Raw genomic sequence first — 288358 nt, forward strand, 5'->3', positions numbered from 1 at the left:
TGTTTAATTCCGCTACCATTAATAAGTGTGTGACTGCCAACAATCGAAGATTGACCAGCACTATTTCTACCAAAAGTCCCACAACCGCCCGCCATTCAGCCATCAATTTCCGACTGCCATTTTGCTCATGCACGTTTTGCGACCGTGTTTCACCTATAAACAAGGCACGATCAGGTAAACTATTAAATTGCTCATCTGGCATCACGTAAAAATTACTGCACCAAATTGGATGCGGTTTTCACAATTGTTTTTAAAGGTCTAACTTTTATCTTGATGCGTCATCTAAGAATCATCTATTATTACAATTTAATGGTTAATTAGTAGGTACTCTCTTATTAAATATCGACTTAATTAATTTTCAGGTTAGAAATTCAGCAGTCTGCTTTTCTTGTCGTCACGTCATGGACGGAATTAAAAATTAAGTTATTTAAATATAACGCAGAGTTGAAATAGTGTAACGAGCAGAGTGGAAAGTTCTTTAGACTGTGATATGGGTATTAAGAGTGTTCATACTTCAACTTACCGAGGTATGGTTCATTACAATTATATGTAAATTTTCAAAAATAATATAACAATTTTCAATGTTTCTGACTTTTTTTTTAAGTGCTTTCCTAGTAAATTGTTAACCATAAAATATCTTGCATATAAACAAAATACTACTATATTACTTAACTATATATATATTTTTTTTTTAATAGATGATAATGGAATGGTAACCGCACCCGCGCTCTTAGTATACACCGGCGGGGCACCAGTGAGGGATGATAGGTGAGGATGAAGTAGGTCAGTTAGCCCGTCGGGACGAATTCAACAAGAATTGTTCACGATGTTTTCCAGGGGGAAGCACGTGGAGGTCAACCTAATAAGGCATATTGCTAGCAATGGGGCTGTCAAACTCCATAACTAACAATTCCTTTCCCCCCCATCTTTACTATATTACTAAATTCTTTTTTTTTATACCACTGAGGTGGCAAACAAGCATACTGCCCACCTAATAGTAAGCGCTGGGGGGAAAGGGATTGTTACTAATGGAGACTGAGAATCCCATTGCTAGCAATATACCCAACCAGGTCGACCTCCACGCGGTTCCCCCTGGAAACTATCATGGTTAATTCCTGATGAATTCATCATGATGGGCTAATTGGCCTGTTTTCATTCTCATCTATCACCCTTCACTGGTGCTCCGCCAGCGTATCCCGTTAGCGCAGGCGGGGTTACCATACCATTTTCACCTATCAAAAAAAAAAATAGTAAGCGGTTACCGTAGCCTATGAACGCCTGCAATACTAAAGCCATTATGCGCGCTTTGCCGGTTCTGAAAGAACCTCTTTATCTCTTTTTTTAAAGAACCCCATGCTGTAATCTCTTGGAAAAACCTCAACAGAGATCTCATTCCATAACCTGAGCGTTCGTGGATGGAAAGATCTCTGAAACCGCGCTGTACGCGACCGTTAAGGTTCTAAGGTACGGGGTGAAATCCCTGTTCTTTTTTATTACATAAATATTTCGTTGCGTCTTTTACATTTTTTTTTTTTGCTGTCAAACTCTAAATTGTCAGGGATTGCTGAATGTAATTGTATTCATGTATCTATCCTTCTGCCTATCCTTTGACCATTAAGTTCTCTTAGTCGCCTCTTAGGGCACCCATGGGAAAAGAAGGCGCGGTCGTATTTCATTCATGTTTAACTTACTAGAGGGAGACTTTACCAGAGGGAGACTTTGTACAAAAGTCGATTGCTTGGGTACCTCTGTCCCATTCGTGTTTCTACCGTGAAGCAGTTGTGTTTGCATGGCTGTGTTTCGGTTTGAAAGATGGGATATGGTGTGAATTTACAGGGTACAGAGGAATAACATCTGAGTCCTCAGGAATGGCAACGCATGGGGGGTATTATGGGCGAAACAGTATACTCTGTTATGTCCATGGTACTGCTCATGTCTATAGGCGACGGTTACCACTTTCCATCAGGTGGGCCGTCAGCTTGTTTGCAATTATAAGTTGTATAAAAAAAAAAAACTTGTTAATAAAGCACTTTTTAAAATAATCAATCAGAAATATTGATAATTGTTTATTAAAAGTTACCATTCCTCGGTAACTTTTCGCTAAATTAAATATGAACAATCATAATATTTAATTTAATATACCTAATAATAATACTTACTTACAAATATGACCTAAATAACCTACGCTAATTTCTCTCTTAAGTAATATTTTATATACTTACCTTACTTTGTTCTAAACCGACTCAACGTCACAGGTAAAAGTCTGAATAGTTTTTTTCAAAGTCCTTCCCGCCGAAAGGCGCGCACGCGAGCGGCTGGGCGCCATCTTTTGTATTTATTTTTTTTAATCCTGCGGTTGCGCTCGGATAGAAATCGCCCGGAGCCAAAACAGTCAGTCAAAAGTCACGCGTTCGGAGCTGGTTAAAAGAAAAAATCGAATAGAAAAGGGTCGTATCGTGAATGATACAGTTTTTTCGTTAAATTAGAGATTTAGAGCGTGTGTTTTTTTTTTTTAAGAAATTGCGTGCCGGACGCCCTGTAATGATACGTCTGTGTTCCTCTCAAGTTTACTTGGAACGAACAGTTTCTATATTTATTTTTTTATATACAACTGTTTTAGTTAGGTATATTTATAAAAGTAGGTTTTTGTTAAATCAGCGATTTCGTCCACATAATCGGAACATTGACCGAAATAAAATATATGAATAAATGAATGAATGAGTATACTTTATTTCCATATTTTTTAATGGATGATAATGGAATTGTAACCCCGCCTGCGCTATCGGTATACACTGGCGAGGCACCAGTGAGGGATGATAGGTGAGGATGAAGCAGGTCAGTTAGCCCACCGTGCCGAATCTAACAGTAAATCAATCACGATGGTTCCCAGGGGGAACCACAAGGAGGTCGATCTAATATAGTATATTAGTAGCAATGGGGCTACTAATCCCCATTACTAATAATTCCTTCTCTCCCCACTTTATCTACATTATACAGTATAGGGAATAAGCAAGACAATAAATGTAACGATACAGTTGTATAAGTACAGTAAGGCGCTCTTATTGCTGAAAGAAATCTTTTCAAAACAACCTTATGGTAATGGACTAATTGTCGTACAAATAGGCAACGGAAATAGGCAATACGGCATTGCAAGCTGACGGCCTACCTGATGGAAAGTGATAACCGTCGCCTATAGACATAAGCAGTACCATGTACATAACAGTACACATACATACTGTTTCGCCCATGATACCCCCCATACGTTGCCATTGTAATATTTTATTTATATATCTAATACTTATGTCTTTTATTATATAATCTTGTACATCGCCTATCCTATTCTTGTTATGAAATTAATTTCATTGAAATTGATTGAAGTAACGAAAAAAAAACTATCAAAGTACTGTGATATTAGTAACTGGCTGTTTCCCACGTAATTGTTTGCGTGAGTCAGTATATAATATATCTTGTGTGTTACCAGAGGGAGACTTTGTACAAAAGTCACCTCTGTATATAACCATGAGTCAGTTGTGTATGGCTGTGTTTCGGTTTGAAGGGTGGGATATGTGAAATTATAGAGGAATAACATCCGAGTCCTCAGGAATGGCAACGCATGGGGGGTATCATGGGCGAAACAGTATATTCTGTTATGTCCATACTACTGTTCATGTCTATAGGCGACGGTTACCACTTTACATCAGGTGGGCCGTCAGCTTGTTTGCCATTCTAAGTTGTATTAAAAAAAAATTAGCGTAACTTGTTAATTGTTCTTGCATGAGTGTAATATAAAAAAAAAAAAAATCAGGATGTAATCTACCCGTGCACTAAATTTTATACAAGTTCATTAACCGACTAAGCGTGATTTATGAGTAGTAACAAAGTCTATTTACTTTTAACACCTTAAGCACTCAACAAATTGTCATGAAATTTGTATTGGTTAAGGCCATAGGCTACTTTTCTTCATCATCATCATCATCATTATTATTATTATTTCAATCGTTAATTGTCCACATCTGAAGATAAGCCTTCCCCATAAGGGGAGTTTTGCCAATAGTTGCCATGCTTAGTAGGCGGGTTGGCAACCAAAGTTACGCTTTTAGAGATGTTTTAAGAAGGACGCTGATGCCCATCTCTCGCCCTCTCTTAGTCGCCTCTTACGACACCCATGGGAAAGAAAGGGGTGGCCCATTCTATGCCGGGGCACACCCATTCATATCACCCGTTAACTGTCCACTGCTGAACATAACTTTCCCTATTTGGGGGTTTTTGCTAGTAAATGCCACGCTTGCCATCCTTCGACCGTTGGCTTCCCTTGTCGCCCCTTACGACACCCACGGGAAAGGAAGGGCTACTTTTAATCCAGGTTAATCAATAAGCCTCGGTCCAGCAGACGAACCCGACGATAAAAACTAGTACATAAAATAAATATAAAACCATAAGGTAAAACTAAGAAGATCCAGTGGCGCCATCTGTGCGTCATTTAGTACCAAAACATACCGCCAGAGGCGCTGCGGCGCGTGCTTTGTGAGTAGAACCTTTTTGTTTTGTTAAAACCGCGTATAATTACTGTTATTATACGTTTTACGTATTCCAGAGGTCCGTTTTAATTGCGGACGGCAGCATGGCAGGTCCCGAGTTTTTGGAAATCGCTAGTTTTTTTTAATTAATTTATTCAAGATTTAGTTATAAAGAATTTTGCTACACTCTTGACAAAATACGTAATCAAAGTGGGAGTTAAAATTTTTGTCTTATGAAATCATCACAATCAAACCAGAATTGTACAAAAGTCGATTGCTTGGGTACCTTTGTTCCATTCGGGTTTCTACCGTGAAGTAGTTGTGTTTGCATGGCAACGCATTCCCCATGCGTATCATGGGCGAAACAGTATACTCTGTTATGTCCATGGTACTGCTTATGTCTTTAACCGACGGTTACCACTTTCCAGCTGGTGGGCCGTCAGCTTGTTTGCCATTCTAAGTTGTATAAAAAGAATGTACTTAGTTAAATTCAGAACCTCTTTCTTGTCAAAGTCGATTGAAAACATCGAATTTGTTATCAGCAAATCCACTTTTGCTACACTTTTGTATAGGTACCTACTACTTGTAGTTCGACTAAATCTTGGGATCATATCGAATGGACATGAAATGGACATCATATCAAATAGATATTATAATGTAAGCTGATGCCCATTTTTTTTCGTCTACTCTTTATATGGCACGGCATAGAGCATTTTAGTAAAGGGAGTTTTGGACGATGCTCATTTGACCGTAATTTTGGTTTGATTCTAGTCTGATTATGTCTTTTTTTTATGTTATAAATATCTATGGAAGTATTTATTTTAAAGAATGGCAAACAAGCTGACAGCCCACCTGATGGGAAGTGGTAACCGTCACCTATAGACATGTACCATACCATGAGAATCACAGTGAGTTGTGAAACAAACCTACCTATTTATGTTCAACAATGGACTCAAGGGATGGGCAGCATCGTCCCTCTTAAAACGTCACCAAAACCTAACTGCGGTTGCCAACCCGCTTACCGAGGGTGGCGGCTACTGGAGAACCCCTCCCAATAGGGGGGGAGGCCTGTGATATGCTGATGATGATGAGTGAAACATGGAGAGTTTTCACATGATACGAACGAATCGATTAGTTTACAACACACTAAAATCTTACGTACATAATATAGCTATCCTTTTCCTTGCTACTTCCTACGCATGGACTAATTCCCTCCAATAAGTTTTGCTAATACTCGCCGTAAATTTTTTTCGAACATGATAGAAAAAAAAAAACTTCGCACAACTCGAATGCCGACAAATTCGGTGTCACTATTGCCTAATTAAATTATCCGTTCTTTTCTTCGAGCCGCACCAACGCCTTTGCCGCGGGGCGTCCGTAAAAAAATATAAGAGAGATAAAAAAAAAAAACTAAAAAGTCAAAGCGGAAAGCTTTGGCGCCACTGACACTCGACGTTGTTAGAAGAGACACGCCCACGGCGCCGAATGTGTAGAGGTCTCTAACGTACAGAAAATAGAAATGAGTTGAAATGGTATTATTTATTTATTTCTATTTTATAATCAATCGATGAATCGATATGTGTAACCTAAAAAACTCTTATTGAACTTGGTTTTCATTTCTAAAACTTGAAATAGTCAACAAGCCGACGGTTCAAGTGATAGAATGTGGTAACTGAACCTAAGTATATTTTTTTTTAATGGTCGATAATATTTCTAACTTAACTTTGGGTGATATTATTTATATATATATATATATATATATATATATATATATATATATATATATATATATATATATATATATAATAGCTAACACTGCATACGTTGTTTTGCCAATGATTCATTATTTTTAGAAAATATTTTTTTTAGTTCAATCAAAAATAGCTAACACTATAACTGTGTTAGCATGTAATTATATTATATATAATTACATTAATTATATAATGTACATTTTATTAATTATATATATATATATACGTGATTATTAAAGGATTGTCAGTTGGAGCCCATCGAGGAAAATTCACAAGAATATAACCACGATGGTTTCCAGGGGGAACCGCTCTGGAAACCATTGTGGTTAATTCTAATGAATTCATCATGAGTATATTGCTAGCAATGGAGATAGATGTTAGATCCTTGTTCTTAACAATCTTCCCCCCCCCCCTCACGAATCTATAAGTATGTACAGTGTATTGATATCACAAAATAGACTATTTTTGTTATGATATGTCGAATAGCAAACAAGTGACGGTCCACTTGGTGGAAAGTGGTAACCATTGCCTATAAGTCTCCATCTGAACAGCACTGTCATGGACTATATACATATGTATATATGAAAACAATTTTTTGATGGGTGATAATGTAAAGTGACACAGCCTACACTCCGCCTGGCGGGGCAACGGGATATGATGGGGCGGATCATCAGTTGAAATATTATAACTGTACTATGATAGATGAGAATGAAAATAGACTCAGACGGTGTTACCATTCCATCATAAAAATGAATTCATCGGGAATTAACCATGATAGTTTCAAGGGAGAACCGCGAAGTCGACCTGGTTGGGTATATTGCTAGCAATAGGATTCTCAGTCTCCATTACTAACAATCCCTTTCCCCCCATTAATTCTTGTTGGATTTATTATGATGGACCCAGTCGATGTCAAACAGAATTTGTCATAGTGAGTCTTAAATCGCTAAGTTACATTCGCATGGGAAAACATAAAAATTATTAAAACGGTTAGCTTTAACTTCTTTTAAGTCTAGACGACAGTTTTGAATACGTAATAAACGAGAAATCAAGTTGTATGAAGAACTAAATAGAGTCATTTTTGTTTGAAGTATCTACATCTAATTAATCAAAGTTAATGTCACTAATAAGTAAAAAAAATAATAAAGATGATCTTGCAATACATAGAATCATTGTTACATCACAATCGGCACATTTTTTAATCGATTCAACGATTCGGAATCTATCGAATAAAACTAATTTATTTTTTATCTGTGCCCCATTGTCCATTGTTTGGCGCGAACGCGATTTTTCCGAAGCTAATTAACTAGGTAATTGTGTAGAGGAAACGAACGTCTTTTGATTTACATTTTGTTAATGGTAAAAGTACGATAAGATAACTAAACTCAATCACAATAGATGCAACATTGTTGTTCATTACAGAGAGTACGGGCATTATGTTATCGAGTTATTATATGTATGCACTGATATTGTTTTGGACGTAAATCAATGTGAATATTTGCTTAAAAGAGAGATAGAAAACATTAAATCTACATTAGTATGGCTGTATACATACTCGCGCGGTCAACGTCGGACCAACCGAGCGGAGAAAAAAAACTAACGTTCCCGCGCAAACGTACGTCACTCACGGCGATGACGCAACCAAAATGGCGAATTAAAAAGTAATTAATCTCGACTTCTTCCGTTTCGAGCTTTTTGTTTTATTGCGTGTGAAAGCAGGTTAATATTTAATAAATCATACTGTAATATTACGAACTGTGGCCTCACACTTTGTTTATGATAAATGAGCAATTGTTTGTTGTTGGTACAGAGCGGTAGGTTCTGAAAGAATTACTACATCATAGATACCTACTGTCATTACTCAAAGTCACTACAAATAAGGACATATAAAAGTAAACAAGTATCTATTTCATTCAATATGGTGATCATGGGGGGAAAGGGATTGTTAGTAATGGAGACTGAGACTCCCATTGCTAGCAATATACCCAACCAGGTCGACCTCCTCGCGATTCCCCCTGGAAACTATCCTGGTTAATTCCTGATGAATTCATCATGATGGGCTAACTGGCCTGATTTCATTCTCATCTATCACCCTTCACTGGTGCTCCGCCAGCGTATCCCATTAGCGCAGGCGGAGTTACCATTCCATTTTCACTCATCAAAAAAAAATATGATGATCATTGAATTTATAACATGGTGATGAAACGCGGGAAACATAAAACTTGGTGGTATTCTGAAAAATGAAACTAAAGTTACTTAAAACACTTAAAAATATACTACTATCCTTATAAAAATAACGTTAGAAACCTTCGTAGTTCGTATTTTTTAACGGACTTCAAAAAATAGGTTTTTAATTTTGTATTTTTTTTTAATAGTTACTTTGGAACTCCGTCAGTTTTAGACCAATTTTGGAAAAATCTTTTTTATCTGAAAAGATTTGCTTAGAAATTGGCCCCATAGAGATATTATCAAAATCGGTTAAGTAGTTTAAATTTTAGACCAAAATAACTGGTTTTGTCATAAATGAAGTCGATTTTTTTATCTGGGACACAGTCTTATGAATATAACTGGCCGTTCTAAGCAGGTGTCAGCAAACAATGTCGGTATCACCATTAATAAAAATATGAAAGATCCTTTCGACACTGTTTGAGCCATAGACAATATACAATACTCTGTAAAAAAAAAGTAAAAATAAATAGTTCAACGCTAGGGGCAGGTAGCGGATCCGATGAATATAAAGATGTTGGACTAAATCACTAATTAATACTTATGACTATATGAACCTGTATTATCCAATACAAAGCAAAATAAACTTTATATATTCTTATTATAAGGTTTATCTATAACAGTGTCGTGTGAATTAAAAGCAGAGAATTACGCTGAGTCAGCATGCGTTGTAAATAGGTTGGTACACTTGCGTTCAAATTAACAGGGTACATGAATCAGATTGATAAATATATTTTTTGTGCAACTTAGAATGGCAAATAAGCTAATGGCCCGCCTAATGGAAAGCGGATACCATCGTCTATAAACATGAAGTATTGATGGACATAACAGAGTATACTGTGTCGTCCATGATACTTTTCATACATTGTCATTCTCGAGGAGTAAGGTACCTATTAATCCTTTGTATCTTGTAAATTCACTGTCATATACCACCCTTGAAACCGAAACACAGTCATGCAACAACTGCATCATGGTTGATATACGAATGGGACAGAGATATCCAAGTTAACGACTTTTGTACAAAGCTTCCCTCTACCTTACATCCTAATTTAACATATGGGATACCTTATATGTCGATACATGAAGACGTAATCGCCGTAAACGTTTATTTTTCAACATTTGGAAATCGTATTTAGAATAGAAAAGGACATATCCTATAGGCAAACAGAAAATAAACAGTTTATATATATTTATTTATTTTACACTTTAATATTACATGAATTGGTTAATTTTAAACTTTAGCGTTATCTATCTATCCTATTTAAGAGCTGCGCTCTTGTCGGTGGAGCTCTTGCCACTCACTACATTTTCAGCGAGTCTCTTCACCTCTTGATACGACACGACACCAATTCCTTCCTTGATCTGCCTGATGTAACTATGTCTCGGTCTCCCTCTCCCCTTCTTTCCTTCCTTCTAAACTGTAGCGTTGTTCACAAATATTTTAAATACACTATCTATAATTATACTATAATTTCTTGCTATAATTTTTCATCGCGTTAAATTTTGATAGTGTGTTACATGAATTGTTGAAGGATTTACAAAAAAGTATAATATACTACAAGAGGTAGTCTTATTGCCATTTCTTCCAGACAACTTTTGAGTAGAAGAAATTAAAAAATGAATGAGTAGGTCCCGAGTAAATAAAAAAACTAATGTATATTTTTTTTGTCCCGCAGTGGCCGGCGCCTGCGCACCGGCCGGTGTATTTCTGACAGTCACCGTCGTACGGAACCTTAATGTACACTAATGTAATTCATTAATACTGACATCATATTGTACTGTTAGCCGAGATTTTAGGGTTCCGTGAAAACTCTCATCGTACTAATAAAATGAACTAGGCGTATCAATATAAAATTGTGTTCCACAAAGAAAGAATTGTGGTAAAACAAAACATCTTGATTGCAAAACTAAAGTACTGAGCCGATTTTGATAAAATTTCAATGGAACTAATCTGCAAGTATACATTACATTAAAAGAGGCAGTTCATATTTTTCATTAGGCATAAAATCTAATTAACATAATATTTCTTATGGTTTTCTAATGCGCTTTTTGGTGAAATCAAACGATTAAAACCCAATTTACCTTATACATGGAGGCCTCAAGGTGTTACAATCGCTTCCGGGAATCGAACCTCGGCCCACTGAGTCATAAACGATGCGGTTTTACTCGGAAGCGTGTCTTATTAGTAGCTATAGTATTATAATTGTTTTATTTTATTTGTTTTTGTTTACTTATATTGCTTTTCTTAACCGACTTTATAAAAGAAGGAGGTTCTATGTCCGAATATAATTTTTTAAAAGAAGTAAATGAAATGGTAACCTCAGCTGTGCTATCGGTATACGCTGACGGGGCACCAGTGAGAGACGATAGGTGAGGATGAAAAGGCAGGTCAGTTAGCCTATCACGAATGTACCGGGAATTAACCACAATGGTTACCAGGGACGCCGTGTAGAGGTCGAACTGACAGTGTATATTGCTAGCAATGGAGTCCCCTTTATTTACAATTCTATCCTTCTCTATTTTTGATTACCGTCGACTTAATTGACCAAGGCAAAAAGGTTGCAAGCTTTCATTTAACTTGCAATATAAATTAACAGGGTACAGAGGAATAACACCTGAGTCCTCAGGAATTGAAACGCATGGGGGGTATCATGGGTGAAACAGTATACTCTGTTATGTGCATGGTGCTGCTCATGTCTATAGGCGACGGTTACCACTTTCTATCAGGTAGGATATACTGTACATAGAGTATACTGTTTCGCCAATGATACACCCCACGCGTTGCCATTCCTGAGTACTCAGGTGTTTTATTTTTAATGGGTGATAATGTAATGGCAATTCCACCCGCGCTATCGGTATACACTGGCGAGGCACTAGTGAAGGATGATAGGTGAGGATGAAGCAGGTCAGTTAGCCCATCGTAACGAATTCAACAAGAATTGTTCACGATGGTTTCCAGGGGGAATCACGTGGAGGTCGACCTAATAGGGCATATTGCTAGCAATGGGGCTGTCAAACTCCATTGCTAACAATCGCTTTTCCCCCAGGACTCAGGTGTTATTCCTCTGTACCCTGTAAATTCACTGCCATATCGCACCCTTTAAATTGAAATACAGCCATGCAAACACAACTGCTTTACGGTAGAAACACTAATAGGGTAGAGATGCCCAAGCAAACGACTTTTGTACAAAGTCTCCCTCTGTTAATTACAACTTTACAACTTCTATATTTATTTTGTTTTATAATTTCTGTATCCTTTTACGTAAGCACTTATTTTATTTATCAACTAATACGTCAAGATACATTGTATGGGTAAGTACATAGAACACTAATAAAAAACGAGTCAACTAATTTGACAATTAGCTGACAAAAAGTGGATTCGTTTTTTAAAATCGATGCTTATCTATTTTTTTTATACAACTTAGAATGGCAAACAAGCTGACGGCCCACCTGATGGAAAGTGGTAACCGTCGCCTGTAGACATGAGCAGTACCATGGACATAACAGAGTATACTGTTTCGCCCATGATACCCCCCCATGCGTTGCCATTCCTGAGGACGCAGACTATAATCTAAGACTTAAATGTCTGAATGAAAACTCTTTATTGTTTTCTTCAAAGAATGATACATATCACAAAGATTAACAATGTCGTACACAAACAAAACGGATAATTCATTTCATAAAAGCAAGATAAAGAGGCATTATATAGATAGAGCATCACTCTATCTACTCGTATATAAGGTTTTATCTTGATACGCTATCTAGAAGTAACATATCTCATGATTTTCCTATTTCTGAAATCCACGCGTACAGAGTAGCTAGCAAAAATCTAATTTATTTATAAATACAAACTTGAGATTTGATATAGAAAAAGAATTTCAATAAAGTTTTTAAAGAAATTTTTGTAATTGAAGAGAAAATAAGTTTCGAAAGTGAGAGTTATCCTGTCATTGCGTTAGAGTGAGACGGATGTTGTGCGAGTGAGACGGGCAGTCAGTCTGTGCGTCCGGCCGTGGAAAGCTGCGGCGCCACTGAGCCTTGTACAGTTGGACAGGAAAATATACATATTTTTTTACAACACAGGGGGCAAACGAGCATGCGGCTCACCTGATGGTAAGTGACTACCGCCGCCCATGGTCACTCACAACACCAACGGCATTGCAGGTGTGCTGCCGGCCTTTTAAAAAGGAATATGCTCTTTTCTTGAAGGTTATGTTGTCGTATCGGTTCAGAAATACTGCTGCTGGAAGTTGAAAATGGAATAGTAACCCCGCTTACGCTATTGGTATACGCAGGCGGGGTACCAGTGAAGAGCGAGGTTAGTTAGCCCAACTTGATGACTTCTACACGAATTTATCACAGTGGTTTCCAGATTGAACCGCGCGGAGGCCGGCCTGATAAGGTATATTGCTAGGTATATTACCATTGCTAGCAATATACCCCGTAATAATGTCTAAAAGCTATGTAGCTTACTAACACTCCCTTTCCCCTTTCTACAAATAAGTTAATGCCATTAGAATAACAACAAAATGGGTTAATGCCTAATTATAATTTAAACTAATATTGTAAAGAAAAAATATTGGATTTTTCTTTTCTGATTGTTTATTTATTTGTAATGGATAAAATGTAAAACTTTAAATCGGTAACCGATTTTAAAAACCAAAAACCCAAAGTATCAAAAATTTGCCTATAAAAGTTATTATTAAAACTAAAAATTCTATCCATCTACCCGTGCGAAGCCGGGGCGGATCACTAATTTATAAATAAGGGGTTTAGATCTTATTCGTTGAGGCTGACTGTACCGAAATAGACAACTTGAATCACGTCGGCGAGAGGAAACGCGATTGTTTTTACTTCTCTGAACCGCGTGCGGACACACGACGTGAAATTTTGCAGGGTCAGGTAGATATTATAATATAGCGAAATCTTCAGAATTCAAATATGGAATTAATTTTTTTCTTTTATTCTATTCATTGAATTTATGTGAGCAGTTATTACTGGCATGATAAAAATAAGATGAATAGGTTTCGTTTCTCTTACAGGAATAAAAAAATAATAATAATAGATTAAAAATGGATTTTTATAAAACATTGCTTCATGCTGTTTTCATATACATTTTATTGACGTTTTTAAAGTTATGTAAAATCGTATCAACTTTAAAACAAACAAAAAATACTTTTTTGCTGTATTAAAATCTATAGTTCTAATTCATTAAACCGAAAAGGAGACTATAAAAATGTCATTTGCGTGGGTACCTCTGTCCCACCTGTTTTCTTTTTTGGTCCGTAAAGCAGTTATGTTTGCTTTTGTTTCAGTTTCTATTTGTAAGGTTTAGGATATGGCAAGAGAATTATAACATACAGAGTCACAGACAGATAGATACACTGTTGGGGCACCAGTGAGGGGTGATGGGTATGAATGAAAAGGCAGATCAGTTAGCCCATCGTGATGAATACACCAGAAATTTAACACTATGATTTTCAAGGTGACCACGTGGAAGTCGACCTTACGGGGCATATTACTAGCAATGGGACTGATAATCCGCATTACTAATAATTCCATCTCCCCTGTCATATATATTAGGACTGCGTGTAGTGTCATGGACAAATTCGCCCCGTGTGCAGCGCCCCGCGCATGCGTGCTACGCCGCGCGCCCTGTCATTACTGTAGTGCTCGCGGACGCAAATTATATTATCCTCCAATACATAGGGATTATGTACAATTATACACCGGCTATGTGCCGGTTATTTCCAACACGAACGACACGCGAGACCGTGGGCTTTTTTTATTCTAGAAACATTTTGGTTAGGTTAGGTTATGTTGTAAAATGGCGGGAAGGCGAAGGAATCTCCTCATATACATCTATATATTTTTTTTTCTTTTCGTACATGTGTATCGGTTTATTTATATATACTTGCTTACTAACAAGTATTAAAGTTCATATTTAAAATTAGTAATAAGTAGTTTTAATACTCAATTTCATCAAAATATAAATAAGGGTAATAGGTACCTATTATAAAATATTTATTATTTACTTATTATACTAATTATTTATGTATTGTACTATTTATCAATCATTTATTTGCATAAACATACGTAGGTACAGTTTTTCTAATGAGTGATAATGGAATGGTAACCCCACCCGCGCGATCGGTATACACCGGCGGGGCACCAGTGAAGGATGATAGGTGAGGATGAAGCAGGTCAGTTAGCCCATCGTGACGAATTCAACGAGAATTGTTCACGATGGTTTCCAGGAGGAACCACGTGGAGGTCGACCTATTATAAAATATTTATTATTTTCAACAACTTCAGAAAGAAAGTTTTCAATTCGGTTGTGTTTTTTTTTATATTTGTTACTTCATAATTCCGTCAGTTGTACCTAAACCGATTTGGAGTAGGGGGAAAGGGATTGTTAGTAATGGAGACTGAGAAACCCATTGCTAGCAATATACCCAACCAGGTCGACCTCCGCGCGGTTCCCCTGGAAACTATCATGGTTAATTCCTGATGAATTCATCACGATGGGCTAACTGGCCTGTTTTCATTTTCATCTATCACTCTTCACTGGTGCTCCGCCAGCGTATCCCGTTAGCGCAGGCGGGGTTACCATAGCATTGTCACCCATCAAAAAAAAAAACCGATTTAGAGAATTCTATTTTATAAAGCAATAGAAGCCGAAGCAAATATTTAGAAGTTTTGTGTTGTCTGTTTCTATGTTTATTCACTTACTAGCGGCCCGTCCCGGCGTCGCACGGGTGGACATTTTTACATTTTAAAAAGTGGTCATTAAGGCTGCACACGCAACGGAAGCTTAAAAATAGAGTAACTTCTCCCGTTTTCCCAACATTTCCCTTCACTGCTCTGCTCCTATTGATCGTAGCGTGATGAGAAGTATACTATAACCTGCCCAGGAGTATGAAAAACAATTGTACCAAGTTTCGTTAAAATCCGTCGAGTAGTTTTTGTTTCTATAACGAACATACAGACAGACAGACAAAAATTTTACTGATTGCATTTTTGGCGTCAGTATCGATCCCTAATCACCCGCTGATAGTTATTTTGGAAATATATTTCATGTACAGAATTGACCTCTCTACAGTTTTATTATAAGTATAGATTATGTAAAAGATACTGCACCAAATTTAATGCAGTTTTCACAATTGTATTTCTGAAGGTCTAACTTAAAATCTCGAGGGGTGTGGGGGGGATTGTTAGTAATGCGGACTACCAGTCCCATTGTTAGCAATATACCCAACCAGGTCGACCTCCACGTGGTCCCCCCTGTAACCATCATACTGAATTCCAGGTGAATTCATCACAATGGGCTAACTGATCAGCTTTTTCTTTCTCACCTATCATCTCTCACTGGTGCCCCGCTAGTGTATACCGTTGGCGCGGGCAGGGTTGCCACTCCATTATAATCCATAGAAAAAACTTAAATCTTCTGAAGGTTTTAACTTTAAACTGCATATAGAATTGGTCTGGTTCCTACTTCTGAAATCCACGCGTGCGAAGTAGCAGGTAAAGAGCTAGTCGAAACTAAAACGGTAGCAATAAGACGTCACAAACAAAAGGACGATGCAACAATGTTATATAGTTTTTGAACAAAAGCAACATCCGATTGGGAGTCAGCCAACCCTAAGCATCACAAGAAGAGCCATGGAACGTAAGCAATGTGATTAGAGTACATTACAAAATACATTACACGGTAGAATTGTTAGGGTTGTCAGCAAAAAAATTACCGTACCTTATAATGTATTGTACTATTTATCAATCATTTATTTGCATAAACATACGTAGGTACAGTTTTTCTAATGAGTGATAATGGAATGGTAACCCCATTCGCGCTATCGGTATAAACCGGCGGGGCACCAGTGAAGGATGATAGGTGAGGATGAAGCAGGTCAGTTAGCCCATCGTGACGAATTCAACGAGAATTGTTCACGATGGTTTCCAGGAGGAACCACGTGGAGGTTGACCTGATATATTGCTAGCAATGGAGCTGTCAAACTCCATTGCTAACAATCCCTTTCCCACCCATGTAGAAACAGTTATGAGTTTGATATTCTAGAATGGCTGATATAATAAAAAAAAAAGATTGTATGGGAATTGCTATTTCGGATTACTTTCAATAGATGGCATTGCAAGTGATACAAAGTTCATCGGATCATCTATAATAATAAAATTATGTACATGAAGGATATTTAAGAAAAATTTATATGAAGTTATATTTGTTTATTGGGCAACAGAAACCATAACAATTAATTATACAATACCTACTTGTACAACAATTAGTCCATCACCCGAAGACTTTGTACAAAACTCGTTTGCCTGGGTACCTCTGTCCCATTCGTGTTTCTACCGTGAAGCAGTTGTGTTTACATGACTGTGTTTCGGTTTGAAGGGTGCGATATGGCGTGAATTTACTGGGTACAGAGGAATAACACCTGAGTCCTCAGGAATGGCAACGCATTGGGGGTATCATGGGCGAAACAGTATACTCTGTTATGTCCAAGGTACCGCTCATGTCTATAGGCGACGGTGACCACTTTCCATCAGGTGGATCGTCAGCTTGTTTGCCATTCTAAATTGCATAAAAAAAAGACCGCCTTACTGTATTTATACAACTGTATCGTTACATTTATTAATTGTGTTGTTTTTCCCCTATAATATATAACGCAAATAAAATATACTCATTCATTCATAACAATAGATTTTAGAAGTTTTGTCTGTCTGTATGTTTATTCCGGCTACACGGAAAATCTATTGCAACAAAATGGATGCGGATTTCACAATTGTTTTCCTGCAGATCTGACTTAAAATTTGGTATGTGTATTTTTTTGATGATATATCAAAATAGGTATAAATTTACAGGTTACTAGCTGACTCGGTAAACGTTGTTTTACCATATACATTATTTCTAGAACTATACATGAAAATGTATCGTACTACAATTATTATATTGGATTGTCATTTTGCAACCATATTGCGGCATATAAAAATCGCGATTAACAAACAGGCGTTGATCGTAAAACGGTAAAAATTTGACGTTATATGTATTTTTCAATGCTAAATCATAATAAAATAAAAATAAAAAAAATTGTCAAAAAAATATTTGGAGGTGGGTCACCCCTATCATTGAGGGGCATGAAAAATAGATGTTGGCCGATTCTCAGACCTACCCAATATGGACACAAAATTTCATAAAAATCGGTGAAGCCGTTTCGGAGGAGTTTGGTAACAAACACCGTGACACGAGAATTTTATATATTAGATATATTATTTATATATTAGATTAATCGACTTCAAAAGGAAAGCGATTCTCAAATCGGTTATATATTTTTTTTATTTCTTACTCATTCATAACTCCATTAGTGATACTTAAACCGATTTGGAAAATTATTTTTTTATTTGAAAGGATCTACTTACAGATTGGTCTCATAGAAATTTTATCAAAATCGGTTCAGTTGTTTAGATTTTAGATCAAATCGACTAGTTCTGTCATAACTGAAGTCGATCTCCTTGTGTCCGCCTGGATACTTACTATCTTGGCTAATGTTTGTTGAATTCGTCACGATGCGTCGAATGGCCTGCTTTCATCCTCACCTATCATCTCTCGCTGGTGCCCCGCCTAGCATATATCAATAGCTCAGGCGGGGTTATCATTTTATTATCACTCTTTAGGTACCCTTAGACATTTATTACAAGCCTTTTAAAGTACCTAATTCACAATTTCAATGTGGGTAACACAGTATAATACACCCGTATTGTTTCAACACTAATTCTGCTACGACTGAAGTGCATTTTTAACCGACTTCTAAAACGAGTTTCCCAATTACCCTATATTTTTTCACGACAACGTTACACGGTTACATCGTCAATTGTGAACTGAGTGGTGGCCACTTCTGCCCACCACGTAAGTACCTCAGCGTGAGGATAGACAATTTAAAACGCCTATCGAACGCACGCGTAAATCATAAACGAATTGGCGAACTGTCAATTTAAATCGTTCATTGATTTTGCACATCACTCATAGATACTTTGTCGGTACGCAGGTAAACTTTTGTTAACCACCTTTCTAAAGAAAGCCGGCGAAAAAAAAACAACATGTCGACGCAATTCGTGTGTCTGTGACAGAATGTAAGGTTCATTATAGAATTGTCGTTATATTTCAAATTTTTGTATATATATATTTTTTATGCAAAAAAAAAATGCAATATGTAATAGAGGCAAACAAGCTGCGGCCCACGTGATGGAAAATGGTAACCATCGCCTATAGACATGAGCAGTACCATGGACATAACAGAGTGTACTGTTTCACCCATGATATCTCTCACGCGTTGCCATTCCTGAGGACTCAGGTGTTATTTCTCTGTACCCTGTAAGTTCACTGCCATATCGCACCCTTTAAACCGAAAAACAGCCATGCACACACAACTGCTGCTTTTGTACAAAGTCTCCCTCTGGTCCTCCCTTTTTTTAACTATACGTGGTAGTATTTAATTGACTTACTATTATTTTACTATAGTTAATTAAGTTATTATAACTCCAAGCTTCTTTTAATACAAATAAATAATATTTTTTAAGTTTATCCATTACAAACGAAAACTCAACGACTCTATCATTCTGTCCTTCATTCATTCATTCGTATTATTATTTTGAATAATTATTTAAAAATCTAATTTTAAATCGATTTTAACAATTCTTTTCGCTGTCGATGTGATTTACTCCCGTGTTGGTTTTATATATATATATATTTTTATGAATAAAGATGTCATTATAGTTTGAGAAGCAAAAATATAATAGTATGTTTTTGCATTACAAAGAAACGCGATTACCCATGTAAATATTGCTGTTGAGCATCTAGGAAGTTAGTCGTTCAATCGTGACAGATATAAAAATATGCGTCATACGGCAATAGAAGCATAGAAAGACAATATTTTTAAATACTAATATTATAAATAAGAAAGGGAATTTGTTTGTTTGAATTTCAAGCCTAAACCGCTGAATCGATTATGATAAATTTTTGTATAGAGATAGATGTGTCTCTGGAGACGGTTCTCAACTATTTCTTGCGAAAAACTTATAGGGCTGGGGTGTGGCAGAAGTAATTTTTGTATGACACTTTTTTGTCCAATTTGCTTCATACGTTTTGCAGAATTATTGTTTGTAGCTCATAATAAAAGTATACATATTTCTTTTTTCATATTTCTCCTTAAAGGGAGTGTGTTTCTCTTTACAGTTTGCCTCCACCTATACTAACAACCAGGATTATTGAACGAAATCGATATTAACGCCAGCGAAGCCGTAGGTGCTAATGACCAGTTGCTAGTCACAAAATTAAATATGATATCATAAAATTATTATTTGTTTTCGTTAAATCTGGGTGGCCAGTAATCATTACAAGTCAGCCGGAAACGTTCAAATGTAAATAATCATTTAAAAAAGATCAGTCGGACACTACAACGGCGCTAACATGGCATTTTACAAATTATACAAACGAAAAAAAAATAATAAAGAAACCGCCGGCCAAAGATGCCGCATTGGTTCGGCAGAAAAAAAAAACTAAATTAACACAGACTTTTAAATAATTAAAATCCACCTTGTTAGCTCGAACTCCGTTTTTATAGCTGTACAAAATTATTTTTTTGCGGTTGGCAATACCTTATGCTAACATTTTTAAAGATTTAAGGCAAAGGAATACGGTTGAAGATATCAGACATGGAACCTTTGATATTGGTATTTTGTTAATAGTTTATGGTAAAATGTGCCGAAGTGAATGCATTTCAGTTTTATTGTTTATTTGATCCTCCATAAAGAGATATGAGACTGTATTGAGCAGCTACTAGTGTTTTTTTTCTAATTAAAGAGGTTTATGTATTTACCCCACACAGCTATGCACTTTTTAATTTAATATTGTTAAGCAACTATAAGACAAAACTACTAAAGAAACTTAATAATATATTAGGGGGGAAGAGACTGTTAGTAATGCGGACTACCATTGCCATTGTTAGCAATATACTCTGGCAAGTCGAGCTCTAGGTGGTCCCCCTGGAAACCATCGTACTGAATTCCAGATGTATTCATCACGATGGGCTGATTTCCCTTTTCATTCTCACCTATCATCCCTCACTGGTATCCCGCCAGTAATATATATCGTTAAAGCAGGCGGTTACAATTCCATTGTCATCATTGGATGAAAAAAAAAGTTAAATACAATAACTTTTTTTTAAATAAACATGTTTCGTAGAGATGCACTAAATTTCAAATATTCGAATTAAGAACGTAAAATCGTAATATACGAGTACATAGTATAGTAATATGTGTGTATGTGTGTGTGTATGTTAACACACCCTAATTAGTTGTTTTTATCTATTAGCAAATAATTTACAAATGCATGTACAAATATTTGTATTAAATGTTAATTCGACTGCTACACAGCTAATCGACGAATTACAGTAAATCTATGTTTCGTCTTATTAAATCGGTAGACTCAAGCAAGTGTCAAGCAATAATCATAGACAACTCGGGACAGATGGATAAAGATCGATTATAACTCTCTCTCTCTCTCACTCGTCATCATCATCATCATCATACCAGCCATTATCTGTCCATTGCTGAACATAGGCCTCCCCCATTGCCTCGCTTAGCAGGCGGGTTGGCCTTTTTTTTTCGTGGGGAAATGCATCATGCAGACCCAAACGCCACAGGAAGGCGTATGGGTACTGCCGGACTCCTACCGGCTAAAACCACCACGGCATCTCTCGCCGCGCCATAATGTTGGGGACCCGGGTTCTTAAGGCGGGTTGGCCTAGGTTAATCTAAACCGTCATTAGGTTTGGTGATATTTTTAAAAGAGAGACGCTGCTGCCCATTCCTGAACCATTATGTTTCCTTAATCGCCTCTTACGACACCCACGGGAAAGGAAGGAGTGGCCCATTCTATGCCGGGACTACACAGCGACCTGTAACATACGATAAATAGATTATTACCATGAAAATGAGCGTAAAATTTTGGCCTTTACTCGACATTGAACTGGGCCAAACAAATACATAACTAAGATTAGTTCTGTAATAGCCGCATTTCAGTACACTGGTCGTTTTAAGCACTTTTTCTATGTTAAAACCAAAATTACACTTGTTCACTTTTTTTTTCTATTTTTTTTTTTATTAAAGGTATACACAACAGGTTATAATCAATAACATTATTGATATTATATAAAGATGATAGTTTGAACCAGATTGAGACCCAGACAGGTGTGCACACAGCATGGTTACAAACAAACGGCAAAACAATGTTAAATTATAATTTTTACATTATTGATTACGCATTACTGATTACGTATATATAGCCTGATCTTAATGAAGGTCATTTTAACAAATTGGATCGTCTAATTAATATAGTAACTAGTGGTCGCGTCCCGGTCAAAATTCGACCATAACATATATTGTATTAAATGAATTTATTATGGTCATGTTTGATATTCAGTAAGACCATAGACGAATAATATTAAGGACAAACAATATTAATCTATTCAAATCAAATCATTTATAATTTCATAATACTCTTTCCCCTTTCACTGTACTGGTTACGCTTCAAACTCTTTTCTCCTACATTCTTCACGACTCTGGAACGCGTTTCCTGATGCCATTAAGAGACTACCGACTAAACCGTCTTTCAAAAAAAGCATTCACGCTTACTTTTTATCTTTATCCGAGCAGTAAGTGCTTTATATTATTCCCAAATTCGTGTATAATATAGTATATATCATATATGTGTAAGTATATTTGTTATTCATATATATTTATTCGTTTATATATGTAATTTTAGTATGTATGTATATCAATAATTAGTAGTACCGCATTCGAGTGTTCTGACACTTCCCTATGGTTGACTGGGAGAGAATGCTTTTAGCATTAAGTCCGCCATATACACATATTCGTACTAATGAATAAATAAAAAAATCAAATCATTTATTGCACGAATATAGGTACATACATTAGATGAAAATAATAATTACATGTCCATTATTCCACATTCTACCATATCGACGTGTACAATATGAAATTAAAGTAATAATAACTTACATAACAATATAAACAATGTCAATAACAAGCAGCCATGCATTCCTCGATCATAATATGAAAAGTACTAGGAAATACAATAATCACACTAAATTTACAAGATGCACCACATCACACTACTACAGACACGCATACACACGTATAGAGCTATGAAGCATAAAAATAATATATATGCATATTTGCATACACACACGTAATAAAAGGGGTTGGGATCTCAGCTTTCTTTTTTCCAAAGGTTTTTGAGACGGGTTGTCTGAGAAAACCGGCAAATTAGCCGACAATGATATAAATAAATAATAAAATGTAAAAATGATAGTAAAAATAACTAAATCGTATGTCTAATATTTATCATTGTAATAGTCATGTAACGTATGGTAACATTTGACTGTCAAAAATAAATACATTTAAATTGTCCTACTTAAATGCCTTCGGGAATTTATTATATATTTTAGAGACCATACCAAAAAAAAACTTTTATCAAATAATGCTGTGGCGTGAGGCTGAACGCGAATTTTATCGGTATTACGGTCACTTTTTAACATTTCAAACAAAAGTTTCTCAGTTAGACTACGAGTATGTCAAATACATGGTAGTGTGTGTAATTTGTTTTTTTTTTTTTATTTGATATATTTCTTATGCATAATATTTAAAAGATATTATCATTCTGCACTCCTTCTCTATATAAACTATAAGTGTGCCAAATTTCATACTCCTCCGTCCGCGCAATTTTCGTAAAAAAAGGTGCAAAGTTTTCACTTCACATATTAATATATAGATTACGAGTATTATTAGTTTTGTCTTCTATCTGTTTAAATACAATCATATGTCTTCATACAGATTTCAGCTCAAATGGCTCTCTACAGATCAAAATAGACAGTAAAAGTTGCTTTGCAATATTTTCTAATCTATTCTAACCCCTTATCACCAAACTACTTGAAAACCACCACAAAAACCAGAGGGAGACTTTGTACAAAAGTCGATTGTTTGGGTATCTCTGTCCCATTCGTGTTTCAACCGTGAAGCAGTTGCCATTCATGAGGACTCAGGTGTTATTCCTCTGTACCCAGTAAATTCACGCCATATCCCACCCTTCAAACCGAAACACAGCTGTGCAAACGCATGGGTGGTATCATGTGCGAAACAGTCAACAAAACTCTGTTATGTCCATGGTACTGCTCATGTCTATAGGCGACGGTTACCACTTTCTATCAGGTGGGCTGTCAGCTTGTTTGCCATTCAAGTTGTATAAAAAAAATGTAGGTTTATTTATCACGTTTATTAGTTTTTTTTTATATAATATATGTAAGTATTTTTTTAATATATTTAAGTAAGCATATTGTACAGTAATTCTCCATTGTAAATATGTATTAGGTATATAATTTTATGTCAATATAGATAGCTCTGTCACTAATTGTTCTACAACAATTTCCAATTTTTTTTTTACTACAATATTGCATTTCTGTTTTTCCAAAGATTGATTGGTAAAGAATGCTTTATAGCATTAAGTTCACCTTTTCCACCGAATTAAAAGAGAAACAGCTTCTAAATTCGGTTGTATTTTTTTTTACGTTTGTTACCTCATAACTCCGTCAGTTGTAAAACGATTTGGAAAATTATTTTTTATCTGAAAAGATATACTTACAGATTAGTCCTTTAATGTTTATCAAAAACGGTTCAATATTTTAATTTTTAAACCAAAATAACTGGATCTGTCACAATTGAAGTCTGTTTTTTTTTGTTAGACACAATATTTAATTATGTACCTAATTTATTGTAATATGGGTCTTATACCAGAGGTAGATTTTGTACAAAAGTCGTTTGCTTGAGCACCTCTATCTCATTCGTGTTTCAACCGTGAAGCAGTTATGTTTGCATGGCTGTGTTTCGGTTTGAAGGGTGAGATATGGCAATGAAATTACTGGGTACAAAGGAATAACACCTGAGACCTCAGGAATGGCAACGCATGAGTTATCGGCGAAACAGTATATTCTGTTATGTCCAATTGTCCATGGTACTGTTCATGTCTATAGGCGACGGTTACCACTTTCCATCAGGTGGGCCGTCAGCTTGTTTGCCATTCTAAGTTGTATAAATAAAATCTTAGCTTGGAACATCTTAAATACAACATTATTACGAGTGTACATGTATCAATGAGGGCAAAGCAATAAACTGAGTTGTGACCATTTTGTGTTACTACGGCACACGCATGAAAGGAAAAAAATATTACTTCTTTTATGTATGTTGATTGTTTTTGTATATATATATATATTCTTTTATCTCTTTAACTGTGTATGTCTATTTACGTCTGTTGTTATTTGTGAGTTGCAAGTAATGCAAATCATAACATACATAGTTAAAACAGAGTCGCTTCCCGTCTGTCTGTCCCTATGTATGCTTAGATCTTTAAAACTATGCAACAGATTTCGATTCGGTTTTTTTAATAGATAGAGTGATTCAAGAGGAAGGGTTATGTGTATAATATATGCATAATACAGTAGAGAAACATTGATAATTTTAGAGGTTTCTAATGTGATATGATGTAATGTGCACCCGTGCGAAGCCGGGGCGGGACATTAGTAAATTATTTATTTATTTATTACATTACATCTACTGGATGAGCTTTACAGTCTTCCAATACGCTCATCCAGGAAAGCATAAGTACAATAACATCCTATATAAAAAAAGGAATAATACACATAAATAAATTTAATTTCTTAAGCACCCAAACACCTTGTGGTCAACTCCAGCAAGTTGGAGGCAAATACATCCAATTGCGGATACTGGCTCAAAATATCATTGAGTAGTTTCAATGCAAGAGATAGGGGAGCTTGTTATATATCTATCTATTTATAAGCAGAGTGTATTATTTCAGAAGCAAATTTATATTTCCGTAAAGAGAAACATCACCTTTTATGATCACATAATGTCATTACGAAGACCAATATGAGTGTAAATTCTATCGACTGCATTGAATAAAAGAAGAATTACGAAAGAGATTTATCGATCAAGAATGAATGGAGACGTCGGTAGGAGCTGCTCTAGACGGATGTATGTTGACCAAACAGGTGATGTGCTGAAGAAAGGCCAAATTAAAAGTACCCGTAACCGGCGAGCGTGTAAGACAAAAATGATGAATGATTTTTTTACAGAACAGGCGGGCAAACGAGCATGCGGCTCACCTGATGGTAAGTGACCACTGTCGCCCATGATCACCGACAACACCAACGGCATCGCAGGTGTGCTGTGAAGGAATTTGAGCATTTGGTGTCATTTGTGTCTGCTTACCCCAATAGGAGACAAGCGTGACGGATATGTATGTATGTATGTCATCAATGGAAGTAACTATCATTAAATCCATAATGTACAGACGAATTGAGACAAATTGTCATGTGATCCCGGCATAGATTGGGCCACTCCTTTCTTTCCCATAGGTACCTATCGTAAGAGGCGACTAAGGGAACTTAATAGTCCATCGATTGAGATCGGCAGCAGCGTCCCTTTTAAAACATCACCAAAGCCTAACTGCGATTGCTAATCCACCTGCCAAGCGTGGCAACTACTGGCAAAACCCTTCTTTTGCGGGAAGCCTATGTTCAGCAGTGGACAGTGGACGGTTGATATGAATGAAAAAGTGCACACGAGTTGGGAACCGTGAAAATTAAAAAACAATGATTAAATCAGTCATCATGAACGAGTCCTATAATATTTTGACAGGACCGACTGAGACGTCACAGGGTGCTACCGGATCAATTTATTTAAGTGGTGACGCGACGGAACGACAGAACACTGGCCGAGTGCATTAGGTGATGACGGTGCGTTTTCTTAATATAGATAAATGTTGCCACTTCAATTTGGCGGGAATTTTTTGCTTTGTACAACTCTAAAAGGTTGTCAAAATATGGTACAGTAGGACTTTAATAAATCGAGTCCTAAGTTAAGAATATTTTGTTACGCAAAAAAGTTAAAAAAAATGTGAGATTATTCATAGTATCAAATATACTCGTATATATATAAAGAGAGAGTTAAAAAAAGAACATAACTTTAAAAAATAATAAGTGTAGGTAGCCCAAATAAATAAAAGTACAGCCGAATTGAGAATCTCCTTTTTTGTAGTCGGTTAATAGCCAGTCGCTAACTGTGACGCAGTGACTTTACAAACGGTCACTTTTCCCACAATTTACATAAGCGCATGTGATCAATTTATATGACAATGGGCACTCTTCACGATCGTCATTGAGTCATCAATTACTTTATAAAACGTACATTGACTAGAGTAGAGGAGCTAGCCTTGATACAGTGCTATCCAATCGAGTTTCACCTTCATTTTTAACCAACTTGAATAAAGAAGGAGCTTCTCAATTCGGTTTTATTATTTATGTATGTCATCTTAGAACTTTGTCACTTCTAAACCTTTGAAATTGGATTTTTTTTTTTTTTGTTTAAAAGGATATGCTATCAAAGGAATATTAATCCCAGGAAGAAATTTTGAGCAAAACAAAATCATGTCCATGGTACTGCTCATGTTTAACAACTTTCCATCAGGTGGGCCGTCAGTTGTATGCATTTAGGCATAAAAAAAAATTCATATTAGTCCCAAAGAAATTTTAACAAAATCAGGTTAGTGCTTTAGTTTTTAAATAAAAATAACTGGTTCTAGGTTATTATAATAATATTTGAAGCTTGAATGTTTTCTAAAATAGATTTTCAACTCAGGTTATATTTTTTTTAAGTTCGGAATAAGCTCCTTCAGTTATGCGATTTGGAAAATGATTTTCCTAATATATATATATATATATAGATAAAAATAATATAATATTATATATATATATATATATATATATATATATATATATATATATATATATATATATATATATATATATATATATATATATATATATATATATATATATATATATATATATATATTATTTTTATCAAAATCAGCCCAGTAGTTTAGTTTTAAAATCAAGATAACTTGTTTCACCACAATGGTTTTGAAGTCATTTTTATTTATTTATTTATTTATTTACACATACACTAAACAAACCTTTCATTTAAATAATATCATTAGTTAAATACAATTGCTGTTAAGAAAAATAATATAAATTATACATATTACATCTGACAAAACAACATAATAATGAAGATTACACAATTATATTAAAAACATTACTATTTTACTTTGAAATTTTGAATAAAAGAAAAACATAAAAAACAAAATGAATGTAGCAGTGTTTGTGCAAACGACCTAACTCAGCATATGTCGCAGTTACAAATCTGAAGCTACGACAATGATTTTCAGTAGGCCCTAAACTTGAACTCACGGACACATGTGTGTGGAACGAAATCTACCAGTTATACCTACAACTTAGAATAGCAACTAAGCTGACGGCCCACCTGATGGAAAATGATAACCGTCGCCTATAGACATAAACAGCACCATGGATATAACCAATGCCACTTCAGCTTGTTCATCCTCCGGCCTTTTATTTTAAATTATTTTTGTTAAAGATTCTATAGTCCTCGATACTGAAGAAATTAAAGTCGATTGAGGAGTAAATAGGTAAATAAGAGCCAATAAAAATTTATAAATATTTTAATATGTAGTTATATAACAGAGTAATTTACATATTTTATGTATGTACATATATATATCTTAATAAGGTACCTATACAATCACAACTATCAATAAAATTAATATCACAGAATTCTAGTTTTCACAATGTGATCTGATGAATATGTAATGTATTTAAATTGAAGAAAAGCACTTTATAATTAACAATAAAAATTAACAAAAACAATTTATGTTAAGTTATATTATTTTTTATTACAATTAATAATAATAATCCATAAAATACTAACAAAACTAACATCTCAGAGATAATAATATCTTTAAGAAATTATCTAATTTGTAATTTTCAAATTAAATTAAACTCTGATAATATGTAGGTATTAGTTTAGGTACATAAAATAAAGAAAAAAAAACTAACTCTTACAACTAACAATAAATAATTCGAAATTAACAATGTCTAACATTTTAATTTTATACAAACATTAATAATAATTAACTAAACAATAAGTATTAATATAAAATACATTACAGAGTCATTCATCTTTACAAGTTCTATTTCGTCATTTTTAAATATGTTTAATTAAATTTGTTGAAAGTTTAAAAGTTAATTTATGTACACAAAATGTATAATTGTTTATTGTTAATTAATTATTGTTGTTTTACAACAATAATTAATCACCTAAACAATTAACAAATAAAATACAATAAGACTTTATAACAAACAAAATAGAAGTAGGTGTACATAGAATATGTATTGTTACAGAATATGCAATTATAAAAGGCGACCTCAACGACCAAAAAATTATAAACAAATAATACTTAAAAAAAACTTTTATAACCAACAATAAACCATTCAAATTTAACAATTTATAATAAATTTATATAAACATTAATAACAATTAACTAACAGTACCATAAAATGCCAACAAAATTAACATTACAGAATAGATAATCTCCGTGAACCCTTTTTGCAGAGAGCACACGACTGCACCTTGCAAAAAAATCGCCATGGGATCACACAGACCCCCCGTAACAATAGAAGAATAGCCTGTTATAGAGGGGAAAAAAATGCAAAGGACCTATTCATTTGAATTGTCATTTGTGTTGTAAAAAATGATGTACAACGTTAAATAGAGGAGCAAAGAGACCGCGCTGTTTGGAATCGGGTTGATTCGGGAAACGTCGGCAAACTTCGCTGGCGCATGGCGCTTCACATCTTGTTGATATTTTTGATGTAATCGTAGAAAGGAAATACCAAATGTAGTTACTATGGGTGTGTTATGAAATTTAATAAAATATTGAATAAGGGAGTAGAGAATATGTTTTGACAGTTAACTTTCGGATTTATTCGAAAGAGGACGGCATACTTCTTTGGCTCATGGCGCTTCGTGATTTCTTGATTAATTGTTTTTAAATGACTACTGAAAACAGAAGGTTCTCTACTTATCTGTATTTTTTTTAACTAAATTATACGACAATGTTGCCATTTTTGAATTGATATTAATAACTCTTTGCAATTGATAGAAATATCTTGCCCGTTCTTCATAGTTTAATTTGCATTTGGAATTGAGCTGTAAATTCATGAAAAATTCAAAAATACTTATAATTAAGTTTAATTGGATTAAAATTACTTTTATTTTGTTTTATTTTAGATTACTCTCGTATTACGAATATCCCCTATAAGTATTAATTATGAGATGCCGCTTCTTAGCCGCTTTTCTCTGCGAAGCAAAAATCAGCTTATTTTAAAACAAACTCTACTCAATGAGCTTCCAATTCCGCGTTCTATATTCAAATATATTATCTATTTCTTTATAGGATCACTAACATAAGATACAGCGAAGTATTTCAATACAATTATTATTATTATTTTTTAAATTTTACAAAAATTCTCATCTCCCCTCTCAAGGAGAGGAGATGGCAACTAACCCCCGGCAGAAGCACAGTCGGCCGGGGTTCAGGGCCCCAGGGAGAGAAACCGGCGTACAATGCGGGCAGAATCTAAAAGAACCGCTTTCTGCATCTTTCCCGTCATCTTTATTATTATTATTTCAGCCATTAACGGTCCACTGCTGGACATAAGCCTTCCCCATAAAAGGAGTTTTACCACTAGTTGCCACACTTAACAGGCGGGTTGGCAACCGCAGTTAGGGCTTCGAGGGTGTTTTAAGAGGGGCGCTGCTGCCCATCTCTCGTCCTTTCAATACACTAGTGGATTTTGTCTAACTATTCTTACATTAACAGCACGCTTTGTGTTTGAGAAACATTAATGAAAATTAAATTAATACGTTTCTAATCTAATGTGTCTACAAAACATTTCATTGGTCGGTCCTGTAACACATTTTATCATAATTGAAGTCACAATCTTTTTTAGTGAAGAAAATTGTATTTGTGTAACTAGCACTATCATTTGTATTTCGTTATAGTCATTCAAATCCTATTAATTTTTAGTTTAACACCATCCCAACCAAACGGTAGTTTATTTAATAGAGTTCTGAATTATTTTATGGCTCTTTTTTCATAGCCGTTTTATTTATAGTTCTGTGACATTTATCGTTTGTTGCCGATATGCCTTTATGCTTTTATGAGGCGTGAACAAACCTTTTTGGTTTGAAGATTTGTTTATGGCTTCCCTTTGTATTTTTTTCTATGCTTGGCCAGTGCTGACCATTGTTAGACTGAAGATGATTTTGAGATCTGGTTTTCGCGAGTAATTTTGTGTAGATTTTGTATTCTTTTTTTTTTTGTCGTAAAATTAGGAAATTACTATCGAAATTGTAACAATTTTTGCGTATTTGAATGCATGTGTTTGTACAAAATTCCAATTTTTATTTTACTAAATAATGTCTGTACATAGGATATATTTAAGAAAAAAAAATATATATAAGTTGTTATAATAAAAGCAAATCAAGTCAAATGAGTAATTTTATAGAAATTTTGTTTGTTTGCTCCGGCATCATGCAAAAAGTACTGTATCAGATGGGATACAGTTAACAATAGTGTTTTAGAAGATCTAACTTAAAATTTGGTGTATATTTTAATTTTATACTCCATCTATAAATGATCTACTTCATTAGTTTTCCTACTTCTGAAATCCACGCATACGAATAATGGACAAAAAGCTAGTATATTAAAGACAAGTTTTGTATTTGTACATGTCTATGAAGATATGATCCTATATATTAGATAAATCATTTTACAAACACATTAAAAATCACTTAAAAATGGCTCGTCACTATTTTTATTGTAAACTAGCGGCCCGTCCCGGCGTCGCACAGGTGGACAAATTTTTACATTTTAAAAAGTGGCCATTAAGGCTGCACACGCGACGAAAGCTTAAAAATGGAGTAACTTCTTCCGTTTTCCCAACATTTCCCTTCACTGCTCCGCTCCTATTGATCGTAGCGTAATGAAAAGTATACTATAACCTGCCCAGGAGTATTAAGAATAATTGTACCAAATTTCGTTAAAATCCGTCGAATAGTTTTTGTTTCTATAACGAACATACAGACAGACAGACAAAAATTTTACTGATTGCATTTTTGGCGTCAGTATCGATCACTAATCACCCGCTGATAGTTATTTTGGAAATATATTTCATGTACAGAATTGACCTCTCTACAGGATTATTATAAGTATAGAAGATATATCAGCCGTTAACTGCCCACTGCTGAAATAGGCCTCTCCCATAAGGAGTGGTTTTGCCAGTAGATGTCACGCTTGGCGGGCCAGTTGGCAACTGTCGTTTGGCTTTAGTAACGTTTTATCAGGGACGCTACTGCCCATCCCTCGATCATTAAGTTGCCTTAGTCGCCTCTTAGGACACTCATGGGAAAGGAAGGGGTGGCCTATAGACCACAGGGCAATATAATTTATATTAGTCAATAAGAAGAGTATAAGTTGTGATTTAATTTCAATTATTAGGTACTATATTTAGTCATTAATTTACATTAATTAATTAATGACATTTTTCCATTTTATTCTACCAAATTCTCTTGTGAAATTATTTTCTTAAAAGAAATAAGTAGAGACTGATTTGTTTATTAAACCAACATTAAAAAGAAGAAGGTCCTCAATTCGGTTATAGTTTTTTTTTTTTAAATTCGTTACCTCATAACTCCGTCAGCTGTAAACCCATTTTGGAAAAATATTTTCCTATCTAAAAGGATATACTTACAGATTGGTCTCATAGAAATTTTATCCAAATCGGTTCAAAAGTTTAGTTTTTAAATCAAAATAACTACTTTTGTTACAATTGAAGGCAGCTTTTTTTGTGAATTAGAGTCTTTAATTTTTATTTAACGTAATGAAAGACTGGCAACGCATAGAAACTCTCTCGTGTTGCAAGTGTTCGTGGGCGACGGTAGCCGCTTTCCATCAGGTGGTCCGTCTGCCCATTTGCCTCCCTAACAATAGATACAAAACTTGCCTGTATTAGTGGTTTGTATATACGATTACATATAAACTAATATTATAAAGAGATTTTTTTTTAATTGTAACGATTAAACTCGAAAAAGTCTTATATTTAGGTCTGTACTCTCTATTACTAATAATTTTCTCTACCTCAAGGATAATAATTAGGTATCAAGTTACTAAGTGTAGGTATATAGTACCTAATTGTATGCCCAACCCACACACATGTACATATATATAAAACTACAATATATGATTTACATAACAAGATTACAAACAAATAGACAGCCTACTCCGTTTCGTCACTACGGTACTAGAATGTAACTGAACAAATTAACCGTTCTAATCATTTAATAGAATCTGAGCGAAATACGCGCTTCCACGTAAAATAAATAAACAATAAACGAATAAAATGCTTACTCCATGGCAACCCTATTAGTGCTTCTAGGAACAATTCGAAATTCGAATTTGAATTTCGAAAAGCCGGCGCCGCGCAAGCAGTTTTATAGCGCAATAAAGCCGCTTGAAGCGCTATTACTGATTATTATGTTATGGTCGCGTTCTTTTTTAGAAAATAAAAAAGTTCCCATCATGACGTTTAATGATCTATGGTTCGGCATTTGAAATGCAAAGCGCCATGTTTGTTTCATTGCTTTGCATTCAAAGGTGCATTGTAGCTTCACATCTTTATATTATCTGCGTATCTAGAAACAGAATTTGAATGTGTATTACGATTATTTACATAGGCATCGGGTATTAAGAAGTGTTTATTATGTAAATTGTAAAGTTAACTACGTCTGATCTAACAATAATGTTTCCATTTATAATTAATGGATAAAGATAGCGATGCGTTAATTTAGTACAGGTATACGTTAATATAAAATACGTTAAATGCTTACAGAGATTTAACTATGTAATATATATTATTAAAAAATATATATCCACTTATCTATGTATCATTATCTTAGTTTATTAATATAATAAAATTGTAACATAAAGTTTTCACTGACCTTTTGAAATACAACTGTGTAAAAACGCATTCAATTTGATGCAAACGGTTGATGCTGTAATAAATTATATAGACAGAGAAATTTTTCAAAAAGTTTTGGTTTATATTGGTCTTATTAAGACCTTTTATATTTCTTAAATATCTTCCATAAGTACAAACAGAATAGAGACTGTACAAAAGTCGATTACTTGGGTAGCTCTGCCCCATTCGTGTTTGAAGGGTGGGATATAGTGTGAATTTATTGGGTACAGAGGAATAACACCTGTGTCTTCAGGAATGGCAACGTATGGCGGGTATCATGGGCGAAACAGTTTACTCTGTTATGTCCATGGTACTGCTCATGTCTATAGGCGACGGTTACCACTTTCCATCAGGTGGGCCGTCAGCTTGTTTGCCATTCTAAGTTGTATAAAAAAATCTAGTTACAATTTTATTATATTAGTAACTTACTCGTAGATTAGTAAGATCACTAACTATGTATAGTAATCTATCTTATTCTGTAAGTTTCTATGGTCTGAATAAACTGAAAGATAAATACGTACAGACGTTGGTATATACGTCTCTACAAGACAGAATATATTTGACACGTTATAAGATGATTGTAGGTTTGGTCCCTCCACAATTTATACATTTTTTTATACTACTTAGAATAGCAAACAAGCTATCGGCCCACCTGATGGAAAGTGGTAACCGTCGCCTATAGACATGAGCAATACCATAGACATAACAGAGTATACTGTTTCGCCCATGATACCCCCCATACGTTGCCATTCCTGAGGACTCAGGTGTCATTCCTCTGTACCCTGTAAATTCACGCCATATCCCACCCTTCAAACGGAAACACAGCCATGCAAACACAACTGCTTCACGGTTGAAACACGAATGGGACAGATACTCATATATCATATAAGTAGATATTTATACATCTGTTGGTACTGATATAGGTGTTCACTACATACTATTAAGTAGTAAGTACCTACAAATTTAAAAAATATACAATCATGCAAATATAATATTATTTTATCCAGACATGGGAGATATTTAAGAAACAATGTCTCTACATGGGAGATATTTAAGAAAAATTTATATGAAGGATCTTAATAAGAGAAATAGAAGCTAAAACAATAATTTTTATTACAAGTTTTGTCTGTCTATCTGTTTGTAAGTTTTGTTACGGCGTCACGTGAAAACTGTTGCATTACAAATGGAATGCGGTATTCATTGTTATATTCGTGAAGGTCTAACATAAAATATGTTTCATCTACAAGTGGTATATTTCATCAGTTTTACCTACTTGTGAAATACCTACACACATACGAAGTAGCGGGCAAAAAGCTAGTCTATATATAAAATTTCATTAAAGTTCCGGAGGCAAAAGATGAATATAAGGACTTTGGTACTCGGCTCTCTGTACCAACCTCGCAAGTGACTTGGCGTAAAAACAGATAGGTAAAAATATAGATAGGTAAAAAGATACCAAAAATTATTAATTCGGTCTTGTACCCACTTCTATCTATTCTCCACTAGCGACCCGCCCTGTCTTTTCACGGATAGTAGAGCATATATGCTTACATTTTTTGCATTAGCTTCTTACGTCGAATATGAATAAGATGGCTATAGTAAACTGTTCTTAAAAGTTAGACATCATCTATCCATCCATCCTTTAATCACAAATTTTTTTGTAGATCTACTCTTATAAAGAGAAACAATATACATTATTATGTCTCAAACAGAGTCGACTTATTTCTTTCAACATCTTGAACAATTATCGTCGTATTTAAACATATATACATACATACATATCTGTCACGCCTGTCTCCCATTAGGATATTTCAACAAATTAACAAAAACTGAGAGACTTTGTACAAAAGTCGATTGCTTGGGTACCTCTGTCCCATTCGTGTTTCAACCATGAAGCAGTTGTGTTTGCATGGCTGTGTCTCGGTTTTGAAGAAGTTTAAAAAAAAAACCACACTAATATTATATGCACAAACCTTTTTCTTAAATCACTCTATCTATTGATGAAAACTGTTTGGTCTAAATTACTTGATAAATTGGTAAGGTACCTATTCGACGATCTGATATTGAATTTATTTTTTAGACAACATTATTTTTTATAACAACAGGTTATGCAAATAAATTATTGATTGATAGATCGAATGATTGATAGGTCTAGGTATATAATTAAAAAGTGTGTCCCACAAAACATAAAGGACTTCAAACGCGACAAAACCAGTTTAATTTAATTTAAAAACTAAACTACGAGTACTAAAGCGACATTGATAGATTTTATATTTTTATAAAAACAAAATTTTCCAAATTGGTTTACAAATGACGTAGTTAGATATGAGGTAACGAACATAAAAAAATACAACGAAAACATTCTTATTTTTGAAGTTGGTTGAAAATGAAAAATGTTAGTTCATTCTACATAATCATACAGAGCAACTAAATCTCGCTGCCTATAACTAGTAAGGACTAATTAGATATATAAAGCAAAAAAGGAAGGGAGAGATTAAGAAATAAGTATATGGGTTCGATGAAAGGAAAGCTATCCTACTACTTCTAGTCTGTTTTAATAACATTTAATGGACAAATACCTAAGTTTTGTTGAAATCATTTTTTTTTATACAACTTAGAATAGCAAACAAGCTGACGGCCCACCTGATGGAAAGTGGTAACCGTCGCTTATAGACATGAGCAGTATCATGGACATAACAGAGTATACTGTTTCGCCCATGATACCCCCCATGCGTTGCCATTCCTGAGGACTCAGGTGTTATTCCTCTGTACCCAGTAAATTCACGCCATATCCCACCCTTCTAACCGAAACACAACCATGAAAACATAACTGCTTCACGGTTGAAACACGAATGGGATAGAGGTACCCAAGCAATCGACTTTTGTACAAAGTCTCCCTCTGGTTATTTGGTTATTATCTATACTTTACTGTACACAAAAATTACATTATTATAATTTATCTACACTAATATTATAAAGAGGGAAGATTTGTATTTTTGTGTGTATGTATGTTTGTAATTGAATAAACTCAAAAATTACTTTGCCGATTTCCAAAATTCTTTCACCATTAGAAAGCTACATTCACCCTGAGTAACATGGGCTATGTTTATTGCTGGAAAAGATCAGGGATCCTTATTAAAACTTTAGTAACGTAACTCAAGGTGTAAAAAAATGCTATAAAATATATTTCGTCGCGTGCGCTGCGGAAACTATTGGTGATAGAACAAAAGTATGTTCTACAATATTGAAGAAAACATCAATAACTACAAAAAATTTCGCGATACTATATGTCTAACTATTATCGTTATGTCACAATGACCACTTTTTTATGTTGTAAAAATGTCAACTCGTGCGAAGCCGGGACGGGCCGCTAGTATTAAATAAAGATGTACGACAGGCGAGATTAACTCTGTAAGAGTTCTCTTCCAGCAAATTTTGAGTGAAAAAAGCTATTAATTCCATATAAACCATCTAAATAAAATCTCACTAAAATATTTAAGAAAATTGTAACTAGACAATGTCTGTACTCATGGGAGATATTTGAGAAAAACTTATACGAGGGATCTTAATAAGAGTAATTGAAGTCAAAAATATTTTTTTTTATTTTATTAAATTGCTGATTTTAATAAAATTTCCATGGGACCAATCTGTAGTTAAGTATATCCTTTCAGATAAAAAAAGATTTTCCAAATCCGTTGAACGAGAGTTATGGGAATCGACGCCGGGACCACGCAAAGCAACGTACCCACCAATGCGCCGCGGATACCATCAGAGCATTTACATGTAGTTGCCCTAATATAACACAAATAAAGATCGTGCCCCAAAAAAAAAACTTCAATTATGTAGTTCTTTTGATCTACAAACTATTTTACTGAACCGATTTTGATAAAATTTCAGTGGGACCAATCTGTATTTATATTATTTCAGAAAAAGAAAAAAGATTTTTTCAAAACTGATTATTCTCAAAGAAACAGCTCGAAAGACAAAAATATACTTTCTCTATAAGCATGCAGTTTAATTGTTTTTTAATCATATTTCGACCAATGTTTCCTTGGAAGAACTATTTAGTTTCATTGATAAATAGTAGAACAGGAAAAGGACGCTTCGATTATACCGTGTAGATTTTTAGTCAATTTTGTTCTAAAAAGAACGGATTTTTTAGTCCATTTTATTCTACCAGTAGAAAAAAACTAATTTTGTAGTCCATTTTGTTCTACCAGTAGGGATTTTTAGTCCATTTTGTTCTACCAGTAGAAAAGAAGGGATTTTTAGTCCATTTTGTTCTACCAATAGAAAAGAAGGGATTTTTAGTCCATTTTGTTCTACCAATAGAAAAGAAGGGATTTTTAGTCCATTTTGTTCTACCAATAGAAAAGAAGGGATTTTTAGTCCATTTTGTTCTACCAGTAGAAAAGAAGGGATTTTTAGTCCATTTTGTTCTACTAATAGAACTAAATCGTAGAGCAATACGGATATAATCGTTTTTATTTATAGGTAACTCAGATTCCCTTAGATTGGAGCCTAATATGCGTTGCTTTACAATATACGTGACAGTATACCAACCCTGTTTACCCTGTATATATATATTAGGTGATATGGTAGTGGACAACGGTGTAACGGAAACCTCGGGGGGGGGGATTATTCGTAATACTAACTATCGGCTCTATTGCTAGTAAAACACTCTATCAGGTCGACCTCCACACGGTCCCCCCTGGATATCATCGTGGTTAATTCCTGACCAATTCGACACGAGGTGCTAACTGACCTGCTTTCATCCTCATCTATCATTCCTCACTGGTGACTGATGCCAAGTGGGTTATTTTATTATCACCCATAAAAAACCCTGTTTTATATATGTATGATAATGGTGATATAGTAATGAACAACATAACCTAGTAGCTTATTTATGGTTTGAACATAATAACGTTGATCTAACGGGAATCTCATATGAACAAAGGCCGATCTAATTCGATAAGACATCCGGGGAACCACGAAACACAAATGTGACTAGCTATTTCAATGTCACGCCTCAAAGCTCGTGTGGCACGAGTTCGTCCAGAATTCCAACTTGACAGCTGTAAACGCTGTCACACACATATGTACTGAAATAAATTTAACTAAACAACATACTCATATTATTTTAATTGAAGTCCCTTATCGCACTAAGAAATCTTTGCACCTGACTGTAGGTACCTACAAACACATCAACAGGTCAAACGTAGGTTGGACGAATACACGTTGACAAAACAGAGTTCGACGACCCCGGGTCTCTTTGTTGGAACCCGATACCGCGTAACTGACACCACACAAATCAAAGACACCGTCACAAGAAATTCAAAAAAACACACTCCGATGAAAAAAAAAACTCGAAAAGCCTACGGCCTGGGTCTGGATTGATAGCCGCTGCCCGTCTCCTGGCACGTACTAAGCCAGCTGGGCGTGGCTTCTTATAACAGGTTACTACAGAAGAGAGCACCGCCAAAAAATACCCATAAAAAACATATAATGGTTACCCTGGCGCCGGCGATCGATGCTTCAGTGCCAACCCGCGTTCTCCTCACGTACAGACGAAAAAAATCGCGCCACAAACGCTGACCAATCAGAGGAAGGCTCCGCCCCTAAATCATTCCACCTCTAAATGCGTCACGCCCCACGCGGCGCACTAGCGCCACATGTCCTATACAAGTGGCGTAGATCCGTACTAAATAGAAAGAGAGGGCGATACGCGGGGCCGTTCGTTTCTCGGACAATTTCCCCCAACCGATCATTAAGTGTTTAAATTCTACGGGAGTTGGTTGTGTCGAGTTTCGACGGAGGGGAACGCTATTAAAATATCCACAAACATTATCTTTAATTGGACAGAATTTTGTGCTTGTGTGCGTTCGGGCGCTGTTTTTTTTTACTCCCCAACCAGTGACGATTCCGTTTTTTCGAAACTTGATGACTGTTATCAGCCGTGTTTAGTGTGCAGTGATCGTGTGTGATTTTCGATTACTCGTTAAACTTAGTGGTTATCGTATATGACAATACATTAGACTAGTAAACCGGCAGTGACGAAAATGTCATCGGTTACATGACGAAAGGCACGTAGAACGCAGCGTGAATCGGCTACCGAAACGAAAACGCAAAAGTAAAATCGGAAAATGGTCCACGTGCTCTGTAATTGTGAATCGTAATGCATGGTTCGTTAATTGATCGGCAATTATATTCCTGTCCCGTTCTTTCTAATTACCAGTAACAATAATTTTGATTACGCCGCGTCACTAGTGATAATTGTTAGATTTGTAAATCAAACAATCGATTCTAAAAGTAATAAATCGTAAATCTACGTTAGAAAAAAAAATATTTTTAAAAATCGAACACAAGTTTTGTCGAGTTCCACAACTGCGGTTGCTATAGACGAGTGTGTTTAGAAACTTACAAGTGCTGTGACAATTTGTGTTTCAAAAAAAATTATTGTGACAAAGTGATGCCGTGTCTGATTGCTTGACTTGCATTTAACCGTGAGTAAATAGTATTTATATTTTATCACCTAATATTATCTTAAAATATTAACAGAGAAAAACATTAGATATGTTTTCATGTCGAAGATATTTCTTTTATGATATCCTGGTATATATCTACAAAAATCTAATAAAATAATAGAATTGTGTAAAAAATATCGAAAATAAAGTTTTATTAAGTAATTGGTATCCTGTAGTGACCTCTATTTTTATTTTAGTAAAGTTGCTAATACAGATATATTTGTTAGATGCACACAATAAGTAATCTTTACATTATTTAAAGCACTAGGTACCTTAATATCGACAACACTGAAAAATCTAATAAAATAACCTAGAAGTATCAACACAATAAAATAAATCAGCAGTGAATCACTGTTTATATTATATTAAAAATACATAGCGTTACAGCATAGTTTTCAAATTAAATGAGATGGTTACATAGATTTTATACAAAACATTTTTTTCTTCGAAGTGATGTAGCCTTTGTTAGATAGGTATTTTTAATTTTTTTTTCGTAGAACTATGGTGGCAATCAAGCATACAATCCATCTGATAATAAACGGGATTACCGTAGCCTATTGACGCCTATAATGCCAGGGATATCATGCGCGCATTGCAAACCTTTAAGAAATCTTATTACTCCCTTTTTGAAAACCCTATGCTGTAGTTTCTAGGATTTAATAATAATATAATGGTAACCCCGTCTGCGTTATCCGTATACGCTGGCGGATTATCAGTGAGGGATGATAGGTGAGGATAAAAGCAGGTCAGTTAGCCCATCGTGATGAATTTACCAAGAATTAACTTTTTTTTATACAACTTAAAATGGCAAACAAGTTGACGGCCCACTTGATGGAAAGACGTAACCGTCGCCTATAGACATGAGCAGTACCATGGACATAACAGAGTATACTGTTTCGCACATGATACCCTCCATGCGTTGCCATTCCCGAGAACTTAGGTGTTATTCCTCTGTACCCTGTAAATTCACGCCATATCCCACCCTTCAAACCGAAACAAAGCCATTGGTTTCCAGAGGTAACCGCGTAGAGGTGAATCTGGTAGAGGGTATATTGCTAGCAATGAAGTGGCTAGTCCCTATAACTAACAATCCCTTTCCCCCCTCCTAAAAATGGAGTAACAATAATTTTATTAGTAATATTGGTCACATATCATATCAACTATCCACTGCTAAACATAGGCCTCCAGGGGGAAGGGATTCTTGATAGAATAATTTACTAGAGCAATAAAAGCCATAGTTGTCCTATTGTAACTTTTATAACTTACTTACACCAGAGGGAGACTTTGTACAAAAGTCGTTTACTTGGGCCCCTCTGTCCCATTCATGTTTCTACCATGAAGCAGTTGTGTTTACAGTGAATTTACAAGATACAGACGAATAACACCTGAGTCCTCAGGAATGGCAACGCATGGGAGGTATCATGGGCGAAACAGTATACTCTGTCATGTCCATGGTACTGCTCATGTCTATAGGTGACGGTTATCACTTTCCATCAGGTGGGCCGTCAGCTTGTTTGCCATTCTAAGTTGCATAAAAAAAAACTCACCTGCATTCTATTACAAAAGAACTTAATGACACGATAGGCAAGTTTTGTTTAAATTATTATAGAAACCTTGGAAGGGGTTTCTAAAAAAAGAACATATTAGAAGAGGTTCTACTGTATAATGAAAGAAAGAACGAAATATTTTTATTCAAGTAAACTTAAGTTTAAGCATTTTTGAATAGTCATATTTTCATTGCCGGCCATTCGAAACGCAATATCAGCCGAGAACGGGCCAGAAACTTAACTATTGTTTTATTCAAAAAGTTTAGCTATAAAAATAATGAATTTGTGTGAATACAAACTACTGAGTATCAGATCATGCAGTTTAAAATATAAAATATAATAAATTGCCAAGCGTTTAAAAAGAATGTAATAACATAAATGTGTAGAAAAATAAATTTAATAATTTTGTAAAGTTTATATGTATATATATAATAGTGCGCCACCTCTTCTTTGTCTTTTTTCTCAATGTCCTATACCCAGAGGTTGTCTGGAAGAGATTGCTTAGCGATAAGGCCGCATTTTGTATCAATTCTTATTACAATTAAATGTATTTACTATTTTATAAATGGTGCAATAAAGTGTAAATAAATAAAACAAATAAACTGTAACTTTAGCGGAAGGGAGAGACAAAATAATGTAATACTAAGTTTAAGAACTATATCTGTATTTAATTTTAAATGAAACTTTACGTTCTTGTAAGAAAATAAAATTTAAAAAAATCGAAAATGAATGAATCAATCAATCAAATTTATATTTGTCCTGGACATCAGTAGACCGTCTTATGTCTAGGACAATTATTAGTTTTATATTTTCAGTTAGCCGTATTGAATACAAAATATACTCGAATCAAATTTTATTAATAACAATATAATAAAAAATTTAATAAGCATTTTTTAAATAGTCATATTTTTTATGAATCTACCACCTATTTCGGAATGTAATTTTAAAAAAATCGTATCGGTAAAAGGATAGAAAATAAGAAGCTACAATCAATCACAGTATTTTAAATTTATTAGATATTTTTCTAATTGGAGATTTTTAGAGATTTTTGTTAGACACTCATCTCATACTCTAATTGTTAATTTTATTTGACAATATTGAATATATGTATCTACACACATTTATTAACAATAACAAACTTTAATTTGAATCCTTATTTAAATAATAAATTAGATTTGCCTGCCTACAATTTTAAGGCAATTAAACAGGTGCCAAAAAGTTCTGACACATGGCCTTTAGAATGTCAAATGTCTGTTTAAAGCAAATAAATATTTTATTTAATTTCATTTGGAAATATAAATAAATATACTCACATTTAAATGTTTTTAAAATCTAAAAATGAAATAATTATTTACCTAATTATTTGAATTGAACACAAAAATGTCAGTAACTTGAATTAATTTTTTTTTAATTGATTTTAAAAAAACTATACTAGTATTTGCTTATTAAAAAAATAACCATAGACTAAACTCCAATCAGCCGATTTTCCAATTGGAATACCATCTACGAATAGAAGTCAGGGAAAACGCTGAGAAGATATGCGAATATCACATTCGCAATAAAAAATAATTTAAGATTGTCTTCTACAAAAAACCTTTTTCAATCATGACAAGACTAGTAATTTTTTTTTAAAATACTGGACCGATTTTGATAAGTCTTTCACAAGACCAATGTATAAGTATATCTTATTTTATAGATTGTAAAACGTAAGGTAGATAATACTATCTACAAAATCTAGGCACATATTTAAAAAAATAGAAATAAAAAAAAATTAAAATGTTAATAAAAATTCTCGAAATAATTAATCAGTAGTTTAAACTGTTTAAATACTGACTAGTATTTTAAACGAGTGGTTAGTAATTTACCGAATAATTAAATTGTTTCACAAAAAAATCTATTTCTAATATGACTAAACCAGTCATTTTGATTTAAAAACTAAAATGCTGGACCTATTTTGATCAAATTTCTATAAGACCAATCTGTAAGCATATCGTTTTAAACAAAAAAATAATTTTCCAAATCGGTTTACAACTGACAGAGTTATGAGGTAACAAATATAAAACAAGATTACCGAATTAAGAACTCCCTTCTTTTTGAAGTCGGTTTCAAAATTCTTTTCTCTATTCGACTAATATCGACTAAAGTTCTACAGTTGAAACACATTTTAAGCATTTTATTTTTATATAAAAATTATATATTTTTTTCTTTTTTTAAATATATAAATTATAAACAGAAATTTCCCACTTTTTTCGGTAATTTACGAAATACCCATCTACTTACCAAAAATTATATTTAATTGCTAAATTGTTAACCTCCATTAAATTTTAGTATAGTGTAGTAACGCTGTATGGGATGAACCCCCCACTAGATATAGTGACGACCTCAAATGCATCGCAGGAAGTCAATGTATGCAGATGACTCAGAATCGTTCTTTATGAACGGTCCTGAGCTATCTGAATCCAATGCTGGGCATCATAGACCTCTTCCATAGATTGAGATTGTTTGCCAATAGTTTCCACGTTCGGCAGACAAGTTAGCAATCGCAGTTAGGCTTAGGTGCTGTTTTAAGGGGTATACCCCTGCCCATTCCTTGTCCATAGAGTTCCCTTAGTCGCCTCTTACGACATCCACAGGACAGTCAGAGATGGTTCATACTGTGCCAAGACCATAAGACGTTAATTTACGTTTGCTAGATTATATTCTATACAAGTAAAACCGTGTGAAACAACTAGTAAGAAGTAAATGGAAAAATAGTTTAGACAAATATTTAAAAATCTACTACACAGATGTGTACCTCATTGTATATCTCAACTGAGAGCGAACGACCTTAATCCTCACATCCTTCTGTCAAGTGGACCTTCAATTAAGTTGTCTTTGTGACTTTACCTTTAATGAATACGTTCTATTTTTTTTTAAGTGACTTATTTAAGAAGGAGGTTCTCAATTCGTTTGATTTTTCAATTGACTTCAAAAAAAAGGTGGATTTTCTCAAATCGGTTTTTTTTATGGATGAAAATGGTATGGTAACCCCGCCGCAGAATGAAAACAGGCCAGTTAGCCCATCTTGGTGAATTCATCACAAATTAACCATGATAGTTTCCTGGGAGAACCGCGAGGAGGTCGATCTGATTGGGTATATTGCTAGCAATGGGATTCTCAGTCTCCATTACTAACAATCCCTTTCCTGCCTCTCAAATCGGTTATATTTGTTTGTTACCTCAGAACTTCGTCATTTATAAAGTACTTTAAAAAAATCTTTTTTTGTCTGAAAGGATATGCTTTCAGATTAGTTCTGTAAATTTTTTTTTAAATCGCTTCAGTAGTTTAGTTTTCAAATCGAGAATATGGTTACCGGTTTTGGCACTATCGAAGACGGTGTTTTTTTGTGGAATTAAATTATAAAAATATTTTTGCATTTATTTACTTTTACGTTATCTATTCTGAATTTTTTTTTAAATTTTTTTCTATTGGTAGTGTATCGTGATATTTTATGGCAATTGAAGACGCCGAAAGCAAAATCCTTTTATAAACATACGATTCGGCGTTCTAAATTCAAATATTGACAAATTGGACTCTATTTTTCACGCTAAGCCTTTAATTTCGGCCATTGTGCGTATGAAATTCAAATATTTTCAATCTAAAGTGTCTACGAAGAGTCTTGTCGTTCATCGATTTTTTATCACGATAAAAGCCGCTGTTTTTTGCGGCGCTAAAAGTATTTGTTTTTAAACGACTTAAAAAGATCCTCCATCTTTTTCCCAATTCAGTTATTTTTTTTTATGTTTATTAGCTTATAACTCCGTCAGTTATAAACCAATTTGGAATTTATTATTTTTTGTCGTAAAAGATATATTTACAGGTTAGTTCCGTAGAAATTTTATTGAAGTCGATTCGATAGTTTAGTTTTTAGATCAAAATTACTGATTTTGTCACAGTTGCATGGCTGTGTTTCGGTTTCAAGGGTGGGATATGGCAGTGATTTTACACGGTATAGAAGAATAACATCTGAGTCCTCAGGAATGGCAACGCATGGGGAGTAACATGGGCTAAACAGTATACTTTGTTATGTCCACGGTACTGTTCATGTCTATAGGCGACGGTTGCCACTATTCATAAGATGGACTGTCAGCTTGTTTGCTATTTTAAGTTGCAAAAAAAAGTATACTATTATATTAAATTTCATCATTTTTGATGAACGCTCTCCGTTGATTTAATCAACATCAACATTAAGTTCTTGAGCAATTGTCATCACAATTGAGTTAATTAACATAAAACAATAGTACAATATATGTATAAACCTTCCTCTTGAATTACTCTATCTATTGATGAAAACCGCATTACAATTCGTTGCGTAGTTTAAAAGATCTAAGCGTACAGACGGCGGGAAGCGACTCTGTTTTATACTATGTAAAAATTTGTTTTATATAATGAAATTGTAGCTAGACGATGTATGTACAAGGGAGATATTTAAGGAAAAATAATATGAGAAGAAAAATAATATATATATTATTAAGAAATAAGCCTGTTATAATATTAGCCGTTAATTAGCCACTGCTGAACATAATCTTTCCAATAAGGTAGGTTTGCGCGTAGTTGCCACGCTTGGCAGGCAGGTTGGCAACCGCAGTTTGGCTTTTGATAGAGAAGGATATAGACAATTTTACAACCGACTTCAAAAAGAAATAAGTTCTGAATGAGGTTAGGTTGTATTTTAATATGTTCGTCATCTCATAACTCCGTCAATTATGAATCTATTTGTAAAATTATTCCTTTATCTGAATTTTGAATCTGAAAATTTCTATAGAATCAGTCTGTAAGTATAAGATATACTATTAAATATTTTTTATTAATTATATAAATTTTATTCGAAACCAGTTTTGTATTTTAGTTTTTAAATCACAACATAACATTGTTTCTTTTTGTGGCACACAGTCTACATATTTTACTATCGGACCCAATCAGTTACCTCAGCCACGCGGGGGGAAAGGGATTGTTAGTAATGGGGTCTAACAGTACCACAGCTAGCAATATATCCTAATAGTATAACCTCCATGCAGTAACTCCTGGAAACCGTCAGGATTATTGTGAAATTTGTCACGTTAACTAACTCACTTTTAACCTCACTTATCATCCATCACTGGTGCCCTGCCAGCGCAGGCGGGGTTACCAAACCATTATCACCCATTAAAAAACCCAGCCACGTATACAAAGCCGCGGGTAAAGACTAGTGCAATATAAATTAATTGTTTTATTAATTTTATTACACTACATTTACGATGTAACAGACTCGCCTTCACTAAAGTCAATGGAAGTACAGAGCTCAATGCCAGCCCGAAGAATTCGAACACAGCCTAGAGCGATGCGAAGCGGGTCTGAACTATATGGGTATTAAAAGCTTTATAGAAATACTAATAGGCTGTATAATGACGTGGCCTTTGCCTACAAAAACAAAATATTAGTACGTCAATTTGTAAATTTCTAATATTGATGAATTTGTTAGGTAACAAGTTTAGACCGTACTCACAAACTCTTTTTTTTTTAATACAACTTAGAATGGTAAACAAGCTGACGGCCCACCTGATGGAAAGTGGTAACCGTCGCCTATAGACATAAGCAGTACCATGGACATAACAGAGTATACTGTTTTACCCATGATACCCCCCATGCGTTGCTATTCCTGAGGACTCAGGTGTTATTCCTCTGTACCCAGTAAATTACTGTACTCTTAATATATATATATCATAATGTGCAGTAGCTCTCCATTGTATGTGTTGTGATTTGTAAGTCAATATCGATACGTACGTGTAATTGTTTGTCTGTAACAATTTTTAATTTTTCACCGCATAATTACGTTTCTGTTTTTCCAAAGGTAGACTGGAAGAAATTGCTTTATATAGTATTAAGTCCGCCTTTTGTACCAGACATTTTTTTTGTAATGTGACTACATAAAGAATAAATAAATAAAAAATAAATAAACCGACTTTAACTTTTATTGTAACAAATTTCCGGACTAAATCCAGTCATTTGCAAATAGAATTTTTAAAATCGTTTTAAAAATAGCGAAAATATAGCACAGCGTACATACGAGTATATTTAAAATTAAAATTGTATTCCCCAAAAAAAAAACCGACTTAAATTGTGGTGTTGCCACTATTTACACCCAAATTTTGAACCTCCTTCTTTATGAAGTCTTATTGAAATTGAATGGAAATTGAAGAAGTTTTATTGAAAAGTATAGACTATTTGACAACTTCCTCTTTTCTGAAGTGGTTTATAAAATTATAATAGATTCTTAAACCTATCCTATTTGAAGGGACTTAAAATAAATTGTCTAGGGATAGGCAGGAGCGTCCCTTTTAAAACATCACCAGGACTTGGCTGTGGTTGCCAGCCAAGCGTGGCATCCTCTAACAAAATCCCTAATAGGCGGAGGCTGAATATATATATAACAAAAGAGTATATATATAATTTTATATTACATATACATTTAGAAATACAGTGATAACAACAATTACTCGAAATGATATAAGCAAAGGTTAATTTTAAGAGAGATTTATTCCAGTCAACTGAATACAGTGGCATAGTGAGTCTTGATTACCTATAGCCATTTAATGACTATTAAATTCTCTATATAAAGCCTAAAGTCCTTATAAAGAGCTACAAAAGTACGTTTCGTCTCCAAAAATACAACGAACTCTTTGAATATCCAATCGTATCTGTTCCACAAACCCACTGAACGTTCGTTAAAGATTAATTATTATTGATTCGTAAACTAAACGATGTTTTTAGTCGAAACACTATGGTTTATGGAATAATTACTGTAATAAGTCATTGTTTACTATTGCACAGTAATAATTTTTAGTTTGTAATGCTGAATACTTTTGTTTACATAAGAATTGCGAAGTTTCGATTTTCTGTTAATATTTTTCATTAAGTTCCCTTAGTCGCCTTAGGAAAGGAAGTGATGGCCTATGAGTGATTCTATAACGGAATCACACGGCAAGCTTATTTAAACTGGCTTACTACGTAGTAAATAATTGAATCTCTTTTAGTTTCTAATCCTTGTTCTGTTTATTACCTTTACTGGAAACTACAATATAGAATAGAAAGTCTAAAATCTAAGCCATGTGCACATAGAAGAAATTTACCAGAAGGAGACTTTATACAATAGTCGTTTGCTTGGGCACCTCTGTCCCGTTCGTGTTTCTACCGTGAAGCAGTTGTGTTTGCATGGCTGTTTCGGTTTGAAGGGTGAGATATGGGAGTGAATTTATATGGTACAGAGGAATAACACCTGAGTCCTCAGGAATGGCAACGCAGGGGATGTATCATGGGTGAAACAGTACACTCTGTTATGTCCATGGTACTGCTCATGTCTATAGGCGACGGTTACCACTTTCCATCAGGTGGGCCGTCAGCTTGTTTACCATTCTGTTATATAAAAAAAATGCACTTTTATAAGAGAAGGTTTGGTGGTGGTATAATAGGCAACACTAGCCCTTTGTCAAATAAACAAAAAGGAAAGAGACAGTTATCATTTTCTCTAAAATAGTAGACAGTCTTACTTACCTTTTCTACTAATATTGTCGGTGATCATAGGCGGCGGTAGTCACTTATCATCAGGTGAGCCGAATGCTCTTTTGGGCCCTGTGTTATAAAAAAAAAAACTTTAGTATGATAAATGCGAAAGTTTGTAAGGATGTTTGAATGGATGTTTGCTGCTCTTTTACACAAAAATTACTGAACAGATTTGAATGAAATGTGGTTGACATATACAATACTTCATACCGATTCACGTAGGTGAAACTACGTGATCGTATCAATAAGTCGTTTAAAAAAAACCAATGAATTAAGAATGTCGCGTTTTTATTCTATTAAGTATTTTGTCATAATGGAAGGTACTATTTCTATTTTTGAGGAGGAACATTTATTGTACCAACAATTTTAGATATATAAATAGATATTTGTGTTTCGATTGTTCGAACTGTTGGACAAGATGGCGGAAATTTTCATTATAGGCGGGAAATTATTGAAAGTGGTAAATTTGTCTATGTGTATAGCTTGACACTACGCAATTGTTTGTTATGATTATAATGTGCTTTTGAATATTCTTGTAGAAAAATAATAATTTTCGACATGAGCCTCTTATACATGATGTTGGCAGAAATGGTTATAAAAAGACGATCGATTGCCATATTTTTTAGTGAGCTAAATATTGTCTATGGTTGTTTACTATGGATCTAAGAACAAGTTTTTCTATGAACCGTATCTATCCAGAGACAATTTTTTTATGATAAGAACAAGCTGACATCTTAGTTTATAGTTGACAGCTCCTTAATGGGAAGATGGTAACCATCGCCTATAGATATGAACGACACCACAGATATCACAAATGATTTTGTGATGCCCGTGATACCTTTCAATATATATTTTATAAAGAAAAATAATACGGTTCATGAATCCAAACTTTGTACAAAGTCAGCAACACGTTCAATACCAAACTTTAATTCGTCAAAGGTATAAATTTTCCTCGAAGGGGTTGAATCTTTATGAATGATTAAGATCGCCATGTGACCCTTTACCATCGTTAATAATATAAATGACTTTCTAATAGTTGTTTTTGTCGATAACTCGCTTAAGTTCGGGGGTATTGTTAGGTATGTATTTATATAATAATAGTTATTATGGTTGTTGAGATTTACTATTTGACGTAACTACGTGCATGCTGTTTTTGTTGTTTATTTAAAGACACTAACAAATACATTTTGCTTTGCAAAAAAATGGTGACTTCAGTCGTGATTAAATTACGTACAATCGTCATATCAACGTTCAACTGTCTACTGGTGAACATAGGCCTTCTCCATAAGGGAGGTTTTGCCAGTAGTTGCCACGCTTGGTAAGTGTGTTGGAAACAGCAATTTGGCTTTGGTGATGTTTTAAGAGAGACGTTGCTGCCCATGCCTCGTTTATTAAGTTCTTTTAGTCGTCTCTAACTCACTACCCACGGTAAAGAAAGAGGTAGCTCATTCTATGCCGGGATCACACGGCATAGAAAATTGATAGCTGGTAATCTCACTAACCCCGAAATGTTTCGTAAAAAAAATCATTTTTATTCCTTACAAATGTACTACGGAACCAATACGAGAGCAAAACCTATCGATTGCAAAAAGAAATATGATAATAAAATTGTGTTCCACAAAAAGAATTGACTTCAATTGCAACAAAACCAAATATTTCGATAACATTTCTGTGAGACCAATCTGTGAGTGTATAATATTTTACATAAAAAAAAAAGAATTTTTCAAATCGGTTTACAACTTACGGAGTTATGAAATAATAATCACAAAAAAAGCCACTGAATTTAGAATCTTCTTTTTGAAGTCGGTTGAAAATTAGTTCAGTAGTAATAAAAAACAATTCAAACGAATTAAGAATTTTTCTTCTTCTTTCCACTTAGAAATCACATAAAAATCAAAAGAATCCGAGGCGAAATTCAATTCGGACAATAATAAATAGTTTTGACTAACGAATCAATCGATTAAAACGATATGTCACGTCCATAGACAAAATAACAGACACGTTTATAGTCTGTGTCGACGCTGTTTATTCCCGCCATTCGACGCCTAAAAGAGACGTCAAGTGGCAGTCATTTATAATCGATACACATCTCCCACGTCACTCATTGTCAATGAATATCGGCCAATAAATATTGTCATTTCACTTGTCTACTACATATAGGTGATAATATTTTCTATCCTTGAAATATTTATAGCTTTTTTCGAAGCAAGTTACACAGTCTTGACAATGCAATTAAGGTTATGAATTTACATGATATTTTTATTGGCTTTTAAATTGTTATCATGTATCCTTGCTAATATTATAAATGTGAAAGTGAGCTTGTTGTTATTGTTACCTTTTGACGCATTAAGGACTCCTCCAACGGTCATGAAAATTTTATATACCTATGCGTAGTATTTGGAATGAAGAGGGATTTACAGCGGCACTGTGAGTCGTTTAAAACTTAAGCAACTCCTTAGTGCAGATTAAAAAAAAATCCTTATCAGTCAGCTAATGAATCATTAGAGGCAATAACTAATTTTGTTAATATGTCAAATAACAATTACAATTTTATCTTTAACAAATATCTCATTAGCATTAATTGATTACTGCTAATGTCTATAGGCGACGGCCATTACTTTCCATCAGGTGGCCCGTCAGCTTGTTTCCCGTTCTAAGTTGCATAAAAAAAATTGTGAACTTCTCTGAGTGCAGCCAATAGACTACTTTTAACTTGATCAATCAACATTTTACCTAATAGCCGTATTCTGCGGCGTTGCCCACTTCTATGTAGTTTCCGTATATCATTCCCATTGGGACCCTTCATGAATCTTTTCTATTTATAAACCGATTGAAATAAAACAAACACTAAATGTTCAGTGAAGTAAATCGTAACACATTAGTAAAAACCGCACTTAAATCGGTTAAGCTGTTTCTGAGATTAGCGTACACAAATGTATAGAAGTACATACAAACAGACAAAATTCTAAAAATCATTGTTTTGGGTTCTATTGTGTTCATAAAGCCCCCCTATAATAGTTTTCTAATATATCTTCCATGTACAGTCAGCGACCAGTTACGATTTTATTATATGTATTGATATCACGTTCATGTGAATAAAGTTGTGGGTAAAATCTGGTAATACTGTAAACTTAGTAAGGAATCAGTTGCTACGGGGTCGCTACTCAAGAATATCTTTGTAATCACTTCACGAGTTTAATTCTATTTTGGTCTCTACCCAAATTTTGTCACGATTGAATCGCTAAGTTCGCTCCTGTTTTGGCATCTATGCTAATTTTGTCATGAAAAAAGTCAATTTTTAAGGCACCCAAAAAAAAGAGACTGAGTACCTGTCTCTTTGACATATGATTTTGTGATGATCGAAATGGACATTTTTCTAACTGCTATTTGAAAGCAAAATGTATCTATAGACGATCCCACATTAGAATATCTGGATTCAAAATATTTTCAATGTCTATCGTGTATTTTGTCACTATTCAAGTCACTAATATTTTACAAAGCAAAATATTTTTTGTCACGATCGAAGTCAATTATTTTAACTGAGCAAAACCTACTTATTAATTCATTAAATATTACAGTTATATTTTTAATATTTCTTTAGCATTATCACCTTTTCCTTGTAATCTGACATTAAATTAAATAAACATCGGCTTGGCATTCGACGAATTACTATTAATCCTTAGCAACAAGAACTTATATTTGTAGTCGTAAACAAAAGGAGGCAAAGGGATTAGCTTCTACTTTTTAAAATGTACATTTACCACAAGAAATTGTCTGGTATTTTTAAAAACGAACTTTCAAAATGTCATTCGTTTTGATCATGTTACATGGCTAGATAGGATAATATATAGAAATAATGGGATATAAACACATGTAACTATTATGTACGTGTATTACGTATATTTCCAGTAAATAAGAAAATTTCAAAAATTTCAATTTCAGTTACAGATTGCTAACTTTTACACATGATTTTGTTCGCGTGACCGGGATATCCTTACCGACCGAGATAAAAAGCAACCCTGTAGTATCCTTGCTTTATATCTTTCTCCATTCCATATAATCCATCATTATCATATCAGCCTGTCCACTGCTGAACATAAGCCTCCCCCTTGAGGGAGTTTTGCCAGTAGTTGCCACGCTTGGCAGGCGAATTAGCAACCGCAGTTAGCCTTTGGAGATGTTTTAAGAAGGACGCTGCTGCCCATCCCTCGCCCTCCCTTAGTCGACTCTCACGACACCCACGGGAAAGGAACGGGTGGCCTATTCTATGCCGGGACCACACAGCTAACCATATATGTATATTGTATCTGTACATTAAATTTCACTGTTATTTTTTATGCCACTGAGATGCACTAAAGTAACAAACGAGCAAACACTTATAATATTACTAAGAATTATTCCATGCTGTGGCATGGAATAATTTTAATTTTGAATTAGATTATCAAATATAATAATATCAATATAATGTCAGTTGTTAATCGACTTCAAAAAGTAGACTTTAGAATAAAGTAATTTTTCAATCGACTCCAAAAATGAAAAGGTTCCCGATTCGGTTCTATTTTTTTTTGTTTGTTACCTCCTTACTTCCTCAGTTATAAATCGATTTGGAAATTTATTTTTATATCTGAAAGTATATACTTACTGATTAGTGTCATAGAAATTTTATCAAAATCGTTTCAGTAGTTAAGTTTTAAAACCAAAACTCGTTTAGTTAGAAATAAAGCTGGTTTTTATTATAGAACACAATCTTAATTACTGCTATGAGATTAACCTATTTCTTAATCTAATATTTAATTAATATGATTTAATTTAATATAATTATTTCGCGAATTTACTGTTTTAAAAACCATCAAAAATTAAAATATAATTGTTTAATTAATTAGTTAGTTAATTAAATTAATCTATTAGAAAATTAGTTCATATTGCTCATTTAATATAGATTGAGTAAGAGCAATTACGCTTCAGAATCGATCTCATTGTTTACGCTTCATAATCTATGATCTATGTCACGTGATAATAGCTCTGGACTACACGGGAGTGACAGTTTACGAGACTCTCGCGCCATTTTGTTTTTGCTTATCAATTACTTTATTTATTTTTCATGTCTTTGGTCAAACTATCATAATCTTTTTTCCTTTATCGTGTCTGTTAGGGGTGCGCGAATCCGATTTTGTTATTCGATTAATTAGTAATTACTAATTTACTAATTCGGCTAATAAATTAATGATATAGTAATTGTAGTATTTGAATGATTTTATTAATTATTAATCACTAATCTAAACCATCAATAATGAACTCAAAAGCGTGCTAACCACTACTTAACCAATAGGTCATAATGGATAAAGACTGAAGACTAAAAAGAGTTTTGATACAGTATAATGTAAATTTTACACGATTTTTCCTAAACACGTTTGAACATAAGTGAATTTAGAACATGTTTATGTATTCTTTTATACCGACATCAGAAAAAAACTGAAAGTTCTCAATTCGAATGTATTTCTATGTTTATTATTTCAAAACTCTGTCGTTTAATGGATTTTAATTTTTTTTTCATTTGTAGTTATATACTTACAGATTAATCGATTACGTATAGATTCAGCAACTTGGTTTCTAAATCGAAATAAATAATTTTACAACGATTGAAGTTGTCTTTTTTATGGAACAAAATCTTTATAGCATAAACGTTACAGGTTCAAATATACACTGTCCAAATTCTATTAGCCATTTCCCTCGAGTTTCAACATTATGCAACTGAAAACCTCGACGGGCGACACGAATCAGCCAACTCGGTGCTGGCTATGAAGAAACACGTTTTTTGTCGGTCTGTCTATTCAGATATCTCACGCGAATCAACTCACGCCAGCTAGTACAGTCGCCGTGAATTATGCAATCGTCAGCACTGTGTCCAACTTGTACGAATACTTTATGATTTCAAATATAGGTCGAATATCTTCACGCGAGGTCCCTTGTGGAGTAGGCAAAGAATATCTATAAATAATAATATAGAAAGTAATTAGTTATGTACATTTTACAAAAGTAATTTTTTTATATCAAAAATTCTTTGCAAACTAAAATCGGAAAACAAAATCGTAATTAAAATCAAATTTATTTTGAAATTGGAATTATCGTGAGTGATTTTTTAAAGTAGTAGTTTCATTACAAGTACATTTCATTCAATGAGTGACTTCAATCGTGCCAAAAGACATTGATAATCGACAAGATTTTTTTTTGTTCCGTAAACTCATTAGATTGATTTTTTTTTTTACTTTTTGTTTCGCCATTGTCAAATAAATAGATTACTTCGAAATGGAAAATTGTAAAAATAATAATCATTGCCGGTTCAGAATTGACAAGATCTACAAAAAATTAAATAAAGTCAAATTGAGAACCTTTTCCTCTTTTTGGAAGTCGTTCAAAAATAGTTAAGAGGATAGTAGAAGAGTCACTAGTATAAGGCAGTAGTTTTAGACCACTACTAAAAAGAACCAAACAGTTCTATGTTTGATTCTTTTTTTCCCGAAATTAAAATATTTGTAAAATTTTGAAGTAATAAAAAAAAAACAAAATAGCATAAGTTCTAAATAGACCAGCAGCTTTAGTCGTGACAAATTAAATATTAACGCTATTCTTATTTTACGAATGAAATGAACGAATGGAACTCACCGATGAACGACCAAATTTTTCATAAATACATATAAAATATTTAAATTTAGAGGGCAGTATCTTGATTTCGAGATAATTATTTAAATCTAGAATGTGATTAAAATAAAATAATCTCTATTTATGTCTTTTTTTTTTACTACAAATCTAGAGTCGTTGTCTATAACTATATAATTTAAAAAGTCAAAAACTAAGGTGAGGTAAAGGAAACCATCGTAACTTTACTTTGATTATCATGAGTAATAACAGCATTTTAATTGCCACATTACTTGTCCGAGTATACCCGATCTGTATCTTTGCATTGTGTCGTAAATAAATAATGCGAACTTACGGTTGACGATTGTGTAGATTAGATCTAACGATAAGACATATATTCACGCTATTATTTGTAGGGGAGAGCAGAGAACTGATTTTTTATACGATTTTTTTTATTACTTAATAACTATTCAACTCATAATAAGTGTTAAATAGATATAAAGTAAAAAAAAAACTAAATATATACCTATTTTTGTAATTTTACATTCTATTAAATCCAATTTAATATTACTATTTTTGTGCCAGTAATCTCTCTCTTCGTCCAATTCATTTCTGAAGGTCGTGTCCTTAAAAGGTGTCTGACAATTTTTTTTATCAGTTTAAAAACTACTTTTATCCGAAGAACTATTTATCCAACAGTACATAATTGTCATTTAAAATCGCCGGAGAAGATCATAGAGTAGCAGAGCACTAAATTACCATAGACAATGTAGCTATAGTTTTAATTTTTATTGCACACGACAGCTGCATTTCTAGTTATAAGTATGCGTGTAACATGGTATAAAAAGAGCGAAGTTAATTATCAATACATATGTATGTAAGCGATCTGTATAATCTGCTCATGGACAAATTAGTCTATGAATTGTCGTTTAACAAATATATTGACAGTAAAGGGTATTTTTATTTCACGTAAAGTGTTATGTGATTGTTTAATGGCATTCTATTGTTGTTAAAAGAAGTTTTAGTGATAATGTTTAATTATTAGTAAGATTACAATCGTAGTATTTCGAAATAAAACACGAATAGAATAGAACCGGCAAAAAAGAAAAAACAATAAAATTATCTATGATTTTATTAAAGAAGTAGACTCAGATGGTAAAGGTACAATCATGAACTTTTAAATTTAATTAAAGGCGCATTTATGAATATGTTATTTCACCATTTGAATAACTCTAAACTACAAAAAACAACACAACACGATTGTTCAATCAAATAAGTGTATATAGGATGGCGTTGCGCGAATCAGAAGACTTTATTATTCGAATAATTATTAATTACTAATTATATAATACGACTACTAAATTAATAGTGTACTAACTTTTGTATTTGAATGACTTTACTAATAAGTAATTAATTAGAACAAAATCCTTTCTATTTCTTATCTTATCTTATCCATTACTATCTTAACAATAAATAATGAGTGACAACAAAAACAAACAAGAACCGCGATTAACTATTTACGATTTAAGGCATTTATTTCTCTAAAGAATCAACTATTTATTTACATTATACTCCAATATACATATTAAGAAATAACATTTAACTGCATTTTTTTCCAATATATTAATACTTATTAAAAAATTACTTTCCTATTTATTTTAATTATAACTATCATAAATAGTCATTTTTAATAAATATTAATTTACAACACTTGCTCATTCACAAAAAAAGAAATTCCATTGATCGGGTCGATTTGGCTATGTTCATACCATTTCGTACATCAACAACTACTAATAAATAAAATTAGTAGTCAAAATATTATCAGTAGTTGAAAGTAGTTGGATAACATTAGTAATCGAATAAATACAATTAGCAATCAAATTATTTGGAAATCTTCGAACAATCCGAATGAATTACTCAGTCGAATAATTAGTATTTAGAGTAGTAAAGTTGCGCCTCACTAATATAACACGTGATACTACGCAAATTTTTATAAAGAGAAAGAATTATCTTATATATGTATAAATTTTATCACTATCTATTATAAAGAATATAAATCTATTAAAATCCTGAAGAATCTCGATGTATAAAACATTAAATAGTCCAAATTGATACTTAACATTTTTGGCACCAATTTACTTCAATCGCACCGCCATTATGCAACAAACTGTCATAGTAATTCAAAATGGCCGAATAACAACACGCGCCATGCTAAAGTTAAAGTGTTTACCAATTTTCTGCGGTGAATTTACATTAATAAATCGGTGAGACTATTTCTACGAAATGGCATTTTATCATATCATTAATAAAGTTAATAAATTAACAGTGTAAAAATGAATTCCAGTGGTATTCAACATTATTATTCAGGTACGTATAGTTTTATAATTTCCAATGCATTGATATTATATATCTAATGTTAATAATTTTTTTTTTTTTTATTTAAGTAAATTTAATTATAAGCATTTTTGAATCATGTTAAGTCATATTTTATGAAATCGGCTGAGAAAAATAAACAAGAAATACGTGTTGTCTTTTTTTTTTTTTAAAGAAAAGTTTATTTTGTAATTACAAATTTGTGTCAACATAGACTACTAAATAATAGAAGAGTAGTTTAAGTTAAATCAATAATGGACTTGATTATATTTCAAAATATAACAGTAGAAAATAAATTGTTTCAGAAAATGAATCATAGATATTTTTAATATAGTCGATGCAAATGTAACTAGACATTCTGGATCCATTTGCTTAGTTACTTAAGTCAACATCATTGCATTCGGGAGTGGACTTCATATCTTCACCTATGGTAACCTAACCTAACGAATATATTACTACTACGCTTGTGAGGATTATTCCTCTTGAAGAACGATAAAGGCCTTTGGCTTACCAGGCAACGATGTACGTGCCCACCAAAACACAAAGGTGACACAAGAAAACGTTTAAAGAAACATGAGAGATAACGTTTAAAGAATTTAAATGGATTTTCAATTTAGAAGTTTGTAACCTGGGATTCTACCCTGATATCCCCAGGCCACAATATAGCATTCGAACGAGCATTCAAATGTACTTACAGAAAACGCTACATTCTACTCTGTGGCGGTGTGACGCATCGTTTCGCCTTGAACTGATTGCATGCTGAGTGAAACGGCTCGTTCTTTGCGAACAGTAGGTAGGTCTTCGACTGCTTGAATTTACTTATAATGCTTGGGTATTTAGTTGCTCGTTCTTACTATAGCAGTGACAGTTTTTTTTTTTTTAATAAATGAAAATAATATGGCATGCCCACTTATTGGTGGAGCGATGGAAGATGAAATAATAAAATTAAAATTATGTCAGGTTGCCCATCATGACATATACATCAAGAATTATCTATATTTAAATGTTTCATGGATATATCGAATAACAATGTCGACCTATGTATGGCTCTCATGTTATCACGGTTACCACTTTCCATCAGGTGGGCCGTCAGCTTGTTTGGTTGGAATTATCTATATTTAAATGTTTCATGGATATATCGTAACAATGTCGACCTATGGCTCTATTATCAACCCTCCGCCCCGGGGGGAAAGGGGTCTCACTGACTCATTGCCAGCAAAGGTGTATTGTTCAGTATCAGGGCCACCTCCACGTGGTTCCCACTGGAAACCATCGTTGTTGATTCTAATGGAATTCATCACGATGGGCTAACTGACCTACAGTGTCCCACTGTTGAACAAAAACCTGTTTTGAAGAAAATCTTCTTAATTTTGTCTTGAGATTCAATTTTAAACACACGCATTTTATATTACAGTAATAAGTTAGAAAATAGATAATAATAAGAGAGATATGTCAGGACAGAGGCCTTTGATACTCTGCTCTCAGCTTAGTCAGTAAGGAAATTGCTAATAGGTTAAATAGCAGAGACTTGGCAGTGAATACACGAAATGAAATGAAATTTGAAATTTATTTGCTAGAAACATTGTAAAAAAGGTGTTGCATTTGTGAAGTTTATAAGATGTCCATTATGTTTCGCCACATCGAATGGCATGCAAATATTAAATATTGAATTTGCCTATAGATAGGTTATGTTATATAGGTAAATTATATATTTAATTTTCAATTATTTACTATATTATACAATAAAACACTACTAGTACCAAGTGCACACTTTGGTCATGCATTATAAGCAGTCAATAAAGCTATTATAAATAATAAAAATGATAGAAATGTCAAATATACAGAGTATAGAGGCTTGAGGGATACCGTGCATCACAATATGTTCTGTGATGTCACGGTGTTTTATGTCTACACCCAATCACCATTTTCTATCAAGTGGTCGATTAGCATGTAGCCAATCCAAATTGTATTAGAAAAAAAATATCAACGCTTGAGGGTGTATTTTTGATGAGTGATAATGGAATAGTAACTCCATCTACGTTATACGCTAGCGGGGTACCAGAGAGAGATAATAGATAAGAATGAAAGCAATCAGTTAGTCCTTTAACTATAGTTCAAAAATTATCTAATCATTATAGTTTCTAGAAGGAAGCGCGATAAGGTCGGCCTGATATTGCTAGAATGGGATTGTTAGACCCCAATAGTCAGTTTATTACTTCGTTTTCTCCCATCATTTGAAGAGTACCATGCATCACAATGTATTTAATAGTGTACATGTTGCTTATCCTGTCTATAAAATAACGTTTACCACTTTCCATTAGGCGGACTTTTGCTTGGTGTTCAAAGTTGTAAAAAAAAAAGTTAAAACCGACCAGACTCAATTAAAAAGTACCGATATTGCTAAGACTTATCAAAACCATACAAAGGCATTCAACAGTTTTGTCCAAACATTTTCGGATACATGTTTTCCCAATTTATAACCAAACTGGTAAAAAAAAAAACATTATAAAACCTGCCTCTAGCGGTACTATTAAATTCGTATACCTTATAGCCATGTCTAATTCACTATTTTCGATCGTAAAAACTCCAGCACGCGATCACCTGATTATTCTCGAAGTTTTATTGTCTTCAATAATTAAAACACGACGCGGTGTTTTTTTTTATTCCACTGTATCTATCGTGATCGCAACTTTGTTTGACACGATTTTTCGTTTGTTTTTTGTTTGGTGCCACTTCATTTATTCTAAATTGTCATCTCTCTTTTGTGATCTCAACCAAAATTGTCTATGGCAACAAGTCGATTTTGTTTCACAAAAAAATCGTCTTCAGTAGTGGCAAAATCAAATATTTTATTTAAAAATATCCCGTTATTTTTTATTTAAAAATTAAACTACTTCTCCGATTTTGAAAAACAAAATTATGGGACTGTATATGTGTACTTACAGATTTCCTATAGGCTTACAGATTACCTTTCAGATAAGAAAAAAAGAATTTTCCAAATGGGTTCATAACTAACGGAGTTATAAGGTAACGAACTTCAAAATATACAAGCCTATTGACAACCTCCTACTTTTTGGAGTCGGTTGATCACGAAGGTACGAGGTAAGAATCGTAGCCGAATTAAGAACCTTTTTCGTTTTTGAAGTCGCTTGAAAATGACAAATTTTGTCACGATAGAAGTCATTATTTTTCATTCTGAATATTTATTAATATGATATTTGTTATAAAAAACGAACTCGGTACCATATTAGCGTTTTAATTGCCTTATTAAACAAGCTCACAACTATACGTTTTTTTTTCCTGTCTGTTAGAAAATCGGATTATGCGGATGAATGAAAAGAAAAAACGGATTCGGATGAGATTATGAAATTGTTAGGTGCAAATCTGTCTTTATAGTTCTGGTTCCGTATATTCTTTTTATAAAAAAAAAGTCTATTGAGTCTCTGTCAAGCGTAATATTAGTTTTGGGTATCCGAGCAGTTGTACAACATTCACCAAAAACAATTATTAAGCTAAATCCATTCTCCTTTTTTTTATTTTTTTATTTTATATCTTCGGCAATTTTGAACAGATTTTGATATTGACGTGTCTGACTATATTCCACAATTATGCTCTTATTTATCCTATTATTTACAACATTCATCGTATTACCTAAATAAGTAACTAACTATATAGATTGACACTATGTTCTGATAGAAATAGATGCAACGCAATTAAAATTAGTATATTAACATAACATCAAGGTTTTGTTAATTCTACACCGAACGCTAAAACATAGCCACGATACATTAACTTTTTGCTAACTAACGGATGCAATTTTTAATTAAAACTGAGCTATTTTTTACAAACCAACCTTTTAAATATTAGATAAGTTCATATTAACATTATGCACCTTAAAACTGCACCCATTTACTAACTATCCGTATGAGAAATTGCTCACTCACGCAAAAACCATTCGTTCGAGCTAGTTTCCCGCCATTTCCCTTCGCATTGTAGTCTATGGCCTGAACTAACATTCGAAGCTGTCATCTTGACGTTTTCATTTAAATTTCGCAAAGAACAAGAACTAGTTCAATATCTTTGAAATGTTGTCATGTGATCTTTAATTTTTTCCCCCATTAATATTGTACCAACGTTGTAATTACAAATGAAATATCTATTTGATTCATACAGTCATACATGCAGTCTTGTCATATATTAAAATAGACATTATTTTAATATATGACAAGATATTCTATCATTTTTTTTTTATACAACTTAGAATGGCAAACATGCTGACGGCCCACTTGATGGAAAGTGGTAACCGTCGCCTATAGACATGAGCAGTACCATGGACATAACAGAGTATACTATACTGTTTCGCCCATGATACCCCCCATGCGTCGCCCTTCCTGAGGACTCAGGTGTTATTCCTCCGTACCCAGTAAATTCACGCCATATCCATTTATATATATATATATATATATATATATATATATATATATATATATATATATATATATATATATATATATATATATATATATCCCATAGAGTATGTACATACGTAAACTAAATTTCATAATAATTGGTTAAGGCGGTAAAATGTAGCAAATAGACTAATTCACTATCACATTTAAAATATTAGTAAGAATTTATTTCGCAACTTAACTGTGATCTTATAAATCTTACTGTATTTGTAAACAAAGTTTTATCATAATATTAAAAGCATATAGTATTCACAAGTGCACTTTACGTTCCCAAACGATTGCCGGCCAACAAAGTGACGTACGTGGAACCACTGAAGCAAATCGGAGGGAGCCATGGGAACATATTAAAAACTCCATAAATAATTGGTGCCCCATAAAATACCATTAAGTTCTCATTAAAGACAGCGCCAGTGATGGTTGACTGGACAAGTTGGCATAATATTAGTCTTTGCCCCTTGTAAGAAGTATACATGGTATTTTTTATAATAGTAAATATAGATTAATAGGAATCCATGCCTAACCTAAACAATAGGGGAAAGGGATTGTTAGTAATGCAGACTATAAGTTCCATTGCTAGCAATATACTCTATCAGGTTGACATCCACGTAGTTCCCAACGGAAAACTGCCCTATTAGATTTTTTTTAAAGTTTTTTTTTATACAACTTAAAATAGCAAACAAACTGATGGCCCACCTGATGGAAAGTGGTAACTGTCGCCTATAGACATGAGCAGTACCATGGACATAACAGAGAGAACTGTTTCGCCCATGATACCCCCCCCCCCCCCATGCGTTGTCATTCCTAAGGACTCAGATGTTATTCCTCTGTACCCAGTAAATTCACACCATATCCCACCCTTCAAACCGAAACACAGCCATGCGAACACAACTGCTTCACGGTTGAAACACGAATGGGAGAGAGGACGAAATCTCCCTCTGGATTTGATTCCATGCATTAAAGATTGATCTCCATCCCCCTTGAAACCATCGTTGGTTAATTATTGTTGAATTAATCACGATGAAGAAGAAATGAGCTACCAGTAACTAACGTATGGGGCTCTTAAGGTCTCTTCAGGGTTGGTAACGCGCACGTGATACCCCTAGTATCGCAAGCAAGCGTAGGCTACAAGATACTCAAATAGACTTGTGTACAAGGCCCTTTTAGTCGTCATTTTTTATTATTCTATTGCTGAGTTCGGAATGTAGTAAAATTAGTAGTAATAAAAAAGTTAGTAGGAAAAGAACCCGTAAGAGACTCAACAGTTATTTTTTTTTTATTTATTACATTGAAAACTATTGCGGTATTTTTTTTGTGGCTCTACAATTGAAATTGCCAGACTTCATTTTCACCTATTATCTCTCACTGGTGCCCCATAAGCGTATACCATAGAGCAGGCGGAGTTACCAATTAACCAAATAACTCTATTAGATATTTCACCTAAACAATATCTGTATAATTAATTTAAAATTAATTTTAATATTGATTCAACAAAATTCACACGTAAAATTAACTCCTCAAGCTGAACAAATGACACGCCGTAACGGGCAATAATTTTCAATAAAAATTTACACCAATTAGTTGCTCCTAAACATTATTATTACCGACATGAGCAATCAACGCGCACACAAACAAACAAACACAAAAAAAGTAAAACGATTTGACCCGACCTTTGTAGGCGCCGGCGAGAGATCGGAGAGTATAAACAGAGACAGAAGACACCCTTTACAAATAGTTTAACAAGTGTGAAAAGGACAGCGAACGTGGTAATTAACACAAAGAGCTTGCCGAAAAGGGTGATTTTTTTTTTCCTTTATATTTCCTCGGATCATTTGTTTTAATGCCCAAACATCTCTTGAGGTTGTGAGAAATGAGATTGTAAATGTTGAACTATGTATGGCCGAGAGCCAATTAGTTTTTTTTTTATGTTTTTATACATTGTGTAGCTATTAATGAAAGACACATCGGATTTTGTAGTCGGACGGCAATATCAAGAAAATTTTATAACACAAGCCCATTTTGCTCCGCAAAATAATAGCGATTCTAATCGTGGCAAAATTGACTCGTAACCGCATTGTTCTTAATTTAAAACAAAAAATACACACCCATCGACTATGTTATGTTTTGCATATTTGAATTTAGAATGTAGAATTATGTATTCACATGTCAGTTTTGGTTCATACAAGTTGGATTTCATTCTGAAAAAAAAAAAAACTGTTTTTAAAACAACAAAATATATATTGACAATTACAATTCTATTGTGTATCCACAAATCAGTTTTGGTTCATAACAAACAGGATTTAACTGAAAAAAAAAACAATCGCGACAAAATTAATATTGACTCGTAATCGCACTATTCCGAATTTAAAAGGAAAAATACACACCCATCGACTACGATATATTTCACATATTTGATTTTAGAATGTAGAATTGTAAACCCCTTTGTCAGTTTTGGTTCATACAAACAGGATTTTACACTAAAAAGTAAAACATTTGTTCACAAAATTACGGAATAAAATCGACTTCAGGAAAACTGGAAATAATTTTGCATTCGGATAAAAATGAGCAGTGAAACATTATGTTATTTCTTGCTAGCCTGAACCTCGCAGCGAATATATTAAATATTCTATGTGCTAAGTTAGGATTATTATTACTGACAACAGACTGCCTTTTTTCAGGTAGAAAAAACACTGCAAATATTCCGTTTTTTGTGGTTACCCTTTTTTATAGTTCGCTGAAAATTTCTATCGCTGATAGGAATTAGCAGCGAAAGTACAGGGCAGAGCAGAAGTGCCCAAGCAAACGACTTTTGTACAAAGTTTACTGGTTGTATAGGTATAAGTCAGGATACCGACCTATATACCAAATTCCATTCAAATCCGTTCAGTAGTTTTTGCGTGAAAGAGTAATAAACATCATCCATTAATCCTTACAAATTTTTGCATTTATAATATTAATTGGGTTGATAAGAAAAGACTCCATCGCCACAGAAAGAATAAAAATGCTTATAAATTGGTCCACAGCAAAAACCAAAACTATCCTTTTTGGTAAAATCAAATATAAATACATATTTTTTTTTTTTATAATTATATCATTATAATAGATAGACAGGGAGTGATAATCACTGAGCAGGAGAAGAACCTCATTAGCAAACACCATTTCGCAGCTAATAACCTTGCTCTGATTGAAACCAGTATTTTATCAAGTCAGATGGCAAATCATCAGGAATTTCCTTATACAGCCGTATCGGGGTATGTTATCGTGTGTCCGCTTCATTGGTTCAATTGAGCATGTCGCAACTAAATTGTTAAGAAAACCCAGAATAACCTCGATTGACCTCGTGGGAGTCGGGCTTTTAGAAAAAGTTTTTAAAAACCGTTACGCCCGATCGAAAACGTTGTGTGTTCTCGAAAATATTTTTGTTTTATCTGTGTTAGTTAAGTTGTCTACGATTTATAATTTTTATTTGAATTTGGAGTTGTGGCCTAGATTTCGTTATATTTAAAAGCATTTTCTAAAAATGATGCGTAAACCAAAACTACATCACAAATATTTAATGAAAAGTCTTTGAGTCTCTACATTGATGAATATGTATGAGACAAAGACTTATAATCATACTACTTCTTAAATCATACACTTTGTAATATCTATCTACTTCTTAAAGTGTCTAACATAAAGATATTTATTTTTCCAGCCAGTAACAAAAGTTATAAAAACTTAAAAATAATAATATTGTTTTTTTTTTGTTTCAGGCTGGACAAGCGGCGAAATATCAAACAAGGAGCATAAATCCCTCAAAATTACCCGAATTCAATCCCCAAACAACAAACCCAGCACACTGAGTTTCTCAGATCCCTTCGGGCCTCCCCAGTCCTCGGACGGGGGGGGCCCATCGACCCCCCAACCTGCTATGACCACCCAGGACGCTTTAGACCACCAGCATCACCATTTAGGGGGGTCACAAACCCCCCACGATATATCTAATTCAGCAAACTCAACACCGACCAATGTATCATCAAAGTCTGCTTTTATAGAGCTCCAGCAGCATGGTTATGGTCCTTTTAAGGGGGGGTATCAGCATCCCCATCATTTTGGGAGTCCTGGGGGCCAACAGAATCCCCATGAGGCCTCCGGGTTCCCGAGCCCAAGATCGTTAGGGTATCCTTTCCCTCCTATGCATCAGAACACCTATGGGTACCACTTAAGTTCGTATGCTCCGCAATGTGCAAGTCCGCCTAAAGACGGTAAGTGTTAATAACTCAATCCAATTAATATATCTTTATCCGTATTAATATAAAAATGTGAAAGTGAGTTTGTTATTGTTTTTTTTTTTTATACAACTTAGAATGGCAAACAAGCTGACAGCCCACCTGATGGAACGTGGTAACCGTCGCCTATAGACATGAGCAGTACCATGGACATAACACAGTATACTGTTTCGCCCATGATACCCCCCATGCGTTGCCATTCCTGAGGACTCAGGTGTTATTCCTCTATACCCTGTAAATTCACTGCCATATCCCACCCTTCAAACCGAAACACAGACATGTAAATGCAACTGCTTCACGATTGAAATATGAATGGGACAGAGGTACCCATGCAAACGAATTTTGTACAAAGTCTCTCTCTCGTAAATTATTGTTATCTTTTAGCGTCTTAATAGTTTAACATTAGATTATATAGATAGAGTATCGGGTCAACTTTTTCATATAATTTTGCGTGATAAATAGTTATGAGTGATTCCTTTATAACTTCTATATTTATTTTGTCTTATATTTTGTGGATCTTTTTATTATAAAAAACGAGTCAATTTGACAATTAGCTGACAAAAAGTTGAACAGTTTTCGTTACTCCATGCTCTATCTATATAATCTATGGGTTTAACCGATTACTACGAAATTTCCACATAATAAATATTATACACGTACTTACTGTATGGGATAGAAAAAGATATAGGTTACATTTTATCCAGATCATTTGAAATATTGGCTGTGTGGTCCCAGCATAGAATAGGCCACCCCCTCCTTTTCCGTGGATGTCCTAAAAGGCGACTAAGGAAGGTGAAAAATGATCAGCAACATCCCTCTTAAAACATCTCCAAAACCAATAACTGCGGTTGCCAATTCGTCTGCCAAGCGTGGTAACTGGCAAAACCCCCTAAAAGGAAGGCTTATGTTAGAAACAGTTAGTCTGTTATAAAGATAATGATTTGAGATATCCCAGTCAGAGAACATATCTTGGTTACAAAGACGAAGTCGCGTGTAAATACTAGTATGTCATATTAAACGTAAAATATTCTAATTAAAAAAAATAAAATTGGATATTATATTTTCTTTAAGCTCTTTTACTTAGGAAACCAGTTCCTGACATATGGAATTGAACAAAAATTATGAACTAACTATAATTTTAATCTAGGTCACTTTTACTATGGAAATATTAAAAAAATACGTCAAACAACGCTATTAAAGTGGACATTTTTATAATATTAACCTTTCCACACTTCCAAATACTTGATTATCCTATTATTTGTCTAACACGCCAATTACTTACATGATAAGTACGTACTTAAGGTTTTTTTCATTTTTTTTTTTACTATATTTTTTTCTAACCTAACATTATCGCTGAGAGGTGTTATGATCGTTGGAAATTACAAATAGCCAGTTGTATTACGGAGGCGTCAAACTTATGGTTATATTGCGAAGAGATTATAGTTGGAAAAAAAAATGGAAAAAACTTTTTCCTTAATATTTCATTAATGAGCCTTTATTTCGTGAATGTGGGTGTCGTTTACACGATACGACTATTAAACGACTTTTGTAATAGCATTATTTATTATTTTTACTCATTCTTTAAGTAGGTAAGTACTTAGTTTTTTAACCGACTTCAAAAAGGTGGTTCTCAATTCGTTTGTATTATTTATGTTTGTTACCTCATAACTCCGTCAGTTGTAAACCGATTTGGAAAATTCTTTCTTTATCTAAAAGGATATACTTACAGATTGGTACTGTAGAAATTTTATCAAAATTTTTATAGTAGTTTAGTTTTTAAATCAAAGTAGCTGGTTTTAACACATTTATAGTGGGTTTATTTGTGGATTTCTTTTTTTACAAAACGATCGTAACGTGTAAACGGGGCTAGTATCGACGTCAAAACACTGTCTACCGTATTCAGTACGATATTGTACGATTAATATTTAAGTATGTCTCCTCTGCCACTACAATTTAGCCCGTTGTGAATTTTTTAGACGACCACCTAACGGCTCGCGATATGAAACTTTGATGACGATTGAAGTTGTAAGTCGAGTTTGAATATCGAATGCGGGGAAAGAGTATTTTTCTTTATTTTTTTTTTTATTTCATTGAAACATTGCAGAATTGTAGGCAAAGAAATTATTTTATACAGATTTTAAATCTATTGAACTTTCTTGCTACTAGTAAATTTAAAAGCTTACCTTTTGAATCTGTCTTCCTTGTTAACATTTATATAATATTTTTAGCAATAATTGCAAAAACACTTGTGCTATTCCTCAATTTTTTTACATAATACCTGACTAGTTTTGCCTTGTGGTATAGTCATAGGTTTACATCATTATTTATGTGAAAGTTTATTCGTTACCTCTTAACACTTTAACGGCTCAATCAATTGTCATGAAATTTGATATTTTACAGTGTTTAGAAGGAGGAGGACATACCAACACATACAATTGGCTCAAAAAGAAGATTTTCAATTCGGTTGTATTATTTTACGTTTGTTGCCTCACATCTCCGTCAGTTGTAAACCGATTTGAAAAAATCTTTTATTATCTGAAAGAATATACTTTCAGGTTAGTTCCATAGAAATTTTAATGAAATTGGTTCAGTAGGTTAAATTTCAGACCCATAATTGATTTTGTCACAATTTAATTCGGTTTTTTTTTTTTTGTGGGACACGATCAGTAACTTTATAACAATTATTTTTTTTTATTTAGGATTTAATTCTTGTCAGAGCAACTATTTCATGTGTTCTCTTCCAGCCAGCACTATTCCAGACCATATCTTTGTCCTCCCTATACGACATGACACCTAGTGTTTTCATATAACATTAGTATTTTTAGTATTAGTAAAAATACTTGTAGAAAATATTAAAATAAAAATCTAATCATTCCAAGACAAAAAAAAAAACAACAACAACAATAAAATGGCCTCGAAATGGCGGGAAAGCCATTAGAAATCGAGACATATTTGGGAAACTCCCGCAACGGATACTCGACCTTCAGGGAGGAAGAACAGCGTCGGATGTCGATAATTTCCCGCCAATATCCTCAGCACGGAATTTAAAAAGAAGTGTCTAGAGGATTTCCGATGTTTCGTTTGCACGTCAAAAGAATGTATTTATATTTTTTTTAAGATTTCTTTAATTTATGGTTCATATTAGGGTTGCCATTTAGAAAGATGAGAAAAAATAATATTTTTTTATCAAAAATAGCGCATGGAGCAACAAATACAGGAATGAACAAATAAAAAAAAATCTAAAATGTTTAATGGATGTTGCAGTTATAAATCAATTTAGAAAATTCTTTTTTTATCCGAAAGGATATACTTACAAATTAGTCAGAAAGAAATTTTATTATTTTAATTTCAGTTCAGTTGTTTAGTTTTTAAATTAAAATAACTGGATTTGTCACAATCGAATATTTTTTTTTTATCGAACATAACCTTATTACTGATAAATCATTGTATTGACATTTCTTACCATTACACAGTAATTTACAACTGAATTAACGTGTAAATATTTAAACAATATAATTTATATTTACAATAAGCAAATAGCTGCTTTAAATAAAACAAATTAGTATAAATGTTTCTATCAACATCTATAAATTTCCATCTAGCATCAGTGTGTGTAATTTAAATTGATACCTCGCTTTGTTACTTTTTGCTACTAACCAAAGGTCAACACAAATTGGTTAATCATTTGACTAATTAATCCAACGGGTTGTGCTCTAATACGTCGCAATAGAGTGCATAATCGCGTGTGCGCCGTAATAGGAGAGGCTATAAATCTTTGTAACTTAGGGGACTCGTATTAAATAACAACTGTTTGTAAATAACTCTGTTAATTGTGTAATGAGCGCCATCATTTGATCTAGTGGTTTGTTATATTAAGCTTTTGACAGCTAATTCGTTTATATTAGTTACGTTAGCTACGTTTATATTATGACTTATTATATTTACTACACTAAATAAGATAACAGACGGCGGGCGGGCTGCAGTGAGCATGGTAATATACTAGAGCATAATTTGCTTGGGTACTTTTGTCCCACTTGTATTTCTGTTTATATAAGTTAGCTTTTTTTTCATGAGTGATATTGGTGATTGGGATGGTAACTCCGTTTGCGTTCGGTATACACTGGCGAGGCATCTAAGAATGGGTAATATATAGCAGAGGGAGACTTTGTACAAAAGTCGATTGCTTGGGTACCTCTGTCCCATTCGTGTTTCAACCGTGAAGCAGTTGTGTTTGCATGGCTGTGTTTCGGTTTGAAGGGTGGGATATGGCGTAAAGTTACTGGGTACAAAGGAATAACACCTAAGTCCTCAGGAATGGCAACGCATGGGGGGTATCATGGGCGAAGTAGTATACTCTGTTATGTCCATGGTACTGCTCATGTCTATAGGCGACGGTTATCACTTTCCATCAGGTGGGCCGTCAGCTTGTTTGCCATTCTAAGTTGTATAAAAAACCCAGCCGTGAAGTATTTTGGTTGGAGGGACATGGCATTGAAATTTTGAAATTCAGATAGGTACATAACGCCATAATCAGGCGAAAAAGGAATTGTTATTATTGGGACCTAACAACCCCCTTGCTAGCAATTAACTACCACCTCCACGCGGAGAAACCCGAATGACAAAAAAAAAATTGGGTAGAGGTAAGACTTTGAATGAAGAGACATGCTAGAATCTTTTACTTCATCCACTTTCATAACTCATACATACTCACCGATTCTAAATACACACTTGTCTTCTTCAAACCGTACTTTAATTAAAAATAAAACATTGTATTATTTATTACCTAGAGCACAAGGTTCAATTTGTTTTGTCATCTTACTACAATTTAGCAATGTTGCAAATATTACGTGAACACACGATTTTTTTACAAGAATTTGCTCTTTGGTATTTTCATTATGTGGGTAAAGGCCTTGAGTTCGATTACAATTGAATTATTGAAATAAACCTGGCTTTATAAAAAAGTTATAATAAACAAAAAACCAAAAGTTTTCAATAGTGACAAAATTAATGGAATAATACAATCACTGTTTTTATTTTAAAACGATTAAAACGTACAGATGACGGTTTCATTCTTTTAATGTCCTGATAGTTTAGATATAGAATATCAAGTAAAAAAAAAAAAAAGAAAAACAATTTTAGACAGTGAAACGTCGAACTGCTGACACATTTTTTTTAATCACAATATCAAAGATTTCGGGATTTAAGTATAAGTACACACTTTTTTCAGTGTTGCAAGTAATTAAAAATTTCTTAAAGCAAGTAGATTGTTTAATTAAAACTGGGAACTATTATTTTGATGTAATTTAAATATATTTGTTACTTACAGATTAATATACATGTATTAGTTTAAATGGCGGCCACTTTCAATTATTTAAGAATGAAAACATATTTTATGTCTATACTCAAACATAAATCAAATCAGTAAAGATAAGCGTTATTACGAATAATTATGGACTCTTTATCTGGTTCTTTCAAATATATTATAAGAAATTTATATTGTTTTTATTTTTATAAGTTCTTTAAATTACCGTTGTTCACTTATATGACATAATTATAACAAATGAGTAAATAAATATATCTTTTTTAATTATACATTAATTCGATAAGAATATAACCTTGTGATAATCACGCCTTTGCCTTCAAGAAGAGACTGGCGGATTTCTTTTCTGAAAAAAAAAGCATTTTATTTTTAATTTATTAATACTGGCTAGAGCACACAGCTCGTTGCGTGCGTGGGCGGGCACCGACCTCGCTTGGAGCCAACATTTCGTTAGAAACATTCACCAATCTTCTTTTTTTGAATCGGTTATCAGATATTATTGTTGATGTATATTTTATTGAATTAAGTTGGCGCTATTTTTAGGTATTTTTTTTTCTATCTCCGTCATAAAATGTTTTGTCAATGTATGTGTTACAAAGAAACTATTTGCCATGAGGTAATATATCTTCAATCGACTTTAAACCGAAGGAAGTTTTCAATTGAGATGTTTGTTTTTTTTTTTTTTAATTTGTACTTTAATATTTTTATCAAAGAGTTAAGCAGTTTAGTTTTTAAATCAAAACAAATATTGTCAATTTATGAAACACAATTTGATTATGGTCCGTAAAAAAGCAACTTTAGTTGTGTTTTACAAAAAAGTACTTCAATCGTGGCAAAATCAGTTATTTTAATTAAAAAACTAAACTACTATTTAAAGTACATAGATGTAAAATGTGTGTATATAAATATCTATATAATCTATCTAAGATTATATTGCTATTATTAATACCAAATAGTTCCTAAATCGTTTTACTGAACTTGAAGTACATCTCTTATGTATTAGTTATGATCCATTATTTGATATTTGATATTAAATTTTTAGTCAAGTATGAAGTAAAATTTTGTAATTGATTTCCTAAATATAAATTCAACTACTAAATACATTTTTTATAAATGTCTATAGAATCATTCTGAAATCATATCAACAAAAAAAAAACAACTTTCCAAAACGCTTTATAAACGACTAAGTTATGAGGTAACAAACATAAAAATATACAGTCGTATTAAGAACCTCCCGCTTTTTTTAAAATCGATTTATTGATGTGATAAACAACAAAATGTTTCGTAAACATATTAAATATACTTTAAATTTTATGTCTAATGTATCTATGTATCTCGTCTTAAAGTCGTTTTATTCGTTTTAAAATAAAAATTGTATTTTGTCTCTATTAAAGTAATTGTTTTTCTTTCGAAGCAATATAAAAAATAAATAATAGTTTATTTAGCAAACATTGTTACATATACAAAAAAGGTTTATACAGAGAAAAAAAAAAATGTATAGGAGGTGAAGATGTTACAGAATGTTTGCCGAAATGTCCCCGCTCAGCCTCACGCTGCAGCCAAGCAGCTACAGCGCTAATTTTCAGCGAGACCCATTCGAGTAGGACTTAATTTAAATTAATGTGCTTACTTACATAATTACTTGAATGTGTCAATATCTATTTGCACGTTAAGCGTTTTTTGTAAGCACAAAAGCAAGCTGTTACTTAAACACTCAACCAACCAATGTTACAAAGTGGACTATCTACATAATCTACTTAGTACCATATATGTCTATAAACAGGAATCGAAGTTAGAACCCAACTGTCTCTATTGCCCCCGGCGACACGCACAAAAACCTTTAATAACACGCCTGAACTAGCGTCGTACCTTTTAATTATTACTTTAACTTAATTTTTAACGTTTTTCAAAGAAAAACTCCCTTCAGGCACACAGCACGTGTTTGGTACAACCAAATGAATAAATGTCATACGTTTTATATTCTCTTTATATTTTTTTTTTTCAAATTATATTACTCTTCAATGTTTCATACATTTTTTTTGTATTCTTCTTTAAGTGATGCAATAACGAATTAATAAATAAATAATTTAAAAAATCTCCAGATTTATATATACTTGTAATAATTAGAGATTTTTCTCAACAAAAAAGTGACTTCAAAAATGACAAAATTTGACAAAATTGATTAATAAGTAGTAGTATTAATTTGTCTGCAATGGCGAAAGCAAAGGTATTAAGGCATACAGCCTAATCTTCAGATTTATTAAGTCAATATTCTAATGAAATTTTCAATTTTTTCACCGCATAATTACATTTCTGTTTTGCCAAAGGTTGACTGGGAGAGAATGCTATATTTATTTATTTATTTATTTATTTATTTATTTATTACATCCACTGGGTGAGCCTTACAGTCTCCCAATACGCCCACCCAGGAAAGCATGAATACAACAACATATAAAAAAAGGAATATTACATATATACAACAAGATAAACAAAAACGTCTGAACACAAATCTTTTGTAATGGAAGCAAATACATCCAATTGCGGATACCGGTCAAAACATCATTGAGTAGTTTCAATGCAAGAGATAATACTCTGTTCTTCGTAATGGAACAATAAGTGCCGTCGAATAGTTACTGGGCGCTATTGATATGGTACGTTACACTTTTCCTATATATGCCTTTTGTACCAGATATTTCTTTTGTAATGTGTTCAATAAAAAAAAAATGCTTTGATGGACGATATGTGCGTCTGTAGTTACAATTAGCGTGGGAAAATTGAGTTTTGGTGTTGATGCGTATTTGAGAGGAAGTGAGGTCAGAACGCAGCGGGCGACAGGGTGTTTCCATATTGTACTTTAGTTCTATTATTTATACTCTGATAAAATAATTCATAGACACATTTGATGTAAAAAAATTTTTGAATTTAGAATGTCGAATTCTGTGTCAAACGTGAACATTCCATACAGGATTTAGCTTTGCAAATGATAATAAAAAAAACGGAAACTACAATATTTTTTTCAATTTCAGTAACTTTTTCAACATCGAAGTCTATATTTTGTTTATGATATTATTAATATAATAAATGTGAAAGTTCATAAATACGTTTGAATGTTTATTGCTCAATGATGCTCAAACGGCTGAATGGATATGCCCTCAAACTCTTCTGTACTGTCTCACTCAACATATTGACTGACCAGGATTCAAATATCTAAAAGCAGACTTTATATAGAAATCGTTAGCTTGGCTACCATAACTTCACTTGTTTTTTTACTAAGAAGTATGCTTATGTGGGAAGGGAAAGTCAGTAATGGGGAGGCCAATCCCCTTGCTAGCAATATACTCTATTAGGTCGATCTTCTCGCGGACTCCTAAGGAAATCACAGTGGTCGACAGCTGGTGAATTCATTACAATGGGTCAGCTGACCTAACTTCATCATTCTCAAGATTACGTCCACTGGTGCCCCACTTTTGTATATTGTAATCAGATTCCACTCTTACCCCTCTCAGTAGGAAAACGTTGGTAGGGACAAGTGAAACTGGCCTAGTATTCACATGTGTCTCATTCCATTTCATCCATTAATTAAGATTGTGTCCCATAAAAAGACTTCAATTAAAGCAAAACTAGTTATTTTGATTTAAAAACTAAACTACTAAACCGATTTTGATAAAATTTCTATGAAACGAATCCAAATCGGTTTATAAGTAACGAAGTTATGAGATAACAAACACAAAGAAAAATTACAAAGGAATTAAGATGCGGCTTCTTTTTCAAATCCGCGCTAATCTTTCATATTGGTTCCATAGAAACGTAATAAAATTCAATTCTGTAGTTTAGTTTTTATATCAAAATAACCGGTTTTGATCACTATTGAACACTGTAATTTTTTTTTATGATACAAAATACTAAATTATTCTTATTTACTATTTTCTTTTTTTTTTTAATTAATGATAATGGAATGGTAACTTCGCCTGCGCTATCAGTACGCTGTTTATCTATACGCTGGCGGGGCACCAGTAACGGATGAATAGTAAGAATGAAAAGACAGGTCAGTTAGCTCTTCGTGACGAATTCAACGATAAATTAGTCACCATGGTTTCCAAGGAGAACAGCGTTGAAATTGGCCTGATAGGGCCTAACTTCCTCTAATTACTAATAATCCATTCCCCCTTATTTACTATTAAAGTTTCTACAATATGCAAATCAAGGTCCCATTTTAAAATTAAACCTTGCATTTTCATTATTTTCTGTCGTGATCACCGGCTATCATAAAACGCGTCCATCTGCATAGCGTAATTATTTAATATTTTGATTTCGCACATGAAAAATGCTGTCCACAACAAACACCTGTCTTTAACCTGTTCGCATGAACTTATTAACTAGTTATTTAAAAAAAATAAGCTCATAACGCAGCAGAGCAGCGGCTAATTAAGCAGGTATTGACATTGTTGGCGTTATAACGAGAAATTTATTGCTTAATGTGAATTTTTGTTTATTCACAATCGTTCAATTTACAGTGAGCAATGTTATTTTGTAAAAATGTTGATGATTTTAAAGGTGTATTAATGTAATAATATAATTAAAATAGCCTGTTATTGCAAAACGTTTTTAGCTAGTATAAAAAAACTAGTTAGTTAAATTAAACGGGTTATAGATATTTCTTAATTCTTTTTAAATATTAGTTTTTTTATTTATTGTACTTTTATAACGATAACTAAAATAAAATTATACTTTTAAAAATTTTAAATTAAATTGATTAAAAATACTTAAATATAGCGTCAGTAATAGGAGTAAAGTTAACATTTTGCTCCACAAAAAACTGTGAGTACAAAAAAGTTCATAGCAAAATTGTGAAAATCGGTCCCAAATTGAGGACGCAATAGTGTAATGTAGCCATTAATAATTTATGTACTCGTATATATAAAAAGTCGATTATTTCAATTTAAAAACTACTAGCGAAGCGATTTTGAAAAAATTTGTAAGAAGAAATTGTCAAAATTCATTCGTTACATAGGTAACTAACTATATCTTTTTAGAACAGATTAATTTTCTAAATCTGTGTACAACTAGCGGAGTTATGAAAAACAAAAAATGAATTAAATTTAAATTGAATTGAGAACCGCCTTATTTTTTAAATCGGTTAAAAAATGGAAACATCTCCTTTTAGCGAGTCATTAAACAAAATTACGTTAATCACAATAAAAAATTAAACAAACTAAGGATCTATTTGTTTTTTTTTTTTTTTTGGAAGTTGCTTAAAAATTACTGACCCATATTGAAAGAACTTTTGTACGCAACAGTCCCAAAACGAGAGAGAGATCTAAACAAGATACGCTAGGGGTTCCTTAGGCGAAGTGTTGGACACACCCCGTACTATACGTTTTATCACGGAACCCAGTCTCCGCCTTTAAGTGAAGGCTTAACTAAATTCTTCTTAATATATTAGTGAATGGTTTTTTATAACGTTAATGAATATTTTACTAAAAAAAAAAAAACAATTGTACTCGACAACCTATACTGGAGATGTAATTGGTACTTTTGCTCGCTAAGTTTTATTTTCTGTTTTTTTTTTTTATACAACTTAGAATGGCAAACAAGCTGACGGCCCACCTGATGGAAAGTGGTAACCGTCGCCTATAGATATGAGCTATACCATGGTACATAACAGAGTGTACTGTTTCGCCCATGATACCCCCCATGCGTTGCCATAATTTAATGTTTATTATAATAAATTATATATGTATTGATTTATATGACTAATGAAAAGAAATATAATATAGAATATATGTACATTTCTTATATCTACATCTACACTAATATTATAAAGAGGAAAGATCTGTATTTTTGTGTGTATGTTTGTAATGAATAAACTCAAAAACTACTTTGCCGATTTCAAAAATTCTTTCACCATTAGAAAGCTACATTCACCCTAAGTAACATAGGCATATTTCTTGCTAGAAAAGATTAGGGATCCTTATTAAAACTTTAGTAACGTAACTCAAAGTGTAAAAAAATGCTATAAAATATCTTTCGTCGCGTGCGCTGCGGAAACTATTGGTGATAGAACAAAAGTATGTTCTACAATATTGAAGAAAATATCAACAACTACAAAAAAGATACTATATATCAACTATTATCGTTATGTCACAAAAACTTTTTAAAATGTTGTAAAAATGTCCACCCGTGCGATGCCGAGACGGGCCGCTAGGTGCTAATAGTTTAGTAGTAGTGCTAATGGGAAATGTAAACCTCTTTTATCTAAAACTACCTACATTCTAGCAAAATAAATTCATTTATTCAATATTCTGACATTGCCGAAACGTGGTTTTTCAACTAATTTTAAAAAAATAAATAAGGTTCTTATTTCGATTGTATTTCTTTTTTTGTTTGTTACCTCATGTCTCCGTCAGTTCTAAACCGATTTCGAAAATTTTATTTTTATCTGAAACGATAGATATGCTTACAGATTGTTCTCATAGAGATTTTATCAATCATCACTTCAGTAGTTTATTTAGTTAAATTATATAAGTGTAACAATGATAGCTAAATGAATTACTGTTTTTTTTGTACCACTTTGGTGGCAAATAAGCATACGGCCCGTCTGGTGTTAAACGGGTTACGGTTACCATAACGTATTAATAAAAAAATAATTCAACCTTGTATTATACCAAATATAATACAAGGTTGAATTATTTTTGAGAAATATTATTCTAAAATTAACGCGTACGAATTAACCGGCGCTAAAGTTAGTACTAATAAACGCAGGAAAAAACACTGGACATAACTAGTTAAAAAAATAAAAATTTAAAAGTGAAAGTAATTAAAAATTATAATTCGTTTCCCATAAGAACTATTCCGTAATAAAAACCGCGTTATGGGTACATCACTTAGTTTTGTAGTTTTCTTTATTGTGAACCGGCAACGAGCCAGTTTCGCTCACTTGATATGTCCATGTAGACGATCCACAAAAAATCGCCGGCGTGTTCCATTTCGAAGACAAAAACCCAAAAATGTTCGTATCATCTTTCTCTTGTTTTAAATATTTATCCTGCTGTTTCATTTGAGTGAATTAGTACATAAAGTATCCTATGTACTAAATTAGGATATAACCTATCAGTGTGCCAAATTTCATTTAAATCTGTTTAGTAGTTTTTGCGTAAAAAAGTAACAAACATTCATCCATCCATCGTTACAAACTTTCGAATTTATTATATCAATAGGATATACTGCACAGTTTAAAAAAATATTCTAAACTAGCTATATATCTTGGCTTTTTTCGTATCGTGGAATGATATTGAATAACCTTTCCCAAGAAATTAACTATCAAATGCAAAAAGATTTTTTCCAATCCAAATAATAGTTCCATAGATTAATATAGATTATCTTCTAGGATTTTACATATTACTATGCAAAGTCAATTCCTGTCACATTAGGCTCAAATAGTCGAGAAATGGACACAGGGACCCTCTTAAAACATCACCAAAAGTCTAACTACCGTTGCCAACTCGCCTGCTCATAAATAGCCTGCCAAGTCGATCTCCACGCGGTTGTTTTGGAAACTATTATGGTTAATTCTTGTCGAATTCATCACGATGGGTCAACTGATTTGCTTTAATTATCATTCCATTATCATCCATTAAAATATAATACCACTGATAATTCCATCAGTAAGTGATCCATGATGGAATGAAGACGTCAACAATTTCTTTTTGCTAACGACAAAGTTTACTTCCGTGTAGGTCTTTTATTAGCTATATTATGATCAAAGTTTTTTTTTTTTATTAATCAAATATTGAAATTTTACACATTTATTATCTAATAACATCTGAGAAATTTTACAATATATAAACTCTTATTGAAATGTACCCTAAACATAACAGCGACAAAACTGTTCTAACAATCGCTCGTCTGTTCCCGGTGTGGTTTTTAAAAAACCTTTTTGTTGAAGGTGAAGGAAAAGGGTTTTATTGTTTTTGGTGTGTTTTTATTTTGTTTTTTATATATATTTTATACTCGGTTTTTCGGTAGGCGGCTTCGTGTGGGCGGGGTGCGTTTGAGCGCATGCGTGCCGGCGCGACGGACGCTTCACTACGATGATGTTTTCAATTATATTATTAGTTTTAAAATAATATTTTTTTTTATTATATCTACACTAATAATGGAAATTTTGAGAGTTATTGTCTGTATTACGAAACAAATTTTGCTCCAAAAAAAAGCAGCGACATCACTCGTGACGAATTTTTTTTTTATGACAAAAGAGGCCAACGAACGAAAAGTTTACCTGATTATGATATATGTATATATTTCGTGTTTTAAAATATAATGCATCAACAAACGACGAGATTTCTACATGTAAATTACATGTCTTTAAATTTTGATTAATAATGATAAACAAATTTGTTTAAAAGTAATTTTTAAAAATCATTTCCCTTTAGGCTTCATTATCAGACTCTGTCCACAATATGGAATTACAGTTTTTATTCGAATAAATCAATCAAGCCCAAGTATGACGAATTTATCATACGTAGTTCATGAATCTTCATCGTCGGACAAGCTCGATGATGCCATAATATTGTAATGTCTTAAGTTTCATAAGTATAGTAAGACTGCAAATTTTGAATGGAAATACTAAAGTACAGCAAGTTAAATAAAAACTTGTAAAGGAATGCACAAAAAATTGTAAATATGTTTATAAATGACGGAGTTATGAAGTGATAAATATAAAAATAATACAATCGAATTGAGAACCTCCTTGTTTTTTAAAATCGGTTGAAAAAAATATATAAAATAGTCGTAAGAATATCATTTAATTAACAAAGATGGTTCCATGTCTATTGCGACATTTTTTGGCTGTAATAAAAATGAAACATATATTTGTTTTTAAATTATAACAAAATATATATTACAAATGTATCGATTAATGGACACGGGTACATCCCTATTATCGATAAGGGAATCACGACATCACTACCGTCCGGGGGTGTGTCTGTACCTCGGGGCCCGCTGCATTGTTTTGTCCGTCTGTTTGACGGACGTACACACATATATATGTATAATAGATATAAAATTTTGTATTGAAGACATGGGAATATTTTTGGTGGGTAAATCTTATATTCGTTCATTACGTTTGTTTTAATAAATTATTCTATACTAGCCATGCATACGGCTTCGTCCACGTGGCTAAGATAAAAATCAGCCTACGTCCATCTCCATTCCAAATAATACATTTATGCTAAATTTCATGATGTTTTGTTAAACCGTAAAATCGCAAATAGTAGAAGAAACAAATCTAAGCGATATCCAATAGAAAAAGATTCTTAATTCGTCCTTATATTTTTATCATCGATAGAGTTTACTATTGTTGATGCATATTAATTTCATGTCAAATAAAACTGTATATTTTCTCAATTCTCCTTTTAAACGGACAATTCCGAGATTTAAATTAAAATATCTTAATCTACGGTGTCTACAAAACATTTTTCACTATTGCACGTATCATTGAGCAAAATGTACTTCTGTTTTACCATATTTCAAAGAAAACGCTGTAAAGGTGTAATAAAGTAATTCAATGATTCAATTTGCATTCTGATTACTTAATAACTGTATTTAAACCATAGACAATTGCATCGATTAGTCCCCACATTGATAGCAATATAAACGGCTGCAATACAACACTTTTGCTATGCACATGTTAGAACTGAGAAAAAAAAAACAAGATAGAGCAGATAGTGTTATAAATTATCCAACAGATTTATAGCCGTATCCGTTTCGTAAATTAAAAATAGAGAACTGGGAATTTCAAAATGATAATAGCATCTAGAAATGGAAACTCCAGCCGTCCCGTATGTTATGATGCATCTAGATATGCATAACAGTTTGCCAAGCGAACCTCATATATCAAACCACTCATAGGGACATTAAACATTCTGTACCGCGTACTACTCGCCATTACCATCGTTACGGATACGAAATGCATGTGAAATTCAAATAAAATTCGAATCGAAACTTAATAGCGCAAGTAACACTGGGTGCCGAAAATACCGATGCGTGTACGAACCCATTTATACATTATCTGTGGCAATAAATCAAAAATTACGAGAGTCCACCACGTGAAAAAATTACACAATATTTTTTAAAATACCTACACAGCGTTCCAAATATTAAATTTTAAAGAGATCAAAAAGCGTTCGAGATTTGAATATTCCGAGTTGCGTATCGACAAGACGCATTCTTACCGCCAAAAAGCTGGGTGTCGGGTTGTTGGTCTTGCGGCGATCCGATGGGGCGATATAAAGCCAGTAATTACAAGTTACCACTGACTATTATCAAGTAGCGACTGGCTTTCATATATTTTACAAAATGGATGGCGAACATTCACGGGGCATCGTATGGCTTGAATATTTATATTGTAGATTTATTGCGCTGTTTTGTGTGTGTTGATTTACGGAGGGGGTGTGCGCCGGCTGAATGTTTTAGGTTCTGTTATAGATTTGGAATTTTGACGTGAACTAGTTAGTCTAATATCAATATTTTACTCTGTAATATAATAAAAATGTGTATTTTGCTCCACAAAAAGCAGTAGCTGCTTCAATCACAACAAAATACAACAATGGGGAGGGGTGAAGAACATTCATAGTAACTTAATAGGTCTAGCTACTTTATTGCTAATATTATACCCATTAGTTTGACCTCTACGAGGTTCTCCCTGGAAAAAATCGTGATTAATTAATTAAGAACCACGACAGCCTTACTCTCACTGGTGCCCCGCCAATGTATAGTATCATAAGTTCCAGTATCATCTATTAAAAAAAAATTACAACAATATATTTCGTCGACACATTAGATTGAAATTAATTCATAAATCTTTAATTGATATGTGTGTAAATATAAGTGGTCAGTATTCACTGATAAATTTGTTGAAAATATAATTTGGCTTAAAGGTCTTACAATCAAGTCAAAAAGACTTAAAAAAAAATGAATTTTGAATCTGGAATCATGAATAAAAGCAAGTACTACTAATATACCTAAAACCAAAAAGAAAAGTTTCTTAATATTGAAATTAATACAAAAATAATTGAATATAATTTTACTTGAATGTACTTTCAATAATAAAAAAAAGGATTTTAAAATCGATCCATAATTAACGGAGAAATCAGTGCACATACGATTTTTTTTTAAATCTGTTAAAAAAACATACCTTACATAGATAAAGTATGTACAAATCTCTAATAAAATTCTCCAAATAAAGTGTATATCTAGTTAATATCAATTTGTTTCCGCCTACCCTAATGGGAGACAGGCGTGACAGATATGTATGTATGTATGTATCAATTTGTTTCAGAGAAATGCGGTCTTTCCGACGACCCAGGTCTTCGGGTGAATGGCAAAGGAAAGAAAATGAGGAAACCCAGGACGATATACTCCAGTCTTCAGCTCCAGCAGTTGAATAGAAGGTTTCAAAGGACGCAGTACCTCGCCCTTCCCGAAAGGGCGGAACTAGCCGCGAGTTTAGGTTTAACTCAAACGCAGGTTAGTGACTTATTTTTTTTTTAATTTTACGGCTTTGAATACCTAACATTTATTTATTTAACCTTTTTATCTTCTTGAAATTATAAAATCCTTTATCTAAAAGAGTACAAAAGATTTTTTTTTCTAGTTTGACAGTTTATTGTCTATGGTGTTATTTTTATACTAATCTATGGTTGTGGCGCAAGATTTCATTTTAATTAATGATTATATTTTTCTATTATATCTAATGATACAATATACCGTTTACTATCAGACGCACTGTATGATTGTGTGTACCTTTGTCGTATAAAAAATATACATCTTAGATATTTTAGAAAATAATAGAAATATATTCATAAACATAAACAGCTCCAGAGATGGTACCAACTGATGTACCAAATTCAACCAATACCCATTGTATCCCATTGATCCTAGTCCTGAGGAGTAACGTACTATGCTTTAATTCTTAGATTGATGGAAGTAACCTCTATCCCTATCCGTGTTCTACCAAATAATAATGTTTGCATAGCAGTATATGATTTAAGTTGAAGTCAGTTTGAAATTACATGATATGAGATTGAAGACATAGCACTTCTTCAAGATTGGGGTCTGTGGAGTATATTAGATATTTGAGTATATTCGGTCGATAATAACCTTAACTGGTTCTGTCATCTTCAATAGGTTAGTACCTACGAATGCAGCAATTTTTGTATAGTCTCTCTCTGGTTTTAACACTTAAGTACGAAAAATTCATCTGTAAATTGTTCTTTACTCTTTGAGTTATTTATCCGAGGCAAATAGTGTCAAATTTTGTATATTACGTCTATTGGTGAAAATCTATAAGTGACTTCATTTTTGTTATCTTGTTAGTTTTTCTTTTACAAATAAATAAATAAAGTTCACTTATTGACTACAAATTGTCAAACTAAACGTAATATAAAAATAAAACTTATATCATCTAAAATAGAACATTTTTATTTTCTTTTACACCGAAGTTAGAAAAAAAAACGCTGCCATAGACAATACTTATCGGCACATAGTAATTATGTCACAACCTTATAATTACACCGTATGTGTGTACGTTCGACTTATTTTTTATCTACAAATCACTGTCCACTTAAAAATAGACTTTAAACGATAGACGTTAAGAGAAATATTTAAATAAGTAAACACATTTTTTCTTTTGTTACCTACACGTAGATTACAGAACATATAATTAAAAGGCAAGACTTTTTTAATATCGGTCGCAGATAGTGCACTATCGTTTCGTACCCAGTAATTATCCGACTACAGGCTAGACGTAGATATTATATATATTATAAAATAAAAAACATACCTACTTAACTAATTAATTATCAATTGTGATAGCAAATATTGTATTGTATCCATAAATTTCATGGAAAAGTAAATAAAAAAATAACAAACATTGTTTAAAAGTTTTGAAATTTATTTTTGCGAATTTTGCTAGGTAAATAAAACTGTTTGGCAAAATACCCCAATATCGGGGCGAATGCCTCTAAAAAAGAAAAAAGCCGTATGTTTTTTTTTTTTATTTATATCATTTCTATCCTTGCTATTACAGAATATCAATCAATAACAAATTTCCCGCGTAAATTCTTCATTCCTACTCTATGACAATATTATATTTTTCTAAGCGACCAGTGCGGCAACATGTTCGGAAACGATGCATCGATTCGATTTGATTCGTATCAGATTGATTCGTTATGTGTCACCGTGCAGAATGAATAATCGTCATCGTACATCGAATGAAGTGCATCCGTGGGATGGCGTTGATTATAGAAAGCGTAGAGGCGGCTATGGCGAAATAGTGTAAACATTTATGAATGTGATTAGGAAATTTTTGTGACCATATATGATGTTTTATATAAATGTAGACAGTTTTTACAATAGGAATGTTAATAAACGTTGGTTTATTTGGAGAATTAGACAAGTATCATTCTTCCTTTTAAGAACTGCTATATTGTATTTTTTATGCAACTTAAAATGAAACAAGTTGACGGCCCACCTGATAGAAATTGATAATCCTCACCTATAGATCTATAGATAAATAATACCATGAACTTAACAATGTATACTGTGTTGTCCATAATATCCTTCATACATTGCCATTCCTGACTAAGGTGTTATGCCTTTGTACCATATAATTTAATTGCCCTTCAAATATAAACATAGCTATATAAATACAACTGCTTTACTACAAAAATACGAATGGGACATATGTAACCAAACAAATGGCTTTTGTAGAAAGTCTTCCTCTGATCATATAAAGTTAAAATATATATGTATTTGATTTTATTACTGCTTTTTCATATTGTATGAGCCAAAATCGGCCTATCTGTAGTTTGTTACATTAGTACCGTTGTACTATGCATTTCTATTTGATGGCCTCCGCATCATAATGGTAGGGACACTGCTTTACATAAGAAGGCCTCGAATTTCGGTGCGGCGAATTTGAGAGACGAACTTTTCAAAATTTGGGTTTCCTAGGTATGCCTTCACAATTCTGTTAATACAGAATATCTTAAATTGAAGACTTAACACGATCGGTGTGATTGTACTATATATTACATTATGTGTTTATACTATATGTCAAAAAACTAATATATAAAAAATAATTTTAACTAGCATCGGTGACAGTTGGCAAAGTTCAAGACTGGACTTAAAATTTGTTACATGAACAAAGTCACGGTTATCATCTGGAAAATTTATAAATACTCATTGACTTTCTACAATTTGAGAAGCGACTTTGTGTTCTAGTGTATTAAATTTACGGTTGCAGAAAAAATATTATTATAAAAAAAAAATACACGTACTCTCTAAATATTCATAAGACTGGACACGGTAACGGTACAAAAAGCAAGGCCGAGTTAATTTTATTATAATTTAATATTTCTCAGTTATTGTCTGTACGGCGCACTTTGATGAACCCGCGCCGATATCTGTAGGTAGCTAGTGACTACAACGCGTGAATGATTTTTCTTTGTCGATGTTTTTTTCATTTATCGATTAGTATAGAGATTTTGCTCAACACTGCCTTCTTAAATGAATTTTACTTCGCAAAAATTTATCCTTCTTCAAAATATTATATCTATTTGCCGCACACAGAGTAGTTCATTGAATTATTACTAATAAGATATTTGTTAATGATGAAGTTAAAATTGTTAATTGACATATTAACAAAATTAGTAATTGCCCTCAAAAGTCCCTAATAGTTCAAAAACTGACTCTTAGCAGTTTTTCAAAATCTGTACTTTTGTATTTACTTATGCAACTCTTAAACTACTTTGAAGGCAGCTATTCTTATAAGAGTGTCGTCCTCTAGTGTCAAGGGTTTTTAGACTGCCTTCGTAATATATAGAAAAGGGGTCCGGCCCAAGTTTTTCACCTAACCCTCTATTGGAGGGTTTGGAAAATTTTATTGATTGACACAGCGACGTAGCTTACCGGCCTATGGTTTTACATATGCTCCAAGTTCATGTCTTAAAGGAATTATTGGGAGGAATGGGATAGTTAGTGAAGAGGTCTAACAGCCCCATGTAGCAGTATATCCTATCAGATCGACCTTCACGTGGCTCCCTCTGGAAACCACTGTGGTCAGTTCTTGTTGTATAAGTCACAATGGACCAACTGACCTGCTTCATTGTCATCTATCATTTCTCACTTGTATCTCATCAGTTTGTATCGATAGCGCAGATGGGGTTGCCATTTTATTTTCACCCTTTAAAAAAGGAACTTCCAAAGCACAAACAAAGAAACAATTATTTTAAAAGAATCCAAACATAATCAATTATAAATCCTTGAACTGCCTTATCCGACTGAGTGGTCACTGTTCTATAAATCTTCTTTGAGATTATAAATGTTCATATAAATTGATAACATTACAGTTTATGCATCAATAATAAGAAAGTAAAAACTAAACTGCATAGAAAATTAATTAGTAACTAATAGTGATGTCCTATCGATAACATAGATATCCACTACCAATCACAATTATTATTACAACTCTACCATCGATAGTGTGATTCGAAAAACGGAACAACTATATTGCTATCTCTGTCTAACAAAAACGGACAATAAACGTCAGATGTGTACCTAGAACTTCATTAGAGTCGAAACACAGGAGCTATTCAATTTTGGGTCCTATTATAAGCGTATTAAGGAGTAAATTTACTGTAGATCCGCATCCATGGTTTTTGCGATAGATAATAAATCAAGGCATTTGTCTTTAGGTGCTGCTTACGAGCTATTGTTTTCCTCATTCCATGATTGCGTTTTCTTTAAGTTGTTTGTTTTTTTTTACTATTCCCGGAGATTAAGCTTATAAAGGTCAGATACTTTCATTTAAAAAGGATTAAAGAAGATGATTTTCGATTCACCTGTATATTCCTTATTTATAATGTTACGAAATTTTTTCGCTAATTCGGATAACTGATTTTAATAATTCTTTTTGCAATTGATATTCTAAGTAATACATTACAAAAATAAGTATAGAATTTATTACTCATAGGTACGCCTTTATTTTTTTATTAATTTAATTTTTATTTCACTCATTAATTTCGCCTTTTGGTAAATTATTCTCATTTGATCAATAATTGAGAATAATCTTTATTCAAATATGCTTTTTTACAAATTTATAATTCAACTCGTGGGTTCGAATTTGCTAAGAAGTTTTTAATTTATTTGTATACAAAATAATTTTGGTAAATAGTAATTAAAAATCATTATAATCATTATTATTCACAACAAAAAGTATTAATAGAATATATATACTTTAGAACAAGTTTCCGAGTACCTATATCGTCCCATCACGCTGGACTAGTGCGTACCAAATCTATTCGATGACAGCTATTCGATACAAAACTCGTCCCTATCGATTAACCGTGTCATTCCCACAAAACCACGAAATCAGTAACGCCTCTTTCGTTTCGTAATTAAATGAAGCCTAATCAATAACGCTGACCAAAATATTAACCATATACTAATCGACTGTTTCTCCAAGAATTTTATTTTATCATATTTCTTAGAAAATACAGTGAATGTATAGTGAAGACATGCAAAGATTTAATTTGCATTCTAAACTATGTACTAGTTGTGATAATCTGTATTTACACCATAGACAAGTAATATTCTTCCTAAAATAAATAGAGACTTCAATTGTAAAAATATAAATATAAGATTAAACGGGAATAAAATCTACCATTATAAATTTTTCGGGTATGTTAGGCTTTTACCTTGCCAATTCTGAATTAATCTTTTTGCAGTCGATAGGGTTTAGTTCCGTGTTAGACCCATATTATTTTTTTGCTTCTAAAGTCACTGTTTTTTTACGAACCAAAATATTATATATTGAAATATTCTCAATCTGATGTGTCTCTGAAATATTTCATCATTTATTAATGTGTTTTATTATAATTGAAAACGCCATTTGCGAGACAAAATGTACTAGTCATATATTAGACAATGTAAACAAACGTTCAAGCACCTACTTTATCTGTGGATCAAGGTGCTTTGGTTCATAACTTCAAAGACCATAGACAAATAATAAATAGCATAAAATTAAAAAACCAAACGCCAGTGTTACTGGCCAGTCGAAAAACTGAATCGTCGCCGAGACAGAACGAAATTATGATGGATGGCTCGCCAACGGAATCCGAATTACTGCATTGCTGTGTGACGAATCGAACAAATATATTATATATGGAAGCTACTGTGTTGGAATTAAAAATAAGTGGGTTTCCAATTGTTCTGAGCTTTGATTTCGAGCTTCATCATTAGATGTATAAAAACAATTTATCATTTTTTTCGATGGATGTAGATTAGATTATTATAGTACCTATGCTGGTGATAATTTAGCTTTGTTTTGTTTTAATAGACGTGTTAATAGCTTTGGTGGTTATTTTCGTGTCTCTATAAAGTATTAGAAGCAAAGTTTTCAAGTTTGAATATACATTAATCTGTACAGGTCACGGTAGACTATATGAACAAGACCATAGACTATAAATCTTCTTTTTTTTTACGTAAAATTGTGAGCGCGCAAGTTATGTTGTAATAAAATCATGCCATAGATTAAAGATATTTTTTTTTATATTTATGTTCACTTTTACGATGTCCAAATCGAGGAATGGGCAGCAACGTCCCTCTTAAAACATCAACAAAGCCTAACTGCAGTTGCCAACTCGCGTGCCAAGCGTGGCAACTTTGGCAACACCTCCGTAATGGGGAGGTCTATGTTCAGCAGTGGACAGTAAACGGCTGATATGATGATGTTGATGGTATATATAGACATCAGGTAAGGATAGTTATGATTTTTCTTCAAATTATGCTCAAATTGATGCCACTTTCTTGTTATTCAATTTTATGTTAAAAATAAATAAATAAATAATCATAGTTAATCATAGTCGACATTTTTTTAAAGAGGCAGAAATATTTAAAATGAAAATTAATTAATTCTAATGCAAAAAAATGGGTAAGGCATACAATTAGAGGTAGAGAAAAATAGAGTAAAATGATAATGTTTTGGTACATAAAAGACAAAAAAAGAGAGAAAGACCACACAGAAGATGGATAGATGACGTTAGGGCTGAAGCAGGTAGAATTTGGACAAGAATCGCTAGCTAGCAATAGAGAACATTGGAGACTATTGGAAGACTAACAAGCAAACAGACGACAGCAAATAAATAAATAATAAGTTGTTATAAAAAAAATCTTTGTCTGAATAAAGGCTTATATTATTATTATTATTGTAAGAATCCTATACACCAGTTCTCCACTGTACCATGTGGTACATGGTATTAGTACATTTATGTGCTAATGTATATAACATAAAGGAGTTTAAACCAATAATACCAAGCGGCAGACAACGGAAAACGCTAGTCACCATCTCGAATGTTAAGAAAGATGACTTTCGAATTTTGAAATCACGACCGTGATTGGCTGTCAAACCCCACCCGTCAACCAATAGGGGCTCGTCAAATGTCATGACTTGCGGTTATAGACAATTGTCGTGAAAAAAACAAGCGGGATAATAAAAAAAATCGGCTTCCGTTAAAGTGGCAGCTTCTGACGTTTTGTTCGCGCGGCGTACGGCCTTTGTGAATCATTGACGGCCGTCAGTGTTGACTTTTTATCATTGTCTCAAACGACCCGACGTTTTGGTGTTTCAGCTCTTGAAAGTTGTCAAATGGATTTTTCCGTTGTATCTGTCAAACGATTCTTTGTTGAATTGAAACTACTTAGAGTAGAAACTTCGCAATACCCTTGTATCGTAAAAAATATTGAAGAAATATGTATGTATTTTACTGATCTTGTGGACCTGGCATAGAATAGGCTACCCCTTTCTTTCCCGTGGGTGTTGTAAGAGGCGACTAATGGAGGGCAAAGGATGGCCAGCAGCATCTCTCTTAAAATATTTCAATAGCCAAACTGCGGTTGCCAATCCGCCTGCCAAGCGTGACAATTACTGCCAAAACCGCGCCAAGGGGGAGGTTTATGTTCAACAGTGGACAGTTAAAGGTTGATATAATGATGATATGTATTTTTAAACATTTCTAATTAGCATTCTAAATTCAAACATTATAAATGTTTAATTTACTTCTAAGTTCAAATATTTAAACATTTCAATTTAGAACATTTAATCGTATGTCTCTAAGTATATTTTGTACTGAGTATAAACAATTTATTGAGACATTAAATATAGCTACAACATGAGAATAAACCCCATCGATTCTAAAAAGAAACGTCACAATCAGTTCAGAATTTGTAACATACAAAATAAAAAAATACAAACAAATTACATAAAAACCTCCTCATTTTCAATATTGCTTAATTAGAAAAAATCATCCAATGCCTAAATCAAACCGTAAATCACGAATAACCAAAACCTAATAAATAGTGTAATTTGTACTTTGTAATTAACTATCAAAAATCTATACCGTTAAGTTTCCCAAAAACAGGGCCAAGTCCATAAACAAACATGAAAAGCCAATTGGAAAATTGTCACCAATTGTTAACAATTAAATTCAATTTATAAGTTACCATCAAACCAATTATTTGGATAAAGATACCACGGGGCTGACAATTATTGGCAATTTGTAAAGAATTCGGGTCGAATTCATTCTAGTTTAGTCACCCAATGTGATAGATAAAGTACCTAAGGGTAATAAAAACTTAAAAATTTCAATTAGGTACTAGTCGTACATAAGACATCTTAACTCACGCAATTCTAACTTCAGCTATCAAACAGTCAAGAATTATACGTTAAAGATTTTGGATGTTCACATTCATTCATAGCTTTTGCTCCGTAAAATACATTTTGCTACGCAAAAAAGGTATTCATTCGTTACTGTTCTTATTTTAAAATTAATAAAACGCACTAATAAAGAATAAGGTGTTTCATACAGACATTAGATTTAAAATATTTTAATGGGCGACACAGTATACTGTATTATGTCCGTGATGCTGTTCATGTTTATAGGGGACGGTTACCACTTTCCATCAGGTGGGCCGTCAGCTTGTTGGCCATTCTAAGTTGCATAAAAAAAGAATAGAATGTGTAATCGTGTATTTACAAGGTGACGTTATTGAAGTTCAGAGTTACGCAAGATAAATTCCGTCTTCCCGTAAATAAGCATCAGAACTGAAGTAAACCACATCGATTATAACAATTAAGATTGTATTCCACAGAAAAAATTAACTGATGACTAAATGACTGAACCGATTTTGATAAAACTTTTATGCGACCAATCTACTAGAAACACAAAGAATTTTTCAAATCGGTTTATAACTAACAAACTTATGAGGTATCAAATATAAATGCAACTGAATTGAAAACTTTCTCCTTTTTTGAAGTCAGTTACAAATCGGTATAGTATTTCCAACGTAATTGCGTAACATAATTACAAAAAAAAAACAAACAAATTTTGAACATTATTCTTTTGAAAATGGTTTAAAAAAGAAATAAAAAGTCCTTCTACTTTTACTCATAGTTAGATATTATAAATTCATAACAAGTTCCCATTCTTTTAACAATTAAATCTTACAAATACAAACTTGCAGACTTGGCAATCTTATAATAACGCACTACCAATAGGACGGATAAAATATTGTTATAACTATGGTAAATAGAGTAGGTACACCGGGATTCGTGAAGTAGAAACGTGGGTAATGTGACAAAGAAAAGTGTTTAGCTTCTGTTAAACAACTTTCAAAAGCAGAAGATTATTAATTCGGCCATTTTTAAGCGACTTCATTATTGATTGATCGATTATTTGATTGTATAGTACCTTTTTAGGTTAAAAATAGCATCATAGGGTTAAGAATCTTTATGATGCTATTTTCAACAGACTTCGAAAAGAAGCAGGTTTTCAATTCGATTGTATTTTTTTTTTTTATATTTTTATATTTCTCATAACTTTGTTACTCGTAAACCATTTTTTTTTTTGTTTTTTTTTGTTTTTTAGCTGAAAAGATATACTTGCAGAGTGAAATTAATAGAAATTTTATCTAAATCGGTTGGATAATTTAGTTTTTTAATTCAAATAACTCATTTTGCTACAGTTGACTTTTTTTTTTTATAAAATATAATTTTATTATTTTAAAACTAATAAAACGTACATATATTAGGCTAGCGATTTGGCCTGGCTTCGCATGGGTCGAGAAGATATTGAAATCTCGAAAATTATATATAATATATATTACTCGCTAGTAATGTAGCTTCCTATACGAGTAGGTGAATGATTTTTTTTTAAATCTGTTGAGTATATAATGTTATATATTATGTCAGCCGTTAATTGTCCACTGCTGAACATATAAAGGGAGTTTTGCCGATAATTGCCACGCTTGGCAGGCGGGTTGCCAACTGTAGTTAGAAGTTTGTTGATGATTTAAGAAGGACACTGCTACCTATCCCTCGACACTATTAACGTGTATAATCAATATTAATTTTGTCACCATTGAAATTGCAATTTTTTATGCGCAGCAAAATTTACTTGTGTTTGCTAATTATGTATTTAATATGAAATATTTGTTACTTAAAATTGACACCAGTTTTATCTGTAATTTTAAACGTTACCCAAGAAGTACAATCTCTCTAATTATTAATTTCATTTGATTAGATCCATTGTCTATAATCAATACTTGTTGCATTTAAGCAACGCTTCAATTGAACGCTCTAGATCCAGTAGCAGAATGATGGACGTTTTACATATTGTAATTATATATCGTATAACCTTCTAACACTATACATTACATATAGCGAGATATATACAAATGTAGTCTTTGATCTTAATTATAACTGCCATCTATAAGCGGCCATTGTTACGATTATTATATATTAGAAATCTATTGGAAATAAACATGTTTTCAATATTATTGTTGATTTAATCTACACTACAAAACATAAAAGAAGATTAAGCTTTCCCTCTTCAAGTGATGATATACTTCTTTAATATAAAACAAAAGATATATTTTAAAAATAATTTAAGATTGTGTTTCACAAAAAAGAAATCGACTTCAATTGTGACAAAATTATTTATTTTGATTTAAAAACTAAATTATTAAAGCGATGTTAATATAATATAATTTCTATGGGACCAAACTGTAAGTATATCCTTTTAGATGAAAAAAAAAATCCAAATCGGTTTAGAACTGACACATAACAATACAAAACTAACTTAAGAACTTACTTCTTTTTGAAGTCAAGTGAAAAACAGTTACTTCAAATTAAAAAAGAAATATCACTATTCTTATCGTTAAACGAATAAAATGCACCGATAGATGACGAGATGTATTGTAGATTGATGTCTGATTACATTAAAAATACTTTAATTCCAAATGCGAAAATAAGTAGATTTCGCCTCGCTCCGAGAAGTTTTTTGCTCTGCAAAAATAAATAGCATTTTCAATCGTGGCAAAATTAATATAAATTCAACACGTGAATAAATCTTATACATGCAAAAAGTATAATAAAAATCAGTTTGATGTTAATGAAGTTCCTAAGCGCCAAAAAATGCGCACTTTTTTTTCCGATTTCAAAAAAGAAGGAGATTAAATTGGAAGTTAGTTATTCAATTCCACAATTTCCATTCAATATTTTAAATTAAAATATTTGTACGAAACTCTCGTTGTTTATCGCTATGAATTGTCTCGACTGAAGACGCTGTTTTATGCGAAGTAAAATGTACTTACTTATAATGACTAAACTTTCGAATGAATTTAATGAAAAAAATTGAAAAAAAAGTAATGCAATAAACTGGGATTATCTTGGATCGTTATAACTACTAAGTGCCTCATGAATGTCATTTAAAATTACATTTTATAATTGCAAAATGTATAAGTTGAGAATTTAATGTCATTTGCGTCGTGGCAAATTACATAAATCGAGTTTGGCGCTTTTGTATGCGGTTGTACTGATCCAGTTTGCAATAAATGGTCGTTAGGGATGTGCCGTGTCGAAAAATCTTTGTTTCGGATACTACCTAATATATATTTCGACTATTTATTTATTGTGTAATTGTGTAAAATTATTTGAATGTTTATAATCAGTCATACTTAAACAATTATTAATTTAAGTACTGAAATAAAATTGAATACAACCAATATTAAGAAATACAGTATTTACATATTTCCCAAATGATCTCAAAACTATTCAAGCATTCTCGATTATAGTTCTCAAACACAAGAGTGTGTTCCACAAAAAAATCTACTTAAATTATAACATAATCAGTTTTTTTTTTTATTAAAAACTAAACTACGAAATCGATTTTAAAGACATTTGTATAGAATCAATTTGTAAATATGTGCTTTTAGATAAAAAAAGAATTTTCCAAATCGGTTCATAACTGACGGAGATATGAGGGAACAAACACAAAAAAAATACAATCGAAGTGGGAACCTCCTTTTTGAAATCGATTGAAAATCTCTCGAATCTTAACTATAAACGAATCGAATAAGAACTTGTCTGGAACAATTGAGAAATTTCCACCTAACGAGCATGTCCATGATTCTGTTGATGAAGTACCCAGAATGAAATGGAATGGCGTTAGTGCTTCTGGTGTGTGTGGTGATGATGGGACGTACGTGAGCGGTCTCGCATTGACAATGGCTTCTGCTTCGAGTAAGAGTGTTGTTAAGGTTTCTTCCTTTAATATTTTACCGTTTAGACAGGCTCTCAGGGCAGTTTTGACAGTACGTATCAGCCTATATGTTATGACTTTTGCCAGCGACTTCGTTCGCATCACCGATATATATTTACTAACCGGAATAAAAAGTAGCCTATATCTTTCTCTATTTCGTATAGTATTTGTATACCAAATGTCATAATGATTGATTAACCCGTTAAAGCGCTATAAGGTAACAAATAGACAAGCTCTTAGCGATAAGGTCGCACATTGTTTTCTCATTGTGATTATTTCTTGTAATTATTTATATTTATAATAAGTTTACTATTGTAATCTTTTAGAGGAAACAATAAAGAGTATCTATCTATCTATCTTTTATTAAATTTACCAAAAAAAATATGGTTACTGTTACGGATATACGGTGTAGTCACATCACTAGTATTAACGAGCTTCGGGCAGGTGGCGCCGGGGTCGTTATATCTAGTTACGTATGTAAATTCTACTGACTATATAGAAAGCTACTGGGCGTTTGATTGCCTACCTTTTTCACATGAATTTGTCCTTTAGTAAAAAAAAAAAACAAAATCGAATTAGGAGACTTTTTTTGGGAATCGCTTATAAACAAATGGATTTCAAAGTTAATGTAGATATATAATCAACAAAATAAATTCTTAACTTTAGAAAAGAATCATCGACATCGGTTCATAATTTGGCATAACATAATCGCATATCACGAACATGTACTTTTTGGCTCCACAAAAATAAATGCCTTCAATTTTGAACACATACACATACACACACCCACACAATAATATTCTGTAAATATGTACTTTACATTGAACATGCGAAGAAATGTTTTAATAACTGTGCTATTGAGAATACATATATATAATATCTATTTATAATATCTTTACTAAAAACTAGTTCGAAGTAATTACAAGTTGACAAACAAACCAACATAGATATCTCTAAATAAAATCTAAGCGTAAGTAATTTAAAGTTGGTCAACGTAAGTTTTTAATTAAACCCAAGTAATTAACTCGGGAGCTCGCGTGAGAATAGAACCTGTGTCCTTTGGCTTTTCTATGAATTTTTAAAAATAAACAAACAATGATTTATGTCATTTGCTATTGACAGATTTCAAAGAAATAGGAAATTTATCAATTTGTTTATTTATTTAAACTACTAGCTTTTACTCGCGACTTCGCGTGACCGGTATATGTCCATTGACCGAGATAATTAACTTCAATTGTGACAAAACTAATTATTTTGATAAAAAAAACTAAACCATTTGAACCAATTTTGATAAAATTTCTTTGAGACCAATATATAAATGTATCCTATTAGGTAAAAAAAAATTCCAAATTTATTTACAACTGACGGAGTTATAAGGTAACAAAGATACAAAAATACAACCGAATTGAGAACCTTCTACTTTTAGAAGTCAATCCAAAATGAATCGCTAAATATGGCAATAAGCGTAAAACTCGAGAACGGCTTAATGAATTTGGCAACTTTTTTTTCCAAATCCTAGAAAAGATCTTATGAAGTGAAAATTTGGAAAAGTTACTTGAAATATTATAAAAGTTACGTATTTTTTTCTTTTCTCCCAAATTGTTCCTAGCTTAGCTTTTTGGAGTACTTCAATTTGTAATTGTAGCCCACTCATACCTAAACGATATATCTCCTTTGGAAAATACACTCTATATCCTGAGGGGATAAAAAACATCGCTACAAAGAACATCTTAAAATTTCTATCACTGATAGGAATTAGAAGCGAACTTTAAAAAGGGCGAGCACTGAAGATTATGGAAAGGTCGCAGTGTCAAAAGTCTCTCAATAATAATAACAATAACTTTTAGAAAAAAAACTCTAAGTATTTCTTTTGAACAAGTCAATCATTAAACGATGGATGATAATTGAATGGAACTAGGTCTTTGCCATGGCTATCTGTCTTGCCAATCGGAAATCAGGTCCCACTGGAATCGAACCCCGAACCAGTTTAACTCGGACGTCATTTATTACGGGACACTAGATAAATATCTATATATAACGACCTTCATGACAGTGGTGGGTACGTTGCTTCATGAATATGGTACTCAGTTCGTTAGTAAAAATTTTTGGAATGAAACATTTTAACTTTGTTCGGGTCTGTGTGTACTCCTAGTGCTTTTTTTATGATGTTTATGATGAACCCGCCTATGCTATCGGTATATACTGGTGGGGTACCAGTGAAACCCACCTCCACTATCAGTATATACTGGCAGGGTACCAGTGAAAACCACCTGCACTATAAATATATACTGGTAGGGTACCAGTGAAACCCGCCTGTACTATCAGTATATACTGGCAGGGTACCAGTGAAAACCGCCTGCACTATAAATATATACTGGTAGGGTACCAGTGAAACCCGCCTGTACTATCAATACGAGTATATACTGGCAGGGTACCAATGAAACCCGCTTGCGCTATCAGTATACACTGGCGAGATACCAGTGAGTGATGATAGTTGAAGATGAAGACAGGTTAATTAGTCCATAGTGACGTTCATTTGGAATTAATTACGATGGTTTTCAGGGAGAACCGCGTAAAGGTCGACCCGTCAGGGTGTGTTGCTCGCATTGAAGCCGCTAGTCTCCATTACTAACGATATCTCCCCCCCCCCCATTCCTAGTTGTTAATTGCCTAAGTCCTCATTGCACAGGATTTTTTAGGGTCTGGTAACTGGTGTAAATTTGTAGGGTGACTCTTTGGCACTTATTACAAGGAATGGGTAATATCGACCCCACTCCAATATCTATATATTAGATTTCTCTGGACATTGGTGGTGGAAATATAATTATTATCTATTTCGATATCGCCCAGTCGAATATCTATATGAGTTCAGTTTGATCGTATGTTCGATTTTCGCATTTTTTTTTCTGTTATGTTGGTACACATGTCTGTTATATATTCTTCATTTATCAATAGGTGTGCTCTTCGATTTTTTTATTCATCAAAGATGTATATTCGTTTTGATGATTCTTCGTTTATCAATAGATTTATTCATCAAAGATGACTCGAGTTTTCAATAAAAATGCAAATAAACAAGATTTTTATGTGCATGACACATACGAGTATCAAGTTGTTATTCTCGGTTAGACTTTTTTTGTTCATGTAACTTAAAAAAGGAGGAACACATTCCTAATTCGACTATATTTTATGCCAATCCCACGCAGTATCATTCACATTTTACATTTGATTGGAATTAACATTTTTTGCAATAGGATATCGCAAAAAATGATATCGGGTTCTAATTTCTTACTAATTTTTGACCACAGTTTTTCTGATGATTTAACCAGATTTTAAAAAAGAATGTTCTTAATACAGTTGTATTTTTTATGTTCGTTACCTCAAAAATTAAACCTTAAAATTAAACCGATTTGAAAAAACTTTTTGTTTTTTGTTAATAAATCTGCTTGTAGCGAAGAGAAATTTACATAAAATTCCACGTTATTAATTTATTTATTTATATTTTATTGTACATATTGATATTACATTAAAAATATGACAGAATTACGCAAATGTACAAAGACGAGTTTAAAAGAGTTCTCTTCCAGCAAATCCAAAGTGTAAAGGTCATATATTTTCAATCCAATATATCTATGAATAATCTACGCTGAGCACTTCATTCCTCGTTATATTTCATTACGTATTGCAATCGCTATTTTTTTGCGGAGCAAAATGCGTTATTAAAATACCAGACTAATGTACTGACCCAAGTAGAGCTACCCTACAAAGACATCAATCAAACAGTGGCAAAACATTGACTGGCGTAACTGCATATTTACCTGCATAATTACGCATATATATGCATGTGAGTACAAATGAAAAGTGCCTAGGTACAAACATGTAACACTATTGCATTTTCCCTTGGCACAACGCGGTGCGCGGCCGGTTTTTATAAGCTTTCTTACCTAGTAATTCATGCAGCGAGACCGCCCGTGTGACCATGCGGCTGGGAAACAAGGAGATTTTGCCCCGCAAACAACAGCGACTTTGATCGTGACAAAAAATTATAAGTACCACAAAGTGACACAAACCTCCAGGCCTTCAAGTTTTTTTTTTTTTTATGGAAATTTTCTATTACCAACTGATTTGAAAAAGATGAAGGTTCTCAATTCGTTTATATTTTTTTCTCGTGTTTATGATCTCATAACTTCGTCATTTTCCAAATCGGTTGATTTGGAAAATTATTTCTTATGTAAAAAGATGTACTCACAGATTGGTCCCATATAAATATCATCACAATCAGTTCTGTAGTTTAGTTTTTAGACCAAAATAACTGGTTTTATTGCAATTGAAGTAATTTTTTTTTGTGGGACACCATCTTTATTTTATATTATATTAAGTAAGTAAAATTACCAAATTTTCTATATTCATTATGCAAATTATAACCATATTTTTTTAATGTATGATAATGTAATGGTAATCCCGCCTGCGATAACAATATACACTGGCGGGGCACCAGTGAGGGATGATAGGTGAGAATGAAAAGGCAGGTCAGTTAGTCAATCGTGATGAACACACCTGGAATTCAGCACTATTGTTTACAGGTGGACCACGTAGAGGTCGACCTGACTAGGTATATTGCTAGCAATAGAACTGATAGTCCGCATTACTAACAATTCTTCCCCCGCCCCCTTTTATATTTTATTTAAAATAATTCATTCCTTTTCAAAGGGGATTCGAACAGTAAGTCAAAAAGATATATTCTATTGTACTGTAAGATTTTTATTGTACATAATTTATATTAGATACATTAAAAGGTTTAATATACAAAGGCGGATTTCTCCCAAAAAGGGATCTCTTATAATCAACCTTTGAGAAGCTGAAAGAAAACTATAGAATGTACAAGGATAAAAACCGTACAGCTAAAGATAAACTAAATAATATCAAGTAAAAATAAATAAATATTTTACCCGAAATACGTAAACGCTGGTCACCGTACCATTAAAGATTACCATACAATAGCATAGAGCGGTACACCTCACACGTCCTTGGCTTTATCTATTTATCATTGCCTTCCTATGGCGCGGCTCCGAATGAATTTAATTCTTTTTATAAGTGTTCTGTTAACTGATTACATAGCTTATTTGATTGTTAGAAGTTATCTTTGATACCAAAGAGTTTTCATATCTTTTCTTCTGATCATCATCATCATCGTATCAGCCTTTAACTGTCCACTGCTGAACATAAGCTTCCCCCTTGGGGGGTATTGCTTGTCTGTGGCTCCTATTTTTTTTATACGACTTAGAATGGCAAACAAGCTGACGGCCCACCTGATGGAAAGTAGTAACCGTTGCCTATAGACATGAGCAGTACCATGGACATAACAGAGTATACTGTTTCGCCCATAATACCCCCCATGCGTTGCTATTCCTTAGGACTCAGGTGTTATTCCTCTGTACTCTGTAAATTCACGCCATATCCTACTCTTCAAACCGAAACACAGCCATGCAAACACAACTGCTTTACGGTTGAAACACGAATAAGACAGAGATGGGTATCTCTGACTTTTGTACAAAGTCTCCCTCTGGTAAAGTGTATTATGTATAAATGCTTGTATATATAAATGTATCCAATCGTGTATAAATGCTTGTTTAATGGGCAGTCGCCCGTTATTGTCCCTATCATTTGTTTTAAGGTTTTTCCTGTCTAGATATATTATGCGTTTGGATAGTCATTTGTTAGGCTAGCTAGCCGCAGTTAGGCTTCTGGTAATTGTTTTAAAAAGGACGTTACTGCCCATCCCTCAACTATTAAGTTCCCTTAGTCGCCTTCTACGCCACCCACAGGAATGGAGTGGCCCATTTTATGCCGGGACCACAAATCCACAGGAATGAAAACTAACAAATAATGTATTATTTGTCTGTATGTGTGTGGTCCAAGAGAATTCTATAATAATCTCCTCTCACCCACCTCACATAAGTACCTGCATCTGTTTGTAATTATTTCGTTTTCATTAAATTCACTTTTAAATCTGATTTTTGTAGCGTGCGAGGTTAAACGGTACACCGTCTTATCTGATACTTACAAGTGGTTTGAACATAAAATTACACTTTATCACCGTTGAATAGAGTATTTTATTAATTAACACAAACTAATGATATCTTGATTAAACCTGTGTGCGTATAAGTGATTATGTTTTTATAAATTTATCTTACAATATATGTATTTTATTAATTTAAAACGTGTAGCTTTGTCGTTACACGATTTGTTTGTATAAGGGATCATCAGAGCATAAGAGCAAGATTTTTTTAAACTCGGAATAAAACTTTATACTAAGACATTTGGCTTTACTTATAGACACACTTTCGTATTCTAAATTTAAACATTTTAAATCCTTTAATGATTTTTTTTTTATATTTTATAATTAAAACTGTGTACTATAAAAAAAACGGCGTCAATTGTGACAAAATCAGTTATTTTGTCTTAAAAACTAAATTACGAAATCAAGTTTACATCTATCTAAGGGCACCAATCTATAAGTATAACCTTTTAACTAAAATAAAAAATTCCCAAATTAGTTTACAACTGATGGAGTTCGGAGATAACAAATATAAAAAAAAAAACAACGGAATTGGGAACCTCCTTTTTTTTGAAATCTCTTCAAAGCTAAAACAGTGAGGTTCCAACTTTAAAGTTTGTTAAAGTAGTTACTTTATTAAGAATAAAGTCGCTGTTTAGAAGCAGATTCTTTATCATAATTTTTTTAAAGATTTACAAATTCATAAACACAGAACTATATCTTCACACCCGTCCCGTAACCATGGCAACGTGTACGTCGCATAATATTAGTTAGTCATATCATTACAATGCCGGAAACGGCGGTAGGCGCAAAAAATCGCACGCTCCGATGCGCCCAAGTCAAAACATTCCACTTTCATGTTACATTCAAGGTATTTGAATAATTTGAGACGTTGAAAGAAAGGAAAATCTTCATGGCAACGTCTTTGAAGTTTACGAAGTTGCTTCTATTGCAAGCAGTATCGAAATCGGTTTAGAGTTTTTCCCAAGAGACTACAGCATGGGGTTCTTGAAAAGAAGGTAAAGAGGTTTCTTCAGGGTGGGCAACGCGCGCGTAATAACTCTGGTATTGCAGGCGTTTATAAGTTACGGTAACCGCTTACCATTAGATGGGCTGTATGCTTATATGCCATCTTAGTGGCATAAAAAAAAGTATAAATATCGCATAACATGTGCTCACAATTGTCAAATTGTCCTGAGCAATAGGACCGCATAGAATCACCCTGACATAGGTCACCCCTTCCTTTCACTTGGGTGTCGTAAGAGGTGACTAACGGAACATAATGTTCAAGGGATGTACAGCAACCCAGTTTTAAAACATCACCAAAGCCTAACTGCAGTTGCAAAGCGTAGCAACTACTGGCAAATCCCCCTTTTTGGGGGAGGGCTATGTTCAGCAGTGGACAGTTACCGGTTGATACGACATGTAAATGACCTGAAAATGTGACTGTGCCTACATGTAATATTGCACAATGATTATTCATAATTCCAAAGCGAACTTTGCACCGTTCCCTAATTCGTAAGTGACGTAACTTCTGAATCAACGTAACTTGAATGTTTTATCTTATACACACTCGCGACACAACCTCTGTGCTAGCTAGAGACTTTGTACAAAAGTCGATTGCTTGGGTGCCTCTATCCTATTCGTGTTTCAACCGTGAAGCAGTTGTGTTTGCATGGCTGTGTTTCGGTTTAAAGGGAGGGATATGTTGTGAATTTACTGGGTACAGAGGAATAACACCTGAGTCCTCAGGAATGGCAATACATGGGGGGTATCATGGGCGAAACAGTATACTCTATTATGTCCATGGTACTGCTCATGTCTATAGGCGACGGTTACCACTTTCCATCAGGTGGGCCGTCAGCTTGTTTGCCATTCTAAGTTGTATAAAAAAAAATAAAAATAAAAAAATCAACATGGCAGTAGTCATCATCATTATATCAGCGGCTAACTATCCACTAATCACACCGATTAATTTATTTTTTAATTTGAAGAGATGTACTTACAGTTTGGTCCCATAGAAATTATATCAAAATGCGTCCAATAGTTTAATTTTTAGAGCAAAATAACTGGTTTTAACACAATTGAAATCGATATTTTTTTGCGAAACACAATCTTTAATTGTTTATTTAATACTTTATTGTACACACTAATGATATATAAAAATATGACTGAGGTAATCAAATGTACAAAGGCGAGCTTAACTCTAATAGAGTTCTCCTCCAGCAACACTCAACGTGGAAAGGACCATCAATGTCAGCGGGTAGAGCGGCGTACAATATTGTGACAATTTTCAAACAAAGGAACTAGACAAATTTAAATTTACACATAATTGATTATTAAATTTCCTTCTTTTTTTTTAAATCGCTTAAAATACAATCTTATAATTTTAATAGTAAACAAAATATATTGAATCTGTTATACTGAGCACTTCTTATAAACAAACCTTCGTGTCCTCCAGGTTTTTCCCAGCGTCTTACGTAAGTTGCTATCGAGCTATGCATTTATTCGTTGTTTTACTATAAAGACTATGATATGTATGGTATATATGTTGTATATGGGGAAATATTTTTTTAATTACTCGATTACGTCGCCAATCATATTCTTACTAATATTATAAATTTGAAAATGAGTTTGTTTGTTACCTTATAGCGCCTTAACGACTTAACCAATCACTATGAAATTTGGTATTAACGTGTTTTATGGAATGAAAAAGGATAGAGGCTACCTTCTATCCCGATCAGCAAACATATCCCGGTCACGTGGATGAAGTAGCAAATAATAGCTAGTATCCTATAAATTTAAGAGTTTTAAAAGATAGGTGGATGGACAGATGAATGTTTGTTACTCTTTCAGGTAAAAACTACTGAAGGTTTTTTGTTTTCGTTGACTTTTATACAAAGTCTCCAAAGTCCCTCTCATTTAATTATGTTATGCTATGAACACAACAAAAACCGAATGTCACATATTTACTTATGACGTCATATTTATGTGAACATATTAACTTATTAATAATACATTATACAAAAATTACAAATAACAGCCAATTAATTCAGTCACATTGTATTTAAGCTTTAAAATGTCCTATGATCAGCAGTGGGCAAATAATGGCTGAGATGATGATGAGTCAGATATACATAGATTTCTTTAATTATAAAGGTATTTATATCAACATTTATATATTATGTACACATATAGTCAGACAAGCGGTGCAGTTCACTTGTCTCTGTATATATTTTATGACTTTATCACGACACTGACTCATTTTGCATCTCTTAACGCTGACTTCAATCTAAACGCATTTTATAAAATGTAAATTGTAGCGATTGCACAACAGTTTTTGAAAAATATTTATTTTTAATTACACGTTTACTTTATTGAATTGTTTCCCACAGAAAAAAAAAACGACTTCAGTTGTAATAAAACCTGTTATTTTGATTTAAAAACTCAACTACTATGCCTATTTTTATATAACTTCTATGAGTCCAATCTGTGAGTATATCCTTTCATATGAAAAAAATAATTTTCAAAATCGGTTTACAACTGACGGAGTTATGATGTGACAAACATAAAGAAAATAGAACCGAATTGAGAACCTCCTTCTTTTTGAAGTCGGTTGAAAAAGAAATATTTCAAGTGGCAGCTGTTACTACTTGTGTAATAGTGGCGTCCTCTGGTGGCGGAAATATCTAGACTGTCGTCATTATACTCGATGTCATCTGATATGACTTGCCAAATGATCTCTATATGCTCTCCGAATTAGGAAACCAGCCACAATAATTTTTACATAATTGACTCAAAGATAAATTTGAAAAAATCAGGGATTCAGGTTAGTATTCGATCTTAGGACCTCCGAATCTCAATTCAACATTGTGGAACCGAAATGAGATAAAATTCATTTGCTAGACCTCTTGTTGATAAGGTGTCACTAATCAAAAGTGTATAGCTATGTGGTTCCAACGTAGAATGACTCACCCCTTCCTTTCTCGTGGGTGTCTAAGAAGCGACTAAGGGAACTTAAAAGTTCCTCCTACAACATCACCAAAAGCCTAGCTGCGTTTGCTAAATAACCTGCTAAGAGTGACAACTACTGACAATATCCCTCTTATAGCCTATGTTTAGCAATATATAGTGAGTCTATACTGTGTAAACCCTACTGCTATACCCCACCCCACAGCCGTGTTAGCACAGCTGCTTTGCAGCAGAAATACGAGTGGGACAACGGTACCCAAGCAGTGTACAGTCTCACTGTAGTGACAAAACTAAATTGTAGAAAAAGTGGAAATTTACAAATTTATTTTAATAACTAATGTCATATTTTTTTGCCAACCCTCTATTGTAATGGTGACTTATCACGTTTTCGCTTGTGTGCGTGCATATCCGTACATACCTACGTACAAGTAGGTTTAGTTTCCTGTAATTAAATGCGTCTTATAATATACGAGTTTTCTTACAAGTTTTGCTAGATATAGTAGCGGTGCTACTCGGTTTATAATAGTAATCCTTATCAATGCTTGTATTTATAATAATTTCTGTATAAACTGTGGTATTTACAACTGTCCCCGTTGATTATATATATATATATATATATATATATATATATATATATATATATATATATATATATATATATATATATATATATATATAGAAATATAGAAATATAAAATGGAAAGACAGGGGTTACCTATTCTATGCCGGGACCACACGGAATTTTTATAACTCCATACTTTCTATGTATATCTTCACATTTGCATAAACCGAATTTCCGAACCGATACGACATCATAACCTTCATGAAAAGAGCGTATTCGTTTTTTAAAAGCCGGCAGCACACCTGCAATGCCTTTGGTATTATGGGTGATGAATTGATCATGGGCGGCGGTGGTCAGTTAAGTACCATCAGGTGAGCCGCATGCTCGTTTATCCCGTGTGTTGTAAAAAAAAACCCTCCATAGATCAAATTAATTGATTCGATTTGATTCCACACGATTGCATCAAGTCAGCCCGTGTTAGAAAGAGATATAAAATGCCTGGGAAGTGTAGATTCAATTTCATTAAATATTAGTTATGTATCTACCAGTTTTCACTGTGTAACAACTAGATTTCCTAGATTTATCTATGTCCCATTAAGCATTCAAATCGTTCTAGAAGTCTAGAATAATCCATTAATAGTTGATTTATATTTATGCACTACGATTACAAAATGCCAGTTTAATTCCTGTGGCTATTTAGAACACTTTCTTTCTCAATCGGTTAGTATATCCCACTACTGGGCAAATAAGTGTGGGTGTGGAAGGCTCGATATTTTTTGTTTCAAAATTTCACTCGTCATAAAATGTTCAAGACGATTTGACCATAAAGTATTTAGTATTTTTTATTTATAATTTTTAAGCATGGCAACAATTGGAACTAATTAGTATAATTCAAACTGTCACTTAGTCTCTGCATCTAACGGCTGTATGGAATAGCTATTACTTTTTAAAATTGTCTATAACATAAATACAATCCACTTACAATTTCAAGCAGTTTATTGTTTTATTTAACAGAAAGTATATTACAAAATTCTATGATCTCTACAAAACATTTCGACCTAAACAAGTGTAATAGTTATTTTTTTTTTATTTGTATTTTTAAATGTACCCACATTTAACAAATTTTTCATCTACAGATGGCTACATTGTCAGCAAGTAACATAAGCTATACATGATTTTTTAAAACATTACAAATCCTTTCGATAACTAGGTACATTAATCTTCTTTACTACTACATTCTACTACATTCTTTTTTTCTTTTTATTCCACCAGCTCCACGCTAAAATTGCGTTTTTTAACTTTTAGGGGTTCTTTCGTATTTTGTAAATATAATTGTTTTTTTCTTATATGATAAACTTTATTTTATGAGTAATTACAGGATGCTATATTATAATTCTTAATTCAAATCTTTATAATCCCTTTTGGTATGGTAAAAGAAGTATTACACTATGTCGAGTGTAACTCGACATCGAAATGGAAAGGGTCCCCAGCCCAAATTATAAATAAATTTCCGATTAAAGATAATCGTCGTCCTCATCTTTCCTCAAAGACTACCATAAGAAAAGGTCCTGAGAAACCCGCAGCTACTTACTCCTTGCAAAGCATCAAATGCTTCGTGTCGTCACTCCATCTAATGGTCGTCCTACACTGCGTTTGCCACTCAAGAACCATTCGTCCCCATCGGTTCTTGTCGGTTCTACGAGCTATGTAACCAGCCCATTGCTACTCTTTCTTATCTGCCCGTGTAAAGCCGGGGCTCATCGTTAGTTAATAATAAATTCATATTTATTAATACAGACATCAAAATGCATAATATTAGAAAACGCTTAACCATCAATCCATAAACACGTTCCAGCATTCTTTAAAAGCCTTGTCTTTTGCGTAATCTCTAGAGCGGGACGCCGATAACGTCAACACCCAAGTGGGAGTGAGACGGCGCACGTTCGGCGAGCGTCAAGGCAATCAACGTTTACTTACTATCCGTTTTCCAAATGAACAACACAGTGTCGGCTCGTATTCAGCGAACCGACACGGTGTGTCCTTTGCACGGGCGTGTCCTTGCGTCTGTGTTGCTACTGTTTTCTTGATTTCCAAGTATTTGACGCGACTTCTTTCATACTCATGTACTCCTGATACCACGACCGTAGTGACGTCCTTTTGTAGAGGAAAAATGCATTGTCCTTTTTTTTTTCGCAAACAAAACCGAGCATGGGAAATTTTATAAGTACTTCAAATTGCGTTTCGATTGTACTACCATATATAGAGCACTAGCGACCCGCCCCGGCTTCGCACGGATGCAATGTAGAAACAATGTGATGTCAGTGTGGAGTAATTAATAATATTACTACTGTATCCGTCCAAATAGCTTTCTAAAGCCAACGCTAATTTTTTATAGTCCTAATAAAGACAATTCTATCATACATTATTTTGTAATATTTCAGCATTTTTGATGAAATTGATTTCTTCCGACATCTTGAACTATTATCGTAACATTTCAACAAATTAACACAAAACAATATTAAATTATACGTAGGTATAAATCTTCCACTTGAACTCTATCTATTAATGAAAACCGCATTAAAATCCGTTTGCTTAGTTTAAAAGATCTAAGCGTACAGACGGCGGGAAGCGACTTTGTTTTATACTATGTAGGTAGTGTATGTAGATAAACGTACCTTGTTCTTTACAAGTATAATTTGCTCCGCTACGATATACAGCGACAAAAAGCTGCTCAAGACTAAGGGACCCGAATGATCCCGAAACTAGTCGATTTTTCTCAACTAAAATACTGGCTAGTAATCATCTTCTATTCTTTTATTAAAAGGAATAAAACGCATCGATGAATGAAAAAATGTCAACGTAAATACAATTACATTGAAAATAAATAGAAAGCGATATCTTATATCGGCATATAGATTTTTTGTTTATGCTCCGCAAAGCAAAACAGCAACTGCAACAGTCACCATATTAATATCTGTTGTAAAAATAATCATCAAAATTATTTCTGAATTAGTGAACTAATCGCGTAACATAAGCACAAAAAAATGAATTAAGAATCTTTCGAAATTCACCTAAAAATGGAACAAAAAAATAGAAAATCAAAAATTATGCAATACTCTAAAATTCTACAAACAGTACAGAATAGTACTTAAATAAAAAAATGTACTTATCACATTGTTAAAATCTTACTAATTATATCATTACATTGACTCGATGACGTCAAATTGATTAGCGCAAATCAATATATAATTGAGATACTGTACTGTGCTGACTAAGAACTGTATTAACAATTGTTAATACAAACATTTAATACGCGATTTAAATACTTTTATGACCATTGAAGCTGTCGTGTTTCATTTTTTGTCTATGATTTCGCGTTCTAAATTCAAATAATTTTCAACTTTATGTATTTACGAAACATCTCGTCGTTCATCGGTGTGTTTTATTCGTTTTAAAATAAGAATAGTCACTAGTCAATGTTAATTGTGTCACGACTGAGGTCGGCGTTTTTAGGAAGCAAAATTTATATCTATAATTTTATTTCGATGTACCTTATTACTTATATAGATACAAATTTAATTAAAAACAACTTTAATATAGAGTGTAATACTTGCATCATATTATGATGGGAGTAATATTTAAATCTGTACTTCAAAAACTGCTATTCGTCACAATAGAATGAACATAAATGATTTCCCGCCAATTTTTTTTTCCTGAAGAAATAATTTATATAAAATTTATCCGCGCCATTTTGTAAACTTTATATTGAATTATCAGAAGGTAAGTATAATTTACTTATCGCAGTAAGAACCCGTAATTATATAGCCTAATATAACTATAATTTAAAGATTATATTCATTTAATTTAATCAAAGCGATTTAATTATCACAATGCGCGAAGTTAATGGGTAGGGATATGAAATCATTGATGGTATTTTTAATCAAACATAACAAATACACGCGCGATAAATCGCGGCCAGTGGGCGGTCGCATTTATTTATTAATTTTCGCATCTCATGATCGTATACTTACAGACATATTCACACCCATACAGTTTATATGTCACACCGAAGTGTAACGTACGGTAATTCGAAATTTAACAAGTTTACTCTGCAAAAAAAGACTCCAATCGTGACACAATACATCGATGAACAACGAGATGTTTCACAGACACATTAGAAGGAAAATATTTGAATTTGGAACGTTAGGTTAGAGTAATTCGAAATTTAACAAGTTTGCTCCACATAAAAGGAACTCCAATCGTGACACAATACATCGATGAACAACGAGATGTTTCACAGACACATTAGAAGGAAAATATTTGAATTTAGAACGTTTAGAGAGAGTGATTCGAAGTTTAACAAGTTAATTCCAATCGTGACAAATTTCATCGATGAACGACACACACATTTATGATGACATATTTGAATTGAGAATGTAAAGTTGTGTCTACAAGCTGATTCTGCTTTGATATAAGAAGTTATAGAAGTACAGACTAAGCAGAGAGTATAAATACTCTATTAATTGCAAAAGAATTGCCATAATCTGTTTAGAATTATCAACGTAATCGCGTTACATATTCACAAAAAAAAACCTATATAACAGGTGTTCTTTACGACGGTGGCCGCTATCCATCAGGTAGAACATAAACAGTAGGTATAAATAGCTTTAAAAACTTATTCCACAGTTTATTTTGTATTAAAAATAAAGTTTACATTCAAAATTGTAAATATTGATTATTGAAATAGTTGTTTGAAATTTCTTTTTTAATATTTTACGTTACATTACGGTGAGATTTGTGCCCGCGATGTCTCTGGGTGTGGTCAGCATATTTATTAAAATCTCTTCATTGGAAAGGAAAAAATCAACTTTCGTATGTGAACCGTTCGAGTTTGTTGCGACTGTAAAAACTTCGACTGAACACAACTCGTAACTGATAGCCTCGACAGGTAAAGTTCATAGTTCAAGTTTGTCATACCATTACTGTCGATTTAAAAACCGCTTCAACAAGTTTGTTTTCGGTTTTCATCGCGGTATCTTTTTACTCCATTTTTATGAACTCGTTTCGACATTTGGTAATTGTGCAATAAGTGGTTTTAAAACAATACAATACACTTAATTGGTATCAGATGAACGTTTTGCTCTACAAAAAATATATATATATATATATATATATATATATATATATATATATATATATATATATATATAGATTATCATCATTTCATTTCAGCCAATAACTGTCCAATGCTGAACATAAGCCTTCGGCAGACAGGTTGGCAATCGCAGTTAGGCTTTTATAGATATTTCAAGAGGCGCTGCAGCTCAATCCTCTACCATAAGTCGCCTCTTTCGACACCCAAAGAAAAGGAAGGGGTAATCTATTCTATGCCACATACATTTCATTTTGACATACCATTTAAAAATCGTTTATTTCATTGGGTCTCTAGGTACTTCTGCATGTGAAGTAACAGGAAAAAAGCTAGTCTCTTTAACGGCGACAAGTGAAAATCTGAGCCCCTGATTCCCGCGCACCGATCCCTGTTCTTATTTCGAATTGTATAAGCAACCGACGTGTACCGCTATCTTTTTTATCCGTTCATATCAGCACAGTCGTATGTTTTTACGTCCGCAACGCAACACGCAGTACCTCGACCGTGTCGGCTACTTTTTTAGTGAGTCAGAAATATTAATTACTTCATTTCGATTAATTTCATTTGCTAATTAAGGATGTGCGGCCATCAATCAGCAATCAAACAAACAGCGGACACCTTATTGTGTATGAAATGTATTTGATATTAAATCGTAAACATGTAGATACTTCGATGAAATTTCATATTGCTTTCATACAAAATTGTTCTATCGTTGTATGCAGAAAGGCTTTTGTTTAACATTAAATATTTCTAATGTAATAAACTGTATCCAAGTAAATAAAGTACATTCATTCATTCATTCATTCAAAAATACGGATCATAAACGGTTCTATAAGTTAATTTTTTTGCAGAATTAGACGATTCACATGTTTATTTTTTTTTTTTACTTGATTACATATCCTTGTTCTTTTAATATCTATAATCGATGATATCTAAAACAGAATCGTTGATTAATCCTAAATAAGAATCTTGAGGAACTACTCGATTTATTTAATTAATGTTGTGATAAATAAAAAACGTTGTCCTATTATACAAATATTTTTAATGAAAATTAACTTTTTCTGTTATTTGTTGTCACCATGGTAACGCGTGCGTTTCTCAGTTGCTAGTATTATTATCTATTTATTTATCCGAATAATTGAATTAAACAAAGTTCTATATATATATATATATATATATATATATATATATATATATAGTAAATAATAGCATGTTTGTATGTATACAATGAACATATAACAGTGGGATACCTAACAATCGTCTCATAAAAGAAGAAGAAAGAAAGATATCTTTATTGACAACCAACTGTATTTACAAAATAAACAAAAAAAAAACAATAACATTAATTTGCTACAACTAGTTGTCAATGTGATCAGCACTCTTCATAGCATATATGGCAGTTTATTTACTGCCACAGTGCTGTTATTCTATATAAGCCACACAGTGACTTGAACATAAGAGATGAAACAATAAATATGTTTTGCTCCACAAAAAACAAAAAACTTTAGTCGTGACAAAACGTACCGATAAAAGGAGAAATGTTTCATAGATTCATTAGATTAAAAATATTATAATTATGAATGCAAAATCATCGGTCTAGAAATGTGATCTAAACTTTACTTAGCAACAAGCTGTATTTTGCTCCACAGATTAAAATATCAGGTTTAACCGTCATAAAATTAATACAAAACAATAAATTAGAATAAAAAATAATTAAAATTAATACAGAATTGATGACGTAATCATATTAAAAGTAATTCAGACGAAATAAGAACATTCTCGATTCGAAAATCATTTTAAAAAGCAATTTACATTTTAACCGTTGACTTTGTCTCTTCCTAACTTTTTAAAATTGTAAATAGGCAAAGAACCTAATCCTATAATGCCACCATTATTCGTCGTCATCGTCATCATCATCATATCAGCCGTCAAATGTTCACCGCTGAACATAGGCTTCTTAGGGATTTTTTATAGGTGATAATGAAATAGTAACCCCACCCGCGCTATTGGTATACACCGGCGGGGCACCAGTGAGGGATGATAGGTGAGAATGAAGAAGCTCAGTTAGCCCAGCGTGACGAATTAAACGAGAATTGTTCACGATGGTTTCCAGAGGGAACCACGTGGAGGTCGACCTGATAGGATGCAATAGGGCTGTCAAACTCTATTGCTCACAATCCCTTCCCCCCTCTTAGGGGAGTTTTACCAGTAGTTGTCTAATTTGATAGGCGGGTTAGCAAACGCAATTAGCCTTTGGTGATGTTGTAAGAGAGACGGTGATGCTTACCTCTCGACCATTAAATCCCCTTAATCCTCTCTTTCAACACCCTCGAGAAAAGAAAGGGTAGTCCAATCTATGCCGGGACCACACGACTGTTATTCGTCGTCAAATTAAAGGAATTAAATTTAAAAAAATTAACTTTGCGTAGACTTCCTTAAAATTCGATATAACCTCAATATAATTTACTGAATGCATAGTGCTATATATACTATGTATATATGAGTATAAGTATCGCCCGAATGAATGGAGCAGGCGGGTCCCATGGCCCCGATACCGCGGGTACCGTCAGGAGAACAAGTGTATACGTAGTTTACATATCGATTTATTGTAAGTTATATATATATATATATATATATATATATATATATATATATATATATATATATATATATATATATATATATATATATATATATTACTAAGCAATAAACTAAATGATCCTAATACATATCACCGGGGGGAAAGGGATTGTTAGTAATGGAGTCTAATAGCCCCATTACTAGCAATATACCCTTTCAGGTTGACCTCCACGCGGTTCTCCCTGGAAACCATCATATTTAATTCTTGTCGAATTCATCATGGTGGGCCAACTAACCTGTATACATTCTCACCTATCATCTTCCATTGGTGCCTGGTCGGTGTATACCGATAGCGCGGGCGGGGTTACCAATCCATTTTCACCCATTAAAAAAAAAAAATACATATCACCTTCTTGCTTCTGTGAAAAACAAGCACCGAAACACTATCAAAATAAATTACGCGTGCAAGACTTAAATAGTTACTAGAGACTTATGCTGTATCAAATCGCAGCTTAAGTCAGCTAAGACGCTTAAACTTAATACTCATTTTCCCATTTGCGAACCAAATAATATTAGAAAAAAAATAATACACTATATGTTAAAACATTTCTAAGTGATAAAGACCTCTAGTTCTGTCCTAATAGGATGTATATCTCTCTCACTCCCACTACAGTGCCTAAAAGGTACTTATCTGTCAATTTGTTCTATATTTGTCTATGTAGTAGGAATCCATATGACAGTAATGTAATAAATAAAATATAATAGATAGATAGATAGATAATAGTCATAAATGGCTCAAATAATACTTTATTTGAGCCATTTATGACACACATAAATTAATAAATAAAATTATACAGTCTGATTATTTACATTTTTTCAAATATAAAACAACATATAAAACAAAAAATTAATATTAGAAATATGTTTTCACCAAGTGTGTCGCAGTGACCCAAAAACTAACTAACTAATACTAGGATTTACCCGCGAATTTGTCTACGTGACCGGAATACATTGATAAAGAGAGATAAAATTGGCTTATATTCTGCATCTACATCTGCATATTATGAGATTTGCTTTTTTTTAAGTTATATAATAATCCAAAAATAAATCAAAAAAATTAGACGAATTGATAATGTCATTGTTTTGAAAGACATTTAAAAATAAAAAAAAATCTCTCTCTTTACTGTCCTTACAAATATAATAAATGTAAAAGTAAGTTTGTTTGTTTGTCACTTTATACTGCCTTAATCGTTTTACCAATCACTATGAAATTTGGTGTACATGGTGATATACATATATACGGGATGGAGAAGGATATAACTTACTTTCCATCCCGGTCAGTAATCAGTAGTTAGTATCCCGGTCACGCGGACAAAGTCGCGGGTAAAAGTTAATAACAAGTCAAAGGTTGAATGTAAACATGTCATTTCTCGTCAATAATTTATATAAAAAAATGTTAAAATAAACACAAAATTAAAAGCAATAAGGTCTCGAGTGTAATAAACGTTATTCAATGTCAATTAAAAGTCATTGCCGGTAACAGGTTGCGTTACCCCACATTGAAAAATGTACCACTTTCACTCGAAATGCAATTCGTATCAATATTTACTGATTTCTGTTGAACTTTACACCGACTTTAAGGAAAGTGAATGTAGTATTTTTGCCTCGTATGTGGTATGTATCCTAATAATTTTATAAAAGATTGTAAAAATGTTTCTGTATTTACCAGAGGGAGACTTTGTACAAAAGTCGTTTGTTGGGTACCTCTGTCCCATTCGTGTTTCAACCGTGAAGCAGTTGTGTTTGTATGGCTGTGTTTCATTTTAAAAGGTGAAATATGATAGTAAATTTACAGGGTAAATTTTTTATTCAACGTCAGAATGGCAACAAGCATGGGGGGTATCATGGGCGAAACATCTGTTGTGTCCATGGTCTATAGGCGACGGTTACCACTTTCTGTCAGGTGGGCCATCAGCTTGTTTGCCATTCTAAGTTGCATAAAAAAATAAAAGTAACTGGTAGACACAATCGAAGTCGGTCTTTTACGGAACGCAATCTTAAATTACTTTATTACCTCTTGGCGTCTTAACTGCTTAACCAAACGCCAATGAAATATAGTGTACACAATATTTGGGATTCCTGAGGACTCAGGTATTATTCCTCTGTACTCTGTAAATTCACTGCCATATCCCACCCTTCAAACCGAAACACAGCCATGCAAACACAACTGCTTCACGGTTACCACTCCATTATCATCAATCATCAATCCATGGTACTGCTTATGTCTATAGGCGACGGTTATCACTTTCCATCAGGTGGACCGTCAGCTTGTTTGCCATTCTAAGTTGTATAAAAAAAATATATAAAAAATAGTACAATATTTTATATTTTTAAAGAAATCCAATCACATTGTTTCCCTTTAAATTAAACGAAGCAATAAAAACTAGATCTAGAATAATATATACATTGCATTACGCTGTCATATTGTAATACAATGTACATAGAATGCGTACGTACGTCGTTTTATATAAAAAAATGCATACTAGGAAACCCGCATTGGACGGGCACGTGGTATAATGGCCGCGTGTCCACTGTTTGACACGTGACGTTTCGTTGACACGTTTCCATGAAGAGGCTTTGAAGAGGAAGAAGTAAACTCTATTTTCGACCGTTTTAAGGAAGAAGGAGGTTTTCAATTCGGTTGTATTGCTTTTTTATGTTTGTTACCTCATAACTCTGTCAGTTGTAAACCGATGTGGAAAATTCTCTATTTATCTGAAAGGATACAATTATAAATTGATACCATACAAATCTTATGAGAAGCAGTTCAGTAGTTTAATTTTTAAATCAAAATAAATTCACATCAAAATAATTTAAAAAAGAAACGCTAAATAATTTTAAAAAATTACCGATTTTAATGTAAACTCTATAAATTACCATACATATGTTTTTTTTTTTTATTTCCAAGGTAAAATTAAGATATTGCTTCGCAGAAAATTAACTTGAATCGTAGCATACTTAAAATGAGACTGAATGGATCCTTATTATGTTATGTCTAATTTAAACGCAATATTTTTTCTTACTTCTTTCTAATATAATAAAATTGTAACTAGACGATGTCTTTAGAAGGCAATAGAGAGACAAATGAGTGACATAGGAGATATATAAGAAAAAATAATAAAAAAAATATTACGACCAACAGCAAATACGAAATGAAAAAAAAAAATAACATAACATATATTGTAATAAATGAATTTATTGTGGTTATGTTTGACATTCAGATATTAGCATTCTGCACTCCTTCTCTGTTTAAACTATAAGTGTGCCAAATTTGATACTCCTGTGTCCTAGCAATTTTTGTAAAAAATGATATAAAGTTTTTGCTTCACGTATTAATATATAAATACTTTTATAATAAAATCGTGTGATATTTCGGTAAACAGTGGACACGAGGCGTCAACTTACATATAAAACTACAGTTTAAAACAACTAACGACATTTTCTATGCAACCATTTTATATAGACATACACTGTACTTATCTAATACCACTTGATCGTCTTCTATCGCATAATCAGAAGGGGGTACGGTAGCTCAACTAAACTTAGTCTAACATCGTGATGGTATTTTTTCTATGTTGTATTTAATTGGTATTTTTTATTGATTTTATATGCACAGTAGGTATGTAATAAAGGACAAAGTACCGTGTTTTTGCAATGTAATTAACCGGTAAACCGGTTTGACTTGTCGAGTTATAGGTTCGATTTCATAACATCATTAAAATTGCATATCATATATTATCTTGACATCTGCGCAAAATACATATAATGTGAGCGAAATGTGTTCGTTTGTGAAAACACTATCAAATTCAGAAGGTGGATTTACTGTTGCGTCCTCTGTAGCTATATCGTGACATTAATGAAGTGTCAATATATAATAATACTAGCTTTTCCCCGCGACTTTGTCCACGTGACCGGATTATGTTTTCTGAATGGGATAAAAAGAAGCCTATAACCTTCTCTATCCCATACAGTATGTAAACATTAAATTTCATGGTAATTGATTAAGTCGTTAAAGTTTTAGCTAGTAACAAACAAACGAATAAATTTACTTTCCCATTTTTAATATTAGTAAGAATTAAGGGTGTAATCTTTTGCTCTCTAAAAAAAAGAAACGGCGACTTCAATCGTACACGCAAACACATCAATGAATAATATATAAATTTTGAATGCGGAATCGAATGCCTATAAGTATATTTTACACCGGAACAAACGACTTTTTGCTCCGCAAACAAAAAACAGTGGATTCAAAAACTGGATTAAAACTTACCGATTACAAAAAATTGACAAAATCGGTTTAAAATTGGCGACGTGATAGCGTAACGCAAAAATTCAAACGAAAAAACTTTGTCTATTTGGAAGTTTTTTATATTTAAGTTATTTATATTTTTTAGTCATCATCATCATGAGTGTTTATTAAAAAAAAAGCATTTTAATTAATTTTCACGTGAATCGTGTAAATTATCGAGAATAATTCAAAATCGATAAAACCTACAACACTAGTCGACTTGCACTACAATATCCATTTTATGTTATAGATAATGACTTTATACAGCATTTTAATCAACAACGTGTGCGGGCTCTAATTTGTAATTGGGAAAAAGACAAGGGACACGAGCAATCTATTTTTATTAACTTTGATAGTTTAAAGTACATTTTATTTATCGATATTTTTCACTTTTATTGAAAACACTAGTGACTTAATTTTAATCTTAATTTATACGTCTGGCAAAATACCCTAATATCGGGGTGAACGCCACAAAAAAAGAAAAAAAAAAAAAAAAAAAATTTATACGTCTATATTTTTTTTTATATAAGTATAATGCAATATCTCTGCTTATATTAAATCTATATTTATTATTGTCACCTGTGGAGACTAATCTAATCTAAATCTATATATACATATCAGGCTTTATATGTTTAAATTCAAAATATTTTGATACAAATATCTGTGACATAATTCGTCGATTCGTTGTCAGCTGACTTCAAAAAGGCTATACGGTTGTATTTTTTTACGATTTACATTTTTTTTATCTAAAAACATATACTTACAGATTGGTTCTATAGAAATTTTATCAAAATCGGTTAAAAAGTCAAAATTTCAAAATTAATTTTGATTAATAAAGTGGCTTTGTCACAATTGAAATCGGTTTTCTTTCATGGAACACAATTTTAAATTATAATTTAAATATATTGATATTACTAGTCGATATCAATTTAATCACAAATGACGTCGCTGTTTTTTATAGAACAAACTTTGCTTGGTATTTATCGATATATTGTTAATTTTACTGAAATCACTAAATGCCCATAGTATAATAACTTTTTTTTGTAATTAAGGGCAAAGGAACCTGCATTAAACTTCTCTGCAGTACATACCTAGTTGAAATTGGCCGGTATAAGTTATTACTACATTTTTTTATCAGAGCAAGCGACCTTTCAAATTTTAGGGTCAGCAAGGATTGCGGAAACCATAACCTTTGGCATTATTATTGAGGTTAACTTTAAATAATATTTCTGAGTCTCATTAGTACTGCCGTTTACTTATTTCAGTTCTATTTTTGGTAAATTATTTTTTTATTTATGAAAGACAATGGAAAGAGGAAAAAAATTGAAGGACGTTTCTCTAGGATGATCAAAAGTTAGAAACTAAATAAATAAATACATGTTCTCCATAGTCAAAATATAGTGACACCGACCATGATGAAACACTGACTAAAATCGGGACGTTTCGAGAAAATTTAAACTAAATTGAATATTTTAATTTGAATTCGGAACACAGAATCGTGTCTACGAATAAATTAAAAAAAAAACAACAATGTTCATCATTATCCAATATTTTTGGTCATCACTAAAAAAAACATTCAAATTATTTTTTAAAACCTTGGACAGAGAATAGTACCTACTCGTATTTCATACTTAACTTTTTAACTTTATCTGGCCAGTGTCTTTAGAATGATAAAATTAAATGTTTTATTTTTTATACGCACAATTTTTATTGCACACACGGCGCTAACTTCCAAAATCAAATTTGAAATTGGAACAAATCTCAGTGCGGTGCGCTCGCAGGTCCATAAGTAGGAAGTCCCTATTAGCCCGTAATGTGCTCAAGTGACGTTGTTAACCTGCCACCAGATTATCTTGAACCTTGCCTCCTCTCTCGTCACTAACAGTCTTAGGCGTCAAAGGGGACCGTTTATACTTATCAGGGATCAATTTATACTGGTAAATATATTGGCTCGATTGGTCCACCGGATGCTTGCTCAAGACGGTTGCCGTGTCGTTCCTAGTTGTGTACTGTTTTGTCGGTACTTTTGAGGGCGATAGATTTAGAATTTTAATCGTGTTTAAAGTGAATTATAAGGAAAATTTGTAGCAAAACTAAAACCCGTATAATCAACTGCATAGACAAATTTATCTTACTATAACAAAACCATAATTAAACGATTATCATCACGCAAAAACTACTGCACCAAATAGGATGTAGTTTTCGCAATTGCGTTCTTAAAGGTGTAACTTCATAATTCGTATATATCTTATATACCTTACATACACCGTCTAGAAATGGTCAATTTAATTGCGTTTCCTATTTTTGAAGTCCACGTGTACGAAACAGCGGGGAACAAGTAGTATCTACTTGTGAGTTTGTGGCATCGTGTTACTACCGTGAAGCAGTTGTTTGCATGTGTTTCGGTTTTAAGGGTGAGATATGGCAGTTATTTTACAGGGTACAGAGGAATAACACCTGAGTTCTCAGGAATGGCAACGCGTGGGAGGTATCATGGGTGAAACAGTATACTCTGTTATGTCCATGGTACTGCTCATGTCTATAGGCGACGGTTACCACTTTCTATCAGATGCAGCCGTCAGCTTATTTGCCGTTCTAAGTATCATAAAAAGAAAAGATGATATAATAAAACTCAAGAGTTTGTTTGAGCGAGTTAATTTCTGGAACCATCTGTCGGATTTGAAAAAATTTTTTGCATTTCATAGCTCGCTTCTTGAGGAAGGTTACAGGCTACAGTTGGTTGAAATTCCACGCGTGTGGCATCGCAGGCAATAGCTAGTATATTATAGAGAAAAATTGGGTAATTACACTTATCAGTCCATAAAAAAATATATGATACAATCTTTATAGCTTTTTAAGTATATTGCATTTTTTCATTTTCCTGCAATGTTGTACCTCTTAAGGTCGAGGTCAGAGAATTATTGGACACTGTCATTGCTTGTCATTTTATTTGTTACTCAACCGACTTAAAAAAGAAGGAGGTCTCAATTCGGTTTTTTTTTTGTTTATTATATAACTCCGTCAGTCCAATAAACGATTTGAAACATTCTCTTTTTACCTGTAAACAGATATATCCTATATCAAATATTTTTAAAAATCAATTCAGTAGTTTAGTTTTTAAATCAATCATAATTAAAGTTTTTCCTAATTTTTTTAATCCTACAAAAAAATCCACTTTCAAATATGACAATCCATATATTTTGATTTAAAAACTAACCTACCGAACCGATTTTGATAAAATTTCTATGGCGCCAAACCGTAAGTATATTCTTTCATATAAAACAATAATTTTCCAAATCTGTTTAGAACTGACAGAGTCATGACGTAATAAACATGAAAAAAAAATATAACTGAATTGAGAACCTTCTTATTTATTTATATGCTTTCGTATATTCACTTATAATATAATATTAGATTATAAAAAAAATTCTGACGGACTTATCCCTTAAAGGGGGTAAGTCTGCCTCTTCTTTGTTTTTAAAGTTGGTTGAAAATAGCTGTTTCTGCCACAACTGAAGGTGTATTTTTTGTAAAATACAATCTTAAATTATTTCATTTTTACAACCCAATTATTAATCCAACTATTTGAACTTATATATTTTTCATACAAATTAGAATGGCAAACAAGCTGACGGCCCTTCTGATGGAAAGTGGTAACCATCGCTTATAGACATGAGCAGTACCATGGACATAACAGAGTGTACTGTTTCGCCCATTATACCCACCATGCGTTGCCATTCCTGAGGACTCAGGTGTTATTCCTCTATACCCTGTAAATTCACTGCCCTATAAACCGCAACACAACCATGCAAACACAACTGCTTCACGGTTGAAACACGAATGGAACAGAGGTACCCAAGCAAACGACTTTTGTACAAAGTTTCCCTCTGGTATATGTACGTCATAAAACGTTTGTATTGAAGTTTCTTAATTAATACACTAATTTTAGTTACAGTAAATTGGAGTTTGTTGGTAGTCGTTGTTCTTGTTCATTGTTTAATATCTATCTATCATAAATATGTGATCACCGCCATGTGTCCCGGCATAGAATGGTCCGCCCCTATCTTTTCCATGGGTGTCGTAAGAGGCGACTAAGGGATGGCAAGGGATGGGCAGCAACGTCCCTCTTAAAACATCCCTAAAAGCCTAACTGCGGTTGCCAACTCGCCTGCCAAGCGTGGCAACTACTGGCAAAACTCCCCTTATGGGGAAGGCCATTTCTTCACAGGTCCAGCAGTGGACAGTTAACGACTGAAATAAAAAAGAACAGATATGTAAAACTAATGGCTGAGTTTGAGATAAATTTAAGTAAAATTATATTCATAAATTCCATGGAAATCTATCATATTACATGGCAACAAATATATTAAAAAAACATAACCGAATTGAGTACCTCCTTCTTTTTGAAGTCGGTTGAAAAAACAACAAAACATTTTGAGATTTTTACCTAATTTTACATTATATATAGTACGTAATAGTCGAGGGATGTAATGTCCCTCTTAAAACATCACTAAAGCCTAACTGCGTTTGCCAACCCGTCTGGTAAGCATGGCAAGTATTGGCAAAACTGTTCTTATAGGGAAGGCCTATGTTCAGCAATGGGCAGTTAACGATAAAATGAGTATTTTACTACAGAACATATCAAAACTAAGTAGTTTTGTTTCATTCTATATTGTAATAAAAAGAAATAACTGTCTTAAAATACATAAATCAAACACCCATCAAACTGAAAAATATACTAAAGTCGACCCTCCTAATTCTATTCCATAGACACAATTTCTTTTTAAAAAATATCAGATAAAAAAAGTGCCAACTCTACAGTAGTTACAATCTCGATCTATCGACTTACAAGGTTACAAATGAACTAGTTCACAACTAATTAACTACTAATGACGCAACGAACAAAAAAGACATCAACTCGGCTATCAATCATTCTCTATTTGAAAAAAGAATTGTAAATGAGTGAGTGAAAAAAACACCGGCTCACCCGAAACGCTACAACCATTCATAATTCGAAATTTGAATACCGCGGGGTCATAGGCTTTTGTCTTTTTTTTTTTATAAGAACTACATTGCTCGGGTGAATACGTTTATTCTGCCAAAATTAGCTTTGTATTGTTTGATGTGTCTTTAATTTTTTTTTTCTTTATTTATTTATTATCTGTATCGAATTTTCTAACCTCATATCCGATCACGAATAATCTAAAATAACAATCTACAAATTCAGTAACTTTATAACATACATTGTCATTATTATAATAATAATTAAAAATAATGTAGTAACACGTTATACCTAAATATTTCTACAGTTATTTCGGAACAACTGTTACATGACAGCTTTTTAATTTCTTTTTGTTATAATAACAGGACCCAAATCAAAATAAGACGGCGCTTTGTGAAATGAACAACATTTTAATACCGTTTTCTACCTACACTGCCGTTGAAGTTTAAACTCTATACGCATAAACTTAAGATTTTTAAAGATTTTGCGCTTACACAATCATATGGTATTTTACATCTTTGTCCGTCAGTTTTAGGAACCGGAAATGTCAAAACGTTATTTTTTTAAAGTTCGCGTGATGTTCTTTAGTTTTGATAAAAATTTTTTTAATGATACCAACATAACGTACACGTATTATTACTGATGACTTAGTTTTTAGCATCAAAACCTGCACAAACCAGAGGAAGACTGTACAAAAGTCGTTTGCCTGAACACCTGAGTCCCAGGAATGGCAACGCATGGGGAATAACATGGGCGAAACAATATACTCTGTTATGTCCATGGTACTGCTCATGTCTATAAGCCTAACACCTCCGATGTACGGGAAAAGGATTGTTTGTAATGCAGACTACCAGTCCCATTGCTAGCAATATACCCTGTCAGGTTGACCTCCACGTGGTCCCCCCTGGAAACTATCTTGCTGAATTCCAGGTGTATTCATCACGATGGGCTGACTTGCTTTTTCATTAGGATGGTAGATGACCTATCATCCCTCACTGGTGCCCCGCCAGCGTATACCATTGGCGCAGGCGGGGTTACTATTTCATTATTATCCATTAAAAAAAAAACACGTTCGATTTTGATATTTCCTTCTGTATATTGCAGAAGGAAATATCATAATTGATTTAGAATTTGCAACATAAAGACACATCGAGATACAAAAGAAAATAATAAAATTCTTTTGTAAGTTGCGTAGAAATAAGTAACGAAACTGTTTATAAAATATCGCATAATATATGATACAGATCGCCGTGTAGGTCCCGGCATAAAATAGTCCACCCCTTCCTTTCCCGTGGTTACCGTAAAAGGTGACTAAGAGAGCTTGTGGCGAGGGATGGGCAACAGCGTCCTTCTTAAAACATTACCAAAAGCCAAGCCGGTTGGTGCGATTGTCAACCCGCCTGCCAAGCGTGGCAACTACTAGAAAAATTCCCCTAATAGTGGAGGCTATGTTCAGCAGTGGACAGTCAACGGCTGATACAACAGTATGCAAAAAATGCAGTTGATCGAATTGATCCGATTGTAAGAGTTGTATTAAAAACAGCATAACAATTATAACAGTGAATTAAAACGAATGGATTAACTGTACATTAACCATAAATAAAATCGGTATTTTATTTGCAAAATAAAACAGTACATCGATAATCTTACGATAGTGAAGTTATGTAGTGTGTGCCGACTGCCGAGCGTGGTTACCGAACGGTGACGTCACGGTCGCGTGGCTCCGCTCACGTGACAATTATACCTTGATCCTTCTTATTCACAAGAGTTAACGAAACATCGTGATTAATTTAAAGTATTCACGGATCTACTTAGTGTGGTCACCGGATCGGTTTTTCGAGTACCTAGTTCTCTTTTCAAATTTGAATGTTTAAATTGCTTTTTTATTGGACGTGGATTTATAGCGGCAGTGCCGGTTTTGGCGCCAAATGTCATTTATTTATTTTTTTATTTCGTTTTACTAAAAGTACAGGAATACTGTTGGTTTATTACTGAATTGCTAGAACGGAATTTTTCGTTGTTTCCTTATTCGTTATGCTATGCTTCTTGAATATTTTTACGAAAAACATATAATAATGTTAATAATCTACAGCCTTAGGTATATAAATATTTTATATAAAATTATTATATTAGTTATTAACGATCCAGTGCTGAACATAAGTCTCCCTCATAAGGAATATTTTGCCAGTACTAACTACGCCTAGCAAGCGAATTGGCAACCGCAGTTAGCCATTGTTGATGCTTTAAGAGGGACGCTACTGCCTGCTAATATGTCCAAAGACATATAGTGCATACAATAAATATGTTATAAATATGCGTTAAACACAAAAACGTCGCGTTTATTATATCGTTAAATAACAGTTACTGCTATAATAATAAGTACAACATTATGTATATGTTACTAAATGCTAATGTTGGTTGTTTTTTGTTACAGGTATGTTTCTGAACACAGTCCAGTAAAAGGTAAATCTATATATATATAAAAATTAATGCCACTTTTCGTTGTAATTTTATAACTCAAGAACGGGCTCACGTATCCAAACCAAATGTTTATTAGGCTTTGTTCGGACTATTTAGTAGATGGTTTATGTGAAGTTTGCACAAAATCGGTCGAGCGAAATGAAAAAATATTGTTTATCCAAATATTTTGGATTAAGTTTTAAAATAGCTAGCAGTTAATAAAATATTTTTTGTTTGAATAAATGAATTTGATGTTAATTTTTTTTTTTTTTATTATTTCATTTTATACGTAGCGAAGCACGGTCCGTGCCTCTAGTATTTTATAAGAACTTAAGACACTCAAAATACTATTTTTTATCAATATTTAAGTTCCTATATATTCTGTTATAAATAATATCCGAAAACAAATCACTAGAGAGACAGTTTATAAAAAAGTCTGCGCGGGTACCATAGTCCCACTCGTGTATTTACTGTGAAGCAGTTGTGTTTTCGTGGTTGTTTTTCGGTTTGATAAATGGGTAATAAACAGTGGAATTGAGTACTGAGACATTACAATTTAGTTCTTAGAAATGGCAGCGCCTGAAAAGTGCCAAATGGGCGACACAGTATTTTCTGTAATGTCCATGATGCAGTCAATGTCTATAAACGACGGTTACCACTTTCTATCAAGTGAGGTCGTCAACTTTTTTGCTATTCCATGTGCTTTAAAAAAAACCGAACATAATTCAACCTCGTGACAAAAATGATTCGTCGAAAATAAGCCAATTTTATGTTTCGCCATCATTTTCCCACTATTAAAGTACGCGGTAGTTAATAAAATGGCGTCGTCACGGGCGACACACACGCTAATGTAGCTTTTATCTTAAATGTACATCGGCCTTAGATGCATCCGTAGTGAACTTGGCCTCAAGTCGGAAATTGCTTTTGAGAAACTACGTATTTTAAGTATTTATTTATTGTAAAACTGTAATCTACAAGCTGACCCGATGGACATTATTTTGCCTCAAATAAGTCCTTTATTAAAATAAAAACTATCCTATCTCTCAAGTTGGAACAATGAATATATTTTTACGAAATTTTAATTAAGTTGGTTGAACGGTTTCGAAAATTTGTATATGGATTTTGCTGTCATTTTTAAAATTCATGTATTTTTTTTTCTTGATAAGAAAATTAAAAACTGCTTTTAAAATACGGTATATGAAAATCCATATAATAACTTCGCATCTCTTTCATGCAATTTATAATGGCTGATAGCCCACCTGATAGAAAGTGCTTACCGTCGCCTATAGACATGAGCAGTACCATGGACATAACAGAGTATACTGTTTCGCCCATGATACTCTCCATGCGTTGCCATTCCTGAGGGCTAAGGACTATCCTTCCATATACTATATTAAATGTGTATAAAGTAAACAATAATTGTACAACATTTAAACAGTCTTTAATCAGGATAATCTAGTTATTATACAAACACAAATTACAAAGTAAACAACCAGACAAAGACACAAAAGTTTATCGCCACCAATTTGTCAGTTTCCACGTTTGGCGAAGGAGAAAAAAAGAAAAAGGCGTTTTTAGATATCTTATTTTTAACCTGTCAAGCCTGAATCGTCGCAGCGCGGTCGTGTGTTGCGTATTTATTTTACAAAACCGCCTGTCGATGCCCGTAACAGATGTCGATTTGAACGAAGCGACTCTCGCTTTATTTATGGGGTTTTAATGACTACAACGGTAGCCCCCATCGGGTTTACAGCTACACGGAAGTAATAGGCCGACATGTTTAATTTTTTTTTTGATCTGCGAAGTGAAACGTGTCGAGTAATTTTTCACATTTTTTTATCGACTATCAAAATAGTTTTGGACGTCCCTCGCTCATTTTGTCTATATGTATTTTGTAACTATGTTACATGCCTATGTCGCCAATGCTAAACCCATTTTGATTAGGGGGAAAGGGATTGTTAGTAATGGAAACTAAGAATCCCATTGCTAGCAATATATCCAACCAGGTCGACCTCCTCGCGGTTCCGTCTGGAAACTATCGTGATTAATTCCTGATGAATTCATCACGATGGGCTAACTGGCCTGTTTTCATCCTCATCGATCACCCTTCACTAGTGCTCCACCAGCGTATCCCATTAGCGCAGGCAGGGTTACCACTCCATTTTCATCCAATAAAAAAAATCCCATTTTGATGATTCCATTCGCAATCGATGACGTTAATTACGTACTAATTTTATGACGATTGGAACAATAATTTTACTAAAATAAAAAACTGAAAAAAGGTTCTTGAGTGACGACCCCGTACGGGCAAACGTAGTGTGGCCTCCCACTAAATGCATTGCAGGGAGTCAGTGGATGCAGGTGGCTTAGACCCGTTCCTTATAGCAGTTTATAAGGGAGGCCTATGTTCAGCATTGGACAGATAATGGCTGAAATGACAAAACTGCTTGGTCCCAAGCAAAATCCACTTGTAGACGCACGATTTTGCATTCTAAATTCAAACATTTGAAATCTAATATTTCTTCGAAACATCTCGCCGTTTATCAATGTATATTCACGATTGAAGTCGCCGTTTTTTTTTTCAGAGTAATATATAAGTTTTACATTTTATACAATTTATTTAAACATATGGATATATAAAATATCTATCTGTCCATATTATTTTAAATAAGTATATATTTGGTATAAGTAAAAGATTAATACAACAATTAAATAGAAATATTTAATTTAAGACTGTGTTTCACAAAAAAATCTACTTTAATTGTGACAAAACTAGTTATTTTGATTTATAAACTAAACTACTGAACCGATTCTGATAAAATTTCTATTGAATCAATCTGTAAGAATATCCTTTCAGGTAACAGAAGAATTTACTAAATTGGTTTAGAACTGGCGGAGTTATGAAGTAGCAAACATAAAAAAGTACAACTGAATCGAAAACCTTCTTCTTATTAAAGTCGGTTAAAGAAAATAAACCGCTCGAATCCTAGATTTGCAATAGATATTTCTAATATCTCTACTCTTACCTATCAGATTAGTTATGTGTATTTTAGAAAATTATTCTTAATTCAGTTACTTTAATAAAGCCATTAAATACACCTAAACCATACATTCATATCGAGTCCTCCATTTGTTATGGCAGATCGCATTTTTTCGTTTCGCATGACTTCACAACTACCATCGCCGACTAACCGGGAGGGGGACACTAAAACGACAATAAAGGTTAAATAATTGTTAAAACACAATGTTTATATTATATTTATTCGTTAACTTTTTTTTTCACAGTAAACAATTTGCTTGTGCCAATGCTTTTTAAGAATTTCACATCTGCTACTGGTTTATGTGTTCCAATTGAAATTCGGACTAAAAACGTTCGTCGTTTAAATAGCACCGACTTGGAAACACCAATAAAAATGTCCGCAGTGCCCATAAAGGTATTATTCTTTTTTCTTTTGTAAATACATTAAACCGATTTAAATACAAAGTTGATACCGTATAATGAATATCTAGTTAGTTTGCGAGTAACAGTTTACGTTTTAAACGAAATCACTTGTACGTAAATAACAAGTTAATGATATGAAATAGCTGGTTATTGAATTATTATTTTAGTTTTAATTATCTGTACCACTAAAGTGTTATTGTTTTCAACAGGACAGGCTCAGCTAGTGTTGTAATCAATGTTAAACTTTATATATACTTTGTTAATAAATACATTTACGTTTTTTTTTTTTTTAATTAAACTAATGCCAAAAGAAACATTTTCAATTTTAAATTTTGTAAATATTTATCGCGATTACGTCGCCAATTCTGAACTGATTTCTATAATTCTTTTTGCAATCGATAGGGTTTATATCCGTGTTGAGCTCGTGTTAATTTTAATTGAATTACCGTTTTATCTTTGCGGAACTTAAAACTGCTTGTTGACCAGCAAAATCAAAAACATGCAATATTTAAAACTAGCTTTTACCATCAACTTCGTCCGTAAACGGGATGTGTTCTTTGACCGGGTTGAGAAGCCTATGGCCTTCTTCAACTCATATAGTACGTGTAGTCAATTTCATAGTGATTAGTTCAATCATTAAGATGCTAAGAAAAAACAAACAAACAAACTCATTTTAACATTTACGAGGATGTAGCGTATTTATGAAATGTCTTCGTAAGGTATATTTATATTCCGTCGTTTATCAGCGCGTTCACAATTGAAGTCATTTTACCGACAGAAAATAAGGAGGTTCACAATTCGGTTGTGTTTTTTTATGTTTGCTCTCTCATAACTCTGTTTGTTGTAAACTAACTTAGATTGGTCCCATAGAAATTTTATCAAAATCGATTTAGTAGTTTAGTTTTTAAAACACTAGTTTTATCACAACTAAAACCGATTTTTTCTTTTGTGAAAAACAATCTTCCATTATTAAACAATATATAACAATTTGTATCAATTAAAGTAGTAAATTTTCAATCAACGCAGTTTTCACATTGAAAATCCACTATGTATTTCTAACCTTGGCAACTGGCTATTATAAAATGGAAAATTAATTGTGTCCCCCATATTTACCGTGTCCCTCTATGCATAGAGCCTACAAAGATAATGGCAGCCGCGGCGACAAAAGAAAAAAAAATAACCAGGCATTGACAATTGCTAGATGCGAACATACGAACACAATGTGTGTGCACATCAATTATTATTTTAAAATAACAGTTTTGTCCATACAAAATATATTTACGCACTGCTGGCCGCGGTGTGTCTGTGTGAAGCGGCGTGTACACGCAACGCTGTGTATGTGTGTGCGTCATGGAATATAGGATGTTCGTGAAGGCGTTTATGATTGATTAATTACGTATATTTGAATACTTTCTAAGATTAATGACGTATAGGGTGTGGTGTGTTGTGTAAAAGTGTAAAAAGAAACGTGATTATGATAAATGTTGAAAGAAAAATGTTTTTTTTTTATACAACTTAGAATTGCAAACAAGCTGATGGCCCACCTGATGGAAAATGGTAACCGTCACCTATAGACATGAGCAGTACCATGGACATAACAAGTGTACTATTTCGGCCATGATACCCCCCATGCGTTGCCATTCCTGAGGACTCAGATGTTATTCCTCTATATCCTGTAAATTCACACCATATCCCACCCTTCAAACCGAAACACAGCCATGCAAACACAACTGCTTCACGGTAGAAATACGAATGGAATAGAGGTACCCAAGCAATCCACTTTTGTACAATGTCTCCCACTTTATCGATTACCAACAAAATTGTTTTGTATGACTGAATTGTTTTGAATGAAATACAATATATGTATGTTTTAGTTACAATATCTATATATTGATCCAATAACTAATGTGTTAAAAGTCTGTTGTCCAAGAAATAATATTGGATGATAGTCTTTTAACATATCAAAAATATACATCCGATGAATATGGACGATATCCAAAAGAGTAATGACCTTTTTTCCGCTATTAACGTCCAGTGGAACCCAATATATAGATATCGGATACGTATCCATATTACCTATGTCTAGTGCACATAAGAATGAGTAGTTTTATTCAATGAAAACTACATGTTTGTACTTTCCCACGCCACTACACCGATCCTGTGAAAATTGCTCTATCCGTTGTGCAGATGTCGCTTGCTTTCCTATATTTAAACGGAGCGTATAATAATCGTTCATCAGCGTGGCTTTATGAATCAACTTAACTGTTTTTTTATGCAACTTAGAATGGCAAACAAGTTGACAGATCACCTCATGGAAAATGTAGTCGTCGCCTATAGACAGCAACAGTACTATGGACTGTCTATGTCTGACAGAATATCAGGACATTCCTAAAAACTAAAATGTTAATGGTAAACTTATACTAGTCGAAAACTCCATATACTTTTCATTTTTTTTATTACAAATACATAGAAAAGAGTATTTGTTCTTAATATAAAGAGTTGTATTAATAATTGATGTTGGAAATGAAAAAATACATACAATTCTTTTTTTTTTTATTTAACAATGTTTTCATAATTTGTTATTAATAAAATTGTTAAAGTAACGTAACGCAGAGTAACGCCAAAACATACCAGTCAATACTGTATTTTTTTATTAAAAAAACAAATATTTCGAGTAATTGAATGTTTTTTTTTATATTTTTTTTTAAGTTAATTATTTGATAATTCTGTTTTTGTTCGATGCATACTGTGCAATTGATAGACATGCTTAATTACATATTTTCTAAATAACGTAAAAGTGATATAAATCGGTATAATCACAGTATATTTTGAGATGTCCTTGATGCTATTGTTGTAGTTATGACAGCCGTTAACTGCTGCTGAACATAGCCTCTCCCATATGAGAGATTTTGGCAGTAGTTGCCATGCTTGGTAGGCGGGTAAACAATCGCAGTTTGGCTTTTGTTTATATTTTAAGAGGGACGCTGCTGCCCATCCCTCTATCATAAGCTCCCTTAGTCGCCTCTTTTGACGCCCACAAGAATGAAAGATACCTGTTCTATGTCGAAACCTACACAGCTATTGATGTCTATACTATAGGCGAATTAGTTATTAATTATGAACCGTCAGCTTATTTACTTTTGCATATTGCCCAAAAAAAATCGTTAATACAAATGTTTGTATTGCTCTTCCAACTATCGAATCTGAATAGCGAGCGTGTCAAATAGAAAATTAAAATAAAATGATAATACTCGTAAATAATAGCTACAAATATTTCCATCACGCTGTATAAGGCGGCGTGTTTATGCACATCAATTATAAAAGCACCGCGCGGAACCGCGTCCGCTCGTCGAGGGCGAGCGTGCGCCGAACATTCGGAGGTCAAATGTCTTGTACAGTTAACGAGTATGTAAAAATGTGCAATGCGAGACACGACGTTCTTTTTTTGAATTTTTATTTTTTCTTTACGTAATCGAGAAAATTGTTTTTTTTTTTCTTTCTTTTTTTTATGCCACTGGTGGAGTTTAATAATTGAATAAAAACTCTTTATTGTTCAAAGAAAGATACAATTGCTACGTAAAATATTAATTCGTCTATGCATAGATAAAGTAATTCACTAGTCACCAGTAGAATAGTAATAATATCTATTAATATTCTTTTGTGTACATTTTTTTTAATTTGTTTTTTAATTATACCTTTTAGTTAATTTTTTTTTATAGATGAAATATCTGTAATGATATTTTTTTTTACTTAACATACTTTGCAATATCTTCTTTCTTGCATAGATGAATAAAAAAATACTTGTTTATTGCTACTATTCTAGTGATAGAATAAAATTATCATAAACACCATGGCAACGTGGCTACACTTTAAAATTAATTATTACGGCCAAGTTTGTTAATTTGTAATCATAATTTACATTCCAATAAAAAGAGTTATAAACACGTTATAAATTTAACTAAACTTACCATATTTAAAGATCTTTATGATGCCTTAAAAATTGTGTCCCACATGAGAATCAATTTCTTGTGATAAAAAACCAGTTATTTTCAATCTAAAAATTACACTACCGAATCGATTTTGATAACATTTCTATGGAACAAATCTATATATTTATTTATTTTTATTTTTATTTTTGTGATACAACAACAGATTACAAACAAAACTTTTAACAATAGAATACAACAATAGCATTATAAGTTTGCAATCCAATTATAGTTGTACTCAACATTCACAGAGATGAAACAAAATAGGTTAATTTTTACTACAAAAAGAATTAATGATAAAAACTAGATACAAAACAAGAATCAAAAACAAAACTACCAAACTATGCATAACAACTATTAAGTTATCAATTATCCTAACAGATAAAACAAATAATTTTTCAAATCGGTTCAGAACTGATGAAGTTATGAGGTAATAAAAATAAAAAAAAACAACCGAATTTAGAAGCTCGTTCTTTTTAAAGTCGGTTGAAAATAAATGAAACTTCATTTCATGTTCAAATTCACATGTAAATGATAATGAAATTTGCTTCTTAAGAAATTATTAAAAAAAAATACTAAAAATGGAAATTATGTGAAATATTATATCTACTGTACTATACCTATTGGGGAACTTTGGGGAGGTTGGCAACCGCAAATAGGTTTTGATGGTGTTTGAAAAGGGACGCTGTTGCCCATCTATCAACTACTAAATTCCCTTAGTCGTCTCTTAGTTAACCACGGGAAAGGAAGTGACGGCCCATTCTATGGCAGGACCTTACTGCAAAACAAACTAAGCTTTACAAATTATGACTTGATTTTTTTTTATTACCACTGAGGTGGCAAACATGCACACGGCCCACCTGATGGTAAGTGGTTACCGTAGCCTATGAACACCTGCAATACCAGAGGTATTACGCGTGCGTTGCCGATCCTGAAGAAACCTCTTTACCCCCCTTTTGAAGAACCCCATACTGTAGTCTCTTGGGAAAACCTCGGCAGGGAGCTCATTCGACAACCTGAGTGTTCGTGGGAGGAAACATCTCTGAATTACAATTATTTGGTTTTATTCCCATACCATTAGTACGCATACGACGACCTACACTCGAAGATTGACTACTGTTTTTATTACCAGAAGTTCTACAACCTTTTATATTAGCCATCAATCTCTGACCACTATTCAGTTTAAATCTCAAGTCAGTTCTGCGACACGAGTTTAACTTAAAAACGAGGCATCTTCAGGCAAATTTTTGGAACGCCTAGTGTTAACCGTTTGCCGGTCGAACTGCGAATAATTCAATAAACGTTTGTATTATATTCCATTTCTATTCGTGGAGACCTATTATTGGCTATCTGTTTCGTATTTTAATTTAAGCATATATTATTTATTGTATTTTTAAATTACATAGATAACATTTATAAATATTGTGAATAAGCTACTATATTTGGAAATATCAAATGTCCAACGCGGAAAAGCTGCAATTGTCATGAAGACCTTTGGATTTGGGTTCGGATCATAAATATTATTATGACTGATTATTAATTTTTTTTTTATTAAAACACTATTGTAATTCAAATTATAATTTGTATTTACCTACTATTATTGTTTCCCCCTGGAAACTATCATGGTTAATTTCTGATGAATTCATCATGATGGTATAACTGGCCTGTTTTCATTCTCATCGATCAGCCTTCACTGGTGCTCCGCCAGCGTATCCCGTTAGCGCAGGCGGGGTTACCATACCATTTTCATCCACCAAAAAAAAAAACTATTATTGTTAGAAAAGATGTTCGACTTCCAAATACATAAACAAATAAATAAAATAAACTTAACAAATTATAAACATTAAAAATATTATTTTTAAAACTTATATTCATTTTTATTAAATATCTATATAATACAGGAGATTAATGAACTCACTGTGTTTTATTTTTTTTTTTCGTTTCCGACAATTATTACGACTTCATCCGTAAGTCTTCTTCAGAAGGCGTTTAGCGCTTTACATCACAGCGTCTCGCCACATACTGGCAATTTAAAAAAAAACAGCAAGTCCATTAATCTCCCGTATTTTATATAGACAATAATAAAGATCTCTTGTGCAAAACTACGTAACTCGGAATTAAAACAATTAAATTTGAATTAATTTTCATAAACAATATACGATTGAATAAACAAACGTATCTATGATTACACGGCTCGTTGACTATGCAAAAATTTACTAAACACCACTAAACTGACGTTTCAGCTCAACACCACACATAGAATGTGATAAAAATCTAATGATACGAAATAATAGACATTTAAATAGTTTTAATTATGTTTTATTAACGCTTAAGTGTTATATTAATTATGTGAAATACTTAAATTTATAAGCGTAACGGTGTTTGTTTGTTTGTAACACTTTATTGTACGGTAAAATCTTAAATTATAAGATACAGAGTTCTTAAGAAAAGAATGAGTATGATGGCGGACTTATCACATAAAAAATGGATCTCTTCCAATCAATCTTTGAATGTCTGATAGCAACTGTGATTTGGTGGAGACAAAAAAAAATAAGTAATTAAAAATAAAATAGAAAAATAATAGGTCTTACAATTACAATAACAGAAGTTTTCGTCTTTTAATTTTGTTTTTAGGGTTCCGTATCAAAATGGAAACAAAAAGCCCTCAATGAACCCTTATACGATCACTTTCTTGTCCATCTCTCTGTGAAAACTCTTTTTCTTAAGAACGCGTAGAGGTATCAAGCTGAAATTAATATCAAACGCTCTAGTCTACAATTACTTTAAACTGTGAAAGAAACAAGCTTCTAAGTTAATGCAGTTAAAAGATACGGCCGTTTATAGCGCATACTTTGACATTTGCTATAGAATCGAAATTAAATAGAGTACTTTTGGTTAACCTAGAATGTTAATTAGAATTTTCAGAGGGCATTTTGACAAAAAGCGACGTCGTACAAGTAAATAGAAAAATACGAAGGCTGTAATTTACAAAACTACGAATTTTTCAATTATAATTTGTACGAATCCCTCGGTACACGAGACCGACTCGCACTTCGCTGGTATTTTTACTTATAATGACATCGTAGTAGTATAAATTTGTAGTATACATTTTTAGAAAAATAAATTAAAAAAAAATTGTGAATAAAACGAATAATCGACATTCAATTCAATTTATTCGTAACAATATTACATCGTGTTGAAAATTTTTTATAAGTTATAAACAGATATCATAAAAGAATTTTATATTTGATTTGTCATCTATACTTATAATAAATCTGTAGAGAGGTCAATTCTGTACATGAAATATATTTCCAAATTAACATATATATAATAACATTTTTTTTTTTTACAACTTAGAATGGCAAACAAGCTGACGGCCCACCTGATGGAAAGTGGTAACCGTCGCACATAGACATGAGCAGTACCATGGACATAACAGAGTATACTGTTTCGCCCATGATACCCCCCCCATGCGTTGCCATTCCTGAGGACTCAGGTGTTATTCCTCTGTACCCAGTAAATTCACGCCACATATACATGTGTTACAAAATAAAATGAACTTTACAGCTTCACCTGATTAAAATGGCGCGAGTGATGACACTCCGAACCCGCGGAAGAATTTACAAAGCGGCCTATCGCCGTCTCCTGCCCACCCTTCATTACAGATACTTCTTTCTAAATGCAAGATGTAAACTCCTATACCACATCAGAGTATACTGTGTCGCCCATGATACCCCCTAGTAGGATATGTTTATAGTATAATCAGCTACCACCTTACCCGCTGTTGGTGTTTTATAAAACAAAACAACCATTGCTGGGCAGAACAATAAATATTTTAATTAAATCAACATGGCACTTGTGTGGTCTGCAAATTAATAAGCCCTACAATTGCTCATATTCTCGCGAAACTAGTTCCAGTGCACACACACACACACACACACACACACACACACAGAGAGAGATGTAATAGTGTTGTGCATTATAATAACTAAGTTTTACCTTACGTTTTATATTATAACTAGTGGTCATTCAGCGGTCGAAATTGATCTATTTTTGCACAGTAAACCAGTGTATCAGGGAGCTGAAGGCCTACCACGAAATGTTTTCCGAAATTTCGGAGCCGAGCGAAACACAAATTTGATGTTAAAATTACATAATACTTACCGTTTAAAAACATTAAAAATATTATTCCTTTGAACTTTAATGGTAGGATTTATGACGAACGAAATGTTGAACTCCATTTACTGGGCCGATTTAGGTATGAACGAAAACACGAAATTGAGTCCGAAACTTCGGAATTTCATTTCATGGTAGGCCCCTGTTTCCCAGACGTCTAATGTAACTACCAACACTCTATCTCCCTAACCACCGACTCATAAATATGCGTGTTATAAGTTTGACATGTCTGTGTGTTTGTCTGAGGCATCTTAGCTCCTAAACTAATATCCCGACTAACTGCTCGAAGCTTTGTCTGCGTCGAGATGTATTGATTCACTTTAATATAATTTGAGATAAAGATTTTTCCAAATCGGTTCATAACTGACGGAGTTATGAAGTAACAAACGTCGTTCTTTTTGAAGTCGGTTAAAAATGTAGGCTATGTAGTACTCTATCCCGAATAATACGAATATAGCAAAATTCATGACAAACAAACTCATTTTCTTACTTTTAGTATAAATTTAAGAATCCATTGCAAACTATATTTCAATATTTTCCATAACACTACAAGATATTTATCAATGAAAATTTAATATTAATAATTAACAACCTTATTTCTAATGTAATAAAGTTGTAATTAGACGATGTCTGCAGATGGGAGATATTTAAGAAAAATTCGTATAAGGGATCTTAATGAGCGCAATAAAAGACAATACAATATTTTTTTTAGAAATTTTATCTGTTTGTATGTTTGTTTCGGTATCACGCAAAAACTACTATTCCAAATTGAATGTGGTTTACACAGTTGTATTCCTGAAGATATAATTTATATTTAGACGTATGTTTAATCTAAATATTCCATTTAGAAGTAGATTTATTTCATTATTGTTCGTACTTCTGAAATCCACGTGCACGAAGTAGCTAGCAAAAAAATATAGTGCCTACAAATAAAATAATATAAATATTTGATTTTTTTTTATAATATCACAATATAATGAACAATAATTAAAAATTGTGTTTCACGAAAAAAAATTACATGCAATGCCAAAACTAGTTTTTTTTTATTTAAAAACTAAAGTACTTAAACGATTTTGATAAAATTTCTATACTAGAACCAATCTGTAAATATATCATTTCAGACTGAAAGAGAATTTTCTAGATTGGTTTATAATTAACAAATATAATAAATACAACTAAATGTAGAACCACTACTAAGTTACTTTAACGATTTTGATAAAATTCCCTTAGGACCAATCTGTAATTATATCCTTTTAGATAAAAAAAAAAAAGAATTTTTCAAATCGGTTTATAACTGACAAAGTTATGAAATAATAGATTAAATAACGAGTAACAGAATACCTTCTTTTTAAAGTCGGTAAAAATTTTTTTAAAGTACTTAAATAAAGCATATAAAGTTTCTATAGATGTTTATTACTCGGTGACATCTACAATTTAATATATAGACGGTCCATAAAATATCTTTATTTATATGAACAAAACTATGGATTTTAACTAGTATAACTTAATTATCAGATAAAACTTATAATTGCTAACATTCTATAAATAAAATAATATTTATAACCCCACTAATGTATGGAACTCCTACCAAAATAATAAGTGATTTATCATTATCATATTCCATTCGTTTTTAACGTCAAAGTATCTAAATCCGTTATAAAAATATCGTCACTACAAACGAGCTACAAGACGTACGTACACACACACACACACACCAACAAGTCCCTGATATGCATCGACCTACCAAGTAATTATATGTTTACAAACACCAGCGCTATACCTACAGCTGTATAGGACACATAAAGCTGAATAGTGATGTTACAATGCCACTATATTATCGATACCGCTATTTGTAAACACTTATCTTGATATAGGCTTCATTGTAAAAATAAGCGATACTTTTTTAAATCAAATGGAGAAATGTTTTCATTCCATAAAAACATTTTGGCATTTTAATTATTTAAGTGAACGCATCTCCTAGAACGCTATAAATGAAAATTGACATGCTACTTATTATTTTTTATTGTATTTAGAATAAATATTGTTAATATAAGGTTTTAAAATATCTGAAATAAGACTAATAAGCAAAATAATAAGCAAATAATAAGCAAATAAGACTTTACCATTTTGCACGCCATTAAAACAATGTGGCTAAGTATGTGATTCTATAACACTAAAATCTATTTCAACCATATTTATGCAAATAAATTATTATTATTATTTTAATTTAGCCATGAAGAACTGTAACGTAGTGTTTTTTAAATAAAAGTGATCCAATTTTTAATTAAAATATTCTATCAAATTTTTAGTTCACTTTGTATCTTTAATAATACTAATAATAATAAAATCTCTACATCTCCCTACAAAAGGCTGTTATATTAAATACTTGCAGAATAGTTAGAAAATTCTTAGATATAGATGAGGATGAAGTAGCCACCCGACATACACAAACATAACCATCCATTCAAACATACACACTGCACTTACTTGGTCACGTACCCGTAAGTGTAGTATAATTACCAGCGCTAAAAGCTGAGAAATAAGCAATTCAATGTAAATAATAATATTTATTTGCTTTAAACATGGTATACAGTGATGTTATAATTATATTTGAGAGTGCATATGTCTTGCTAAAATCATATAGCATGCAAATTAAGTTTCCTATTATCAATCATTGTTAGATATACAAAATTTTTGTTAATACTAAATGTCAAAAACGTCTACCAAGGAAATCTTTTACGTCATAAAAATTCTGTTCCTTTAACCAGTTATATAATCTTTCTTTTCTATATTTCTATAGAGAATAGTTTTTCAATCAAGTATTTTTTAAGTTTATTGTTTATAAACAAAAAAATATTAAGTATAATGTAAAACAACAAAAAAAAAATATTATGTATTAGTTTCGACAATTTTACTGTAAAATTAAAAATTAATTTTGGAGGACTCGAATAAAACTTGAAATGAAGATACTGCCAACTATAATAAATTCTATATTAACACTTTTTAACCTTATTCTCGGGAACAAAACTCGTGTTTGTATAGAAAAAATGCAATTTCGATTAGATACATTTCATCGATAACAGTATATATAAAGTTTATCGACATAACTCCATCACTACTACGGGACTGGACGTTTCTCTGGCACGTACAGACAGACAGTATTATCAGAATAATGACAGATCTCAAGTCAAGCCGAGACCACGGTACGTGAGGCAAAAATACCGCAAGCGAATACCATGCCGCGTTTACAGTGACATTAATAAACTCAACATCAATTCTGAACCTTGTAGTAAATATAATAAGAAAAAAAAATATATTTATTAAAAATGCTAAAATGTTGGTTACATCGTTTTACGAACGTGCCCTTTTAATGGACGTTCCATTGATGGCGGGTAATTTTTTGAAAATAGAATTTTAAATTGAACTAGCAAAGTTGCAAAGGAACGGATTTATACAATTATCTTACAACATTTTGCATCATCATGACTTTTAACCAAATATGTTTATTTTTAAATTCATTTTGATTTTACTATTCCCGTGAGTGTAGCACCCTCTGGTGTTAGTTTCCAAGTCGTCTTTGTTATATATAATAGCCTCTGAAGTGGCTTACTGAACAGTGGCATTACATTCCTTTTTAAATACGAAGTAAGTGACAAAGAGTAAATTTTATGCAATAGGTTTATGTAAAAGTTTCAATTCCATTTTGTGACAATTAAAATTGCTATTTTTTTTTAACAAAGCGATTTTTTACGAACAAAAAATTACTTGCTAACATTTCCAAAAGGAATTAAAAAAAATCCATTCCAAAATTGGCGATGTAATCTCTTAATATATTAGCAGAAAAATACTCGAATTAAATTCTTTTGAAATTTTATAAAATAAATGGCGTATCAAACGTAAAACATGTATCAGATTTGAAGTTACATTTTCAAAAACAACTGTGATAACCGTATCAAATTTGGTGCAGTAGTTTTTGCGTGATACCGGAACAGACAAACAGACAAACTAAGATAATTTATTAAATAAGTTAGTCATGTTCATTTTTCTTAAAGATCTCCCATGTACAAACATCGTGTAGTTACAATTTTATTGTAATAAGTGCCATGGTAAAGGTACCATTAGCATAAACAAGAGTACCATTCCATCTACATCCATAAAAGATATGAACTTACTATATTTGTAACCATAGACAACCATTTCTTATTCTTAATTGCACATAAAACAAACAATAAGTACACTATTTAATTTTCCGCACAATAAACCCCATAAGATTCCCATAGACGCATTATTTTTTTTTTATTCTAGCGTTATCTGAATGCTCATCAATCATATAGTGGTACTAGGCGCCCATAGACGCGGAGAGTTAGATATAATCATTTCGCGGCCTTGGTGAATCATCCCATTATAAATTACCTTTGAGAAACCAACGCGGTGGGACTTTCCTCGCCCCTCTGTCTTCCACATCAAATAGATTAATGAGGGGCTTAGAATTACGTTTTGGGAGGTCTCCGTTTAATAGCCAGTTTGTTGCGAGTTAATAGCCCCAGTAGTGCCATCTAGTTGAATGTTTTGACATTAGCCGTTGATAGCTCTGTAGGTTTCTTCAAACAGTCGGTCAGTCAAATTTTTTAATGAGTTTTTTTAAAGTCTAGATTTTGGATTTGAACAATGGCTTCAGCAGTAACTAAATTTATTGACTGGCAATATTGCTGTTCTTGTTTTAAAACGAATAAAACGCGCCGATGAACGGCGAGATGTTTCATAGACACTTTTTATTGAAAACTAGTTTTAGCCTTTATTTCGTACGCGTAAAAGTAACTGAGCTAAACTGCTAACTTAAATTTCTACGGGACCATTCTTTAAAAACATAACATGAAACTTTCAAATGAAAAAAAAACTTCCAAATCGGTTTACAACGAACGGAGTTATGAGGTACAAACATAAAAAAATCGAATTGAGAGCCTCCTTTTTTTGAAGTCGGTTAAAAACAAGCATAAACATTGTCAGTTTGTGCCACGTCCAGTCGCCCATAGTTATGATTAACAGGCAAATCTGATTAGCCATCTTGATAGGTATTTGTACCTACCATTCACGCCGGTGACTTCTCAAGGATACTGCAGTATATTGCATCTAATTTCATTTTATGCACTCATTATTTATTACTACGTGACAAACTGTAAATTATTCCTGATACATGGAAATTTTTCTCTGCTAAAAATGGCAACATTAATCGTGAAAATTTGTTTGTAACAGTTTTTAAAATCAGATTCTCAATTCGATTGTATTTGTTTTTTTTTTAATGTTTGTTACCTCATAACTCTGTCAGTTGTAAATCGATTTGGTAAATTATTATTTTTTATCTAAAAGGAAATATTTACAGATTGATTTCATAGAAATTTTATCAAAATCGGTTCGGTAGTTTAGTTTGAAACTTTTTTTAAGGAATATATATATATATATATATATATATATATATATATATATATATATATATATATATATATATATATATATATATATATATATATATATATATATTAGTTTTACTTAGTCCTTGGGAATGGCAACCCGTGAGAGGTATCCCGGGCATTACAGTATTTCTCTATTTATTCATTTATATGAATTAATGTATTAACTAAAAGAATATATAGTACAAAAGGCGAACTTAATGCTAGTAGCATTCTCTACCAGTCAACCTTTGGGATGAACAGAAAATCATGAACGCGTTGCTTCATTATTGGGATAGGTAAAGAAAATAACAGCTAATAAGGTATAGCTATACAAAATAAATAATATAAAATGATTATTATAATATACATATTATATAAATATAAAGAAATATACAACTATATAAATAATATATTCTCTATCATGGTTGTGGTCTTGTTTATAGGTGAAGGTTACCACTTACCGTCAGATGAGCCAACAAATTGTATAATACTTCGAAATTATCATAAAAGAAAAATATTTTTGAGGCGTTTAAAACTCTTAAAGTATTTATTTCCATTCCCGAAATGCATGTTTTACAAAACCATAGATTGAGAATAAGTTTTAGATTCTCATCATTCAATCAATCGATGTCAGTCAAAAGATCTGTCAAATATCTCCTCTTTCCGTATTTTGGTTTCATTAAAGCACCCCAAATATAACAACGCGTATTACTAAAAATACCCGTTATAATGAAGTGATGGACTCTACGGAGTAACCTTTATACAAATAATGTATTATTAATTCGTTAATTGCTCAACGTTTTCCTCATTACGTCGTGTAACAGTCAAATGTCAGCCCCTTTGACTCTGAGCTCATAGCGATTTTTTATTATATCCTATTGTACAAAGATCTTATAAAAACCAGTTTGTACACCTGCCCTCACCTTCCTTAACGAAGTACACGATAGTTGCAATTAATCATAGATAGATTATATAATAGTCTAGAATTTTAAATCCGTGTTTAGAACAATATCTAGATAATTTTTGGTCATAATACTGGCAACAGATATTAAAATTATATTAATACACTTATTGACAAAGAAGAAAAAAAAATATTTTACATCTTTCTGAACAATTTAAAAATTGTTATATGCCAGTTGTAAAATTTATGATTGTTTAAAAAAAAGGCTACTTAAATGACGCAAAATTCATAACATCATTACAAAGGGAACCCCTATAATTACAGAAATAATTATTAATAATGATGTCGCAAAAAATACAGACGAATAGAAAACCTCCCGTTTAAAGTGTTTTAAAAATGAAGATTCTATATTTAAAGTAATATAAAAACTATTACTATATAGCTACAAGTAAGTAATTAATATAAAATCACATGTTGCGACACATTATTTTGACAGGACAGACCATAGACAAACAATAAAAAAAAATGTCACCCACAGTAATTTTCGGCGCGGATTTTTCTCACGGCTCGAAACTCAGACAACACCAAAATCTAACGTTTGTGACTAATTCGAAAATAATTATGGCGGACGACTTCCGTCTCAGAAGAAAAACCACAATTGCCGTGTTGCGTGCCACATAGAAACAATGCCACGGAAAAAATAAAATAAAAAAATACAATGTAGGTATTACATAGACAATAAGATGTTTTTTTACGCGTTCTTTTCTCCGTTTTTATTTCTAGTGGACCTTATTTGAAGATGTTAACGTATAGAATTGCGTTGTCTATGGTTTGTTTTACTGTAAATGTATGTTTGTTGGTATGTGCAGAGGAAGAAGGTAGTCAGCGAGTCAGTGAGAATGGTCAGATGCATAGAAGGCCACGCGATTTTAGATTTTGGGAAAACTATTAAGTTTATTGCGATCTTGAAAGAAATACGAAACGCAAGAGGTCAAAATTTTAAACACTTTAAATCGACATTTCGTGTGAAAGTTTTCCAAAATTTAAAAAGCCTATAAGCTATTAAAGTTTATATTATATTATAGTTCGAATTATTTATCTATATCTACACTAATATTATAAAGAGGAAAGATTTGTATTTTTATGTGTATGTTTGTAATGAATAAACTCAAAAGCTACTTTGCTAATTTCAAAAATTCTTTCACCATTAAAAAGCTACATTCACCCTGAGTAACATAGGCTATATTTCTTGCTAGAAAAGATTAGGGACCCTTACTAAAACTTTAGTAACGTAACTCAAAGTGTAAAAAATTCTATAAAATATATTTCGTCGCGTGCGCTGCGGAAACTATTGGTGATAGAACAAAAGTATGTTCTACAATATTGAAGAAAATATCAACAACTACAAAAAACTTCGCGATACTATATATCCAACTATTATCGTTATGTCACAATAAGCACTTTTTAAAATGTTGTAAAAATGTCCATCCGTGCGAAGCCGGGACGGGCCGCTGGTATACTATATGCTCATATACCTACGTTTTATTAGCAATTTTGATACAATTTGAAACCTTACCGATTGTAAATTAAATTATCACATCAGTTCATATATTATCATCATCACCATCATCATATTAACCTTTAACTCTCCACTACTGGCTTTGTACAAAAATCGTTTGCTTGGGCAACTCTGTCCCATTCGTGTTTCTACCGTGAAGCAGTTGTGTTTGCATGGCTGTGTTTCGGTTTGAAGGATAGGATATGGCGTGAATTTACTGGGTACGGAAGAATAACACCTGAGTCCTCAGGAATGGCAACGCATGGCAAACGTTTCGCCCATGATACCCCATGGGCGAAACAGTATACTTTGTTATGTCAATGGTACAGCTCATGTCTATAGGCGACGGTTACCGCTTTCCATCAGTTGGGCCGTCAGCTTATTTGCCATTCTGAGTTGCATAAAAAAAATATAATTCTAGTCAATCAAAAGAAGTCGCAGACGAATACTAATTTATTTATATTAAAAAAAAAGGAAGTTTAAATCACAATCGTTAAGGTTTTACCGTTGTCGACGGAACCCTAAAGAGGGACGTATACGCGCAGATATAAATCTATTAAATCAGTTTCATTAGATGATCTTAACCCTTCGGATGGCATTAAACAAGCGTCAGTTTGCAAAATAATGAACGCAATGCGATGCTGTTGACTCGTAATAATAGACCGTTCATCGGCTACGAATTGCTCGCTTCGACGTTTTCATAAAACATTCGGTTTTAATAAAACATGATCGCTAACTTATTTATCGGATATAAGTTTTTACTTAATTTTTATATATTAGTGGTCGGCCAATGGTCGATATTCGACCATAATATATATCTATCTATACTTATAATAAATCTGTAGAGAGGTCAATTCTGTACATGAAATATATTTCCAAAATAACTATCAGGCGGTGATTAGTGATCGATACTGATGCCAAAAATGCAATCAGTAAAATTTTTGTCTGTCTGTCTGTATGGTCGTTATAGAAACAAAAACTACTTGACGGATTTTAACGAAACTTGGTACAATTATTCTTCATACTCCTGGGCAGGTTATAGTATACTTTTCATCACGCTACGATCAATAGGAGCAGAGCGATGAAGGGAAATGTTGGGAAAACTGGAGAAGTTACTTCATTTTTAAGCTTCCGTCGCTTGTGCAGCCTTATTGGCCACTTTTTAAAATGTAAAAATGTCCACCCAGTGTAGCCGGGACGGGCCGCTAGTATTGTAATAAATGAATTTATTATGGTTACGTTTTCACATTCTACTGAGTGTGATAACATAACCATATTATTTATCTATAGTCTTACTAGACTATAGACAAATAATATTAAAGGCAATATTAACCTATTCTCAATTTGACCATAGACTTTAACAATAAACAGAGAAAGATATTCTCCATTGCATATAGTACGTGTATACCAAATTTCATAGTAATTAGTTGAGCCGTTAAAGAGCTAAGAGGTAATAAACAAACGCACTTTCACATTTATAATATTAGTAAAGATTTGACCGACAAAATCCTATGATTCGACCGTTCAAAATGAAGCGCATATGTCAAAATTAGCTTATCCCCCGTTGTCATAACAACGCCCTCTCAGTAGGGTTGCCAAAATCGCGTCTAACAACCCAATTACAATTAACTATGGCATTATGTTTGTTGCGGCCCTATCATTACGTTATGGGCGAGCCCCGTTAATCAAGTTATTATTGTGTTTATTCTATTGATATTAAATTAATCATATTCGATTTTTGAATTTATTACTTTTTTATTTGTCTATTTTTAAGTTGATTTCTTTTATGTTTTTTCTCTATTACATTCTCTACATTTTACCAGCCAGTATCCCAAAACGATGTTGTACCTAGGAAACCACAATTGTTCCTGCCTGCCCTAACGGAAGACAGGCGTGATATATATGTATGTATGTGTAAGACCACAATCTTACTAATGAAGTAAAATTGTAACTAGATGACATCTATACATGGGAAATATATAAGAAAAATATATATAAGGGAGTTTAATAAGGGCAATACAAGCGAATACAATATTTTTTAAAAATAATGTCTGTTTGTATGTTTGTTCCGGGATCTTACAAAAACTACTGCATCAAATTGCATGCGATTTTTAACGTTGTATTCCTGAACCATTTTTAGACGATGTATCAAGATTAAGTTAGACCAACTTAATCGTCTAAAAATGGTCTGCTTAATTCGTTTTCATCTGGCTTTAAAAAAAAAGTGATTCTCAATTCCATTGTATTTTTTTAAGTTTGTTACTTCAAAACTCTGTCAGTAATAAATCGATTTGGAAAGATTTTTTTTTATCTGAAATGATATACATTTTATCAAAATTGTTTTTGTAGTTTATTTTTTAAATTAAAATGACTGATTGAAATGGTTTTTTTTTTCTTGTGGAACACAATCTCAATTATGATTATTCTATAAATAAGCTGTTAATACCAGATGTAATAATGAACATTAAATAAAATAAATAAATACCTGAGACCCCAAAATCCAACAAACCAAAAATGGTATAATACCAATATCGATTTAAGAAAACACGAAAAGGGAAAGTCGATTATAATAAATATAATATAAGACATCAATACGGGACAAATATAGAAAATTAATTCTTCATATACAAAAACACTGTCAAGGTGTCTGTATGTTGAATTATTCAGTGTTTCAACGAACAACCGTGTCCGTGAGGTTTAACAAAAAGCAATGTTTCGTATAATTTTACTGGCTTGCAAGTTGTCCTTTAAGATGAATTCCATTGCCCCATTTTCTTGCTGCTGAATGTCCAAATATTTCCAATTTTATGTTCACACTAGCGACCCGCCGCGGCTTCGCACCGCTAGATAAGTAGAAGAATTCTAATGAATGAATTGAAACTCTTTATGTAGCAAATTTAGTTTTCAAAGCAGATACTAGATGGCGTTGTATTATGTACAATTAAGATTTTCTTGTGTTTGATGTCCTGCCCTACGTGACAATTTATTACAAATCCCTATCATTCCCACTGACGTGGTTGTTTTATTTGACACCATCGGTAGCAGATTTTTGACTCATGGTACCTAGTTGTTCGCACTTAATTATTCTCTTCAAAGAAGAATACAGATTATAAAGATTAACAATATGTACACAAACAAAATAATTAATTTCTTTTTTATAAAATCACTCCCTATGTTACTCGCTGATTTAATGGTGGTTAAATATTTTTTGAGTTTAGCCACAAACAAAGAGGAAATCAAATCTTTTTAATCTCTTTATAATATTAATTTCGATTTCTAAATACTAAATGTAAAATAAATTTGTCTTTTTTTTTAAATAATAATAATAATATTCTTTTATTATTAGGTACTTAACTCATAGAGGTACAATTGTATTACAACGTGCTCGGGTAACATATAAATATATAACAATCAAAACCTATATAATACCTCAATTATGTACATTTTATTTGTTACTAAGTCTGCAGGTACGTACACAATCTATTATATTTAGAAATTACAAAATAATAAAAAAAAGCTACTTCAATACTAGATCTAGACTACAGTATGGGGTTCTTCAAAAAGGGTGTACTCAAATTAATGTTTCTTCAGGGTTGACAAGCACACGTGACACCCCTAGTGTTCCAGGCGTCCATAGACTACAATGGCCGTTTACCATCAAGCAGGCTGTATATTTGTTTGCTACCTACCTGGTATAAAAGATTTTGCTCCGCATTTAAATCCTATCATAATCGGTTCAGAATTGAAATACTTAATTGCGTAACAAAGAGAAAAATAAGATTAATTTAACCTTCATTTTTAAAAAGTCGCTTAAAAATATAATACTTAGTGCTACAACCAAGTCAAATTCTCAATTCGAAACAAACAAGATTTTAGAGATTTCCGCATTTATTTTTTATCGATAAAAGAAAACGTCGATATATTTTATCGCGTAAAAACAACATACTCTTACTTCGCAATAAAACACAGTCGGCTTTGATAAAGACATTTCACGGCTACCGAGCGGGCTTTCACCGACTGCAAAAAATCGTGTACTGTTTTTGCCGACGACCACTGGACGCATCAAGATTTGAGTGTATGACATTTTCCCAATTCTACACGTCATGTAGATTTTTTAACATATAAGTTATTGTGATGGGTTCACTATGGCATGTGTCGCAGCATATTATGTGAATCATGCTTTTGCTAGCGACGGTTACCACTCTCCATCAAGTAGATAATCAGCTTATTAAACCATTTTTGTTTGTTACATTGACTTATCCATAAGGAAAGTTTTGCCAGTAGTTGCCACGCTTGGCAGATAGGTTGACAACCGCATTTCGATCTTGGTGATATTTTAAGAGGGACGCTGCTGCCCATTCCTCTAGTATTAAGTTCACTTAGTCGCCTCTTTCGACACCGGCGACTCACGGGAAAAAAAGAGGTTTTTTTTATGCCATAATACACATATAGTTACAATTAATATTATAACTGTTAAAATAAATAGATAATTAGATAACATAAACAATAACCAATACTTTCCGGCACACATTAACCATTTAGCATTTTCAATTCTAATGAGCGCAGACGCATAGAAATCTCACCATTAATCTTATTGCGTTAGTCAATAGTGACGTTACTGCTCGATAAAAACATTTATCGACATCGATCCTACCATAAACCTAGTTAGTAATGACTCTTAGGAATTTCTACTGTTTATATAGCTCTACGTATATATCTTTGTTTATTTAAAAGTGAAGTTTTATATAACCTGTGAGGAAAGTCTTTGTAATAAAAGGAAAGAAAGAAAGAAAAAGCTTTATTTAACAACTAGTTGCATTAATAAAATAAAATAAAGACAAGGATGATTGTGTTTTTTTTATACAACTTAGAATAGCAAACAAGCTGATGGAAAGTGGTAACCGTCGCCTATAGACATGAGCAGTACCATGGACATAACAGAGTATACTGTTTCGCCTATGATACCCCCCATGCGTTGTCATTCCTGAGGACTCAAATGTTATTCCTCTGTACCCTGTAAATTCACGCCATATCCCAGTTTTTAAACCGAAACACAGCCATGCAAACACAACTGCTTCGCGGTTGAAACACGAATGGGACAGAGGTACGTATAAACGTGTACGTTTCCTTTGAGTAAAAATATAACGTAATTAAAAAATTTGGGATTTTTATCTACTAAAAGTCAACTAGTTTAAATTTGACATTATTATTATGAGACTAACGTAGGATAAATCCCTATTGATTGCGAAAAGTAATTATCATTATTACATAACAAAAAATAAGTATGAATTAGATAGATAGATAGATACTCTTTATTGTTTCCTCCATAAGATTACAATAGTAAACTTATTATAAATTTACATAATTACAAGAAATGATCACAATGAGAAAACAATGGGCGACCTTATCGCTAAGAGCGATCTCTTCCAGGCAACCTTTTGATGGAGAGGAGTATTATAAACAATTAGGAACTTTGTCCTTTTTAATGTTATTTAAAAACTGATCTTTATGAAATCATAGTATTAGTAATATATTGAGCATAAAAATAATAGTAACATATTTGCTCATATTCCAATAGCTCTTGGCGCGCTCTCTAGCGTCGAGTATTCTTAGCTTGGTTTCGTTATACAGAAAGGTTTCTGACGTGACTTAACGGACGACGACGGTCTTTTAAATGATCCAGACAAGAATTCAAAAAATTCAACGGTTTGGACTGGAATTCGATCTTAGAATCCCGGGACCACACTCAAGTAGTGAGAATTTATTGATACGTATTTGGTACACTTGTATTTAAACAAATATTTGTATTAATTTGTTTAATTTATATTTAAAAAATTGGTACAAAAAGATATGTCACAATTGTGTCATAGAATAAATAATGATTCAAATGGCATTAGCAAAATTTTTCTAATAAAAAAAAACTAATTAAAAGAAATAAAATGGAAGACGTTAGAATTATAATATCTTAAATTTACAGCATGGAATCGTATGTCAACAAAGATTTTACCAACAACAAATGAAAAAATGTATATAGACTACAGTGGCCGTTTACCGTCAGACGGGATATATATTTATTTACCACCTTCATAATATAAATTTGACTTCGTAAAGAAAAACAGCAGATTCATTAATTTTAAGTACTTAAGTATGTGTGGTATTGACAGAATGAGGTATCCCTTCCTTTGCTGTGAGTGTCGTAAGAGGCGACTAAGGGAACTTGACAGTCGAGGAATCTTTTTTTTTATACAACTTAGAATGGCAAACAAGCTGACGGCCCACCTGATGGAAAATGGTAACCGTCACCTATAGACATGAGCAGTACCATGGACATAACAGAGTATACTGTTTCGCCCATGATACCCCCCATGCGTTGCCATTCCTGAGGACTCAGGTGTTATTCCTCTGTGCCCTGTAAATTCATGCCATATCCCACCCTTCAAACCGAAACACAGCCAAGCAAACACAACTGCTTCCCGGTTGAAACACGAATGGGACAGAGGTACCCAAGCAATCGTCGAGTCAAGTAGCGTCCCTCTTTAAACATCACCAAAGCCTTACTGCGGTTGCCAACCCGCCTACCAAACGTGGTAACTATTGGCAAAACCTTCCAATTGGCCCTATGCCTATTTAACAGTGGACAGTCAACGGTAGATATGATGTTGACCTAAGTATGTAAAAACAATATATAATACATTAGATATATACATATCTACACTAATATTATAAAGGAAAAAGATTTGTATTTTTGTGTGTTTGTTTGTAATAAATAAACTCAAAAACTACTTAGCCGATTTCAAAAATCTTTCACCATTAGAAAGCTACATTCACCCTGAGTAACATAGGCTATATTTATTGCTAGAAAAGATTAGGAGTCTTTACTAAAACTTTAGTAACATAACTCAAGGTGTAAAAATATCTAAAAATAGCTATAAAATATCTTTCGTCGCGTGCGCTGCGGAAACTATTGGTGATAGAACAAAAGTATGTTGAAAAAAACATCAATAACTATAAAAAACTTCGCGTTACTATATGTCCAACTATTATGGTTATGTCACAATAATCACTTTTTAAAATGTTGTAAAAATGTCTACCCGTGCGAAGCCGGGACGGGCCGCTAGTTAGATATATACATATTTATAAAATAATAGATTTTGTCACGTCAGTCCATTATACCAGAAAATCAAAGAGTTATATCCTACATAGACTTCTATTAATCTTAATTTAAAAAGAAATTACAATTTGTGGATTAAGTATGCAAATTAGTATTGTCTGAAAGAGAGAGAGAGATAAATAAATATTGTATGTACCTCTGTCAACGAAGAATGCGATTACAACAACCATTTGCATGCATACATTCAATTTTCTCATAAAAACAGAATAAACGAGAACGCAAAGTAAGGCACGAAGCGAAAGTATACTTTATTAAGTGGATTTAGTTTATTACTAATTTCTAAACTTTGATATATTTGTGTGATACGCCTAAGTAGATACAACAACTGAACGTTTTTTCTGTAGATAACGAGGAATACGTTATTGCTTTTTTAATTTTTAAGTGTTTTCAACAAAGAGGTTTTGTTCCACAAAGTGAAAAGTGACTTCAATCGTGACAAAATTAATATTGACTGGTAATACATTTCTATATAATTGTTATTTTAAAACGAGTAAAACGTACCTGTGAATAATTAAATGTTTCATATATAGATTTGAAATATTTAAATTTAGAATGCGGAATTTTCATTATGCATCCAAACAGATTTTATTACGCAACACAAGAGATTTAGTTCCGCAAAGAGATGCGACGATTTACTGGTAATCTTATTGTTACTAGTTATTTAAATAGAATTATTTTGTTTAATTCCACTACCCTTAGTTTGTGTACGATTGCCAATACTCGAAGACTGACCTTTTCCATCACTATTATTATAAGAAGTTCCACGACCTTCCATATTAGCCATCAATCTCCAACTGCCATTTTGTTCACGCACTTTTGGCGACACGTGCTTAACCTTTAAACGAGGTATCTTCAGACAAATATTTAGATCACTGCTTATAGCCTTGCCATCACCATTCAGTACTGAAACTGCGAATTAATAATTGTAATCAAATAACCAGTGATATGGACTTTCGCAAGATAACACCTAGATCAGTAAAATCACAGTGATATTATATTAAAACGAATAAAACGCATCTATAGACAATGAAATGTTTCATAAACAGATTTGAAATATTTAAATTTAGAACGCACAATTTGCGTATACCAATAGATTTTATTCCGCAACAAACAACAAGAAAAAATTAATAATACCATCAACTGCAATAAGAATTATGGCGATATGTTTTTAATCGTGAGAACAAAGTTACCATAGACTAATAGACCGTAGAGCTCGTGAGTTCGAATTTTGCCGGCACCAAAAACTTTGTGTGTCGTTTCAAACCAACTAACTACCGATAAACTAGAATTAATCCGAGCGACGACGGTAGGCTTAGATTATTTAGATATTTTTGGCAAAATATGGCCATCTCGAAATTTATCACAACGGCAACAGTTGTCAAAGGCTTCTGTTTTGGGAGTATGGTATTGTTGAGATTGGTTTCCCTGATACCAGCCTGTTAGGTCAACCACTTCCTTCCACGCAGATCCTTGATCTTGTGGTTAAATTTGGATAAATAATCACGATGAGTCAACAAAGCTACTTTCATCATCTATCATCACTCACCGGTGCCCCGCCAGTGTATACCAATATCTGACTATACCATTACGGATTATAGTTGTGAATATACTCGTATTTCTTTATACACAGAAAAAAAATCTATTTACCATAAGACCGAGTAAAGGAAAATGCTGCAGCGTTAGTACATTGCCATTTGAAAAAGCGAATAAAAAACTAAAAAGTGACTCCACATCATTCAGTGTCCGGTCCAAGTATGCAGTCTTGTAGCTGCTACTGTTTTTTTTAAACAACAGAACCGCTTTATGCGATATCGAGCATTGCATTAATATTAATATACTTTTAATTAATTATTTATAATGTATCCATTCACAACAGATTGAGTCGTTCGCAGTGATTGATATTGTGTGATAGCTATTTTTTTTTTCACTCATATTGTGACTTTGTTTTTTTTTTCTTTTCGCGCTAAAGAAAGTGATCGAATGAAGTATATTCGTTAAAGTCCCTCATACATTGAACGATTGTGCATATTTTAGTTTTTTTTTTTATACAACTTAGAATAGCAAACAAGCTGACGGCCTACCTGATGGAAAGTGGTAACCGTCGCATATAGACATGAGCAGTACCATGGACATAACAGAGTATACTGTTTCGCCCATGATACCCCATGCATTGTCATTCCTGAGGACTCAGATGTTATTCCTCTGTACCCAGTAAATTCACGCCATATCCCATCCTTCAAACCGAAACACTGCAATGCAAACACAACTGCTTCACGGTTGAAACAGGAATGGGACAGAGGTACCCAAGCAATCGACTTTTGTACAAAGTCTCCCTCAAGACTTTAGTGACTTCCGAAAGAAAAAAAACCTTCCTTTAACTATTCACTACTGTGACTGTTGTGTGTGCTGCATAGCCTACCCCATTATGGGAGCTTTGCCAGTAGCTGCCACGCTTGGCAAACGAAATGGCAACTGCATTTAGGCTTTGGTAATGTTTTAAGAGGAACACTGTTCAGTTTCCTTAGTCGCCTCTTACGGCACCCTCAAGAAAGAAAGAGGTGGCCCATTCTATGTTGAAACCGCACGGTACAACATAAAGTACATGTCACGCAATTATTTTTCAAATTAATAAGTTGCCTGACGTATTAATCCCATATCCATTTTGTACGGAAGCTGACGTTTTTTGTTTGTTCGACAAATAATGGCGTATTGCTAAACAAAATTTACTTTACAAACCAATAAATTTACAGAATCCGCGTTCTAAATTCAAATATTTTCAATTTTATATCTACAAAACGTCGTGTTGTTCTTCAATGCGAACGCCTTTTGCGCTTGTTATAAGAAAAAAAAGTAGTGCTAAAGTAAATGTTCAAATAAATGAAGACATAGATGGATGACCGTAATATTGCATTTTCGGTATAATATGCATGGATTTTGACTATTATAGGTTCCAATAGTTAAATGTATTTATAATTTATCAACATCATCATCACCTTCATTTATTTATTTATTTTATTTATTAATTAGTACAAATATGTGTAGGTACATGGCGGACTTAATGCTAAAAGCATTCTCTCCCAGTCAACCATAGGCAAGTGTCAGAATACTCGAATGTGGTACTACTAATTATTGATATACATACATACTAAAATTACATATATAAATGTAATGTTATGTTTTTTTTGTCCAAAATTATTTGGTTCGCGATTGGAAGATGAGTATTTAGCTTAAGCGTCTTTGTTGACTTAAGCTGCGATTTGATACAGTATAAATCTCTAATAGCTATTTAATTCTTGCACGCATAATTTCTTTTGATAGTGCTTCGGGTGCTTATTTTTCACAGCAGCAAGAAGGTGATAAACGTTAACTATTTATGTTACTGCTGAACTCAGACCTCCACCATAAGAGGGGCTAAGCTAGTAATTGTCACGCTTGGCAGGCGAGTTGGCAACCGCAGTTAAGTTTTGATCATGTTTTAAGAGGGGCACTGCTGCTTTTAGTCGCCTCTTACGACATTGACGGGAAAGGTTGTGGAATGAGTTCCCTGCCGAGGTTTTCCCAAGAGACTACAGCATGGGGTTCTTCAAAAGGGGAGTAAAGAGGTTTCTTCAGGGTCGGCAACGCACGCGTAATACCTCTGGTATTGCAGGTGTTCATAAGCTACGGTAAACACTTACCATCAGGTGGGCCGTATGCTTGTTTGCTACCTCAGTGGTATAAAAAAAAGGAAGAGCTAACCCGTTCTATTCAGGTACTACACGGCAATAAGTTATATGTACAATATAGCATGCTGCCGTAATCTGTAATTTTGATTGTATATCTGCTATCCAACTAATCCAAAACACTTTTACACGTGACTACCAAAAAAGTGGAAATCGTAACAGACGGCTAAGGGAACTGAAATGTCATAGGATGGGTACCGCGTCTCTCTAAAAACCGTACCACCAAAATCTACTGCGGTTGCCAACTCGCCTGCCAAATGTAGCAATTACTGGCAAGTACTCTTTATAACATTAGCGTAAATTGAAGCAACCGGTTTTCTTTTCTAAGCAAAAATATCTTCGTGTCAAAGCAAAATCTGAACGCGATACTACTTGTGCGTTTTAGATATTTACGATAGACACTTATGTCTATGAAACATAATTTTGTCCATCGGAGTATTTTACCACAATTTTTTTTTTTTGGCAATTAAACTAAAGTTTTATAGACAATTTAAAAAAATCCTGGGCATGTGTTTGCATGGCTGTGTTTCGATTTAAAGGGTGGGATATGGCGTGAATTTACAGGGTACAGAGGAATAACAGCTGAGTCCCCAGGAATGGCAACGCATGGGAGGTATCATGGGCGAAACAGTACACTCTGTTATGTCCATGGTACTGCTCACGTCTATAGGCGACGGTTACCACTTTCCATCAGGTGGACCGTCAGCTTGTGTGCCATTCTAAGTTGTATAAAAAAAATTCTGGGCAGTTGTAACTAAGCATAGGTAATATGGATACCGATCCGATATCTATATATTGGGTCTTCTAGATATTGATAGCGGAAAAAAGGTCATTAATTTTATTATATTAGTAGGATTTATTCTTTCAGCCGTTAACTGTCCATTAGTGAACAAGGAGTTTTATCAGTAATTGCCACACTTGGCAAGCAGGTTGGCAACAGCAGTTAGACTTTTAGAGATATTTTAAGAGGAACGCTGCTGCCCATCTCTCGTCCTCCCTTAGTCGCCTCTTACGGCACCCACGGGAAAGGAAGAGGGCCCATTCTATGCCGGGACACACGTATTAGTAAAATGTATTTATGCTTGTAATTACCTAATGGCTTTATTAATTTCCAATCAGATCACATCGGCAGCATCATCCATGCGCGGCAGCAACAAAGTATAACACTTTTTATTGCAAAAATCATTAAATCTTATAAACATACTTACAAAAACTCTTGTACTCTGTCCTTCGAACCGTAAAATCATTAGTATCTGCTAATTTCGTTACATTCTATCGTATTAAAAACATGTAATAATACACCAGTTTGCCACACAATAGACTTATTCCTGTTTCTCGAATTCTAGCTTCAGTGGCGGCCCCATTGAAAATCAGCGCTACAGCGCCACGCTGCAGCTTAAACTTAGTGGGGACAGCTAAAAGATTCCTTAAAAATAATAAATAAATTAATGATCTCTGAGATGCAGACATCGTATACTTTTAAATTTATTATATTAGTAATGTAAAATTATCATGTTTAAAAAATGCAGATTCTCCATACTACCATGTGTATTAAAAATTTGGTTTGTTTGTTTTATTGTTTGTTGCGGATGTTTGAGTAGATCAATATTATTACCATAAATAATTTATACATTGGTAGTTGTAACAGTACAGATAGACAGACCATAACACACCATAAGGGTTCCTTTGTACCATTTTGGTACGGAACCATACAAATTTAGAACCCCCTTCTCTTTTAAGAGTCGCTTAACTACTAATTTATTTCGTGTATTTACTGATTGATACTGACCACATCAGGAGGCGAATATAAATTAAAAAGATTTTTTTTATTTTAAAAAACATTTTCAAAATTAGAAGGCGCTTGAATAATAAATCGTAAAGAACTTCACACACGTGCACGTCGCACACCCGAACAGTTCATACCTACGCTCAGACACTTAAAGGATTTATTCTGGTAACAGGCATTCGTAGGCTACAAATGCTAGTTTACCTCAAATTAATTATACCATGTTGAATAAACCGCTTCTTTCATATGGCGAAATAGTTTGCCAAGTTCTCGATGTTATTCGTGCCATGCTGGCCATTCGCTTTGTGCTCGCCGCCTGGCTGCGAATACCACGCATGCGCGGACGTGCATATTTGTACCTTGACGGATGACGCAGGTGATCTGTGCTTTGGTACATAGAGCATTGTTTTTTTTTTTTCAATAGAGTAACCGAGGCTCAAGACCTGCGATTGTAGTTCCAAATTTGGCAAGATGGTGGAGACTTTTTTTAATTGATACTATTTTTAATTGCTCATAGGAAAGACATTATGTAAAAAATAAGGGATAAAGGAGTAATGTTAAATTTAGCTACGATTTCATAATATTCAAATCCTTTAAAAATATAAACTCTTTTTTTATTCTATTTATTTTAAATTTGTTAACTTACTTGAATGTTTTTTTTTTATATTTTCTTATTAATAAATAATATAGATTTAATAAAATTGAAAATAATTAAACATACTCCTGAGAGTATTCAAATTTTTAAATTTAATATAACTATCATCATATCAGTCTTTCACTGTCCACTGTTGGACATAGGCCTCCCCTTAGAAGGTTTTGCCTGTAGTTGCCACGCTTGGCAGGCGGATTGGCAACCGCAGTTATACTTAGAAGATGTTTTAAGAGAAACGCTGCTGCCCATCCCTCGCCCTTCCTTACTCATCTCTTACGACACCCACGAGAAAGGAAGAGGTGGCCTTTTCTATGCAGGGACCACACGGGCAAAAAAAAAAATAACTATATAGGTTTTGAAATAATATCTTTTAAAAATTAAACGCCTCAAAATTTGACAATAGATCGTTACTTGTACACTCGTAATTGTTAGTAAGAATAAATTAAATAATGAAAATAATATTCCTTTATTTGCCGAACGTACCTGAATACCGCAAGCAAAAAAATTAGCTTTTCGTGACCGACAATATACGAAAAGAGGAAATAATTTGCGGTCACATCACCCACCATGTGTCGCGGTTGTTCTATATCTTTTTTTTATTTTTTATTTTTATACAATTACTTATTTTAATAATCATTTATTAAAATAAGTAATTTAATACAACCCCGTTACTGCTTCGATGCCCGATTTAAGCAAACATTTTTTGTATAATGACCAAAATATTTACGTAAATTTGGAGTCACAAATATTCCTTGATATCTGACGTCAAGGTGACGCCCGTCGTCAAATTAACGTTATTTTATTATCAAAAACTGACTTGTACATTAATTTTCTGTAGAACTCAACTTCGGTGCGTGAATTTCAAAAGCCAATGATAACCAAAAATATAATATGTATTTTATTTTTTCTTTGACATATTATTTTTATTCGGTAAAAGTGAAATCTAATTAAAAAACATTAAAATATTCCGTTTATGGTTACAAGAGACAAACTTTTTCAAAGTGAGTTATAAAATCAATACATTTTTATAAATCCCTCTACTCCCGTTTTAATCTCATGTTAATTTTGTAACCAACTCATTGTTTGCAGAGCAAAATTAACTTTTTATGACCACAAATTATAACCAAATGGGAAACCCTGTAAATAAATTGACAAAGGTAATGTCCTTGCAATATTACAAATAATTTTAAAGTTATATACATATTTATAGTAATTTTACCAAATTCTACGCATACAATAGGTTTGTGACAAAAAAAGTTACGTCACACGGTCGAAAAAGTTGCGCTTTTGTATATATTAAAACATATGTATTGACAACAGACGCCATCATGCCGCTCGGCGGAGCGTAACAATATTTTCATGGACAAAAGAATATTGTGAACTTAAATTTTTAGTAGAATATGTATTATTCAGGTACCTGTGTGTCAGCCCACAAAGTACATAAATAAGTACATTATCATCACGGCCAACAGCAAATACATTCAGAAAAAAAGCGTTAACTGTCCGCTCCAGCATCGTGTACGTTTTTTTAATAAATTACAGCTCATATTCTTCATCATCATCATCATCATATCAGCCTTCAACTGTCCACCATATGAAGGAGCCCATTTTTTCGCCAATTGTCGCCACAATTGACAGGCGGGTTAATAACCGCAATTAGGTTTTGATAATGTTTTAAGAAGGATGCTGCTGCCCATCCCTCGCCCTTCCTTAGTTGCCTCTTACGACACCCATAGGAAAGAAGAGATGGCTCGTTCTATGTCGGAACTACACAGCAACTCACATTAGTGGCTAATAATGTAGCTTTTTATAGGCGAAAATTTTTTTAGTTTATCCATTAAAAACGAAAAATAACATCTTTTCTCTTTATAAAATCAGTTCAAGTGGAGAAGGATAAATCTTTATACTGTAATGATGAAGTAAGAACAAGAACAAATAAATTTTGCTCTAAATAAAAATAATACCAATGAATTTGTACTTCTTTTTTTAAAAAAAAAATCACTTAATAAACGCTTCGCAATTAATAACGTAGACCCGTAACATAGCCACAAAAATACAAGAGAATTAAAAACCTACTCATTTTGAAAGTCATTTTAAAAAGGAAATGTATTTTATCTATTTATTTATTTATTGTACACGAAATTTATATTGTTATAATTTATCTATATAAAATAGAATAGAATAGAATTTTATTGCTAACTGTGTACATACATATAGCAGTAACTATTGCTATATATAAATAAAAACGAATGGCTAAATGTGTTGCTAAACGCAAAACTCTAAAACGGTTGAACCGATTTAACTATTTTTTTCTTCAAATATTCGTTGAAGTCCAAGGTAGGGTCTTATGAAGATAAACATTTTAAAAATCGCCTATGAAAACAAAGAAACCCCATTTTTATTGTTTCTATATACGAACTGCTAGTCTTATACAGCCCTTGACAGAACGACATCTGTCGGGTCAATTAGTTTTAAATAAAAATGTATAACAAGCGATCTTAACTTTGTAAGAGTTCTCATCTAGCAAACCTTGAGTGGCAATTTATGTTACTACTTTTTAAATAGAGTTGTGTTCCACCCGGCTTCACTCAGGTAGAAAGGTAAATTAGATAAAATATAGTCCATTTTACTTACTAATATCTTTTTTTTTTTATACAACTTAGAATGGCAAACAAGCTGACGGCCCTTCTGATGGAAAGTGGTAACCGTCGCCTATAGACATGAGCAGTACCATGGACATAACAGAGTATACTGTTTCGCCCATGATACCCCTCATGCGTTGCCATTCCTGAGGACTCAGGTGTTATTCCTCTGTACACAGTAAATTCACGCTATATCTATAGGTAATATCAAAGTAACTATAGATAAATAATTTTTTAAAATCGGTTAAATAGTTTTTGAGTTTATCCATTACAAACAAAAACCAATGCTCTCTTCTTCATAATATTAGTTGAGACTAGATAACAAATGGACACTGATAAAATGTAAATAGAACACGCATAAAAGGTTTTCGTGTGACGTGAACTAGCTCAACTGAGCTAAGTGAGTGAATTGAATTCAAATACCAATACAATACAAAATACAATGGGTTAGGTACGCCGGGTTAAGTTATATCGCGCCCTCTGACCCGACTAATCGGGGTGGGGTGGGATTGTAGGTGGGGATTTGGGATGGGAACAAATGATACGTTTTTATCGATATCGATAAATTGCATTACTGATTTTAATTCAAAATAAAATAAACGGGCAAACGATTGTAATCGCTCATGGGGTAGTCAGATGCACTTGTCAACTATTTCCATCGACTTGTTCATATTTTGCCGATCATGATAACGTGGTAGGCATTAAAGATGATTAATTAAATTTAATCAGTTAATGTTATTTATAGTTTGATTGTCATGTACTCGTAGATTCAAATGCAGTCTGTAATCGTTTTAAACTCAGTTATCTCAAAATATCCGTTTCCGTTGCGTACATAAACTACAAATTTCATAACGATTGATTGAACCGTTAAAATGCCAAGTACTAATAATTAAACTCACTGTTAAATATAAGAGTATCAATATAATATTAGTAATCATAATATCAGCAGTTAATTGTCCACTACTGAATAGAAGCCTTCCTCATAAGAGAGTGCTTGCCAGTAATTGCCACGTTTATCAGCTAGCAACCGTAGTTAGGCTTTTGGTAAAGTTTTAAAACGGACGCTACTACCCAACCTTTCGACCTTAGTAATATTAGTAAAGTAAGAACTAATAAGGATATATAACAGGCACTAAACAGATTTATTTGATCAATAATTAAATAAAAAGCAACGATCACTGCCTACAGATATAAACCACACTTTAGACACTACTGGATATACTGTGTTCCCGGTATTGCGTCACTTAAGAACCGAGGTGTGTAACATATTAAACATAAAATGTTTGATATTACACTATCTGTCTTATCTTTCAAACTGAAGTACAACAATGCAGACCATAACAAATCAACAGACCATATTAAGTTTAAACTGCAAAGTAAAGTAATTATAACACGTGTCAATACGATCACTACTTGCTGGACAGGTAATATTAAACACTATTGATAAAGCGATCATTTATTTAATGTGATGTGAGTTGTCAAGGCAACTGGTTTGATATATGTTGTGAGTTATTAACGCCCGTTCTGTGTTCATTAACTTGACGTGTCGTTTTTAAATGTAAATCGGCTAGATGTATTGGACAGCGCCATCTACTTAGTCCCAAGCTAAGCGAAGCTTATATTAAGGTTGTTGTATTGGTATCAACCGTTAACTGCTGAACATAGGGAAATATGGCCCCATAAGGGAGGTCTTACCAATAGTTATCGCTTAGCAGATGGATTGGCAACCCATCTATCCGCCATAAGCTCCTTTAGTCACTTACGACACTCACGGGAAAGGAAGAGGTAGCCTATTCTATGCCGGGATCTATACGGCTTATGTTAAGGTACCAAACAAGATATACTTGTTTTTTTTTTTTAAAGTACGATCATATTTTACATAACAAGCATCACAGTGCATTAAGTAATATTTATGATGGGTGATCGTATCAATATGATGTTTGATATTTTCCACATGCTAGCTAGTCATCTTATTAGTCATGCCAAATTATAAATTTGAGATTTTAGTGCAGTAAAAAGGCCGTAATATAATGAATACGCTACCAACAGTAGAAAAAAACACTACAAAATTAAAAACATTTAAGTTAATACGAGTATGCACGTCAGTCTTTTACTGTTCCATCTAATTCAACAAGCAGTTTCAATCAAAGATAAATAATAAACATGAAATCTAAAGTGAATTAGATTTAAGAAGAATTAATTTATTCGCTAGAATCCGTCGCTTTTTTATTTAGTTAAATATGATTCAACACACTATAGCCATATACTATTTATTATATCTATTTATCGATACATTATATCGACAGCGCCTCATCCCTATCCCCAATAACGGTGAAGTAACGGCGAGTCACCCCTCGGTCCCTCCCACTAAACTCGCTACCCTATGTACTTACTAGCCGTCACCCCCGGCGTTGCGTGGGATGATACCTACAGTGACACAGCATTTTAATAACGGTTTTTGTCGTTCTGTTTTTATTTAAACTGTAATCTTAATTTACTAACTACATATATCCCGCGATTTCGCGCAGTGAATTAAAACAAAAAGTATTTTATGTATTAATTCAAGATTAGATCTATCAGTGTGCTAAGTTCCATTCAAATACGTTCAGCTATTTAAGTGAGATTGATTAACAAACATACGAAAATCTTTACGACTTTTTATACAAGTAATACTAAATCCATCAAATATTCTACTGTTTATATAAACTAACTGTGCCCGTGACTTCGCACGCGTTAAAGACCTTATATATAATATACATCACATGTTCACACTTTTTTTTCTTTTTCCTGATTACAATACTATTGACATAACATTACTTGATAAGTAGATGGTTTTAAAAAAAATACAATTAACCCTTCTTTGCATAATGGTGGAAATTTCCATCATAACATTAAATGCCCAAAAATTATATAAAAGAACAAGTTCACTTTAAGTTGATCGTGTCTGGATACCTTTTTTAATGTCCATTGCAGAAAAAAAAAAAAACATAGCTGTCAAATTTATTTTTTTAACCAATTTTCCTTTAAGTTTGAACATGAATTATATCACCTTGATTTATTTCACCAATAAAAAAAAATCATGCAAAAAAGGGTTAAATTCTTTGAGGATATTTTTTTAAACTCTCCACAGCTTATATGTTGAATGATATTTAATCAATCATCATCATCATCTGAGTCAGTGGATGTATGTGGCTCAGGACCGTCCCTTATGGCAGTCTATGGGAGAGGCCTATGTCCAGCAGTGGACAGACAATGATATAATATGAGTTTGTTACAATTATAAAGAAATATAAAGAAAAAGATGATTAATCCAACATTTTTGTTCCAGGTGAAGATATGGTTCCAGAACCGTCGGAGCAAATACAAAAAGATGATGAAAGCGGCTCAAGTAGGCGCGCCGCCACCCAGCCTCGGCCTCCCACCAGGCAGCCCCCCTAATAATAACCAGTTATTACACGGTAAGTGCATTTTAATACAGAAATATTATGAAAACATAATGCCTACGGCCACTTTCTATCATCGGAAGGCTCGCCATCGACAAGGAATTCACTCTCATATCCTACAGCCTAGATGGTCGCGTACAACGCGGTATTAGATATGTTTTCTCCCACGAACACTCAGATTATGGAATGAGCTACCTGCCAAGGTTTTCCCAAGAGACTACAGCATGGGGTTCTTCAAAATGGGGGTAAAGAGGTTTCTTTAAGGTCGGCAACGCGCGCGTAATACCTTTGGTTTTGCAGGCGTTCACCGGCTACGGTACGGTTTTTTTTTTTGGGGCACAGTCTTTAATTATTCAAAATGTTTTTAAACTGAATTATTATTTATATACAGAACATTTCTAAATAGATCCAACAATGAACGTTGTTACCAGGAGGCGGCGGCAGCTCCAGTGGTTCTCAACACTCGCCGTCGGCGTACCAGAGCGGGGGTCCTGCGCAGGCGCATTCGCCCACGCCGAGTTCGACCCCCGTGTCCGAGTTGTCCCCTGGCTTGTCCCCGACTGGGACGCCGTGGGACGTGAAGCAACCACCACAACCGTCCTGGGACGTAAAGGTCGGATATGTAAGAACATTTGAAAAGAAATTAATTATCGTATCTTTTTGTAGTATTTAATATTTTTCCATTTATGTTATTAATGTATCTACAAAACGTAGTATTTAAGTATGTCTGTCAGTTGTCTAGTATCTATTCATAGTAAAATTCTCCCATACGAAAAATGGGTATTGACGACCCACACGAATGCTAAAGTTAAATGAGTTAGGGGGCCACCATGGGCTACGTACATCTCACTGGAGGTGTGCATCAGCAACAACTGAGGCGCCTCCAGCAACCAGCAAATGGTATTTTTTTTTCTCTTTTCATCGTTGTAATTTTTACCTGTAATTATTATTGTTGTTGGTAATATAAAATCTATCTATCTAAAATATCCACAGCGAGGAATATACTGAGTAGGCAATTTTTTGACTAGGAATTATCTGTTTAGTATTAAGTACATATGTTTTATATTATATTGTTTAATATACTATATGTAGTATGCATGTTTGCCTCTCGTATGTGTGTGTGTGTGTGTGTGTGTGTGTGTGTGTGTGTGTGTGTGTGTTACAAATAATCCTACCTTTAAAATATTCTCTTATCCGAGGCAAACACTGTAAAATTTTGTATATTGCGTCTATTGGTGAAAACCTATAAGTGACTTCATTGTTGTTATCTTGCAGTTATCGTTTTATCTAAAAAAGTCTTAGGTTTCCTGTTACAAATAAATAAATGATATAAGTTCTACATAGTTTGGGGCTCTGCTGTGGTATTTATTTATATTTATTTTAAAAATTTCTTTATTTAACTTGGCGTGGCAAATAAGTTGAAGGCCCACCTGACAGATGGTAGTAACCGTACCTATTGACATAAACAGTATTATTACACGGTGTCGCCCATGATGTCAGTAATTGATGCTAATAAATTGTGGCTATCTAAAGATTTTTTTTTTATTCCGTAATAACTATTAGATTATTTTAAAACAAATAAAAAAACCCAACTTTTACCAATTAATTTAAGTATTTCTAAATGCTCTTAATCGGACTACGAATTAATTATAATATAATTAATAACATTACATATAGTACAGCTAAGTAGCATAGAAATTGATCAATCATTATTTATTTCATTAATTTTGTTACAGCCAACGGCAGGCCGATCGCCGGACGGTACCTCATGTGATGTGAAACCTCCACATCAACAATCTTGGGACCCCAGGGTCGGATATGTGAGTATATATTTTTTACATAATTTTTACCTAAACAAAACTCATACTGACATATTATGAACCGCAGTGGTATTAACCTATTTAAAGATACAAATGATTTTACATTTTAATCGTAAAATATAAATAAATTTGTCTGCAAAAAAATATGGACATTGCATCACTCATACATGTTTTTTAATTTACTGCATAAATCGGAAATTGTTTCTATAATTTCCGTTAAATATTGTTATAATTAAATTAAAAAAAAAATACCTTTTTATTTAAGATATTTTACTCTTAATATTACAACAAAATACAAGAAACAATAAATATTTTGTAATATATCTATTTCTGTCAATATATTTAATTTCACACCACGTCCATTATAAATAAAATATGTACATTTATACACATCTTTTGTTTCATACAATTTTATAAAAAAAAAAACAAATTATACACACCACTTTGAGTATCACTGTTTCTCATAAATCGCTTTCTGATTTCACTTAATGTGAATTAAGTACCTCTCTATAATACAATGTGCATATCTTAAGGGGGGTTACATTTTATCGTAGGAGGGTTTTTACGCTCGCTCGGAGGGTGTAGAAGGGCCGCCAAGTGAGGACGACCCCGCCAGAGGGCGCCCCATGCCTTGGATGTTGAAGGTAAGAACTTAGGTGCAAAAACCGTCGAGGGATGTTAAATTATTGTACATTTTTATTTTTTACTTTTTAAGCGTCTTAAGTAATATTCTAAATTCATCTCCTATTTTAAGCGACTTCTAAACGGTGGAGTTTCTTGTTTCGTCTTTTCATAGCTTTATTATGCTGAGTCGATTTTGATGATTGTTCTTACAATCGATTTTATTTGTAGTTAGTCTGATTTTGTCACGATTGAAGTCATCATGGTTTTTTGCGGAGTAAAAATTAAATTATAATATTTTTTTTAAATGGATTTCATTAAACAATAGGAAGTTTTCAATGCGTCCGTATTTTTTTTTATGTAATAAATTAAGCAACATTTACGTCAGTTTGAATGAATGAATGAATGAATGAGTATACTTTATTTGCATTATACAATATAGGATTCTTTATTACAGTTAAGCTCGCCTTTGTACTTTTGATTACCTCTGTCATATTCTTGTAACTAGTGTACAATAAAGAATTAAATAAATAAAATAAATAGGAAATAAGAAATAATTGTACCTGATTTTAACAATTCTCTTTCAATTCAATTTATTTGTATTTATTTTAAGTTTTTTTTTTTATACTACTTAGAATGGCAAACAAGCTGACGGCCCACCTGACGGAAAGTGGTAACCGTCGCCTATAGACATGAGCAGTACCGTGGACATAACATAGTATATTGTTTCGCCCACGATACCCCCCATGTGTTGCCATTCCTGAGGACTCAGGTGTTATTCCTCTGTACCTAGTAAATTCACGCCATATCCCATCCATCAAACCGAAACACAGCCATGCAAACACAACTGCTTCACGGTTGAAACACGAATGGGACAGCAATCTACATTTGTACAAAGTCTCCCTCTTCCGATATTATTAAAGTTTTTTTTTTTTATAAATATAAACTTATTTTTTCTCTTTCTCTCCATACAGTTCTGACGACTTCTTTTTTTTTTGTAAAAGAAAATTTTAGATTAATCTATTTGTATCCATTCCTTTTCTTTTTTTTTTTGTAAATAAAAATTATTGTACTCCATTTGTGTGAGTACGTTTTCGATTAGCGTGTGCGTTTAATTGTCTCACTTGTTGCGTGTCAATGTAATATAATATGCATGTATAATAATAATGATTCCCTTTTATGATATTAGGAAAGAAGGCGTAACCATCAACCACCGCACCTAGCGCTTAACTTGATTAATTTAATGCGAGATACTTGCGGGGTGGAAAAATTCTCCTCTCCCCTATATTTTTACTCCCAATATTTTTACCGTTACACAAAAAATAATTTAAACTTGTATTGCATAAAAAAAAAACAGACTTCAATTATGATAAAATCAATTATATTGGTTTAAAAATTTAACCGATTTTGATTAAATTTCAAAAGATCTTTCTGATAAAAAATAGATTCTGCAATTTGCAAAAGATACTTTTTTAATTATACAGCACTATCATACCTACTTGTACAACAATTAGTCCATTACCTTAAGGTTGTCTTGAAAAGATTGCTCTCAGCAATAAGACCGCCTTACTGTACTTATACAATTGTATCGTTGTGTTTGTAAATTGTCTTGTTTATTTCCTATATTGTATGATGCAAATAAAGTATACTCATACACAAAGATTTTCCAAATCAGTTTATATATAGTGATGAAATAAAACTACTTTAATTTTGACAAATTTTGAATTTTTTCTTATGCAACTTAGAATGGCGAACAAGCTGACGGCCCACCTGATGGAAAGTGGTAACCGTCGCCTATAAACATGAGCAGTACCGTGGACATAACAGAGTATACTGTTTTGCCCACGATACCCCCCATGCGTTGCTATTTCTGAGGACTCAAGTATTATTCCTCTGTACCCTGTAAATTCACTACCATACCCTTTGAACCGAAACACAGCCATGCAAACACAATTGTTTCACGGTAGATGCTGTGATTTACAAATTGTAAACTCTGGAAATGTGTTAAGAATTGGTGACGTATACGCGTAAATTTATACTATGTCAATCGCAAAAATTTCAGACGAGTTAAGAACTACCTCCTTTTGGAAGTCGCTTAGACATATTAAGTAATATACACACAAAATTTTAGTAAATTATACTCGACAAAAAATACAGTGACTTCGATCGAAAAATAAATATTCTCAATTCATCTGTTTATGCTTTTTGTGTATGTATTACGCGATATCTTCGCAAATTATGATCCAATTTTATTAATTATTTTATATTTATAATCTATAAGATTTACACCCGCATTGAAAACATATTAATTATTTATTATTTATCTCGACTGAAGTTGCTGTTTTTTCAGGTTTTAAATTAATAACCACTCGAGTTTTTATTTGTAAAAAAATAATTTATTATTAGTTTTTTTTTTCTATAAAATATATCATTAAAAAATCATTTCATAAATAAATAGTTGGGAAATTAAAATTGAGATGGACAGTGAGAGTTAAAACCAAAAAAATATATTATTCTTTGTACAAGATATATTACTACTATATTACTGGTAGAGAACGCCATAGGATGTTATGTCCGCAATATGTACAATTTTAATTGTTTACTTCAAATTAAATAAATAAATAAAATAAACTATAACTTCCAAATTGATTAACCATTGAAAAGAAAGTTATTAAAAGTTATTTTATATTATTAAATTATTAGTTACTTAACAAGCATTTTTTCTGTCATGTTTAATTGTATAAAATTTCTCACTAATCTGTATTAATAAAACATTATGTATCGATAATCCCTTACGGACTCTCGCGATACAGGTACGCCTAATGCAGGAATTAATATTCAGATATTTGTATATTTATTGTGTAAATTAAAAAAATAAATAAATCAAATCAAGACCATAACTCAACGTCCTAAAAATATTGTTTTCAAATGAACTCTCCGTTGTCGTAGGGCGCGCCGCCCGGCCCCTGGGACGTGAAGGGCGCGCATGCTCATGCACTGCACCACCAGGGAGCGCCACAGCCGCACCCGCCGTACGTGCCCCAATATTCCTGGTACCAGACCGACACCAACCCTGGACTTTTGACGTCAGTATACAAATGTAATCCTACTTAATATTATAAATGTAAAAGTATTTATTGTTATATCAGCCGCTAACTGTCCACTTCTGGACATAGACCATCCCCATAAGGGGTATGTTGCTAGTAGTTGTTACGTAGGCGAGTTGGAAACCGCAATTAGATTTTGATAATCTTTTAAATGGGACGCTACTACCCATTTCTCCTCTACAAGCTTCCTTAGTCGCCTTTTACAACACCCACGGGAAAGGAAGGTGTGGCCTATTCTATGCCGAGTGGGAGGTGATAATTGTCACCGATTACAATATGATACTAAGGACATCATAAAATATACTGTGATGTCTTTCAATAGATTTGTGAGGACTAAAGTATAAATAGGTCTGGATAAATCGCAGCGTTATCTAGTCTTATAATAAAGGTAACAAACAACTGATAGATATTCTTACCATGTCTATGTTAGATATATCTAATAATACCTAATTGTATAAGTGTACAATTAAATATTTATTTATATTAATTTTTAATTTATTCTATAAAACTCTTATCCCTTATTCAAAAAAACATCAATTGTCCAATATATCTATTTTAGTTATTGGAGCATTTTGTCTTTCTCTTTTGTACTTATTTCTTAATTTAAAGATTATGAATAAAGAGGTTAGTTTTCATGTTTAAGAAAATATGTATATAGTGGATGCTTAATTGTATAGATATACAATTAACCACTTATTATAAAATTTTAAATTTATTATTTCAAAACCCAGATGTAATATAATAAATATTTAATTGTACAGGTATACAATAAAATTTATTATTTTTAACAATTCTTTTTTGTTAACAGGGTATGGCCAGCAGTTTAACAGCCATTGCACGGGAGATATTTAATGTTAATAAAAAATTAATGTAAATCCACTTTTAAAAAGGCGAATCACAAAACAGCGCTCACTTAGATTATATAGATAGAGCATCGAGCCTCAATAACGGGTCAACTTTTTGTCAGCTAATTGTCAAAATAGCTGACTCGTTTTTTTATTAATGTTCTGTCTATACTTCAACGTAACTTAAACGTGTCTACTATATTGAATTAAAATGAGTTTTTACGCATTAAAAAGGAGCAAAAATTATAAGACGAAAAATAGAAAATAAAAGAACTAATACAGAAATCACTCATAAACGGTCAGTCATCTTCCATTTTAAGCATAAATTTAATTATAAATATTCACATTTAACAAAAATCGTGGCATTTTTATTATTTTAAATTGCCCTCAAGTGAATAAGAACTTTTTCAATAAGAATGGAATTATTTTTAATTATTATTTGTATTTTGAACTATTTTTTTTTTTGCATAATATAAATATAATATTTATGTAAATTTATTTATTCTCTACCTCTATACGGGTTGATCAATCCTTAGCTTCCTTTAAAGGACAAGTCAAATCACACTTTAGTTTCTTTCACTGTAGTTACTGTTTTCTATTCTTCTGTAATTTTTCAACTGGATTCGTCATATTTCCTTGTGTGTGCTACGTATGTGTATATTTATGTATATACTATAACAATACATACATACATCAGTCAAATACACGTTTTAAATCTATAAAAATTCAGAGATATTTATATTAAAAGAAATCGGTTAAATAAAAACTAGTTAGAGTATTTAAAATGGCCGTTACTTTTAGTGACATTATCTGCCCATATTTATAATATATATGGAGCCACAAAAACTGTTTTTCAACCTACACTTCAAAATTTCACTATATTTTAAAGCAATATGAAGGATTTTGAAGTTCCATCTACATCATTCTTATTCTTTATCTACGCATTATTCTTATTAAATAAATAAATAATACAATTAAATATTGTAAAGGATTATTTAATCTTAATAATATTTTAAGTTACAACCTTTACCTATTTGCATTAATCAAAAGTTATAATTTCTAATCTGGTAACACTGTCGCGTACACAATCGTATGCAAAAGTTGACCCGTTTTTTTTAAGGCATTTGTATGGAGACACTCTGTCTATATAATCTATGGACGCACACAATATGGCGTCTAATTGTCAAGACGAGAGATGTATCGGCACAACCAACTTTAATTTTAAGGAAATTATTTAATAGAAATAAAAAGCATTGTACATTTTTATAATTAAAATAATAAATAGGACATAATTGTTTATAATTATTGTAAATGTTACATGTTAAAATGGGATATGGAAACCAGGTAAATGGCCAGAAAGAATTTGTCTTTTCTGAGGTTTACATTTTTTTTCTGATGGCGACGCATGTTTAAATTGGAACTAGCTGAAATAAATATTAGAAATTACAATTTTGTGTCATTATTTTTTTATAAAAATGTCATAATCACACGTAACCTGAGTTGTATGAATTTTTACTATTCTATTCCCGTACTGGTCCTGGTCTTATTTTTTACATACTTAAAGTCAAGTATTATTGTTATTTTTGTATCTATTTATGAAAATTTGAAACAAATTTCATATTTTAAACATGTATTGTAAAATTTAATTAATTATATTCAAATAAGTACATATTTTCTCGAAGAAAATATTTAGCAACCATATTAATTAATAAAATTTATGACAAGTAAATTTATATTTATAATAAAAAGTCATTTATCACGTGGAAAAAAGAAAGTTTCTAAAGGAATAAATAAATTTATTTAATTAGGTCATACCCAATTAAATATAAATATTTGAATAAATTTTAAGATTCATATTATTTTATGTTTCCGTTCAATTTAAAAATTGGAAAATGTATTCATAAATATAAGCTTTAATGAGTTACATACATTATTTATTTAGTTTAAATGAAATGAAAACATACGGGAATGCAAACCAGTCTGTTGTGATAAATAATTTTAAGTTTTTTTTTTTTCTAGAGACATAAATTGTTTTTAATGAATTGAAAAGTATTTATTGAATTTTTTTTACATTGCAAAAATGTGTTCGGATGCATAATATTTTTAGCTACATACATATATTTTTTTTTTATAATGCAATCTTTTTTTACCTGTATAGATACTTATAGACTGTTTATAATAATATTTATAGCAGTACCTATAAAATATATAAATAAATATATTGTTTTTGTTTTTCATAGACAAAAAAATATTGTTATGAACGGCCTCTAGTATCAAAACTATAATCAAAAGTGGGTCTTTACGGGAAGTACGTTATTGTAAATATTTTTTGTAATATATAGTGAAATAAACTATACATATAGATATAGGTAGATAGTATAATTACTTTATAACTACAATGTATAATAAGGAAAACGGAATCTAAAAAAAAAGTGAATTAATTTCTTTTGTCAAATAAAATGAGAAAAAGATACATGTTTGCGTTTTCTTTTCACATCAATAAAAACAAAATACCTATATATATATATATATATATATATATATATATATATATATATATATATATATATATTAATAAACTGGCATAAAGAATGGATAAGTAGAGAGAGAAAGGTAGATGGCGTAAATCAGACACAGTAAATGCATATATATATATATACACTAGCGATCAGACCCGGCTTCGCACGAGTAGACAGAATTTTCCAAAATCAATACATATAATTAAAAATGTTTTAGACAATTCAACTAATCGGGGGGGGGGGGGGGGGGGGGGGTTGCCAATAGTTACCACGCTTAGCAAGCGGATTGGTAACCGCAGTTAGTGACGTTTTAAAAGATGCTACTGACTATCTCTTGACCATTACGTTCCCTTAGTCCCCTCTTACGATACCCACGAGAACGGAAGAGGCCTATCTTTCTCAGTGATAATATAGCTTTATAGGGGGAGGGAAAGGAATTGTTAGTACCTAATGAAGAATATTGGCCCCATTGCTAGCAAGCCCTGTCAGGTCGACCTCCACTTTCCCCTGGAAACCATTGTGACTAATACTTGTTGCATTGGTCACAATGGACTGGACTGCTTTCATGCTCACCTATCATCCCTCACTGGTGCCCCACAATCGTATACCATTAGCGCAGGCGGGGTTACTATTCCATTATCATCTAATAAAAAAAAATAGCTTGTTTCAACCGTGAAGCAGTAATAGTTTAAAAATGAATACTGACTTTAAGACTGGGTGCTATGCCTTTATACAATGCTAGTGCCAATCTAATCCTTAACCAACTTGGCAGCTGCAACGCCAATCGCCTATATGTGTGGGTAATGGTGTCCTCAAAACCTGTCAAACCTTACAATCACCAATCTGTACGGAACCAATCTGTAAGTATGTCCATAAGTATAAGTAAGTATATTTCATATAAGAAAAGAATTTTCCAAATCAATTTAAATAATTAAAGAATTAAAAAAAAAACCGTCTGATAACTATTTTACATTATACCAAGCTGTACTTGTCGAAATCCTTCACAGAATCACCATCGCTCGTTCACTTTAAGAATGACCAATAAAACTCATTTATTGCCAATCAATATAGTACTAAATGAACGAGCCACCCTGCACCGCCGCGAAAAACATGGTACGTAATTAAAATGGCTATCTGGACCCAATTATATGTACCTTTATTGAAACGTCCTGCACATGCACATGGCACGGCACTGTTTTTCAAAAAGGCGGCAAACACAAAGGGATGTTTGTTTTTACCGCTCGGCTGCTGTATGGAGTTTGCAAAAAATGTCATTGTTGCTAACGATGGAAAAAACATACTGACTAGGTAAGTGTGTTAACCTTGCTGCGTGAAGCAGTATGCGCATAATGCAGCCAGCTTTCAAGCATATTCTAGCATACTGATAAATGTGGAATTGAGTAATTCTGTTACCTTGGGGGGAAAGGGATTGTTAGTAATGGAGACTGAGAATCCCATTGCTGGCAATATACACAACCAGGTCGACCTCCTCGCGGTTCTCCCTGGAAACTATCATGGTTAATTCCCGATGAATTCATCATGATGGGCTAACTGGCCTGTTTTCATTCTCATCTATCACCCTTTACTGGTGCTCCGCCAGCGTATCCCGTTAGCGCAGGTGGGGTTACCAGGTACCCAAGCAATCGACTTTTGTACAAAGTCTCCCTCTTCTTTGCAGAGCAAAATACACTTATCTCTATATAGATATGCCGAATACAAAACTCACTCGAACAATTGTTGGATTTCCATCTAGATATAATAAAAACAGCACACATTACAATGCAATTTTCAACTTTAACGAAACGGAATACGGTTCACGACGTTCCGTAGATACACGCCTACAAAACATCCAATTATATTAAGCTAGGTCGATTAACCTGCCCCATAAAGGTTGTCATAGCACAAATTCATTCCATTTGTCCGTCTGTAAATTGATAAAAAAGTCACTTCGTTTTCGATTTAAAACAACACAGTTGCAAAAGTAAAGTGTGTATTGTACAATAACATGCGGGTTCCTTATATTAATAATCCTAGATGTAATGAATTAGTATTTTGATTTCGCGACTCACTCTTGGCCACAGCAGAATATCAGTGTTGTAGGGGGGGAAAGGGATTGTTAGCAATGGAGTTTAACAGCCCCATTGTTAGCAATATGCCCTATTAGGTCGACCTCCACGTGGTTCCCGCTGGAAACCATCGTGAACAATTCTTGTTGAATTCGTCACGATGGGCTAACTGTCCTGCTTCATCCTCACCTATCATCCTTCACTGGTGCCCCGCCGGTGTATACCGATAGCGCGGGTGGGGTTACCATTCCATTTTTTAACCATGAAAAAAAAATATCAGTGTTTTGCTCTTTTAAGGGCAAAGCAATAAACTGAGTTGTGACCATTTTGTGTTACTATGGCACACTTGTTGGTTTATATATTTTGTTTTTTTTTTTTTTGTTTTGTGTTTTTTTATTTTCATTCTTCTATCTCTTTTACTGTGTATTATATGTATATTTTTTTATTGTAATTTGTGTGCTGTAAGTAATGTAAATAAATTATCTATCTATCTATCTGTATAGGTAGAAAGTGCCGTCGTATTGTTCCGGCATAGAAAGGGCCACCCCTTCTTCATTTCTTGTGGGTGTTGTAAGAGGAACTAAGTCGAGGGATGGGCAGCAGCGTTCCTTTAAAACATCACCAGAGCAAACTACGGTTGCCAACCCGTCTGCCAAGCGTGACAACTATTGGCAAAGACCCCATATGGGAGAGGCCTATATTTAGCAGTGGACAGACAACATTCCGAACCCAGCAATAGGTTATAAAAAAATTACGATTTAAAAGAGCTTATTAAAATATATTATTATTTGAATAAAAATAATTTCTATTCTAGTAGCGACATCTATTATCAAACTTATCAAAGTTTTTAATAACTAAACAACGTCTGTATATAGGAGATATTTAAAAAAAATAACATAATAACCCTCCATTAGAGCAATAGAAGTCAAAAGAATATTCTTTTCTTAATTTTGTGTCTATTTGTCTACGTGTATGTTTGTTTCGGTTTCGTGTAAAAATTACTAGACCAAAATGGATTCGGAAACGGCAAAAACACAGTGATCTCATTAATTTCCCATTACATATGTTGCTTTACGGTTGAAACACGAATGGGACAGAGGTACCCAAGCAAACGACTTTAGTACAAAGTCTCCCCCTGGTAAATATTATTATTATTTGGTATTATATTTTTTTTTACTTCTGTTCAAACGACACTATTGCAACTGCAATAATTCACTAAGGAACCCCAAAACTTCCTACATGACGTCGGCATTCGAGTTACACGACATTTACAATATAAAATGACGAAAAAATGGACACCTACTGTCTCTCTAATTAACATCTTTAACGGTACTTGTATGTAATGAAAAGATATTGTGGTCACAAGTTATTGTGATACATAAGTAATTTATTGTAACACTAGCGGTCCGCCCCGGCTTCGCATGATATTTTTGATAATAGAAAATTGTGATCCACAAAAAATCGACCTCAAACTAGTCACTTTCATTTAATTTTTTTTTATTTTATTTTTACACACAAATTATACATAGAAATATCACAGAAGTAACCAAATGTACAAAGGCGAGCTTAACTTTTTTTTTTATACAACTTAGAATGGCAAACAAGCTGACGGCCCACCTGATGGAAAGTGGTAACCGTCGCCAATAGACATGAGCAGTACCACGGACATAACAGAGTATACTGTTTCGCCCATGATACCCCCCATGCGTTGCCATTCCTGAGGACTCAGATGTTATTCCTCTGTACCCAGTAAATTCACGCCATATCCCACCCTTCAAACCGAAACACAGCCATGCAAACAGCTGCTTCACGGTTAAAACACGAATGGGACAGAGGTACCCAAGCAATCGACTTTTGTACAAAGTCTTCCTCTGGTAGAAACTCTAAAAGGACGCAACACGCAAAGTGGAAAGGAGCATCAATTTCAGCGAGCAGAGCGGTGTACAACATTGTGACAATTTTCAAACAATTAAAACAAAATAACTGAATCGCTTTTGATAAAATTTCTTTCAGACGAATCTGTAAGTATATCCTTTCTGAAAAAAAAAAATTCCAAATCGCTTTACAACTGACGGACTTATGAGGTGACAAACATGAAAATTAATCCTTCTTTTTAGGGTCGGTTGAAAAATTAAATTAAATTAAATTTAAATTCTCGAAAAAAGAACAACCTGTATATGTACCAACGGCACTAGACAGTACAAACTGTATACTCGTACACACCTAATATTAGGTATATAGTGGCGTTGATGTAGACAGAGATTAACCGACTTCATAAAAGGCGGTTCTCAATACAGTCCTATCTTTTTTTTATTTTTATAATCTCATAACTCAATCAGTTTGTTTTAATGGGTGATAATGGAATGATGACCCCGCCTACGCCATCAGTATTCGCTGGCGGGGCACCAGTGAGAGATGATAGGTGACGATGAAAGCAGGTCAGTTTTTTTTTAATGGATGGTAATGGAATGGTAACCCCACTCGCGCTATCGGTATACACCGGTGGGGCACCAGTGAAGGATGATGGCTGAGGATGAAGTAGGTCAGTTAACCCATCGTGACGAATTGTGCATGATGGTTTCCAGGGGGAAGCACGTGGAGGTCGACCTAGTAAGGCAATGGGGCTATCAAACTCCATTGCTAAGAATCCCTTTCCCCCCAAGCAGGTCAATTAGCCCATCGTGACGGATTCCACTAGAATTAACCACGATGGTTTCCAGGAGGAACTACGAACTGGTAGGGTGTGTTGCTGGCAATGGGTCCGTTAGACCCCATTACTAACAATCCCTTTCCCCCCCAACTCTATCAGTCGTAAACCATTTTGAAAAATTCTTTTTTTATCTGAAAGGATATACTTACAGAAATATATAATAGAAATTTTATCAAAATCAGTTTAGCTTTTAGATTAAAATAACTGGTTTTGTAATATATATAAATGAAGTCATTTTTTTTCTGTAGTACACAATCTTTACTTAATTTTTTTTTTATTTTTCTAAGAATAAAAAAAAATCTTTTTGAAACCCTATCAATAAACAGTGACACCAGTTTTAATGTTAATTAACATACTTATATTTAATTTAAAATAACTTGCAAATACAAAAAAAAAAAATATCAAGTATAACAATGCGAACTCTATTCCGGTTCGGACCAGATGTCTCTTGCAAAAAGCTGTTTTTTACTCACCATTGTACCGAGGCCCTTGCCGAGCCCCCTCGCGCTACAGAGGACTGTTTTATTATTTTTTAAAAGGGTTCCGTAGGCGTTAACTTCCGTTGTGTTATTCAGTTATAGTTTTTAGGGTCCACCAATTCTCTTTTTATAATTTTTTTTTTTTGTCAAAATGCGACACTTTAAGAGAAGTAGGCGTTATGGTGTAACGCATATGGTGTGGATTTTTTGTAATTTAAGGAAGTAGGTATTGAATATTAATAAAATATAATAGAAACATAATCGATTTTTATAGGTGGCAAATTAATATATGGCTGGCCTGATGGTAAACGATTTTGCTTTTTAATGGATGTTGATAGAATGGTAATCCCGCCTGCGTTAATGGTACACACTGGTGGGGCACCAGTGAGGAATGATCGGTGAGAATAAAAAGGCAGGTCAGTAGATCTTGACGTAATAAATACACCTGGAATTTTATTGGGGGGAAAGGGATTGTTAATAATGGGACTGAGAATCCCATTGCTAGCAATATACCCAACCAGGTCGACCTCCACGCGGCTCCCCCTGGAAACTATCATGGTTAATTCCTGATGAATTCATCATGATGGGCTTACTGACCTGTTTTCATTCTCATCGATCACCCTTCACTGGTGCTCCGCCAGCGTATCCCGTTAGCGCAGGCGGGGTTACCATACCATTTTCACTCATCAAAAAAAAAATACATCTGGAATTCAGCAAGATGGTTTCTAGGAGGGACCACGTAGAGGTCAACCTGACAGGGTATATTGCTAGCAATGGGACTGGTAGTTCGAATTACTAACACTCCCTTCCCCCCTGATGATAAACAATTAACTTATTTAATGAAATCTTGCAACACTAACGCATAATCTGAACCTTAGTACAGTGTTAATACAGAATATCCATCTGTATATCAAATTTAATTCCAATCTATTCAACTATTTAAACGAGATCAAATAACAAACATACAGTTTTACAAACTTTCACATCTATACTAGCTAGTGGTCGCCGCGTGGTCGAAATCCGACCATAACATATATTGTAATAAATGAATTTATTATGATTATGTTTCACATTCAGTAAGACAATAGACAAGTAATATTAACAGACAAACAATGTTAATCTATTCTCAATTCGACCGCAGACTTTAACAATAAACGAAAGAGTATATGTGTGTGTGTGTGTCAAATATATGGTAGTGTGTGTAATGTGTTTTTTTTTTATCGATTCAATGTATTTTTTATGCGTAACTATAAAAAAAGTATTATCATTCTGCACTCCTTCTCTATATAAACTATAAGTGTGCCAAATTTCATACTCCTCCGTCCGCGCAATTTTCGTAAAAAAAGGTGCAAAGTTTTTGCTTCACGTATTAATATATGGATATAATGAAGCAGAAGAGCAATTAAAGGTGTCTATGATATATTAATAAATAAAATATTGATACGGTATGTATAAATGTTTTATTTGATTAGATAACAATTTATAACAAAATTGTTGAATACGTTCTCCCATAGAGGCTAATTAAAATAACTGACTTGGCACTACATGGGAGCTCACAACTTTTTGTAGTGGAAGAACTGCATCGAGAGACTTGGCATGTTTTTACAATTTATGCTTTTGATGGGGTCTTACTTTTTTATAATCTATATAATCTATAAATATACTAATATAATATAATCTTACTATTTTACCAGAGGGAAACTTTGTACAAAAGTCGTTTGCTTTTTTTTTTTTTTACAACACAGGGGGCAAACGAGCATGCGGCTCACCTGATGGTAAGTGACTACCGCCGCCCATGGTCACCCACAACACCTACGGCATTGCAGGTGTGCTGCCGGCCTTTTAAAAAGGAATATGCTCTTTTCTTGAAGGTTATGTTGTCGTATCGGTTCGGAAATACTGCTGCTGGAAGTTGCTTGTTTGAAAAGCTTATAAAAAAAAAACTTCTTATATTTAAAGTAAAATTATAACTAGGCAATGTTTGTACATAGGAGATGTTTAAAAAAAATATATGAGAGATCTTAATAAGACTAATAGAAGCCAAAACAATAATTTTAAAAAAGTTTATCTGTCTGTCTGTATATTTGTTCCTGTATCACGCATAAATTACTAAACAAAATTGTATGCGGCTTTTACAGTTGTATTCTTGAAGATCTAACATAAAACCTAGTGTATATTTTATCTTGATCCACTATTTAAAAGTGGTTTATTGTTTTAATTTACCTTTTTTTTTATACAACTAAGAATGGCAAACAAGCTGACGGCCCACCTGATGGGAAGTGGTAACCGTCGCCTATAGACATGAGCAGTACCATGGACATAACAGAGTATACTGTTTCGCCCATGATACCCCCTATGCATTGCCATTCCTGAGGACTCAGATGTTATGCCTCTGTACCCTGTAAATTCACGCCATATCCCACCCTTCAAACCGAAACACAGCCATGCAAACACAACTGCTTCACGGTTGAAACACGAATGGGACAGAGGTACCCAAGCAATCGACTTTTGTACAAAGTCTCCCTCTGGTACCTACCTACTTCTGAAATACACACGTACGAATTAGCGGACATAAAAAAAAATCCAAAACATACATACCCACAAGCACGCAACATGAGATCGACGAATCGTAAAGCGGACACTTCCTCGACAAATCCGAGGCGAATTCGCACACGAAACGAGAAAATCTCACGCGTCCGCCCCGTCAAAAACAATACCAGCATTCCGTTGGGGACAAAAAGGAAATGCTTCGGCTCCGAGAGGCAGCTACGCAAGAAGCTATTTTTGTTGTAAAAAAAAAAATCCCGAGGCATACTGTGGATGACCGCGGCGGACACAAAGCGTGCTCCGACGTCGAGACACACGGAGCTACAAAAATAATATATTTAGTTTTGTTTCAATTAAAATATTAAATTAAATTTAATTAAAAAGTAAATGAAAAATAAAACATTAAATAAAAACGGTTAAAAGATAATTAAATAAAGTATAAATATTTTAAATACATATACAATAATGTGTACAAATAGTTTTAATCAATCTATCAATACATATAATAAAATCGTAACTGGTCGCTGTCTGTACATGGAAGATATATAAGAAAAACTATTATAAGGGGCCTTTATGAACACAATAGAACCCAAAACAATGATTTTTAGAATTTTTGTCTATTTGTCTGTACATTTGTGCACGCTAATCTTAGAAACGGCTTAACCGATTTGAATGCGGTTTTCACTAATGCATTAGGGTTTGCTCCACTTTACATGTAAAAAATTTTTTAAAATAAAACAAATAAAAAAGTTATATCAATCTAAAAAATCACATACAAATATATGCTATAAAATAACCGATCAGTTGAATTGACTGAAACTTTACGAAGGTAGGTTACATATTTTAACTCATAGGATATATTCTTAGACATATTATATACCGATTCACGCAGCCAGCGCCGCGGGAAACAGCTAGTATGAAATAAAAACCTAGTGTTGCTCTGAAAAGAGCTTAAATGTATTAAATGCAATTAAATGTTCCTTACAAACAGTTATTACCCAAATTATAAATAGATTTTTGAAATCTCACCTGAAAATAGAAACAACATTTTATTTCACAAATTAAAAACAATTTAAAATATATTAATTACAAGTAAATCTCTTACGTCTTTCTCGTAATCTAATCTTTCTATCCAGAGGCAAGAGAAGAGAAAAGAAAAGAGAAGAGAAAAAGAAGAGAGGAGAGAGAAGGAGAAAGTATCTGTCCGATCCCGGACAGATACTTTCTCCTTTCGGCTTCTCAAGGTTGACTGAAAGAAATCCCTTCAAGGGATAAGTCCTCCTGTGTGCACTTTTGTTATAACCTAATTTCTATATTATAAGTGTAAACAAAAGCATATAATAATAATAATAATAATAATTTATATTTCAGACTTTTTGGTCCATTAAATATTTATTAGTAACAATATTCTTAAAAACTAATGTTAGTAAATTTACATACACAACACACATACACACACATACACACATACAATATATTAAGTAGTATACAGATAATCACCGCTGCACAATTCCATTGGAAATTGCGCAGCAGCGATTAACGTACACACAGTCCAGCCTGCTTGCTATCATACTCAGGATGCTGTTGGTGCTGGCACGTACTCTGCGCACCAGGGATGCACACCTTTTTCGCATCGTGGCATAAAAACAATCTACACGATGCTCAGCGAACATCCCTGACGCGCTGCAGAATCGTGGCAGCCCCATCAACACCCTGAACGCGTTATTATATTGGATACGGAGGTCGCTGTAGGATTTTTGAGTATATACAGCCCACAGGTTGCATGCATAGAAAGATGTGCAATGTGATCTAAATAACGTAATTTTAACTTGTCTAGAGCACCGCGCAAACCTGCGTGCTATCATATTCGCCCTCACCGCCAGCGCCCTCCGCTCCCGTTCAATGTCATCATCATCTTTGAGATCCGAGGCCAATTGATGTCCTAAATATTTAAATTTATACACCCTCTTCAGCGCTATACCCTTAAGTTTAATATCTGGAAAGCCTATTGCGTTTTTGCATCTGCTCTCAAAGACCATGACCACACTTTTCACAGCATTGTATATCAGTCCGTGGCATGCAGCATACGACTCGCAAATAGCCACGAGTTTTTTAAGCCCACATATCGATGCGCTGAGCAGCACCATGTCATCAGCATAACTTATATTATTAACATTAATGCCGTCTATGTGACAGCCGACACGGGTACCACTCAAAGCAACAATCAGATCATTAATATACAGATTAAATAGTACCGGCGAAGACAACCCTCCTTGCCTCACACCACACTCCAATCTGTATGACTGCGACATAGTCCCCGCCCATCGCACGCTATTGAGCTGATTTCCATACCAATATTTGCAGATATTTATGAGCTCTGATGGTAATTGAAAATTTTCGAGCTTTTTCCACAAGATGTCATAAGAAACCAGATCAAAAGCTCTCGACAGGTCGAGGAAGCATGCATGGACTGGCGTTTTTCGATTTGTATAGTATCTAATAGCATGCTTAACACAAAGAACAGCGCTTTCAGTTGACAGTCCAGTTTGAAAGCCAAACTGGTTGTCATGAAGTTTTATATGCTGAGTCAGTCGAGAGCTAAGCATGCTATCAAACACCTTTGAGACAACAGTAGCTAAGGAGATTGGCCTATAATTATTTTTGTCTGTTATATCAGAAATTTTATTCTTAACTACAGTTATATATATAAGTTACCAGAGGGAGACTTTGTACAAAAGTCTATTGCTTGGGTACCTCTGTCCCATTCGTGTTTCTACCGTGAATCAGTTGTGTTTGCATGGCTGTGTTTCGGTTTGAAGGGTGGGATATGGCGTGAATTTACTGGGTACAGAGGAATAACACCTGAGTCCTCAGGAATGGCAACGCATGGGGGGTATAATGGGCGAAACAATATACTCAGTTATGTCCATGGTACTGCTCATGTCTATAGGCGACGGTTACCGCTTTCAATCAGGTGGGCCGTCAGCTTGTTTGCCATTCTAAGTAGTATAAAAAAAAAAACATAATTCAAGATTGTCTTCCACAAAACATCCGTCTTTAACTGTGTTAAAACCTGTTAAATATAATACGAGAAACTCTATTTTAAAGTCGGTTAAAAAGCTTACTCCATTTATTAGTACATGAACGGTATCACCGTACACACCAACACCCAGTATGCACTTGCAAAACAATAAATTTCATACTTTCCGTCGGTGCCCTAAAATTATTGGTTACTGCCCTGCTTACACCTGGTCGTTATAGCGCGATGATACAGGACTTTCTTGGAGCCTCGTTTCGCTTTTGTGAAATGGGATTACCTTGTTGTTTTATGATTTAAACACTTAGGTGCCTTTTCTTCGCCGCATTTAGTATATCTGTGCGCTGTAATAAATTCTCACCTCTGATGTCTATTTTAAAGTGACTTCCAAATGGATGGGATTCTCAATTCGTCTATATTTATTTTTTTTTTTAATTATAATATAATATTTTTACTAATTTTTTACAGTTTTAATAATTATTTTTCCAATCCATAGAGTTAACTTCCCTGTAGAATCCATAATATCTGTTTGTCTCTGTTGAAGCTAATGTTTTTCTATCTCACTCTATTAAAAAAAAAATTTTGTTACACAATGAAATTTTGTTGTGGACACATTACCATATCAGCCATCTGTCTACTACTGAACGTAGCTTTGGAGGGTTTGCCAATAGTTGCCACGCCTGGCAGACGAGTTGGCAACCGCAGTTAGGCTTTGATGATGTTTTAGGAGAGACGTTAATGCCAATCCCTCGAACATTAAGTTCCTTTAGTCGCCTCATACGACACCCACGGGAAAGGAAGGGGTGACCTTATTCCGGGACGACACGACAAAGAATCCTGTAATCAATCAGACAATTGGCAAACATATTTATTTATTTTATTTATTTATTTATTACAAATATGTGTACATGGCGGACTTAATGCTAAAAGCATTCTCTCCCAGTCAACCATAGGGAAGTGTCAGAATACACGAATGCGGTACCTACTACTAATTATTAATATACATACATACTAAAATTACATATATAAACGAATAAATATATATGAAAAACAAATATATGATATATACTATATTATACACGAATTAGGGAATAATATAAAACACATATTTGCCCATACATACACAAAAAAAACAGTCTAATTGAAAATGGCCTCCTTTTTGCAGTCGCTTAAAAAAAACACCGTTTGACATAAAGAGAAAAGATTAAAAAATATATTTAACGTCTAATAATTTTAGTGTCAAATGTAGACGCGTGCTGGAGTGTGTACCCTCTGTACTGTACAGCGATAAACTCACCTTAATTTCAAGGTATTGTATTTCACATAATGAACCCTTGTGCGAAGCGTGCCGGGTGTATTAAATAGTATTGATAAATTGTTGTGATTTTATTTGGCGCAATAAATTGGTAAAACGGAATCTTGTGGAGAAACGCAGATGTCAATACTTTATACAAAAGTCGATTGCTTGGGTACCTCTGTCCCATTCGTGTTTCAACCGTGAAGCAGCTGTATTTGCATGGCTGTGTTTCGGTTTGAAGGGTGGGATATGGCGTGAATTTACAGGGTACAGAGGAATAACACCTGAGTTCTCAGGAATGGCAACGCATGGCGGATACCATGGGCGAAACAGTGTATTCTGTTATGTCCATGGTACTGCTCATGTCTATAGGCGACGGTTACCACTTTCCATCAGGTGGGCCGTCAGCTTGTTTGCCATTCTAAGTTGTATAAAAAAAAACCGACTTCAATTCATTCAAAACCGGTTATTTTGATTTAAACACCAAACAACTGAAGCAATTTTGATAAAATTTCTTTGGGACCAATCTCTAAGTGTATTTTTTACAAATAAAAAAGACTTCCAAGTCGGTTTACAATTGACACAGTTAAAATAAGGTGTAATGAGATAACAAACATAAAAAAATGCAACCTCCTACTTTTTGAAGTCGGTTAAAAACCACGAGCACCTACTACAGTTAGCTTCTCACAATTTTTTCACAACCACCCGATATTCTAAGTTGCCTGTATTCTAAACTAAATGTGCACCAAATATTTCTATACGTTATTCACAATATACAGTTCAACACAATAACAAACAAGCCACAATGCGAAACAGTACACCTCGCTTCCTTCTTTTTTGTCGACTGTACCCCGTGTACAGTCAACAGAAAAGGAGGTGTGGTCAAGAAAAAAGATTTTTGTGACCAGCAACAAGCACGAGTGATGTACGTTTTTTTATTTATTTAAACAATTATAACGTTTTATTAGTACAAACCAAATATATGATGTACTAAGTTAAAACTACTTCAGTACTAAACTCAAACAGACTTTGTGACCAACTTCAAAAAGCAGCAAATCGGGTGTTTTTTTTTTTTTGTTTTTTACCTCAAAACTCGTCAGTTGTTAGCAAATTTGAAAAATTATTTTTGATAAGATTTCTATAAGACCAATCTTTCAGTTAAAAAAAATTGCCAGATAGGTTTAGAACTGACGGAGTTACGAGGAAACAATACAATACTACTACCGAAAACAAAAACAAAACCTCCCTCTTTTTGAAGTCGGTTATTAAAGATATAAGAATAATATAACCTAGGGTACAGAGGAATAACACCAGAGGCCTGGGGAGAAAGGGATTGTTAGAAATGGGTATTAATAACCCTATTACTAGCAATATACCCTATCAGGTCGACCTCCTCGAGGTCCCCCCTGGAAACCATCGTGATTGATTCATTAGTGAATTTGTCACGATAGGCTAACTGACCTGCTTTATCCTCACCTATCATCCTTCACTGGTGCCCCGCCAGCGTATAGGGATAACGCAGATGGGGTCACTATTCCATTATCATCCACTACTACTACATCAGCTCAGGAATGGCAACGCATGGGGGGTATCATGGGCGAAACAGTATGTGTGTGTGTACTGGTATGTCCATGGTACTGCTCATGTCTATAGGCGACGGTTACCACTTTCCATCAGGTGGGCCGTCCGCTTGTTTGCCATTCTAAGTTGTATAAAAAAAAAACATCCTTGTCTTTATTTTATTTTATTAAAGTTGTTAAATAAAGCTTTTTCTTTCTTTCTTTCCTTTTGTTACAAAGACTTTCCTCACAGTTTATATAAAACTTCACTTTTAAATAAACAAAGATATATACGTAGAGCTATATAAACAGTAGAAATTCTTAAGGGTCATTACTAACTAGGTTTAAGTCAATATTTTAATTTTGTCACGATTGGAAATCCCGTTCTTTTTAGCGGAGCAAAACGATCCGACAAGTAGTTGGATTAAATTTATATAAAATTCTTTTTTTTTTATATAGTGATCTGACATAATTATAAAGGAGCATATAGATATAACAATAAACACCTTTGTAACTCAGTGGGACGCAATAAAACATTAGTGCCACCGCATTATAAAGCCGTATACACAAAAAGATCAACGATCGGCCGTGCTGAGGCGCAAATTATAAGCGGTAGCGGCAGCGACAACGTAAAGATTCGTTTATTTATTTATTTATTTAACTCTTTATTACACCATAAATAAAAATATACAATGACAAGTGAATAATTCAAATGAAATACAGTAACATTCGTTATTAATTATTTAATTGAGGGGGAAAGGGATTGTTAGTAATGGAGACAAAATTCCATTGCTAGCAATATACCCAACCAGGTCGACCTCCACGCGGTTCCCCTGGAAACTATCATGGTTAATTCCTGATGAATTCATCATGATGGGCTAACTGGCCTGTTTTCATTCTCATCTATCACCCTTCACTGGTGCTCCGCCAGCGTATCCCGTTAGCGCAGGCGGGGTTACCATACCATTTTCACCCATAAAAAATTGAAGTCGACACACGTCGTTGATTTCTACTATTATTTTTATATTTCGATAATGTCCTGAGCGTAATTTAAGAGTTGTAACAACAAAATTTCTATTAGGTTTATGAACCACAGTATCTTTCAAGGTTGAGACTGGATTGTTTTATACCAAATTCCTTTCTCTTTACTCCTTTTGTCAAAATATTCTCTAAACATTTCGTAACAATATTTTTTTAAATTTAAACAAAGTTTAAACTTGTGCCACATAAATAAAGCCATGTTCACACGTCGCCCGCTGGATACATTAGTAGTAAGCTGATAAGCGGCGCCCCGCTGTCTCATTGTAGCCGCGGCCTAATCGCGACCCGACTGCGACTGGTCTTTTTGGCGAGTGTGAACTAGAGTTTACAATTAATTAATTGTGGTTCAGTATAATAAAATCAAATTTATATATTCATAAATAATAAAATACATACTTTTCTTTTGCTTTAAAATAATTAGAACATAATAATTAAAACAACTGTGATATACAAAATAAAACGGTGACTTCGATCGTAACAAAATTGTTATTGACTATTTACATTTTTAACCGACCTCAAAACAATAAGGTTCTCAATTCGATTGTATTATTATAATTTTTTTTAAGTTTGTTATCTTAATAAGTCTGACAGTTCTAAACCGATATATACTTTGTGTTTTGCCGTGTGGTCCCGACATAGAATGGGGCCACTACTTCTTTAGCCGTGGATGTCGTAAGAGGGGACTATGGGAACTTAATGGTCGATGGATGAGCAGCGGCGTCTCTCTTAAAACGTCACCAAAAGTCTAACTGCAGTTGCTAACCCGCCTGGCAAGCATGAAAACTATTAGCAAAAAGTTCCTCCTCCCCCATATGGAAGAGGTCTAAGTTCAGTAGTGGGGGGAAAAGGGATTGTTAGTAATGGGGATTAGCAACTCTATTACTAGCAATATACCCTATCAGGTCGACCTCCTCGCGGAAACCTCCTGGAAACCATCGTAATTGATTTACTCGTGAATTCGTTACGATGGACTAACTGACTCTAACTGTCCCTATTAAAACGTCTCTACAGCCTGACTGCGGTTGCCAATCCGCCTGCCAATCGTGGCAACTACTGGCAAAACCCCCCAAGAGGGAGGTTTTTTTTATGGGTGATAATGGAATGACAACCCCACCCGCGCCATCGGTATACACCGGCGGGGCACCAGTGAAGGATGATAGGTGAGGATGAAAGCAAGTCAGTTAGCCAATCATGACGAATTCCACTAGAATTAACCACGACGGTTTCCAAGGGGAACCGCGTGGAGGTCGACCCGATAGGGTGTATTGCTAGCAATGAGTTCATTAGATCCCGTTACTAACAATCCCTTTCCCCTCGAATGAAGCAGGTCAGTTAGCCCATCGTGACGAATTCAACAAGAATTGTTCACAATGGTTTCCAGGGGGAACCACATGGAGGTCGACCTAATAGGGCATATTGCTAGCAATGGGGCTGTTAAACTCCATTGCTAACAATACCTTTCCCCCCCCAACCCTAGAGGGAGGTTTATGTTTAGCAGTGGACAGTTAAAGTCTGGTATGATGACGATGATGAGAAAATACACAATACCACGTTTTAAATTAAAATATTTTAAATCTAATCTGTCTATTAAATGTTTCAGTTGATGCGTTTTATTCGTTTTAAAGTAAAACTTGCACTTACAAGTCAATTTTAATTTTGTTCCGGTCGAAGTCATTATTATATATATTCTTTACTGCACTAAAACATACAGTAACAACAATAAGTTAATAACAATGTTAGCAAAGGCGAATTTATCTCTAAAAGAGATCTCTTCCAGTCAACCTAACACATGGGCATAGGAAGTAGTGAGTGGGTAGTAGTTATTATTTGTAGTAGTAGTTAGTAGTTAGTCCGTAGTGGAACAAATAGTAAGCAAAATTACTATTTGTTCCACTACGGAACTCTGACAGAAGTTGAATAAAAAATGCAAAATCTTTCCGGTGCCGTTCGTCGCACATTAATTTGATTTTGATGGATCTTTTCATATAAAAATCTATCTTTTTTTTTTTTGTTTGCATCCACTCCGATAGGATCGGACGGCAGAAATGGTAGTTCAAGATGTGTTACACCTGACTTTGTTCTACTAAAACTTACTCTATTTTAACAAATGCTAGAGGCTGCGCATGCGACTAAGATCGCGTCTTGATTCTTACGATTTTTATTAGGTGAAGATTTTGTTCCAGATTAAAAAAAAAACAGTGGCCTTCCAGGCGTGCCATCAGAAGTAAAAACTTGAAGAATTACGTGTGTATTTTTTTCCGCGTCCGTCGCGTCCCATCTCAAAAAATTCCCATCGCACCTAAAGAAATTTTCATTTAAAAAATCATGAAAATTAAGTGATAAAATTAATAGGGCCAACAACAAGAAAATATTTATTTATTTAATTACATAAATGAGGTCCCGGGTTCGACTACCGACCCGGCCAATTTAGAAAAAAATTTACTGAATTGGCTCTGATTGTACCCAGTGGTATCCGTTGCCTCGTTTCTTACAACACAGAGGATTCCAGCTCGAGGATCAAGCAATTGGTAATATAAACTTAATATTATTATCAATTTAAGATATCATATGTATATATATATATATATATATATATATCTTAACCATAGTCATATCTCAACTGTTTCAAAATTTACCAGGCGATAATCCTTACCAATATTATAAAATGGAAAAGTGAGTTTGTTTGTTACCTTATAACGCCTTAACGGCTTGACCAATAATTATGAAATTTGATACACACATACTATATAAGATGAAGAAAGGTATATCCTACTTTTTATTCCGGTCAGTAAACATATCCCGGTCACGCGGACAAAGTCGCGGGGAAGAGCTAGTTAAATTGTAATTATATTATATCTGAACTCAGTTCGCGAGATAGATGTTACAAAACGAACAAAGCACAGCGGGAAGGTGGTGTTTTTATAATATATTAATAAATTCTCAAGGTGTCAGATAATAAAACTAAAGGACAGACGGACGACGGTGGCTGTCTATATGCAGCCACGTCTTCTTTTTACATTACACCGACGATTCCAGCTGATGGCCATTGTATTTTTGTACTCTAATATCTATAGGCTAAGGTTCAAATTCGATTACTGTATTAATAAAGCCACTAGCTTTTGCGCGCGACTTCTTCGGCATGACCGTAACATGTTCATTGACCGAGATAAAAAGTAATAAGTTTATCCTTCTCCATTGCGTATAATACGTGATCTAACAGCTCCATTGCTAGTAATCAGGTCGACCTCCACGCGGTTCTCCCTGGAAACAATCTTGATTAATTCTTGTAATTCGTCACGATGAGCTATTTGACCTGGTCGCTGGTGCCTCGCCAGTGTATAATTGAATGGTAACCCTGCCTGCGCTAACGGTATACGATGGCGGTGCACCAGTGAGGGATGATAGGTGAGGATGAAAAGGCAGGTCAGTTAGCACATCCACCAAATTGTTTATAATACTCCTCTCCATCCAAAAGTTGCCTGGAAGAGATCGCTCTTAGCGATAAGGTCGCCCATTGTTTTCTCATTGTGATTATTTCTTGTAATTGTTTATATCTATAATAAGTTTACTATTGTAATCTTATGGAGGAAACAATAAATAATATCTATCTATCGTGATGAATACACCTAGAATTAATCACGATGGTTTCCAGGGTGGACCACGTGGAGGTCGACCTGATAGGGATTGGTAGTCCGCATTACTAACAATCCCTTTCCCCCTCCAGTCGTTTTGATTTAAAAACTAAATTACTGAACCGATTTCTATGAAACTAATATGTAAGAATATGCTTTCAACTAAAAAAAAATCAAATCGATTCATCACAGACAGAATTTTGGAATAACGTACTCGTATATAAAAAAAAAAATACAATCGAATTGAGTAACTTCTTATTTTTGAAACCAGTTAAAACTGGTTTAAAATAACATGAATACAAAAACAAAATTTACTTCAGTACCTACGGAATCATGAATTTCTATATAAATGGTTAATAAACATTTTTTTTTTAATAAACCATTGATACAAACCCGTGCTCACATACCGCATAATCTCATATGAAATCAAAAATAAACATAATTATCAACTGGCAACCCTTCTATTGGGGCAAAGGAACTCATGGGGTAGCAACCCTCGCCGCACAATACCTATTATTCGCATTATTTTATTTCAATTACTTTATATTTCGCGTAAATCTGTCATAATCTGGCCATTTTATAAACAATATTATTGATATGTACAATCGTGTACAACGGGCATTAAATAATCCTTAAAGTATCCTGTATTTGTAATGTAATGTAATTTATTATACTAGTGGTCGCCGCGTGGTCGAAATCCGACCATAACATATATTGTAATAAATGAATTTATTATGATTATGTTTGACATTCAGTAAGACTATAGACAAATATATATATATATATATATATATATATATATATATATATATATATATATATATATATATTTTATACAACTTAGAATGATAAACAAGCTGACGGCCCACCTGATGGAAAGTGGTAACCGTCGCCTATAGACATGAGCAGTACCATGGACATAACAGAGTATACTGTTTCGCCCGTGATACCCCCCATGCGTTGCCATTCCTGAGGACTCAGATGTTATTCCTCTGTACCCAGTAAATTCAAATATCAAAGACAAACAATATCAATCTATTCTCAATTTGACCACAGACTTTAAGAATAAACAAAAGAGTATATATTCGTGTGTGTGACAAATAAATGGTAGTAGGGGACAAAGGGATTGTTAGTAATGGGGTCTAATGAACCCATTGCTAGCAATACACCCTATCGGGTCGACATCCACGCGGTTCCCCCTGGAAACCATCGTAGTTAATTCTAGTGGAATTCGTCACGATGGGCTAACTGATCTGCTTCATACTCACCTATCATCCTTCACTGGTGCCCCGCCGGTGTATAAAGATAGCGCGGGTTGGGTTACCATTCCACTATCACCCATTCAAAATACGGAGCCATTGGAAATATACTTTTCCACAAACCTCGTCATCCCAATACCACCAGCAACAGAACACTAATTTTATAGGCAGTGGTGTAATAAACACTTGTGTAGTTGACTGTACTGTGTAAGCATAGTTCAGTGGGTAGGCACACATTTGCTACAAATTCATATATTAACAATAGCATTACAGCGCACCGCTGAGCAGCGATTGTATTGCTGCCGGTACATTTTGCTACCTGTACTGTGGTTACACACGGGTCACTATATACATAGATACATTTTTATCTTTCATCATCATCATCATCATTTCACCTTTAACTGTCCACTGCTGAACACAAGCCTCCTCTTATAGGGTTTGTTAGTTGCCACGCTTGGTAGGCGGGTTAGCAACCGCAGTTAGGTTTTAGAGATGTTTTAAGAGGGTCACTACTTGCTACCGCCTGTATCCTGCCTTTAGTGGACTTTTACGATACCCACTGTCAACAAACAGTGTACAACAGAACTCTGTCATTGTGTATTGTGTCTATGGGTAACTACCCATAGAGAGATCTCTTACAATCAATCTTTGAGAAGCTGAAGGAATACTATAGAATGTTCAAAAATAAAAACGGTACAGTTAAAGATATATTTATTTATTTACATATATAGATATATAAATACATACATACACATACATACATATACATACATATATAATATATACACAATTAAATATATACATAACATACACATACTTAACAGCACACATACAACAGAAAAAATATGACGAAGGAAAACGAAGAGAGAACACAGGAAAATAGTACTAAAGTGAGAGGTAGTAAGATTTAACAGAGGTTTTGAAGCTAGTAAGAGTTCGAGCGCACCGAATAGAGATAGGTAGTGAGTTCCATAGGCGAACTGCCTGAACAGTGAAGTCGTCAGTATATCGTCATAGCCGTAGAATACTGACGGATCTTTATATGTAATATTTGTCAGATCCGTCAGTATTCTACGACTGTGACGATATGAGCTAATTTGACAATTAGCTGACAAAAAGTTGACCCGTTTTTGAGGCTCGATACTTTATCTATATAATCTAAGATTTAATAAGATTGCGATTAACGAACGAACGGTCAACGGCGCAATATTGATATCTTTTTGACACGGAACCCTAAAATTAGAATAATCTAAAAAACATCCAAACACCACCCCGTGTGTTTCATTCGGCTACCCACTTGAAAAGGTACACACAATACCCTGCGTCCATTCATTGAAAATCTACAAATATTTTGTAAATTGTAATACTTCAAAATGCCGCATGTTACAATTGTTACTTTATATTATTAGTGTGGCAGACGTCCATAGGTTACAGTGACCGTTTACCATCAGGCGGGCTGTATGCTCGTTTGCCACTTTTGTGGTATTATATAAACAAAAACATGTCATAAAATATTTAATGCACAGTTATGACTTTGTTACAATTTCATTAGTCGTAAAAAAATATATATAAAGAAAAAAAAATTTTTTCTACTTTGTACAAAAGTCGATTGCTTGGGCACCTCTGTCCCATTCGTGTTTCTACCGTGAAGCAGTTGTGTTTGCATGGCTGTGTTTCGGTTTGAAGGGTGGGATATGGCGTGAATTTACAGGGTACAGAGGAATAACACCTGAGTCCTCAGGAATGGCAACACATGGGGGGTATCATGGGCGAAACAGTATACTCTGTTATGTCCATGGTACTGTCTGTTCTTGTTTAGTTAATGGTCAGCTTGTTTGCCATTCTAAGTTGTATAAAAAAAATCTAAGATTTTTGTTCTAGATGAACATATATTTCCCGCTTTGTGGTATAAAAATTGTGGTATAAATATTTTTCAATGTCCTCTACAGAAAGGTTGTGTGGAAGAGATTGCTTAGCGATAAGGCCGCATTTTAATGAAGGGAAATGTGTCTGTTACATCAAAACCACTGAACCATTAGGAAGGACTTATTTATTTTGCGAAAAACGACGGAAACGCGAACGAAGTCGTAGGCAACAGCTAGTTTTAAAATAAGAATCTCACTGGATTACAAGTTAATATTAGTTTTTTTTTTTTTTTTTTATGTACCTTAAAATGGCAAACAAGCTGACGGCCCACCTGATGGAAAGTGGTAACCGTCGCCTATAGACATTAACAGTAGTATGGACATAACAGAGTGTACTATGTCGCCTATGATACACTTCCTGCGTTGCTATTCTTGACGATTAAAGTGTAATACCTCTGTACCATGTAATTTCATTCCCATATCCCGCTTCAAACCGAAAGACAGCCATGCAAACACAACTGCTTCACGGTAGAAACATGAATGGGACAGTGGTCTTTTTAAGAAACAAAATGTATCTTGTAATTTTAACAGCATAACATTGAATTTAATAAACTAAGGACTTAGCTTTATTTTTAATTTACTTATTAACAAATAATACAATAATGTTCCCAAACATTAGGACATCTTAACAGATGCACGAAAACATATCAAGTACACCTCACTCTATTCGATACTTCACACAAGTACCCTTTACAACATGCCACTGGCACAAATAATCTTTTTCATACACCTTCGCCTTTATTACCTTCGTATAAAACTCAAATTCGTATAAGCTTGTTACCTTCAGACTTTGTACTCTGAATAGTTTATTTGCAACTTAATCATGATTATTTTAAAGTCCAAATTCGTATAGCTCTCACACACAGTAAACCCTCAAAGTTTCAACTGGAGTACTCTATTGAGTTTTAATTCTTTCAAATACATAATAAATACGATTATTAAAAAGTGGTTTCACTGAATGAGTCGCTCGATGTCAATTGATTTGAATGTATACACAGATCGAGATTTTTATAAGAGATACTAGCTGACTCGGCAAACGTTGTTTTACCATATACATTATTTTTAGAACTATACATGAAAATTTATCCTACTATAATTATTATATTGGATTGCCATCTTGCAAACCTATTGCGGAATATAAAAATCGCGATTAAAAAACAGGGGTTGATCGTAACACGGTGAAAATTTGAGGTTGTATGTATTTGTCAATGCTAAATCATAATAAAATAAAAATGGAAAAATTTGTCAAAACAATACAAAAAAAAAATTTTTAGGGTGGGTCACCCTTATCATTGAGGGGTATGAAAAATAGATGTTGGCCGATTCTCAGACCTACCCGATATGCACACAAAATTTCATAAAAATCGGTAAAGCCGTTTCGGAGGAGTTTGGTAACAAACACCGCGACACGAGAATTTTATATATTAGATAATAAATTAAATACGGATGACTTTGAAGTGTAGATACTAAATTATTTAATTTTATTTAACACAATGAAAAATAATATTTATTTACAAGCATCTATTTATAAATAACCCATGTTTGTATCTATAATAAGTTTACTATTGTAATCTTTTGGAGGAAACAAAGAGTATCTATATATATATATATATATATATATATATATATATATATATATATATATATATATATATATATATATATATATATATATAGATATTAATTATATTATATTATATAGATAAAAATATTATGCATCCGAACACATTTTTGCAATGAAAAAAAATTCAATAAATACTTTTCAATTCATTAAAAACAATTTATGTCTCTAGAAAAAAAAAAAAACTTAAAATTATTTATCACAACAGACTGGTTTGCATTCCCGTATGTTTTCATTTCATTTAAACTAAATAAATAATGTATGTAACTCATTAAAGCTTATATTTATGAATACATTTTCCAATTTTTAAATTGAACGGAAACATAAAATAATATGAATCTTAAAATTTATTCAAATATTTATATTTAATTGGGTATGACCTAATTAAATAAATTTATTTATTCCTTTAGAAACTTTCTTTTTTCCACGTGATAAATGACTTTTTATTATAAATATAAATTTACTTGTCATAAATTTTATTAATTAATATGGTTGCTAAATATTTTCTTCGAGAAAATATGTACTTATTTGAGTATAATTAATTAAATTTTACAATACATGTTTAAAATATGAAATTTGTTTCTGTATATATATATATATATATATATGTCTGTACATGGAAGGTATGTAAGAAAAAACAATAGAATCCAAAACGATGATTTTTAGAAATTTTGTTTGTTTGTCTGTACGTTTGTGCGCACTAATCTCAGAAACGGATTAACCGATTTGGATGCGATTCACATTAATACGTTGCGGTTTGCTCCACTTAACATTTAGTGTCTGTTTTATTTCAATCGGTTCACAAATAAAAAAGTTATGTCAATCTAAAGAATCACACATAAAATGCTATAAAATAACCGAACCGTTGAATTGGCTGACACTTTATGAAGGTATTAGGTACGTAATTATCATTTTAATATATAATACACTTAATAACTTTGTTTGTTATATGCATTGATTTTTGAAAATTCTGTATACTCTTACAAAGCGTATTGTATGTTTGTTTATAATAAATAAACTCAAAAACTACTCAACAGCTTTTAAATATCAGCGATTAACATAGGCTTTATTTCATTTCTTTAACTGTCCACCGCTGAACATAAGCCTCCCCCTTGGAGGGTTTTGCTAGTAGTTGCCACGCTTGGCAGGCGAATTGGCGACCGCCGTTAGGCTTTGGAGATGTTTAAAGAGGGAGGGACGCTGCTGCCCATAGCTTGCCCTCCCTTAGTCGCCTTTTTAGAATGTTCCCTCTTGTAAAATAGACTTCCAAAGCACATTGAGTTTCGATACCGAAGATTTATTTACCTGGTTCTCTAAACCTGTCCATCCTCCACAAGACACGGCGTGATGGTTACTAAGTATTTGGTGGCCGTATCTACCGAAAATCCAGCAACATCTCTAATTCAACTGAATTGGTAGTAATTGGCTCTTCCTTTCAATGTTGCACTTGACTTTTTATAACATTCGAATATTATTCTTCCGCGTTTAGTAACAAAACTCAAATTGGTTCGACAATTTACGTGGTATTTACGACGTTATTCTTTTAAATTGTATTTGGAAATGAAATGTTTGCCATCGGAATTGGAAGCTAACGTATTATTTTAATAGGTCACATAATCGCTTGTAAGTTGAAATGTACAGTTTGACCTCTAATACAGGAAAAGGGGTGCAGAGCGATAACAAATCAAATTGATTAATATAAGATGTTGTGGTAGAACAAGTACATTTTGCTCCGCAAAAAAAACGACTTCGATGGTATTTAACGTATCATTTTACATACACGTTACATTACTTAACGAAAAAGTACCTTTATATGGGGGGAAAGGGATTGTTAGCAATGGAGTTCGACATTGCTAGCAGTAACCCTATCAGGTCGACCTCCACGTGGTTCCCCTGGAAACCATCGTGAACAATTCTTGTTGAATTCGTCACGATGGGCTAACTGACCTGCTTCATCCTCACCTATCATCCCTCACTGGTGCCCCGCCGGTGTATACCGATAGCGCGGGTGGTGTTGCCATTCCATTGTCACCCATTAAAAAAAAAAGTACCTTTATATGCAACTTAAAATGGCAAACAAGCTAAAGGCCCACCTGATGGAAAGTGGTAATCGTTACCTATAGATATGAGCAGTGTCATGGACATAGCAGAGTAGGTATAGTGTATCGCCTATAATACCCTTCATGGATTGCCACTCCTGATGACTAAGGTGTTTTGACTCAAAACAATTGCTTCACGATAGAAACACATATAAAACAAAGGACTTTGTACAAAAGTAATTTGCTTAGTTTCGTAGACGTAATGTAAATATTCAAATTCATTGAATTACTATTCTTTTCAGTTTTATTGGAAAGTTCCTTCCTCGTTTCCAATAGCGAGGACGAGCCTCCAGATCTCTGTCTTACCCATACATAACATTAAAAAAAATGAATGAATGAATGAGTACACTTTATTTGCATTATACAATATAGGAAACAAACAAGACAATTTACAAACACGATACAATTGTATAAGTACAGTTTTAATTTTTTTTTTTTTTTGATAGGTGAAAATGGTATGGTAACCCCGCCTGCGCTAACAGGATACGCTGGCGCAGCACCAGTGAAGGGCGATAGATGAGAATGAAAACAGGTCAGTTAGCCCATCATGATGAATTTATCAGGAATTAACCATAATAGTTTCCAGGGAGAACCGCGAGGAGGTTGACCTGGCTGATTATATTGCTAGCAATGGGATTCTCAGTTTCCATTACTAACAATCCCTATCCCCCCACCCAGTAATAATGTTGAAATTTAGAATGCAAAATCATGTGTCTACAACTTTTTGCTTCGCAAAGTCGCAAATTGCAAATCTATATAAGTTTACGCCTTTCCTTTACGCGTTTCTCTTAGTGAAGCAAAATGATACTTCTTGCGAAGCGAGACACATGTGTCTATGAGCAGATTTTTGAATTTGGAATACGCAATCATAATTCCACATTCTAAATTAAAATATTTTCAACCTAAATGTATTAACGAAACTCGTTATTCTTCGATTAAATTATAACATATAACGGTAAATAACTTGAGTACTTAATTTGACAATAGTGATTTTTTTACAAACTAGCAACCCACCCCGGCTTCGCACGGGTGTAATACTTATTTGTATAATTTTTAAACTGTTCAACACATTTTAGTAAGGCTAGTATTTTGGCGTGTGTGAAAGTACCGCACTAATATTCTCTAAGATTTCAAAATGAACAACATGTAAAATTTATTTCACTTTTAACATAAAAACCGTCTTTTTGGCTGAAATATTAAACTTAGATACATGGTGTCACGAACTTTTTTGTAAAGCTAAAACTTATGAATATCTTTGCTATAGACTTTATTCCTTTATTTCAAACCGTTCAAGCAGTGCACGCCATATTATAAAATTTTTACCGACTTCATTTATATTTATTGTGATTAATTATTGAAACTATTTCCCAAAATAAAAACCCTCAGTGAAAGAATTTTGTTATCCAAAAAGTATTATTAAAAATTAGTTAAATATATTGAAATCAAAACGTATTCCTATGCTGAAAACTATACTATTATCTGAAATCGGCACAAACACAAATCAATATACAACTAACGCCATCTATCGGTGAATGTTGAAAACAAGTAGACTGTTCATTTCAATGGCCGCTCACATCATTTTACCGTAGTACGTCACGCCACGAGACGATTTTATTTGTCACAATATAGGACATACCTAATAGAAAAGCAAAAATATATACAAATGTTTCATACATTTGTACATAAATAAATGCCTAATGTATATGAATGCTTCACATCAGAACGGTTCCATCAATTTGGCTATTTCTTTATTTATTGTATTTGTATTAGCCAGAAAAAGGTTTGTATGAAAGAAAATGTTTAAAGAAATAAGTTCACCACTTAAAGAACACCCTAAAAGTATGATAGAAAAAAATATCCTCGTGTAAAATTGTTGTGTACATGCAAACTATTTCATATTTATTATACAATTAGATGTACAACTTACACCTAATATAATTTAATATATTTAATAATATATTAATAATGATATTCAAAGGATAGCTGTGTGTGTGTCGTATGACAGCTACCCTTAAAAAAATACATTCTATCGACGACGACAGATCAAATTAAAATTCAGATCATCTTTATTAAAAAAAAAGCACTTTTATTTCGTCATTTTTTATGAATATAGAGTACGAAAAATTTATATCTGTTGAGAAGAGTCCTCAAAAAACTCAACAGTTGCTCTTTTAAAACTCTGTTAACATTATGTTTTTTTTTTTTTTATAACACAGGGGGCAAACGAGCATGCGGCTCACCTGATGGTAAGTGACTACCGCCGCCCATGGTCACCCACATGTGTATTTATTTAAATGTACTATATCTAATTATACATTTTTTTTATACAACTTAGAATGGCAAACAAGCTGACGGCCCAACTAACAGAAAGTGGTAACCGTCGCCTATAGACATGAGCAGTAACATAGACATAACAGAGTATACTGTTTCGCCCATGATACCCTCCATGTGTTGCCATTCCTGAGGACTCAGATCTTATTTTTCTGTACCCTGTAAATTCATGCCATATCTCACCCTTCAAACCGAAACACAGCCATGCAAACACAATTGCTTCACACTAGAAACACGAATGGGACAGAGGTGCACAAGCAATCGACTTTTGTACAGTCTCCCTCTGGTACATGCATTATACATGCTCATTAAAAAGCCCGTACATGATCAACTAACACCATGCACATTTGTGATTCAAGTAGTCTCTTAGTGCGTAATAGACTTTGTTCGATGAGTGTTTTTAAAAACAGTTTTAAACTTATTAAAAGGTAAATCCAAAATATCCTTCGGTATCTTATTGTAATATTTAATGTCATTCCCTTAAAAGACCTGTTAACTTTTTCTAAACGATACTTCGGTTGTTACAAGTTTGCATTTGTATCTAAGTCTTGTTTAATCTCCAAGAAGGGCTCCAACAATAGGGAAGTTTATTACACTATATATCTAAAGGATGCCATATCATCATATATATGAGTATTTTTTTTTGAATTCACAACCACACATTAAGTGGGGAGATGGCAAACTTCCCGCAAAAGCACAGTCGACCGGAATTCGAAGCCACAAGGAGAGATACGGGCATACTATGCGGGCAGTAACGAAGAGCATTGTTTTCTGCATCTTTCCCGTTCATCTCTAAAATATTGTAAATCTTTCCAAACTGCCCCTGAATCCCAAACGTCTGAGATGTTGTTCCAGACTGCTTTGAATAAGACCGTTCACCGACAAACCGATTGGAATCATTTTGTTGGATGTCACCCTCACATTTCGGTCATGTCGTGAGCCAAGTCGAGATATTTCCTCTCCTTCTCGGTTTCGGCTTTCACGAAGTTCTCATCATGCTGTATGGTTACGTCCACCAAAAACACCCTGAAGAACAGTGGCGTAGCTAGGTAACCAAAGGCCCCGGGGGAAAGGGATTGTTAGTAATGGAGACTAAGAACCCCATTGCTAGCAATATACCCAACCAGGTCGACCTCGCGGTTTCGCCCTCTAGATCTAGCCCTCCGAAAGCTACACCAATGCTCAAGTACCCGGTTAATCACAACGATATGAAGTTTGTTCGCAGGTACCGTTCTGTCATAGGTCTTTTCCATAAAGGATATTTTGCCTGTAGTTGCGACTCTTGGTAAGCGGATTGACAACCGCAGTTAGGCTTTGGTGATGTTTTAAGAGAGACGCTACTGTCCATCCCTCGACCATTAAGTTGCCTTAATCTCCTCATACGACACTCACGGGAAAGGAATGTAGTATATGAAATGAGATACAATAATTTGTGATTATATTTCACATATGCCTAAATCAACTTCAGTTGTGGCAAAACTAGATATTTTAATTCAGAAACTAAACTACTGAACCGATTTTGATAAAATTTCTACGAAACTAATCTATTAATATATTCTTTGAAATAAAAAAAAAATAGAATTTTCCAAATCGATGTATAACTGACGGAGTGATGAGGTTTATTACTCTTTCGCGCAAAAATTACTGAATGGATTTGAATGAAATTTGGTACATGAGTAGTGTGGAGTACAGGCCACATATATTATTTGTAGCTTTATATTATTATTAACCAAATTCGAAATTGACACGTATCTCTATTATTTCCTTCTGACTTTCCTTCACAGCTCTAGTCTTTTAAGTTCTTTTGACCAATTTAAATATATTTCCAACTTCCATTCCTGGTTTCCTTTGTCGCCCACAGGTAGACTGTATGCTAACTTAAAAAAATACATTCAACTTGAGAGCCTTCTTCTTTTTGAAGTCATTTAAAAAGTTAACTAAGTTTTGTTGAAATTATTACAGAAACATAATCTGAGTTAAATTTGTAATAAATCGAAACATTTAATTAATCGATAGATTTTTCATTTGCACTGCTAGTGGTAATCGACAGACTATTTTATGGTCGTATCAGTTATTCCTTTGTTTACAATTACATTAAATTCTATTGAAACAAACTATTCCTATAGAAGCTTTGGTACTCAATTTTTCTCTGCCTACCCGTCAGGCATGGCGTGACAATAAATAAAATAATAATATACAAAATACATAATCTATATTAGGTGAATAATTTTATCACGACCGACATCGCCGTTTCTTGCGAATCAAAATCTAGTTGTTGAACCATATATTTTAACATTTCCCCGAAACTGAGCCGCACGAAGGCTTCGTGTCACCGCGAAAATGGTGTACTTAACTTCTTTTTTTTTACTTTTTAAAAGAACATGATGTCATATTTTAAAATACGAGAGTAAAAAAACAATATCTATCTTTTTCTACAGCGAATAGCGTGTGTCAAATGCTAGGTCTCACGGTATTTGAACAGGGACGCACTTAGGGGGTTAGTTTTATTCTAATATTTAATGCACATATAACTAATTCGAATTTATTGATTTAATTATTTATTGAAATATATCTAACAAATATTATAGATTGAGCCAGTATCCGCAATTGGATGTATTTGCCTCCAACTTGCTGGAGTTTCATCGAGTGACCACAGAGTATTTGTGTTCACACGTTTTTCGTTTCAGTTAAATCTTTTTATATTATTTTTTGTTTAATATTTTTGTGTAACATTCCTTTGTGTACGTTATTGTACTCATGCTTTCCTGGGTGAGCGTATTGGAAGACCGTAAGGCTCACCCAGTGGATGTAATAAATAAATATATAAAAATTCATGAAAATATTTGAATCTTTGTTACTAGATTACGCTTTAATATATAATACTTGTTATATAGGTAAATCAAATCCCATAATATAATATCATTGAGGACATATTACATCTTAAAACAGAACTGTAGGAAAGCTACAACCTGCTTTCAATTAAAGAAACTTTTTACATCTCATAGTTCACCTTATACATTAAATTAACTGCTATTCTAATATAATGCATTTATAACAATCGAAATTATATTTATATTATTATATTAATTTGAATAAATAAATGGAGTGAATCCATTAATACTTTAAACTATTTATTTATTCAAAATGGACTTTCTCTTCACTCCATTAACGGTTGCGACGAAAATGGACTATTGTAAATTATTTTTAATAGTTAACGGCAAAGTAATAAATAATATAAATTTGTGTTAACCAAAAACGTATTACTAATTTCTTTATCATTATATAATTATAAATATGAAAGTGGGTTTGTTTGTTCGTTACCTCTTGGCATCAACGGTTTAACCAATCGTCAGGAATATAGCTAGACACGGATTTTTCGGGATGTAGAAAAAGACTACGATGAAGTTGCAGGTAAAAGCTAGTGGTAATATTAATATATATCCAACAATAATAATAAAGAGAACTTTATTATTAATCACTAGCTACATCCCGTGGCTTCGCTCTTGTGAATTATAAAGTATGCTATATATCAACATAGTATACGTAGGGGGCGAAAGGATTGTTAGTAATGAGATTTAACAGCCTCATTGCTAGCAATACACTCCATCAGGTCGACCTCCACGCGGTTCACCCGTGAAACTGTAGTGATTAATTCTTGTTCAATTGGTCACTATGAGCCAACTGACCTGCTTCATCCTCACCTGTCACCCTTCATTGGTGCCCTATCAGTGTATATCGATAGCGCAACCGGGGTAACTTCCATCTTCACCCATTAAAAAAAACATAGTAAACGTGTATTTGTGTACCTAATTTCATTTAAATCCTTTAATAAATTAAAGCGTAATTGAGTAATAATATAATAATATTACAATTTCTAATATATTTCCAAAAATATCCATATTTTGGGAAATATATTAGAAATTGCATTCGGATAAATACAATTTTCAATAATTAATATTGGATCCATATATTCACACACAGGAATAAACCTTATTAATTGCAAAAGGAGTAATCAAAACCGGTTCAGATTTGACGACGTAATCACGTAAAATAGTGACAAAAAAAAATCAGGTACCAAATACTCTTTCGCATAAAAAACCACACAATTATCGAAGAAATCAGTGGTACATACATAAAAACATATACAGTCGAACATAGAACCTCCTCCTTTTTTGAAGTCGGTTAAACATCGTTAATAACAATAAAACTATAAAAAATTCCATCCATCCATTAAACAGTGCCAACACATCATAAATGTACCAAAACAATACACCAGACGTGCGAAATATGTCGACGAATAAACAAATTGCTGTATCAATAACGATAATAAGATAATTATTTCTTTTCTACAGTTTCTTTCAATAATTTACTACACTTATGTTTCAATATGGCAAATGACAATTTAAAATAACAGAAGATGAACCAATGAATTCATTATCAGTCAATGCAGCTTGTTAAATTAAACTTTAATATGAATTTGTTTCTGTACGTTACTCATATTATATTGGTCCTAATATAGCGAATTTATTTAATGAAAATTTATTCCCAACCAGTTTTATGAAACTGACGTCAACGTATGTATCATATCCGAGCGCGAAATCGAAGGGTTCCGTAGTTTGATTGATTAATATTATAATCTCCATTTCAAATAAGCGATCTAATTAAAAATTTTGACGTTCTAGAACAATCTGAAAGGAGAGACCTTTTGTGATACCTTATAATATAGGAACACATTAAAAAAAAACTTCTATAAACACTATCGAGTGACAATATTTGCATATATTTGCATTTTTGCAATAGTTGACATATTGCAATGTTTCAAAACAAAATTTACACAATTCTGGATTCTAAATTCAAATATTTTTAATGTATTATAACTTCTTATGAAACATGTTATCAATTATCGGCGTGTGTGTGTGTATGTATGTGTGTATGTATGTGTGTATGTGTGTATGTGTGTGTGTATGTATGTGTGTATGTGTGCTCACGAAGGCACTATTTTACGGAGCACTTACTTGTAAATTCGGGTAAAAACAGATTATTCCCGCCCTCACTCCGTGCCTGTGCGGTCGTTTGCACGATAGTTGTGTTCGTGCGGCCGCTCGTCATTCCTTGAGTTATAGCAATATGCAATGCAATAGCTCGCCCCGCGGCTTTGTTCACGCCTACTGCATTAGTACCTATTGTTACCTATTTTGTATAAAATGGCGGTAATATGTACACATGACTCTACATATACAGATATGTCCTGTCAAATTAAAACAACTCATTAACACCCTACTGGTGGAAGGAAAGAATAGATACCCTGTAAGGTCGACCTTCGCATGGTCTGCTTGCATTGCTTGCATGAAACTACTTACTTAGTTACCAGAGAGACACTATGTACAAAAGTCGATTGCTTGGGTACCTCTGGCCCATTCGTGTTTCAACCGTAAAGCAGTTGTGTTTGCATGGCTGTGTTTCGATTTGAAGGGTGGGATATGGCGTGAATTTACAGGGTACAGAGGAATAACACCTGAGACCTCAGGAATGACAACGCATTTTTTTATATACTAAGATGTATATAAAAAAAGCTTTAATCTCTCACTGGTGTCCCGCCAGCGTATACCGATAGCGCAAGCTGGTCTACCACTTCATCATCATCCAATAAAAAAAAAACACCTCAGTGATTGCTACCAATTCTCTTAAGAATTACAAACAGGTCAAACATTTTTAGTATATATTTTTGTTTCGAATTTATAGATAATTTTTTTAAGCAACTTAGAATGACAAACAAGCTAACGGCCCACCTAATGAAAAGTGGTATCCTTCGCTTATAGACATACCAGTACCATGGACATAATAGAGTATACTGTTTCGCCTATGATACCCCCCATGCGTTACCATTCTTGAGGACTCAGGTGTTATTCATCTGTACCCAGTAAATTTACTGCTATATTCCACCCTTCAGACAGAAACACAGTCATGCAAATAAAACTGCTTCACGGTAGAAATATGAATGGGACAGAGGTGACCAAGCAAACGACTTTTGTACAAAGTATCCCTCTGGTAAATATATAGTATAATAAAATTTTAACACGACAATGTCTGAAATTGGAGGTATTTAAGAAAAATGAATACAAGGAACTTTAATAAGAGCAATAGATGCCAAAACAAGAATTTATAGAAATTTTATCTGTATGTCATTCTATTTGCCTGTCCGTATGTTTGTTCGGGTACCACTCAAAAACTACTACACTAAATTGCTTCCGACTATGAATAATGTACAATTATGCCCCTGCAAATCTAACTTAATCCTTCTTTGCATGTTTTTTTTTTTTTATTGGTGAATAAATCAACGTGGTAATTTATGTTCAAATTTAAGGAAAAATGGTTACAAAATAAATTTGACAGCTATGTTTTTTTTTTTCTTCAATGGACATTAAAAAGGTATCCAGACACGATCAACTTAAAGTGATCTTGTTCTTTTATATAATTTTTGGGCATTCAATGTTATGATGGAAATGTTCACCATTATGCAAAGAAGGATTAAAAATTGGTGTGCATTTATTGACACCATCTAGCATCTATTTTATAGGTTTCTGAAATCCACACGTACGAAGTCGCAGGCAAAAAGATTGTCCAAATTCAAAAAAGATTCCAATGAAATTTCACCCAACTTCAAGAAAAGGAGGAGATTCTCATTTCCCCTTTTTTTCTATACTTTTTGTCCAATAACTCCGTCATTTATAGACTGATTTGGATTTTTTTTTATCTTAAGTATATCATATACTTCCAAATTGATAAAAATTGTAACAAAATCAATTGGGCAGTTTAATTTTTAAATGAAAATAATTTTACCGTACTTGAAGTCGATGTTTTTTAATAGAACAAAGTCTTACATAAAATTACAAATAAACAATATTACACTAAATTTAGACAGTTTCCAACCGACTTCAAAAGGGGGGAAAGGGATTGTTAGTAATGGAGACTTAGAATCCCAGGTCGACCTCCTCGCGGTTCCCTCTGGAAACTATCATGGTTAATTCCTGATGAATTCATCATGATGGGCTAACTGGCCTGTTTTCATTCTCACTGGTGCTCCGCCAGCGTATCCCGTTAGCGCAGGCGGGGTTACCATTCGATTTTCACCCATAAAAAAACCGACTTCAAAAAGGGTATTAGTGAATACCCTACTCGAATAGTGATTCGGTTATATTTTTTTTAATATTGTTACCTCATAACTCCATTATTTGAAAAATCGATTTGGAAAAATATTTTTTATCTGAAAAGATATATTTACAGGTTAGACTTATAGAAATTTTATCGAAATCGCTTCAGTAATATAGTTTTTAGATCAAAATAACTATTTTGGTCACTATGGAAGTCGGTTTTTTGTGTCATATCCTGTTTAAATAACAATAATAGTATTTTTAACATTCTTTTGTAATGAGACCGTATATACCTACATAACTACTTACTACAACGGCTGTAATTTGCCGACGGTGCAACATTTACGTTTTGGATGACAATATTTCATTATTTTGTTAACTATTCGATAAACTGCCAACATAGATATATTTTGTTGGGAACCGAGTGAGTCGTGCCCACTCTAAAAATGTTTTATGCCCACCTCAAAATCCTTTTTTACTAATAGTCAAAAATATGTCCAAAAGTACATAATCGCTTTTTGGAGGGGAAAGGAATTGTTTGTAAAGAGGTCTAATAGCCCCATCGCTAGCAATATATCCTCTCAGGTCGACCTCCACGCGGTTCCCTCAGGAAACCATCATAGTTAATTCTTGTCATCCACCATGGTGGGCCAACTGACCTGCATTCATTATCAGCTATGATGTTCCATTAGTTCCCCGCCTCCTCAGGGGGAAAGGGATTGTTAGCAGTGAAGTTTGACAGCCCCATTGCTAGCAATATGCCCTATTAGGTCAACCTCCACGTGGTTCACCCTGGAAACCATTGTGAAAAATTCCTGTTGAATTCGTCACGATGGGATAACTGACCTGCTTCATCCTCTCCTATCATCCCTCACTGGTGCCCCGCCGGTGTATACCGATAGCACAGGTGAGGTTACCATTCCATTATCACTCATAAAAAAAAAACTGGTGCCCCGCCGGTGTAATACCGATAGCGCGGGAGGGATTACCATTCCATTTTCACCAATTACATACATACACGCCTTTTTAACTACTAAAAACTTATTGGGAAATAATCTTAGTAATACATTAAAATTAAATTTTTAATTATTACAAGTGAGAAATTTAAGAAAAATTAATAACACAAATACATACCAAAACAATAATTTTTAGAACGCTTAGACTGAGCGATATATTTATATCGCTCAGTCTAAGCGTTCATTTGCACCAATAACATGACTACCAAAAAACTTTTTTTTTGTTGTGTGAAAATGAAATGGTAACCCCGCCTGCGCTAACGGGATATGCTGGCGAAGCACCAGTGAAGGGTGATAGATGAGAATGAAAACAGGCCAGTTAGCTCATCATGATGAATTTATCAGGAATTAACCATGATAGTTTCCCGGGAGAACCGCGAGGAGGTCGACCTAATTGGGTATATTGCTAGCAATGGGATTCTCAGTCTCCATTACTAACAATCCCTTTCCCAAATATGGCAGTGAATTTACAGGGTACAGAAAAATAACATCTGAGTCCTCAGGAATGGCAACGCATGGGGGGTATCATGGGCGAAACAGTATACTCTGTTATGTCCATGATACTGCTCATGTCTATAGGCGACGGTTACCACTTTCCATCAGGTGGGCCGTCAGCTTGTTTGACATTCTAAGTTGTATAATAAAAAACACAGTAACTTATTGAAACTTTTTTGCCGTTAATGCAATAATTAAATATGATTTTTATAGATAAAATTGTATCCTACAAAAAACCGACTTGAGTTAATAAAACTAGTTTTGACATAAACTAGTTATTTTAATTTAAAAACTAAATTAAATACTGAACTTATTTTGATAAAATTTCTATGAATTATTAATTATTATTTATTTAATTTAACGTTATTGACCAAAAAAATGCGATACAAAAGATGGACTTACGCTATAGGCATTCTCTACAAGTCAACCAATTTGTAAGTGTATCCTTTCAGATAAAAAAAAAGAATTTTCAAATCGGTTTACAACTAACAGTATTTTTTTTTAATGGATGATAATGGAATGGTAACCCCACCCGCGCTATCGGTATACACCGGCGGGGCACCAGTGAAGGATGATAGGTGAGGATGAAGCAGGTTAGTTAGCCCATCGTGACGAATTCAACAAGAATTGTTCACGATGTTTTCCAGGGGAAACTACGCGGAGGTCAACCTAACAAGGCATATTGTTAGCAATGGGGCAGTCTAACTGCATTGCTAACAATCCCTTTTCCCCCAACTGACAGAGGTTTGAACTAACAAACATAAAAAAATACAACGAATTGAATACTCCTTCTTTTTGCAAATCGATTGAAAAGTAGCTATTGACCATGGCTTTGCACAACATGGCTTGTGTCGTATTACCTCTTTAAGTTGATGCCATATCTTAGCAGGAGCTTGCGTTTTAAAATAATTTTTTTTTATTTTAAATCAATAAAAACCCATACTATATTACAAATTTCAACTTTCTAAACTAACTCACTTATTCCTAAAAACGTCAAATCTGTCATAAACATATTTTAGCTGTTGAACTGTTTCATCCAAGTTTCGTCACATCTTTTTGTGCTAAATAAACATAAGTGATAGGAGACGACACTATCAATTAGAAAAAATATATGAAAATTTATTCATAATTGCCAACCTAATTACATGCACAGAAACACGCGGTTACAAAAATATTCATACGAATATAGAACCTCCTTATATGTCGCTTGAAAATGAAACAATCTTTGAAGCGAGTTTAAATGTATATAAATAACTATTTTAATACCGTGTAATAAACGCCGTATAGTTAGTTATTCCTTTAATAGTGAAACAAATATGCAAACATTAGATAGATATCATGTTTACATCAATAAATCTTACTAAACGCACCAATTAGAACATTACAGCCATTTTGAATTATAGTCATTTAGTTCGTAAAATCGGCGCTGCGTGACGCGGCGTTAGTGCCGACCGCTACTCGCCGATAGATGGCGGTGTAACGATCAATAATTTGTATTCGGTATTTATCTATTTTGCACGGGATTATTTTGTACTCGTAGCAATGTCTCGGCTTGTTAGCGTTATTTATGGATAGAATGCAAGGCAATTTGAAGACTTAAGCTAAAATTACTGTGATTTAACAGTAGGCACGGATGTTATTTTGTTATGTGTAATTTATGTTTTATAATCGAAGTTACAAAGTTGAAAATACAACAGCAATAAACTGCTAGTGGATAATAGTATTACTCATAGAGAACCGCTTATCTTAGTTGCTGTATCATTGTGATTATGTAAAACTGGACAACCTATTTTTATTATAAATCACTATGCTTAGTTTATTTCAGTTTTTCTAAACAAATCATTCGCAGGCTTGTGAATGTGTACAAAACTAGATATTATCTTACGATACCATATCAGCCGTTAACTGTTCAATGCTGAACATAAGCCCCCCATAAAGGAAGGTTTTACCAATAGTTACCATGCTAGACAGGCGGATTGGCTACTACAGTTAGGCTTTGGTGATGTTTTAAAAAGAACGCTGCTGCCCATCCCTCGACGATTAAGTTCCCTTAATCGCATCTTACGACACTTACAAACACTATTATTTTCTATTAATTACAAATGTGGCACAAAAAAATTAATTCCTAAGAACTTTTTAATCTATTTACTTGCAACACTGAAAAATGGCAGGTTTTATTTTGGTTTAAAAACATAAATGCATGTCAAAGTTTAGTCAGTCACGTGATACTTGTTTACCATTTAAATTGCATAAAAAAAGAATTTAAAAAAAAATTTATTAAATAAATTTTGGCCCGGTTTTGACAATTGCTACAGCACCATAATTATAAAAAAAAAGTAGTGGACGGATAAAGGCTGAGACAATGTTGATGTTAAATCTAACGCAAAATCTACTATTTCGACAACTAAGGAAATCTACAGAGTGCACTTAAAAATAATGTAGGTATTTTATTAGTTTTTTTATACAACTTAAAATGGCAAACAAGCTGACGGCCCACCTGATGGAAAGTGGTAACCGTCGCCTATAGACATGAGCAGTACCACGAACATAACAGAGTATACTGTTTCGCGCATGATACGCGTTGCCATTCCTAAGGACTTAGGTGTTATTTCTCTATACCCTGTAAATTCACTGCTTTATCCCACCCTTCAAACCGAAACACAGTCATGCAAACACAACTGTTACACGGTAGAAACACGAATGGGACAGAGGTACCCAAGCAAACGACTTTTGTACAAAGTCTCGCTCTGGTAGTTGCCGTGCAATTGCCAAGTCACTATAAATTATTATAAAAGTAAATTGTAAATGTAATTGTAAAAATCTTTATTGTACATACTGGTAAATGATTTACTCGTAATATACAATGGCGGACTTATCCCATAAAGGAATCTCTTACAGTCTCTAATATTGATACGGTCACTATAAATATTGTTATATTAGATAGCAATTTATAATAAAGTCGTTTAATAGGAGCTTGGATGGACACTAATAAAAAGAACTCACTTGGGTTCACAAGGAGGCCCACAGCTTTTTGCAGTGGAAGAACTGCGTTGCGAGACATGGCATTCTTTTATATTTCATTTCTTTGATCACATTATGTTGTATTGAAAACTGATATTGATATACTATATACTACACTATATGTATTCTCATGTGGTCCCGGCATAGAATGGGCCACGCCTTACTTTCCCGTGGGTGTCGTAAGAGGCGACTAAGGGAGGGCGATGAATGGGCAGAAGCGTGTTTAAAATATCTCCAAAACCCAACTGCGGTCGCCAATCCGCCTGCCAAGCGTGGCAACTACTTACAAAATTATGTTCAGCAGTGGACAGTAACACGCTGATGTAATAATATGATGGTTAGAATACTGAGTTAGATTCATTTTGAACCGACTTCGAAAAAAGAAGATTCCCAATTATTTTCATTTGATATTTGTTCCCTCATAACTTCGTCAGTTCTAAAGTGACTTGGAAAATCCTTTTTTATCTAAATAAGCATTGTACGCGTACAGATTGGTCCTATTTAAATTACCTATTATTAAGTAAAAAAAAAAATTAAACTATTAAGTTTAATTTTTAAACCAAAATAACTAATTTTGCCACAATTTAAGTATTTTTTTTAAATAGCACGGTATTAATTTTCTTAAAGGATCAGTGGTGGTCATGATGTTGATATATTCAGCTTGTTTGTCCGTCTATTTCACAACATACACTAAACCGATAGCAACTTATCGTTGTTCTGTGTAATGCTGTAATCTTGCTAAGAATGTTCCCACCACGTCCCACACCTATACGCGCCGGTAATCAATTCCGAAATGTTTCTTACCAATATCTTAAAGACACACGCCCACTAAACTAAGCTACGTAGATTGATAATTGATTAAACCACTTTACTTGTATGTGAAATGCAATCCACTTATTTATTCTATTTATTTATTTAAAGGAACACCAACAGTATTTTTTTATACTACTTAGAATGCAAACAAGCTGACGGCCTACCTGATGGAAAATGGTGACCGCCGCCTACAGACGTGAACAGTACCATGGACATAACAGAAGACTTTGTATCGTGCATTACTATTCTTGAGAACTATGGCATTATGCTTCCTTCCATATCCTGTAATTTCACTGCCATATCCCTATCAAAGCTAAAGACAGAAGCAATACGAGTGGGACAGAGGTATTTTTATACCACAAAGCTGGCAAACATGCATACAACCCGCCTGATGGTAAACGATCACTACAACCGAATACAGTATTCGAGTAAACGAATTTTTTTACGAACTCTCCCTCTCGTAACCTCAACATTTTCCATCATATCGCATTACGTAAGCTCCCATAGCTTTGAATGTAAGTGGAACACGATATTACCATAGATATTACTATACAAAACCATACAATAATAATGCCTTTATGATTGTTATTAAAATACGGCTAAGCAGTTCATAAAACGTTGGATCATTTTTAATATTCATAATTTCGTATCGGCCGCACCGTAAGGGATGTGATTATATATTATGTATATGAGTTTCTGTACATATACGAAAAATTTTGTGTTGACATGAGCTCGAAAAGGTTTCCACAGAACTAAGAAGGTGTAGAGTTGAACTCTATAAAAATCTCTTTTTTTTCAATAAATAAACTCTTTTCTCCTACATTCTTCACGACTCTGGAATGCGCTTCCTGATGCCATTAAGAGACTACCGACTAAACCGTCTTTCAAAAAAAGCGTTCACGCTCACTTTTTATTTTTATCCGAGCAATAAGTGCTTTATATTATTCCCAAATTCGTATATAATATAGTATATATCATATATGTGTAAGTATATTTGTTATTCATATATATTAATTCGTTTATATATGTAATTGTAGTATGTATGTATATCAATAATTAGTAGTACCGCATTCGTGTATTCTGACACTTGCCTATGGTTGACTGGGAGAGAATGCTTTTAGCATTAAGTCCGCCATGTACACATATTTGTACTAATGAATAAATAAAATAAATAAATAAAAATAAAGTATTTATTCTTGTCGTCCAATTTTTATCACATTTGCACATTGTGCAAGATGATGTGTTTTTATTCATGACAAAATTAGTATTGAACCGGAAAATGGAAAAATAATTATTTTATTTGTTTGTTGTAACACTTTACTGTACAGTCCTAAATTGTTGGATACAGAGGTTTTAAAAAAAAATTGTATAATAGCGGACTTTTCCCACAAAAAAATCTTCCAGGCAACCTTTGAATTTGATGCAATACTATTGAAGGTTTCGTGTAACATACTATGTACACAAACAAATACATATTTCTTTGCAACAAAACGATCTATTTCAATCTATACCTACATATAAGGAGCTTCATAAATACCTGACATTGTAAATATTTTATTCTAGAACATTTACGTGTTTATATATAAATTTTGCTTAGAAATAAACGCTATAAATAAAAACGGTAGCTTTAATCATACAAAATTAAAATGGGGCTAACACAGAAGTGAATTAAAAAGTAAAATCCCAACAAAAACATAAAATGTAAGAAAATTGCCAACTCTTGCAACGTAGTTCCTACATGCATAAAAAGTTGTGAGATCTCATGTAAAACCAAGTAATTTATTTTAATTAGTGTCTATGGAAGTACCTATTAAACAACTTTATGATTAATTATTATGTAATCCATTACCTGTAAATATTTATAATGGCTGTATTTCCATAATATTTTTTTTATACAACTTAGAATGGCAAACAAGCTGACGGCCCACCTGATGGAAAGTGGTAACCGTCGCCTATAGACATGAGCAGTACCATGGACATAACAGAGTACACTCTTTCGCCCATGATACCCCCCATGCGTTACCAATCCTGAGGACTTTAGTGTTATTCCTCTGTACCCAGTAAATTCACGCCATATTCCACCCTTCAAACCGAAACACAGCCATGCAAACACAACTGCTTCACGGTTGAAACACGAATGGGACAGAGGTACCCAAGCAATTGACTTCTGTACAAAGTCTCCCCCTGGTATTATGGTATGGTTAGGTGGCTATTAATAGTATTTTTATATAGTTTTCTTAAATTTCTTCGCGCTTTATTATCATTTTTCTTTTATTTTATTTTTAAGCAAGTTTAAATTTAACTAAGTTCTTAATCTAGTATTTTTAAACCGATTTATTATATTATTTATTTTTGTTAATATTTTCTACGTGAGTTTGTACCCGCCACTAGACGGAGTGACGACCTGAAATACATTGGAGGGAGTCAATGGATGCAGGTGGTTCAGGACCGTTCTTTATGACATGGGGATAAAATGGATATATTATGGGGAAGGCCTATGTTCAGCAGTGGAAAGTTAACGACTAAAATAAATAAATACCTACATAACTTACAAGAATCATCACCTTACAGTGATAAAATTATTGTGAGGTCAACATGGGAGGAATTCCATAAATGGAAGTATCTTCTGCAAGCCCTGATGAGGATTAACAGAAATCAATCATCACATCATCACCATCATCATTAATAAATAATAATATCTTATAAGTAATATTACTTCTAAGAAGCCTTACTGTACTTATACAATTGTATCGTTATGTTTGTAAATTTATGCTTTAATTCTTTCTACCCAAAGGTTGTCTGGAAGAGATTGCTTAGCAATAAGACCGCCTTTTGTACTACACTATACGTATTGAAAATTGTTTTAACAAATCATGTTATGTTGGTGCACTAAAGTGTTAAATAACTAAATAAAAATAAATAAATAAATTGTCTTGTTTATTTCCTATATTGTATAATGCAAATAAAGTATACTTATTAATTAATTCATTAATATTTTATGGACATATTATAGGTACTATTATCTCATGTGGACAAATAATGGCTGAGATGATGATGATCATCATCATCATCATGAGTAAATGTAGAAATTATAAATCCTCGTTTTATTTGTCAGGTCTACGCGTTCCTAACTCTGCACAACACAAGTTGTGATTATGTTAATTCGAAGCTTTTCGACACAAGCTAGACTTGTTCGGGTTAATGGCGGATTAGAATTATAATCACGACGATACCCATCTGTCCTGAGCAGAAACAATTTGCTTTTGAATATAGGTTGGCGGAGAATTTTTTGGGGGAGCATTCTTTTTTTTTTTTGCGGTGCGCATAAATTGACGGACCTAATTATCCGTGTAAGCGTATAATATGAGCTTCGAACGGTAAGGAACGAACGAGAAAAACCACAAAACTTTATGATACACTCGGTTACTATCAAGGGATGGGTTTAATTTCCGCTTCATATCAAAACTGGATGAAATTCGCGTGTTTTTAGGGTTCTGGACTTTCAAAGGAAAAACGGAACCCTTATGGGATCAGTTCGTTGTCCGTCCGTTCGTCTATCTAGACCCTTTTTCTTAGGAACTCGTGGAAGTATCAGATTGAAACTAATATCATATACTCAGGTCTGTAATCTCTTAAAGCAGTGAAAAAATCGAGCTTCTAAATCGACGCAATCAAAAGATACGGCCGTTTGTTCCATTTATATCACATATTTTAACATTCGCAAAGGGAATCAAATCCTATAGGGTACTTCTCGTTGATCAAGAGCCATGAAATTTGGCGAGAAGCAATGTCATATAGCACAAGTAAAGGAAAAAATCTAAAAACCGTAAATTTGTAATTATTTTACCAAAAAAAATAAACTTAAACTTGATTATTTTTTACGAAACAGTCATTGTGCGAGTTCAACTCACACTTGACCGGGTTTTTTTTACAAAGCATTGAATGGTCAACAAGCTGACGACCACCTTGGTGGAAAGTGCCGACCATCCTCTATAGACTTGCACTATATGCACAGTTCTGATGGCCATGCACTACTGTTCCTGAGGACTACGATGCTATGACTCCGTGTCCTGTAATTTAACTGCCATATCACACCCTTCTAACCGAAATAACTGTTCCACGACAGAATCACGAAAGTGGACAGTCAGGAGATCTATCATGGAAAGAAATACCGAATTTTTGGACACAATTTCATGTTTCTTTTCATATCAAAATCGGCCCAGGAAATAGAACCTAACATTTTATTTATCATAAATCCTACCATGAAAGTTCAAAGAAGCGATGTTTTAACATTTTTAATATTTTTAAACGGTATATATTATGTAATTTTAACATCAAATACATGTTTCTTTCGGCTTCGAAAATTCGGAAAACATTTCATGGTAGGCCCTCTGCTTGTTACGATTCTCCGTTCTACTCGTAAATACGAATATGTATAATCTATCTATGAAATATCTCATACATACACATTGGTACATTTTATTTCTTTGCAACCGACTTCGAAAAGAAGGTTCTCAAATCGATTATCTATATTTTTTTAATGTTTGCTACTTTATAACTCCGTTAATTGTAAATCAATTTGGAAATTTGTTTCTTTAGCTGGAAACTTATAGTTGCAAGTTAGTTCGGTAGAAATTTTATCAAAATCGATTCAGTAATTCAGTTTTAAGATCGAAATAACTGGTCTTGTCACAATTGAACTCACAATCAATTGTTTTTGTGTGACTTTAAATTGAACTAACAAGTTTTTGTCACAGTTAAATTCGTTTGTTTTTTATATATTTAATTAACTAAACAACATGTTAATGAACCTCAAATATTTATAATATATCACGACAAAATTGTCAAAATTAGCAAAAAAATATCGGTCATTTAAATTGTAATAGATAGGCAGTTGCCAATCACAAAATAGCACTTGTCAAACTCAAATGATTACTTCCAACACATTTTTGATCACATATAATTTGCCGGGCCGTGTGATAGCTTTTATCGTATCATTACGCTTCCACCGCGGGTAGTGAGCAGTGGCGGTGCTCGCGAATAAATTGTATTATAACATATTTTTTATGTATATTGTATTTTTTAGTATTGTTTCATGTGAAGTGTGGCTAAGTTATTCATAGTGACAATGGGGTTAGTGATCTCACAGCTAAGTGATTTAGTGAAGTGTAATCAATGACATATTCATATTAATTGTGATGGACAAGGACATAAATAGATTACTTTTTCAATTGACTTCAAAAAGAAGGCGATTTTCAATTCGTTTGTATTTTTTTTTTTATGTTTGTTACCTCATAACTCCGTCAGTTATAAACCGATTTGGAAAATTCTTTTTTTATCTGAAAGGATATACTTACAGATTTATTCCGTAGCACTTTTATCAAAATCTGTTTAGTTGTTTAGTTTTTAAATCCAAATAACTGGTTTGCCCATAATTGAAATAGATTTTCTTTTGTCGAACATAATTATAAATTATTATATATATATTCCTTTTCCGTAAATGTTGTATAAGGTGATCATTTGTGAAACACATTCTTATAATATTTACGTTTGTTGCTTGATAACTCCATTATTTAAGAACCGATTTGGAAAATTCTTTTTTATCTGAAAGAATATATTTCCTAATTAGTTCCATAGAAGTTTTATCAAAATAGGCTCAGTAGTTTATTTTTTAAATGAAAATAATTGATATGGATGGCGCCACGATTGAAGTTGGTATTTTTTGTGGAACAAAATCTTATGTTACAAACAACGAGACAACAAATGAAGTCAAGGGTCGTAAAAAATTAGATTAAAGATATAACAGAACCTATTATAAAATCGATTTAATACATAACTGTAATTATTTCAAATTTGACAGCGTAACTGACAGGGGGTTACAATAACCCCACCCAAGAGTGCCACCCTCTATTTACATGACCCGGAAACAAAAATGACTTTTTTCGAAACCACAGTCGCGACAGACGCGCGGCGCCTGCTCCGTTCCTTTTTCGAAAATTTAAATTCGAAATTGGAACGTAATGGCGTCCCTGGCGGCCATCATTAAAAATAGATCATAGACTAGAATTTTTATTTTTATCTTAAGTATAATTTTAAATCGTTTAATGCTTGATTCCTTTGTAATCTTAGTTTTTGTTTGCTCGCTGATTGCTGATTGTTGTGTGATGATTTTGATGTGACTTAGACAAAAAATTAAGCCAATGAAGTATCATACGTTAACATTATAATCGAACCTTTATAGATAAGTTTTGCTGCCGTGTGGTCCCGGCATAGAATGGACCACCCCTTTCTTTCCTGTAGGTGTCGTAAGAGGCGAGTAAAGGAACTTAATAGTCAAGGGATGGGCAGCAGCGAGGGACGCTGCTCATCCGCTTAAAATATCATCAAAGCTTAGGCTTTTTCGCAGTTAGCTGCGGTTGCCAACCCGCCTGCTAAGCGTGGCAACTACTGGCAAAATATATGGGGAAAGTCTATGTTCAACAGTGAAGAGTTAATGGCTGATTTGATGATGTTAGTTATGTTTTACATTATTACACTAGCTACTTGCAACGGCTTCGCACTGCTTAGAACAGCCGTAATAAAAAAAAAACTAAAACCAGATTTTCCCTTTACATAAAATAAAATAATATTGAAATCATTTTGACTATAACTAAATCGTCAATTCTGTCAATATTTTTTAAGTTCCCCCTATTATCTGACTCTATCACTTTTTATATATATATATATATATATATATATATATATATATATATATATATATATATATATATATATATATATATATATATATATATATATATATATATATATATATATATATATATATATATATATATATTATGGGTGAAAATGGAAACAGGCCAGTTAGCCCATCATGATGAATTCATCAGGAAATAACCATGATAGTTTCCAGGGAGAACCGCGAGTAGGTCGACCTGGTTGGGTTATATTGCTAGCAATGGGATTCTCAGTCTCCATTACTAACAATCCCTTTCCTCCCATTTTTTTTTATATTGAGACTAGCTTTTTGCATGCTACTGTATATTGGATTTCAGAAATAGAAAAACCAATAAAACAAGTCCCTTCCAGATGGCGTATCAGAATTAAATACATACGGGACTTTAAGTTTGATCTTCAGAAACACAACTGTAAAAACTGCATCCAATTTGGTGGAATTGTTTTTGCGCGAGGGCCGAACAAATATAAAGACAAACAAAATAAAAAAAAAAAATACTGTTTTATATCTACTGCAAGAGAAATCTTAATGAGGGAGTCTTAATAAGAACTAAGAACTATGAGAGGTTTGTATCAATTTTTACTACAGACATTGTCTACTTACAATTTCATTATATTAGTAAGAAATAAACATTTTAACTCAATTTTTAACTTTTCCATACGTTTAAAATATTTAAACATTTTTATTTTCATACAACTCTTGTCATGACAATTACAAATACAACAAAAATATAATCAGCCGATTAAATGCAACCGTTTTGTAGTTACACACTTACATATGTACTTTCTATGTTTCATAATTAATAATCAAATAAAATCAAATTTATTTTTATCCAGTTTCTGTCAGTGAACCTGAACATTTTTCCCATAAAGGGCATTGGTCGTAAACAACAAAAAATTTGAGCCTACATGTCACTCTGTCCATTCAGAAGGCATGCGTGTCTCAAATTTTATTGTTTCTCCAGCCATATTTCTAAGTGGGGGGGGGGGGGGGGGGATCACATTCAATTTCTTGTCTTCATTCTCTTTACTGCACCAAAAACATAAAAATATACAATGACAATTAGAAAATTCATATAAAATACAGTAGCGTAAAGTACATATTAAAATATATACACTAAAGGTACAAACGGCGGTCTTATTGCTGTGGCAATCTCTTAAAGACAACCTTTGATTTAAGAAGAGCAAAAAGAAGAAGAATAGGAGAATTCGAATGATGTTAATAGAACAAACACATTTTACCAGAGGGAGAATTTGTACAAAAGTCGATTGCTTGGGTACCTCTGTCCCATTCGTGTTTAAACCGTGAAGCAGTTATGTTTGCATGACTGTGTTTCGGTTTGAAGGGTGGGATATGGCGTGAATTTACTGGGTACAGAGGAATAACACCTGAGTCCCCAGGAATGGCAACGCATGGGGGGTATCATGGGCGAAACAGTATACTCTGTTATGTCCATGGTACTGCTCATGTCTATAGACGACGGTTACCACTTTCCATCAGGTGAGCCGTCAGCTTGTTTGCTATTCTGAGTTGTATAAAAAAAAAAGATTAATTGTTACTCCTTTCTCATTAATTGACACTCAAGGTTTGCTGGAAGAGAACTCTTACACATCGCACATTTTCATTTAATATAAACTATAACAATGTAATTTTTGTGTACAATAAAGTATAAATAAATAAATAAAATTGAATCTTGTAACTTCTCTGTCCTATTAATATAATAAATGCGAAAGTTTGTAACGATGGATGGATAAATGTTTGTTACTCTTTTACGCAAAAACTACTGAATGGATTTATGTGAATTTTAGTACACAGATAGGTTATATCCTAACTTAGCACACAGGATACTTTATGTACTCATTTATGCAGACGTGCTCGCAAAATACACTAGTGAGGGACAAATTTAACATTAATTAACTACGATGGTTCCAGAGAGGACCGCGTGGAGGTCGACCTGATACAGTATATTGCTAACAAGAGTGCAGTTACACCCCATTACTAACAATTCCTTCCCCCAGCACTGTAATGTTATGTCTCCATATCCTATTATTTCACTACCATATTCCACCTTTTAAACAGAAACACAGACATGCACTCACAGCTGTTTTACGACAAAACTTCGAGTGGGACAGTGGTACCCAAGCAGACGATTTTTGTATAATGTTTATTAAAGTATGTGAGTATATATGGTTACTGATTTTTATGTTTTAATTTATTTGTCGAGATAAAAAATAACTTATGTCCTTTTCCACCATAAATACATAATTCAAGATTCAAGATTTATTTATTTGTAAAACATACATATAAATACATACAGATGTTGACAATATAATAACGTTCGACATGTTTAGCCTATACGGCGTACAAACATATGTGGTTACACAGATAGTTCACATTATACATCAAGTCCATTTTATACCATTAATCTAATAATATATACCAAATGTCACGACAATTGATCGAGTCGTTGAGGTGCTTAGAAGTGACAAACAGCCAAACGCATTTTCATATTTATAATATTAACATAATTTATAATTGTATTCTAAAAAAAACTACTTCAGTTGTAACCAAACCAATTATTTTAATTTCTAAACTAAATTAATTTCTAACTAAACCGATTTAGATAAAATTCCTACGGGGCTAATTTGTATGTAGGTATATTCTATCAGAGTTATGAGGTAACAAACATATAAAAAATACAACCGAATCAAGAGCCTTGTTTTTGAAGTCGGTTAAATATGTCTCTTGTCTTCGCAACCCTTAAAAATAGTTAAAAAAATGTTTCGTCAAACCATGGGAACCGAACCAGCGACCCAATAATCTATGAAATAATCCCGTCTAGACCTGCATCATTAACATAATTTTTGAAGGCGCCGTTCCGATAATGAGTATTACAAGGGAACAAGTCGATGACTGCATTATTATAAAAATATTTAAAAATTATTCATAAACGGAAAGTGCTTCCTGCTATTAACATAAAACAAGTGACGTCAAAAGAAAAAAAATTGTTAAATTTCTAAATTCAAATTTTTTTTCTAACATTATGACAGTTTTTTTTTTTTATATTTAAAAATTATTCATAAATGGAAAGTGCTTCCTGCTATTAACATAAAACAAGTGACGTCAAAAGAAAAAAAAACAATTGTTAGATTTCTAAATTCAAATATTTATTTCTAAGATTATGACTGTTTTTTTTTTAATATTTAAAAGTGATTCATAAACGGAAAGTACTTCCTGCTATTAACATAAAACAAGTAACGTCAAAAGAAAAAAAACAATTGTTAAATTTCTAAATTCAAATATTTTCTTTTAAGATTTTGACAGTTCACTACCGCCATATTTACTTTTAGACAGTAGATATACTTATTTAATTATTGTTCCTTTAATGAAACAGTTTCAGAAATCGAAAAATTGCAACTTGGTATCTGATATCTATATAAAAAAAAATATTTGAGAAAAAATCATATGAAATATTTTAATAAGAACAATAAAAACTAAATGGGGTGGGCAGCAGCGTCCCTCTTAAAACGTCACCAAGTCCTGAGGTTGCCAACTCATCTGCAAAGCGTAACAACTACCTACTGGCAAAACCCCCAAGGGGAGGCCTTTGTCCAGCAGTGAACAATCAAAGAATTATTCAAAATAAAGAAAAATTTGTCTCAAAAACAATTTGAATCAACAATTAACGGCTGATATGATGATGATGATGAATAAAAACTAAAAAAAATACTTCTATCTGTCTGTATGTTTGTTTCAGCAGCACTGTAAAATTACCACACCAAATTGGAGCCAGTTTTCACATTTCTATTCCTAAATGTCTAACATAAAATTTGGCGTATGTTTTATCTTGATGTGGTTACCTACTTCCAAAATCTTTAATCGGGGGGAAAAGGGATTATTAGTAATGGGGTCAAATAGCCCCATTACTAGCAATATACCCTGTCAGGTCGACCTCCACGTGGTTCCCCCTGGAAACCAATTAATTAATTCTAGTTGAGTTCGTCACGATGGGCTAACTGGCCTGCTTTCATCCCCATCTATTACCTCTCACTGGTACCCCGCCAGTGTACCTATATCAATAGAGCAGGCGGGATTACCATATCATTGTCACCCATTAAAAAAAACTTTAATTGTGACAATAATATTATTTCTGTTAATACACTAATATAACGATAATGTTTCGTAGACACATTAGATTGTAAATATTTTAATTAAAAACGCAAAATTGCGGTGTCTGCATAAAAATTTTGCTTGGTTTCAAGCAGTTTGTTGCTACTCAAAGAAAAAGGACAATTTAAATCGCCACAAAAATAACATAACACCAAAACTGAAATGAATCCAATTAAAAGCAAAATACTTATCGTTATCGGAATATTGTTTACGTCGCTAATTCTGAACTTATCGTTGGAAACTATTTCTTATACCTACGTAGATGAATAAAGTAGATTTCTAGAAATTCCCACAGGAAGGAAAGCAAAGGGTTCATACAGGCCAAGCCGCGAGATTAAACTAGTGTACACTTTCTATTTAGGGTACCGCAACAAGAGACGTAACAAGCTCCGCGTTTCCACTAGTTTGAACCGCAAAATTGTCTTGTACATATTCACAAAGAACCAATTTATTGTTAGCCATCAAATTGCCCGAAGAAAGAGGGTAGACGCACATTTGCGAAATCAAATTTCTATTGTCAATGTTCAGTCGCTCGTGAACGCGCAAAGGGAGTGGACGTGTGGGGATCTCTTTAACTGAAACCAGCAAATTGACTGAGGATTCATAAAAAGGCGCACAGTCTATTGTGTTATTTAATATACTATTCATCTATTAAGTCAGTTAATTAAGGATATTGTGTTTGAATATTTTAAGCGACTTCCAAAATGAAAGAGTTCTTAATTCGTTTTTTTTTTTACATTTATGTTACAATAACGTCGCCAGTTCTGTACCGATTTTGATTCAATTTTTTGCGACTGATAGAGTCTAGTCCTCCGTATAGAGTCACTTTACCAATTTTGTGGCTATTAAATTTTTCATTATTGTGGAGCAAAATATTATCTCGATGTTTCCTAATTGTGAATTTCTGTTTCTTTTAATCCAAATTGTTTTGTTTGGCCAATAGTTCATATTTGCGACTGTAGAATATTTGTCCAGACTGAAATCGATTATTTTTGCACCACAATTTTTTTTTTTTGTGTTACATCAATTCAAATTGTTTGTCGTCGAATTGTCACATCAAATTGCCAAATCGTCGTTTAACAAATATTTAATGTAAATAATTTTACTTTTATATAGAGCTCTGTTTCACTCCAAATTAAAAAAAAAATCGTACCTAAACGTGCTGGTAGTTGTGTTCTTTAAATAACAAAAAAACAAGTGCGAGTTAGGACTCTAACGTCAAGGGTTCCGCACATAAAATAATCTGTAAGTAGATTTTTTTTTATGAGAAAATTTCTTTGTACCTATATGTAAGTAGATCCTTACTAATATTATACATGTAAAAGTAAGTTTGTTTGTTTGTTACATAATAACACTAAAGGCAAACAATAACAATAACAATAACATTAAAGACAAACAATATTAATCTATTCTCAATTGGACCACAGACTTTAACAATAAACGAAAGAGTATATATGTGTCAAATACATGGTAGTGTACGTAATATTTTTAATTGATTTAATGTAATGTATGTCCTTCTCTATATAAACTATAAGTGTGCCAAATTTCATGCTCCTCCGTCCGAGCAATTTTCGTAAAAAGGGGTACAAAGTTTCGCTTCACGTATTATTATATGGATAATATTTACCTTATTTTACCGTGTAACAAGCAAATATATTTAATTTTGATTTGACAGATGAACGGTTCTTTGTACTATTTCATAACGGAACCCCAAAAACATACAGTGTTTTTACTTTTATATTTTTATCGAAATAAAATACAAATAGGTGTATAAACTTACAAAGCAATCATAGAACACGCCTATATACACTTTTTTTCTGTCTTGCCTTATTATTTATTGAATATTTACATAGTCTACAAACTTCATACAATCACATACATCCATTGTATGTTTATATAACACAAACAAATAAGAACACGCCATTAAAACCACATTTACAAGATTTCTGTCAACTCGATCCCATAAATATAATTTATGTTACCATTTGTCACTTTTAGAAGCCATGAAAAATAGCCATAGGACTGCAACCAGTTTAAAATGACCTCCACAGTCCCCTAACGGAGCGTTCGAAATACGAAGGAAACATAAACTCTGTGATAGTCAGGGATCTTTTTATATTGGTCCTAGTCAATACCGCACATTCATCGACCGTGTACCGCAAATATAGTCCTATCTCTTTCCTTCGCTTATTAAAATTCGACAGTAAAAAGAGATGGGAATTTAAAGAGGGTTACGTTGCATATCATTAGTGCGAGCTCAATAGAAACAGACGAATATAACTGTCTCTCTCTGTTTGGAATGTAAATTGCGTGTGTAAGCGAGATGGGTGTATGAAATGTGATATTTGATTAAGTGAGGTTCTAGTACGAAATGACAATATTGAGTTACTTATATAAACATGGCTATTTTCGACACGTTAGTATTTTTTAATATGTGTATGTAAATTTAATAATTTGTAAACTTATTTTTAAGTAAATTAAAAAAAATTTGCTCAATTCGCCTGCCATTTAACGACAGGTAAAAGAAACTTTCACCAGAGAGAGACCTTGTACAAAAGTCGTTTGCTTGGGTACCTTTGTCCCATTCGTGTTTCAACCGTGAAGCAGTTGTGTTTGCACGACTGTGTTTCGTTTTGAAGGGTGGGATATTGCGTGAATTTACAGGGTACAGAAGAATAACACATAAGTCCTCAAGAATGGCAACGCATGGGGGGTATCATGGGCGAAACAGTATACTTTGTTATGTCCATGGTGCTGCTCCTGTCTATAGGCGACGGTGACCACTTTCCATTAGGTAGGCCGTCAGCTTGTTTGCCATTCTAAGTTGTATAAAGAAAAAAAAAACTTATTCAATTCATTTTAACTTTAAATTTAGAAGTTTAGAACGCTAACCTGTGTCTTGAGGGGGGAAAAGGATTATTAGTAATGAGGACTACCAGTCCCATTGCTAGCAATATACCCTGTCAGGTCGACCTCCACGTAGTCCCCACTGGAAACCATTGTGGTGAATTCCAGATGCATTCACCAGCTTGGGCTAACTGACCTGCCTTTTCATCCTCACCTATCATCCCTCATTAATTCTCCGCCGGCGTATACCGTTAGCGCAGGCGAAATTACTATGTCATTATCATTCATAAAAAAAACCTGTTTCTTGAAACAAGCAAGATTTCGCTTGTCAAAAATATCGCAGCTAGTTTTCAATTAAAAAAAATATATACTATATATACATAATTTTCTAAGTTTATTATAAATTTTAAGCCATTTTCAAAAGAAAGAGTCGTTCAATTCGTTCGTTTTTTTGTGCGCATGTTACTCAGTCACGTTGTTATTTTTTTTATACAACTTAGAATGTCAAACAAGCTGACGGCCCACCTGATTGAAAGTGGTAACCGTCGCCTATAGACATGAGCAGTGCCATGGACATAACAGAGTTTACTGTTTCGCCCATGATATCCCCATGCGTTGCCATTCCTGAGGACTCAAGTGTTATTCCTCTGTACCCTGTAAATTCACGCCATATCCTACCCTTCGAACCGAAACAAAGCCATGCAGACACAACTGATTTACGGTTGAAACACGAATGGGACAGAGGTACCTAAGCAATCGATTTTTGTACTAAGTCTCTGGTAACCTATTGTACATCTTAATTTAATATAAATTATAACAATGTAATTTTTGTGTACAATAAAGATAAATAAATAAAAAAATACAACTAAATTGAAAACCTTTTTTTTTAATTGGTTAAAAACATCCTTACTTATCCTCGCTTTCTCTCTTTGACCGACAAGTGCAAAGTTGTGTGCCCCCATGGTAGAATCAAAATTGCGATCTTTAGGTCAGGGGCTGTAAGTACCACGTAGGTCACTATGTCACACTGTGTCAGCGGAATCGATCGTGGGCTGGAACACATTTATACAGGGCCGCCTCTAATAGCCAGTAATAATTTTCGGGTCTATTTTTATGAAACATATAATTAAGATTGCGTTCCACAACAATTATTTGCCATAATTAAAGACGGTTTTTTTTTATATTGTTTTTAAAACTAAACTGATTAAGCGATTTTGATAAAATTCCTACAAAACCGATCTGTAAGTGTATCCTTTCAGACAAAAAAGGAATTTTCCAAATCGGTTTACAACTAACGCAGTTATAAGGTGACAAACATAAAGAAAAATTCAACCGAATTTTAAACCTTCTTCTTTTTAAAGTCGATTGAAAATAAATATATACTGCAACCATACGGAAAATAAATATTATGTATATGTATAATAATAATATTTTTTTATTTATTTATTTATTTATTTATTTATTTATTTAATTCTTTATTACTGGTGTGTATAACACCAGTAATAGAATTAAACACTAATAGAATTTTCTTCCAGCAAACTTAAAGTGGAAAGGTGCACTAATGTCAGCGGGTAGAGCAGTGTACAATATTGTGACAATTTTAAAACAAACTAGACATAATTAAATTAATTACATAACATTACACACACACACATATATATATAATATTGCTACATATATAGATAAATAAATATATGTTCATAGAGATAGAAGATGCTCTTTAAGTCTACTCTTAAAAATATTAAGGGATTGACTCTCACGGATAGACATGGGAAGAGAATTCCACAATCTAGCAGCATGGACGGTAAAAGATCAGCTATAGCGCGTAGATGAGTGTGAAGGGATAATTATTATCATTATATATATTATTGTATTATTGCGAAATGTATATTTTTTTATCTTTTTTTTTTCTTTTTATATAAGAATTGTTAAGTTTATTTACAACTTTCCATCAGGTGGGCCGTCAGCTTGTTTACCATTCTAAGTTGTATAAAAAAAAACTTAGTTCAATCAATATTTATGTATTGTAAATTTTGCATGCCTAAGTATGTCGAAATATGTGGACTTATTTTACTTACGTGTTGCAAATAAATATTCATTCATTTTTTTATTAGAAACTAACAGAAAGTGGTAACCCTCGCCTATAGACATGAGCAGTACCATGGACATAACAGAGTATACTGTTCGCCCATGATACTCTCCATGCGTTGCTATTCCTGAGGACTCAGGTGTTATTCCTCTGTACCCTGTAAATTCACTGCCATATCCCACCTTTCAAACCGAAACACAGTCATGCAAACATAACTGCTTTACGGTAGAAACACGAATGAGACAGAGGTGTCCAAGCAAACCACTTTTGTACAGTCTCTGGTAAACAAAGGTACTGAAAATTCAATGAAATACTGCTTGGAATATCAGTATTTGTTTGTTTTAGGTATTTTTGTATTTAAAGATTTTATAACGAAATAATTTAAATTGGTATTTTATAATTGATGTATATTTTAAAAGTAATAATAACAATTTATTTAATTAATAATATAAAAATGTTAACTATGGGTATATACCTGAAAATAAAGAGATTTATTATTATTATTATTATTATTATTAAGTAAGCATATTTATTATTTGTCAATAGAAACAACCATACTGTTTCCGCCTTTTTTTGTACGCTCACTGCCCGCTGGTAATTAATGCTCATTTCCACTCAGTGTTTGCTGGAAGAGAACTCTTACAGAGTCAGGCTCGCTTGTTGTACATCTGTATTTAAAATAAATTATAACAATGTACATTTGTGTAGATACAATAAAATATAAATAAATAAAATAAATATCAAAAATTTCTGGATATTGTTAAATTATTCCCGACTGTCTTTTTACTCGCTACTTCGTAAGCATGAATTTCGGAAATAGATAAACATTTGAAATAAAAGCACTTTATCAAGATAAAAAATGCACCAGATTTTAAGTTAGATCTTCAAAAACACGAATTTGACATCCGTATCCAATTTCTTGTAGTAATATTTGTATGATGCCAAAACAAACGTATAGACAGAAAAACAGACTTTTAGTCTGTTTTTCTGTCTATACGTCTTTCTTCTATAAATTCTAAAAACTCTATTGCTCCTAGTAATAATTTTTTTTTAATATCTCCCAAGTACAGACTGGATGAACCAGTTACAACTTTATTATATGCGTGTGCTTAGTACAATACAATAAAAACTAAAGGGTAAAGCAGTTAATTTTAAAAATAAATTCTCAACACATTGAAGTAAGATATAGTAGAAAAGAACACATTAGGTAAGTTAGAAAAATATTCAACAACTATATTCAAGCGACTTCAAAAAAGTAGGAAATCCTCAATATTTTTTTATATGTTACCTCAGAACTCTGTCATTTAAACACCGATTTGGAAAATTATATTTTTTATCTTATAGTTTCAAATTAAGTTGCACAGGAATTAAAATTCCTGAAAGTATAGTTTTACAGAAAATAAACTTATGAAATTAAACTAAACTTAAACTGTGGTTATAATGAATTATAACGAATCAATAGTTTAGGTTTTTAAATAAAAAAAAAACTGGTGTTGCCACATCTAATCAACTGAAGTCGGTGTATTTCTTTTTGTAGATTAAAATCTACTTCATTACACGTTATTTAAATAGTTATTACAATAAAATATTTAATTAAAATCTACTGAGTTTATATAAAAGGCAAATAAAAAATATTGCTAGTTAAACGTCACTTTGATATTCAACTCTCTCTGCCTACCCCACAAAGAACACGGGGCACAGATAAACAGATAGATAGATATATAATTTTATTATTATTTTAGCAAGTCAATTCCTCGCCGCTGTAAAACCATCCCCTAAATTTTCACTTACCCCAATATCCCCACTTCTTTACTATATAACTACACCCCTCGTCGGTTGCCACGGCAACGGGGGCGGGCTGTAAGGGTGAATACGTTTGAATAATGATTTGTCGAGTTCCATGAATCGTGGGCTCTTGAATAGATAAGGGAATAAGACGTTATTTTTTTTATTTTACTTTTCCCATTGGGTTTTTCTTGAAACATTTTTTTTTTATAACGCTAAAGGTGTGTTTGCATAATGTACCTGATTTCCGGCACCGCTAAATAACGTGGCGTAAGTAAATATATTCAAACTAGCCGTGTCCCGCGGCTTTACTTGCGTGAATCTATAAATAAAGTTACCAATTATGTTGATTAGAATTATTTTCAATCGACTTTGAAAAGAAGGAGGTTCTCAATTCTAATGTATTGGGGGAAAGGGATTGTTAGTAATGGAGACTGAGAATCCCATTGCTAGCAATATACCCAACCAGGTCGACCTCCTCGCGGTTCTCTCTGGAAACTATCATGGTTAATTCCTGATGAATTCATTATGATGAACTAACTGGCCTGTTTTCATTCTCATCTATCACCCTTCACTGGTGCTCCGCCAGCGTATCTCGTTAGTGCAGGCGGGGTTACCATACCATTTTCACCGTTCAAAAAAAAATTCCAATGTATTTTCTTTTACGTTTGTTACCTTATAACTCCGTCAGTTGTGAACCGATTTGGAGAATTCCTTTTTTATTTTAAAGGATATACTTATAGATAGGTTTTGTAAAAAATTTATCAAAATCGGGTGAGTAGTTTAGTTTTTAAATCAAAATAACTGGTTTTTTGATTTTGTTTATGTAAAATACAATATAATTATGTTTAATTCAGCTACCGTTAGTATGAGTGTGACTGCTAATATTTAAGGACAGAAGTAATATAAACTGCCACAAAATAACATACAGTTCAGTAAACGCGCCACCTACCTATTTATGCTTTAATTCCTTCTACCCAAAGGTTGTCTGGAAGAGATTGCTTAGCGATAAGGCCGCCTTTTGTACTACACTATATATATATTGAAAATTGTTCAACATATCCTGTTAAGTTGGTGCAATAAAGTGTTAAATAAATAAAATATAAAATAGTACTACACAAAGTATGTATTATATGTTAAGTTAGGACATAACCTATCCGTCTACCAGAGGGAGACTGCACAAAAGTCGTTTGCTTGGCCACCTCTGTCCCATTCGTGTTTCTACCGTGAAGCAGTTGTTTGCATGGCTGTGTATCGGTTTGAAGGGTGGGATATGGCAGTGAATTTACAGGGTACAGAGTACATAAAATTTGTTAGTAGCATGGCATTTGCCACTTCTAATCCCGGTCAATCGACATTTCCCAGACACACGGACAAAGTTGCGGGTAAACACTAGCTATAAATTATATTCACTCTATGTATTATTATTTAGTTACGGATAAATAAACAGAGAAGCCATTAATTTTATTCCACTACGGAAAGTAAACTTTTTAAAAGCATCGCCATGTTGTTTTTGAGGACCAAAGATGTGTACATTTAAAACTTACGATTTAAAATCCTTATAATTTAATATATAATTTAATTAACCTAACTAATATAATAAGGAGGGAAAAGGATTGCAAGTAATTGGTTTTAATAGCCCCTTTGCTAGCAATACCCAATAGGCTATCAGGTCGACCTCCACGCGGTTCCCCCTGGAAACCATCGTGGTTAATTCCTGTTGAATTTAATGGGTCAACTGACCTGCCTTCATCCTATCCTATATACCTATCATATCTTTTTAGTGCCTCGCCAGTGTATACTAATAGCGCAGACGGGGTTGTCATTCCATTTTCACCCATTATTAAAGTGTATATGTATATATATTATTATTAAAATGTACATATATATATATATATATATATATATATATATATATATATATATATATATATAATAAAATTGTAACTAGACGATTTTTGTACTCATGAGAGATATTTAAAGGAGATTAATATGAAAGTTCTGTAAGAGCAATAGAAGCAAAAATAATATTTTTAAAACTTTATCCCTTTTTCTTTCTATCTTTATATTTGTTCTGGTATCACGCAAAAAATACTGCACCAGATTGGATGCGGTATTCACAGCTATGTTCCCGAAGATCTTAATTTAACAACTGCTATGTCGTTTATCTCGATACACCATCCAGAAGTGATCTATTTTATTGATATTCCTACTTCTGAAATCTGTTTATTTACATTTGTTACCTAATAACTTAGTCGTTTATAAACAGATTTGTTTCAGATTGGTCTCACAGAAATTTTATCAAAATCGGTTAAGTACTTTAGTTTTTAAATATTTTGATTTATTGACTGGTCTCGCCACGTCTGTCATAAAAATGTACTCATTTCAATATCGTATCGCCGTCATATCGCCACCGTATCGTAACCAATAAAAGCCCGTGCACACTCCCCATTGATTTTTCCGTCACAACGAGCTGCGTGAAATGAACGCTTTTAGTTACATTAATGGATACTGAAAGAAAAGCACGGTTATTCATAGAGGCGGAATGGAAATGTTGCTTTAGCCGAAACGGCTCCAGTTGTTTTCAACCGACTTCAAGATAAAAAAAAAACAAAAGAAATTTCAAAATTTCAATTTTCCTGTGTTTGTGTCAAAATTTGCAACCGACTTTAAAAAGAAGATGATTCTCAATGCAGTTGTATTTCTTTTTAAATTTGTTACCACATTTATTTCTTTATAACTCCCGCCCGCGACTTCGTCTGCATGTCCGGGACATACTTACTGACCGCGATAATAAGTAGCCTCTATCCCATATAGCACGGATTGCGGTCACCCATCCTAGTTGGAACCATGGCCGGCGTTGCTTAACTTGCATTAGCGCTACGCCCTCGAAGCAATTACTCACTTCTCATTGTATTATATACTTAAATGATAATTACGTACCTAATACCTTCATAAAGTTTCAGCCAATTCAACGGTTCGGTTATTTTATAGCATTTTATATGTGATTCTTTAGATTGATAGAACTGTTTTATTTATGAAATTATTAAAATAAAACAAACACTAAATATTACGTGAAGCAAACCGCAACACATTAGTGAAAATCGCATTCAAATCCATTAAGCCATTTCTGAGATTAGCGTGCACAAACGTACAGACAAACAGACAAAAATTCTAAAAATCATTGTTTTGGGGTCTATTGCGTTTGTTAAATATTGATTTTAAATTATATTAATTTTCTTAAACATTTTGTGTCAAAATGTGTACTTGCATTTATTAATAAATATCAGACTAACTACTTTAAATATAATAAAGTATTAAAATTGTTATTATACCGAATTTGGTAATAAATTCTTCTTGTAATGTATATAGAACACAAATTTATATTTTAATTGATTTTATAATCATTTATTATCATGATACTTAAATAAAAAGTAATGAAATTGTAAGAACACGTGGTCTCGCTGACTTGTTCACTCGAATTCGGCCGTGTGGATATAAAAGATTGTCATTTGGGTGGGGGTCGGACACTTCTTGTCCGACCGTTGAACAGAGCGGAACTCCCTGACGTATCAAGAGTGAACAAGTATAGTGAACCACGTGGTCATTATATAAAATATATCACAATTATTGTTGATGGAAGTCTTAAAGAAGCTGTAGTTAAATAAGTGTGAATGGGTTAACAGAAGTTGGATATTTATGTTATATTATTTGTTATATGTCATATACAAAGTAAAATAACTAAATATGATTTAATAGTATGATATTTATTTATTTATTTATTCATTAGTACAAATATGTGTACATGGCGGACTTAATGCTAAAAGCATTCTCTCCCAGTCAACCATAGGGAAGTGTCAGAATACTAGAATGCGGTACTAGTAATTATTGATATACATACATACTACAATTACATATATAAACGAATAAATATATATGAATAACAAATATACTTACACATATATGACATATACTATATTATACACGAATTTGGGAATAATATAAAGCACTTACTGCTCGGATAAAGATAAAAAGTGAGCGTGAACGCTTTTTATATATATATATATATATATTTTATGATATCTAAATTAAATGAATTGTGAATAATTATACTTCGTTTCTCTTTATTACTAAGAGGCTTACAACCTTTATATTAACCTAAAGAATATATCACGTACATATAAAGTAAGATAACATATTTAATTTACTATATAAAAACCAATTACCCCACACAACCCTTTTATATATATTATAAACTAGCGGCCCGCCCGGCGTTGCTCGGGTGGACATTTTTACATTTTAAAAAGTGACCATTAAGGCTGCACACGCGACGGAAGCTTAAAAATGGAGTAACTTCTCCCGTTTTCCCAACATTTCTCTTCACTGCTCTGCTCCTATTGATCGTAGCGTGATGAAAAGTATACTATAACCTGTCCAAGAGTATGAAGCATAATTGTACCAATTTTCGTTAAAATCCATCAAGTAGTTTTTTGTTTCTATAACGAAAATATAGACAGACAGACAAAAATTTTACTGATTGCATTTTTGGCATCAGTATCGATCACTAATCACCGCCTGATAGTTATTTTGGAAATATATTTCATGTACAGAATTGCCCTCTCTACAGATTTATTATAAGTATAGATAGATTTATTTATTACCAGAGGGAAACTTTGTACAAAAGTCATTTGCTTGGGCACCTCTGTCCCATTGGTGTTTCTACCGTGAAACAGTTGTGTTTGCATGGCTGTGTTTCGGTTGAAGGGTGGGATATGGCAGTGAATTTACAGGGTACAGAGGAATAACACCTGAGTCCTCAGGAATGGCAACGCATGGGGGTAACAGTAATACTCTGTTATGCCCATGGTACTGCTCATGTCTATAAGCGACGGTTACCACTTCCCATCCGATGGACTGTCAGCTTGTTTGTCATTCTAAGTTGCATAAAAAAAATCTAAAATTCCATTTACCCGTGCGAAGCCGGGTCGGATAACTAGTGTCAAATACAAATCGACAGCGAACTACAAGTATCAACTATCGAATCAACAGAGCATACCACAAGCTCTCACAAACTCGAGTACACTCGACTAGAGAATGCGTGGTGAGTGTACGTACACGCCATTCGTTACAACTCCATTGTCTCGATACTGCTTCTTTATTTCGCTACAGTTGTGGTTAATTACGCCATCTGTCGTGTGAAATGCGGTTGGTGCTTTTAATTAGGGTGCCTTAAATATAAAACTAAATATATTCCACAAAAAAGAAACCGACATCGATTCTGGCACAACCAGTTATATCGATTTAAAGTTTTTAAACCATTTTTGATAAAATTTCTTTAAAACCAATTTTGAATACAAATTGGCACAGCGTTTTAAATAAAAAAATAATGTTCCAACTAACGGAGTTATGAGGTTACGAACATAAAAAAAATCTACAATCGAATTGAAAACATCTTTTTTCAAATCAGTTAAAAGATTATTTTAATTAAAGATTTCACAAGAAAAAGTTCAGCAACTAGATATTTAAAACGAGCACTGTACACTTCAAAAGAGGAGAAGATTCCTGATTCGCATTTATTCTTTATTGTACACAAAAAGTTATTGAAATGTAAAAACAAACATAATAATGCACAAAGGAAAGCATATCTCCAATAGAGATTTCTTCCAGCAAACCCAATATGAGAAAACTGACAGTTCATTAGTAGTTACAGTCATACATGTGTACCGATCGACTTATTTATTTTATTTATTTATTCATTAGTACAAATATGTGTACATGGCGGACTTAATGCTAAGAGCATTCTCTTCCAGTCAACCATAGGGAAGTGTCAGAATACTCGAATGCGGTACTACTAATTATTAATATACATACGTACTAAAATTACATATATAAACGAATAAATATATATAAATAACAAATATACTTACACATATATGACATATACTATATTATACACGAAATTGAGAATAATATAAAGTACTTACTGCTCGGATAAAAATAAAAAGTGTGCGTTAACGCTTTTTTTGAAAGACGGTTTAGTCGGTAGTCTCTTAATGGCATCAGGAAGCGCGTTCCAGAGTCGTGAAGAATGTAGGAGAAAAGAGTTTGAAGCGTAACCAGTACGGTGAGAGGGGAAGGATAATTGGAGAGTATTATTGGAACGAAGGTTACGTTCGTGAGTTTCAAAAAGATAATGGAATTTACTCCTTAAGTAGTTAGGAGACTGGGGGTTTCGAAGAAGAGTGTAGAGGGTACAAAGAGTTCTAACGTTTCTGCGTTGACGAATGGAAAGCCACTTGAGCTGAGACCGATATAAAGAAATGTGATCGAATTTGCGGAGGTTGAAGATAAAGCGTATAGCTTGGTTGAGGAGACGGTCCAGCTTATCGAGAAGATCTTCATTAAGATCTGGATAACACACATCAGCATAACCAATAATCGGAATAATAAGTGCGTGAACAAGATTAATTTTTGTAGCGATAGGCAAAAAGTTCTTAAAGCGATATAAGGAGCGTAGCGTAGCAACAACTGAGCGACTTACCTCCGCAACTTGATGTGATGTGACTTAAATGTTATAGTAAAAATAAATAAATAAAATGTCTATATATATATATATATATATATATATATATATATATATATATATATATATATATATATATATATATATATATATATATATATATATAATACACAAATATAATAAGTACGTACGTATATCAGCATTGTGAGAGGTAATAATTCTTCAGACGTGATTTGAAAATCCCATTCCCGATTCGTTGATATTTTTTTTTCTTTTGTTAGCTCATGACTCCGTCATTTATAAACCGATTCGAATAATACTTTTTAATCTAAAAGGATATACTTACTGATTGTTTTTTATCAAAAATGATCGGTTCAATAGTTTAATTTTTAGACCGAAATAACTGATTTTGTCATAGTTTAAGTCTTTTTTGTTCGACACAAAAACTTGAATTTTTTTTAATACTACGAAAGTGGGGGGAAAGGGATTGTTAGTAATGGAGACTGAGAGTCCCGTTGCTAGCAATATACGCAATCAGGTCGACCTCCTCGCGGTTCTCCCTAGAAACTATCATGGTTAATTCCCGATGAATTCATCATGATGGGCTAACTGGCCTGTTTTCATTCTCATCTATCACCCTTCACTGGTGCTCCGCCAGCGTATCCCGTTAGCGCAGGCGGGGTTACCATACCATTTTCACCCATCAAAAAAAAAACTACTAAAGTGGCAAATATGCATACAGCCCATCTTATGGTAAATTAGTGTTGCAGGCGTTTGTAACCTACAGACGCCTGCAACACTAGGACTATCACCTGCGCATTGCTGACTCTGAAAAACTCTATTATATTTATTTAACTCTTTATTGCACCATAAATAAAAATATACAATGACAAGTGAATAATTCAAGTGAAATACAGTAACATAAATACAGATTGAAATATACACATAAAGATACAAAAGGCGGTCTTATCGCTAGGGCAATCTCTTACACATACACTTACTCATACACATTTTATATTAGAACAAGCAGCCCGCCCCAGCTTCGCACGGGTGAAATGCTAAAAAATGTGTTTATTTACGACATCACATTAGAAACCTCTAAATTTGTCAGTGTTCCTCTACAATATTATGCGTGTATTATACATATAAACCTTCCTCTTGAATCACTCTATCTATTACAAAAATTCGCTTCAAAATCCGTTGCGTAGTTTTAAAGATTTAGGCATACATAGAGATGGACAGACAGCGACAGCGACTTTGTTTTATACTACGTAGTGAAGAAGTAGGGATAGTATATTCACGAACGATGTTACGCGATGAAAATGAAGTACGCTGATGAAGAGTATATAAATAACAAATACGCGAGGAGGAAATCACTTCAACTGGCCCATCATGACAAATTCAGCAAAAATCATTTATTAGATAGATAGATAGATATATCGTTTATTTGTTTGTTACTAATCACACACAACATGTTCATAAGAATAGATAATACATAAAACAATATAAGATTTATAAAATTGTGTTATTATGTGTGATCTGCAGCAATACAAAAAGGTCGAAGCTCAGAACATTGTTCAGAAGTTCATTGTTCATTGCACAGAAGCGTGGAACATTGTTCAAGGAACAATGTTCCACGCTTATTTATTTATTTACACTTTATTGCACCATTTATAAAATAGTAAATCCATTTAATTGTAATAAGAAATGATACAAAAGGCGGCCTTATCGCTAAGCAATCTCTTCCAGACAATCTTTGGGTCGAGGACATTGAGAAAAGAAAGAAAAACAAAGGGTAGGTGGCGCACTATTATATATAAACAAATATATACAAAGATATATACATATACATAGAAATAAACAAATACATACATAAACATACACAAACTTAAAAGCACACATACAACAGGAGAGAGTGACACTGGAAGATGAAGACAGAACACGGGAAAATAGTACTTAAAGGGAGAGATAATGGGATTTAACAGAAGTCGCGATAATTTCCAGGAGCGACCGCGTGGAAGTCGATCTGACATAGTATATAGGTAACGCACGCGTAATACCTCTGGTATTGCAGGTGTTCATAGGCCACGGTAACCACTTACCATCAGGTGGGCCGTATGCTTGTTTGCCACCTCAGTGGTATAAAAAAAAAGTTAGCGTTAAATCAAAACTGATAAACCCCAATTTTCATAGTCAATAGATATATTTTTTCATTAACCTAACCCCGCGTACTAATTCCGTTGTAAAACCACAAAAACAATCGACAAACAAGTAAAAATGTAGAAAATAAAGCTATAACGTCTTCCCTCTCGTTCGTATGCATATAATTCTGTATGGCCGTCTCGCTCTGAAGGTTGAGTGGTCGTATATAATAAGAAAACATATAATTTCGTCGGTCCATCTGTCTAGTTCAATGAACATTGCGGTTCGCTAAGCAATTTGTGTTCAGTGACAACTCGGGTACTGGCGGTGACAAAACTGAATTCGAACATAACGACTGATTCGATTTTATTTATTTAGAATCGACTAAAAATGTGACTTCACTATTATTAATAATTCTACCAGCAGTATACTCTGTTATGTCCATGGTACTGCTCATGTCTACAGGCGACAGCTACCACTTTCCATCAGGTGGACCGTCAGCTTGTATGCCATCCTAAGTTGTATAAAAAAAATGATAATGGAAAAGTAAGTTCCGATGGTAGTCCTCGAACCAAATATGTCATAATTTGGGAAGAGGAAATGGATTCCTTTTGTCAACCTTGTTTAAAGTACAATTGATGCCCACAATCAGCTTTTATTATTTTGCTCGCCATCAACAAACAAACCAGAAGGAGACTTTGTCCAAAAGTCGATTGCTTGAGCACCTCTGTCCCATTCGTGTTTCTACCGTGAAGCAGTTGTTTGCATGGCTGTGTTTCGGTTTGAAGGGTGGGATATGGCGTGAATTTACAGGGTACAGAGGAATAACATCTGAGTCCTCAGGAATGGCAACGCATGGGGGGTATCATGGGCGAAACAGTATACTCTGTTATGTCCATGGTACTGCTCATATCTATAGGCGACGGTTACCACTTTCCATCAGGTGGGCCGTCAGCTTGTTTGTCATTCTAAGTTGTATATAAAAAAAAACGGGCTGTATACTTGTTTTGCCACTTTCATGTCAAAAAGTGCAATATACTCTAGCCTCTTTTCAACCGTTGAGTTTCTTACGAATTCTTTTCAGCAATAAATAACATTTTTTAACCCAGCAGTAGAATTATAAAAAAATGACGATTTAAAATTAAAAAAAAAAAAACTTGTTAACAAGTCTAATTGAATATAAATTATTTCTATTCTATTTAATATTATTTGAAAAGCACTTGTACTTCACACTTCATAGTAAAAGTGTTATAATGAAAAAAATTACTACTTATGCAATGTTAATGAAATCTCTATGTAACCATTTTGTAAGTATATCCTTTCAGTTAAGAAAATAAATTTTCAAATAAGTTTACAACTAACAGGTAACAAATATAAAAAATTCAGCTGAACTCACAACCTCCTTTTTAAAGTCGGTTGAAATTGGACCCGGTACAGGCAGTTTTTTTTTTTTATTTAGATGAAAATGGAATGATATACACCGACGAGGCACCAGTGGAAGATGATAGATGAGAAGGATTGCAGGTCAGTTGGCCCACCATGACGATTTCGACAAAAATTATCAATGATGATTTCCAGGGTAAACCGCGTGGAGGTCGACCTAAGAAGGTATATTGTTAGCAATGGGGCTATTAGACCTCATTACTAACAATCCCCTTCCCTCCCTGTACAGGCAGTAGGGGACAAAACGACCTTCGCCTGATCAACGAGCGACACTTACAAGATTTTTCCGTTGTACTGTACTCACGTATCAGTTTAGCTGCACTTGCTCGTATAGAACGAAATAATAGCTTTTGAAATATACTCTGCCATTTGTATTACTCAAAGTCCAGTAATTGACAAGGCCAGTCATTTAATGAATATTCAGAATACAACAAGAATTAATTAAAAACACTTGTAAATATACGTTTTTCTTCAACAATTGTTGAGAGGTCTTTGCTCTGTGTAACCTTTTTTTTTCTCAGGGAATATTGAAACGTTCTAATAAATACGTCCTTTGCCTCTGCAAAAAAAAAATAAAAAAATGTTTTTTTTAATTGTATTTTAGGTAAAGGCATGAAAATAAAAAATTATAGATTACAAATAGTGGCATTTTCTTTCTACGTGGACAATAAATTAAAAATACGTCAACAGCCCCCTCAGGTCCGCGTCATTTCGAACAAAATAACTTTTGTATGAATCTATGCAACAACTTGTTAATTATACTTGAAAATTTATACTATAAAATAGCTACATTTTTAATGATAATGATGATCGTACCTATCGACTATGATACTTAAAATAGAGGCGTTTCATAAATAGTTGTACAACTGTATGAATATTCATTTGTTTATTTCTTTTTTTTTTTTTAATTAAACTTATATTAATTTTTTAACGATGTTTGTATAGATGCACAATGGGACTTTTATGAAATTACTGTCGGCAATTGTTTCAACTTCATTCGGAAGTCGTACGGCGTCATACTTTAGGAGGCATACGGCGTTTTAAGTTACAGCGTCTCGCCTCACACTGCAGACTGCTGCTCATAAGTAAACACAGTAAGTTCATAAAATTAAAGTTGTGCATGTTTATAGACATTTATTTTCTTGTGTTGTTATTGTTAGAGGGTTACATAGATTCATATTCCAATTTCGTCAACATAAGAACAGTGCTAACTCTTAAAGAAATGATTACTTACACTGTGAGTCCTTTATATTTCATTCAGAAATCAAATAATAATGGCTAAATATAAAAAAAAAAATAGCAAAGAACATCACTGGTCCTTTACACAGACCGCGGCAAAGACAAAACCGTATTTTTTCAACTAAAAAAAAAACCGGAAAGATCCGTCAATAAGGGTCCGAATCCTAATTGTGTTACAAACAAACAAAAACTTTCCGAATTATAGCGCCAAATTATAGCCGAGCTTATGTCCGGAGACGTATAATTTCTGGCGTCGCGCCGTTGTCATTTTGCCCCGAAAACCGATAAAAAAATAATCGGTCTCTCGGTTATTATAAAGACCGTGTACGCGCACCTTTAGAACTGAATAGTACTTAATGATATAGCCTAAACATCTAATATGATAATTATTTTTGTGTGGATTTTATAATATTAAATATGACTCAAAATATTTTGCACGTGAAAATTTGGGGAATTATAATCATAAGCATAAGAAGCTTAATCGACCTCTATACAAAGTACACAATACCTAAAAAGCTTTAAAACAAAAGTTAAGGACTTCTATCTGAGCATGTTGGCATATTTGTGAACCGATACGACATCATAACCTTCAAGAAAAGAGCATATTCCTTTTTAAAAGACCGACAGCACACTTTTTTTTTATATAATACAACTTAGAATGGCAAGCAAGCTGACGGCCAAGTCAAAATGGTAACCGTCGCCTATAGACATGAGTAGTATCATGAACATAACAGAGTATACAGTTACGCCCATGATACCTCCCATGCGTTGCCATTCCTGAGGAATCAGATTTTATTCCTCTGTACCCTGTAAATTCACGCCATATCCCACCCTTCAATCCAAAACACAGCCGTGCAAACGCAACTGCTTCACGGTAGAAACACGAATGGGAGAGAGGTGCCCAAGCAATCGACTTTTGTACAAAGTATCCCTCTGGTAAAATTTCTCTTTGTTCTGTCTATGTCTCACGCCATATCCCACTCTTCAAACCAAAACACGGAAAAGAAAGAGACGGTCTATTCTATGCCGGAAGTACACGGCTTTATTAATATATACCTACAAGGACACTAAGTAACAAATGTAACATTTTTATGAGCTTGCATGGCCGCCATTACTCCATAAACCATGACGGCCATTGTGAACTGCGAGGCGACCGTTTCACATTCGATGCGTCTTTAGAATCGTTTGCAATATTTACATAGGTCGACGTTATTCGTTTCCACTAATCTTTTATTTATTATATTAGATTTAACTAGCTTTTTGTCCGTTACTTAAAAAAAAAAAATAATAACTTTGCTTCTATTGGGTTATTAAAACTACTTCTATCTGTTCTCCTTTAGACTGAAGTTGTCGGGAAGGAAGGAATTGTTGATAATGCGGACTAGCAGTCCCATTGCTGGCAATAGACCTTGTCAGGTCGACCTACACGTGGTCCTCCCTAGAAACCACCATGCTAAATTCTATGCGTATTCATCACGATTGGCTAAATTACTTGCTTTTGGTTCTCACCAATCATCCCTCAATGGGGGCCCGATATGATCCATTAAAAAAAATCTAAGTTTGTCTGTAAGCGATTGCTCTAGTAATAAGACCGACTTTTGTGTATAATTTTTCATCACCTTTATGTATCAAAATAACTGATTTTGCAACATTTGAAGTCTGCTTTTTTGTGGAACATATTCATAAATTAAATAACTAAAAATTTTAAAACAAATTTTATTTTTAAGTTAATAGTTTCTACTATGAAAACCATATGTCGTCAATATTCTTAAACTAATTTTGTTAAATATTTACTATATATTTCGCGGATTTACCCACGTGGATCGACTTGGACAAAATAGAAGTTAATCTCCATGTGTTTGAAAAATATTTGTCTATAAGTATACCAAATTTCATTAAAATCTAATCAGCTCTTTTAGAACAATTAGAAACTTTTTAGTTTAAAGTTTTAAGTAGTATCTTAATAATTAAATGTAAAATTTTAAAAACTCGTTTAAATAAATTCAAATTCTATAAATTTATTACATGTAAAAGTTTGTAACGATGGATGAATGTTTGTTGCTCTTTCACACAAAAACTACTAAACTGAATTGAATAAAATCTGGTACACAGGTAGGTTATATCTAAGCTTAGCACATGAGATACTTTATACACTGATTCACGTGGACAAAGCCGCATAATACAGCTAGTGTTGAGTAGTAAGGGGGGAAAGGGATTGTTAGTAATGGAGACTGAGAATCCCATTGCTAGCAATATACCCAACCAGGTCGACCTCCTCGCGGTTCCCCCTGGAAACTATCATGGTTAATTCCTGATGAATTCATCATGATGGGCTAACTGGCCTGTTTTCATTCTCATCTATCACCCTTCACTGGTGCTCCGTCAGCGTATCCCGTTGGCGCGGGCGGGGTTACCATACCATTTTTACCCAACAAAAAAAAAAGTATTGAGTAGTCAATGGAAACGTACACTATTGTTAACTTCTCAGAAAAGTAGTTCAAGTAATTTGTTGACAGCGAAAACCGCGTAATTTTCCAAGTAAAATCGCTCATAGTATTTAATTGTCACACTTTATTTTTCGTCTTAATATCAAAATGTACTTGTAAAATATCAGTGCTTTGCTCTTTTGAGGGCGAAGCAATAAACTGAGTTGTGGCCATTTTGTATTGCTATGGCACACTCACAAACGAAAATTGTATTTAGCTTTATGTATTTTTTTTTTTTTATATCATTTATGTTATCTCGCTTTTTTTGTATATGTATGTTGTAATTTGTGTGCTGTAAGTAAGTAATGCAAATAAATTATCTATCTATCTATCTAAAAAGGAACAATGAATTAATACTATGAATTTGACGTCAAACGACCAGACAGGGCGAGAGCCTCCACCCTTATGTCGTAGACATTTAATACGCAGGAAGCGCTTTGCGTCTTCCTTCATCAAGCGCACGGCCCAGGAGTGGACCTCTCTCCCTGCTTATGTTTATCCATCCAAATATAATCTACACCAATTTAACTCTTTGCACTCTGTTGTGGCCATATTTACGACATTAAAATGCTAACATTAAGTCCACTGTCGCGGCTTCAGCGACACGGTTGTTTTACAGACTCGGCGCCCTTAACACTAAGGTAAGCGAAATCGTCTATGTTCATCTTACAGTGTTTATAATATATTTATTTTTACCAGAAGGAGACTTTGTACAAAAGTCGATTGCTTGGGTACCTCTGTCCCATTCGTGTTTCAACCGTGAAGCAGTTGTTTGCATGGCTGTGGTTCGGTTTGAAGGATGGCATATGGCGTGAATTTACAGAGTACAGAGGAATAGCACCTGAGTCCTCAGGAATGGCAACGCATGGGGGGTATCATGGGCGAAGCAGTATACTCTGTTATGTCCATGGTACTACTCATGTTTATAGGCGACGGTTACCACTTTCCGTCAGGTGGGCCGTCAGCTTGTTTGCCATTCTAAGTTGTATAAAAAAAATAGTTATTGATTATATATATTATTTATATAGTACAAAACAACGTTTGCCGATTCACCGAGTAGTTGATATTCTTAGCACACACAAACTACACACGTTCTTAGTACTTCATAAAGAATAACGCTAACAAAACAATATTGCAACTAAACAACGTACAAATTAAAACATAAACACCTTAATTAGCCGCTTCCAACTAGATAATGACAAAATGGGCCACTTATTATAAATAACTGTCAGTTTATCTACTAATAAAACTTAATAAGTGAATGCGACCGAGTAATGTTAGCCGTCTCTCGAATGTGAAATATTGATATGCCACGTCTATATAATTTGGTAGGTTAATAAGTAAATACATAGGAAATTAGCGGGCATTGTAAAATGAACCGTGCCACGCGACACCAATGGGATTGAGCTGCGAGGAATTCTAAATTTGAATGAGCCAATTAGATTTCGTAATTGTTAGCATCGATACTGTTCTACAATGGTCCGAAATTAGTGCTATTTTGTTTGTTAATTAACTGTTATTTAGGTGAGGAGTGAAATTATATGTTATTTTTCGTAGTGATATAAGTATGCTTTGACGGAAAATGTCTACTATGTTTTGTACGGTTATAGAAGTATAATTGAAATGCTATGTAGTTCTTTACGACTTTAATAAATTAGATTAGTATAATTTTTATGATTGTAGGTCAACATAAGATTTGGAATGTTAAATATCCCAGAATGAAATGGATAGACCTAAAAAAAAGTATTTATTTCTGCGTCACAGATGTTTTGTAAAATCCTTAGTCTTTTCTAATATAAAATGTGCATAATTTAATAATTATAAATTATATTGTAACAATTATATTGTAAACCATAATAATTAAATTATCTTCTACAAACAAAAATCGACATCAATTGTGGCAAAATAAGTTATTTTGTTTAAAAAATTAAACTACTAAATAAATTTTGATAAAATTTCTCTGGGACGAATAAGTAAATATATTCTGTCAGATAAAAAACGGATTTTTCTAAACGATTTTCAACTGACGGAGTTATGAGGAGAAAATACAAAAGAAAAACAAAAGAACATACAAGCAAATTGGGAACCTCCTTCTTTTTTATTTTATATGAAAATAACACTACTGTTTCAATCCTATCACACAGACAAAGTCACAAATAAAACTAGTATAGCAAAAATCTTCATTTGGAATCAACTTCCAGCAGCAGTATTTCCGAACCGATACGACAACATAACCTTCAAGAAAAGAGCATATTCCTTTTTAAAAGGCCGGCAGCACACCTGCAATGCCGTAGGTGTTGTGGGTGACCATGGGCGGCGGTAGTCACTTACCATCAGGTGAGCCGCATGCTCGTTTACCCCCTGTGTTGTAAAAAAAAAACTCTGAATTGAATCCAAGATCCTGTTACGTGCTCACGCCCATCAGCGGCCATCAGAACTTCTACATGTCACTACTTCAATCAAACCCACATTATTAGCGCCCCCTTTTAAACAAATCACTATTAATAAATATCACACAATGGCGTCTGTGTCCCACGAGATGCACTGATATGTAGTGTGCTAAGTAAATTAGTGAACATGCGTTGCCTAACAATGAGGTACGAAATTAAATAGATACGGCATCAGACTTCAATGATATGATTATTATCTAAACTAATATTAATAAATTATAATAGAGAGAAAAGATTCTATTTTCTATTCTTAATGGAAAAAATATTTAACTGATTTGAAAGAAATCTTTCACTCATAGAAAGTTCTTTTTACCAGTGAGTAACATGTGCTATATTTTATTTCCTAAAAACCGAACGAAACCGGAGCAGACCTGCTCCAATTTAGTATTAAAACTAGAGCTAGATCAAAATAGAGTAAATAATGGAGACAAACAACATTTTTTGGAATTTTTGTCTTTTCGCCTATAAGTTTGTTCCGGCATCACGTAAAGACTGTACCAAATCGAATGTTATTTTCACAATTGTGTATCTAAAGATCTATCAATGTGGTGCATGTTTTATTTTAATACGTTACCTAGAAGTACCTTCCTTTAAAATCCACGTGTATAAAGTAACAGGCAAAAGCTAGTTACCTACAGATAAAAAATAAATACCACATGATATCCAGAATTATACAAGTAAAACATTTAAATCTATTTCATTCTTCGAGTACAATATTTATCATCAAGTGATGTGTCACTTACAAGTGTTGCTATTTGTACAAGAGTCTCTTAAGTTATATTTTTTTTATACTACGAAGGTGGCAAACAAACATGCAGCCCGTCTGAATCTAAACGGTCACTGAAACATCACATGGATATCACGTGCACGTTGCTGACTCTGAAGAAACCTTAATACACCCTTTTTAAAGAACCCTATACTGTAGTTTCTAGAAAAAACCTCGGCAAGAAGCTTATTCCAATGCCTAAGCGTTCGCAAGGAAAAACTCTTCTGAAACCGCACTGAACTCGACCATTTAGATTCAAGAGTATGTAGATGAATCCCCTCTCGATGGCGAGCGGTGCAATGATAATAGATGGCTGCGGGTAAACTTTCAAATAATTCCTCTTATAAATACCGCATCCATTGAGCACACTGTGTTTAATTAATCTTGACACAAATGTGCACAGATTACGCAAGTACAGTAGTGTCACCCTAACACAATATTTTGACTGCGCTCCCGCGGCGCGTCGTGTGCGAATCGCTCCTTATTCAATTTGCCCCACACGTGGCAAATTAGGACAATACGTTTTATATAAATTCAGTGATTTGAGGTCAGTTTATTTAGGATCGTTTATTTAGGATCGTTTATTATAATTGTATTTTTAACATTAATATTAAATGACAAATCTTATCTTGTCTAATCTCATACTTTTATGGGAGATCTTTAAGAAAATTTGATAGGACGAGCCTTGAAAATCCTAAACAAGACTTTTTAAAATTTCTATCTATTTGTCTATATGTTTGTTCCGGCATCATGTAAAAAGTTTAGTACCAATTTGAATGCAGTTTTCACAATTCAATTTAAAAAATTCCAACTTAAAGTCTGGTATATATTTTACCTTATTGGCCTATCTATAAATGATCTATTTGATTAATTAAATATAAAGGCATACGAAGTAGAGGGTAAAAGCTAGTATCTATATTAATATTATGAAGAGGAAAGATTTGATTATTTGTTTGTTTATAATGCATATACTGTGAGTACAGATCATTAAACCGATTTTTTTATGCAACTTACAATGGCAAACGAGCTGACGGCCCACCTGATGAAAAGAGGTAACCGTCGCCTATAGACATGAGCAGTGCCATGAACATAACAGAGTATACTGTTTCACCTACGATACTCACCATGCGTTGCCATTCCTGAAAACTAAGGTATTATTCCTCTGTACCCTGTAAATTCACTGCCATATCCCACTCTTCAAACCTAAACACAGCCCTACAAACACAACTGCTTCACGGTAGGAACACGAATGGGACACGAATGGGACAGAGGTGCCCAAGCAAATAACTTTTGTACAGTCTCCCTCTGGTAGGTAGTAAAATTCTTTCACCTATAAAAAGTTACATTATCAGCGATTATATTGCTAGCAATGAGTATTAATCCCCATTACTAACAATCCCTTCCCCCCAAATTTGTTACGCCAATTCCATTACACGCACTACAAATACATTTAGAAAGATTAAAGATCTAATAAAACTATTACCTTAACATGACCAAGCGCTGAACAAGAATAACAAACCAAAATTAACTCGAATTTATCCCCTTTTACAATAGTTTCAAGTCGTGTGCCTACAAAACAGATTATTCCATTTCACTTGATGGGAAACGTATGGTGACCATGGACGCGTGAATACGCGATTAGCCTATTCTACAGATAGGGGTGGGCACCTAATGGTAATAAAGGACGTTAGTAACATTTTAACTTGGTACTGACTTTTAGACGATATCCATAATTTAAGATTGTCTTTTAGAAAAAACCAAACCGATTGTGAGAAATCTAGTTATTTTGATTTAAAAACAAAACTACTAAAACGGTTTTTTTTTTTATTTCTATTCGATCAATTTTTCTTTCAAATAAAAAAAATTCACATCGATTTATAAACGACAAAATGTTTTTTGCCCATTTCCAACATAGTTTTTTTTTAATGCAACTTAGAATGGCAAATAAGCTGACGACCTGCCTAACGGAAATTGGTAACCATCGCCTATAGACATGAGCAATATCATGGACATAACAGAGTATACTGTTTCGCCCATGATACACCCCATGCGTTGCCATTCCTGATGACTCAGGTGTTATTTCTCTGTACCCTGTAAATTCACGCCATATCCCACTCTTCAAACCGAAACACAGTTACTTATAGCTCTTGTCCCGCAGCTGTCCGGTGACCACACCTCAGCAAATAGCTACAACTAATCAAATACTACATGCGCCTAGTTACACGATACACTTCATTCAGAGAACTGATAACGTTCACACAATGTATCGATAATTATTTAGAAACAAGCAAGCGAGTTCCATACTGGCGGTGCAGGACGCCGTGAAAAACCGCACGGAGCGGGCTACGAGCAAAAACCGGCCGCGCGGTACGTTTGGTACGAGCGAGGCCGTGATACGTGCAAGCGAGAGGTAGGAGAAAAACCTGCGCCGGCGCAGCGAGCCGCGCATATCTGGGAAGTGATTGGCATAGAGTAGAAAAGTTAACAGAGTGCACGTTTGTTCGCCGAATAAAGAATGCAGTAAAAGTAAAATAAAAATATATTTATTATCAAAGTTTGCTTATGTAACTAAGAAATTGTACATTGATTTGTATACTATAAGCTTATTGAAATTAAGGTAGGTTTTCAAGTAAAAAAGCATATAAAATAATAATAAATTTAAAATATTTTAGATACTGAGATTAAAATACCGTCAAATAAAACTATAAAATAATCACGTGTTGCTTTCAGATTACATCAAGATACTGGATTCTATTCTAAAGTGCCATGAAGTACCTATGAAATTAACATTTTTGATTGTTTATTGTACGTAAATTTATTGTTCATTTAGTTCGTGTCGTTGAGTATGACTATACTTTATACAACATTACAACATATTATATAACTATACATTTATTAAAAATTTAAAAAAGTGCCAACACAAACAAACCTATAAATAGAGCTTATGAACTTGAAACTCCTAAATTTCATAATTTATACCTATAAACCATCTCAATCACGATCGCTTTCAAACAAAAAATGCATCATAATCGGTCCATTCGTTTAAGAGCTACAATGCCATAGACAGATTCACAGATACGTTAAACTTGTAATACTCTTTTTTGCGTCAGAAGTTAAAAAGCCACACTACGTCCTTTTGCCTATATGTTCGCGAAGATCTCGAAACCTACCGAATGGATTTTCATCATTTTTAAAATTTCAATTATTTTTTATATGACTGTAATATCAACTTTTTCTTGTCTCTGAGAGGACACTGTACAAAGTCATATTGGACATGAACAGTTAAATGCCTATTTCCGTTACTAACATAATCTATGGGATCAAAGCGTCCCGCCGCCGTAGATCCTTCAGATGTTCTGTGCAAAAACAAAATCTAGGCTGGAAATACTGAGTCTAGGAATCGAAAGCCATCTTTATTATAATTGGATTGTGCCTTTTTACGCGTAACTTCAATGCACTCTTTTATTTGGGCAAATGTAAATTATTTATAGACTTCTATAGAAACTGTAGTATTTTTTTAATGGATGACAACGGAATGGTATCCGCACCTGCGCTATCGGTATATGATGCTGGGGCACCAGTGGGGGATGATAGGTGAGTATGAAAATGCAAGTCAGTTAGCCTATCGTGATGAATGCACTTGGAATTCAGTCCAAAAGTTTCCAGCGGAGACCGCGTGGAGGTCGACCTGATTGAGTATATTGCTAGCAATGGGACCCTTAGTCTACATTAGTAACAATAGGGTTTGGAGGTTTTAGCATATTGAATTAAGAATTGAATTTCAATTTCTTTCAGGACTACCAATCCCAGTTTTCTTAGTGCTTCTAAATTGCTTGCTTAGTGTTATTGATAATTTCTTAGACTTTTAAGATATCTTTTATATTATTGTAATATGACCCAGTGTCATTCGTTCATTTAATTTTGTTTGACTGGTAGATAGATAGATACTGTTTATTGTTTCCTCCAAAAGATTACAATAGTAAACTTATTATAAATATAAATAAGGTAATGTTTGCTAAACTTGATCACAAAGTATTTTTGCATTTTAAAAAAGCAAAATTGCATCTTAAAAAGTATTTCAAATAAAATACATAATGTTTTTTTTTTTTTATTAAAAGACATTTAAATGCAAAATACAAAATAGATATTTTGCATTTACATTTTAAATACGAGTACAAGCGGGTCAAATAAATCGTTAGGTTGACTGCAAAAAAATCTCTTTTAGAGATAAGTTCGCCTTTGCTTACTTTTTTATTAACTTCTTGTTATTACTTGTATGTTTTAGTGCAATAAAGATATATGTTATACCTCGATACGCCACCTAGAAATGGTCAATTTAATTATTTCTCCTACTTTTGAAATTTACGCGTACGATGCAGCAGGACAAAGAAAAGATAGTAAGTAAATATGGAAGAAAGAATACTGTTAGATATGTAAGAACAACTCCTTCACAGCAGAAACACGAGTGGGACAGAGGTACCAAAGGATTACATAGTTATATATAGGCTATTCGAGCCCCATCTTTGTTTATGTGTACTTCTTCATCTTCCATTTTAAACTTAATAAACTTCTGCAACTCCAGAGGGAGACTTTGTACAAAAGTCGATTGCTTGAGTATCTCTGTCCCATTCGTGTTTCAACCGAGAAGCAGTTGTGTTTGCATGGCTGTGTTTTGGTTTGAAGGGTGGGATATGGCGTGAATTTACTGGGTACAGAGGAATAATACCCGAGTCCACAGGAATGGCAACGCATGGGGGGGTATCATAGACGAAACAGTATACTCTGTTATGTCCATGGTACTGCTCATGTCTATAGACGACGGTTACCACTTTCCATCAGGTGGGCCGTCAGCTTGTTTGCCATTCTAAGTTGTATAAAAAAAAAAATATTTATCTTCATGTACAGCGTAACGCTCTTTCTTGTAGTATGTTTTCCAATCATAGACAAGACTGTTACCACAGATAATACAGCATCCATAAACAATCTTAGGCCACATCACCGCTTTCCATCAGGTGAGATCGTAGTCGATAGTGGGACCTTTTCAATAGTAAATAGTAAATAATAGTTCCTGTCTCGTGTTATTTGTTATTATTCTACCAGACGTTAACTGTCCACTGCTGAACATAGGCCTTCATCATAAGAGAAGTTTCGCCAGTAGTTGCCACACTTGGCAGGTGAATTGACAACTGTTAGGCTTTGATGATGTTCTGAGAGGGAAACTGCTACCTATTTCTCGGCTCTTAAGTTTCCTTAGTCGCCTCTTACGAAAACCACGGAAAAGGAAGGAGTGGTCCAATCTATGCCGGGACGACACGGCGAGATTTACTCTCTAATCTACCTAATTACTAAGAGGTAAGAAGATTGTTTATGACAAGAGTTTACAGGCACATTGTTAGCAATATTCTTACCCTGTTAGACCGATTACCACAGTCTTAAATTGCTCCTTCAAAATACAAATCAATTTGTTTATGAAAGTGTTAACAGAGATTTTTCTGCGAGTATTTTTTTTTTTACAATGCAGGGGGTAAACGAGCATGCGGCTCACCTGGTGGTAAGTGACTATCGCCGCCCATGATCACCCACAACACTAAAAGCATTGCAGGTGTGCTGCCGGCCTTTCAAAAAGGAATATGCTCTTATCTTAAATGTTATGTTATGTATAAAAGCTTATAATCTAGAAATGCAATGCATGGTAACATGAGCATCACCGTAATTCTGTGATGGAAACCCATCAAAATTAACATGAATCTCACAATGATATCCATAGTGCTGTTCAGGTCTATAAGCGACGGTTACTTACCATTTTTCGTCATCTCTTTGACCATTCCAAATTAAAAAAAGAATAACACAAATAAAAAGCAAACTAAGTAAGTACTTCCTCTATTTGGAAAATAAATACGACGATGTCTGTACATGAAAGACTTTTAAAGAAAAATTCAAGTGAGGGGTCTTAATAAGACCAATAGAAACCAATACAGTAGTTTTGAGAAATTTTGTCTGTCTGTCTGTATGTTTGTATGCAAAAAGTAATGTCTTAAACTGGATTCGATTTTCACAGTTGTGTTCCTATAGGTTTAATTAAAATTATAGTTTATAAATAAATTATTAAAAAGTGGTTTATTTCATTGGTGTTCTTGTTAGTAAAATCCAAGTGTACAAAGTAGCGGACAAAACGGCTTGTTTGTCATTCTAAGTTGTATAAAAAAAAACCTAATTATTTTACAATTTTTTTTATATCACAAAGGTGGCAAACATGCATACAGCCTGTCTGACGATGAACGATCACTGCAGCCTATGGACGCCTGCAACACTATGGGTGTCACGTGCGCGTCGCTGAACCTGAAGAAATCTCATTAGATCCTTTTTGAAAAACCCCATACTGTGGTCTCTAGGGAAAACCTCGGCAAGAGCTAATTCCGCTTACTAAATGAAATCATTTAGGTACAAGCGTGTGAGGATGAAATCCCTGTCGATTACAAAAAGTAAATTATAAATTAATAATAGAATTATACTGTTATCTACCAGTCGGGTATACAGCTGAATTACAGTCGACGAACACTTAACAATATAACAAAACAATTTGTCTACATTCCGAAAACTACATTCTACTCCGTTCCATATTAACCTTTAAAACTAATCCGAGACCACGTGTCAAAAGCATCAACCGTAATAGACCAATTTCTTCAATACGACCTAATAACTCTATACACAGTGATTAAATTTTCAACGCGGCAATGTAACGCTGTAAAAAGCGTCAAGCGAACCGAGCGTTTCTTGTTAGTCAATCTAAATGCAGTTAAATATAATTAAAAACGTTTAATGGCGGTGTCGGCGTAATGAATGGGCGTCAAGTGCGCGATTAAACTACTGCGCCCGCCATCTGTTGGTGAATAGCGGAACTTATTTCAATCACGAAACTTGGTCGCCGTTTTAAATGTTTTTTAAGTACAATTCTATGAAAAGAAATATGTTTTTTTTTTTATATATATGATAATACATTGGTATTGTTAAAAAAATGTTATTGTGTTTATATTTATTCTTTATTTATTATATGTACTTAAAATTGGACTTTATTCTTAACAGTTTGGCTTCAAAAATACTTTTATAAATTAGTATAGATATTAGTGGTTTTATATATACTTAACAAAAATAACTCGCCTATTAATATTTTAATACAATTTAGAATAGCAAGCATACTGACGATCCATCTGATGGAAAATTGTAACATTATGCACCATGGATTTATAAATATAACGTCATAACAGCATCGTAAACATTACAGAAACATTGTGACTCCCATGGTTCACGTCATTCGTTGTCATTTCTAAGTTACACTGTTTTTAACTAAAAATAAAAACTAATGAAATAAACCACATAAATGGCGTATTAAAATAATTAAATTATGAGATTTTGAATTAAACCTCCAATAGGTACACTATTATGTAAATCGCATTTAATTTGATGCAGTAATTAGTGCGTAATGCAGGGACAGACATGTAGACAGTCGAAAATTCTACAAAAAAAAATTTTTTTACTTCTATTGCCCTTATTGATAACCGTCATATTTTTCTTTAATATCTCCAATGTACAGACATAATCTTGTTATAATTTTATTATATTATGTAGGTATACCTAAATGATGTAACTACATTATACCCACGTACCTACGCAGGATATTGTTAATTTCTGAACAAATTTTACTAACAATATAATAAAAAAAAAAAACAATTACATATTTTTTTATACAACTTAGAATGGCTAACAAGCTGACGGCCACCTGATGGAAAGTGGTAACCGTCGCCTATAGACACAAGCAGTACCATGGACATGACAGAGTATACTGTTTCGCCCATGATTACCCCATGCGTTGCCATTCCTGAGGACTCAGGTGTTATTCCTCTGTACCCAGTAAATTCACGCCATATCCCACCCTTCAAACCGAAACACAGTCATGCAAACACAACTGCTTCACGGTTGAAACAAGAATGGGACAGAGGTATCCAAGCGACTTTTGTACAAAGTCTCCCTCTGGTAATATATAAATTGAAATAACTAATATAGAAGTATAGATAATACATTAAAATAAGTATTATAGTATATATAGTTTTCTTTTAGCTTCTCAAAGGTTTACTGTATGAGATCCCTCTATTGTATAAATTCAACATTCTATATTAAATCCTAAAATTAAATCTGTTTAATGTATCCAATGTAAATTACGCACAATAAAAATTTTACAATACAATATCTACTTAAATAAGTTTCAATCAATGATGTACATTAGGGGGAAAGGGATTGTTAGTATTGGAGTTTGACAGCCCCATTGCTAGCAATATGCTTTATTAGGTCGACCTCCACGTGGTACCCATTGGAAACCATCGTGAACAATTCTTGTTGAATTCGTCACGATGGGCTAACTGACCTACTTCATCCTCACCTATCATCCTTCACTGGTGCCCCGCCGGTGTATACTAATAGCGCGGGTGGGGTTACCATTCCATTATCATCCATTAAAAAAAAATACAATAATACAATATATACTCAAAAAAGTTTCAACCAATGATGTGCATTAAAATTCATTACTCTATGGTTTCCTCGTTAGTCTGTGACACAACAAACATGGCGGTTCGCGGCCACACCTTGTGTGTTTAGGGCGATATTAATGAGCAGCCGTGGGGTGTGCCCATGTATCTGTCACGTATGTTTGTTCATATTGTATGTAAAGAGACGTGTATAAATCCATACATTTCATTTTATCAATTCCATGCTATCAATTTACATAGCTGTATACACAAGTGTGATTCGCTTCAAAAAAAAACATTTTTACCGTTTTATTACAATTAAATGTATTTACTATTCTATAAATGGTGCAATAAAGTGTAAAATAAAATAAACGATGCCAAATTTCAGCTTAATTGAACAATGCCAGCGGTTTAAAAATAAATTGCAAATTTTAAACGAAAAGTCTACTAAAGCTAGTTAAATAAAGGCTTATAAAGAGTATATTATGAGATTAGCCGTTGTGTTTCTTTCCCGTGAGTGTCGTAACAGGCGAGTAAGGGAATTTATTGGTCGGAGAATGGGCAGTAGCGTCCGTTTTAAAACATCACGAAAGCCTAACTGCGGTTTTTTTTATGAATGACAATGTAATGGTAACCCCGCCTGCGCTATCGGTATACACTATCGGGGCACCAGTGAGAGATGATAGATGAAGATGAAAGCAGATCAGAGTCATAGTGATGAGTTCATAAAGAATTAATCAAGATGGCTTCCAAAGTGAACCGCATGGAGGTCGACCTGATAAGATATATTGTTAGTAATGAGGCTGCTAGATCCACTATACTAACAATCCCTTTCTCCCCGCATAACTATTGTTACCAACCTGCTTGCCAAAAGTGGCAAGTACTGGCAAACCTCCCAAGGGCTAATATAATGATGATATTTATAAAAATAGCGTATATCTTTCATCATCCTAGATTTACAATCATCGTCTCAAATAAACAAACACATTTTCACATTTATAATATTAGTAATGATTAGATATTATAAAAAAAAAAACGTAAAATTGACAATGTATACGGTCGCGTGATACCAACACGAAAGTCCAAAAGCGCGTATCTCGATTTTTTCACAACCGAAAGAAAAAATATGGGAACGAACACGAAACAGCCTTAGGCCGCTCGTAACGTACACTCAGCGGTATAATTACGGCGTACCTTTCGGGGAACGGCAGCTTTTATTATCTTAGCTACCGTGATTAGATGGTACACAGATAACATGAGAAAAAAATATTAAAAAAAAACATGGCTTTGTAACTGTAATTGAGGTTTTCGGTGAAAGTCGTGTTCACGCCCTAGCCTCAGGTGTGGACCTACTTGTTCTGTTTGGGGGGGAAGGGATTGTTAGTAATGCGAACTACCATTACTAGCAATATACTCTATCAGGTCGACCTCCTCGTGATCCCTCTGGAAACCATCATGCTGAATTCCAGGTGTGATCATCACGGCTATCTAACCTGCTTTCGTCATCACCTATCATCCCTCACTGGTGCCCTACTAGCGTATACCGTTATCGCAGGCGAGGTTATCATTCAATTATCATCCAAAAGTTATTATACACTGCAGGAATTTTTCAACAGTACTGTTCGAGTCTATAGGCGACGGTTACCACTCTCCATCAGGTGAGCCGTCAGCTTATATTTGATTCTTAGTTGCTTAAAAAACATAAAATATCCAAATTAGTACTAAAACAAGAGAATTCTTTTACTTATTAATATAAAAATATTTTTATAGGCATCATTTCATCATATAAAAAATTATAACACACAATTTTAAAACACCATAAGTTGAGTTTTGCCAGCAGTTGTCACCGTTGGCAGGCGGGTTGGCAACCGCAGTAATAGTAGCTGGGTAAGAAGCTTTAATGATGTTTTAAGAGGGACGCTAAACTATTAAGTCTCACCTATTATGTTTTTTTAAGTTTTGCACGTCTATTTATGGCGAAATATTTGGACTTATACCTATATACATATATATACATACGCCCCCTGAAAAATACCGGATATAGTACCAGATAAATGGGGGGAAAGGGATTGTTAGTAATGGAGTTTGACAGCCCCATTGCTAGCAATATGCCTTATTAGGTCGACCTCCACGTGGTTCGCCCCGGAAACCATCGTGAACAATTCTTGTTGAATTCGTCACGATGGGCTAACTGACCTACTTCATTGTCACATATCATCCTTCACTGGTGCCCCGCCGGTGTATACCGATAGCGCGGGTGGGGTCACCATTCCATTATCATCCATTAAAAAAAAAGTACCATATAAATATTAATTTCCCGTTATATATCTATATATTAAAAAAATAACGTAAGTTTTAAAAATAATATATGTACATACTTGTATACCTATTGTTAATTTCTATACATTTACCAAATTTCTTGCAAATATGTATTCATTCAAAGCTTTGTTCACATCGTGTGGTGGGCACTAGACGATTCAAAGGTAGGCACAGCACACCCAGCTCTTCCTGCCCTAAATATGCCTATGACCATAATTCATACACATACACTAGCTTTTACCTACAACTTCCTATACGTGAATATTCAAAATATAGTATATTTCCATAGAACATAATGAAATCGTCACAAAGTTTTGTTGGAATTATCACAGAAATACAGTTTTCAAGTTTAATTAATAACAAATCAAAAGCATTTCATTAATTAATTGATTTTTAATTGGTCCTACTATTAAACATCAGCAGACTTTCTTGTTATGGTTGAATTAATTATTCGTTTGTTTACATTATAAATAAGTTTCATTAAAACAAACATTACAAATTTAATTTGCCCCACAAAATACCACCAATAAATAAGTGGTAGATAATTTTAATTTTTACCATTTTATTTCAATATTTCTATTTGTAACAATCGATACCAATTTCGCTACACGTTTATTTGTGTCTACGCGTGTGTGTTACACACACATGTGTAAAAGAATGTGCCTTATTCAAACTAGAGGGTCATTTTTAATAGTCCTCTAAAGACATATTCATTTGCAACTGTAATTCCAAACAGATACAACATTAAAACCTTCAAGAAAAGAGCATATACCTTCTTAAAAAGCCAGCGACACACCTGCAATTTCACTGACGTTACAGGTGCCTATGAACGACGGTAATCACTTACCATCAGGTGAGCCGCATGCTCGTTTGCCTCCTACGTTATAAAAATAAATAATTTTCAAGTGGCGTACCTGACTATATATAGGTATATGTATAATTAAATTTCAATTATCCTGACTTTACAAACTATTACGTAGTAATAGATTAATTATAAACCATAATTCAATATAAAACTGCCCTTAAAAGCTATTTTTCAAGTTTATATGACAACAAAAAAAATTAGATGTATCAATTATGAATAGTTAATTATAATACATAACTGAAGGCTCACAATACTTAAGTCTTATAATGGTATTCTAGTAAAAACTGCATTTGTATCTAATCTAAAATATTGTTAGTGATACAAAGCACCCAACATCAATAACGCATCACAGACCACTGACTATATAAAATGCCTTAGGCGGGGTTCGAACTTACGCCTCTCGACGTGGTAGCCATTACAAGTTCAAGATAAAAACTGAACGTTTCAATGTGAAACACACAGAAACTAGACTTATATATCTAACATTAAAGTCTGAATTCATTAAATAGATATTCCTGACTTAAGTCTCTCGATTCACAGAGCACAGGCGCGATATAAATGATAACAAGTGAAATGAAATTTATTTGGAACCTAACGCAATCAATTTTGAACCGTAAATCATAATCGAGTTAAGTTTAAATTTATAAATCTCTATACGAAAATATCGATGTATTTTTTAACGAATAATTTATATCAATCTTTGACCGCAAATATCTTTAATATATTATCAGACTTAAGTCTCTTTAACATTGCACAAAAGAATCAGACTTTATACTTTAAATTTTAAAACTCTTTTTCGTTAAATATGGTATATAAAATTATAGATTATGTTTGTCGCGTTACTCTGACAGCAATGGAGTCATTGTGTTGTTGAATATTAATCAATTCTGAATATTAATATGTATGCTTAATACTCGAATGTTAATGATGCTTTTTCAACCAACTTCAAAGAGAAGAGGTTCTCACTTTGATTGCATTTTCTTATGTTTGTTACTTCATAACTCCGTCAGTAATAAACTGATTTGGAAAATTCTTTTTTTATTTAAAAGGATAGACTCATAAATTAGTTTCATAAAAAATATATCAAAATCGGTTTATCAGTCTAGTTTTAAAATAACTGATATCTGTTTTCTTTGTGGGACACAATCTTAAATTATTTCTTATATATATATATATATATATATATATATATATATATATATATATATTAGTTTATTTAAATAAAATAAAAATTAAGCCCGTTGCGTAGTGGTTCTCTCCCTCATTAGACAATACCAAGACAATGTATTCGATTCTGGCCAATACCAAAACAATGAACATTAATTTTCCATGTTTTCGTTAACAAAAAAACTATGTAGTAAAACAACTCTTTTGTATTTTTTATTACCTTATACATACATAACTTTATCATATCTAAACAGATTTGGAAAATTCTTTTTTATCTGAAAGGATCACTTACAGATTGATCTCATAGATCATTTTTTATCAAAATCGGTTTAGTAGTTTAGTTTTTAGATCAAAATAACTGATTTTGTCGCAATTGAGGTCGGTTTTTTTTTGTGGGGCACAATCTTTTGTTGCCAGTAGTGCACCACTTGGCAGGCGGACTGGCAATCGCAGTTAGGTTTTGAAAATCTTTTAAGAGGGACCATGCTGCCCATCCCTCGCCCTTCCTTAGTCGCCTCTTACGACATCCATGGAAAAGGAAGGGGGTGGCCTAGTCTATGCTGGGACTACACGGCAAAATCTTTTATTATTATAGTGTAATTTAAATTAACTGTACAAAGCCGAAACGGACAGCTAGTCTCTAATATAATAATATGCTCTTAATGATGGTATTTGTATGTACTATAAGATGACACAGGAATGTTCGTGTAACATACAACCGCCATTCTTTACAATAATCCAAAGTAACGATTACCATATAGACCGACGTAACATAGTTTTACATATTTAAAAAAAGAAGAATATATTCGAAAAGAGCAGATGAACGATGATGGCTTCAACCTACTTCGACTATCAAGAACTAGAAAGAAAAACAGAAGACCACGCCTCACTCAACAAGGTCAGAGCTTCGAACCAGTAACCCGGCGATATTTGCCCGCGGTGTTGAAGCTAAGGCAACGGGGTTCGAACCTAGGCCCCCACTTAACCCTTCTAAGAAAGCTTAAAAGACCTATCGTCAATACAAAACTACCTATTTTTAATTTATATATTTTTCAAATGATCTTTAAAAATTTTCCAACATTCTTTTCTTTTAAACTATCCCTCTATCATAGAAAATAGAACAAAACAAAAAAAAAAGCATTTGCAGATCAATCAAGCTTTATTTTTATTTTAGCGGAACTAACGAATAGCAATTGATTTATACATATAAAAAATCCGTGAAAACATATATATATATATATATATATATATATATATATATATATATATATATATATATATATATATATATATATATATATAGGAACCAATGAATTTAGGTGAAGACAGTTTTCACTGGCCATCAGTGGAACCCAAAAATTTAAAAAAAAAGTCCAGCTCGATCGGAAGCCGCGCGAGGGCCTCCAATTTAATATTTCGGTATCCAGCCGATAGATTAATTCGATAAATGTACGTTACTAACGTGTAATTATGAATTTTATACTGAACATATTATTTTTTATGAGCCACCTACCTACCTAGGTAAGTATATATATATTTTTTTTTTATTTTCGCCGACATTAGATAGTGGGATGTTACGGTTTGGATTTATATTTTTTTTTTACGATAGCTGTATAAGTTAGTTAAAATTATATATTATATAAACTAACTAACGGTCCTTATGATGTTGCAAATAAATTGCTTACATTAAAACATTTAAAAGTTTTTTTTTTTTTAAATAAAGCGAGTAATATGAAATTTCATTTAAATAAAAATAATACATACCGAATTAAGAACCTTCTTGTTTTTGAAGTCGGTTTAAAATTAGGAATGTACCCATCTACCCATGCAATTACGGGGCGGGGCATTAGTACATAACACTCTAAAACACTATTCGATTGAAACCAGGATCTTTTTGAAATATCTCAAAATATTATGCAAATTACAAACTAACTGATCAACCCTATTAAACCATACATCTATGGCGTTGAATAAGTAATTTTAAACTCATCCTACTTACTTTTTTTTTACAATTATAAAGGTTAAGTAACAACAAACCTGTTTCGATTATTCCATAATTGCCAATTACGATATTATCGTATATTTAATTTAAAAATTTAATGTAAATTTTTGCGCCGCAAATTCGCCGAATGCTTTTATGTGTATTTAAAAGTCACTAACAAAACGTTATTTATGTGAAAACAGTAGCCCAGTAAGACGGGGTAATTACAAATTTAGTAAATTATTATAATCGGGACTTAACGAAAATTCCGTACCAACACTAAGTACTGGACTGTACCGATAGCAACGCAATCCGTCCATAATTCATTTTTAATTTTATTTATTTAGCTCACATCAGTCAATCAATCGATCAATCAATCGTTTATTTGCATAAACATAGGTATAGCTATAAGTTTGATATTGTAGAAATGTAATTCGCTATGTTTCACCATTATAGGGTATAAAAATTGTTATTTATAAAACATTAATTGAAAATAGAACTACCCTACAAAAACGCAATTGCATTATAGACGTAACAATTATTAGGGTATAAATTTCAATAATAATTTGTACTCTATAACTACTAGTTAGAACGCTGGCCTATACTTTGGTCAACGCATTTCCATTGCTATTCAGCGTGGAAATGCAGCAAATATCCTAGGCACCCTACCAGCTGGCAGTGATCTCAAAGAAATTTTTTATCTTTAAATATATATATTTTTAAAATTTTTAATGTTATATTGAATTAAGTAATATTTTGTTATTTAAACTACTAGTTAACTCGGCGACTCGCAAATAGCAAAATAAATATTAAAAAAGCAAAAAATTATAGAATCGACTGTTAGGCGGTCGCGGTACGAAGTTCAGCTAGTTAACTATACAATATTATAAGTATTTCATTTTACATTCTAATAATTTATTATATTATATTTTTTATATTTATTACATGTACAAACCGAAATTAAAACAGAATTCTTTATATAGATATGATTACATGATACAGTTTTGAACTGGGTTACAATTTATTTACAAGCTATATTCCGGTTCCGGTTATTAATCGATAAACACGTACATTAGTGAGCTCCGCAAAACATTTATAAAATCAGTGTAAATTGTCAGCAAACAACTGTGATTCTATAAACACTCAACACAGTAATCACCAGCAATTACAACCAAGAAGTGATCAAACTGCAAGTACCAATACTTATGCGAGAAAACTTCAATTATTTATTTGTCCTCATAACCTTTAAAGTGCAAATCAAGCGTCAAATCAAGTGAGTACTACCTACCCACAAATTATTGAGAAAAGCATACATCAAACGATAGGTAACTTGTGACAATTAATAATTGTACTGCAGTGTTGCTAACAAAAAAAAAATAAAAAATTGCCTATTGTGTGACCATAATTCAACTTAAGTTACCCTAAATTGCCAAAAAAGCTCAAAAATGGACCAAAACGTTTTGGAGTTATTACTAACAAAACTTGATGAAAAATTAATTCAACAAACTTATACAATTACTACAGAAGTTACAAAAAGCGTTATGGTGGCATTAGATGAAAAATTAAATACGCTAATTGAGGAAAATAAGCATTTGAAAACTAAAGTAACATATTTGGAACAAAAACTTAAAACTATGGAAAAAGAAAAACGAATGAATAATTTGGTCATTTTTGGAGTCCAAGAAAAAGGAAAAAAGTAAGGGTGAACTTGTTGATTGTGTAAAAGAAATTATAGAAGAATCGGGTATTCCCTTAGATAGCCAAGAAATTAGTAACATTTATAGGATTGGAGCGCCATCTACTAAAAATCGACCCCTTGTAATTTCGCTTACCACTGTATGGAAAAAACATCTAATATTGAAAAATAAATCTAGTCTTCCCTCAAGCATTTACATTAAAGAAGATTATACTAAGGAAGTGCTAGAGGTACGAAAACAGTTACAACCCAAAATGATAGAAGAGAGGAAAAAAGGCAATATAGCATATATAAGGGGAGATAAATTAATAGTAAAGAAACCAAATGATACGAATAGAGAGAAAAGAAAACGTGAGAAGACGGGGTCTCCTATTGCACAAGTACAAAAGAAGTTAAACGCAAAAGCTGCTTCACCAGAAAAGTTAATTGCTTTAAGTTCAAAGGAAATAATGAAACCAAACAATTTATTTAATTACATAAGAGGAAGATCAGCTTCAGTGTCAGAAACCCCAAAAAACTAGAAAAACCTGGAACCAAAACAAGGAAAAATCTAGAACTAAATATAAACAAACATCTGAAAACCGCACCCCAAGCCGGCTAGTCACCGTGGGGGAAGACGACTACTACCCTCCAAGTATTCCACCTAAAACACCATTACACAACAAAAAAAATCCGAAAAAAGATAATATAACCATATACATTGCAACATATAATACCCTCTCATTACGCACCAATGAAAGCTTAGTGGAATTGATGTTAGCATTGGAAAAAATAAACTGGACAATAGTAGGAATGAGTGAAGTTAGACGATTGGGCGAAAGTATAGAGGACCACAAACAGTTTGTATTTTATTATAATGGAGACACACCAGGACAATATGGAGTAGGATTTTTGATAAGTAAAGAACTAAAGGGATATATAGATGAATTCATTGGTATATCAGAACGTATTGCAATACTAAATTTAACTTTACCACACACCAATATGAAGTGGTCAATTATACAAGTTTACTCGCCAACAGAGCAATACAACAGTACAGAAATAGACTCCTTCTACTCCTTGCTTTCAAATGCAATACACAAATATACATATAAAAATTTAATCGTGATGGGAGATTTTAATGCCAGAATCGGAAATAGAAAAGGTGGGGAAGAACTGATATTCATATTAGGGTCCTTATTGTTCAGGAAAACGAACTAGAAACGGCGAAAAACTAGTTGAACTGGCATATGAGAACAACTTAAAAATACTTAACAGTCTGTACAAAAACAGAGTAAATAATAGGTGGACATGGATATCCCCTGATGGTCGCTATAAAAACGAGATCGATTATATACTAACCAATAGGAGTAAAGACTTTGAGGACTGTAGGACCATAAAAACTCTTAACTTTAATAGTAATCACAGAATGGTAAGAGCAAAATTAAACCTAAAAATTAAGAAAGATAACAGACCCTTTAAAATTAAACAATCAAATCAAGTAGAATCAGTGAATACAAAAGACTTAAACAATAGGTTAATAGATTTTATAGAAAACACAAAACAATTAAATACTCAGGACAGATACGATAAACTACAAGAAATCCTGAACAAAAGTATTGTAAATCGAAAAAATGATAAAATCCTTAAAATAAAATGGCTAACAGCTAAAACAAGAGAAATGATACAAACTAGAGCTAAATTACTAACTACAACTAATAAAACAAAAAAAGTCAGAAATGACATAACTGAGATTAGTAAAAAAATTAAGTTAAATATGAGGAAAGACCGACAAAATCACAGATTAAAGACAATGGAGGAATGCATTCAGAAGACTGGGGGCACAAAAAGAGCCACAAAACAATTGTTAGAAAAAAGGGATTGGATACCAAATATAGAAGGTGATAACTGTAAATCCGCAACCAAAAGATCAGATATACTTACAATAGCTACAAATTTTTTTCAAAACTTATATTCTACTAAGAGCTCTATTATGCAAACAGACTTGACAAAGCAAAAGGATGTTCCAGAGATCTTGCTCATAGAAGTCGAAACAGTTATGAAATCTCTAAAGAAGGATAAAGCTCCAGGTCCTGACAATATCAGTAATGAATTTCTTATTAACAATAAAGGTACTCTTACACCAATATTTACACATATGTTTAACGACATATTAAGAAGTGAGTCAATACCAACACAATGGACTATATCCACCATTATATTGTTGCACAAGAAAGGGGACAAAAGTAATATGAATAATTATAGACCCATAAGCCTTATGTCGAACATATATAAAATCTTTATTAAAGTTATTTTAAACCGCATAACCAAACTATTAGACGATAACCAACCAAGGGAGCAAGCAGGTTTCAGGAGTGGATATTCAACTTTAGACCATATCCATGTTGTCAAGCAACTTTTCGAACAAAGTAAAGAATACAATATCACCTTTTACTGCTGCTTTGTAGACTATAGTAAGGCTTTCGACACCCTCGAACATGAGGCAATTTGGTATGCACTTAAAAATCAGGGTATTGATATTAAATACATCAGAATATTGAAGAACATATATGGAAACAGTAAAGCAAAAGTAAAGCTAGAAAAAGAAGGAAAGGAATTCAAAATAGAAAGGGGAGTAAGGCAGGGTGACCCCATATCACCTAAACTTTTCACTGCAGTATTAGAAGAGATCTTTCGTCAACTAAATTGGAATGAGTATGGACTATTAATGAACGGGGAATACCTGTCACATCTGAGATTCGCCGACGATTTAATTTTATTTTCTCCAACAAGAGACAATCTACAAGTAATGCTTAATGAATTAGATAAAGAAAGCCGAAAAGTAGGTTTGGTTATGAACAAAGAAAAAACAAAAATTATGACAAATGGGAAAAAAGGGGAAACTATCTGCATCAACAACAAAAAAATTGAATATGTAGATGAGTATGTATATTTGGGTCAAATAATTTCACCAACAGACTTAACTACAAAGGAGATTGAAAAACGTATAGGAAATGCCTGGAAACGATTTTGGAGTCTAAAGGAAATACTTAAAAGCAAAATGACAAACACAGCCTTAAAAGGTAAACTATTTGAAACCTGTATTTTACCAGTTCTTACATATGGTTGCCAAACCTGGGCTCTTACCAAATCCCACTTTAAAAAACTACAAAATTGCCAGAATGCCATGGAAAGAAGTATGATGGGGATAAGATTATCAGACAGAATTAAAACTAGCACAATTAAAAAACACATAAAAACTAAAGATGTTACAGTCACAGTTAAAAAACTTAAATGGAAATGGGCAGGGCATACAATTAGAGGGAGAGATAAATGGAGTAAAAAGATAATGTTTTGGTACACGAAAGACAAAAAAAGGAAAAGAGGAAGACCACATAGAAGATGGGTAGATGACATTAGGGCTGAAGCAGGAGGTATTTGGACAAGAATTGCTAGTAATAGAGACCATTGGAGACAGTTGGAGGAGGCCTTTGCTAATAAGCAAACAGACAACAGCAATTAAATAATAAGTTGTTAATACGTTGTTTTTTAAAAAAAAAATGTCTGAATAAAGGCTTATATTATTATTATTATTATTATTATATTCCACTGCTTCACCCGCGTAAATCAATTCCTATATTCTAACAAAGTTCCATACATCCTCAAAATCTTCCGTATTTAGTAGTAAGATTTATTTTTAAGAGACTTTTACTACGCATAAAAACTATCTATCTACTACTATCATAATAAAATACCGACGAATGCAAGATATTTCGTGGCCTCGTAGGTACATTAAATTGAAAATATTTAAATATAGAACGAGGAGGAGGAATATTGAAATATATACACGTAGATTTTGTTTCAAAATGAACAACTTTTTGTGCCACAAACAAAAACATCAAACGAATTGAGAAAGATATAGTTAACGAATTATCTCTAATCTTTAATTACAAAATTACATTATTCATTTTTTAAAATAATATTTATTAACATTTACATTTATTCATTAAAATAACCAATCGCGCTTATAGCATACGGATAAAGTATATTACAAGAAGGATGGATTTACAAAAGGTTATTATACCCACATTTAACATAGTACAACATTGTCCACGAAACCAAGCGACGGTGTTATTTAATAAGCTGCCTAAGGAATTAAAGTCACTGAATGATTTAAATATCTTCAGGACAAAATTGAAGTCATTACTGCTAGAAAGGTGTCTGTATTCAATTGACGAATTCTAATTAGAGTGAATTTGAATATATACCTATATTGTTTATGTTAAGAGATGACTAAGTGACTATATTTATGCTTGATTTAATTTATATTTTATACAGTGTATGAAATTATTGTATCTACTATAACATTCAAATACAAATTTTTGTTTATGAATAAATAAAATTAAAAAAAAATATTAGTTAAGAAAAAAGAAGGATGCCTTACAAAAAGAAAAGAGATCAGAAACATAAAATGTAAAAAAGTTGCAAGTCTTGTAATATAGTTCTTTCGCTGCAAAAAATATTGAGGTCTCAAATCCATAATGACTTGGCAATTATACGACAACATATTCTAACTAATAAAATCTTAAGTAAACTATTTATATTTACTTAATAATTAAAACAGTACATTTTGTATTAGATTATTTATTTGTAATTGTGATGATTAACAAACGAGGAAGTCCTAAAAACAGTGAACGAGAAGAGAACATTGGTTGAAATAATAAATAATAGAAGAGGCAAAATGCTGGGCCACCTTATATGACATGACGATTTTTTTAAGAGCATAGTAGAAGGAAAGATAGAGGGCAAAAGAGGAAGAGGAAGACCGAGGAATAACTACATGGGACAGATAAAGGAAACACTAGGCGTCATGTCGTATAGAGAGATAAAGGATATGGCCTGGGATAGAGCTGGCTGGAGGAAGATGCATGAATTAGTTGCACCGACAAGTGGAAACTCTTAAATGAAAAGAAGAATTGTGATGATACTAGCATTTCAGATTACTAAAATTTATTGTTTTGGCACTGATTGGTATTATTAAGACCCTCATATTATTTTCTCTTAAATATCTCCCATGTACAGACATCGTCGAGTAACAATTTTATTATATTAATAAGATTATATACGTGAATAATTTCTGTATCATACTGCTTCATATGTTGTAATAATTTTCGATGTATTTATCAAAATAAATATTAATACTAACACATTACGCTGCTGACCGTACCTCCAAAAAATTGAGAGCCGGCGGGTACGCTCTGGTTTCGATTTTTTACCAGAAAATAAAATATACGCGTTCGCTCTGTTTAGAGCGGAGGGATTTTTTCTCGATTTTTTCTAAAACCCCTCAGCCCTGTCGGAATGGATGCCTTAATATTAATGCACGCAGCATCCGCTTCTCGGATTTGCCTTCCGGTCATCTTGCGGTTAGATCGTCGGAATTCATCAAATCTTTACACTCATCATACCAGAGGAAAGCTCGAGGCTTTTGAACAAATGCCTTTTGCTTGCTTACCTCTATCCCACTCGTGTATTTGTCGTCAAATTCGATTCGTTTGATATATATCATATCAGCCTTTATCTATCCACTGCTGAATATAAGCCCCCCCCCCCCCCCAGGGAGGTTTTGCCAGTAGTTGCTACGCTTGACAGGCGGAATGACAACCGCAGTTAGGATTTGGAGATGTTTTAAGAGAGATGTTGCTGCCCATCCTTCGCCTTCCCTTACTCGCCTCTTACGACACCCACGAGAAAGAGCTGACCCGCTACTAACTATTAACACAGTTAGGGGGAAAGGGATTGTTAGTAATGGAGACTGAGAATCCCATTGCTAGCAATATACCCAACCAAGTCGACCTCCTCGCGGTTCTCCCTGGAAACTGTCATGGTTAATTCCTGATGAATTCATCATGATGGGCTAACTGGCCTGTTTTCATTCTCATCTATCACCCTTCACTGGTGCTCCGCCAGCGTATCCCGTTAGCGCAGGCGGGGTTACCATACCATTTTCACCCATCCAAAAAAAACTACTAACACGGTACATAGTGAGATTACTAGACAGTTTCAATAACCAGAGGGATTTTGTACAAAGGTCGTTTGCTTGGACACCTCTGTCCAATTCGTGTTTTTTTTTTTACAACACAGAGGGCAAACGAGCATGCGGCTCAGTTGATAGTAAGTAACTACCGCCGCCCATGATTACCTACAACACCAACGGCATTACAGGTGTGCTGCCGGCTTTTTAAAAAGGAATATGCTCTATTCTTGAAGGTTATGTTGTTGTTTCTACCGTGAAGCAGTTGTGTTTGCATGGCTGTGTTTCGGTTTGAATGGTGGGATATGGCAGTGCATTTACAGGGTACAGAGGAAAAACACCTGAGTTCTCAAGAAGTAAGTGGGGGTATCATGGGCAAAACAGTATACTCTGTTATGTCCATGGTACTGCTCATGTCTATAGGCGCCGGTTACCACTTTCTGTTAGGTAGGCCGTTCAGCTTGTTTGCCATTCTTAATTGTATAAAAAAAAGATTTAACAAATCTACGTGTTTATTTTTATCTGATAATGCTGTACTGAACTTTATTGACGAGTTTTAATTAAAAACATAATTAACTGACTCCTTTATGACTAATATCGGAACATACCGTCATAGAATCAAAATGAAGCATAAAACGTCCCTAGATCAATAGATATGGCCCGTTAATTATAGGTTCGTACAATTTATTATTTTAGCTTTAATAATATGTTATAACGGTGCATTTATTGGGGAAAAAAAAATAAATTTATTGCCAGCGAGATGCGCTTTGATTGATCGATGATAAATCGATGGACCCGGAACGCTGTGGAGTCGACGATTTTACGTTGAAATTTTATTTTCGACGTCTCCAAAACGATAGGAGGTTCTCGATTCAAATGTCTTTTTTATTTTTTTGACTGATAATTATTTTTACAAATTATTACATTTACTGTCGTGTTGGTGCTAAATTAATTTAGCCACTGCTAAAGCAACCGTTTTTATTTACGAAATCAAAATCAGCATGTAATTTTTTTTATTAATACTTATTTTTAGATCTGATTTCATATTTTTTTAATCATCATGAAGGCAGAAACATGTGTGAGGAGGTAACATATCCATTTATTTTTCTTTGTCGATCTCATTTTAATCAAATTCAAATTTTGATTTCAAGCAAAATCAACTTAAAATTGTTTTTTATTTCTTTAAATTAAAATGCTTTGATATATAGTGGTTCTGAAATCTTTTTAAACGACTTAGAATGGCTCTAACTGATGGATTAACAGACAGATGACAGAATAAATTGATACCCATATTATCACAATAAACAAATTTTGTACAGTCCCTGTGTTCTGTTTTACTCAACAGCCCAAAAAGAGTATATAGTTTTAGATATTGAAGGATATCTTGTATGTGCGTGTATACAAGTTTTTTATTCCACTATAACTTATATATACCCGAGCAGATTTAAATGTATAGGGTATCGTTAGAATCCTTACACTCTCCCGAATGACACTGTCTATATATTTTCTGAAAAAAGCTTCGTTTTGGCAGGGCAAACTTTCTTAATTCTTCTTTTCATTTAAGAGTTTCATCTTGTCGAGGCAATAATTTATGCATTCTCCTCCAGCCAGCTCTATCCCAGACCATATCTTTGCCCTCCCTTTACAACATGACACCTAGTGTTTTATCTGTCCTATATAGTTATTTTTCGGTCTTCCCCTTCTTCTTTTGCCCTCTATTTTTCAATCTAGTATACTCTTTAAAAAATCATCATGTCGTATAAATTGGCCCAGTATTTTGCCTATTCTATTCTCTATTCTTTTTATTAATGTTTTTTTCTTATTCGCCCTTTTAAACACAAAGCAAAATTGACTTACATTCAAAAATAATAATAATAGTCTACTCCACACCTTTCCTGTGTTACATTTTAATTGATGCAACGTTTCCTCCATTCTTGTTTTTCTGAACATATTAATATGTCGAATAAAATTCAGGAATGGCGATCAAAACTCAATGATTTAGTGCCGCGGGCGAGTGTTCCCTGGTAAAGTGTTAGTTACGTATTCAGTCCGGTAGGTTTTTTTTTTTTTGTTATTTTGCGTGGGCGTTTCGGGGAACGGTTGCGTGTTGTTGTGCTTTTAAAATTTTGAATGTCACCTTTGAAATTAAGAGTGCCCGTACTGAGTCTTTATCAATCGAAACAAAATCAATCGTCCAATGTCTGTGACGACCTGAAATGCGTTGCAGGGAGTCAGTGGATGCAGGTGGCTCAGGACAGTTCTTTAAGGCAGTCTATGGGGGAGGCTTATGTCCAGCAGTGGACGGTAATGGCCGAAATGATGATGATGATGATGATAAATGTATGTATGCATTATATCAGAACAGCTACAATTATTTGACTAAGTCTTTTCTGGTGTGTTTATAACTAATTTAAAAGGACAAAGTTTGTATGAAAGATAGTGTTTGACAAATTTGTACGGCTAAATAAAGAATTTGGTTTAAAAATCTCCATTTAAAAAAATAAAGAGTTAATTAAAAACATAATTAACTGACTCCTTTATGACTAATATCAGAACATACCGTCATAGAATCAAAATGAAGCATAAAACATCCCTAGATCAATAGATAAAGCGAATGTTTGTTTTAATTTTCAATCGGCTTCAGAAAGGAAGTCGTCAATTTGGTTATATACTTTTTTATATTTATTACCTCGTAACTCCGCCAATTGGAAACTGAGATGGAAAATTCCTTTTTCACTGAAAGGAAAACTTGCATATTGGTTTCATGGAAATTTTAACAAAATCAGTTTTTTTTTTCATACAACTTAGAATGGCAAACAAGCTGACGGCCCACCTGATGGAAAGTGGTAACCGTCGCCTATAGACATAAGCAGTACCATGGACATTACAGAGTATACTGTTTCGCCCATGATACCCCCCATTTGCGTTTGCGTTGCCATTCCTGAGGACTCAGGTGTTATTCTTCTGTACCCAGTAAATTCACGCCATATCCCACCCTTCAAACTGAAACACAGTCATGCAAACACAACTGCTTCACGGTTGAAACACGAATGGGACAGAGGTACCCGGACAGAGGACAGAGAAGCAATCGTTAAATAGTTTAGTTTTTAATCAAAATAAATGATTTTTCTATGCAATTTAAGTCAGTTTTTTTGTAAAATACTACTTGAGTTTAAATTGTCTTCATTAGTAAACCTGGAGCGATTTTGTCACACTCTGCGTGTTCTACTGCCTGTACAACGGATTGTGCTCAGAGGAATTGTTCAATATGATGCCCACGGCCACTTTCTACCATCGTACGGCTCGCCATCGACAGGGAGTTCATCCTCATGTCCTACAGCTTCAATGGTCGCATACTGCGCGGTTTCAGAGATGTTTCCCCCCACGAACACTCAGGTTGTGGAATGAACTCCCTGCCGAGATTTTCCCAAGAGACTACAGCATGGGGTTCTTCAAAAGGGGGGTAAAGAGGTTTCTTCAGGGTCGGCAACGCACGCGTAATACCTCTGGTATTACAGGTGTTCATAGGCTACGGTAACCACTTACCATCAGGTGGGCCGTATGCTTGTTTGCCACCTCAGTGGTATAAAAAAAAAAGAAACTGGAACAGGCAGGTAGTAAGTAAAAATATACACGTATATTACACTGTTGACTACCGTGTGGTCCCGGCATAGAATGGACCACTCTTTCTTTCCCGTGGGTGTGGTAAGAGGCGACTAAGGGAAATTAATGGTAGAGGGAGGGGCAGCAGTGTCCCTCTCAAAACATTATCAAATGCTAACTGCGATTGCCAACTCGCCTACCAAGAATGGCAACTGTTAGCTAAACTCCTGGAGATAGACCTATTTCAGCAGTGGGAAATTAACAGCTAATATAATAATAAAAAAGACACAGTAGTGTATTTTTTATTGCAAAATGAAACATTAAAATCGATACTCAGCTGGTCAAGTACAGTAGCATGTGCCCGCGGCGTGACAGGTTTTCGTTCTCGCATATTTAACTATAACGAACGATCGATACAATATCATAATAAAAATAATACGCAAATTAAACCTCGTGTACGAACACATGGTGGTGAAGGACTTATAATGTCACCACTTGTCATCATGGAGTCCTTCATAAAGGGCATAATAAGGTTTCTTAAAGGTCAGCAACGTGAGCTTGCCATCCCTGGTGGTACAGGGATGTAAATGCTACGGTAACCTTACTATTAGACAGGCCGTATGCTTAATGGGTAATAATGGAATGATAACCCCGCCTGCGCTATCGGTATATGCTGGCGGGGCACCAGTGAGAGATGATAGGTGACGATGAGAGCAGGTCAGTTAGCCTATCATGACTATTTCCACTAGAATTAACCACGATGCTTTCCTGGCGTAACCACGGTAAGGTCGACCTGATAGGGTATATTGCTAGCAATGGGTTAGTTAGGCCCCATTACTAACAATCCCTTTCCCCCCTCCGTATGCTTATTTACCATATAGTACATAAAAAAACTTGGGTATCTCTGTCCCACTTGTGTGTCTGCCGTTTAACGGCTGTGTCTCAGTTTGAAGGGTGCGATCATCATCATAACAACCTTTAACTGTCCACTGCTGAACATAAGCATCCCCCATGGGGGGGTTTTGCTAGTAGTTGCCACGCTTGACAGGCGGATTGGTAGCTGCAGTTAGGCTTTGGAGATGTTTTAAGAGGGACGCTGCTGCCCATCCCTCGCTCTCCCTTAGTCGTCTCTTACGACACCCACGGAAAAGGAAGGGGTGACCCATTCTATGCCGGGACCACACGGCCCTGTATTAATAATGTTTACTCCATAATAATATCACATTAATATTGACAATTAGAACTGCTATTTCTCACGATTTCATGTTCAATACCATCAAGTTGGCCATGTAAGTTGCACAAAAAAAAATGTTTTTAGAGAAAATTTTCCAAATCGGTTTATAAATGATAGAATTCTAAGGTAACAAATGTAAAAAAAAAAACTAATTATTTGAATTGGTTTAAAACTACAGTTCGATAGGCGTTTAACATTAGAAACTAAGATTGATGTTTGAGAAAAAAAAATCTTTATCTTCAAATAATATTTCTTGGATGCATGGCATACTACTACTGTACGTAAATCCCGTTCATTTCTATCTCATACATCTAGACTTTTGAATGAGCTTAGCTCTTTAGTTTTCCTTTTACAGTATAATATTATGGGGAATTTAAAAAAAAACGTATTTATTAACATTTAAAAGGCCGGCAACGCAAGCAACTCCTGTCGTGTTGCAAGTGTTCATAGGCGACAGTAGCTACTTTCCATCACGTGGACCGTCTGCTCATTTGCCTGTCTAACAATACTTTTTATTGTTGGGGGGGGGAAAGGGATTGTTAGCATTGGAGTTTGACAGCCCCATTGCTAGCAATATGCCTTATTAGGTCGACCTCCACGTGATTCCCCCTGGAAACCATCGTGAACAATTCTTGTTGAATTCATCACGATGGGCTCACTGACCTACTTCATCCTCACCTATCATCCTTCACTGGTGCCCCGCCGGTGTATACCGATAGCACGTGTGCGGTTACCATTCCATCCATTAAAAAAAAACAATAAAAAAAGAACTTAGTAAGCACATACATAGTACCTAACATTTGCCTGTTTATTACACAGTTAAGTATATATGTAACAAAACATCTCCGAAACTGGAAATCGCGTGTTGGAACCCTCGCGTGACTGTCCACAATTACTGCAACAGCATTACCATACAACCGTAGGTCTTTGTTTTATTACATTTCTTTTTGTTTTCTCAGATAAATGGCCGTCCCGTGGATTGTTTCATGTGTGACTGGCTAGGATGTGGTTTTAGGCGTCACTATTCGTTTATTAAATAATTTAAAATTGTGTTTTATAAAAAGAAAAATCTATTTCAATCGTGACAAATTGAGTTATTTTCATTTAAAAACTAAAGTACTGATACAATTTTGATAAAATTTCCATGGGGCTAATCTCAAAATTTTCTTTTAGATAAAAAAAAAATGTTTTTCAAATCGGTTCATAAGTGACGGAGTTATGAGGTAACAAGCATAAAAAAGAAACACCAAATTGTGAACTTTCTTTATTTTTTGATGTAGATAGTTACTTCACGACAGAAACACGAGTGAGACAGAGATATCTGTACAAACGATTTTTGTACAAATACAAAATAAACAAAAAAGTAAATGAAGGTGTAAATCAATACGTATTATAAAATCGTAACTGGTCGCTGTCTGTACGCGGGAGATATATAAGAAATAGGGGGCCTTATGAACATTACAATCAATTATATATATATATATATGTAATTTCTATTTTAGTTCAAGCCAAGCATATATTTTGTCCAACTCTAGCTATATTCCACGGCTTCGCCCACGTGATTCTGTCCATAAAGTATACTATCTGTTAAATTAGGATATAACTTACTCACATGCCAAATTCCATTCAAATCCGTTCAGTAGTTTTTACGCATTAAAATAACAAATATCATAATTATCAGAATAATTATGTTTTAATTTAAAATTCACTCAGTGTTAAGTGAGCTTATTGGTCGTGCAAATATTTGGCTGGTCTTTACATGACAACTGCTGCCATCTGTCATCTAATAGCAAAAATGTCGATTTTAGACATAAAATTCAGGTTGGCACAGTATTTTATATGTACGTAATATATTGTGTAATATAAAGCAATATTTTTGTCAAATTTGAATTGATTATAGTAATTCTTTTAGCAACAAGATTTGATTATTTGTTAGTTTGTTTGTAATGAGTAAACTCAAAAACCAATCAATAGGTATGGATAGTATTCAGCAATATCTATATATTGAGGGGAAAAGGGATTGTTAGTAATGGAGACTGAGAATAGCTACATTAGAAGCATCAGGACCGTTCCTTATAACAGTCTATAGCTGAGGTCACAATTCAGCGGTGGACAGAAAACGGCTGAGGTGATGAGGATGATGATTTTTTTATACAACTTAGAATGGCAAACAAGCTGACGGCCCACCTGATGGAAAGTGGCAACCGTCGCCTATAGACATGAGCAGTACCATGGACATAACAGTGTATACTGTTTCGCCCGTAATACCACCCATGCGTTGCCATTCCTGAGGACTCAGGTGTTATTCCCCTGTACCCTGTAAATTCACTGCCATATCCCACCTTACAGACCGAAACACAGCCATGCAAATACAACTGCTTCATGGTAGTAACACGAATGAGACAGAGGTGCCCAAGCAAACGACGATGATAGTGAACATAGGCTGTATTTTATTGTTAAAAAAAAAAAACATTCAAAAGCCGAAGGTGGTCGCAAGTCTATTATATTTATAAATCAATACATGTGAAAGTTTGAAAAAATGTTTAGGCGTTTGTAACTCAATCACGTCTAAGCAGCTGAACCGATTTAAATGAATTTTCAAACAACTTCAAACAGAAGGAAGTTCTCAATTTCGTTGTATTTTTTTTTTATGTTTATTACCTCATAACTCCATCAGTTCTAATCGATTTGGAAAATTATTTTTTATTTGAAATAATGTATTTTAAGATTGTTGCCATAGAAATTTAGTAATTCAGCTTTAAATTCAAAGTATAACAAAACCAGTGTGTTGCCACAATTGAAATAATTTTTTTTTTTGAGAAACAATCTTTTTGTCTTTATTTATTGCACATAAATAAGATGCTAGACTAATAATAGAGATACATTTTATTTAATCCAAGCAAAGCCATGGGTACATGTAGTATATAAAAAACATACTACAGATAAAAAAGTATGCAGTCGAACATAGAATTTCCTCTTTTTTTAAGTCAGTTAAAAATACTATATAACAATATCAAAAACACGCTTTAAAGATTAAAAAAAAAACTGAATTCAGAATTCGACGATTTGATGTTAAAAACTAAAAACAAAAGAATGAAATTGGGAAGTTTTGTAGAAATGTTAAAGTTAGTTAATTGCGTCTAATTTCAGTGCCGCGAGCGATGATTACTGGAATCAAAGCCGCGATCCTTCGGCATAATTCATCTGTAGATGTGGCCACAGTGATTTATTGTGATAACAATACGAATTCTCTGATGTATACTATATATATTACCTTCAACGTTCAAAACATGTCTGTTCTAATAGAAGTTAATAAAAATGTAAACAAACCAATAATTGACCCGACCTTAACACTGTCTTCTACGAGTAATATCTAAATGCATTACCACAACTTAACGCGATGAAAAATTTTTTGCAGGCAAATAGTACTTACATACCTGCTTCTTATTGCCAACATTTCGACGCGGATTGCACCACGTCGTGGTCACAATATTAATAAATTATATGTATATAAATAATTATTTATTATAAACAAAGCGAAAGTTTCAAATTAACTTCTGATCTTCAATAGTAGTAAAAATCAATTTTCGATTAACTGATTTGTTATTAATTACTAATTTATTATGTTATTAATCACTAATTATGTTAATAATTAAATTTGTTATGTTATGAATTACTAATTATATTATTAATTAAATTTGTTATGTTATTAATTATGAATTATTATTTTTTTTTTACAACACAGGGGGCAAACGAGCATGCGGCTCACCTGATGGTAAGTGACTACCGCCGCCCATGATCACCCACAACACCAGCGGCATTGCAGGTGTGCTGATATGTTATTAATTACTGATTTGTTATGTTATAAATTACTAATAATGTTACTAATTAAATTTGTTATGTTATTAATTAATAATTATGTTATTAATTAGGTTTGTTATGTTATTAATTACTAATTTGTTGCTAATTAATTAAATATATTATATTTGTCATAATTTTCATGGTGACGATTTTTTTTATATTCATTTAATCACTAATTATGTTAATAATTAAATTTGTTATGTTATGAATTACTAATTATATTATTAATTAAATTTGTTATGTTATTCATTATGAATTATGTTATTAATTACTGATTTGTTATGTTATAAATTACTAATAATGTTACTAATTAAATTTGTTATGTTATTAATTAATAATTATGTTATTAATTAGGTTTGTTATGTTATTAATTAATAATTTGTTGCTAATTAATTAAATATATTATATTTGTCATAATTTTCATGGTGACGATTCTTTTTATATTCATTTAAAAATTATTAGTTCACTCTTGCGCCACCTACCAACTTCTATCTGTTCTCCTTTAACCAAAGGTTGTCTGTAAGAGATTGCCCTAGCGATAAGACCGCCTTTTGTACCTTTACGTATATGTATATTTTGATCTGTACTTTATGCTACTGCATTTCAATTAAATTTTTTGTCTTTGTATATTTTTATGTTTTTGACGCAATAAATAGTTAAATAAATAAAGAAATAATTAAAAAAAAAACTTGATAACCCTATTATATTTTTTATCTAATTTTCTTTAAACAGTATGTATTTTACATTCCGTTCAACATTTTCAATCTACTTTTTACCCACTTATTGGCGTCCAATTGTGCTGAAATTTGGTATATTTGTGTAACATAGATGAAAATACAATGTTATTATACCATCGAGCTGGTCTGATGATAAAGATGAAAGGTGGCCGTCAAGCGGACGACCCACCTGATGGATAATGGTAACCGTCGCCTATACACATAAACAGTACCATGGACATAACAGAGTATACTATTTCGCACATGATACCCTTTACACATTGCTATTCCTAAAGATTAAAATGTTATGCCTCTGTACTTTGTAATTTCAGTGCCATATCCCACCATTCAAACCGAAACACAGCCATGCAAACACAACTGCTTTGCGACAGAAACACTGATAGGACACAGGTATCCAAGCAGACTTTTGTACAAAGTCTCCCTCTGATAAAGTTTCCCTCCCTCTGAGTGATGTCCCAAGTCTAATCATGATTTATAAAAACCATAAGCAGCTTGAGTTCAAAAAAAGTTTTTGTACAGATTTGGTAACTTCTATTGAAACTGACTATCGTATCAACGGATAACTGTCCACTGCTGAACATAGGCTTTCCCTTTACCTTTTTTAGTAGTTGCCACGATTGGCAGGTGAATTGACAACCACAGTCAAAAATTACGATAATGCACTTTTCGTATTTCTTCTTTTAAATAATATAGATATAACTTATATTAGTTGCTGATAATATTGTTCACAGTAGTTGAAAGAATTTTCAAAATCGATCGAGTATTTTTTGAGGTTATCCATTTACATACAAATTATCAAAAAAAAAAACAAATCTCTCTCGAACCAAATATAAATAGTTAAAGTAATAATTTACATAAGCGTCATACATAAGGATGCTTTAATTATCCAAGCGAGGTTCGCATTAGTAATAAATAAGCGAGTATGCTACGTCTGTCCGTGCTAAGTTAATTGCACCTCCGATTGGCTGATTATAGGGGATTCGATTTCTGGTGGGTTCTCACGGTGCGAGTATGTACGTACATGTGTTAGGGTGGCTAAAAGGGGGTCTGCGATTTCGAATTTCGAATGACAATCCCGATTCTGTAACTCACTAAACCTATCTTTTTCTAATGACCATAAACAAGTCTACAACTTTATTATTGGTAGTCGTGTTGACAAAAAAAAACTTAAACTATAATTTGCATGCTTAATATTGGCTGATTATGGAATTGTTTACATATTCTATAAAAACTTTGTCCCTATCTGTTCAAAGCAAATAAAATCTATTCTATTGTATAGCCATGATGCGTGATTTGATGACTTGGTGCAGTGTTGCCAGATTGGATATTTTCTTTTGCATTTTTGGGTAAAAAATTTTTGTGTTAGTTGTAAATTTTTGAGAAATTGTTTTAGAATATTTTTGAAGAAAAATAAAGTGGACGAGAAGATACTTGAGTAGTTTTTTGGACAGTTTTTATATTTGCACACCGTATATGGTTGTATGTTTTTTTAATGGATGATAACGAAATGGTAACCCCACCCGCGCTATCGGTATACACCGGTGGGACACCAGTGAAAGATGATAGGTGAGGATGAAGTAGGTCAGTTAGCCCATCGTGATGAATTCAACAAGAATTGTTCACGATGGTTTCCAGCGGGAACCACGTGGAGATCGACCTAATAAGGCATATTGCTAGCAATGGGGCTGTCAAACTCCATTACTAACAACCCCTTTCCCCTGTCGTCGAGGGATGGGCAGCAGTGGCCCTCTTAAAATACCATCAAAGCCTGTGTTTGCTGACCCGCCTAGTAACGTAGTAAATAATTGGCAAAACACTACAAGGGAAATGCCTATATTCAGCAGTGGACAGTTAACGGTTATGTCATTTTAATCATTAAGACCTAATAAAAGTTAATTAGGCTACGGTAACCGCTTACCATCAGGTGGGCCGTATGCTTGTTTGCCACCTCAGTGATATAAAATAAATTAAAAATAAAATCCGACTACTGAAATAATGCCTTAAAAAGTATGCAATAAGAAAGTATTCTTATGTGAAATTGTTATGTATTTTACATACAAACTATTCAATATTTGTTGTCCATTAAATTAATAAAGATAATTGAATATATTTAATACATTGTTATAGCGGTCCATTCTATATCAGGACCACAGGCAGACATCATCTATTTACAACTTTATTATACTTGTAATATAAGATACTAGCGGTTCGTCCCGGCTTCGCACGGGTGGACATTTTTACAACATTTTAAAAAGTGATTATTGTGACATAACGATAATAGTTATTGATGTTTTCTTCAATATTGTAGAACATACTTTTGTTCTATCACCAATAGTTTCCGCAGCGCACGCGACCAAAGATATTTTATAGCATTTTTTTACACCTTAAGTTACGTTAATACAGTTTTAGTAAGGATCCATAATCTTTTCTAGCAATAAATATAGCCTATGTTACTCAAGGTGAATGTAGCTTTCTAATGGTGAAAGAATTTTTGAAATCGACAAAGTAGTTTTTGAGTTTATTCATTACAAACACATACACACAAAAATATAAATCTTTCCTCTTTATAATATTAGTGTAAAAGTGTACATTACATTACGTTGATGTCCTGAAATATAAAAACAAATCATGGCCACACAACATTCCTCCTCAACAAATAGCAGAGTGAAAACGATATCTAGAGTTAAAAATACACAAACAAAACTTAGGGCTATCAAATCTGATGTATGGATCTAAATTTCAGGCTGTTTTTTGATAAATGCAAAAGTATAGCGTTGCAATCAAGAGATATAATAAATCAGTGTATACGAGTCTGTTGTACCTGTATTATTGAATAATTGTTTATATTTTTTAGGGGGCAAACGAGCATGCGGCTCACCTGATGGTAAGTGACTACCGCCGCCCGATTACCAGAGGGAGACTTTGTACAAAAGTCGATTGTTTGAGTACCTCTGTTCTATTCGTGTTTCTACCGTGAAGCAGTTGTGTTTGCATGGCTGTGTTTCGGTTTGAAGGGTGGGATATGGCGTGAATTTACTGGGTACAGAGGAGTAACACCCGAGTCCTCAGGAATGGCAACGCATGGGGGGTATCATGGGCGAAACAGTATATTCTGTTATGTCCATGTTACTGCTCATGTCTATAGGCGACGGTTACCACTTTCCATCAGGTGGGCCGTCAGCTTGTTTGCCATTCTAAGTCATATAAAAAAAATATTATAATGATTGATAATGATAATTAACACAAAATTTAAGAAATTATAATTAATTATATTTCGTTAACTAACTGTTTCCCGCGATTCAGGCGGCGCTGCCCGCCTGAATCGATATACCATATAGAATATCCTTTGAAGTAAAATATGATATATAACCTACCTAAAAAAAAAATTCAGCCAATTCAACTGTTCGGTTATTTTATAGTATATTATATGTAATTTTGTAGATTGATATAACTATTTTATTTATGAACCGATTGAAATAAAACAAACGCTAAATGTTAAATGGAGCAAACCGCAACATATTAGTAAAAACTGCATTCAAATCGGTTAAGCCATTTCTGAGATTAGCGTGCACAAACGCACATATATATATATATATATATATATATATATATATATATATATATATATAGATTGATTACCATACCGTATGTAATGGAATAATAAAAATAATTATTTCTCTACTTCCCGTAATGATAAGAAACTATTGTACAAGAAACGATAGGGTTGGCAACACTGGTGTGGTACGTAATTGTTTTAATTAGTACCTCGGATCGGCCTAAATACCACCTCCGGTTCATTGAATCGGCAATACATGGGGGGTGATATTAAAAAAAACGCTTTTGAATATATTTATACTCGTATCTTGTTCCAGTCCACTTGAAAATGTTATTTGAATACCGTTTTATTTATTTTATAACGAAACATATACATATTTCTTCGCAAAAAAATATACTTAACTCAGGGACGTAAGGGATTGTTAGCAATGGGGATTAGCAACCCTATGACTAGCAGTATACTCTATCAGGTCGACCTCCTCGCGGTTCTCCCTAGAAAGTGTCGTGGCTAATTCATTGGTGAATTTGTCACGATGGGCTAACTGATCTGCTTCATCTTCACCTATCATCCGTCATTAGTGCCCCGCCAGTGTATACCGATAGCGCAAGCGGGGTTACCATTTCATTATCATCCTTAAAAAACCGTGAATACACACATATGTACATACACACACATACACGCCGATGAACGTCGAAATATTTCGTAGACACATTATATTAAAAATATTCGAAATTCGAAACTACATATCTACAAATATATTTTGCTACTTTATATGCGGTATTTTTTTGTTCGGCAAAAAAAATTGTAGAAGAATAAATATAGGACCAATTCCGGGTTAAGGTATCGTTTCCAAAAAGAATCATGTAAATCGACTATTCAGGGTGGAAAAAAACATGGGCTACTAATAATCCTGGTCAACCAACATATGTCCGTCACGTGAAGGAAGTCGCGAGTAAAAGTTAGTAAGTACCTATTATACGACAGACTTCAAGTGACTTCCAAAAAAAAAAGTAGATTCTAAATTCGTAATTCAAATTACTTCAAGCCAATATATATCAATGAAACATTTAAATCGATGATAAAGATCGATGCGTTTTATTCGTTATAAAATAAAAATAATGAGATAGAACTAGTCAATATCTATTTTCTTACAAAAGATGCTGTTTTAACCGACTTTAAAGGAATGAGGATTAAGTTTGATTGTATTTTTTTTTGTACGTTTATTACCTCATAACTCTGTCATTTTTGAACCGATTTGGATAATTATTTTTTTTTTATCTGAAAACATATACTTATAGATTGGTCCAATAGAAATTTTATCAAAATCGGTTCAGTAGTTTAATTTTTAGATCAAAATAACTGATTTTGTAACAATTGAAGACTTTTTTTTTGGAGGACACAATCTTTATTTATAGGAAATGTTCTTGTTATAAGACTGAATCATCTAACAAGCATACGACTCGCTTGATGGTAAGCGGTTACCGTAAACATACGTATACCAGCAACATCGAAGGCGAAACTCAGTAAATACCTACTTTGTTTAACTTTGAACCAGTCGAGTTTGTTTCTAATAAGACACATAAACTTTATTTATTGTGGCCTTCGATTTATATGGCTCTCCTCTTATACCTTGGTACGAAATAGTGTTGTACCATTATTATATATCGATATATAATAATAATTTTTGTAAGTATATTTATTCTATATGTTTATATATTCATTTATATTAAAATGTATTAATGTTGTTGTGTTGCAAAATATTTATTTAATTTACAAATTTTATTGTTAAATCAATGCACCGCCATTTACTCTCTCTGTTTAGCGTAACGGTTGACTGGTAGAGAATACTATCAGGCATTAAGTCCGCCCTGTAGATATATTTTAATGTATGTAAAAATATCAATAAATAAATTAATAAATTCAGATATATTATAAATTCCTCCATAAAGATAGATAGATAATTTATTTGTATTACTTACAGCACATAAACAACAATAGACATAAATGCACAGTGAAAAAGATAAAAATAAAGACATTTAGTTTAATCAAAATTTAATCGAAAATGAATTGAAGTTTTAAATCTCAATGCAAAAAGAGGAGCGTTATAAATTTGATGTGTCTGTCTGTGCTCCTAAACTAATGGACCAATTATGATGGGGTTTTTTGTTTGAAAACTAACGTGATCGAGATGCTTCTTAGCTACAATCTATAAAGAGCTATTCAAGCGTATCATGGTCATCAAATTTTTTTATAGATTTGTTTGTGTCGGAGGTTTTTTTTAATGTTTATCAAATTTATAGTAATATCACGATGCAAACGACAGTCTGGACAAGTCAAACCATTTTTTATTTAAATTTAATCAGCAGGTATTGTATTGGGAGAGGAGACAATACGTCACTACATCAGTCACTTCAAAACTGTGGCGGTGTAACTTAGTCGCAACTTAGAGATAGACGAGGTAAATTATATTTCATCGCCATCATCATCTCAGCCATTATCCGTCCGCTGCTGATGCCTTCTTCACGGACTGCCATAAAGAACGGCCCTGAGCCACCTGCATCCACTGCTCCTGCTCCCTGCAATGCATTTGAGGCCATCATTCCATCCAAGAAGGGGGGGTCGTCCTACATTGCATTTGCCCGTCCGAAGTCACCACCCAAGAACCTTTCTTCCCCATCGGTTGTCGGTTGTCGATTCTTCGAACTATGTAACCAGCCCATTGCTACTTCAGTTTCCTTATCCTTTTTATGCTTGTTTAAAGATCATTTATTTTATCTAAATGATCTCGTTTATTCCCGTCAATTATAACCTATAAGTAAATACAATCCTTATATCAAGAGGATGACAAAACTCAGGCGTGTATTTATGTGACGTTCATCGATAAGTGAAGTATCGATATTTTACAGCATTACCGAGTACGCGATGCTTGCACGCTACAAATAGGTACCACATGGTTGCGCGGACCAATGGCAAACAAGCCAGCCCGCGGCCTCTCACGATTCGACGGGTTCCATATTTGAAAATATATTATATTCTAATGCTTTTGTTCGTTTTACGAACGTAACTGTCAGAAAATATCGATAATAAATGACCGTTAAGTAGTGTAACATCACTGAAAATGGATTTATCTGAGTGGTATTATATACTACATCTATTTCTAATATTAAGTGATTAGAAATCACAAAATATAGATAATAATTTTTTTTAGAAAAAATGAAATCGATTTAATAAAAAGAAAATATGTAAATGTGCATGCAAATTTAACAAGAATAGAATATGTTCAGTATTTCCTCGCCAAAAACAAACAGAAAAACAGAAGCTCACGTCTATATTTAACTAGTGCATTTTAATAAGCAATTAAAATTGTGTCGCACAAAAAAAACCGACTGCAGTTTTAGCAAAGTTATTTTAATTTAAAAACTAAACTATTGAATCGATTTTGATGAAACCTCTACGAGACCAATCTGTAATTACATTGTTTCGGTTAAAAAAAGATTTTTAAAAAGAGCAATTGTATTTAACTAATGACATCATTTAAATGAAAGATTTGTTTAGTATATGTGTGTAAATAAATAAATAAATAAAAAACATAAAAAGTACAATCTCCAAATCGCTACCTCCGTTTTTAAGTCGGTTGAAAACCAACTACTTATGCCATGAATATACAGTAAATCTATATTAGATACTAGCCGTATCCCGCGGCGTTACCCACTTCTAACTATCTAGTTCCCATATATCATTCCCATTGGTACTCTTCTTGAATCCGGTCTTATATTGTATTACACGTTTAAACAATAATTACGTACCTAACACTTTCATAAGGGGGAAAGGGATTGTTAGTAATGGAGACTGAGAATCCCATTGCTAGCAATATACCCAACCAGGTCAACCTCCTCGCGGTTCTCCCTGGAAACTATCATGGTTAATTCCTGATGAATTCATCATGATGGACTAACTGGCCTGTTTTCATTCTCATCTATCACCCTTCACTGGTGCTCCGCCAGCGTATCCCGTTAGCGCAGGCGGGGTTACCATACAATTTTAACCCATAAAAAAAACACCTTCATAAATTTTCAGCCAATTCAACTGTTCAGTTA

At 33.4% G+C, this 288358-nt stretch overlaps 2 protein-coding genes across 7 annotated transcripts; one reads left to right on the plus strand and one right to left on the minus strand.

The window, feature by feature from the left end:
• Nucleotides 1–39383: 39383 nt before the first annotated feature.
• On the plus strand, nucleotides 39384–173891 carry LOC113515271 (homeotic protein distal-less-like). 6 transcript variants are annotated; one of them, XM_052893541.1, is made up of 9 exons: nucleotides 39384–40100; nucleotides 66474–66965; nucleotides 83648–83835; nucleotides 164909–165038; nucleotides 165455–165636; nucleotides 166760–166843; nucleotides 167398–167487; nucleotides 170414–170564; nucleotides 171380–173891. In XM_052893541.1, the coding sequence occupies exons 2-9, from the start codon at nucleotides 66632–66634 to the stop codon at nucleotides 171421–171423; spliced, it is 1203 nt and encodes a 400-aa protein (XP_052749501.1). In that variant the 5' UTR covers nucleotides 39384–40100; nucleotides 66474–66631; the 3' UTR covers nucleotides 171424–173891. The 6 variants fall into 6 exon arrangements, with proteins under 6 accessions (XP_052749501.1, XP_052749500.1, XP_052749504.1 ...); XM_052893540.1 differs by having other exon boundaries at nucleotides 39385–40100; nucleotides 165455–165645; XM_052893542.1 differs by having other exon boundaries at nucleotides 39387–40100; nucleotides 165455–165645; nucleotides 170414–170550.
• Nucleotides 173892–183186: 9295 nt separating this feature from the next.
• LOC128200358 (uncharacterized) lies at nucleotides 183187–184328 on the minus strand. Its single transcript, XM_052893550.1, has one exon. It carries the CDS (start codon nucleotides 184047–184049, stop codon nucleotides 183234–183236), a length of 816 nt encoding a protein of 271 aa, XP_052749510.1. The 5' UTR covers nucleotides 184050–184328; the 3' UTR covers nucleotides 183187–183233.
• Between the last annotated feature and the right edge of the window lie 104030 nt (nucleotides 184329–288358).

Source organism: Galleria mellonella, unplaced genomic scaffold (assembly GCF_026898425.1).
Source record: "Galleria mellonella isolate WM207_F2 unplaced genomic scaffold, CSIRO_AGI_GalMel_v1 utg1789, whole genome shotgun sequence".
In the NCBI taxonomy this organism is placed as follows: Eukaryota; Metazoa; Arthropoda; class Insecta; order Lepidoptera; family Pyralidae; genus Galleria; species Galleria mellonella.

Coding starts and splice junctions, on each gene's coding strand:
- LOC113515271 (XM_052893540.1), top strand. CDS start 66,632: ATGACCACCCAGGACGCTTTAGACCACCAGCATCACCATTTAGGGGGG. Junction 66,966..83,647: donor TGCAAGTCCGCCTAAAGACG/GTAAGTGTTAAT, acceptor AATTTGTTTCAG/AGAAATGCGGTCTTTCCGAC. Junction 165,039..165,454: donor TAATAACCAGTTATTACACG/GTAAGTGCATTT, acceptor CGTTGTTACCAG/GAGGCGGCGGCAGCTCCAGT.
- LOC128200358 (XM_052893550.1), bottom strand. CDS start 184,049: ATGTCGCAGTCATACAGATTGGAGTGTGGTGTGAGGCAAGGAGGGTTG.